The 229,364-nt window shown below is 54.4% G+C and overlaps 3 protein-coding genes across 9 annotated transcripts; 2 read left to right on the top strand and 1 right to left on the bottom strand.

Moving 5' to 3' along the window:
• The first annotated feature begins 23,755 nt into the window (after positions 1–23,755).
• On the top strand, positions 23,756–169,741 carry SCUBE1 (signal peptide, CUB domain and EGF like domain containing 1). 2 transcript variants are annotated; one of them, XM_030915690.1, is made up of 23 exons: positions 23,756–23,970; positions 28,011–28,142; positions 48,208–48,336; positions 79,043–79,177; positions 107,261–107,386; positions 111,770–111,886; positions 114,771–114,860; positions 131,391–131,507; positions 138,512–138,634; positions 141,504–141,620; positions 143,191–143,313; positions 147,848–147,967; positions 148,319–148,423; positions 150,097–150,213; positions 150,804–150,941; positions 153,196–153,399; positions 157,709–157,870; positions 159,680–159,847; positions 161,168–161,329; positions 162,002–162,199; positions 164,316–164,468; positions 164,924–165,003; positions 168,806–169,741. In XM_030915690.1, exons 1-23 carry the CDS (start codon positions 23,883–23,885, stop codon positions 168,956–168,958), a joined length of 3,057 nt encoding a protein of 1,018 aa, XP_030771550.1. In that variant the 5' UTR covers positions 23,756–23,882; the 3' UTR covers positions 168,959–169,741. The 2 variants fall into 2 exon arrangements, with proteins under 2 accessions (XP_030771550.1, XP_030771551.1); XM_030915691.1 differs by lacking the exon at positions 114,771–114,860.
• A 15,996-nt stretch (positions 169,742–185,737) lies between these two features.
• On the top strand, positions 185,738–207,302 carry TTLL12 (tubulin tyrosine ligase like 12). Of its 4 annotated transcripts, XM_030914534.1 has the most exons (16): positions 185,845–185,973; positions 186,708–186,899; positions 189,593–189,762; positions 191,778–191,976; positions 192,718–192,877; positions 192,966–193,099; positions 195,869–195,945; positions 197,609–197,725; positions 197,821–198,015; positions 198,393–198,504; positions 199,950–200,101; positions 200,597–200,678; positions 203,141–203,209; positions 203,799–203,937; positions 204,554–204,620; positions 205,828–206,044. In XM_030914534.1, the coding sequence occupies exons 3-16, from the start codon at positions 189,623–189,625 to the stop codon at positions 205,922–205,924; spliced, it is 1,740 nt and encodes a 579-aa protein (XP_030770394.1). In that variant the 5' UTR covers positions 185,845–185,973; positions 186,708–186,899; positions 189,593–189,622; the 3' UTR covers positions 205,925–206,044. The 4 variants fall into 4 exon arrangements, with proteins under 4 accessions (XP_030770393.1, XP_030770391.1, XP_030770392.1 ...); XM_030914533.1 differs by lacking the exons at positions 186,708–186,899; positions 205,828–206,044 and adding an exon at positions 207,168–207,302 and having other exon boundaries at positions 185,738–185,973; XM_030914531.1 differs by lacking the exon at positions 186,708–186,899 and having other exon boundaries at positions 185,738–185,973.
• Positions 207,303–209,390: 2,088 nt separating this feature from the next.
• TSPO (translocator protein) lies at positions 209,391–221,385 on the bottom strand. Of its 3 annotated transcripts, none has more exons than XM_010370867.2 (4): positions 221,295–221,385; positions 212,910–213,120; positions 211,125–211,263; positions 209,391–209,824 (listed from the first exon to the last, which is right to left on the bottom strand). In XM_010370867.2, exons 2-4 carry the CDS (start codon positions 213,089–213,091, stop codon positions 209,636–209,638), a joined length of 510 nt encoding a protein of 169 aa, XP_010369169.2. In that variant the 5' UTR covers positions 213,092–213,120; positions 221,295–221,385; the 3' UTR covers positions 209,391–209,635. The 3 variants fall into 3 exon arrangements, with proteins under 3 accessions (XP_010369169.2, XP_010369240.2, XP_010369297.2); XM_010370938.2 differs by lacking the exon at positions 221,295–221,385 and adding an exon at positions 220,675–220,981; XM_010370995.2 differs by lacking the exon at positions 221,295–221,385 and adding an exon at positions 216,953–216,998.
• Positions 221,386–229,364: the final 7,979 nt, after the last annotated feature.

The raw sequence follows: 229,364 nt of genomic DNA, 5'->3' as shown, positions 1-229,364 counted from the left end.
TCATACCTGTAATCCCAGAAGTGTGGGAGGCTGAGGCGGATGGATCACCTGAGGTCAGGAGTTCGAGACCAGCCTGACCGACATGGATTCTCTACAAGAAATACAAAATTAGCCAGGCGTGGTGGCACATGCCTGTAATCCCAGCACCTCGGGAGGCTGAGGCAGGAGAATCACTTGAACCTGAGAGGCGGAGGTTGCAGTGAGCCAAGATCATGCCACTGTACTCCAGCCTGGGCAAAAAGAGCAAAACTCCGTCTCAAAAAAAAAAAAAAAAAAATTAGCTTGGATGCCTTCTTCACATCTTTCACAGATGCTGAAAAAAAGGAATTATTTAGCAAGCAAAGCAAACCCTAGGAGGGCTGACCAAAAATATAAGTGAATATTGGCCAGATCCCAGGAGGATATGGGAAGTCTTCGAGCTTTAAAATCATTAAGGAGATTTTTTTTTAAGGGAAGGAGAAGTGATTGACGACTATATAAAAACAAAAAAATAAATCTCCCATACCACAGAAAAAAAAACTAACGGGGGTAGAAGGGAACTAGATTGACAATCAAATGAACGGCAAAGGGTTAATATCAGTAATCTGTGAAAACACTACACTGACTGGTAAGAAAAGCCTTAAACCAACAGGGTTTTTATTTTCTTTATTTTTTGGAACTTGACAAAATGATACCAAATTTCATCTGGAAAAATAAACATGTGAGACCAGCCAGGGAAATTCTGAGGAAAAACAAAAGTAGTGGAGGAGGGCTGGCTTTACCAGATGTTAAAACATCTTAGGAAAGTACAATAACTTTTAAAGTTTAGCCCTGGAAAAGAAGTAGACAGTTCCATCCAGACGTGAGTGCAGAAATGGGTGGAAATATGTAGGATTTCAGCACGTGAATGAGAAGGAATTTCACATCAGAGGGGAGAGGTGCGTTGTTCAAAGTAAGGTACGGAGATAAGTGGGTAGTTGGCCATCTGGAAAAAATAAAACGGAATCCCTACCTCACCCCCTACACCCAGATCAGTTCCAGATGGGTCAAAAATTTAAACCAAAAAATTGAACCATAAAAATTCTAAAAGAAACATAGGTGAACTTACAATCTTTAGAAAAGAAAGATCTTTATAAGCAGGATACAGAACCCAGAAGCCACAATAAAATTCATTTGGGGAAATCGATGGGTCAGAAGTCCCAAGAATATTTTGAAAAAGATGGGGAATAAGCCCTCTCTGATATTAAAATACATGATTAATGGGGAGATGAGAAACTGTGAAGTTGGGACATCATGAAAAGAAACATAAGTTTAAGTCCATTTTCCACATATACTAAAGAATAAATTATTTGTAAAGCAAATCAAATATTAGGCTGGCCAAAACTGTAAAGGAATATTGAACAGGACTCTGAAGGAATGAGAACCTTGCAAGCTTTAAAATGATTTAGGAAATCGTAAAGGAAAAGGGGAACTGATTCAGCTATTTAGAAAAGACCTTCTATATCAAAAAATCAAAGTGCAACAATTTTGACTACATAACATTTTTTCATTTCTAGGTGAACAAAAAAGGAATATACCAAGTCAAGACAGAGCTGAACAGGTACTGACATTTACAGAATTAATTGCTTTAATTTAGAACATGTTCATACAAGTAAATGAAAGAAAGACTTAAAACCTAACAGATAATTGACAAAATCTGCATATCAAAAGGCAACTCCCAGAAAAACAAATTCAAGTGAACAGTAGCCATATGAAAAATGTTCAAGCTCACTCATCACCAAGAAACAATGCAATGACTTTTGGGGATAGGTTAAAAACCTATCAAATTGGCCAAGATTTTTAAGTTTGAAAATACCCCAAATATGTGGAAAAATAACTATTTTCAAACACTGTAGCGGGAGTATAAACTGGTCTTTTCCACTCCTTTTAATGGCTGTATAATACTCCATGTGTGGATGTAGCAACATTTATTCAACCAATTCCTGTTTGTGGACATTAAGGGTTTTTTTCCTTCCACTTTAGAATGAAAAGTGGTACCATGATGAACATCCTTGTACACACATCTTTGCATCCATATGTAAATACATTTGTAGTAGAAATTCTTGACAGTGGAATTTTGCAGTGAATGCTGGTTTGCTATGAAAATTTTGAAAGATGTTTCCAAACTGCCTCCCGTGAGTTTACAGTCGTTTACACTCTGACCAATTGTATGTGAGCTATGTTCCTATACCTTCTCCAACAGCAAAAATTGTAGCATTAATATTGTTTTGTTTTCATTGTTAAGTTTATTTTTTAAAAGGGCAGTGGGGTGGGGTGGGGTGGAGTGGGGTGAGTAGGGGGATTGTCAGGAAATTGCAACTTGTGGTACAAATGTAAGACATTTTCTTTTCTTCACCTTTGCCACTTACCTTCCGCGAGCTCCTCAGCTTATCCCCTTCCCTCCCTGGGCCTCAGTTTCCCCATCTGTGAAACAGGAGAATGAAATAAATTGACATTTTTCAAACTTACTCACCAAATGACAAAGCTGAGTGAGGTGATCTTAGCTCTGTGTGTCTGGGGTGGGTGGGAGGTCACCCCTGCCCACTCTTCCCTCCAACATACCAGAGAAGCAACCACACATTGGGGGCTCCAGCCTGGCCCAGCCCAAGCATTCAGGACTCCGGTCTCATTCCCAAGCTGCAGCTGAGGAAGGTTGGGAAGCCAATTCTGTTGCAAATGTGGTTGCTTTCCTGCCATAAGCGATGATGGACCCCAGGCCTGCCTTTCCTGTTGTCTTAGGTGTGAGCCATTCAAACACCAATCTTGCCCTTGCCCTGAACCATCTGTGGCTCCCCATTGCCCAGGGAATTAAGGCTGACTGGCTTCATTGATTGTGGCCTTGAGGCTCCGGATTCTGGCTCCAGCCTCTCTCTCCATGGTCTGGCCAGACACCCAGTTTCTATCTCCTGCAAACCAAGCCTTGAACACATACCTTATCCAGGGGCTCCCCCTCCTGCAGGCCTTTGTTCACCCACAAGGTCTCCCGCCCATCTCTAATGACTTCCTTTACCACCAATTGTGTGTGCCCTTGTGCATAATCTACAGTGTATAATGAGGTGTAGGAATCAGAGGCCATAGCGTTATAACAGGGAACTCTACAAGCCTTCATCAAAGCTTCCCAGCTTGGTGAATCTTAAAGAATCTAAGAGAAAAAAAAGCAAGCATATTCAAAATAGAGCAAGTATAATTACAATTAAGTTTGGGTAGGTATGCATGGATAAAGAAAAAAACTGGAAAGAAATATAATACACCAAAATGCCCCAGGTTTTGAGTATCTTCCAGATAATACATTGATAGGCGGGGCATTGTACCTCACCCCTATAATCCCAGGACTTTGGGAGACCAAGGCAGGTGGATCACCTGAGGTCAGGAGTTCAAGACCGGCCTGACCCACATGATGAAACCCCATCTCTACTAAAAATACAAAATTAGCCAGGCGTGGTGACGCATGCCTATAATCCCAGCTCCTCAGGAGGCTGAGGCAGGAGAATCGCTTGAACTCGGGAGGCGGAGGTTGCAATGAGCCGAGATTGCGCCACTGCACTCCAGCCTGGGCAATTAGAGAGAAACTCCGACTCAAAAAAACATTGATAATGGTGATGATGATAGCTTACTCATGTTAAACACACCATGCCAAGGAGAACGCCAAACATTGTATATGCTCTCTTTACCTAATTTTATATATTTCAAGCTCTCTGTAATTTACGTGTTTAACTTTTGTCATAAGAAAAATGTGTTGCTTTTTAGCATATTCGAGTTAAATCGTGATGGATGGAGAATTATATTCGTGCAAGGAAAGGTGGGCTCTAAATACAGATGGCTAAGGTCAGACTCCTCCCACCTTCCAGATGAGGTTCCTAAGTTTCTTGACCCCCCTCCTCTGCTGCCCCCTTCCTACATCCCTGCAGTCTTCCTGAAAACTGGGCCCAATAGCTGACTCTCATACACGTTGTCAGAAGAATGAAGCTAGAACCCCAGATCCCAGGAGTCTCCTCCCCTGACCTGTTTTAGGTGACCCAAGCTCCCACAGCCACCCGGCAGCAGGGTAGTGGTCAAGAGCCCAGACTCTAAAAGTCAGACCATCCCTGACCCTGCTGTATGCCCCTGTGTGAACTTGGCCAAGTGGCCCCTTCCTCTGTGCCTCAGTTTCCCCATCTGTAAAATGGCCATCATGGCAGAAGCCACCTCCTTTGTAGACCTGGGTGAGAAGGAAACAGGATGAGTTAAGAAAAGGCCTGGCACATAGTAGGCCCTCAGGACCCAGATGCTGTCATCATCATCATCCTTTGTGGTTAATGCGTTGGAGGAATGCTGAGAGGCAGCAGGCAGACATTCCCCCCAAAATCAGCTCTTATGAAGAAGCCCTCTGGACGCAGGCTCGGAAAACCGGAATGTGAAAAAGATAAATAAAGGCTCTCTGTAGCTGGACACAGTCTGGGCCGACCAGAGGGGGCAGGGGAATTCGGCTGCGGAGAAGGATTTAAGCCCTGGACAATGGGCGCCGTCTGAACTAACCGGAGCTGCCGCTTTGAGTCGTGAGAAGAGCTATTTTCTTGCTTAAAGCCTTAAAGAGCTATTAAGTTGGGCAAATCACTGGTAAAACAGCTGGAAACCTAAGTAGCAATTTAAACAGCCCATTGCCCTTCCATCCCGACGCAGGATGCCGCCGTTCAGACAGACCATCTCCAGGTCCGATTTTGTCAGGCCTAAGAGGACTGAGTGGGGGACCCTTCCCCAAGCTCTGAATGCAGCCAGGAACTTTATTTAGCAAATCCACAGTTTCTACCCCACCCCCTCCTCTTTTTTTTTTTTTTTTTTTTTTAAGTGAGCGGACTGAACTCTAATTTTCCCTCTTTTCTCTCCCCAGTCTCCTTGAATCGGCCCATTCTTTCATTATGTGGAACTAATGAAGGCCTCGCAGAGTCCCTGCTCAGGAATAGGGCCCTTTACATGTTTCATTGATCAACTTCAAAAAGTCTTTTAGTGGGGCTGGAGGTGGGAGAGGGAGGAGGTGGTTGGGATGGAGTGGAGCGGGGGAGGGTCTCCCAGGGCACCGCTGGGGAAGCTGAGCCTGGTGAGTGACAGCCTGGCTGGGGCAGGCGTGCATAATGTCTGTTTCTTTCCTGTGATCCAAAATCCAAATCCACAATCCATTTGTTTGTTTTGTGGGCCGGTGATTCTGCAGGCGCCGGGACAGGCCTGCCTGAAGCCTCCCCATTCACCCACAGTGGAAGGGAAGGAGGGCTGGATTGCTTTAAATTTTTTATTTTATTTTTTCTTAATCTCCCCACAAATAAAACTTTTGGCCAGCTAAACAGTCCCCCCAGGGAAATATGGCCGCCAGCTTTGGGCTGCTCTAACATCCATTCCAGCAACATCCCTCAGGCACAGTGTGAGGGGGGAGGCGCGGCGGCACACAGACCATGGGACCCCCCGCCTGCCATGAATATTAAGTAAGCACCTACTATGTGCCAGGGAGCTCTACAGATTAATTTTAGTTTTATGGTTTTTTTAAAAAATGTGTTTGAATTGCAAAAGCAGTGAATGCCAATTACAAAGCCATTCCATGACACCATGGGGTACACAGTAAAAAGTCAAAGACCCTATTAAGGACTTCTTTTCTTTTCCTTTCTTTTTTTAAGAGTCTTGCTCTGTCGCCCAGGCTGGAGTGAAGTGGCACAGTCTCCGCTCGCTGCAACCTCCACCTCCTGGGTTCAAGAGATTCTCCTGCCTCAGCCTCCTGAGTCGCTGGGATTAGAAGTGCCTGCCACTGCACCCAGCTAAATTTTTTTTTTTTTTTTTTTGAGACGGAGTCTCACCCTGTTGCCCAGGCTGGAGTGCAGTGGCATGATCTTGGCTCACTGCAAGCTCTGCCTTCCGAGTTCACACCATTCTCCTGCCTCAGCCTCTGAAGTAGCTGGGACTACAGGCGCCCGCCACCACGCCCAGCTAATTTTTTGTATTTTTAGTAGAAACAGGGTTTTATTGTGTTGGCCATGGTTGGCCAGGCTGCTCTCGAAGTCCTGATAGATGATCCGCCCACCTCGGCCTCCCAAAATGCTGGGATGACAGGCATGAGCCACCACTCCCAGCCCCTATTAGGGATCTTAATCTCACTCCTAGGAGAAAACCACTATCAACATTCAGATATGTCACTTTCTGAGACTTTCTTTATAAAAATACACACCTACACTCACATCAGACAAGCAGGGTTTTTGAGTTTGTTGTGTTTTTGCAAACACAGGATCACAGACAAATCCTATTTCAAAAGTTGCTTTTGTCACAATGTAGCAGGACCATTTTTTCAAGACACTCTTTAATGGTTGCACATTAATATTCTATTGTGGCCAGGCACGGTGGCCCAGCACTTTGGGAGGCCGAGGCTGGTGGATCACCTGAGGTCAGGAGTTCGAGACCAGCCTGGCCAACAGGGTGAAACCCCGTCTGAACTAAAACTACAAAAATTAGCTGGGCGTGGTGGTGAGTGCCTGTAATCCCAGCGACTGGGGAGGCTGAGGCAGGAGAATCGCTTGAACCCAGGAGGCGGAGGTTGCAGTGAGCTGAGATCACACCGTTGCACTACAGCCTGGGTGACAGAGCAAGACTCCGTCAAAAAAAAAAAAAAATTCTGTTGTGTTTGTGCCATAATTTACTGAGCCTTTCCCCTACTGGAATATATTTAGGTTGTTTTCAAGTTCTTCTTGTTATTAGTGTTCGTGTCCTGAACACCCTTGAACAGATATCTCTGTCCATGCGTAAATATTTCTGTAGATTTCTGGATGGGAAACTGTTGACTCAAAGGTAGCTGCATTTTGTTTCACTTTTATTTTTATAGAATACATACAGTATGGTGCATTATGCACTCATCTTAAGTATTTAGCTCAATACATTTTGCACGTGGATATATCTGGGTAATCCTACCCAGACTGAGACAAAGAACACTTTCCTCACCCCCGGAACGCTCGCTTGGGTGTCCTCCCTGACAGTCCCCCTCCCTGGAGGTAAGGAAAATGGATTTTCCATTTTGATAGATAAGCCCTCCATAAAGGCTGCTCCATCTTAAATCCTGCCCACAGTGTCCAAGAATGCCCAGCTCCCAACAGCCTCTCCAGCACTGGCTGTTACGGATATTTATCTTTTTTGCCAGTTCCGCAGGGAAACGTGTGTCTCATGTTGACCTAGTTGAGCCCTTGAATGAGAATGAAGCTAAACTTTTGTTTCCAGCAATACTCCACCTTTTATTAATTCCTCCTCTGCAAATTGCCAGTTCACATCCTTTGTCCATTTACTTTAGTCCCTTAAGAATTAATTATGTTGGGCCAGGCACAGTGGCTCATGCCTGTTATCCCAGCACTTTGGGAGGCCAAGGTGGGCAGATCACTTGAGGTCAGGAGTTCAAGACCAGCCTGGCCAACATGGAGAAACCCCGTCTCTACTGAAAATACAAAAAATAGCCGGACGTGGTGGTGTGCACCTGTAATCCCAGCTACTCAGGAAGCTGAGGCCAGAGAATCACTTGAAGTCAGGAGGCAGAGGTTGCAGTGAGCCGATATTCCACCACTGCACTCCAGCCTGGGCAGCAGAGTAAGACTCCATCTCAAAAAAATAATAATTAAAAAAAAGAATTATCTTGGATTAAGTTTGGATTAATTATCTTCTTCCCTCATACTTCCAAACTCCTCACCTTGTTAGTTAATGAAGAATTTAAAGATTCTCCTTTGTTGACTTCTGGACACCCATCTTTCTGGCCATTTTTACCCTGGAACACCTGGGACAAGTCGCCAAACATCTCTGAGCCCAGTTTCTGCATCTATAAAGTTGGGAGGACTCACACCTTCATGGCAAGAGCGTTTTGCAAACAAAGTGAGATTGTGAACAGCTGGCTTGTATTAAGAACTTTCTTTCCCAGTCTTTTCTTGGGTTCCAAAATGAGGAGCCCCTGGAACTGGATTCCTGTTGCAAGGAAAGGTTAGGAGTTTAGAGGCTCCAGGTCCACCATGGTGAGGGTCCTCAGGTTTACATCCAAGCAGTTCTTCCCAAACCCTGGCATCTTCTCAACCTTAGATCAACAGGGTCTATACTGCCCCTCAAAGAGTGTTCCAAATAAACTAAACAGCAACTGCATGATTGAAAGAAAGGGGGCGGGGGTGGTCAAACCAACACGGGGCACACAGGGCCAAGTAGACATAGGGTATCTCTGCTGCAGGATCGCCCAGAGCCCTTAGTAAGCCAACAGCCAGGGCTCTCTCCAAAAGGGTGGGGTGTACGTGGAGTAGTTCCGAAGTGGATGCTACCCTGGATTCCCAGAGCAGTGGAAGAAACAGCTTGGGTGTCTGCTCTCAGAAAGCTACCTTCAGAGAAGAGTTGGGTGGAGCTAAACAAACACCTTAACCCTATTTGCAGGATCCCCACCCAGGCCAGAGGAATTTTTTTTTTTTTTTTTTTTTTTTTTGAGACGGAGTCTCGCTCTGTCGCCCAGGCTGGAGTGCAGTGGCCGGATCTCAGCTCACTGCAAGCTCCGCCTCCCGGGTTCACGCCATTCTCCTGCCTCAGCCTCCCGAGTAGCTGGGACTACAGGCGCCCACCACCTCGCCCGGCTAGATTTTTGTAGTTTTTGGTAGAGACGGGGTTTCACCGTGTTAGCCAGGATGGTCTCGATCTCCTGACCTCATGATCCGCCCGTCTCGGCCTCCCAAAGTGCTGGGATTACAGGCTTGAGCCACCGCGCCCGGCCTTTTTTTTTTTTTTTTTTGAGACGGAGTCTCATTCTGTTGGCCAGGCTGGTCTCAAACTCCTGACCTCAAGTGATCCACCCTGTTCGGCCTCCCAAAGTGCTGGGATCACAGGCGTGAGCCTAGAACACAAATCTGCTATGTCAGGCCCTTGCCCCGAGCCCTCCTGTGGCTCCTTGCCAGGATAGAGTAGGAACCCCACCTCACTCCCCATCACGGCTTTGCCTCCAGGCCCAACACACTATTTGCCATTTGCTCGCTTCCCAGGATGTTTCATGTCTATTCCGCTCCTTGGAATGTTCTTAGTCTCCAAGGCACCTGTCGAACTCCTACTCATCCCACAAAATCCCACTTAACCCTCTGGTGAAACTTTCTCTTCTAACATGTGCTCCTCCCCACCATGCCTGTCCTGCTGAGTGGACGCCTCTCTCCTTTATCACAAAACAGCACATGGTATGGACCTCAGATCCAGCCCCTATGTCTCCAAGAGGTGACTATCTACTCATTTCTATCCCCTAGTAGACTCTGAGCTCCTGGAGAACAGAAGCTGTGCCCAGAACAGTGCTTGGCATAATGGGTGCTTGGTTAAATGTTCGTTGAACGACAAAATGAATATTTCTCTAAAAGAATGTCACCCAAAGAAAAGCACAGAGGTTTGATGATCATTACTTTCTTTGCACTGAGTTCTGTGGAATCGATTATCCAGGACCAGAAACCCAAAGAGAAAGTTAAAGCTTGGTCACTGGTTTGTCAAAGAAGGCATTGCCAAAAATGCCGTGTCCATTAGCTGCTGGTTAGGTGGCACCCTTCAACAAGGCCTTCCTGGGTAGGTCATGATGGCAGAGGATAGCATCCCTTCCCCCATTCCCCCTACCCTTGGGGGTGTGACATTCTCCCTGCAAGGCCCAGAGTCAATGCCGCCTTCTCCAGGAAGCCCTCTAGGAGGCACATGGCAAGCTCTCAACAGGTTTCCTTTTTCTTTTCTTTTTTTTTTTTTTTCTTTTTGAGATGGAGTCTCACTCTGTCGCCCATGCTGGAGTGCAGTGGCGCGATCTCAGCTCACTGCAACCTCCGCCTCCTAGGTTCAAGGGATTCTCCTCTGTCAGCCTCCCAAGTAGCTGGAATTACAGTTGTCTACCACCATGCCCAGCTAATTTTTATATCTTTAGTAGAGACAGTTTTACCATGTTGGCCAGGCTGGTCTTGAACTCCCGACCTCAGGTAATCTGCCTGCCTCGGCCTCCCAAAGTATTGAGATTATAGGTGTGCGTCACCGTGCCGGGCCCCTTTTTTCTTTCTTTTTTCCCCAGAATGGGTCCCTTCTGTACCTACAGCTTGGCCTACAATGCCCCTTCTGGCCATGGCACCTCTACAGCCTGCAGTCCAGTGGGCTCATCAGGCAAGGCCCCAAACCACCCTGGCCAAGGTGGGCCCACAGGTGTAGCTCTACCCACTAGACTCCTTCCTAGGAGCCCTCATCTTGACCCAGGGACTCACTCAAGCTGACGTACCCTGGCCCTGGAGAGCAGGGACCCTGGTTCCTGCTGCATGAATACCTTGAGCTGCTTGAGTCTGTCCCTTCTGAGGCCCAAGCTTCATGCTGTGCTTTTTTTTTTTTTTTTTTTTTAATTCTGGGACAGAGTCTTGCTCTGTCACCCAGGCTGGAGTGCAGTGGCACGATCTCAGCTCACTGCAATCTCTGTCTCCCGGGCTCAAGTGATTTTCCTGCCTCAGCCTCCGGACTAGCTGGGATTACAGGTGCCTGCTGTCACACTTGGCTAATTTTTGTGTTTTTAGTAGAGACAGGCTTTCTGCAAGTTGGCCAGGCTGGTCTCGAACTCCTGACCTCAGGTGATCTGCCTGCCTCGGTCTCTCAAACAAGCTGTCCTGTAATCACTGAAGTGTGTACCGCCTTCCAGCAGATTTTGTGTTGCTTCAGTTATCCAGAGTCACAACCAACAACCTCTGAGCCACTGGCTCATTTCACCCAGGCTAGCACTCCCTATGCTCTTCCTTACATGTGTTTCTCTGGACTTACTCTATCCTGTCTATAATTTGTTGAGTACTTGTATTTGTTGAGTGCCAGCTGTATGCCAACCACCATGCCAGGAACTCTACATGTGTTATCTCATCTCTCCTTCATAAGCCCCGGTGATGAGAGTTTTTTACTATCATTTTATATATGAGGAAGCCCAAGCTCAGAGAGGCTAAGTAACTTTCCTGAGGACACACAGCTGGTTAAGTGGATGTGTCCATTCAGGTCCAAAACTAGGGCATGTGGTCAGTTGTGGGAGACTTGCAGTCTAGAAAAGAGGAACCAGGCCGGGCGCAGTGGCTCACGCCTGTAATCCCAGCACTTTGGGAGGCCAAGGGGGGAGGATCATGAGGTCAGGAGATCAAGACCATCCTGGCTAACACAGTGAAACCCTGTCTCTACTAAAAAGACAAAAAATTAGCCGGGTATGGTGGCACACGCCTGTAGTTCCAGCTACTCAGGAGTCTGAGGGAGGGGACTCACCTGAACCCGGGAGGTTGCAGTGAGCTGAGACAGCTCCATTGGACTCTAGCCTGGGTGACAGAGTGAGACTCCGTCTCCAAAAAAAAAAGAAAGGAAAAGAAACAAAGACTGGATGTGGTGGTTCATACCTGTAATCCCAGCATTTTGGAAGGCCGAGGTGGGTGGATCACCTGAGGTCAGGAGTTCAAGACCAGCCTGACCAATATGGAGAAACTCTGTCTCTACTAAAAATACAAAATTAGCCAGGTGTGGTGGCGCATGCCTGTAATCGCAGCTACTCAGGAGGCTGAGATGGGAGAATTGTTTGAACCCGGAAGGCGGAGGTTACAGTGAGCCAAGATCGCACCATTGCACTCCAGCCTGGGCGACAACAAGAGTGAAACCCCGTCTCAAAAAAAAAAAAAAAAAAAAAAAACCGAACCAGGCCCCTCCGGCTGGAATCTTGACTGCTGCTGCAGAACTCATTGCTGGAGCCTCCTTCTCCAGCCTCAAGCTGATCACAGGCAGGGGCCAGGTCTCTTCCCGTGCCTCTAGTGTCTGCCACAGGGCCTAGAGTTTCTGCCTAGTCAATTTATTTCTAAATGAAATGAATTATTTTCCATTTCTGCTGGGTATTATCCAACAACTGAATAGTTCTTTTTCTTTCTCTAATGACTTAGGTGTGACCAGCACAGCCTTGGGTGAGGGGGACTTAACTTTTCTTGGCCTCAGTTTCTCCATCTGCAAAAAAAAGGAAATGAGATCCCCAACCTCACCCTTTGACTGTGAGGATCAAACAAGCTGATGGGTGTGACTGAGTCTGGCAAACTGTGAAGTCCTGCATAAAGCCCCTTGTCACTGTCACCATGACCTGCCCCAGCTACACTATAAGCACCAAGCTAGTTATCAAAGAGTATAGCTGGCCTTGGGGGCAGAAGAGCTCAAGCCTCTTGGTCAAACTCTCCCTGGCTGGCCTTGATTCCCCCGACATTCCTCGGAGATAAGGCTGTCAGGCAAGAGGCCTTAACGGCTCACTGTGTGTGGGATGCTATGTCTGTAGGCAGCCCAGCATTGGCAGCTGTGGGGAGACTTTTATCATGGTGGTATTTGCACCCTCCTCCCCTTGTGCTGGGCACAGACTTAGAATTGAACTAGGCCTGGCCAGGCACAGTGGCTCACGCCTATAATCCCAGCGCTATGGGAGGCTGAGGTGGGCGGATCACGAGGTCAAGAGTTCGAGACAAGCCTGGCCTACATGGTGAAATCCTGTCTCTACTAAAAATACAAAAATTAGCCGGGCATGGTGGTGCGTGCTTGTAGTCCCAACTATTCGGGAGGTTGAGGCAGGAGGATTGCTTGAACCTGGGAGGCGGAGGTTGCAGTGAGCCGAGATCATGCCACTGCACTCCAGCCTGGGCGACAGAGTGAGACTCCATCTCAAATAAACAAACAAAAAAAAGAATTGAACTAGACCTGACCTGGGACCAGAGAAGGGTTCGCATCTTCCATTCAAAACAGCCAACTGGGGCAAGGCCCCAGAGGATGGCAAAGCTGCGGATCACTGGGCTGAGAGCCCTTAAGTTCTTCCTGGATCCTGGGAGACCCACCCTGGGATATCACTGAGCAGCAGCATCGCTTCCAATTTCTATATTGTCACTTCCACTAATTAACCTTAGGGAAATACATTTACGGGGAATCCAGGCAAATGTCTCCTCTGCTGTGCCTGTTCTCAGTACCTTCTCTGTTGGACCACTTGCTGGGGACTAGAAGAAGAAAAGAAGGAAGGGGACTAGTGACCCACTAATTTATTGATGCCCCCAAATTCATGAGGTCCCCTCTTTGTGCCTAGTATCAAGGCTCCTGCCCCCATCTGCAGCCTCGAAGGCCCTACCTGGCTTCACCTCCTTGGAGGACAGTGTTGGTCTTGGGTTTAGAGAGCTGCTTGCAGCCCAGGCGGGTAGCATCCTTGGGCCGGAGCCCCAGGAAGAGTGCCAGGGAATGACTCCAAAGGGCAGAGGAAACTGAGAAGGTGGGGAGGGCTCCATGGATTTGAGAATCGCTTTAGAGGTAAAATTGACAGGACTTGATAATGTCTTTTTTTTTTTTTTTTTTTTTGAGACAGAGTTTCGCTCGTCACCCAGGCTAGAGTGCAGTGGCACAATCTCGGCTCACGGCAGGCTCCACCTCCCGGGTTCCAGTGATTCCTGTGCCTCAGCTTCCTGGGTAGCTGGGATTACAGGTGCCTGCCACCACACCCGGCTAATTTTTGTATTTTTGGTAGATATGGGGTTTTCACCATGTTGACCAGGCTGGTCTTGAACTCCTGACCTCAGGTGACCCACCTGCCTCGGCCTCCCAAACTGCTGGGATTACAGGACTATGCGACCATGCTCAGTTGGTAACATCTTTCTGAGAAGCAGGTTGACAATAGGTCCAAGGAAACTAACACCTGATTCCCTTCCACCCAGTTATTCCACCTCTACAGATTCATTTTAAAGACATAAGAGAGGTGGGCAAAGATTCAAGTACAAGGATGTTCCACTCAGTGTTGCTTATAACAGCGAAAAGTTGGAATCGAACTAGACTGGTTAAGTAAATTATGGTGTAGTATCCCTACAATGGAATACTATTATAGCCTGTTTAAAATGTTTATTTTATTTTGAGACAGAGTGGCACTCTGTTGCTGGGGCTGGAGTGTAGTGGCGTGATCACAGTTCACTGCAGCCTCGACTTCGTGGGTTCATGATCCTCCCACTTCAGTCTCCCAGAAGCTGGGACTACAGGCACATGCCACCATGCTGATTTTTTTTTATTTTGTATTTTTTGTAGAGACAGGGTCTCACCATGTTGCCCAGGCTGATCTTAAACTCCTGGGCTCAAGCAGTCTTCCTGCCTCAGCCTCCTAAAGTACTGGGATTACAGACATGAGCCACTGTGTCTGGGCAAAAACCACATTTTAAAAGATTTTATGCTTACAATTCTGAATGAAGTGAGAGAAAACAGGTTGCAGAAATGCATCTGTTGAATGAAACTCGAAAAGCACGCTGAACAAAAGAAGCCAGGAAGAAAAGGGTGAATCATTATGTATGATTCCATTCACGCATAAAGTTCTGGAACAGGCAAAATCAATCCACACTCGAAGACATCAGATCAGTGGTTGCTTGGGTTGGAGGGACTGGGGCAATTGACTGGGAAGGGCAGGTGGAAGTTTTGGGAGTGCTGAAAGTGTTTTCTATCTTGACCGTGGTGGAAATTACACAGGAGTATGCATTTGTCAGAACCCGCTGAGCGGGGCCACCACCGTGGAAGCTGAGCATGGCAGTTTCTCCGAAACTTAAACATGGAATTACTACATGGCCCAGCAATTCCACTTCTAGTTATACCCAGAACAGTTGGCAGCAGGGATTCAAACCAATATTTGTACAGCAATGTTCATAGCATTATTTGCAATAGTCAACAGGTGGAACACCCCAAATGTCCATCTGTAGATAAATGGATAAGCAAAATGTGGCATAGACATATGATGGAATATGACTCAGCCTTAAAAAGAGATAAAATCCTCCAGGTGGGGTGGCTCACGCCTGTAATCTCAACACTTTGGGAGGCTGAGGCAGGCAGATTACGAGGTCAGGAGATCAAGACCATCCTGGCTAACACAGTGAAACCCCGTCTCTACTAAAAATACAACAACAAAAATTAGCTGGGCGTGGTGGCGGGCACCTGTAGTCCCAGCTACTCGGGAGGCCAAGGCGGGAGAATGGTGTGAACCCGGGAGGCGGCGCTTGCAGTGAGCCGAGATAGCACCACTGCACTCCAGCCTGGGTGACAGAGCAAGACACCATCTCAAAAAATAAAAATAAAAAAATAGAGATAATATCAGCCAGGTGGGGTGGCTCACACCTGTAATTCCAGCACTTTGGGGGGTCAAGACAGTCAGATCACCTGAGGTCAGGAGTTTGAGAGCAGCCTGGCCTATATGGTGAAACCCCATCTCTACTAAAAATGCAAAAATTAGCCAAGCATGGTGGGGTGTGCCTGTAGTCCCAGCTACTAGGGAAGCTGAGGCAGGAGAATCACTTGAACCTGGGAGGTGGAGGTTGCAGCGAGCTGAGATCATGACACTGCACTCCAGCCTGGATGTCAGAGAGAAATTCCATCTCAAAAAAAAAAAAAAAAAAAAAAAACAGATAAAACCCTGATACATGCTACATCATGGATGGGCCTTCAAATCATTATGCTATGTGAAATAAGCCAGATACGAGAGGACCAATATCACATGATTCCACTTACATGAGGTTCCAAATTCATAGAGCCTAAAAGCAGAATAGTGATTACCGGAGCAGAGGGAGGGGGAATGGGAAGTTACTGTTTAATGGGTACAGAGTTTCAGTTTGGGAAGATTAAAATTCTGAAGATGGATGGTAGTAACAGTTGCACAATGCGAACGTACTTAATACCACTGAACTGTACACTTAAAATGGTTAAAATGGTAAATTGTATGTTATATATATTTTACCATGATAATTTTTTTTTCAGAAACACAGTCTCTGTCACCCAGGCTGGAATGCAATGGTGCTATCATAGCTTACTGCAGCCTCAAACTCCAAAGTTCTAGAGATCCTCCCACCTCAGCCTCCTGTGAAACTACAGGCACACGCCACCAGGCCCAGCTAATTTTTAAATTTTTTGTAGAGACGAGAGTCTTGTTATGTTGCCCGACTGGTCTGGAACTCCCAGCCTCAAGCGATTTATCCACCTCACCCACCCAAAGTACTGGCATTATAGGCATGAGCCACCACACCTGGCATAAAAAAAAGAAAAAATTGTTTTAAATCCATCAAACTATGCACTGTGTGTGTGTGTGTGTGTGTGTGTGTGTGTGTGTGTGTGACAGTGTCTTGCTCTGTCACCCAGGCTGGAGTACAGTGGCGTGATCTCAGCTCACTGCAACCTCCCCCTCCCAGGTTCAAGCAATTCTCCTGTCTCAGCCTCCCAAGTAGCTGGGACTACAGGCCTGCACCACCAGGCCTGGCTAATTTTTGTATTTTTAGTAGAGATGGGGTTTCACCGTGTCAGCCAGGCTGTTCACAAACTCCTGACCTCAAGTAATCGGACCTCAAGTAATCGGCCCGCCTCGGCCTCCCAAAGTGCTGGGATTACAGGCATGAGCCACCACACCCAGCCAAGTAGGAGCATTTTTATTGACTATTATAGTTACACCTGTTGGAGTGGCAGAGAGTATGTACTCTGGAGCCATAGTACCTAAGTTTGACTCCTGGTTCTGCTGTGTGACCTCTCTGTGCCACATTCCACACCTGTAAATGGGAATAATATCACCTACCTCATCTAGTACCTGTAGAGTTGTAATATATGTAAAGTGTTTCAGACAAGGGCTGGCATGTGTGTTGTCAATGGTGTCATTTCACGGAGGCACCCCTCACCCCCCCGTGCAATGATTGAGCAGAACTTTTTTGGCTGCAAGAGGCAGAAACCAACATAACTGTCTTAAGAGCAGAAGAGATGACTCAATGAGGGCCTCAAACAAGGTCACATTCCTCCTTTCCCTTCCTTCTCTACTTTCTCTCTCTCCTCTTTCCCTCTCCTACTCTCCTCTCTGCTTCTCTCTGATGGTGGATACATTCCTCCAGGCAAGCTGTCCACACAATGGTAGGACCACAGTGACAGGCAGCTCTGGCCACCCGTCCTTACTGCTTCACGCCCACACAGGAATGAAGACACCCCCCACCACCCAGCTCCACCTGGAGAATCCCAGGAAAGGCATCTCACTGGTGTGGTCCCATTGTGTGTGGCCCTGTCTATATGGCTGGGAGGTAGATTACAATGAATGGCTCAGCCAGTCACCTTTTCACTTCTGAGGGCTTGGGTTGCCATGTGGAAGAGATACTAGGTGGCCAGGATGTCTAACTAACCTGTACACTGGGTATACCGCAACATTTTTACCTAAGCGGGAGGACATCGACTGGCGGACAGGTTCCAGGTTTCAACACTCTCCCAGTGCTCATGGCGGAGGGGCACGCAGGGCACAAATGGGGCTCAGCACAGAGGCTGGTGCCCAAAAATGGGGCCCCTGAGCTGAGCCTGAGTCTGTCTTCCAGGGACAGGGGATGGGGAAGGGCATCGCAAGAAGAGGGAATGCAGTGAGCTGTGGCTCAGAGGTGTGGGGCAGCATAGGGTAGAGATGAAGCGTGGGAGTTTACCAGACTCCCACGTGAGGGGAGTCCCAAGTGAGGATGGAGAGGCCCACAGAGCACCATGTCCAAGGGTTTTGAGTGGATTTTGTCCTACAGGCGGCAAGGACTGGCAAGGTCAGGCAAGCCCTTTGAGAGCTGCCTCTAGCTACTCTGGTGTTATGAGTTAGAGTCTCAGTGGGTGAGAGCTGGTGCCAGTGGGTGAGGGGATGGAGAGGAGAGGTTATGAATGCAGTGCTGACGGGGGGTGGGGAGTGGAGAGAGGAGATGAGAGGCATCCTCCCACCCCAGCTGGGAGTCCTGAGAGAAGCAGGCTTGGGCAGGAGGAGCTGAGGGTCCACTTGGTGGACTTTAGGTGCCGGAGGGGGCTCCAAATGGATGTGTCCGAGGGGCAGCAGATCTGTGAGGCTGGGCCTCAGTTTCCCCAGCTGTCAAATGAAGACCATAGGCTGGGCTGTCTCTAAGATTCATCTGCAGCTTTTCCTGTAAATGTGTCTATGAACTTGCAGCCATGAGGCGATGGCTAGAGGTGTGCCTAGTACACTGCAAGGCTCCACACGGCATGGCTACAAGGGAAAAGCAGCTAGTCCTCCAGCTCCCGCTGGAAGACTCCGGGAAGTCCTTCTTGGTGTTTTCCCATCTCTTGTGTCTCCTTAGCATGTGGGAGAGCAGTTCCAACAGATTTGGGGACTGTTAGAAAGATGAGAGAACATAAAACTCAGTCATCCCTAAAACCAACCCTGTGAGTTATTAACAGTTACAATTTGACCACTGTGTTAGTCTGTTCTTGCATTGTTAGAAAGAACTACCTGAGACTGGGTAATTTATAAAGAAAAGGGGTTTAATTGACTCACAATTCTGCAGGCTGTACAGGAAGCATGGCTGGGAAGACCTCAGGAAACTTATGATCATGGCAAAAGGCGAAGGGGAAGCAGGCTCGTCTCACATGGCAGGAGCAGGAAGAAGAGTGCAAGGGGGAAGGTGCTACACACTTTTAAACAACCAGATCTCATGGTTACTCACTCACTATCACAAGAACAGCAAGGGGGAAATCCGGCCCCATGATCCAATCACCTCCCATCAGGCCTTTCCTCTTCCCACATTGGGGATTACAATTGGACATGAGATTTGGGTGGTGATCTGGTTTGGCTGTGTCCCCACCCAAATCTCATCTTGAATCGTACTCCCATAATTCCCATGTGTTGGGGGAGGGACCCGGTGGGAGATCATTGAATCATGGGGTCAGTTCCACCACACTGTTCTCATGGTAGTGAATAAGTCTCACGAGATCTGATGGTTTTATCAGGGATTTCCGCTTTGGCATCTTCCTCATCCTCTCTTTGCCTGCTGCCATCCATGTAAGACGAGACTTGCTCCTCCTTGCCTTACACCATGATTGTGAGGCTTCCCCAACCACATGGAATTATAAGTCCAATTAAACCTCTTTCTTTTGTAAATCACCCAGTCTCAGGTATGTCTTTATCAGCAGGATGAAAACAGACTAGTACAGGTGGGAACACAAATTCAAACCATATCAACCACTATGTGAAAACCACTTTTCTCAATATCTAAACTAAAAAAGTAAAACTTGAAGCATTACAGCCAGGAGTCCCCTGCCACCCCCACGCCCCTCAACCCTTTGAGTCTCTGAGTGTGTTTCATTAAGGAAGAATGGTTAAGACTGTGCCGCGAGGGGTCACACAGGCCTGGGTTCAAATCCCACCTTTGCCACTTGCTAGCTCTGGGATCCTGGGCAGGCACCCTGAGTCCCCATCTCTGCAGGTGTGAAGTGGAGATGGCTCACAGGCTTAAAAGATGTAATGCCCAGGACATCTCAGCAGAGTGCCTGGTACATATGATGCTCAACACATGTCAGCTATTGTACCCCTCCAGAAAGAGGCAGCAGTGACAGGTCAGAATATGCTGGGTGACGCAACTCAGGCAGGACGTCTCAGAATCTGGAACTTGGGTTCTTGGGAACTAAGACCCTCACTTGACAGGTCAAGCCAAGAAATGGGCCTGTGTGGCCGAAGGTCATTTAGGGATTGCAAAAGTCTACCCTTGAAGGTCTAAAAACGTGTGCAACCACAGGAGGCTATTATGCCATTTCACTTTTAATAATTTAAAAAAAAAAAAAAGGATGGCTGGGCGCAGTAGCTCACGCCTATAATCCCAGCACTTTGGGAGGCTGAAGTGGGCAGATTGCCTGAGCTCAGGAGTTCGAGACCAGCCTGGGCAACTTGGTGAAACCCTATCTCTACTTAAAAAAAAAAAAAAAAAAAAAAAAATGGCCAGGCGTGGTGCGTGGTGTAATCTCAGCTACTCAGGAGGCTGAGGTACAAAAATTACTTGAACCTGGGAGGCAGAGGTTGCAATGAGCTGAGACTGTGCCATTGCACTCCAGCCTGGGCAACAGAGTGAGATTCGGTCTCAAAAAAAAAAAAGAGAAAGGATGGCAAAAGCATCTAAAGGAATGAAGGTGGAGGCTTGACATCTATGTAATGACATTTTATGCTTGCAGATAACTTTATTTTCTGAAAGAACTTCCACAACTGTTATTAAGCAAGAGAATTCTTCATGAGGAAGTTTTTCAAATGTAAAGTGTTCCTAACTGGTTGTATATTACTACCATCTGCTACTATTAGTAACAGTATCAGTACTAGCAGTAGCGATAGTAGTAGTAAGAATAATCATCGCATATCCTAAGGGCTTTATGTACAAAATCTCACTGAATCCTCCCCACGGGTGAGTGAAAAACACTAGCTACCATCACTCTCATTTTACTGATGAGAAAACTGAGGTTTGGAGAGCTTCCACACCATTTCTGCTGTGTTGCATCTTCCCGACTACTCTAAGAGGTAGGTCACCTACACAGAGGAGGAACCAGAACCCACAGAGATGTCAATAGATTTAGCCAAGGTTACAGTATGTGGTCTGGGAGCAGACCTACCTGGTCCAGGGCCTCTGGCTTTCCCAGTGCTGAGGACTGGGGTCAGCCACTGGGGTTGGGTCTGAGAGGGTGTACCTGGAAGGAAGGAAGAGGGGAGCTCACCTCCTCTCCCTCCTCTTCCACTGAGACCTGTGTGAGGCGTCACCAGGGGGAGCCAAAGGGCCCCAGGTCAGCCACTCTGGGCCCCTGAGGACTGCCATCCTGCTGGCTGGACCAGCTTCCCCCCGGGGCACAGAGGTGGAGGTGGGCAGGACGCAGTAGGCATTCGGATTCACTCTCAAGGCCCTGTCAAATAGCCACAGATTTGGCTTAAATTCTCCACTGGCTTATTGCTCCTTTTACCCAGAGCAATAAGAATGATCAGGTAAATGATGTCTGCCTTGTTTCTCTCTTCGTTCATTCATTCATTTAGCAATAATTTCTTATGCCCCACCTAGGAGCTGTGGTCTCAGATAAAGATCAGCTGCAAGCCCTGCCCTCGAGAACCCCCAGTCTAGGAGGAGACAGGTAAAACCCAGAGCGAGCTGGGCTCTGATGAGGTAACTCCAGGGGACTATGGGAGCCCAGAGGAGGCCCCACATCCAGTTGGAGGCAGTGGTCAGGGTGTGGGCAGAAGAGGAGGGGTGGGCCCTGTGAAGAAGGGAAACCAAGGGTGCTCCTGGCAGGGGAAAGGGTGCAGGCTCTGGGGTGTGAAAAACTAGGACAGCTGTGGGGCTCCCTTTGCAGCAGTTTGGTGAGGCTGGGGACTATTAGAAAGATGAGAGAACATAAAGCTGAGTCATCCCTTACATCCCAGAGGGGTATGTGGTGCCTTGTTTGCCACACAGAGAGCTCATAGGTCATTTGGAGGTGACAGGAGCCATAGCGTGCTCCCCGCCAAAGTCACTGTGCAATTCAGCCTTCGGCCTCCACTATTCCAGCTTGGTGTCCAGAGGTTCCAAGTCATCCTGTGCTGGAGGCCTGGCTGTGGGTTCCCACCTGCCAGCCCACCCCAGTCCAAAATAGATTCATCCGTTTCTGCACGCAGCCCTCCAGCACATCACTGTCACGTGCATACAGTGCTCTGCAGTTTTCAAGATGCTTCCAGAACATTCTCTGGCTCACTTATTCAGTCCTCGCCTTCTCTCATGGACCTTGGCAGATTCTCTGTTTGTTCTTCTCATCCATTAGGCAAATCTCCTCTTTATGTTCTGTGCCCAGCCCAGGTTACCTGCCCTAAGAGGCCTCCCTGATGGTGTCCTGCAGCAGAAGTGACCTCCTCTTTCTCTGCCCCACAGGCCACCTCCTTTCCTTCACCTGTGAGGGGCTTAAAAGTGTGTCTTCTCTCCATTTCCTTCCTCCTCTACTCACTGACTCCTCCACATAGATGACAGCCACCTGGAAGGAACCACTTTCTCTCTGTCTGCACACCTTAGAGGGTGTTAATTCACCAGCAAACTTGACCTGAGCAATCACTTGGGGGCAGGCTGGGGACTACAACTTGGTACAAGGGAGAGCTACCTCTGGGTTGAGGAGTCACAGCATAACCTGCCTCCATTCCTGCCTTGATTTGTGGGGACAGAGCCTGGAAGAAGGTTCTCCTGCTACCATCAAGCTTGAGGGGCACCTGACCAGGGCTGGGGGGGGCCGTAATGACCAGGCGCATTAAAAGGCATTGTTTCAAGTAGGTCAGAGCCCCCTGGAAGAAGCTTCCCCACCACCTCACACTGCTTGCCCTGTTGCCCAATGCACAAGATAATCTGTGGTTCTGAGGGAACTGCCCACCCCCTGCAGAAACTCAAAGCTACACAAAATAAAACCTGTCAACAGCATCTCCCAAATTACATCAGCAGCCAGGAGCTGCCATGCAGACCAAAATGTCTGGAGCAATGGGGTGGGGGCTCAGTGGAGACAACGTGCAGTGCTTCCTTCCCGCAGTGCTTCCTTCTTCTTTGGGCCTCTCTGGACCCCCTACACCCCCAATCCCCATGTAGGGGACCCCTTGCCTTGGCCACCAGGCCTGTGCCACAAGCTGATGTGAAGTCAGATGGGGAGTGAGAGCTGGCTGGATGCAGATTTAACCTTCCAGGGCTGAAGAGCTCATCTACAGCAGGTCGGATGAGGGCGTGAAGAAACGTGTGCATGCGTGTGTGCTAGAGGGTGTGAGGGTGTGAGGCTGTATCTGAGTGACTGCACATGAGAGCATGTGTCTGCATGTGTGACGGTGTGTGTGTGTGTGCGTGTGTGTGTGTGTAGGGGGCAGGAAGGGGAGCTGGTGTGGAGGGGCTCAAACTGGTGTAGGCAGAGTGGACAAAAAAAGAGAAAAGAGTTGTCTTTGAGTCGGGCCTGGAGAGCAGAAGAAGAAAGGAGCTCTTATTGGTGGTTGTCAAGGAGATGGGCCTTGGGGTTTGCTGAACTTTTTCTTCCCTTAAAGCGTCCTGCCTGGAGCTGAGAGGGGCCATTTATTTCCAGCTGCCCCACCCTCCCAGGCCGGGTGGGACCAGACCCGAGGCCGACCCTCGCCAGGCGTCAGGTGTAGACCCCAGGCCAGGCCAGAGCAGTTCCCGGGTCTTCGGACCGCGATGCCCGCCCCGCCCCTCCTCCTGGCCCCGCCGCGTCTGTCACTGGGAGAGGCCCCGGCCTCGCATTCCGGTCAGCGAACTTCCCGGGCCGAGGTCAGCCCCGTGCGGGGCCTCGCGCGGCACCGACTGCCAAGGGGCATTGTCCGCCCCGGGCGCCCCGTTCCAGACGCGGGTCCTGCGGCCGCCCCGTGACAAGCACACTGACGAGCCACTGTCCTTTGACGAGTGCTAAAAAGTTCGTTTGTTTTGAACGTCAATTTTCAAGCGATCTTTACGAGGTTTCCCCGCCCGGTTCGCTCGCTGCTGCCTCGCTGGCGCTCAGCCCCCAGTAGGTGCTCAGGAAACGTCCAGCGAACGGCGGCGCAGGCGAGTCTGCTCTGCGTGCTGGCGCGTTTCACCGCACACGGGTGGCGGGCGACCTCGCGGGACCCCCAGCTCGCAGGATCCCCGCCCCCGAGGCTGCCGCCGGGCCTGGGGGGACTGCCCCAGAGGGGCGTCCACGCTCGACGGCAGGGGCCGGGGCGCCGCGGGCAGGGGAGGGCGCAGCCTCCGAGCAGCCCCAGCCTGGCCGAGACCCTGCGCCCGCAGCCTAGCGAGCAGGCGGGCCAGGCCCCCGCCCCCCACCTGCCGCCCGCCGCAAGGGAAGGGCCCCCCTACGACGCCCGCGCCCGCGCCCGCCCTCCCCCGGCGGGCCGGCGGCCGGCGCCCATTGGCCGGCCCTGGGCGACGCCCCGCCCTCCTGACGCCACGGGCCAATGAGCGCGCGCTGTCAGCTCATCAGCCGGGCCGGCTGGGCTGCTCAGGAGCCCGAGCGGTGGCTGAGCTGTGAGCAGTGAGCAGCGCCTGCGGGAGCGGCCGGTCGGTCGGATCCCCGCGCCCCGCACGCCCGCACGCCCAGCGGGGCCTGCATTGAGCATGGGCGCGGCGGCCTTGCGCTGGCACTTGTGCGTGCTGCTGGCCTTGGGCACGCGCGGGCGGCTGGCGGGGGGCAGCGGGCTCCCAGGTAAGCCCCCGACCGAGATGGGGGGCGGCGGGCGTTGGGGGCGCGGGCGGCCGAGGCGCGGTCCCGGAGGGCTTCTTCCCTGCGCGTCCCGAACTCGCCCCGTGCGGCCCCGCGCCTCACTTCTCTTTGCAAAGTAACTTCTGGGGCCGGCCCGGGGCGCACCCTCTCGCAGCCCGGGAGGCCGGGGCTCCTGAGCCCGGCGGGGCCGCAGCAGGGGCGGGTGGGCCGGGGCCTCGGGAGGGGAAGCGCGAGCGCGGGAGCGAGGAAGAAAGGCGGCGGTTCCCGGGGGCCCCGCGTGCGGACTAGGGAGGGGCGGGACCCCGAGCGCAGAGGGGCGCTTCTCCAGGGAGAGGGGACGCGGGGCGGGGCGGGCGAAGGGGGACACGCCAGGAGGTGGAAGGGGAAAGGGTCGGACCGAGAGACCAGGACGGGGCGGGAGGTGCGGGACAGACGGACAGAAGAGCCGGCGCCGAGGGAGCAGACAAAAGGAAGCCCGGAGAAAAGACAGATGCGGAAGGGTAGAGAGGAGGCCCGCACGGCCCGGGGAAGGAGGAGGAGGCCGGTGGACCAGGAGGAATCAAGAGGGACAGTCCCACTGATGATAAGGGAGAGAGAAGAGGAGATGGGGGACAGATGGACACTGGAGAAAAACGGGGTTGGTGGGGCGGTGAGAGGGAGACCGGGAAAGAGAGAGGGATGGAGATGCCTGGAAAGCCGCGGATGAGGGACCGTCTGACAGGACGGGGAGGAGAGACAGAAGGAAGGAAGGCAGAGGAGACGCAGGGACAGACACGGGGAGGAGAGTCCGGACGTCGGTGGAGCAGATCCAGGAACGGGAGGGGGATACCCGGAGGCCACAGGCCCAGGCCCGTGGGTTTCATGGGGACCCCCCCACCCTCCCACCCCTTCCCCTCCTGCTCTCTGGCTGTCTTCAGGGGCTTCCCGAAAAGCTGGAGTCACATTCTCTCCCCGGCGTCATCAGAGGCGCTTCCTCCGGTGCTCTGCTTGGAGGGGGAGGCAGGGGGAGGGTCCTGCACGTCCTTCCCGGCTCCCTGAGATCTGGTTTGGGTGGCAGTAGGGTCTATTCTTGGTGGTCCCGAGTGCCCCGAGTGAGGATGCTGGGCCCATGAGACTCTTCCACAGCAACACCCCTCCTGGAAGCCCAACCCTACTGCCCCATCCCCCTTGTGTCTGTGGGTGTCTCTCCCAAGCTTTGGGGTCCCTCACCTCTGAGTGACTGTTCCTGGCGGTGCCTATCTCCGCCTGTGTCCCTCCTCGTGTCTTTCTGTATCTGACTCTCTCTCCTCCCTGACTCTCTCTGTGGAAGCCCTGTGACTGTGAAATGCCAACAGCCTGTCCCCAGCATAAGCAAACCAGAGTCAAAGGGAGCAGCCTGTGCTGGGAGGGCTGGGTCGCCCTGCAGGGGAGTCTCCAGCCCAGACAGGAGCAGGAGCATGGCAGAGGACCAGTGGGGACAAGTGGCTTCTCACCCTCTCTTCTCAAACTCCCATGTCCTCTGCCCGTACTCCACACCAAGGACACCCAAGTGTTGAAAGGCGTGTTGAGAGATAGCTCCACCCACCCCTCATCTACATCCATACATTTCCATCCCAATGAAGACACCTGTTTAGGTGGGAGATTGGGGGTGAGGGCACAAGGGGCTCCCGCCCCTCATTCCTACACACTGGCCCCTGGGAAGTGGGAAGAGCCATACCTGTGGCCCACTGCCTCCGCTGGTCCTGTCTCGGAAGTGGCCCCAGTCCTCCCAAATAGAAGCCTGGAGATGGGCCCTCTCTGGCCCCTGGGTCCCTGCTTTGGAGGCAGTGCCAGTCCTGCACAGCGTCCCTCCGTTGCCACTTCCCCAGAAGGCCCTCATGGATGTTCCTGCTGGCCCAGCCATCCAGTTGCCGGCTAGGCCCCCTCCAGCCCCTGCCTCCTGGTCCCCTTTCCACTCTTCCCCTGGGCAGCTGTCTAGGACAGGCCACCCACCTGAGCAGATGTAGCACTCCTGAAAAGCAATGCCACCTGCCATGTGTGTGCGCACGTGTGCGCGCGCGTGTGTGTGTGCGCACATGTGCGCGCGCGTGTGTGTGTGCGCACGTGTGCGCGCGCGTGTGTGTGTGCGCACGTGTGAGCGCGCGTGTGTGTGTGCGGGGGGGGGTCGTGCTGTTGTGTTTCTTTTTGATACCTCTCTTCCTTCAGGGGTGGGCAGGAGACTTGGGGGCTAGGGCAAAGAAGAAGGAGCCTTGGAGGGCATGGATCTCATAGCCCCACTGGCAGATTTCAAACCCAGGTATTATGCAGGGGAGAAATTTAGAGTAGACACTCTTGGGGACCCAGCAGTCTAAGGTGAGGCCAGAGGCATGACGAGATGGGGACATTCCGAGCTTAGCCCTGGGGCACTGCCCTCATGGCAGCGGCTGAGAGTTCTTTGTGCTGCTGCACTCCTGGGTCCTTCTGTCTATCTGTCATCTGTCTGAATTTCATGCATTGCTAGCTAGAAGTCACAGCTCATTCTGTGTTGGAGTCCACTCTCTGCCCCAGTGAGCTACTGACCCATAGCAGATGTGACCTCACTGGGCCTCAGTTTCCTCATCTATAACCTGAGGAATTAACCTGGATTATAGCTTCAGCTCTGACGGTGCTGAACTATGCCCGACAAGAGGCAGGTCCCCTCCCTGCCTGAACTGTGTGTTTGTGTGTGTGTGTGTGTGTGTGTGTGTATAAAAGAGACAGAGAGGCTTGGTGTGTATAGATGGACCGGATACACAGAATCTGTTTTGCTTAATTTGCCCTAACAGCTGTTCCAGACTGAAGGTGTATATCTGTTGGGGGCGGTAGGTGGAGAGTGTCGGGAGCCCTGAAAGCCTAGACTGAACTTGCATTTAGAAGTTGGGATATGAAAACCAGGTTCACGTGTGGATTTCCGAGGAGGGAGGACCATGGGGGGAGTCAGAACCATGGATGGGCTCAGGTTAGCCTAGTTGAGGGTGTGGTTCTGCCACCAGACACTTTGGTGTGGGGGCGTGGAAGCCAGATGATGAAACCCATATTTCCACAGGATAGGGGCAGGGTGGGATCCCACGTTCAGGTGACCTGTAGGAGGAGCCTCCTGGCATGGCCTTGGTATCCCCATCTGGAACCCAAAGGAGCTGGATTTAAACTCCTCCAGGGACCCTTCTGACACTAAATTCTAGAATGAGGAGAGTGGGGGAGGGTTGGAGCGATGCCTGTGGGGGGATAGAGTGAGGAGAGTGGGGGAGGGTTGGAGCGATGCCTGTGGGGGGATAGAGTGAGGAGAGTGGGGGAGGGTTGGAGCGATGCCTGTGGGGGGATAGAGTGAGGAGAGTGGGGGAGGGTTGGAGCGATGCCTGTGGGGGGATAGAGTGAGGAGAGTGGGGAGGGTTGGAGCGATGCCTGTGGGGGGATAGAGTGAGAGAGTGGGGGAGGTTGGAGCGATGCCTGTGGGGGGATAGAGTGAGGAGAGTGGGGGAGGGTGGAGCGATGCCTGTGGGGGGATAGAGTGAGGAGAGTGGGGGAGGGTTGGAGCGATGCCTGTGGGGGGATAGAGTGAGGAGAGTGGGGGAGGGTTGGAGCGATGCCTGTGGGGGGATAGAGTGAGGAGAGTGGGGGAGGGTTGGAGCGATGCCTGTGGGGGGATAGAGTGAGGAGAGTGGGGGCAGGTTGGAGCGATGCTTGTTGGGGGAGTAGGACAGATGGAGGAGGAGGAGGTTCTTCCTCACTGTCTCCTTAAGTCTCAGTTTTCTCAACTTTTTAGCGGAACGATAGCTCAATGGGATCATTGCGACAATAAATAAGGCCAAGCGTATTGATAGCATTGTCCCTGCCACAGAGTGGCTGTGCCAAAGATGCTACCAGTTGCCACTTGTCACACCAGATTGTCCTGTGACAGCTGTTATTGCCAATGAACCCACTGACCAATGGACGGGCAGCGGCAAGAGCTTCCCTGCCCCACACCATCAGCCACCTGCCCCGGGGCCACACCTTACCTGTTGTTCCCCCCACACCCCTGCCCACAGGATCAGTCGACGTGGATGAGTGCTCAGAGGGCACGGATGACTGCCACATCGATGCCATCTGTCAGAACACGCCCAAGTCCTACAAATGCCTCTGCAAGCCAGGCTACAAGGGGGAAGGCAGGCAGTGTGAAGGTGAGTCCAGCCCGGCCCTCCCGGCCAGACCCTGAGGCTGCCAGGGCTGCTGCAGGTGGCCGATGCCTGCCCCATTCATCACCAGCTGGGGCTGAGCCTCCAGCACCACCGTCATGGTTGCCGACGGCACAGGCTTCTCTCGGCCTCAGGAGGGAGGCAGCGAACTTTTCAGGAATGCCGGCTGCTTCCCTGGAAGGGTAGAGTTAGAGTCATGGGGTGCCTGATTCTCAACTGGGCTTGAAACTTTTTGTTCTTTTTAAGAAATTGGCTGGGTGCGGTGGCTCAGGTCCATAATCCCAGCACTTTGGGAGGCCGAGGCAGGCAGATTATTTGAGCTCAAGAGTTTGAGACCAGCCTGGCCAACATGGCAAAACCCCGTCTCTACTAAAAATACAACAAATACAAAAAAAGTTAGCCAGGCGTGGTGGCGCATGCCTGTAATCTCAGCTACTCATGAAGCTGAGGCAGGAGAATCACTTTAACCCGAGAGGCGGAGGTTGTAGTAAACTGAGATGGCGCCACTGCACTCCAGCTTGGGCAACAGAGAAAGACTCTGTCTCAAAAAAAAAAGAAAAGAAAAGAAAAGAAAAAGAAATTAAGATGAAGTATTGAATGACGTATTTGTGCATCTGTCCTTGACTGGCTGTATGGGGCTGGAGTGCAAAGACCTGGGCTTACCCCCTGACCTCCAAGGTCCCTAACGTCAAGTTCAAAACCACCCTGTAGGTCTCTGTCTCGAGTTCCAGTGCTTGGACAGACACTGGTGGATTTGTGCCATCTGTCTGTCTATCCAGCCTTTCTGCCCTGCACCTGGGGTGCTGGTTAGACCTCCTGGCATTAGAAACTGCCTCCCCAGCAGGCTGAAAGAGAGAAAAGAGCAGCTCTGGCTACGTTTGGTGCCAGGACTCTCCAAGCCCATTGGAACCTTTGGAGCTTTTGTCCATGAGGGTCTGCATGGCCGTCCTCACCCCGTGGGTCTGGAGCAGGACTGGGCATCTGGGAGCTGGAAATAGCTGTCTCCGAAACAGACACACCCCTGGATGGGGTCACTGATCCCCATCTTCCCTGTCTGCACCCGTCGTATAAATGAGGAAAGCTGAGGCTCAGACAGGAGAAGCATCTTTTGCAGGATTCCCATGTTCACAGTGACGTGACAAGGACTGAAATCCAGGTCTTGTAGCTCCCACTCAATGACTGTGGCAGCTAGTTTCCTTCTCCCTGGACCCTGCCAGCTGAATTTTTCCAAGTTTGGTGTTTGTATTAGGAAAGTGACACGTGAGCACAGGATGGGTCCCGGTTCTTTCTGTGTAAGGCGTTTACAGGGCTAGAATTTTGTGGGCGATGCAGCCACGCCTCCCTGGGATACTGGTGATGTTTATCCTTCGCATTTGTTGAGCATTTATTTAAGGCTGAGTGCTGGGCAGATGACATCGCCCTGGATCATGCCTGGTTGGGTCATATTCCTGGCACGCTCAGGGCCCCAGAACCCAAAGAGGGGAGCTGGCGCCTACCCACAGATCTCTGGAAGGAGGCCAGGCTGGAGGCACACAGAGGAGGCCACGAGTGAGAAGCCTGGTGGGGCGGCTGGCCCGGCTGCTGTCAGGGCCAGAGGTTAGCTCCCTGGTTCGAGTGGTATATGTGAGGCTGTGTGTGACCGCTTTCTGATCCTCTATTCTGCCCCCCAGACCCAGTGTCCTGGCAAGGCAGGGCCATGGTTGACCCTCCATCTCTGCTGGTATAAGCCACTGACCTGGCCTCTTCATCCCTCAGCCCAGCTCCTCCTTAGGCCCTCTCCTGCTGTCCCCTGCCCGGGAGGCCTTACCTGTTTCCCTAAAATTTTTCGGAGTTCAGCTTTAACTCCCCACTCTGCTTGACCCCTGAGTTAGGAGACAGACTCTTGCCCCAAGCCCAGCTCTGTTGCTCACTGGCTCTGTAGGCTTCATGTTCTCACCTGCTAGAAAAGGAAACTGTTTTGTCCTGCTGGGTATGAAGATGAGACAAGAGGAGGCTTGCGAATGTGCTGCAGGAACTGCCAGGGGTCTCCCTATCTCTCTAGTCAAATTCGGGCCTCCACCCTTCACATCCTGAAACATCTCTATCCTGGCATGCACAGACACACACAGACATGCACACACACTGGGTTGCTCTATGTTTGTGAGCCCCAGCTCAGATTTGCTGCCTGCCTGGAGCTCCTTACCTTCTTTCTGCATCCTGTCTAAATCTGAAGGCTAATCATTCTTTAGATTTGCCTCCTCCAGGAAGCCTCTGATACCTCCACTTATACATGCACTTACACATGCACACACATGCATGCTAGACTGCATTAGTTACCTACGCTGCTCCCAGAGGCTTCTGGGCTTCCCTCCAACATCACACTTCTGACTCGGTCATAATTACTTGTCTTGGTCCCCCACAGAACTGTGAGCTCATTTATTGAGGGCCCACCATAAGCTTGCTGTAGGGGTCACCATACCGAAGCTGTCAAACTCAGGCCATGCCCCCAGGAGCTCTCAGTGAGCTCAATTAGAGAGGGCCTTTTACATTTGTAACCATGTTCCCAGCTCATGGGGCAGGGCCTGGCACTAGCACGGGTCTACAGAAAACGTTTAGTCTGAGTTGGCTCTCCTTTGCCCAGACTAGACTTCACATTAGGTGAGCAACCTCTAAGATATCCACAGAGGGGAGTGTGGAGCGTGGGGTCTGTGGAAGGGCTCGTTCTGGCCCTGGTATCATCTTGACCCTGCACAATGAAAGACAGGACAGCAGATTCAAGGCTGGTCTCTTCAAGGGGAGCCTGGGTTGCAGCCCACATTTCATGTGAACATTTGGGCGGTGATTTGCCCTCACTGAGCCTTAGTTTCTCCTTTGGTTGTGAGGGCCAAAAATACTCCCCATCACAGGTCATCCTGAAGATTGAGTGAGGCACAGTATAGTGCACTAGGGGCTGGCATCCAATACACAGTAGGCACTCATTCCACAGTGTGTGCTCCATATACAGATGGCAGGGTCATCACTGTGGTCCTGTCATTATCGTCATCAGCATTATCACCATCATCATTATCATCATCATCATCATCATCATCACCATCACCATCATCACCATCACCATCATCACCACCATCACCAACACCATCACCATCACCATCACCATCACCATCACCATCACCATCATCATCATCATCATCACCATCACCATCACCATCATCACCATCACCACCATCACTATCACCATCATCACCATCACCACCACCATCACCACCATCACCATCATCACCATCATCATTGCATCATCACCATCACCATCATCACCACCATCATCATCATCACCATCACCATCATTACATCATCATCATTATCATCATCACCGTCATCATCATCACCATCATCACCATCACTATCACCACCATCATTATCATCATTATCATCACCATCATCACCATCATCATTATCATCATCATCATCACCATCATCATCATCGTCATCACCATCACCATCATTATCATCACCATCATCATCATTACCATCAACATCATCATCACCATCATCACCATCATCATCATCACCATCACCGTCATCATTATCATCATCATTATCATCACCATCATCATTATCATCATTATCATCATCACCATCACTATCATCACCGTCATCATTATCATCACCATCATCACTGTCATCATTATCATCATCACCATCATCACCATCATATCACCTGTTCTCACTAGCTGTCAAAGTGGTTTCAGGCTCAAATGAGACTATGAATGATGAAGACCTTTGAAAATCACTCAGTTCTGCATACCTGAGGTGATAGTTATGGTGCAGCATAGTCCTTGCTCTCCAGGAGCTTGTGGTCTGGTGGGACTGCATGAGCTGGAAATTCCTGATAACAGATTTAGGGTAGTTTGGGTCATGAATCACTGTCTGTTGAGTTGCCGTGTTAACAGTATGAGAACAATTGTTAGGTACCAAGAGGAGGGCACCATTTGGTTATGGGCTTCCTAAACCCTCAGTCAGTGAGTGTTGGCATGGATTCTGGAGGCCTGTGTGGACCCTGTCCTGCTAGCACTCTGGTTTTCTCATCCCTGGGGACCCATATATAGTCATCAGTTTGAATCAAGGCAGTCTGCCAGAGTGCTCACATATATACCTCACACCCCCAACACATAAACATGGAGAACCATCAGATCCCTGCTGGCTTCCCTGGGAGGACTACAGAGAGACATCCGGGGGCTTTGAAATCTGAAGGGACACCATGTGCAGCAGTGGCCTGAAGGAGCTGGGAAACCATCCAGATGTTCACATCCTTGGTTTACAGATGGAAAAATGGAGGCCTGCGGGGGCAGGGTCTTTCTTGGGTGGGGACTAGAGCCCAGGTTTGGTAGACCTGTTACTCCACACTATGTTTCTGCCAGTGGTTATTCCTATCTGTGGCTCTCTGTTCTGAGAAGAGGACGTGAACAGTCTCTATTAAGGTCAGCATAGGGGTTAAAGCATTGACTTTGTTGCCAGATGGCTTGGGTTCAAATCCTACCCATGTAGCCTGGGCATGTTATTTAACCTCCATTTGTTTATCTATAAAATAGGCATAATGTTAGTACTTATTTCATACAGATAGTGTGAGAATTAAATGAGTTAATGTATTTAAAGCCTTTGAACATAGCCTGGCACATAGGATGCTATATATAACCACTAGCTGCCCTTACTGTGATGACGACAACGACGACGATGATGATGATGATGATGATGATGGTGCTACTGATGATGAGGGTGATGGGGGTGATGATAATGTTGGTGGTGATGATAATGTTGATGGTACTGTTATGGTGCTATAGATGAGGGTGATGTGATGGTGATATTGATGATGGTGCTGATGAAGATGATGATGATGATGCATCTGATCATCATCATCGTCACCATGTCAACGTCAATGATCACAGTGTTGTTCAAGGTATGAAAGAACTGAAACTTTGTCTTTTCCAACAATTCCTGGGACCTAAAATGGTTGGGAAATGAGGTATTCCGGTTCATCGACTGTTCATACAAACCATATGCATATACCTATATCCCCACAGAGGTAGACAGTCAGGTGTCCCATTCACAGATGGCTGCTTATCGAGAATGTACAATAAAAAAATACATAGGAAAGAAGACTTTCCTTTGTTCAACTAAGCCTACTTCGGGGATGGCAAGTATGCCGTCACCTTCTGCCATAGCAGACATTAATAATCAATCACCACACCCTCCAGTCATTTCTGCAGTAGATGAAACTTGCTTTCCCTCCCTGGGCTCCTGCATCTGCAGGTCCTGAGCTGGAGTTGGGTTCTGCTGAGGCTGGGGTTGGAGTCTTGGAGGCAGTGAGCCCCCTGTCCTGCAGATCTCACTGACTGTGCTCTTTGCTGTGATAAGCATAGAGGACAGACTCTCAGGAGAGCCTTCCCCGAGGACGTGGCTGCCAGTCTCCCCAGTTTTTCACCAATATGTTGAGTGTTTGCTTCCAGACACCCCACTACATGCTCCACGTCCATGATCTCATTTAATCCTCTCAAGAACCCTACCAGATAGGGAGTATGCCTTCCATTTTTCAAGCGAGGAAACGGGCATGGAGAGGTAAAGTGACTGGCCAAAGTTCACACAGTTGATAGAGGACAGCTAGAATTTAAGCCCCAAACTGGCAGTTCCCAAGGTCTGTCCTCTTGACCACTGGGTGATACTGCCTACTTTTAACTGGCTCTCTCACAGAGACTGTCAGCTCTGTCTTCACCAATTAATCAGTGCCCGAAACATACTTTCTCTATCATTTTCACAACCCAAGCCTGGGTTGTGGGAAGCCCAATGTGAGGCTGACTGAGCCTCTTACCCACTTCACCAGGTCACCTTGAAACCTGCTGCTTACAAAATCCCCGTTAGCAAATCCAGCCCTGGAGGCCACCTGCCCCCCATTCTGGGAACGGTTTCTTTTCCCACCTTCAAGGGCAACTTGCCTCATGGCCAGTGGGTGTATGTGATGATGCCATGGCCTCCATATGTGCAGACATGTTGCATCTGTGCCCAGGAGTGCCCTGGGGCCCCCTGCGATCAGCCTAATGCTGGCAGAGGGGCTTGCTGTAGCCAGACGAGTGAGTGCCTCAGACAGTGGGGAAAGGCTTTGAGCAGGGCTGGAGATAAAGCACTGTTTTATTGATTGAATCTGAACTACCTTGAGGTAGACTCATGGCTGTGTGGAGTTGGAAGAAACTTCGAAGGGCATTGAGGCAGCACCTGTGAGTGACAGCTGCCGGCCCTCTTTGCAGCCCAGCCCAGGTCCGTACACACCACCGTTGTAGCCCATGCCACTCTGCACTTAGCTTGTCCCATGTCTCCTCCTGGAATGTGAGCTCCTCAAAGACTGGATCTGGGATCTGTCAGCTCCCATCCCTGGAACCTAGAGACTGGGCCTGGCATAGGGTGTGGACGACATTTGCTGGATGAAAGGGTCTCCTCCTCCAGGAAGCCATCTTTGGTCCCCCAGACAGGGGAGTTATCACCTGTGAGCATCCTCACTCAGTGTGCCTGTCACACTAGATTGTGAGGACCCGTGCAACTTCCCTCAGGGCTAAGCCCAGAGCTGGTGTCAGTGGACAGTGAATGACCCTTATCCATGTTGGGAGGAACCAGGAAGGCCTCCCAGAACCTCACAGACTCTGAGGGTTCTACAGATGAAGAAGCAGAGGCTTGGACAGGGAGAGAGCTAGTCTGAGGATAACTGGTGTGGACCGATGGCAGAATTCACCTGGGGAAACTGGTTCCAGAGAGGTCTGTCTCTAGCCAGTCCTCCCAGGTGAGAGGCAGCAGGGCCTGGGTTCCATCCCCCATCAGCCAAGGGGTCCCAGCATCAGGCCAGGCCCCCATCAGCCCATTGGAAAGCAGTAGGGAAGGCTCCTTCACTATGGAGGGATCGAGGGGGCTGCACAGCCTCTCTGCTTCTACACGTACTCGTTCCCTTGCTGCTGCTGGCTGGTCTGAGACAGGACCTGGGAATGGGAGGGGCTGGAAGCTACCATTTGTGATACTGTTGTTATTTTGATTTATTTTAGAGGTGGGGCCTCACTGTGTTGTGAGCTATTATTGTTATTTTTGTTTGTTTGTTTGTTTGTTTGTTTGTTTTGAGACGGAGTCTCGCTCTGTCGCCCAGGCTGGAGTGCAGTGGCCGGATCTCAGCTCACTGCAAGCTCCACCTCCCGGGTTCACGCCATTCTCCTGCCCCAGCCTCCTGAGTAGCTGGGACTACAGGCGCCCGCCACCGCGCCCGGCTAATTTTTTGTATTTTTAGTAGAGACGGGGTTTCACCATGGTCTCGATTTCCTGACCTTGTGATCCGCCCACCTCGGCCTCCCAAAGTGCTGGGATTACAGGCGTGAGCCACCGCACCCGGCCTTTTGTTTGTTTTTGAGATGAAGTCTTGCTTCGTCACCCGGGTTGGAGTTCAGTGGCTCAATCTCAGCTCACTGCAACCTCCGCCTCCCAGTTTCAAGGGGTTCTCATGCCTCAGCCTCCCAAGTACCTGGGATTACAGGTGCACACCACCATGCCCAGCTAATTTTTTGTGTTTTTAGTAGAGATGGGGTTTCACCATGTTGGCCAGGCTGGTCTTGAACTCCCGACCTCAAGTGATCCGCCTGCTTCAGCCTCCCAAAGTACTGGGATTATAGGCATGAGCCACCACACCCGGCCATTGTTTATCCATCCCTCCCTACCCAGCCTCACTGTCGTCTTTTAATTCCTCAAACTTGCCAGCTTGTTCCTACCTCTGGACCTTTGCATACTCCGTTTCCTCTTCCCTGTCCATTTAGCTAAGTGTGTGCATCCACGGCTCACCTGGCCCCGGGGGCATGGGCCTTTCGGAAGCTGCCAGGCCAGTCCCGCACTGGCTTCCTGGTCTGAATTAACCAGGCCTGTTTGTGCTTATTCTGGTGAGGGGGCAGGCTGGGGGTGAGGAAGGGGCATTTCATCCCCTTTAAATACTTCAACTCATTTAACCTTAATTGCCTTGTTTTCATAGACATTTGCTAGGGAAAAGGACCAAATTATAGCTTGAATTGGGTCCTACTAATCTTAATTAAAAGCTCTCGTTTATAATCAGGACCAGGCCCCAAACGAGGAGCAAACCGCCCTCAAATGGCTTGTTTAAATAACTAAGACCCTCTTGATAATCACTGTTTAGTCTGAACCAACAGCACACATCACCCCTTCTATGTGTACTTAATTTTTTAGACCATTTATTCAAGTGGTTTATTCTACTTGCAAGTTCCAACTCGGGCCTTTTCCAAAATGCTATAATTAAAACTCTTGGGGGAAATAACTTTTTGTTTGGGCCACAGTATATCAAATATATTACTATTTTCCTCTTTTTGTGTGAAAAGGAAAAACATGACAACCTTGTGGCCGTCAGAGATCACAAAATTAGCGTGTATGTAATGAATGTAAATAGTCACTTCCTGAATTTTATATCCCTAGGGTCTACTTGTCAATCACTGCAGTTAGATGGATTACAGAGCATGTTATTAAAGTGTTTTAACAAAATTCCTAATAACATACTCACTGATCCATTTAGTTTAACATCAGAAAAAAAAAATCTTAAAACCAATTTGGCCTTCCTAGGAAATAATGTCCATGACCTTATTAAATCATTTTCATCATCATTACTACACACAAATTATTGAGACTCCAGATAAAATTCTGCTTTTTGGGAGGCCAGGAAAGGCAGTAGGAGGTGGGAGGGTGGGGGGAGAGAAGGGGAAATTCTTCTCCTTCAAGTCTTAAAACATGCAATTATGCATGCTAACGTGTGCTCTGCCGAAGATGAAAGTGCTCAAGTCCAGCAGACCAGCAGGCAGGAAGAAATTGGATGTGACTTAAAATTCCAAGGTGCTGTCAGCTAGCAATTAGGCAATGTTGCTTGCCAGCTCTGCTGCAGAGTTTAGGGCTCTTGCAGAGTTCTTGGAGCCAGTGTCCATTTTTAGGAGGAAAAAGTAAAAAACTCATGCTACCGCATTTGAACATTGGAGGCAAGTTCACCTCTGAGCCTCAGTTTGCCCATCTGTAAAATGTGTGTGCACGGGACTGTTTTCAGTTGAGTATCAAGAATGTTTACTGAGCACCTATTCTGTGCCAAGCTAGGTGCTGGGACTGAAACATGTTTCCTGCCTTTGACCTGCCTTGTGGGAGACACAGATTGGAAAAGATGTGATCATAATAGGATGTGGAAAGTGCAGCAATGAAAATACAAACAAAACAGGGTAAAGTAGAGAAAGTGCATATCTCTGCCAAGGAGGGGAAGAAATTCAGGAGGGCTTCTTAGAGGAGGTGTCCTCTGGACTGGGTTAGGAAAGCATAGCAGAAGTAGGTCTCTGATGCTCCTTCCAGCTGTGATGGTCAGTGGAAGCATTTGTAGCAAGGATTTAGAGGCCTGCATTTCGGTCCCTCCTAACTCCGTGAGCCAGCGGTGACTTGACCATTCTGAGCCCTGGTTTCCTCATTGATCACATGGGAGCCACAACACCTGCCTTACAGAAAGTGCACCGGAGTAGAGATTTGAAGAGGGAAGGGGCCTCACTGTCTGTGAGAATGTGTTGAAGGCTGCACCAGTGCCTGCATGTTGGGTTTTTTTTTTTTCTGTTTCTCTAATTCCCCATTTCTTCCAGGATTAGGAGTCTCTGCCCCCACCTCCCACCCTCCATGTCCTCCAGCTCCCCAGGCAGCAGCCCCTCTCTGTCCCCTTCCTCTGGGCCCTCTCACCTCCTCTTAGCCGCTTCTTATTACAGTGGCTGTATTTGTTTTTCCATCCGAGGAATGCTAACCAGCAAAAACCATTATTTCTAAGAAAATAAACCATGGACTTGTGTGCCTTTGAATGCTACTGAAATGGATGACGGCCTTCCCTAAAGGCCTTGAGACAAAGAGGGCTTGGGGCCTTGTGTGAACAGGCAAGGTCAGGGGGTCTTGGAGGGTGCTCCCAGACGGGCTTCCAGATGGGCCAGGGCCGCGGCCTCTGGCTAGAAAGAGTGTAAAACCTCAGCCAGCTGGTTGGATGCCTGGCCTGGGTTAACAGTAGCCACTGGCGTTGATCACTCCCCACTCCCTCCAGGGTCTTCAACGTGCTCCCCTCTCTCCAGGAACCCCCATGTCTTCTGTCTAGACCTCCTGCCTCTCTCATAGAGGGGAGTGGAGCTGGGAGTGTATGTGTCCATGGAGACCGGGTTCCAGCCCTGTGTGGCCTGGGCCAAGTCTGTGGGCCTCTCCGGCCTTTGCATCCTGACATCAGAGTTCAGAGGGGGCAGGAGATCTCAGGCCCCTTGGACCCTCGCCGTGGGCAGCTTCTTCCTCAGGGTGCTCCTCGTTTCCATGGCACCCAATGCTGGCCTCAGTCTGTCCAGCATGAGGGGTGGGCTTCAGTGGGGCTTAGCCAACTGTCCCTTCCCACTGCCAGCCCTGCGGGCAGACGTGGCCCTGGTCGGTCTGTGGGCAGCAGCACATGAGTTTGTGTGCATCTGTGTCCGGGTCACTCCCCTCTCCAGGCTGGCAGCCCCTTGTGGCCAAGGTCCAGGCTAAGGGCAAAAGGCCTGGCCCGGGACAGCATTGGCATGGGAGGGAAGAAGGCAGAGAGGTGGCCTGATCCTTCACAAGGCCCGCGGGCCCCAGATTCCTGGTTCACAGAGATGCCATCTTCTCTGGACAACTGTGTCAAGGTGAGGAAGGTAGAGTCTGGGACCAACCTGCCCAGGTTCAAATGTTGCCTTCACCACCTTCTAGCTGGGTGATCTTGGGAAAGACACTAAAGTTTTCTGAGCCTCCGTTTCTTTTTCTATGAGCCATGGGAAGTGAAGACCTTTCTGCCCGGCTGTAGGGAGGATTAAGCCAGTTACCATCAAGCTGGTACCTGGTGTGGAGTTGCCACTGCTGTTATTTTATTACATTGGAGAGGAAGTCCACCCAGGGATTCGGAGAGAAGGGGAATGAACCCGAATTGCACCAGGCAAGCTCAGGCCCTGCCCACGGCTGGATCCTGAGATGAGAGAAAGAAGGCCAGACCGAGAGCCCTGAGTTCAAGGTGCCGTCAGCCCCTGATCTGCTAAGATTTGTCTTTCAGCTCCCCTCTTTGGGCCTCAGTGACACCTTGATAAAATCCAGGGTGCTCTCGGATCCAGCTTACTAATTCTAAGGGCCGGCCCAGGTTTTCAGGCAACTTCCTGTTTGTGATTATCCTCCTGAGCTCGGAGGTGGCTGGGCCTGTGGAGCGGCCCCACAGAACCTGCAGTGTTTGGGTCTCCAGCCTCTCCTTGGCCTTTCCCTAAGGGGATGGGGGAATGACTGCCTGTAATGGGCAGGAGGGTGGAACAGGAGCCTTGACTGAGGGCTGGCAGAACTAGACTCAAGCCTGGCAGGTTCCCCGCGGTCTCTCCTGGCTTCCATCTCACACGCGCCAACAACTCCGTTTTCTCTTGACCAGGCTGCCTCAGCGTCCGTTAGTCCTGATGCCAGAGCCCAGGAGCAGCCCCCAGCAAGGGCTTCAGGGCGTTTTTGAAGGAGAAGGGAAATAATTAACTGGTCTTCGTCATATTGGTTTGGTGGGAAATCTCCCCTGCTTGGGAGCAACATGGTCCACCGTGACCCCCGGCTGGGCAGGTGGCATTTGAGGTCATTTCAGAGCCAGCCTCCTTGTGGTTGCCCTTCATCCAGGTGGAGATCCCTGGAGATGCGACTAGCCCAGTGGAGAAGAACACCGACAGCATTAGCTTGTTTGACTTCTATTTTTAAACAGCTTTGTCGCAATATAATTCAAATACTGTACAATTCACTCATTAAGAGTATACAATTCAATGCCTTTAGTATATTCACATTGCCAGTCCATTACCACAATCAATGTTAGTATCTTTTTTTATTTATTGTATGTATGTATATATGTGTGTGTGTGTGCGTGTGTATATATATATATATATATTATTTATTTTTTTATTTTTTTTTTTTGAGACGAAGTCTCACCTTGTCGCCCAGGATGGAGTGCAGTGGCACGATCTCAGCTCACTGCAAGCTCCGCCTCCCGGATTCACGCCATTCTCCTGCCTCAGCCTCCTGAGTAGCTGGGACTACAGGCGCCCGCCACCATGCCCAGCTAATTTTTTTGTATTTTTAGTTAGAGACTGGGTTTCACCGTGTTAGCCAGGATGGGCTCGATCTTCTGACCTCGTGATCCACCTGCCTCGGCCTCCCAAAGTGCTGGGATTATAGGCGTGAGCCACCGTGCCCGGCCTTTTTTTTTTTTTTTCTGAGACAGAGTCTTGCTCTGTCGCCCAGGCTAGAGTGCAGTGGCATGATCTTGGCTCACTGCCACCTCCGCCTCCTGGGTTCAAGTGATTCTTCTGCCTCAGCCTCCTGAGTAGCTTGGATTACAGGTGTGCACCACCATGCCTGGCTAATTTTTTGTATTTTTAGTGGAGACAGGGTTTCACAATGTTGGCCAGGCTGGTCTCAAACTCCTGACCTCAGGTGATCCACCCACCTCAGCCTCCCAAAGTGCTGGAATTACAGGCGTGAGCTACCCTGCCCAGTCCAGTGTTAGAATCTTTTCATTACTCCAAAAAGAAACCCCATGCTCCTTGACCATCCTCTACCACTCCCGAAGTCTGCAGCCCTTCCAGTATTAGGAAACCTCTCATCTGCTTTTTGTCTCAGCAGATTTGGTTTTTCTGGAGATTTGATGTAAATAGAATCATCGACTGTATGATCTTGTGACAGAGACATCACTAACTCTGAAGTCAAGCCGCCTGGCTCCCTTCCCGGCTCCCCTTGCATTTGCTGTGTGATCTGAGGCAGGGCAGGCGATGTCTCTGAGCCTTGGTTTGCTGCTGTGAGATAGAGATGGTGGTACCCAGCTCTCAGGGCAGTCCTGTGTGTGGGGCCTGCAGACTGCCTGACGTGTCATGAGAGTCGCTCAGCAAGGCCATCGTCGTGATTATTCATTCATGCAGTGCCCAGAGGATTCCTTTGAACATGCTCGGGCTCTGCTTGGTTCTGAGGCTCAAGCTGCACAGGACGTGGTTCTCATTCTCATGGATTTGCAGCATCAAAGGACACAGACACAAGCAAGCAAGAATAATGCTAGTGCCTGCTTGGGCTGGGGGAGGGGCTAGATCTGCTCGAAGATGAGCAAAAGCTTCAGGGAGGAGGTGATGCTGGGGCTCAGGATGCAAAAGTGAGTAGATGTTGTGGAGGGAAGGACCTCCAGGCAGAGGGAACAGCATGAGTCAAAGTGTGGAGGCCTGAAGCCACATAAGGGACTGGGAGAGGTCACTGAGCAGCTCCAACCCCACGGTTATCCTGAATCACAGAGTGGGAAGAGGGAGGGAACCTTCCCACCCTCTGGCTGAGCCACGGTCATTGTGTGCAGTTAGGAATGAAAAAGTATATAGATTTGTGTTAGTTTTACGTGCCCTTTGACCTTTCCCGTAATTAACTGCTGGGCCCACTTCTGGCATTGTCTCTGCAGAAGGGAAACCTGATCGATGGATGCCAGGGGCCCTCAGAGAGCGGGTCTCATTACTCAGTCATTACAAACCCAGAGCTTAACCCCGAGCCACCGGAGACAGGGGCTTAATCCTTCCTGCTAGGCAGCCCAAGAAACTACCTTCCCTGGAGCATAATTAGCCAACAAACCGGATTAAGATTTATTCATCAATAAGGACTCAACTTCCTAAGCCATACATCTCTCCCCGAATGGTTGCCTGATCTAAGGAGGGCATGGTTTTTCTTAAAGCCCCCAGACAAAGGAGAGGACGTGCTAGCGCCCAGCCAGGAAAGGGGTCTTTGTTAGAGCGTTTGGTCTCTACTGTTCTTGAGGAATGTCTAGAAAAATGCCAGTTTCAGGGGGAAATGAGAAGACGTTTTCAGTAATGATCCCGGAGAGTAGAGAGTGGGCTGCTTTAAAAATCCTTAATTTTGAGAAAGTTTCTAGTCAGTCCTGATTTTGAGGAAAATACCCTAAAATAGTATTAAAATAAAATGAAAAGCCTCTCTGATTCATTGCAATAGGATCTTTTAGAACTTAGACACCACAGAATAAATATATATTTTATGGAGCAGCAAGAATCAATTTTGAATTAAATGATAAAAAAAAAAAAAAAAACACCTCACCCTATATGGGTTCCAAACCCACGTTGTTGGCGTGGAAGCACAGCTATGGGGTGGTGTGTGTGCATGCTGTCTTTCAATACACAAAAAACAGAGCTGGGTGACCTTTCCAAAATTCCATAATGAGCAGTTCTCTGTGCTGCTTTTCTCTGTTCTGTTAGATGCTGGGAGCTGTCTTCTGTTGGGAATTGAGTTTTCATTAAAAAAAAAAAAAAAAAAAAATCCAAGCAGGAGAAGGAACAGCGATGCTTGGAGTGAATTGCTGGGCTTCTCGTCTCCTGTGCTCAGGGCTCTGAAAGCTGGTCAGATCTTTTGTCCTGCCCACTTTCTCCATTCATGTGAACCATCCCTGTCACCACCCCTCCACTGTCACCACCCCTCGTCAACCTCAAGGGTAGGTACAGACCTTGGAAATAAAAATAATAATACCCATGACACCTCTTCCCCACTTTTCTCCTTAATGACTCTTTGGAGCATGAAGCACTTTTTTATTTTTTTATTATAATTTTTTTTGAGATGGAATTTCGCTCTTGTTGCCCAGGCTGGAGTGTAGTGGCGCAATCTCGGCTCACTGCAACCTCCGCCTCCCGGGTTCAAGCGATTTTCCTGCCTCAGCCTCCTGAGTAGCTGGAATTCCAGGCATAAGCCACCACGCCTGGCTAGGAGCATGAAGCACTTTTTAAAAATATTCATCTCACACACCCCAAGGATGTGGCTCCAAACGTGGGAATAAAGTCTGCACTTGAATGCAACCACTGGCTGGGGGCCTGAAGACAAGGTCCTCAGTGATGCTGAGCCTCAGCCTCTTCTGTGTGACGGCAGCTCTTACCCTGGCCTCACACGCAGCTGCCTCATTCCAGTCTCTGCCTTCATCATCCCACAGCCGCCTTCTCTCCATGTGTCTGTGTCTCTTCACATGGTATTCTTCTCCCTGTATGTCTGTGTCCAATTTCCCTCTTCTTAGGACAGCAGCATTGTATTAAGGCCCACTCTAATCTAGTATGACCTCATCGGAACTTGATTACATCTGCAAAGACCCTACTTCCAAGTCAGATCACATTCTCTGGTCCTGGGGTTTGGGACCTCAACATATCTTTTTATGGGGACTCAATTCAATCCACAACAGCCCTTAAAGAATAAACATCCACAGAACTGTGCTCTGTCCCCTCCGTTCCTTTACCATCTCGCCGCGCCACCTGTCTGTTCCTCGTTCTCTGGCTTTCAGTCCTGAAAAAATGGTCTGAGCCGGATGAGCGTCTTGGAGGTCTGTGGTGCCTCTTCCAGGGCGGTGACTCCTGGATATGTTTTTATAATAATAAATTCACCTGCTTTGGCAGATTTTTTTAGCTGGTTTGTTTGTGTGTTTATCTCTTAGGTATTAAAGGAGGAGGCTCACATGATTTTAGAACAAAAATTCAAAGTACAAACATGGAAAATGGGGGAAAGTTTGGTTTAGGAGCCGATGTCCTCCATCCAGGGCACTGGGAGGTAAAGCTGACTGCCACAGCAGGCCTGGGGATTGCAGAAGAACCGGTCATTCTGAGAGATGCTCAATCTAGGAGAACTCATTGGGGACGGATTAAGGAAAGAAATGCAAGCAGCAAATATCTCTGCACTCTCCAGTGCACTGGCAATTATTGTGGCCTACCTTATGGGGAGTCAAAGGCAGGAAATGGGTAGAGCTGTTTTATTGACTATTCAATGATATCTTTATACTGCCTTATGGGTGTGGTGATCAGATAGTTTATCATTTTAATAATGAAAAGGTTAATAACTGCTGTTAATAATTATATGCCAACAACAGGCATAAACTGGAATTGTGCCAGGAAAATTAAAGTGTATGATATTCTCTAATCAGGGGAAGACATCCCCTAACTAGGAGGTCTGAGGTTTGTCAGAGCTTACCACCATTAAAATAGCCACTTGGATTACATTTTATAGATGCAGCAACTCTATAACCGATTGTGTTTCTTTCTTTGTCTTTGTCTTGGCATTTAGGAAGCTCACAGCCCACCGTCTGTCATTGTGCTGCAATTATCAAATGTGTTTTTGTATGTTTTCACCAGCTTTATCTTATTCTTCAACCCTCATTTATTTTTCTTCATCCTAACATCTTATTCTGTTTGAAAAAAAATTGTTGTACATATTTTGTAAGCTGTTTGGATGGATATTTGAAGGAAATCAGTGAGTTAATAGAAGTTTGGATGGATGGATGGGTAGGTAGATGTTTGAATGCGTGTGTGTGTGTGTGCATGAGCATGAGTGTATGTGTGTTTGGATAGAAGGGTATTTGAATCAATGAATATACAGATGAGTACCTAAGCACTTGGATGGATGGATGGATGGATGGATGGATGGATGGATGGATGGATGGATGGATGGATGGATGGATGGATGGATGTTTGGATGGGTCAGTGCTTAGATGAATGGAAGGATAGGTATCTGGTTGAATATTTAGACAGATGGATGCATGCATGCATGTTTGGATGTATGGGTGAACGTTTGGCTGGATAAATGGATGGGTGAATAGGTGATTGGAGAAATGGAAGGGTGGTCAGCACACTGGATATTTAGAAGGATAAAATTTAGCACAAATCGATAAATGGAACAATGGTTGGGTAGATATTTGAATGGATAGGTTGAGGGTGAGTAGATGGATGGATAGTGGAAGGGTAGATGGGTGTTTGGATGAAAGGATGCATGGCTGGCTGGTTGGTTATTTGGGTAGATAGACAGGCATGCACACGTGTGTGTATGTGTGTATAGACAGATGCAGAACAAGTAGAAGGATAGATGGGTAAATGGGTATATGGATGATTGGATAGTACTTTCTCAGTACACAGTATAAATGTGCCAAGGGTGAAATATTGTATCATGTATAAAGCATTTTGTCAATGACTGGCATGTCACAGGCATTTTAACTTATTAGAAAGGATATGGGCTTCATAGACCGAAAGACCTTTGTTCTGATCCTTGCCCTACCACTTACTATGTGACCCTGAGTAATTATCTAACTTCTCTGCACTTTAGTTTGTTCAACCATAAAATGGAGTTAAAACACCTACTCCAGAGTGTTGCTGTGAGAATTAAAAGGGCTGGTGTATATTTCAGGAGTAGATACCTCCTTCTGAGGTACAAGATGAGGGAAAGTTCTTTTACCCAAGCATGGAATAAAAATCCTTTTCCTCAGTCTGATTGATCCAACCTAAGTCACCTACCAACCCTGGGACCAACAGCAATTGCTAGTGGCATGTGCTGTTTGGATGAGACTGATAAGTCTCCACCCCCAGTGTTAGGACCAGGCCAGCTTCCCCCTGAATCATCTGCTTGAAGGAGGAAAGGAGGGAGGGAACAGTTTGGGGACTGCTGAGTCTAATCGGATGTGAGGTGATACTCATGCTGACAGGTAGTGAAAATAAGTGGCTAGTGGACAGACTGTACCTATATTAAGGGTGTAGAGAAACCACGCTTTGGTAGCTGATTTGATGTTAAGGGAGCAGTGGAAGGAAAACAATATTTCCTGGGATGAGGAACCCCAGGTAACTGCAGGTCGATGAGTTAAAGTTGGGCTTTGTTGCCTTTGGAGTACCTTTGGAATACCCAGGGGAAGAGGTGGTTGCATTAGTCTCTCTGGGGCTCTGGAGAAAGGTCAGGGCTGCAAACAGAGACTGGGAAGTCATCAGTATCTCTCAGTTTTTTAAAATCTATGCCGGGCGCGGTGGCTCACGCCCATAATCCCAGCACTTTGGGAGGCCGAGGGGGGTGGATCATGAGATCAGGAGATGGAGACCATCCTGGCTAACACGGTGAAACCCCGTCTCTATTAAAAATACAAAAAATTAGCCGGCTGTGGTGGCACATGCCTGTAGTCCAGCTACTCGGGAGGCTGAGGCAGGCGAATTGCTTGAACCCAGGAGGTGGAGGTTGCAGTGAGCTGAGATCATGCCACTGCACTCCAGCCTGGGTAACAGAGGGAGACACTGATTCAAAAAAAATTAAAAATTAAAAAAAAAAACAATAAATAAATAAAATCTATGTGTCTTTTCAATAAACATAAAATATCACATTCTGCCTTAATTTTATTTGCAATTTATAAGTGGATTAAATATCAGAATTAAAAACAGCTCAGAGCCAGGCACAGTGGCATATGCCTATAATTCCAGCTACTAGGGAGGCTGAGGCAGGAGGATCCCTTGAGCCCAGGAGTTTGAGTCTAGCCTCAGCAGTATAGTGAGGCCCTGTCTCTACAAACAAACAAAACAAAACAATTCAAATGAGCTGCAGAATTGGGAACTGATGCAGGTGCCCCTGTAGGCAGATTAGGAGAGGACTCCTATCTCTTGATCCTTTGGTGACCCAGCCCAGGCTACTTTGTTCTTCCCTCATTGTGGCTGGGTGGACACCAAGAGTGGCTGCACAGCCCAGACGCTGTACTCTGGCACGTTCACTTCTGCTATTTTCACCAAAGTTATCCCCTTTGCTCTGCAGCATCTCTGGCAGGCATCATGGCAATGCTTAGTCACCTCCAGAGTCAGGGAGCTCTCTACCTCCTGCAACAGCTTCTACTTTGCAGACCAGCACTCCTACCTGTGAACGTTCATTGGCCCCATGGCTTCCCCTCACTGTGAGTAGCTCTGCTCTCTGGACTAGTATGGAGAAAGCAAGGAGTTCCGTGTCTCCCTGCAGCAGCTCCTCCAGAGATTGAGGGAAGCCAGGCCTGCCTTCTACAGGCTCTCTTCTTCTACAGGATGGCCCCACCCCACTTTCATAGCTGGAACTCAGCCTCAAAAATCCCTCTTCTACGCCATAGGGGAGGGACCACGGCTTCCTCCTCAGTAGCCTCCTGAGATGCACTTCCGGTTCCGGTTCCCGTTGCCCTGTGGGGGACATTTCCGGCCCTCCTCTCTCCCCAGCATGTCTTGGAGCCTCTGGAGGTCAGGGTGACTGTCGGTTGAGATGAGTGAAGCCAGAGGGATCTCGGGGAGATGCTGAAAACCCTGCAGAAGAGCTGGCACCCCCTGGCTGGCAGATTCTTGCTGTGCCTGGTGCCCTCCCAAGGAGGCCGGGTGTGACCAGGGTTAGGCCCCTTGGGCTCTAATACCATTAGGGTTTGAATACCATTCGTGCCACTTTCTAGGTGTGTGACGTGTGACCATCTGTGAGGTTTTGACCTCACTGTGCCCTGGTTTCTTCAGTGCTCTTGCAAAATGGAATAGTGAGAATGGTGCCTGTATCACTGAGTTAGTGTGGGATTGAAGAGGTAATGACATGGCCTTACAAGCAGGACTTGGGCGTGGAAGCAGCTCAGACAAGGTTAACTAGGCATGTTCCTATCATTCTCCAGGGTCTCTCAAATCTCTCTGGAATGCCAGAATTGATAGCCCTTTGACCCTGATGGGAAATGTTGAAAAAGCCTTAAAAGAGCAAAAAGGGTGACCTTTACCAAGGCTATTGGCCATTGTTTATGAGAGAGGAGCCTTTGTTATAGCAAGGAAGCTGGAGCAGTTGAAATGCAGGCATCAGAGACTGATGTGGAAAGAAACTGTTTGGAGGAGTTAGTGGACTTTTCTTTCTTTCCAGATATTACACTTTTTGCTGATGTGCAGTTAATTTTACTCAGTACCGCCTGCTTCAAGGGAGCTAGTTTTCGGAAATTGTACACTGGCTCGGGGGAGGCAGAACTAGGTGTGAATCTTGCCTGTTCACTGTGGTAGGAACTGGAAGACACCCCACACATGATTAGCATTTTTATAATCCTCAAGTCCCCAGCTCTCAGGGAGGACTGAAGTGAATACTTGTTGAATCATCCCCTAATCACTCATATCCCGGTGGCTTCCATGGTGTTGGGAGAGGGGACCACCAGGCTCTTCTTCTGACACCTCTCGTGCCCTTCGTTTTGCAGACATTGACGAGTGTGAGAATGACTACTACAACGGGGGCTGTGTCCACGAGTGCATCAACATCCCAGGGAACTACAGGTGCACCTGCTTTGATGGCTTCATGCTGGCACACGATGGACACAACTGCTTGGGTGAGTGATACAGCCACAGCCTGCCCTCTGGGCACACCCTGCCTGTTGCTTTGCTCCAGATTACAGAGTCGGGGGCTATGGGAAGGTTCGCCTTCCTTTGGCTTCCTGTATTAGTTTGCCAGGGTTGTTGTAACAAAATATCACAGACTGGATGGCTTAGACAACAGAAGTTTATTTCATCACAGTTCTGGAGGCTGGCAGTCCAAGATCAAGGTGTGAGCAGGGTTGGTTTTTCGGAGTCCCCGCTCCTCTGTCAGGCTTGCAGGTGGCTACCTTCTTTCTCCTTGTGTCTTCACACGGTCTTCCCACTGTGCATGCACATGTCTGGTGTCTCTCCCTGTCCTAATCTCCTCCTCTTCTTTTTTTGAGATGGAGTCTTGCTTTGTCACCCAAGCATGCAGTGGTGCAATCTCAGCTCACTGCAGCCTCCGTCTCCCGGGTTCAAGCAATTCTCCTGCCTCAGCCTCCCAAGTAGCTGAGATTACAGATGTGCCACCACACCCGGCTAATTTTTGTATTTTTAGTAGTGACAGGGTTTCACCATGTTGGCCAGGCTGGTCTCGAACTACTGACCTTGTGATCCGTCTGCCTCGGCCTCCCGAAGTGCTGGGAGCCACCTTGCCCGGCCAGTCACTGCGCCTGGCCCTAATCTTCTCTTCTTATAAGAACACAGTCATATTGGAGTAGGGCCCACCCTACAAACTCCATTTTTAACTTAATTATCTCTCTAAAGGCCCTGTCTGCAAATACAGTCACATTTTAAGGTACTAGGGAGTTGAATTCCTTCAAAAAAGGAATTTTGAAGGGACACAATTTGGCCCATGATCTTTTATATACCTCCATCTTCCCATGGTCCAAATACATTTTTAAGCCAATTGTATAAAATTTATAAGAGGCCGGGCACGGTGGCTCGCACTTGTAATCCCAGCACTCTGGGAGGCCAAGGCGGGTGGATCACCTGAGGTCAGGAGTTCAAGACCAGCCAGACCAACATGGCAAAACCCTCTCTCTACTAAAACTGCAAAAATTAGCTGGGCACATACCTGTAATCCCAGCTACTTGGGAGGCTGAGGTAGGAGGATTGCTTGAACCTGGGAGGCGGAGGTTGCAGTGAGCCAAGATCACACCATTGCACTCCAGCCCTGGGCGACAAGAGTGAAACTCCATCTCAAAAACAAACAAAAATAACAAGAGTAGTCCACATTTGCTGAATCAAGTTGGAAAAATGTAGAAGAGTAGGGAGGAAAAAAATGGCAGGCATCTTAGTTGTGCTGCTGTGTTTCCTATCAGTCTTCCATCTGTATCCAAGTGTGTTTTTACCATAGTGGTGATCAGATAGTCAGCATGCGTTTGCCCCTTGCTTTTCCCTTTAATATCATGCGTACCTCAGGCCTTTTGGTTTTCTTTTGAGAGAGTCTCACTCTGTCACCCAGGCTGGATTGCAGTATGGCTCAGTGCAGCCTTAACCTCTGGAACTCAGGTAATCCTCCCACCTCAGCCTCCAGAATAGCTGGGACCATAGGCACATTCCACTGCTACTGGCTCACTTTTGGGTTTTTTTGTAGAGACAGGGTCTCGCTATATTGCCCAGGCCTCTGGAACTCCTGGGTTCAGGTGATCTGCCCACCTCGACCTCTCAAAGGCGTGACCCACAGCCTTACCTCAGGCATTACTTCAGGTATTTTTATGCAGCCCCTGTTACCACAGTTTTTCTAGTTGCCCCATAGTCTAATAACCTGTATCAGTTTCCTGGGGCTGCCATGACAAAGTAACAAACTAGGACTTAAACAACAGAAACGGATTGTCTTGGTTAGGAGTCCAAACTCAAGGTGTAGGCAGGGTAGTTCCTTCTGAGAGCTGCAAGGGATCATCTGTTCAGGCCTTCCTCATAGCTTCTGGTAACATCAGGGATTCCTTGGCTTGTAGGTGGCATTCTCCCTCTGTCTTCACGTTGTCTCAGCTCTGTATGTGTCTGGCTCTGTGTCCAAATTTTTCTTTTTTATAAGGACACCAGTCATGTTGCATCAGGGCCCACCCTAACAAATCTCATCTTAACCTGGACATCTGCCAAGACCTTATTTCCAACAAAAGTCATATTCACAAGTACTAGGAGTTAGGAATTCAACATCTTTTGAAGGGACGTAATTCAACCTGTAACAGAGGGAGTTCAGAGTCTGTCACAGAAGAACAGTATCTTGTCATGGGAAGCATGTGACTCTTCAAGCAGACATGTCTGTCCCCGAGGCCCTCTTCTGCCACTGGCTGCTGGGTGACCAGGGCACAGCGGCTGGAACCCAGGGGGTATGGGCCTGGAACTGGCAGGAGCATGGCCATAGATACATTATTGATTGTCTGGGTCTCAGGCCCTTGTTGGTAGAAGAGAGGCTGTGAGCAGCAGCTTCCTCACAGGGTTGTCGTGAGCAGTGACTGAGATAATGTCCAGATGGCCGGGAAGCAGGCTCAGCACAGGGGACTCTCAGCAGCTGAGAGCTATTACTATCCACATGGTGTCTGAGCCTCAGTCTTCTCCAGTATCCAACAGGGATAACTGCACAACCCACTTCCCAAGATCGCGTGTGAGGATGAGGTGACAGTGTGAAGTGAAGTGACTAGCCCCTAGTAGGTGCTAAATAGTCAACACAGGCATTACTACTCCAGCTGACTCGGCTGCTTTTCTGTGGCTAGACATTTAGATTGCTGGCTTTTTTGTTTTTTGCCATCAGAATCCAGAGGTGGTTCTGGGCATAAAACTTTTTTTCCCCTGTTTTGCCAGTTGTTTCCTTAGGAATGCTTCACAAAAGTGGAACCACTGCGTCAAAGGATCATTTGGTTTTTTATGGCTTTCTAAAAGGGCTCAGCAAACCTTCTGTTGTGCCAGCTGGTTTGTGGGTGTATGGTAGAGGACACTAGGTGTCCTGAGTGCTCTGGAACTTTCCCTCTTAATGGGGTGTTGGCCTTAGACCTGCCTGCCTGTGTTTGTCCAACCCATGTTGGATGTCAGATAAGTTTGTTGTGGGAACCATCTGTGGGCATGTAATTATACCCCAAATAAATGCCCCAGTGGAGGTCTGAGCAGCAGGTTATTGAAGCCCAGAGGGGCTGTGAAGAGCTATCCCTGGATGCAATGAGTGTGGGGGTGGAGATGCGGCTAACTCCCTGGGGGTCTTCAAAGAGGAGGTAGCATTGAGCGGAACCTCCAAGGTTGGGGAGAAGTTTGCTAGGCCAAGGGCAGAGCCTACATAGAGCTGCAAGCAGCCCCTGAGGCTCAGCTGCTGATGCGTGCAAGGAGCAGCGGGCGTGGAGCTGTGGAGGTGGGCAGAGCTTTGACTAGATTGTGATGACCTGGTACCATGCAACGTTGATCATGCCAGATGCCAGGTGAAGTATCTCATTCAATCCTCCCACAATGTAAGTGCTTGGCTTTCTTAGTTGTTTGCTCCATTTTCAAATGATAGAGTATGTTTCGGGCTCTGATTAGTCAGTGAAGACAGAGCCGACGGTCCCTGTGGGACAGCCAGCTAAAAGCAGGCAGTGTCACCCAGCAGCCAGGAGGAGAGACCTTGGGAACTGCCAGTTTGGGGCTTAAATTCTAGCCCTCGTCTATCAACTGTGTGACCTTTGGACAGTCACTTTACCTCTCTATCCCTCAGTTTCCTCATAGGAAGGCATAGTTCCTATCTGGTAGGGCTCTTGTGAGGATTAAACGAGATCATGGATGTGGAGCATGTAGCGGGGTGTCTGGCACCAAATACTCAACATGTAACCAGCATTCATCTGGTCGTTGGCTTCCAGATGAGATGTGTTGATGTGGACTGGTTTGATGCCTCCAAGATCTCGTGGGGACCAGTACCCACCATGTGCACTCCCAGGGCTGTGCCTGACACATGGGACTCTCCTTCCAGCCACCGTACTCTTACCTGTGCAGAACCACCTGTCTGCAAATACCCTGTTCTTGGCTATAGCAAGTACTCCCAGTGCCCCCCGAGCCTGACGCCAGCAGCCTGTAGACTAACAGTGAGTCTGTGCGGGCCTTTGTTTCAACAACATTGTTTTCACAATGGATTATGGTTACCTAGATTAATTTCAAAGAACTGGGTAAGGCTCCCCCCGTCCCACTACCTCTGAGCACAGACTGGAACCTCACGCAGCTCTAACTTGCACAGACAGCAGCCGAGAAAAGGCTCTCTCTGTTGCTCCTCTGCCTTCAGCTGAGGGCAGACCCTTCCCAACAGAGTTCTTTCTGTTCAGCCTTTCTCTTTCTCAAGACAAAACTCCAGCTCTAGAGGAACCAGACCTTGGTGCCAACAGGCTCCAACCCATCCTGACCATGTGACCTCAAGCTAGTTAACTGACTTCTTGGAGTCCCAGCTCCCTCATCTGTGAAACACCGTAAGAACTAAAGCACCTCATACTCCAGGATCGCGGGGCTTCATCAGTGTTGGCAGAAATCAATCATGCTGTAAGAGTCAGCTGGACCTGGAGTTTGAAGATTTAGGTTCAAATTCTGGTGTCACTGCTCATGAGTTTTGTAGTTCGGGACCTGTTCCTCCAGCCCACCAAGCTTCAGTTCCCCTAACTATGAAATGGGCCAGTAGTACCTGTCTCAGCAGGTCAGTGTCGTGATCAAATCTGAAAGGAGATTGCACAGAGCTTATGTGCAGATGTAAATTCTGTACAGGTACTGGATATTATCATCATTTTCCAGCAGAGGCTTCAAGCTGGCAACCCACAGTCCCCGTCTGGCCCGCAGACATGTTTGGTTTGTCCCCATGGTGGTATCATTTGTTCTTATTAAATTATTTGTCAACACTTAAAAATTAAGGGTTATCACATAAAAATCAATATTTCTAGCATCATTCCAGTTACCCAGCCCCTGAAGTTTGCGGGACTTGAGACAGGAGTCCAGATGGAGGCTCCCATCCCACATGGCTAAAATGTTAAAGTCATTATGAAGCTCCCAAACAAGAATGACTCTGTCTCTTCTACCTTGACAAATATTCCTAACTAATGACCTAGAGGCTAGTCTGGAATTTAGAAGACTGCTTGGATTTTGCACCAGAAAGTGGTAGCATGGGCAATGCCTGCTCCCCTCCCTGCCTTTCCCACCCTTGGCTCCACCCCACACCATGGTGAGCCTCAGCACACCCTAAGGCAAATGTGTAAGCTTTGGCCATTTACCCTGAAAGCAGCCACCTTTTGCCTAAATCTTACTCAGACCTAAGTGTCATCTGATAGGCTTAGGACCATTTGAGGGGAGTTTTAGGGTCCTAAATACCCAGGATGTAATGTAGAGTGGTAGGCATGTGTTCCAGGCGCCCATGACTTCCCTATGGACTGCTTACTCCATGGCAGTCGGCAGGGGCGGGAGATGCTGCTGCAGCCACAGGAGAGGCAGAACAAGGACCCCCAAAGTGTGGGGGCCCAGGGCAACAGCAGTCTTGCTCACATTTCACTGTGGTGCTGGCAGCAGCTAGAGTGAAATACACTGCAACTGTCTGCTTCAGAGGGTGTGTATACTCTCTTGTTTGCCACAGTCTCCATCACTCCCTATTGCTTGCAACCAGCTTTGCTCATTTAACTATCTGCTTGAAATTGTGCTGCCTGGAAATGTTTGGAATTGTTTGTGCTGCCTGACAAAGCTTCCTGCACAAGGTTTTGTCCCCAGTGGGCATCTGGTGGCTGTGAGTGGCCCACTGAGTTGTTGGAAGGTTCTCTGTCTTCACTGCCTTGTGCATTTTTGACTGCCTCTGGGCAGTCACTGAACCTCACCCCACAGCCCATCGCCCACCAGGAATAGTTAAGCCCATTCGCACCTCCTGCTGTTTTGTCTCAAGAAGTCTGGGTCAAGAGTCTTGTCCAGTTGTAACATTCCTCTCTGAACCACCACTGAATTCCTTAGGGATGGGGGCTGGGATAAAAACCTGATCACCTTAGAAATAAACAGGCCAGTTTGAAAAGCGTTCTGAGCTGATTAGGAGAAATGAGGCTGATGGCTTACAAGTTATTTTCTTGCCTAAGTTTTCACAGTGGAACCTTTTCTTTTCTTTCGAGTAAGCGAGGTTATTTTCCTGTGGAGATGGCCTGCCTGTGACTGTGTCCTGGAGGTTGGCCAAGTCTGTCCTCTGAGGAGCAAAGCCCTCACTCTATTTGACATCTTTATTGAGGAATTTCTCAAATATAACAGAAAATGACACCAGAGGGAATTGAAACCATGATGAGATCTTGCTCAACCCCAAATGGCTGCTTTTAGCTGTGTAATTACTTGAAATAGCAGTAGTTCTGTTTGAAAAATATTATTCCAAACTCCATGCAATTGCACAGCAGAGCAATATTTAGGCTAATAGAATAAGATTTTTTTCATCTTAAATTAAAACCAGCAGTGGATAATTTCTTCCCGTCTGCACAAAGCAGGGCTCCTCTTTCTCTTTTTTTTTTTTTTTTTTTTTTTTTTAAGACAGAGTCTCACTCTGTCGCCCAGGCTGGAGTGCAGTGGCCAGATCTCAGCTCACTGCAAGCTCCGCCTCCCGGGTTCACGCCATTCTCCTGCCTCAGCCTCCTGAGTAGCTGGGACTACAGGCGCCCGCCACCTCGCCCGGCTAGTTTTTTGTATTTTTTTAGTAGAGACGGGGTTTCACCGTGTTAGCCAGGATGGTCTCGATCTCCTGAGCTCGTGATCCGCCCGTCTCGGCCTCCCAAAGTGCTGGGATTACAGGCTTGAGCCACCGTGCCCGGCCGGGCTCCTCTTTCTCTAAAGCCATTAGTTCACTTAGCCAGATGTTTTCTTCGACCCCGATCTTTACTATGACTTACTGAAAAATACATTTCTCAAGTTGCTCATGGTTTGAATTTTGGCCCTGCCTCTCGGCACGTTTCTTCCCTGATGAAGAGAAGTCATCTGTATCCAGCTTCAGAAGCACTGATTTATTAGCCAGCTCTCTCCATTTCATTAACATTTATTGAGCACCAACCCTATGCCCAGCCTTGTGCTGGGTAGACCGTCCTACTTGAGTGAGATTCGGGAGCTTTGGTTGAGTCTCCTGTGTGCCTGGATTTGCCTGGGATGCTGTGCTCAGTTCTCTTGTTAGTTCTCACAGCATCCAAAGCCATTCGTGCCTTCTTTTTACAAACGAGGAAACTGAGGCCCGGTGAGGGAAAGGGACCTACCCAAGCTCACACAGACAGTAAGTGGAAGAGCTGGGACTAGAGCCCAGGTCTGGGATTTTGCCAGTTCAAGCCTGTAAGCCTACCCTGCTGCCCACCCCCTGCCCCATAGTGCCCAGAACTGCACCAGCTCCGGGAGGCTGGCCAGGGCCTCCTTGTCATAGGGTGTTGGATATGCACGCCTGTATCTATCCACGAGTTTGGGAGTCACTGAGAGCATCCAGAAATTCCAGCACGTGCCAGGCCAGGCACAGGGAGGGAGTGTGCCGAAGGGCAAATGGGAACCCCTTGCTCTAGAGAGCTCACGCCAAGGGCACCTCCACCCCATAGCTCGTTCAGCCTCCTTGGGCCAAGGGCAGAGCTTGTGGCCTTGTTTAGGCACCTCACATCACCCTCGAGCCACCCTTGGAAACTTGTCTTACCTCATCCGACTGTACAGAGCCATCCACTCCAGCATCCTCCTCTCATGGCCCCTGTTGCTTCCACAGTAGCATGAGGCCCCCCCGGCCAGGGCCCCACCAGCCTCCCCCCGACCCCATTTCTCACCCTTGCTCAGCTGTGCCCGCTGGCCCAGCCTTCCCTGAACCCACAGAGTCCTACACAGATCTGTTGACAGGCTGCTCCTCCCCAGCAGGGATCTGGTGAGGTCCTGCTCATCCTTCAAGCCTCAACCAAACCTCCCTTTGCTCAGAGGTCTGCTGTGACCCACACCACACAGCCACATCTCCATTGCAGTTCTGTGTCACGGTCCTCTCTTCTTCCCCTGAAAGCAGAATTCCTCTTGTTTACCTTTCTGTCTTTCTTAGAACCTAGTGCAGTGTCAGATATATTGTAGGCATGTAGTAAATATTTGTAGAATAAATGAATGAATGGATTTGTCAAAATGCCTTGTAGTCTGAAAACCCTCTCACCCAGCAAACCTCTGATTTTGCAGCAGAAAGTGGTAGCATGGGCAATGCCTGCTCCCTCCCTGCCTTTCCCACCCTTGGCTCCACCCCACACCATGGTGAGCCTCAGCACACCCTAACACAAATGTGCAGGCTTTGGCCATTTACCCCGAAAGCAGCCACCTTTTGCCTAAGTCTTTCTCAGACCTAAGTGTCATCTGATAGGCTTAGGACCATTTGAGGGGAGTTTAGGGTCCTAAATACCCAGGATATAATGTAGAGTGGTAGGCATAGGGCAGAGGTAAAGATGAATTAAATGAGGTATCTCTCGCAGGGCTCTTAGGTCCATGAGGAAGCCAGAAATATTCACAACTCTAATAAAGGGTAGAAAGTGCTATATTCGGGCCAGGCACGGTGACTCGCGTCTGTAATCCCAGCACTTTGAGAGGCCGAGGCGGGTGGATCACTTGAGGTCAGGAGTTCAAGACCAGCCTGGCCAACATGGTGAAACCCAGTTTCTACTAAAAATACAAAAAAAAAGCTGGATGTGATGGCGGACGCCTGTAGTCCCAACCACTTGGGAGGCTGAGGCAGGAGAATTGCTTGAACCCAGGGGGCAGAGGTTGCAATGAGGCAAGATCACGCCACTGCATTCCAGTCTGGGCGACAGAGTGAGACTCTGTCCCCCCCAAAAAAAAAAAGTGCTACATTAGGAATGATTCTTTTTTTTTTTTTTTTTTTTTTTTTGAGACAGAGACTCGCTCTGTCGCCCGGGCCAGAGTGCAGTAGCCGGATCTCAGCTCACTGCAAGCTCCACCTCCCGGGTTTACGCTGCCTCAGCCTCCGGAGTAGCTGGGACTACAGGCGCCCACCTAGTTTTTTTGTATTTTTTTAGTAGAGACTGGGGTTTCACCGTATTAGCCAGGATGGTCTCGATCTCCTGACCTCGTGATCCGCCTGTCTCAGCCTCCCAAAGTGCTGGGATTACAGGCTTGAGCCACCGCACCCGGCCTACATTAGGAATAATTCTAAAGCCTTCCACCTAGTATTCATCCATTTGTTTATTCCAAAAAATTGTTCTGGGCACCTGCTACATGCCAGACATGGTTTTAACTGCTTACTATGGTGGCGAACAAAAGCTACAACATCTCCCTGCTTACAAACTTACATAGAGGAGAAAGACAGTGAACACGTGAACATGTAACTCAGTAACTTCAGCCGGGTCAGAACCACTGAAAAAGTAATAAATAATGTGATACAAAGTGATGGGGGGAGGGTGACAGCATTGGGTAGGGTAGGATTCCAGTTACTATTGCTGCATAAGAAACCACCTCAGTATGTATTGAGGCCAGGCGTGGTGCCTCACAGCTGTGATCCCAACACTTTGGGAGGCCAAGGTAGGAGGATCACTTGAGCCCAGGAGTTTGACACCAGTCTGGGCAACATAGCAAGACCCCATCTCTACAGAAATTTAAAAAATTAGCCAGGCATGGAGGTGTGTGCCAGTGGCCCCAGCTACTAAGGAGGCTGAGGTGGGAGGATTGCATGAGCCCAGGAGGTTGAGGCTGCAGTGAGTTATGTTTGCACCGCTGTATTCCAGCCTGGGCAACAGAGCAAGATCCTGACTCAGTAAAACTAAAAAAAGTTTTTAAAAATATGTATTGAAATATCACTATGTATCCCACAAATATGTACAATTATTACATGTCCATTTTAAAAAGTAAAATTAAATTTTTTAAAAACTACCTCACATTTAGTGGCATAAAATACTATTTTGCTCATGAATTCTGTGGTTCAAGAAGTCAGACAGGATCAGCTTGTCTCTGCTCCATAGTGTCTGGGGCCTCCACTAGGAGACTTGAAGGCTGGGAATGACTTGATAGCCAAGAACTGGAATCATCTGGAAGCGTCTTTGCTCACAGCTGGTGGTGGTGGTTGGCTGTCAGCCAGGACACTATGGGCAGCCTCTTTATGTGGTCGTTCCCCATGGGCTGGTAGGAGCTTCCGCACATCATGGCCGCCAGGTCCGAAGATGACAGAATCCCATGCCTGGCAGTTTTACAGTCTGGCCTGAGAAGTCATCTCCACCAATGAGGGGAGTAACAAGTCTGCCCAGGGCAAGGGGAGGAAGCCTCAGTGAGAGGGAGGAAGTACCACGTGAAGGTCTAGGGAAGGTCCTGTGTCCAAGCAGAAGGGGGACAAGTGTGGTAGGAACTGTTAGGAGTTTGGGGATGGGCCAGGGTGCCTGGAGGATCAGGAGCGAGGGACACGGCCTGGAGGTGAGACAACGAGGCAGACAGGGGCTGGGTCACACAGGGTCATATCGGCTCGAGAAAGGGGTTTGGATGTTATTCTGTTACCTGGGAAGCCGTGGAATATTTTCACCAGGGATTGACATGTTCCAATGGACATTTTCATTTAAAAAGCCCTTCTGGCTGCTGAGTAGAGAGGAAGAGTGGCTTAAGCAGGGAAACCACTGCAGTGGCCTGGGTCAGAGAGGTTGGTGGTTTCGTTCAGGGTGATAGTGGGAGAAGTGGTCGTTGAACTCAGTGTATTTTGAAAACAGCCAATGGGAGCTGCCGGTGGATGAGATGTGAGAGGTACGGGGAAAAGACAGTCAAAACCGACCATTAGGTTTTCCCAGAGTTTCTAGGGGCTCCGCTGCTGTGGCTGAGATGGACAAGGCTAGGGGGAGGACAGATTGGGTGTAGGGGTGGACACGGAGGTACAGGACTCAGGCGTCTGTTTGGCTGAGTTCTGTTTGAAATGACAAGCAGCCATCAAAATGGAGATGGCACACAAGCTTAGAAGTCTGTAGTCAAACCCGGGGGAAAACGTGAGGGTTTCTACATGGCGTCTAGATGGCTTTGGAAGCCAGAAATCTTAATATTCACTCATTTCGTAAAGATTTCACGAGCACCCGCCCTATGCTGTGCCTTGCTGGAGCTCACAATTAGGAGATGGATGGCCTTATTTCAGGCCCTCAGGGAGCATCGGAAATCAACCTGCCTGGATCCATCACTTACTATGTGACCTTGAGCAAGTGACTCTGCTTCTCTGGGCCTCTGTATACTCCTGCATGAGGTGAGGCTGGTAACAGCGCTTATTTGACAGAGATGATGCAGAGGCCAACGAGATGAGCTTTGTGAAACACATCCCACAGTGCCTAGCACAGAGCAAGGTCTCAACACATGTGAATGAGCTAATTAACATGTATTCCCAGTGCGCAAAGCGGGAAGACCGTTTAGGGGAAATGGATGTATCCTGGAGCTGGTGAAGATGCGGGGGGCGAGCCTGGGCCTGGGCCGCGTGGGAAACCCTTTCCTGGACCCTGTTCCTCATTCCTGCCAGATGAGCTGCTGCCCACGGTCTGCTCCCCACCCCGCAAATGCTCTCCCAGCCTCTCGCACTGGTTCTTGCACTTACTGTCTGTTGACTGTGGGGTCATGTGACATCGCGACTTCAATCCGAGCTCTGCTGTGTTCTCATTTTGTGACTTGGGGCACATCATCTCATGTCTCAGAGTCGCACTTTCGGTCTCTGTGAAATGGGACTGGTCCCTGTCTGTTAGGATCAGATGAAGAGACGGATGTGCAAGTGGCACTTGAGGCTGCCAAGTGGAGGGGTAGAAAAGGAGGAGTAGGAGGGGCCCTCAGGAGACTCCCGATGGGGCCCGGGGCCCAGCTGCACCTGGGGGAGTAAGTCACCTGCGAGTGCCCCAGATGCTCAGTGTAGGCGCCGTGCTCACAGCCCTCCCTCTGCTGAACTGGGCTGGTCCCTGGCCTGATGAAAGGGCCTGCGCGATCCCAGCCTTTTAAAGGAGCCCCTCTCATCCTGGAAGACAGCTGGAGACAACGTGTGGCTCCCTGGAACCCCTAACGAAGGCTCGAGTTGCTGCTGTTTATTTGTCTTTATACTTCAACAGCTCAAATACATTTCTTGCTGGGAAAAAAAAAATGCTGATCATCTTAATGTAAAACTAAACAGCTTTGGACAGTCATATACTTACTCCATGAACACCAATATTTTCTAAAGTAAACTCAATAGGTTTCTTCCTGTTCTCTTTCGTTATGCCCACCTACCACCACCCCACCACCTTTTCCCATTCTTGGCCCACTTTCAGGTGTTCTAAACACACTCGGTCGGAGGGATTTGCTGTCAGAGTACAAGACGGATCCAGGCCCGCCTCTCCTCTCCGCCTTCCACAGCTGTTAATCTGATAGAAATTCTTTGGCCTGAGAGAAAGAGACTCCCTGGACAGTGTTGTGCATCTTTATAGACTCGCTTCCTTCTTTTCCCAAATCGCTACAAAAAAGGGGAGACCTTAGAGTGGGGTGCAGGGAAGCAGACTGGTTCAGACCCGCGCGTGTTTCGGGGTGGAGTGGCCTTTGACAGCCTCATGCCCATGGCCTGCTTGAGATTGGGTGGGGGACAGTGGGGTGCTTATTACAGGCGGCCAGGTGGTTCTTCCTCCCAGCCCCCATCTGGCCTGGCGATCGGGGCAGAATCAGTGGCCCACAGAACAGAAGTCAGGCTCATTAGGCCACTGACTTGCTGGGGGACCTTGGGAAATGCCCTGCGTCTTTGTGCCTCAGTTTCCCTGTCATATGTGAAATAAAAAGATGGGATTTGATCAGTGGTTTTCAGATGCTGTGGGGTTTATAGCAGCAGAAATCTTTTTTCCCAAGCAGAATCATGCAGGGGTCTCACACTCTGGCTGAATGGGAGACAAGACTGGCCACAATTAGCGCTCTGCTCCCCCACGGAGCCTGTCTCTACCTCTGCGAAGTTCCCGGAGCCCCTGCAACTCCGTTTGGAACCCCCTGGCTGGGCTGCTGAGTCAGAGCCCTTCTCCCTCCAGCATCCCGTGACCTGGCAGTATGGTCGTATGCTTTGGCCCCAGGGACAGTGGCAGCTCAGCTCTTTCCCGTATCCTCCTTGTCCCGGCAGGATGCAGTCCTTGTCTGTGTAGGTCTCCTTGTTTCTCAGAACTGTCATCTCCAGCATGGTGAACACCTTTCCTCTCCCTAACCGTCCCGCCCTTTCCTTCTCCGGGTGTCTGTGCACCTGCTGTTCTGCCCTGAGCGCCCTTCCCCAGCCTCCTGATGAACGCTTAGTTTGACTGGCCCCCACTTGTTCCTCAGGGCTCAGGTGAGGCATCAACCCCTAGAGAAAACCTCTCCAAGCCTCACAGCCTCCCCCAGGCTTCCCTCTGACACAGCCCTGAGCTCCTGGGCCTGGCACTCCAGCATCTCAGGGCAGATCTCACCTCCTTCCCTGGGAATTCCTCGAGTGCTGAGCTCTGGATTGGCCAAGCTCTTCATCCGAGGCCCGCACAGGCCAGGCCCACAGCAGGCTCATTGGTGTGGTGGAGGATGGTCAGGTGGCAGGGTAGCGGGGCAGAATGTTGGCTTCTGGCCCTCAGGAGGCACACAACTTGACAGCGGCGGGTGCACAGACCTGCCATGGGGGCAGGCAGGTCATTGACACACTTGGAGCTGGGTAGATGCACTGGGAAAGTCTCACTGTCTCCCTCAGCCAGCAATGGCCTGTGACTCCCCAGTCCACTTCTCCATGCCTGGCTCCTTCTGGTCTCTGCTCTAGACACAGGGAGAGCATGGACTTGGGGATCAGACACATTGGCCTCGACTCCCACTCCCTTCCTAGCTCTCTGCTCTCGGTTTTCTTTCCTGGAAAGGGGCATGCTGGTTGTCCCAGGATGGGTCTCTGGAGACACAGTGAGGGGCGTATGTGAAGGAAGATGGCACATGGTGGGCCTCAGGACCCTTCACCTCCTCTCCCCTTCCCACTGTGCTTGTACGTTCAGGTCAGGGATTGCATCCCCGTATGAGGCCACCTTCCCCTTGATAGGAATGTGTGTTCATGATCCTGTCCTCCTTCTGCTGGACTGAAATCTGTTGTCCTTGTGCCTGGTGCCAGCCCCACCTTTGTAGGTCTCAATTTGGTGGCTTGAGGAAGAAGCCCCGCTCTGTCTCAGAGCAGAGAATACCCAGTCCATAAACAGCAAAGAAAACACTCACTGCAGACACTTGCCTTCCTCTGTTCCTGTTTGCAGTCCCTGTGCCAAGGGCTTGGTCAGAACTCTGAAAAATTAAAAAAAAAAAAATAAGTGTCTTGTGAAGACTCCTTAAAAATACCCTGCCAGCAAAACATATGCCCCCAAACCAGACACAGAACCATGGCCCTAACTGGGGGCATTAGCAACAATTGAGAGCATCTCAACCCAGTCCAGTAGTTCGTCTGTCAGTAGTCTCGCTTACCTCGGAGCACCCCGGGCCCTGGGTGGCGTTTGCGGTCACCCTGGACATTTGCCAGGCCTGGCTGCATCAGGGCAGATGCTGCAGTGACCCTCCTCCCACACGCTCGAGCTGTTTATAGTGGCCATTAGCCAGACCTGTGCATCAGGCTGCCCTAGCACCCCTCCCTGTCACCCACCTCATCCCAACCACATACAGCTAGAAATAGACTGCTGGCAGAGACTCCCTGCGCCTGGCTGGCACTCTTTATTTGTGGGAAGTGGGCAGCCATGGCAGCAGCCCAGCTGCTTGGTCTGGGGTCTTTAATAACCTGCCAGGTGCTACTTTAATGACGGGGAGAGGATCCCACAGGCTTGACCTCCCCTGGCTCATCTGCTGGCCGCCAGGAGGTCAGACACCAGTGGAGTCATTTGAGACCTCCCCATGGTGGAGGCCCTTCCGAGTGGGACCCTCCCCAGGGCCTGTGTTGCCATTGTGGGGGTCTGGCTTCCTCGGCCTGGCAGCTGGCCTTGCTGACACTCTAGCCTTTCCTTCTCTCCTTATGCTCCCAGCAAACTAAATATTAAGCCTGTCCCCATGCACCTCATGCCCTCTGGGCCTCTGCACACACCATTCCCCTACCTGGGGAACCTCCTCCCAACTTGTCCCGGGCACCTCAGCTCTTCCTCCTGCGCCTCTTCCCCGGCCTCCCGGGCGAAGGGACCTGCTCCCTGCGTTCTGCTCCCTTGCCCTCCCTGACAACTCTCAGGCCTGCCAGAATCACACCAAGCTGCAAATGTCTGTTTACTTATCCATCGGCCACCCATGCAATAATTATGCAGAAACAGAGAAATCCAGAGAAAAACAAAATCATCCCCCATTTCTCACCCCTCCAGTAGAGCAAGCGATTTCATGTCCTGATGTCCGTGTCCAGTGTCACCTGGGCGTGGACAGAACTGTGTGTGGTGGCAGTCACCCATCAAGGTTTATGTGCCGCTTCTCCTCCGTATTCCAGCAGGACTCTCTTCACTGTTGATGCGGAATCACGTCGCCAAGATGTGGGAATGGAATGAAAGCCTGGGACAGTGGGGGCAGAGGGGGTGATTATCTGGTAGGGACAGCAAGAACGCCCCAATGCTGTTCTGTCAGGACATGCCTCGGGTGCCTATATCTGCAGGTGAGGGGCCTCTGAGATTAGTTAGACTGACTCTTGCCCTCAGGGAGCTCCCAGGCCCTGTGCAGAAATACTCTATGGTGTCCTTTGTGTAATGAATACACTATGGTGTCCTTTGTGTAATGAATACTAGGGGTGTGCAAAGGGATGGTGAGGCAGTGGGTGACTTGCCCTACCCCAAGTGAGTAGAGAGTCCCCTGGTGGGGGTGGAGATGGGGTGAAGGGAGGACATTTAGGAAGGGGGAGCAGCATGTGCAGAGCCTGGAGGTGGGAAGGGCTCGGCCAAGAAGCAGAGTGGATTCAGAGCAGGTGGTGGTGGTAAAAAGGCAATCTCTGTCAAATGAGCCACATATACCATGTGCTCTCTGGGTCTGAGACCCGGAGATTACACACACACGCACACGCACATGACCAACCACACATCCCACCACAAAACGCACCTTTCTCTGCACTGGTCCTCACATGGCTTAGAGAGACGCTCGCTGCCTGGGTTCAGCCTGCCTGTTCCCGCTTCTCACGGCACACTCTTCTTGTCCTGCAGGGCTCTGATCCCACTCTGGTTAATACACACTGGTCTGCCAGTGTCCTTACCACCTCTCTTTCCTGGAATGGCAGCTCCCTGAGGGCAGGCCTTGGCCTGTTCCTCCCCGTTTACCCATGCACAAGTGTGGTGCCTTGCACCCCTGCTAAGTGACTGACTGAACAAATACATGTGACTAATCACAGAAGTTCGCTGGAGATGGATGTGGCCAATAGAAAAGACGGTGGCAGATGAGGCCACCGCAAGTGCAGAGGCTGTACGGCAGGAGAGTCAGTCGGTTGTATGCAGGTTAACAGGGGTCCACAGGGAGTCAAGAGAAGCAAAAGCTCACAGTCGTTGACCCAGGAATCCCACTTCTGGGGAGCTCTCTGAAGGCAATAATCCCTCAAATGAAAAGGGCCATAGCTGCCCAGCTGCGTCCTTCACAGAGGAGTTTATTAGCAACTGCACAGGGGCGTGGAAGAGGAGCCCACTGCGGACTGCACAAAGCAGCAAGTCAGAAGCGGGGGCAGGGCCAAGCCACAGCACAGAAGGCACTTTAGCTCAGCTCACAGTGGCTGTGCATAGATCGACTCATTACATTTAGGAGAAAATCAGCTTGTGCAAAAAGACAGAAACAAAACAGATGCTCCTGACGGTGGTTGTGTCTAAAGTGTAGGGTTGTTGATCAGCTTTTCCACTGTTTCTCAGAATTCCTTGTCGGCTCAGAATCTTAAATAATAAAACAGCTTTATTGGTCAAGTTATAGGGAGGCTTGCTAGGTCTTTGAGAGAAGGAGAACCACAGAGAGAATGTGGCCACAAACTCAGAGACAGGTTGGCCGTGGGGAGGCCTGTGAGTGTGCCAGTGCCTAAGCCAAGCGAGTGCCCCCTTTTCCGTGAAGCTTCCTGGTGCCCACACCCAGCCCTCCGCCACCATCCTCTGTGGCCTGCTGTCTGCCTTTCTCTGGTGCGTCAGCTCTGATGAGACAAAGCTATTCAGTAGTCCTGGTTGTTGCCGCCAGGCCCAGCCGGGGCCTGATAGGGAGGAACTGCTGAGCGCAGGAAGGAACAAGCCCACATGTGGAACAGGCCCAGCTGGGGAGCTGATGCAGGGCATGGATGGGGCAGGAGGCCAAGCGGCCGGGATCAGGGTGTGGCCACAGGCCTGGCAGGTGCCGAGGACCCTCACACTTGAGGAGACCTCATAGGTGAGGACAGGTGTACACATGGAAGGTGCTAGCAAGGAGGAGAAGAGAAGGAGCAGCCGCACAGCCATCTGGCAATTTCACACAGCTTTGGAGGGTGGAAGAAAATGCGGACTTCCATGGGGAAGAATTAGCCCCTGAAGGTTAGAATTCCGACAGAACTGAGGCTGGGAAATGGATGCTGGGAATCAATCAGTTGACTTGGCTAGAGTCTGGCGGGATGAACTAGCCAGAGGACCTGTGTACCTGGGGTGTCGTGGGAGCTCCGGGGCCCCTCCTTGGTTCGGGGGAGTTTTGTTTTGTTTTTCAGCAGGAGTGGGACTTGCCCTGCCGCCCCATCCACCGGCCTGGAGGTAATCACATCCAGCTGGGCCCGGGTAGGCGCGGAGGCTCTTCATTAAGCATCCCGTGGGAGCGTTTCCTCTTTCTTTCCTTACAGCTTCTCGCTTTGGTTCCATGATTTGTTTGTTTGGTTTTCCTCCTTCCCTCTCTCCAGTCCTCCATTCTTATCCCCATCAAAAGAAATTTTTAAAAACTCCAGTGCCTCCTACAGATGTCCAGCCAGGATCACATTCACAGCTGCACTGTCAGAGGCCTGAGGGGATGAAAGCACCCCGTTCCCAGCCTGGCCCCATCACTCACGTGCTGGGGACTGTGGGCAGGCTGCACACTGCTTGGAGCTCCCAGTTACAAAACAGCTACTGCCCTCGGCTGAGGTTAACTGAGATAACTGTAATGAGAGTGCCTGACCCTGAGTGGGGGCCCCAGCCAGCGCCTGCCCTGCCTGTGATCTAGAGGTTCAAGGAGGAGCTGGCCTTGCCATAGGTGGTCTAGCAAAATGAGTGAAACGTAGTTGTGTAGGGGATCCCACTGTGTCTCCAGACCCCTTCCCTCTCCATTCACTTCCTGAAACTCTGCCCAGCTCAAGCAGCTTTTCTTTAGTGGGAGACTTTGGTCCTCGTGTCAGTAAAGGTGCCGACAAAGCAGGAGGAGAGGCTGAACTGCACCCCTCTTCTGAGGCTTCCCAACGTGGGTCCCTTCAAGCACTGAGCACCAAAGCCACAGGCTGGCAATGACTGCGAGGCCACTTGGTTTCCCATCGCGATCTCTGCACAAGCTCCCAACTTTCCGGCAAGGCTAAGGGGGCAGGTGAGCACAGCCCTTCTCTGAGAGCCTTCTCTGGTACCTCCTGATGTCAGTCCCTGACCCACCCACTCACCCAGGACCCACTGCCAGCCAGCGCATGCTCCTGTCACCCATCCAGAGCTGCTTCCTTGAGTGGGTCCTGGGGCTGCGGGGCCTCATGGCAGCCCCTCTGCAGCCACACTTTGCAGCATACGGCAGCAAAGGCTATGCGTCTGATCCCTGGTGGGATGCCTTTAGCCAGGGCCTACGGATGTCCAGGCCAGAAGCACATTCCCCACCCACACTTTTGGAAGTGCTCACTCAGTTATCCAGTTCGCAGACGTATTTCATGTGCCCCACGCACTGTTCAAAACCCTGGGATGCTGGGATGCTCAAGACAGACATGGTCCCTGTTCTCAGGGGCTCTATGTTGTCTAGTGGGAAGACAGAAACAGTCAAAAAGAAGATTCCAGGTGGGTGGGGGCATGCTCTGGAGGAAGCAGGTGAGGGACACGTTGCAGAGTGGCCCATCTGCCACTTTAGCTTGGTGGTCAGAGCATCTCGGGGAAAGTGGCACGTGGTCTGAAGGAGGAGGAGGAGCCAGCCGTGCCAAGGCAAGGGAAGAACATTCCAGGCAGAGGAGCAAATGCCAAGGCTTGGAGATGGGAACAGGACAGCCAGGGTCAAGGGAGAGCAGGACACAGCAGCCTGGCTGGAGGTGGGTGAGCGAGGAGGAGGCCGGGGCGGGGGATGTGGGCAGAGCAATTCCTGTGGGCTTGGTGGCCGGGAAAGGGAGTTCATGTTTATGACACCTTCGGGGGCTTTCAGGCAGGGGGATGGCATGAGGTCCATGAGGGATGGAGGATGGACAGGGGCAGGGTGGAGTCAGGGAGTTTGATAATCCAGGCCAGAGACGAGGGCAGCTGGACCAGCCGTGGCAGCCCTGGAGGGGAGCGAATGTGTTGTACTCGTGGTGAATTTCACAGGCAGAGTTGAAAGGACTGGGCCTGCTAAGGGCTTCAATGTGGGGAGAAAGCGGCACCAAAAATAACAACCAGGTGTTTTGCCTGAAGCGCCTGTGGATTGTGTGACCATTTGCTGAGCTGGGGAAGGCTGAGGGCAGACTGAGCTTTGTCTCATTCTATTCTGCTTTTGTAGGAGGGGGACTTGGGAGTTCAGTATGGGCCGCGTGAGGTCCGTCATGCCTGCGGGGTATCCGTGTGCAGGCACCAGGTCAGCTCTTGATGTCTAAGTTGGAGGGTGGTGGAGCAGGCAGGCCTGGGGGTTTGGGGGCAGCCTTGGCAGATAGGCAGCCAAGGGACAGTGCAAAATCTCCCAGGAACAGAATGTAGATGGGGTGGGGGCGAGGGCAGAGCCCGAAAGGAGCCCGGGCCCCACTGACCTGCCCTGAGCTCCTGAGTACCTAGCACTGCCTGAGGCTACTTGAAAGGAGGTGGTGTCGGCAGAATAGAAAAAAGTATTTGCCAGTCATATAGGTAAGGGCTTAGTATCCAGGATATATAAAGAATTCTTACAACTCAAGACAACGCAGTTGAAAAATAGGCAAAGGATCTGAATAGACATGTCTCCAAAGAAATGGAGACGCCCCGCCCACCTGGAATCTCTCTGATTGTTTCTGTCTTTCCACAGACAGCATAGAGCCCGTGAGAATAGGGACCGTGTCTGTCTTGAGCGTCACTGTATCCCAGGGCCATACAAATGGCCACTAAGCATGTGAAAAGCTGTTCAACATCATTATTCATTAGAAAAATGAAAATCAAAACTATAGTGAGAAACCACGCCACACCCACTAGGATGGCTGTTAAAAAAAAAAAAAAAAAATCCCAGAAAGGAGCAAGTGTTGGTGAGGATATGGGATATGGAGAAATTAGAAACCTCATACTTTGGAAATGTAAAATGTGTTTTTACATTTCCCGTGGAAACAGTCATTTCCTCAAAAAGGCATACATGGAGTTACCAGATGATGTGACGGTACTACCCCCAGGTAGGCACCCAAGAGAACTGAAAGCATATACCCCCACCACAACTTACACACAGTGTTCCAGCAGCGCTGTGCATAACAGCCACAAAGCTGACACAACCCAGATGTCCGTCAGCTCACGAAGAGATAAATAAAATGTGGTCTGTCCGTGCAATAGAATATTATTCAGCCATAAAAGGGAACGCGGTGCTGAGACACGCTACATACAACACGGATGAAGCTTGAAAACATGCTAAGTGGCCGGGCACGGTGGCTCAAGCCTGTAATCCCAGCACTTTGGGAGGCCGAGAGAGGCGGATCACGAGGTCAGGAGATCGAGACCATCCTGGCTAACACGGTGAAACCTCGTCTCTACTAAAAAATACAAAAAACTAGCCAGGCGAGGTGGCGGGCGCCTGTACTCCCAGCTACACGGGAGGCTGAGGCAGGAGAATGGCGTGAACCTGGGAGGTGGAGCTTGCAGTGAGCTGAGATCCGGCCACTGCACTCCAGCCTGGGCGACAGAGCGAGACTCCGTCTCAAAAAAAAAAAAAAAAAAGCCAGACACACAAAGACAAATATTGTGTGACTCTCTTTACATGAAATGTCCAGAATGGGCAAACCCATGGACGGAAAGTAGACATGTGGTTTCCAGGGGCGAAGGGATGGGAATTGGGACTAACCAAAAATGAGCATGGGGCCTCTTTCTGGTGTGATGGAAACATTCTGGAATTAGTAGTGATGGTTGGTTATGCAACACAGTGAATATACTAAAAGTCACTAAGATGTCAGCTTAAAGATCGTATGTTCCATGAATTCTATCTCAACCAGAAACCGGGATTGGAGAAATAGCAGAGGTCTCACGAACATAGCATCGAAAGGCCCGTCCACACCGTCCGAGCAGACCACATGCACGGCTCTGTCCACTTCTGGGCCAACCGTGAGTGCCCCAGTAAGCTGGGGTCCCCAGAGAAGGGCGAGTGTGCCAGAGGCTTATTCAGGAGGGAGCAGTGTCAGGAGCCGAGCGGCTTCACTTGGAGACCAGAAGGCCGAGGCAGGGCTGAGTGCTGCCCTCTGATGTGGTTTGTTGTTGCTTTTGCTTTTAGAAGAGACTTTGCTGTCACCAGAGTATGTTCGTGTGATTCCCGGAGGCATGAGCAGCGGCTTTGTGCTGCACCTGCTCACACTCGGTGGTGGTCTGTGTGTGCCAGGCGCTGCACAGGGTACCTTACCTCCATCACCTCCTTTGGCTCCCAGACACCTCAGGGACTTTTATCCCTGTTTTACAGAGAAGGAAACCAGGCCCAAAATGGTGAAATGGCCTGCTCAAGGTCACAGAGCGAGTGACTCACTGAATCATTTTTTTTTTTTTTTTTTTGGAGATGGAGTCTCGCTCTGTCGCCGGGGCTGGAGTGCAGTGGCGCAATCTCGGCTCACTGCAAGCTCCGCCTCCCGGGTTCACGCCATTCTCCTGCCTCAGCCTCCCAAGTAGCCGGGACTACAGTCGCCTGCCACCACGCCTGGCTAATTTTTTGTATTTTTAGTAGAGACGGGGTTTCACCATGTTAGCCAGGATAGTCTCGATCTACTGACCTTGTGATCCGTCCGCCTCAGCCTCCCGAAGTGCTGGGATTACAGGCGTGAGCCACCACGCCCGGCCGGCTCGCTGAATCTTGTACTCCATCTGGTGTGACTTGTGGAGCAAGAGCCAGGTCCCGTGGGCAGTGGTCCCAGGGTGGCGTCACGCAGACCCCTGTGAGGACTGGCCAGTGGTTTGCACTGGGCGGCAGACTCCTGTCCTTCCCTAGAGATGCACAGCAGGGGGCGGCAGGGCAGCAGTTGGGCTGGAAGGCAGGACTCAAGTTGGGGAGGGCAGAGTCAGCAGACCCCAACGGCCAGCAGGCTTCACCACCTCCGCCTCCCCTGGGCTGGCTTGCTGGGTTTGGACATGAGCAGTGAGCTTACTGGTCTGGAAAGCCAACCTTACCATTCATACGCCTCATCTCCCACCCTGAGCTTGGACTCAGGCCCAGGCCAAGAGGTCGGCTCTGTGTCTTCTGCACACAGCCAACCTGCTGGGGAATCAGGAGCCCCAGGGAAGGCCTCAGCTGATGCCCAGACCAGGAAGCAGACAGGTCCTGGGAGACCCCAGGCATACCTCCTGCCTGCCTGTGCCAGCAGCTCTTGACAGCTCGGAGAGTGTTCTGGATCTGGCAGAACCCAGGCCCCAAAGCTCTAAGACCCGTGTGTATTTTACCCGAAATCTAATCCATCTGGTTCTCATTTATTTACACTTAACTCATCAAATGCAATTTTGCAAGAGCCGCTAGATAGCCAAGAGGCTTTTCTGCCTAAGCCACCCTTCTGAAAGGAGCCAGCGGCTGGGGGCCCTCAGCCCCTTGGGACCAGGTGGGAGCTCTCAGTGCTGGAGGTCGAGTTTGCTTCTTAAGATGGGCTTGGCACCTCTGCCTCTGTTTCCAGACCTTCTGTGGGAGCTGGGACACTGGATCCAGTGGAGGGCCTGACACACAGTAGGCTCTTGACAGCCATGAAAACATGGGTGGGGTCCAAGCAGAACATAGAGTCTCTGTTTCAAATCGGGAAACATTTGCGGGAAACACAAAGCAGCCAGAGCTGGATCCAGAAGTAATTTTTAGTTGTTATAAATAACTGTGAACCTGGACTTTTGGTCCAAAGTAGAACAAACAGCCAGCTATTAATAAAAACAAACATCAGCATCTTGGGCCAAAAAGCACACCTCCCGGGGAAACTGGTCCTGCCTGCAGAGGCCTTTCGGAAGCAGGTCAACCTATGGCCTGCTGATGTCAGCTCTGGAAATTCTTCTTGCTTGAAAACAACCATGTCAATCACAGCACATGGGTTCCCTCTCACACGTGACCCTTCAGTGACTGGAGGTGGCCTGCGCCTGTGAGGACCGAGTGGAGATGGGCAAGAGTCACAGGTGAGGGCCATCTGCCACCACCCCGGCCTCCAGAGCTGTGCTCATGCCAGGTAGTGCGCAGTGAGGTGGTGGGACCTGATCCCAGAGACCCTGTGGGATCAAGGAGCCATGTCCTGTTCCAACCAGACTCATCACAGCAGCCACCGTCCATGGAGAAGGGATTGGGAAGGAGAGGCTGGAGGCTGAGAGACCCAGGAGAAGTGTGCAGCCTACCCCAAAGAGGAAGCTGAGGTCCATGCCAGGGCTGTCTCATGGGAGCCAGGGAGATGGACTGGGCAAAGTGGCATGGAAAAAGTCAGCAGCCTTGGTCAGACCCTTGGGAGAGTGGCAGAAGAAACGGGCTTCAAGGACAACAGGGTAGTCAGGCTGGTGGCTGGGTGGAGTGAGGGTCAGACCCTGACCATTGAGGCCCCTCTTTTGTGCTCCAAATGCTCGGCCTTTCTTGACCCCGTCCTTCCCTTCTCCCACCTCTGCCCTCCCCCAGCTCTGCGGGCTGAAGGAATGAGAGCTCACTGCTCACAGGGAGCAGCCTTCAAGGACCTTCAGGCTCCCTGTCTTCTGTCCCAGACCTCACTGGAGTCAACTTTTTCCGAGGGTGTCTCCCAGCCCCACCTGCTGAAGGCCCCTGTGGCAGGGCCTACCAAGGTTCCACCTTACCTTCCTCCCATCTCCCTTGCCTGCCATTTCACCCTTGTCCTGGAAGAGGGAAGGGCTCCAGCGGTTCTGATGGCACAATCACAGATACAGTTGTACATCAAAGGAGGCTGTGGACCAGTGCCTTCCAGCCTCAACCAGGCCGGTCCAGACAGCCGTGAAAGGCTCCTCCCAGAGCTGGGCATCAAGGGCCCACTCTCCACTCTGCCTCCTCGGTCTCTCACCAGTTGAAAGGATTTCCTGAAAAGAGCCTCCTAGAGTCTGCCCCAGAGCCCAGGGCACCTCCTCTCCGCTTTGTAGCTAAGTCCCTGTGCTGTGCCGAGGAGCTCTGTGCCTTCTGGGAACATTCAGCTGTGGTCATAAATATAGATGAAGGACCATGAGCTGCCAGCAGGATTCAGAGGCAGGACGCTCCCCCTACCCCTCCCGGAGCCGCCCAGGGACTCTGGACCCCAGATTGGAAACAGGCCCACTCAGGGGCTTCACTCCACGCAGGCTCAGCCCTCGCCCAAGGCCTCAGTGGTTTGGGACACTCTGCGTGTCAGGCTGCACAAATGTTTTCTGTAGGAACTGTCCCCCTGCTAGTTGGACTGATGTGGGGACCCGGACAGGGCTGGAGTTTTTGAGCGCTGTGTGGGGTCTTGCCAGGGCAAGGTGCAGGCCACAGAGCAGCCTTGCTCACTCTCCATGCCCACAGCCTGGCTCTGCTGTTCCTCTTAGCCCAGCATCCAGGACCCAGTCAGCCACCTTCCCTGGTTGCTTCCGGAACTCTTCTTCTGTTAGAGGCTGCAAGTCCTTCCCCATCTGGGCCCTGCCCTGCCCCTTCCACAAGCCTTTGCTTTCAGAATACCTCCGCCTCCTCCAGGATCCCTGGGCTCAGGTCACATCTCTCTGCTCTTCTCGAAGCAGCTCGTACTTCACCTCTTTCAGGAAGCCTCCCATCTCTGCGCTCTGGCCCAGAGCTAGGTGTCCCTGGCAGCTCACGGGTAGTGTGGCACAGAGTAGGTGCTTGGTGTTCATGGAGTGAGTGAATGAACAGAGACATTTCAGGTAGATTCAGAAGGCAAGAAAAACTTCAGTCTGGACAAGGAGGGGAGGCAGTTCCAGAAGGAAGGTGGCATGCACACACGGGCAGAGGTGCATGGGTGGGGTGTGTTCAGAGAGCAGCTGCAGGAGATTCCTAGAACATGGCTGAAGAAGTGGGCAGGCTGTGAGAGCCCACTCACAGCTGAAGCCCCCTTCATGCCCAGTGGGAATCAGGACAGCACTCTGCCCTCCGGGACTGGTCCCTTGGCAGTAATGAGCTCCCTGGCACTGGTGTGTGCAAGCACAAACTGTGCCATCCCATTTACCCTCCTGTCACTTGGGCACTCACTCTTGGCCTGACCCACTGCTAGGAGCAAGGATATAAAGGAGACTCAGATCCGTCCTCACCCCAGGGCAGGGACAGGACAGCCAAGCCCTCTCTGGTCTAGGGCAGAGGCAGGAAGTAGTGAAGGAAGGCAGGCCTGGCCTGGAAGCCGGGGTGGAGTGAATTATGCTGGACACCAGAAAGACTACACAGAGGAGGAGGCTGAGCACCAGGTTTTGGAGAGGTGGGTGTGGAGAGTCCAGGGAGGTTTGTAAGCATCAAAACCTGGGTACCTTCGTCTCACTGCTGTCATCGGGCTTGAAGGGTCTTCAAGAGGAGGAGAGGGAAGGCTTTGGACTCATGGGGCTTCCAGTTCTCCTTCTGCCTCTTTTAGAGCTTTGAGAAAATCTCTCCCCCTCTCCAGGCCTCAGTTTTCTCACCTGAGAATCTGGAATAATAAGAATAATGCCCCCGGCGTGGAGCTGTTGTGTGGATTTATTAAGATAGTGCCTGAGCAGGGGCCTCGCTGCGGTAGTGAGGCTGGCAACCCCGCCCAGCCTCAATGGTCACGTCTGTGTGCGGGCTTGGGGGTGGGGTGAGATTCTCACTCGGGGCCAGCCACACAGGACCCATCCGTGCACTGACAGTCAGTTCCTCAGGGCAGAGAAGGAGGAGGGCTGCACACACCACAGGCATTCCAGGAGCACTTCCCAGAGAACATGGTCTGCAATCCCTCAAGCTCTGGGAGCACTTTCCAGGCATGAGGCCTGGACATCGCCCACAGGCCACAGGGCAAGACAGGGGCAGAACTCAGGGAACCTGACTCCTAGGCATAGGTTCCCCTCTTGCCATGAGGGCACCTCTCATAACAGAGTGTGCCAAATGCTGGGGGACCATGGGGCAGGGTGTGCTGGGCTCAAAGCACCCCTTGGAGAGGGCCAAGGGACTGTTTCTCAGAGTGCCCTGCCAGGCCTGGCCGGGGCCTCCAGGTGAGCCCAGTCTGTCCTGGGCTCGTGGGCGGCATCTCACAGACCCAGCTGCTGCGGTTGGATGCTCTTCAGACCTCAGTGTGGGGCCCACTGGGAGTGCTGGAGACAGAGGGGTGCAAGAGCCGTGCGTGGGGCCTCAGGCCCTTCCCTAGAGATGCTGGTCATGGCCTCAGGCCATCCAAGAGATTTGGCAGCCATGATTTCCTCCCCCCCTCGGGGGCCAGGGGTGAGGCCTGTTTGGACCACAGTGGGAAAAGGGTACAGAGGGGCAGCCCCCTCTTCCCGTCTGCTTCATCTCAGGGCTTTATCACTTGGGAGTGGGGACAAGACATGTTTACATGGCCCTGCATTTGTTTCCCATTATTCATCAGCACTGGCGAGTCATTGTTCCCTAGTAGAGTAAACAGCCCTGTCCCAAGGCCCAGCCGCCCTGCCAGGTCACTGAGGGTTTGTAGATGCCTTACGTCAACCGCCCTTGGCTTCAAGCTTTCAGTGAGGTGAGGAGCGACCAGGCCAGACGGCTGCAGATGGGTGGCACCGGGGAGCTTACTTGTGACAGGGATGAGGTAGCATTTTTGCACCGGGAGCTCAGCATTTGAGGGTCTGTATCTGTTTGGTTTGCTTTACAGTTGGACTTTTAGTAGAGCTGGGGAAGCCAAGGTACAGAGCAAGGAATCTGAGAACCATGAGAAGAAAGGTAACGACTGTGACATGAGAGGGGTTGGACTGAGTCCCAGGGACAGCTGCCCACATCCAGGTCTCATGGTTAAGTGTATGCCAGCACAGTTCTCTACAGGGTCTTATTGGTCCAGAGATGGGACTAACCCCAGGAATGCTGGGCCCTTCCCAGTGCTCCTTGCGGCAAACTGCCCCTGGGGCTGACATGCAGGTACCCAAGTTGACAGGGACTCCAGCTCGTGTGAGGAGCGGCCACCTCTTTGCAGCATTAGTCTGAGCACACTCGCTGATGCGGCCAGCTTAGCCTGGGGCCAGAGGCACGTGTTCTGCAGCTAGACCCAAGGGCTGGGTCCCGCCTTCACTCTGGTGTGCTGGGTCACTGTACTCAAGCTACTTCAGCTCCCGGAGCCTCCGTGTCCTCATCTGTAAAATGGGGTCAATAACACGACCTATCACACAGGTAGCTGTGAGGATCGCGTGGGCCTGCGCCTGACACATAATCAACACTCACGGATGTTTGCTGTGTGTCGTTAACAGGATGAGTGGGACACGGGCCCTGGCTTGGTGCTTTTCATGGTCCAGTGTGGGCTGGAGACAGACCCCAGGGGCAGACATGGCTGAGATGTGGAGGGGAGGGAGGCGACCACTCACCACACCTAGAGGCTGCCCCCAGCAATGGTGGCATTGGCCCTGGGCCCCAGGGGATCCTAAGCAAGGCTTTGTTGAATGGAGAAAGGTGCTGAGAATAGTCCCTCTCCCTCCCCCCCAGACTTCCCCAGGCAGACTGTCGGGTCATGTTGCAATCACCTGGCTCCTCTCAGCGAGGGCCACCTCTCCCATTTTAGCTGTAACCGCTGGTGGCTTTTGTTTTGTTTTTTTGTTTTTGAGACGGAGTCTCGCTCTGTCGCCCAGGCTGCAGTGCAGTGGCCGGATCTCAGCTCACTGCAAGCTCCGCCTCCCGGGTTTACGTCATTCTCCTGCCTCAGCCTCCTGAGTAGCTGGGACTACAGGTGCCCGCCACCTTGCCCGGCTAGTTTTTTGTATTTTTTAGTGGAGACGGGGTTTCACCGTGTTAGCCAGGATGGTCTCGATCTCCTGACCTCGTGATCCGCCCGTCTCGGCCTCCCAAAGTGCTGGGATTACAGGCTTGAGCCACTGCTGGTGGCTTTTAAAGTTCAGAGCTCTGCCTGCCTCCTCTGGCTGCCCACACGGCTGACATTTGAGCTTGCCAAAGAATAATGGCCTCACTGTCGGCCTCAAAGGCAGCCGCGTGGTGTCTTAGGTGGTAAAGTGGTCTGTTGTCCATGAGTCTAAATAGGACCCAGCTCAAATCGCTCTGCAGCTGAGTCCTGTCCCAGTTCAGTGCAGGTCACCGACTCTTTACCTTTTCACATCCTTTTGGTTCCAATCGTAAAAGATGTCTATGTTAGAAACAAGAGTATCAAAAGCTCAATGCCAAGTGTGTGTGTGTGTGTGTGTGTGTGTGTGTGTGTGTGTGTGTGAGTGTCGGGGGCCAGGGATTGGCTAGAAGCAGCCAGTAGCTCGCGCTGCCTTTGTGGTTTTATATATTTGCCTATTAAAATGACAATACAGACATGGAACATTAAGGTTTAAGAAGCCCTTCTTTCATTAAACAAACTGACAGAGTAGGGGGTTATGACTCTGGTAATTGAAACATGCTGTTCTGTTCAAGACCAGAACTCCATAAAGACTCTTTTCAGCCAATAGCACCCTTTGTGCCAGCGGCCTCTGGTCAGAAATGAGTGTCGGCCCTGAGGTCTGTCTCTCCCCAAGAGTGAGAAAGACCACCTGGCAGCCTTCTGCAGCCGTCTTGGCAGCCGGAGGTCAGGGCCTTTTCTTAATAAAAACCTCCTCATTCTCAGGGCTTTTGAAATTGGTTGCAGGGCACAGAGCCTTGGGGTATTGCCCTGTGCTCCAGCCTGTTACCGTATTGTGCTGCTGGTGGTAAACCTGAGCAGGGTCAAGAGACAAGGGCTCATGGGGTGTAGTTGGCAAAGCTCCATGTGTTGGGGACAGCTACTGCAGGCTGCTCTGTCTTCCTAGAGAGGAGGGGTCTGGCGACGTCACTGCAAGCTGAGATTTCAGGGTCGGACCACCAGGTTTGAATCTTGCCTCTGCCACTTACCATATGTAGGACTTTAGACAAGTGACTTTGCCTCTCCGCACCTAAGTTTCCTCATCTATAAAATGGACTGATACCTGGATCTGACTTACAGGGTTGCTGTGAGAATTAAAGGAATTGCCGGGCGCGGTGGCTGAAGCCTGTAATCCCAGCACTTTGGGAGGCCGAGACGGGCGGATCACGAGGTCAGGAGATCAAGACCATCCTGGCTAACACGGTGAAACCTCGTCTCTACTAAAAATACAAAAACTAGCCGGGCGAGGTGGCGGGCACCTGTAGTCCCAGCTACTCGAGAGGCTGAGGCAGGAGAATGGCGTAAATCCGGGAGGCGGAGCTTGCAGTGAGCTGAGATCTGGCCACTGCACTCCAGCCCGGGCGACAGAGCGAGACTCCGCCTCAAAAAAAAAAAAAAAAAAAAGAGAATTAAAGGAATTAATACAGGTAAGATGCTTAGAACAGTGCTGGGCACTCAGAGAGCACTGTTGAGTTGAAGTGAGCTAGCATCATAGCCATTGAACTCTTTCCGTGAGTCACTCTCAGGAGTACCACTGTGCGGCATCACCATGGAGTCCCACCGTGTACCACTGCAGCACAGCATGACAGAGGCCCCCATACCACTGCAGCACAGCCCGACGGAGGCCCCCGTACCACTGCAGCACAGCCCGACGGAGGCCCCCGTACCACTGCATCACAGCATGACAGAGGCCCCCGTACCACTGCAGCACAGCCCGACAGAGGCCCCCGTACCACTGCAGCACAGCCCGACGGAGGCCCCCGTACCACTGCAGCACAGCCCGACGGAGGCCCCCGTACCACTGCAGCACAGCCCGACGGAGGCCCCCGTACCACTGCAGCACAGCCCGACGGAGGCCCCCGTACCACTGTAGCACAGCCCGACGGAGGCCCCCGTACCACTGCAGCACAGCCCGACGGAGGCCCCCGTACCACTGCATCACAGCATGACAGAGGCCCCCGTACCACTGCAGCACAGCCCGACAGAGGCCCCCGTACCACTGCAGCACAGCCCGACGGAGGCCCCCGTACCACTGCAGCACAGCCCGACGGAGGCCCCCGTACCACTGCAGCACAGCCCGACGGAGGCCCCCGTACCACTGCAGCACAGCCCGACGGAGGCCCCCGTACCACTGTAGCACAGCCCGACGGAGGCCCCCGTACCACTGCAGCACAGCCCGACGGAGGCCATCGTACCGCTGCAGCACAGCCCGACGGAGGCCACCGTACTGCTGTAGCACAGCCCGATGGAGGCCACTGTACCGCTGTAGCACAGTGTGATGGAGGCCCACTGTAGAGTACCGTCATGGTGCATCACCACGGAGTCCCACTGTACCACTATAGCACAGCACAGGGGAGGCCCACTGTAGAGTACCACTGTAGTACAGGGCTGGTGGAGGCCTACTGGAGAGTGCCACCATGGTGCAGGGCTGTGGAGGCCACTGTACAGTATCACCGTCATACAGCACCAGGGAGGCCCTCTCTGGAGTCTCTCCCTTCAGAGCCATGTGAGGAAATTCACTGCATCCCTGTCCCGCCAGCCCATCGTGCCCTGTTTCCAACTTAGGTGTGATTTCTGTTCCCATTCTCTTCATCTTCTCACAGATGTGGACGAGTGTCAGGACAATAATGGTGGCTGCCAGCAGATCTGCGTCAACACCATGGGCAGCTACGAGTGTCAGTGCCACAGTGGCTTCTTCCTTAGTGACAACCAGCACACCTGCATCCACCGCTCCAATGGTGAGTACGGCCTGTGCTGACCAGGCGTGTGCCCCCGCCAGGATGGGCAGCCGCCAGAGTCCCCTTCTCCACATCTCAATTCTGGGGCCCTCAAGGTCAAGGCAGGGAATTTTGCTGGTAGTCTGAATGACTGTTTTGCACGTCTGGTATTGGTTCTGCATGGGCCTCCTTCCAGCTCCTTCCCTCTGCCTGCTACACTAGGGCTGCGGGTGTTTCTCGTGTTTGTATGTGGGGCCGCAAGTGGCACATGTGACCAGAGGAGCTGTTTTCCTTTCTGGGTTGGGGGCTGTCTGTGGCCGGGAAGAGTGGGACACCATTCTCCATGGGCTCCTTCTCCAAAAGGGGCTTGAGGCTACCCAGGCTGTGTGCCAACTTCTCTGTCTCCATGAGCCTGGCAGCACCAGCGATGCCCTGCAGCATGTTCATTGGGTTTTCCACCAGGAGAGGGTCCTTGTGGTCGGGAGCCTGCTGTTTGGAGGCCAGGCAGGGTAGCAGGCCAGCCTGGGGAGGTGCAGAGGGCCCCAGGAAGACACCCCACCAGCTAGAGCACTAGGTGGCAGACCCGGGCTGAAGTGGAGCCTGGCTGCCAGCCAAGCCCAGCAGGCAAAGGGACTTGGTGTTAGGGCATCAGTGGTCAGATCCTGGAGTTTGGGCTCAGGGCAGCGGGGCTATGAGGTGGTGGCAGAGCTGGCCAGAAAGCCAGGACACATGTGCTTGGAGGAGAGGGGCTTCCAGGCAGAGAACAGCATTTCCTGAGGCACGTCTCTTGCTTAAGATAATGCAAGGTCAGGCATCTTGCGGCAGGGCTGTGTGCCAAAGCAGAGCGTGCTGTGAGGGCAGAGGCAGGAGCCAAGGATCCCAGGGCCTGGCTCTCATGAGCTGTCAAGGGAATAGATGCAAGGAAGAAGGCCAGGACTGCCCCAGCTCGAGCACGCCCCTGTTGCTGACCCTTAACAAGGAGGAGGCACTGGAGGCTGGCGGGCCTCGGGGGCGTTCCTGGGAAGGGCACGCCTCTCTAGGACACAGCACCGGCAGAAGGCTCAGAGAGGGGCTCACGCTGAGAGATGGGGAACCAAAGGGCATGCACTGGGCTGCAGGCCAGCCGGACCCTGTGTAAATCCAGCTCCTCCCCTCCCAAGCTGGAAGCCCTCCCATGGGTCGCTCTACTGACTGCTCTCCAGCTTCCTCGCCCACAAAATGGGGACGTGGTGTTACCCAGCAGGGCGTTCGGAGATGGAGCAGGACCCTGGGATGAGGTTGCAGCCTCCCGTGGGCAGGCAGGAGGCTGTGAGGTGCAACTCTGCCAGCCCAGGCCGGAGTTCCATTAGAAAACAGTTCCTGAGAAAGTGAAAGCAAAAACATTTAAAAAGTACTCAGGATAATAAACTGGAAATACTCAAACAGGCTCCTTAGGATTCTTAGTGTTCATTGCCTCAAAGACAGGACGGGCCTGCTAATCATGGCTCTGTGGTATCCGCGGAAGAACAGAAAGCCCGAGCTCCGTGGCTTCTGGCACTTGCTGCTGTCACATTATCCACACTCCACCCAGGTGGCTCCCGGGCATCAGGAGTTTGTTTTGCGCCTTGTAAGACCTCCCAGTTGTGGGCTGTGGGGCCAAGCTGCCCACGATGGAGGAAAACCCTATCAACCAGGACTCTGGGCCCAACAGGTTGTATAAGAAGCAGATTTAAGGCCAGGCGTAGTGGCTCAAGCCTGTAATCCCAGCACTTTGGGAGGCCGAGACGGGCGGATCACAAGGTTAGGAGATCGAGACCATCCTGGCTAACATGGTGAAACCCCGTCTCTACTAAAAAATACAAAAAACTAGCTGGGCTAGGTGGCGGGCGCCTGTAGTCCCAGCTACTCGGGAGGCTGAGGCAGGAGAAGGGCGTGAACTCGGGAGGTGGAGCTTGCAGTGAGCTGAGATCCAGCCACTGCACTCCAGCCTGGGTGACAGAGCGAGACTCCGTCTCAAAAACAAAGCAAAACAAAACAAAACAAAACAAAACAAAAAAGAAGCAGATTTATAGGGACAGAGTGAGCAAGTGCGGGGAGGGGCCTCTGCTTTCATCCGGGGAGGGGAGTTCACAGAGTGACTGCTCTGAGCAGGCTGTAGAGTCCCAGGCCAGGGTGGCGTGAGCCTCCTTTTCAGCCAGGCTGTGTGTGCTCTGTTCTGGCTTTCTCCCCAGCAGGGCTCCAAGTGGAGCTGAGGCCCCTGGTTGAAAGGAGGGTGTGCAGTGGGCGTGTCACACCTGCAGCCACAGCCTGTTAGTTACAGGTTTGGCCTGTAAGCATCTGCTGCGCTGAGGAGGTTACAAACCTTAGCGTCCCCCACAGGACCGGGGTTGGGGAGGGGATGATGTGGGAGCAGTGACGGCAGGAGCTGCCTGTGCTGAGCCAGGCACGGGCCTGAGCGCTGCCCAGAGACCAGCTCACCCCACCTTTACCACTGCCCGGGGAGGCTGGGTTGTGACGCTGAGGAAGCCAAAGCCCAGAGAAGTTAGGGAAGAGGCAGAGCCAGGATCCGAGCCAGGCACACCAGCGATGGGGCTGGCTTCTCGGGAGGTGATGCGGCACGAGAGGAAAGTCGCAGGTGGTACAGCAGACGGTGCTGGAGCTGATGAGAAAGCCAGATGGGAAGACTGTGGGGAGTGTGCCAGGCTGGGCATGTGCAAAGGCCCTGGGGTGGGAATGGGCACAGGAAAAGCAGAACAAAGGGTAGGATGAAGGAGCAGAGTGCACGAAGCGGGAGGAGCCTGAGGCGGGAAGGTGGGGGCTGGACAACATGGGGCCTGGTGGGCTGTGGCAAGAGTTTGGATTTTGGGCAGAGGTAGCTGTGGGAAAGCTGGTTGAGCAGAGGTAGGAAGTGATGCTCAGGGGAGAGGGGAGGCCATCTGGGGGAACGCCGACACTTCCAGGGGCTGGCATCACATAAATTGTGCAATGGCTGGTGTTGGGTGGGACCCTGGGCACACATGGCTCACTCCACCCAGATGCCCCAGGCGGCCAGATCCTGATTTTTAAGGAAGCCAGGAAGCCAGGTTTAACCAGAATATGGATTTGGGGGCCTCAGTCCCAATCTGCGTTAACCAGCTTGTTGGTCAAGGAAGTGCCTTCTCTTCTTAGGATTTTTGTGTGGCCTCTCCTGATTTTTTAATCTGGGCAATGAAATCAATCTAAAAAACAACAGATAACTTATCAGATTCCTCTCCAGTGACAAGCTGCAGCATTCCAGTGGGTTTCCATGGCTGTGTGGAAATCCTGAAGAGGGCAGAGCAAGTACACAGCACAGTGGCCAGCTGCCCGTGAATGCCCGTGGGGGAGACAGGGACCTGGGGACGGGGCAGGTTGTCTACCTCTCTGAGCCTCAGTCTGTTGTGACAATTTCCCACCATTAGTGTCAACTGCAATAGTGATTGTTATAGCTCAAAATTAGAGCATGTCAGAGGAGCTAAGCCTGAGCTTGTTTTGCACACAAGTGACCTCTGATTCCCATAGCCCCTGGGAGGGCTGATGGAGCCAGAGCCATTTGGCAAATTAGATTCCTCCTATCACCTGACTCTTCCTCATGCCTGTCCAGCTCTCTGGGGCCTACCCCTGAGCAGGGAGAAAAGCACACAGGCTGGTTTTGATTAGATGGAACCAGATGCGTGAGAGGAGTTGGCCCAGGTCAGTCCAGACTCCTGGCTGAGAAACACAGGGCTCAGCTCTTCTGAGTGGCCCCGCTTCCTAGGTGCCAGAGCACACCCCAGCCCATGGAGTGGCTGCGACCCAGGCTAGGCTTGGGAGGATTGGGTTCTCAGCTCCAGCTCTCCACGTGGCCTCTGCACAGTTACTCTTGCCTCTTTGGGCCTTTTCAGTCGTAAAATGGGCCTAGCTTTCCAATTTTCCCCATTCGCAGGAAAATGCTCTGGTCAGTCAAGGGCAGCACCTGTCCTAGGATTAGTGACTGATGCAGGCAGCTTCTTCAGGTCTTTAGAACACAGGCTTGATTTGGGGGGCACACACAGGCTGCTCCTCTGTGCCTACACTGGGCGGGAGGGAGTCAGAGATGTTGGGATCTGGCCAGTTCCCCTCTACTCAGCACTTCCCAGCTCTGGTTCTGGTCCCATGATAGCACCCCCTACCTCCCACTCAGCCCTAGCCCAATAAGCACTGACAACGCCTCCTCTGGCCACAGCCCCAGGGGCCCGCCCGCTGCCCCATCCCACCCTTGTGCCTGGTGTATGCAGAAAGCAGCATCTTCAGGCTCTCTCCCTCTCCCACACTGCTCTTCTTGTCTCTAACTTCTGACGAATTGATGCCACAGGAAGATGTGGCCTCCTGGAGGAACTTTCTCCTTTTCTCTCAGTGTAGAATTCTTTCTTTCAATCTGACCAGAATCGAGCTGGGAGTAGAAAGGGCTCTGGAAGACCTCAGTCCTGCTAGCTACATGAGCACGGGTCACTTGTATTTACCTGCTCATTCATTCATTCATTCATTCATGTGCCGGGTACTCTACTAGCCCCTAGGAGCCAAGGCATGGTCCTCTGGGAAGCTTTCAGCGTGGAAAGGGGATCACATGCTAAGTAGAGGTCCTAAGCGTTCCTGTACAGTCATGTGCTGAGGGGAAACACTCTGAGGATTCTGTGGCTTTGGTTTTCTCATCTGAGCAGCAGAGACATTCGTGATGTGGTCTCCTCCTCCACCTGCTGAAATATTACTGTTCCGAGGGTCTAGCACTGACACTGGGCCACACTGGCTGCCGGCAGCTTTGGGTCTGAGATGCCCCAGCCCTCCGTGCAGGAGACTGTCCTGCAGAGCTCTGCTCTGAAGCCTCATCAGACACCCCTTGTGGGCTGGCCTCAGCCTTGGTGGAAGGCACCAGAGTGAGAGGAAATGTCACATTGTCTCCATCGTTGTAGGCTCACAGCAGAGCTCCAGGCCCAGCGGCCTAGGCTGTATAACCCCAGCTCCTCCACGGACCATCTCGTGACCTTGAGCAAGTCACCTAACTTCTTTGTGCCTCACCTGTAAAATGGAAGCAGTCATAATACCTGCTTCGTAGGGTTAAAAAAGTATTGAAAAGACAGTTTCAATAAACACGGGCTCTTACTCATGTGATTTGTGACAGATGAGGGAACTGAGGCCCTGAGAGGGCAGGGCCTGGCCCAGGGCCCCACAGCAAGCCAGCCGCAAGGCACTACGTGCCAAAACCTGGGGCCCAACAAGATGGCCATCGTCCCTCGTTCATCAGCTGAACACCTGCACCTATTCAGCCTCAGGGCCACCCTCCAGAGTGCCCAGCCACCCATCCTTCCTGCAGAGGTCTGAGTGGTGTCCCCGCTGGGCACAGGTAATCAGGAGTCACAACACAGAGGGAGCACCAGGGCTCTGCTCCTCACCCCGCCCTGTCTACTGACGGCTTCCACACTTAGTCCCCAGTGAGAGCGCGCTGCCCACGGGACAGCCCATTCTGAGCTAAGCCCTCAGGGAAAACTGTTGGGCTCTGCCTCTTCTGTGCCCCAGTGACCACCTCTGTCCCCCGCTCCTTACTGTTGCTGGCAACAAGCTCCAGAAAGTGGTTTTCTGCCTCATGGTGCCTGTGTCCCTGCAGCTTGGGAGCTCCCTGCCGGCAGGGACTATGGTCCCCACGTCTCTGAGTCCCACTGCCAACTTGGGCCTTTGGAAAGGACAGAGGGAGGAAGGAAGAGAGGAAGGTGGGAATGGGCAGAGCCAGGATGGGACTGGGAACAAGGCAGGGTGGTGAACAGTTCAGTGTGGACATTGAGGAGCATCGGAACAGCACTCAGCTCACAGGCCCTCGGGTCGTGCTGTTAGATATTGGTGAGTGTGGACTGGTGGACCTTGTGGTTGGGCTGGGCAGGGGGCCGGTCAGTAGGGGTCCTCTGTCGATGAGGGCCCCCATTTGGGAGAAATGAGGCCACATGCAGAGAGCCTGCCGTGCAGCTGCTCTGCTGGGGTTTTATGCAGTGGAACAGGCCGTGGGGCAGCCTGAGGTTCTCCCCGCAAGGACTGCATGAGTTTACCCAAGTGCGTTTCACCTTCCGGTTAAAGTTTGGAGTTTGTTTAAACACATGTATAAATACGTGTAGGAAACTGCATTGCCCTCCCTCCACAGGCAGTCCTCTTGGGACTCGAGCCCACTGTTCACAAAGCTCAAGACTTGGCATCAAGAGTGATGGTGGTCCCAGCCAGAGTCAGAGGTGGGGGCCAGCAGTAGGAAAGCTTGGCATCCGGAATCAGTCCCTTTGTGTATAATGTGATGATGATGATGATGATGATGATGATGATGATGATAGCAAGAGCCGCATCCAATGCATGCTTGCACGTGCCAGGTCCCGCTACCAGGCATTTTCCATGCATTTCCATTCATTGCATCCTTACAGTACCCCATTTTCCAGATCAAGAAACTGAGGCACTGAGAGGTTAGGGAACTGCAAGATTGCCAGTGGCTTAGGGGGATTGGAGGTCTGCCAATCTGGCTCCAGAGCCTGGGCTCCTGCCTGCCTGATAGCGAAGGCAGCAGCAATGGGGAAGGTTCTGGGACCCCTCTCAGTTGTCGGCCCAGGTATGGTGAGACTCAGGCAGGGCCTGAGGTTCAGCAGAGATGCCTTCACAGCTGGCACCACCTGCAGCTCCAGGCACCAAGTATGCCTCTTTAAGCACCGAGAGTTCAAAAGCCATCTTGTGGTAGAAATTTCCTGCAGTGTGGCACGCACTTCCCTTCTCCATTCACAGGAATAGGCTGAGTCGGCTTGGCCTCTTTTTTCCTACAGTTTAGGGTTCTTGTTATGAACTCAGTTACGCAGACAGAAAACGGTTGCTAATGTTTATCCCCACACTGAATGTCCTCAGACCTCTGGCCCAGAAGTAAACGCTTTTCTTTTGACACTGCTGTTATTAACTGTCAAGGACCACTGTGTTGCTGTGGGTGTTGCTCTGTATTTCCATACACAGACCAGGTAAGAGCCCGTGGGCTCGGGCTTGCTGACAAAGTACGTGAGCTTTAGAGCAGCAGCCAGCCTCTTGGGAACCATTGTCACTCATTTCCCAGTATTTGCTGGATGACCTCTGGTTCAATTGAACCTAGTTATTTTGCTTATAAAACCCATCCATGAAGCATTTGGGGGATCCGTTCATTTTATCTGTAAGCTTGCAAGGGCAAATACCTAACGATAACTAGAGTCAAAACAATAGGATTTTTAGAACTTTTTATTTTGAAATAATTATAGATTCATAAGAAACTGCAAAAATAGTGAAGAGCGGTCTCAGACACCCTTCACCCAATTTCCCCCGGTGGTGACATCTTACATCACTAGAGTTTAATATCCAAACCAGTAGTGGGACGTGGGTACAGTGTGTGAGTGTGGCTCCTCGCCATTTATGACATGTGGATCCACGTCACAACCACCACAGTCAATAATTCGCATTTAGTTATCATTGAATAATATCCAAAGCAGTATACTTGTGAGAATGAAAAGAGATACTACTATTAATTATGCCAGGGCTGTGGGTATCCACTGGGACTCTCCCAGGCAAAGCAAGACATTGGGTCACCCTAATACTGCTTCATTTAATCCCTTGAACCCTCAGGTGGGCACTAATATCCGTTGCAATTCCTCGACCCTGTGAGCTGAGTATTAGCCACTCCCATGTTGCAGATGTGGGTCAGAAGCTCACAGAGGCAAATGGTGTGTCCAGTGGTGGCAGGACTGGAACCCGGGTGGTCTGGGTTCAAATCATGACCCTCTCCCACAGCTCTCTCTCAGTGTTTAAAGGAATCACAACCATCCCATGGCTTCCCCCTTCTTTTTTCAAGTGTGGAAATTGGGTTCTAAGGAGAAGAGGGACCTGCCTGCCCAATATGCTGGTCAGCCTGTGGTCCCTAAATCTATATGTGCCTGGGCAGGGCGTGCTGGATGAGGAGCAGAGCCAGGGGCTTGGCCAGCGGGCTGTTCAAGGCAGAGGAAGCTGAGCTCAGGGCTGGAGCCAGTTGGGTATGGAAAGGGGTTGGAGAAGCCCACAAGAGGCCGGGTGTGGTGGCTCATGCCTACAATCCCAGAACTTTGGGAGGCCGAGGTAGGCAGATCACCTGAGGTCAGGAGTTTGAGACCAGCCTGGCCAAGATGGAGAAACCCCATCTCTACAAAAAATACGAAAATTAGCCAGGCATGTGGCACACTTCTCTAATCCCAGCTACTTGGGAGACTGAGGCAGGAGAATTACTTGAACCCGGGAGGCAGAGGTTGCAGTGAGCTGAGATCGCGCCGTTGCGCCCGAGCCTGGATAACAGAGTAAAACTCCATCTCAAAAAAAAAAAAAAAAAGAAGCCTGCAAGAGCAGGTGGCTTCTGAGGTGGTGGCCAACTGATGGAGAGAAGGTGGGTGGTTAGCAGACAGAGGGGCCAGAGTGACTTAGGCAGGATGCTGTTGGGAGGATTAAGGCGGGGGATTGGGTAGCAGCAGGAGTTTCTGGTAGAAAGAGAGGGCAAGGGGCTGGCAGGGTCATCTGGGCCCAGACCTTGGTAGACAGCAACGGATTGGAGGCAACTGACCTTTAAAAACCACTTCAAGTAGGGCTCTGGAGACAGGGAGCCAGAAACCCTGGGGAGACGCGCAGGCCTGTTCCCTCACTTTCCCGGAATGATGTCTGGAGCAGAGAGAGTCCTCAGATGCCATCCACCATCCTGTGACATCTGACTGCAGGCAATTCCGCGGCTGTCCCAGGCCCACAGCGCCTGGTGGGATGGGTGCCCATGTCCGTCCTGGTGTCTGTTTCTCTACTCCATGGGCCTCAATGGAGGGTGCTTGAGCCTCTGGCCTGTGCCTGACACTTTTCCTGTGTGGTTGCTTTTGATTCAGTTCCAACTTAGCTGAGACCCGGGGCCACTGCCTCTCCCGTCCCCAGCGCCCTTCTCAACTCCCTTCGCCCTGTCAATCGTCCAGCTGCTCCCGCTGCCTGGGTCCCTCCTTCAGGCCAGCCTGTCCTCGCCCCATGGCCAGGGGTCCTCTGACACCGAAGATTCCAGCTTATTCCGGTTGACCAGAGGAGTCGTCGTCCCACCAGCCATGGGAGACAATGGGCCCAGGAGTCTGAAGTCAGGCCCAAAGCTGGCGGAACTCAGAGGGATGGGACCCTGTCTAGCAGGAATTTGGACTATGCCGTGAGAGTGAAGGGTGCCCTGTCGGCCCTGAGGAGAAGGAGAATGAGCCCATTTTAGGAAGATCGCACTTGCCTCAGTTGTACAGGTGAAGCAGGGAGCAGGCCCAGAGAGAGCACTGGAAGCCATCAGGGTCTGGAACCCATATGGGGACAGCAAGGGGAGAGGGCAGGATGGCTGAGGAGGAGGTGACAGGAGGGTGACTGAGGGAGGCGGCAGGAGGGTGGCTGAGGAGGATGTGACGGGAGGGTGGCTGAGGAGGGAGGTGACAGGAGGATGGCCAAGGAGGAAGGTGGTGGGGATGTGTGAAAGGACGGTGACAGAAGGAGGGCTGATAGGGGAGGTTGGCAGGAGCATGGCTGAGAGAGGAGGTGACAGCATAGCAGGGGGAAGATAGCAGGAGGATGTCTACAGGGGGAAGGTGACAGCAGGATGGGTGAGGGGAAGGGACAGGCGGATGGGTGAGGGGAAGGTGACAGCAGGATGGGTGAGGGGAAGGGACAGGCAGATGGGTGAGGGGAAGGGACAGGTGGATGGGTGAGGGGAAGGTGACAGCAGGATGGGTGAGGGGAAGGGACAGCAGGATGGGTGAGGGGAAGGGACAGAAGGATGGGTGAGGAGAAGGGGCAGGAGGATGGGTGAGGGGACAGTGAGAGGCTTGGTGAGCTGACTCTTGGCAGAGCCCTCTGTCTGTCCCGGGTTTACACTTCAGCGAGGCTTGTTACCCCCGTCACATAGGTGTGGAATATTTTAGCTTCGGTGGCTCTGGACAAGGTGGGGCCTTGTTCTCTTCATAGTGCGGAACCCTGAAGGTCTGGGAGACGTGGGGCTCAAGGCAGGGCCCACCGGTCTCTACTTTGAAAGAGGCAAACAGCGCCGAACCCTGCCCAGCGCCTTGCTCAGCGTCAGATTCAAGGGGTCCGGGAAAGCCTTGTGCAGAGGGCCACTGCCCACCTTCTTCCTCCTCACTGGCTGGCTCAGGCCTGGCCCAGCCTGGGGCTGTGATCAATTGCAGGGACTTGACTGGCTTGAGTGAGGAAAAGCTCAGGATTCAAGGCTTCATTGGGGTTAGGAGCTTGGGACACTCGTGGAGTTTCAGATCTCCCTAGGGAATTGGGGACATCAGGACTCTTCTGCCATCTGTACTGCACTTTAGTGACCACGTGCTCGGGCCCCTGCATTCCACCCCCACGGGTAGTACTTGGAAGCCCCATTTTTGTGCCATGACAGGTCCTTTTGGTCCTTTCGGAACTCACAGGCTGTACAAGGGTCCAACCTGAGGCAGGTCCCGACCAGACAGTGCGTGGAGGGCTGTGACAGAAGCCAGACAGGGTCTGTGGGAGCCCAGGAGGGCACGCCCCTGCCCACTCTGTCAGTCAGCAAAAAAGATTGCACCCGGCTGGGCGCGGTGGCTCAAGCCTGTAATCCCAGCACTTTGGGAGGCCGAGACGGGCGGATCACGAGGTCAGGAGATCGAGACAATCCTGGCTAACACGGTGAAACCCCGTCTCTACTAAAAATACAAAAACTAGCCGGGCGAGGTGGCGGGCGCCTGTAGTCCCAGCTACTCGGGAGGCTGAGGCAGGAGAATGGCGTAAACCCGGGAGGCGGAGCTTGCAGTGAGCTGAGATCTGGCCACTGCACTCCAGACTGGGCGACAGAGCGAGACTCCGCCTCAAAAAAAAAAAAAAAAAAAAAAAAAAAGATTGCACCCTACTTCATTCCTGCTTCTATAACAAAAGAGCTGAGACTGGGTAATTTATAAAGATAGAAATTTACTTTTCACAGTTCTGGAGGCTGGGAAGTCCAAGATCAAGACTCTGGCAGATTCACTGTCTAGTGAGGACTGCCGCGATGAGGATTCAGTTTCAGCATCATTTTGGAGGGGACACAATCATTCAGACCATAACACATGCTTACTGTGTGGTGGGCTTAAAAACAAAGGTTTCTTTCCTGCTGGCACTCAGACCCCTAAGTGGCTGGAGGTGAGGCCCTGCACAGCATACTCACCGAGTCAGCCACTGTCAGAAGCACTGCCAGAGACCAAGCCCACCCTGCCTCTGGGGCCTGAGCCCCCTGCTTCAAGTCCATAGCCATCTCAGGACTGGCTGGGGGCTCCTTGAGAGTTACTTGAGAGTTTTAGGGTACAGGTTTCCTGGGGTTGAGCCAGAGCAGAGACCTAGTGAGTCTCCCCAGCAGCATCTGGGGCAGCCTGTATCTGAAACCCTTGCCCTGAGCCCTCTTTCCCACCCCAGACTCTAGTCCTGGGCCCTCCCACCAGCCTCCTCCTGGCTGGTCCTTGAGCCTCCTCTTGACTCTGTCTTCCACTCTGCCTCTCCCACTCTGGCTTCTCTGTGGCCTGCAGGCTGACTGGATACTGTCCTTCCCCTATACCTGTCTCAGCTCACAGGTGTCCTCAGCAGGCCCAGCTCCACCCTCCCGCAGCTCAGGTATCCTCAGCAGGCCCAGCTCCACCCTCCACAGCTCAGGTATCCTCAGCAGGCCCAGCTCCACCCTCCACAGCTCAGGTATCCTCAGCAGGCCCAGCTCCACCCTCCTGCGGCTTTGTTGTGGTTTCCATACTGGGTCGCCTGATGCTCACAGCCACGCTGTGACATGCTTTGGATGAGTACTAATGTCCCCATCGTGGGAGGGAAAACTGAGCTTCCCTGAGCTGCATCGTGGAGCAGGACTTCAGGATCAGGGGCTGGATTCTGAGGCCACAGTCAGTTCTTTTTATCCTGCACCATCCGCTTGCAAACTCAAAAGAAGCAAAAGCCAATGGACAGAGACCCACGGGCCCTCATGAGCCGCCTCAGCCACACACGGATGGGATCCTATCAGTGTGCCTAGCTGTCAGGTTCCTGTTGGCTCCTGGGACAGGACTCCTACGGGATCTGAGCCAGGCCTTGACTTGAGGGACCCTAGCACGGCTCCTGCAGGGCCAGAGACATCCCCTGTCCTGTTCCAGGGTTTTCCATTATCGACTGGGTGCTGGGACAGCATGGCTAGGGACTTCCTGTTTAAGGAGAGGGGAGATGGCGTGGCCATGCCCCCGAATCCCATCCCAGCCTCAGCACCTGCCTTCTTCAGCCACTCCTTGGAGAAGATCAGCCAGGCAAGGGCGCCAGGCAGGACATGTGGGCTTGCAGGTTCTCCTCGCTCCCCTGCCTGCTGCAGACCAGGTGGATGGGAGAATAAACAGCTCCCTTGCTTACTGGAGAGATTTATGGTGCTACTGGAGGAGGCCTTTCCTGGCCCTGTGCGGTCCGGAATGGCCCTCGAGGCGGGGACAATAAATCCAGCCCATTATTTTTTATGAGCCTCCCACTCCATAAACAACTCTTTTGGCTGGTAAGCCAGCTTCACGCCCCTCTCTTGGCCTGGCCTTGAGTCGGCGCCAGGGGCATCCCCAGCCTGACTTCACATCCCTGGTGTAAATTTCCCCTAAGCTGCAGAACTTTCAAGTCTCCCAGAGTTGCGGGTGCAGGGCAGGGAGAGCTGCAACCCAGAGTGCACTAGGCTAACAGGTAGCTTGCCCAGCCCTGGCGCCCTTCTGTGCCACAAGTCCTGGGGCAAACATTCACGTATTTTATGATAGAATTGTTTATGAGAATTATAATGAGATCGTACGTACAAGACATCGCCCTGTGCAGAGCCCGGTCTGGATCACCGGAACTGTGCACAGCTGTCATACGTATCATAGCTGAGCATAGTGCCCAGACTCTGACACCAGTCATCAGATCCTGAGAACAGTCTGTGTCATGGAGCTACCCCATTTTGCAGGTGAGCAAATGGAGGCTGAAAAGCAAAGAGACTTGTCCATAGTGAAGAAGTACCAAAAGCAAGATTTGCACCCAGGTCCAACCGCCTCCTAAGATCAAAGACACTCAATGAACAAATGGATGGGGGGCCAAGGGCAGGGGTGCTGTGCAGCCCAGATGCCCCGTGACACAGGGAGCCCCTGCCTCGCCATGCTGCCCTCTGCCTAGGGCTGCGCTGCCGTCTTTTGCCTGAGTTAATGCGGCAGCTGCCTCACAGGTCTCCCTGCCCGACAAACCTTCTGGCAGCAGCCAGAGCCACTGCTCCACCCGACCCTCTGGCTCTGTCATTCCCCACTCAAGACCTTCCCATGGCTCCTGAGAGGAATGTGGTTCTCTGCAGCCTCTCCTTGCTTGCCACGTCATGAACCAGCCATAGTGAACTTCTCATCCCGGCCTCCGCTCACGCAGCTCCCTCTGTCTGGAACTCTCACTCATCCTGACTGACCGTCGCTCACTGAGAACCTTCTACACCTTTTCCCCGCACACCTCCTGATCTCCCAGGCGGGACCTACTCTCCCCTGCCTCTGTCTCATTCGCGCCCCACCCTCAGCCTCCCTGCCCTGTCTCTTGTGTCTCTGCTCGCAGGCCTTTCTCCCCCAAGTGAGACACAAGGACCCTCTTGGATGCAGGGACCCTCTGCCTCCCAGTGTCCAGCCTGGGGTCCGTAGGGAGCAGGCAGTCAGGAAAAGCTGAGGCGACGTCATGGAGCTGATGTGCGTGAGAACCGAAAGCATGCTGCCCTGGAGAGAAGCTGGCCTGCATGCCTGTTCTACAGTGAAGTAGCAGGAGCCCTGGAAACACCATATGTCCCTGTTGGAGGTCACTTAGCATGTTGGTGGCAGAGCTGGGATTTGTCCCAGGCTCCTAGGCTCCAGACCAGCGCCCACCCCCCACATTGTAGCCCACAGCCTGGCTTCCCACCTGGGGTTTGTGGGCACAGGCCCCGTGCATGGAAAGCCATGCAGATCTGAAGTGTGGGTTCAGAAACCACCAGGCAGATGCCTGATTGGCAGAGTGGGGAAGCAGTCGAGGTCATCCCGGGTCATTAGGGAGGGGTCTGAGCCCTCCCTAGCCTCATTAGAGAAATTGGGTTGTGACTGTGGCCACAAGGCCGATCTCCTGGGGGGATGTCTTACTGGCCACCCCTGGCCGCAGCATTCCCCAGGGCCTTGTCACCCGCCTGAGGCCAGCCAGGTGGGTTTTTGTCCCCCGGCTGGTGGCTGCTTGATTGTGTCACCGGACTCTTTCAGCATGTACATCCCATGGGGCTTCTTCCCTTCCTCCTCAGCCCCGACCCTGGCTCCTCCTTGGCCTCAGCCCTCTCCTAGCTCTCCCCCAAGCTTCTTGAGTCTCCTTGCTGACCAGCAGTGGCCACTTCTCCAGCTCTGACCCCAGTGCCAACTGTCCCCCAGCTACAGCATTCTCACCTGCTCAAAACCAAACGCAGCATCTTCCCATCCTCCCAGACCTGTGCTTCCCAGAGCGTCCCCCATCAGTGGGGCATCAGCACTGGGGTGCTGCCTTGACCCCTCCCCTGTGTGGCTCCCACATCCCAGTGTGACCGGATCCTGTGTCCGAGCTCTACTCACGTCCCAAACCGAGCCAGCTTGCTCACCCCTGCTGCCCTGCCTTCTTTGAAGGCTGTGGTTGCTAATTGGGATCCCTACCTCTGCGTCATCCCCCTTCCCTCCTGCATCCTGCAGCCCGGGCGCTTTCTGCCCCAAGCTCCTCTGTTATCAGGCACTGTTGCCTTCCTGCCTCCCAAGGCCTCCCACAGTCCAGTTCCTCTCTCCTGGTTCCTCCCCGTCTGCCTGCTCTTCTCCCTGTTATGGCACACGTGCCCTTTACTGATTACAACCTTGGTGTGTGTCATCCTCTGCCTTTACTGCCATTTCCCATTCCCCTCCCTTCCTGGAGAACTCTTCGTCATCCATCAAAACCCAGCACACTCACCTCCTCTCTAAAGCTGTCTCTGACTCTTAGGCAGGTGTGTGGGTCTTCCTCTTGACTTGCGCTCATGCGTTTGAAATAGTTCAGCCCTCTACTGCAGGACCAGTCCCTGAGCTCCTGAGAAGGGCAGGGATGTGTTTAAGTCATCCTTGTGTTTCTCACATCTCACCCAGGGCAGGGTGCAGAGGAAACATGCCGCATGGGAGTGCAGAGGGGACAAGACCATCTCGTGAGGGAGTCATGCCCGAAGTGTGTGCATCATCAGTTCACAAAATGCCTTCACCCCTCGTGCAGAGCAATGTGCTCAGCCCGCTGCCCAGCAGAGGGCTGCCCAGCGTGTCGTGGTTTGCTGGGTGCTGCACTGCTGTCCCGCCTTGCTCCCTTCTGCAGCTGGTCAGCTTGCAGTTCTGCCAGCTTCTCTCCATGAGGCCCCATGGAGTTCTGCCAGCTTCTCTCCATGAGGTCCTCTCTCCAGCAGGACAGCCCCAGTTTGTCTGTCAGAAGCGCAGAGACCCCCAGCCTCACTCCCCAGGCCTCTGCATGAGCTGGTTCCTGCTCCAGAACACCTTTCCCTTCTGCTGCCCAGCCTCGACTCCTGTGCCCCCAGGGCACATCACAGAGCGCCTGACTCCTGTGCCCCAGGGCACATCACAGAGCACCCACACATTTGGCTGTTGAGTGCAGCAACAAGTCAGCAGACTATTTTAAAGTTTGAGTCAATGGCGGGAATTGGCTTACGTCCCCAAAGTGGCTGTACCTGCCAATGATCCGAACATACCTACTGTGCCCCGAGCCCATGAGCCCCTTTTGTCCTTGAAGGGCCATGAGAAATACCCACTGCCGCCCCTCATGCACAGCTGAGGGAGGGGAAGCGAGCGCCACTGCTTGTGACAGCCCCGGGCTCTGGCTCTGCAGCCCCCGCTCCTTTCCACAACATGTGGGTGGACAGTGGTGGAGAGTCACTGGCTGGGGCTCAGGGGCGCTGCTCACATCCTTACAGATTCTCCTGTTTGTGTGTCCACAGTGCTCTTACCACCGTCTCCTTCAGGGTTCCCAGGGCTGCTGTGGGAACACTTTTGGGATGCTGCCACCTTGGCCCCCATGCTTGATCACCCTCCATCTCGTCACCTGCTGGAAAGGAAAAACAGAGCTTTTCCCTGTTCATGGCAGGCCATGGCCAGGGCACCTGCCTGAGTTCTCTGGTAGTAGTAGCTATACGGCTAAGGGTGGCACTAGACAGCCTGTCTGTCCGCCATGGCTTCCTTTAGGGTCCCTGTGGAGGCCAGGGCAGGGTTGCCAGATAAAATACAGAGTGCCAATTTAAACTGGGATTTCAGATACACAAGTAATTTTTTTTTTTACAAGTATGACCCATGCAACTTTTGAACATGCTTATACTCAGGACGTATTGGTTGTCCATCTGAAATTCAGATTGAATGGGGCGTCCTGTATTGTTATTTGCTAAACCTGGCAGCCCGAGGGAGGAAAGAAGGACACCTCCAGCCTCCCAGGCCTTGGAGGAGTAGAAGCTCAGGGGGTGAGTGAGTCTCTTGACCAGGCCTTCTCTGGTGCAAGACTCCGGGTCTGTGGGGGCAGAAAAACTTGATTGTGGTGACACCTAGTGACCAGCCTGGGAAATTTCAGGAATCAAGGGAGAGGAAGGGGGAAGAAATGAGGCAGGGCTGGGGCTCCAGATAACAAGCCAGCGTGCAGGGGAGAGGGAGTGGGCCAGCCTTACAGAGCACCCGCCGCAGCTTGAGGGATCTGAGCTGGAGCCCATCACCTCTTTACTGCCCTTGAACACTCTTACAAAAGGAAGTTTTAAGCTGGGCGTGGTGGCTCACACCTGTAATCCCAGCACTTTGGGAGGCCGAGGTGGGAGGATCACTTGAGCCCAACAGTTCGAAACCAGCCTGGGCAAGATGGTGAAACCTCATCTCTACAAAAAATACAGAAATACAGAATGTAGTCACAGCCACTCCAGAGCCTGAGGCAGGAGGATTGCTTGAGCCCTGGAGTTCAAGGCTACAGTGAGCTATGATTTGATTACACCACTTCACTGCAGCCTGGGCGGCAGAGTGAGACCCTGTCTCAAAAAAAAAAAAAAAAAAAAAAAAAAAAAAAAAAAAGAGGGTTTTAGTCTCCCCACTTTATAAATTAGGCCACAACAGGTTCTAAAACCACATGCCTTAGAAAGGACTGGGATTGGGACGCAAATCAGAGCTGTTGAATCAACCTGCCCCGCCTCAGTGTTGCCCGGCCCATAGAGCTTTCTGTGGCTCTGCAAATGTTTCGTGATCCTCCCAACTGTCAGAGACAGAACCACCTCCCATTTCACAGAGGCAGCTTTCTAGGCGTTCCCGGTGCCAGGACTGGTCAAGGCCCTGGGGTGGGAAGGGGGTGCTGAAGGGAGGCTGACATCCATCCTGCTTTCTGAGAGGCATGCCGGGAGCCAATCACAGTCCCAGCTCTGTCTGTCTGTCCATCTGTGTACACAGGGCATGCCTGTTGGTGAACTGCATGGCAGTGACTTGGCCGCAAACTGAGAATGAGCGTGTGGGGTTGGACACCCTTCCCTCCTCGGTCTCAGCCCAGGGCCTGCACACAGGTGATGCTTAGCAAAGGTTTGTCGATTGAGGGAGTGAAGGAATGCGTGAGTGGAAAGATCAAGGGCAGCAGTCCTTGTCACCCACCTCCTGATGTGCCAGAAAGAGCACTGAGCTTGACTGAAAGTGGGAGGCTGCATACGGACTCTGCACTGACAGCTGCGTGACCAGGGCAAGTCACTGCCACGTGACCCAGGACAGTCACTGTCTCGTGGGCTTCAGCCTCCTCATGGAAATGGAGAGGCCTCACCTAGATGCACTCCAAGGCCCCTTCCAGTTCTGGCTTTCCAGAAAACCAATCCATTCTGGTTTTTGCTTGCGTGTAAACACAAAGCAGGACAATTTCTCTTGGAGCTGTGCCCCACGTCCATGCCTGGCGAGCTTATCAACCAACCACCCTGCAGGTGTTTATTGAGCACCCATTCGGACTTCACTGTGGTCTGGCCTCTAGCAGAGCAGATCAGGAGGAGGCACAGACAAGGAGCTAGCTGGTTGGTAGAAAGGCCTGCGCCTGCCTGGAATCCTGCGGCTGGGAACCAAGGAGTCACTCCCTAAATATCTGTGGAATGAAGGGGCACATAAGCACGCGAGCAGATGAACGTGGAAGGTGTTGGGAGCCAGATAATACAAGGTGTGGGCCCTTGCGGCTGGACCAGCTGGGTGGTGAGTGCTGAGCCAAGGCTGTGCACACCCAGGACGACGAGTCCTCTGGGGCCCTGGCAGGGGCCTTTGAACCCTGGAGGAGGGCCCAGGGTTGGTGTCAGCGTAGAAGGGACGGTGCTGCGAGTGTGTGGAGTGGGTGGGAAGGGGACTGGGCAGAGTGGGCCAGCCTCTTTGCTGGGTCACACACCCAGCTGGGACCCAGGACCCCAAGAGGCTCTGGGGGATAAACTCTTTCCCCTACATCCAATATGGCATATTGGCCGAAGCAGAGGGGGCAGTGAGAAGGAGGACGAGAGGAGCAGAATTCCCTTGAGGGGCCATCAAGGCTGCCAAGTGGGTGCCAGGGCAGATGAGGTGTGAGGTGAGCACTTATTGGAGGGGCTAGAACCACTTTGGGCTTTGCCAGTGGAGTGACCACCAGGGCATCAGCTCCCTACTCCCTCACACAAGGTAGAAGAACTGGGGCAGCAAGTCTCTTGATCTCTCTAAGCCTCAGCATCCTCACCTGTCAGGTAAGTGCTGGTTGTACCTGGCACTTGGTCATTGAGATGTTCAATTAGTGAGGTTTGCAAAGAGCCTATTGTGGGGCCTGACACAGGGGAGCTCTGGGTAAGTAGAAGCCCACAGTCTTTGGTCACTCGCATCTCCCAGAGGGGACTAGCCCTAGGGATGCTGCCTGGGGTTGGCTAGGCTCAGGGTTAGCTGGGGGTTCTAGTCTGGGGCAGCCAGCTGTTGGTGCCTGGCAGGCCTAGATTTGCCCCAGAGAATGTAATCTGGGGGATACAGGGTGGGAGGCAAAGCTTGTGTTTCTACTGAAGCCAAGGCCGCACAGTGAGAGGCTCTGTGTGCCATTCCAGGGGCAGATGCTCTTAGCATGTAATTAGGGGATCAAGGGGGAGCCAGACCAGCAGCCAGGTCTGGGACTGCAGACAAGCATACCGCTGTTGTCTGAGAGTTGGCCCCTGTTCTGATACAGTCCAAATCCAGAGTAGCTGAGTCCAGGCCGCTTACCAGTGAGCCTGGGTTCATCAAATGTTCCTGTGCGTTCACTGGGTGTTAGGCATTGCGCAGGGGACGGGGGCAAAGAGGTAGCTCGGGTATGGGCCCTGTCCTTTTGAGAATCCCCCATCTAAAGGGAGGGAGACAATGTGTAACAGCTACAATTAGTGTGGTGGTTGCTATGAGCAAGGAGGGGGCAGGGGAGTCCCAGGCACGGCCCCAATCCAACCTAGGCACTTGTGGAGAGGGTGGAAACAAGGAGGGCTTCCTGGAAGAGGTGACACAGAAATAGCATCTCAAGTAACTAGCCAGAAGTGGCCATTCAGAGGAGGGCGAGAACATGTCCCAAGCAGAGGAAAGCACCTTCTCAAAGGCCTCAGGGTGGGAAGGGAGGGTGGGTTGTGCGGGGCGGCCACCGGGCTGTCCCTCGCCAAGGGCTCGAGGAAGGATGAGCAAGCTGGAGAGGCAGGTGGCGGGGGTCAGGGAGGACCTTCGGTGCCATACTGAGAACTTTCAGCCTAACCCTTTGGGCACTGGGTGCCGGGGCATCGAAGAGTTTTTTGTTTGTTTTGCTTGTTTTGTTTACAGTAGGAAGACAGTCAGATTTATGCACTAGAAAGTTCCCTCTGCCACTGGAGAAGGGCAGGTCTTCAAGTCAGACAGACCTGGGTTTCAGTTTTGCCTCTACCTGCCTCGCATGTCCTAATCAGTGACCATGGGCAAATCGCTTCACTTCTCTGAAGAGCTTCTGTCACACGGGGATAAAGATACTTACCTTGCCGGGCGATGTTGTAAAGGCTTCTCTGTCTCTGCCAGGCCCTGGCTCCGCAGGGTATGTTCCCAGCCCATGGGGGGCTCTCCATGGATCTGAGGAGACTGGCAGGGCAGGATCAGAATCGTCACCCTGGAGAAGCTGTCGTTGGAGATGGCCTTGGCGAGACAGTGTGTTGCGGCTCCAGCTCTGTCCGCTGGGTTCAGCCCCCTCACCTTACCTCAGTCACTAACCTCTGTGCGCTCAGTGTTCTCATCTGTTAAGTGGACATAATAGAGGTTGAGCATCCTTTATCCAAAATGCTTGGGACCAGAAGTGTTTCCAGCGTTGGATTTTTTCACATGTGGGGACATTTGCAGATACATCATGAAGTATCTTGTGGATGGACCCAAGTCTAAAGATGGAGCGCTTTTTGTTTTATATACTCCTTGTACACAGAGCCTGAAGGCAATTTTACATGGCATTTCAATAATTTTGTGCATAAAACAAAGTTTGTGTGAAGTACTTACGTATAGAATTCTCCACCTGTGGCATCATGTCAATGCCCAAAAAGCTTTGGGTTTTGGAGCCTTTCAGATTCTGGATTTTCGGATGAGGGATGCTCAGCCTGTGCACAGCCCCTCCTGGGCTTTTCGGGGAATCAGTGAGGTAAGGAGTCTGGTTTGTGGCAGGCCTGGCGCACAGGCAGCTCCAATGAACGTGGGAGGCTGCACTGTTGCCATCGTCATCTCTCCCACCAGCCCGCACCCTACAGCTGTTCTGCGCCCTTCCCCCTGGGCACCACCTTCCCCCGGTTCCCTTCAGCCCCCCTTCAATGTTGGTGGGAGCTCGTGTTTGTTTTTCCCTGCATGACTTGGACAGCTTGCGGAGTCAGGGTTAGGGAAGGCAGCCGCCGCCTCCCACTGCCACCCCCAAGGCTCCAACCTCTTTCTTGGCTCCATAATTTTCTATTGATGAGGCAAAGGGAGGAAAATCCCTTCCTCCCAAGTTGAGGGGGAAGGGTGGAGCAAGGTGATTGTTCTTTTCTCCCTGCTCTGCCGTTCCCAGCTTGCCGTCCCTTCCCATGTATTTAAGGGACATGGACGCAGAAAATGATGTTATTGATGAAGTCGCCATAGCAACGACCCTCAGGAGGCACACATTCCAGCTTTGTTATCCGGCCGTGGCGGCAAGAAAGGCCCCGCTCCTAAGTACAAACACACTGGGCCGCGCTGCCCTGCTTGAGATGCATCCGTGAACTTTGCATTGCAGAGGATGTGGTGTACGCACTGGCTCAGGGCCAGGCAGACCGTGCCATCGTTTCTCTCCGCGAAAACTCTAGTGGAGTACCCAAGAAGGACCAAAGGCCTTGGGGGAAGATAGGCCCCAGTGGGGAAGGGCTGCCGGGGCCTGTCAGAGTCCAGAGGAGATGGCGACCTGGGGGAGGGCCCATTGGGAGGAAGCTCCGGCCACTTGGAGAAGAAGACACAGCCTGGGGCACATCTTCCCCCACGCTGTCCCAACCTCCGTCTGCTTGTCTTGAAGGTGGGCACGGTTGTGTCCGCTCCTCAGGCTTGTGAGGGTCCAAGTGAATGAGAGTATAGTCAGGGCCCAAGTTCATACATCACGTCTTCCAGAAAACTCAGAAGCAGCTCTTAAATCCAGCCCTCCTCCCAGTCCCCATAACCACTGCCCTTCCACCAGACTTTGTCCCTTTCAGAGTGATAGCAACAGCCTCTCCACTGTCCTGGCCTGCAGTCCTGGCCCTCGAGGGCATCTTTCACACAACCTCCAGAGATCTTTCTGACACACAAGCGTGTCGCTCCCCTACTGACAACTCCCCTGTGGCTTCCTTCTGGCCAGGACAAAGTCCCACAACAGCCTATCTGTGCCCTTAGCCAGCACCTCACTCACCCAGAGACTGGGGCTGCACATTTAGCACACTCTGGGAGGCAGCTGCTACTATTGTCCAGCTCTACATAGGTGGAAACCGAGGTTCAGGGGTGAAGGGGTGAAGGGCTGGCCCAGGGTCATGCAGCAAGTGGCAGCCTGAATGTGGACCTGGCATTGTGGCAGCAGAGCATCTGTCCTCTCCTTGCTCCCTGGCCCATCTTGGGCACCAAGGAGACACTTGGTCTGAGTTTGCAGCATATAATTGGATTTGGATGGTTGGATCAGATTAGATTCGACCTGGCGGGCGCCTGGCCTGACGGGCATCAGGCCTCTGAAGACCAGAATTTCTGGGAATGACTCTGAAATTCTATCTCACTTCCCATCAAGAAGGGGAGACCAGCAGGGCTGTCTGCTGAACTTGCCTCTCCATGGTTCTCCCCATATCTAGGTCAAGGGAGCTGTCCTATGGCTCCCAAGAGCAGACGTGACACAAATCAGGGAGCCACAGGAGGATGGAGTTTTTGAGCTGGGGCCCTTCCGGCCCTCAGGCTCACAGAAGCCTGCTCTGGGCCTGGGGCTTGGGGTTGAGCCTGAGTGGGCTCGGCCCCTGCTCTGGAAGAGCTCACAGGCTGGCATCAGTGGACACAGCCTGCAGCTGCCGCTGGCTGCATGGGCCTGACTGGCTCAGGGGAGCTGGAGGAGGCCTAGGGCAGTCCTTCCCAGGTCACGGCAGAGCAGGTGTTGTCGCAGACCCACAGATTCCTTTCCCATCCGGAATCCAGGCCCATCCCTAGAGCAGAAGGGCTTGGAACCAAGCACCTCGCATGCCTCAGGGTTCACCTTTTCCCCTTCAAATCTCGACTTGGCCCTCATGGCCCCGGCCGCCATCCAGAAATACCACCTGCAGGAGGGGATGAGTTGGCATTCCTTCCGTTAGCTCAGTGCCCTCAGACGGCCCCTCTGGAAGAGGACAAGGAGGGCATGCCACCTGCTCTGTCTCTGAGGTTCGGAGGCACAGAGGATACCACAGGTGCTCCAGTGGGTGGGGCCAGTGCCCTATCCCTGCCCCAGCCTGCCACCCTGGTCCCTGTGTCGCTGTGTTTTGTCTGTCAGGTGAGGAGCTAGAATGGGCCATCCTTAGATCCTGCTAGTTCTGGGGCCTCTTCCTGTCCAGGATGCTGTGTTAAGTGAGGAAAAAGGGACTGTTCCACAGTGACCGTGGGACTTCTCAGAGCCTTTAACATGTGCTGCGAACTTCCCACATCAGGCGTCCAAAGCACTGTGTTTCTAGCACACGCAACTAGGGATGCCGCAAGAGCGTTTTCAAAATTTAGCCTTGCCTCCTAAAATAACAGACAACAGGCTTCATCTGTTCCGAATAGGAGACTTTATTTCTCTCTTCTTCCTTCCTTGCTCCCTCCTCTCTCCATTCTCCCCTCTCTTTCCCCACTCATTCTTCCCTTTCCTTCTTTCACCCACTGTTTGCAGATCCCTAACCCTCTGCCAGGCCTTGTGCTGGGTACTTGTGATACTGAAAAGAATAAAACTCAGGTCTCCCCATCCGGTTACCCACGGTTGGCAGGAAAGAGTGTGACGGAAGCAACTATTCCGATTTCCGACGAGGCAGAATGAAGCAAGGGCAGATAGGAGTGCTGTCGCAGCAGCCTTGCTCTACCCAGACCCTCCCTGTGCCTCCCTTGATATCGTTACCTTGTTTGAGCTTCCCAGCAACCCTCAGGGGCAAAGATTATCACATCCCCGTTTCACAGCTGAGAAAATGGACATCCTGTGCCGCAGGGGAGCTGAGGCTCCGTCCTCACCTCAGGGCCTGCCAGTGATGGCTGTGGAAGGTCAAAAGAGGAGCCAGGGTGTGCGCTTCATGGAGGGGCTGCTCGGAGAGCTTCAGCGGACACAGCATCTGAACTGGCCTTGGATTTCGCTGGGCTCCTAAGTCTGGAAACAGTGGCCAGTAACAGACACTGTGTAGTCGCCCACTCTACACCACGTTCCCAATTCTGTTCTGCCTAGGAGATGTCTGCTCCCTGTCAGCCATCTGGGTGCCACAGGTGTAGCCGAGTGACCCCAAGGCAGGAGAGCTTAGGCTGGGAGCCCAGTGGCCCAGGTTCCAGCCCTGCTATATGTGCTGGAACACTCATTTCCCGCCTCAGGGGCTCTTTTTCTGTCTCTGTAGGATGGATAGACAAGATGGGCTGCAGGCAGGGGTCCAACCCTGACCCTCTGTGGTTCTCCAGCCACGGCGCCTGCCTGCTTGTGGCCTCCAGAAGCCAGTGTTGCCCCCACGTGGAGGTGAAAGCGATGCAGCTGACAGTCGCTGATGAGCACCTGGGAAGCCACAGTCAGCCCCCAGGCCAGGCAGCAGCAGCCATCCTTGCAGTGGTTGTAGGGTCATTTTGAAATGTGATAGTAGGCCGGGCGCGGTGGCTCAAGCCTGTAATCCCAGCACTTTGGGAGGCCGAGACGGGCGGATCACAAGGTCAGGAGATCGAGACCATCCTGGCTAACATGGTGAAACCCCGTCTCTACTAAAAATACAAAAAAAAAACTAGCCGGGCGACCTGGCGGGCGCCTGTAGTCCCAGCTACTTGGGAGGCTGAGGCAGGAGAATGGCGTGAACCCGGGAGGCGGAGCTTGCAGTGAGCTGAGATCCAGCCACTGCACTCCAGCCTGGGTGGCAGAGCGAGACTCCGTCTCAAAAAAAAAAAAAAAAAAAAATGTGATAGTGATGCTCCCCCGACCACCCTTCTCGGGGAGGAGGTGCCCCAGAAGCACTCAAGCTGAGCAGACTCCAGCCTGACTGCAGCCTCACCATGCAGCAGGTGAGCCTGGCTCACGCGGGCCTGACTGCTGCATCTCAGGGCACCCCGTTCTGGAAAGTATAGTTTTTAATACAAATATATGGGTTGTGCTAACATGTAATACTTTTTTTCTTTTCTTTTCTTTTTTTTTTTTTTTTTTTTGAGACAGTCTCACTCTGCTGCCCAGGCTGCAGTGCAATGGCGCGATCTCAGCTCACTGCAGCCTCCGCCACCTGAGTTCAAGCAATTCTGCCTCAGCCTTCTGAGTAGCTGGGATTACAGGCGTGCACCACTATACCTGGCTAATTTTTGTATTTTTGGTAGAGATGGGGTTTTACCATGTTAGCCAGGCTAGTCTCAAATTCCTGACCTCAGGTGATCCCCCTGCCTCACCCTCCCAAAGTGCTGGGATTACAGGCATGAGCCACCGCACCCAGCCCACATGAAATATGTTTGTTGTCTTGTTTTTAAATAAGCTAATGAGTAAATGTAAATTTCTCTCTGTGATATCTAGCCAGTCTTGATAGCTGTAACACATAAACATGTCCATCAAAGCGATTTGACCTCCTTCATAATTGTCAGGAATGTAAAGAGGTCCTGAAGCCAGTCCCACTAACAGTCACTGGCCTGTCCCTTGCCCTCCGTTGCAGAGCCAGTGGGGGCTCCCACGCTGGGGGTGCTGGGTGAGAGGCAGCGTGCAGGGGGCCTTTCTTGGGGTGTTGAGTGAGGATGGCTAATCACAGGACCTCAGCTCTACCTCAGGCTCTTTAGGTGGGAGATGAAGGGCTCCACCCTCTTCCCCAAGTTGTTGAGAGGTAAAGTAGCAACCTTTGAGACCAGCTGACTACAGATAGGACCTGGGGCTCACCCTTCCCAGCTCTTCGATTCTGTTGCTTAGCGTCTTATTGACTGTGGGTTACCGCTGTCCATAGTCACGCTAGATTACATCCCCAAAGTGTCCTTCACCAAGAAAACAACAACATCTTGGCTCGGTGTTAAAGTCTCTAGAGACTCAAGAAGAAAGATCACTTAATGGCAAGTCCACAATGAGGGAGAAAACTGAATGACCTCTAGAGTTTAATATTCCATTACCCGGGGCTCCGGCATGGATCAGCTCCCCAGTGACAAATATACGGTTGGTGATGATTAGCAAGGCTTCTTGTAAATTGTGATTCTTTGGCTGGGAAGGGAAATTCAATCTCCCTTTCTTCATCATCTATAATCCTGAGCCAAACAAGGGCCCGTGGGCTCTTCCCAGCTCAGGAAGAAAGGACAGATCTGCTCACAGCATTGATCGCCTGTGCCGGCCATAGGACAGCCCCAGGATGTCACATGGGTGGTGGCATGGGGAGACACGGGGAGTAGAAGGCAGGAGCCAGGAGGCTTTGCGGAACTGGTGGAGTTTGAGGGAGGCCTAGGATTTAGTTTATGGAAGATAGGAGAGGGTGTCTGGCCCAGGAGGAAGGAGCAGCAAGGGGAGATGGGGCACCCTCGAGGGCGGCTCAGCAGGCATTGTGGGATGGCAAACCGTGGAGTGTGTGCAGCTGGGAAGAAGCTGGAACAGCAAGGAGCCATGGAAGATAAATGAACAGGGAGTGAGGGGGGCGACCCTGGACTCAGCCCACCGCTGACAACAGCCATCAGTGATGGTCAGGGAGACAGCTTGCTGGCCACCACACACTGGCCAAACCCTGGCCAGGGCAGGAGGCTCCCAGAAGACCTGATGAGGGAATGAACATGTCTCAGGTAGTCTGAGGTTTCTCTACCAAGAGTCGCCTCTCAGGAGGGGGTCGCCTGGTCCAGCCAGGCCCCAGGGAGGAGCCACGCTGTCTCCAGACCTGCAGGAGAGACACCGGCCTCAGGAGCCAGTGCCCCCACAGACAGACCTCATCTCTTACTGCCTGGCATTTCCTGTCTGTAACTGGATTTAATTTGCACAGCTCCTCCATGAGACAGAGGTGATTGTGCCCATTCTAAGATTAGGCTCAGAAAAGGGAAGCAGTTGTCTCCAAGGCCGCAGCCAGGAAGGAAGCCAGATTCACACCTACATCTGCCTGACTTTACAATGACCTTTCTAAGAAAGAGACGTGCTATGGCTGGCTGGTCTCAGCTTGCGAGAGCTAACTGTGCACATTTGTTCCCAGCTCTACCCTCGGCGACATCTCCCTGGTACTTTGAAATGAGCCATCGCTGGCGTATTTATCCCACATACATTGTTAAATACTGCAAATCAGCCTCCACCCCCGCTGGCTGTTAAGCGTTGACCGCACGCCACTATCTGTGCGACTCAGGCGCTGATGTTCTTTTGGAATTGAGCCGACGGAAAGGGTGTTTCCGTGTGAACTTGCAGCTTCTCTGCAGGGCAGCAGCATGACAGCGCTTTCCGTTGTTCACTCGTTGCTTAGTTAGACTCTGCGTCATTCCAACAATTGGATTGATTAGTGAGAAACTCAAGGTGAGGAAATATGAGTCACAAAATCAGGTGAAACCAGGAGTCACGGTGCTGTGCAAAATGCAGGCTTCCTCATTTCCGTTTGTTTGTTTGACTTTTAACTTCAGACGTTTTTATCTTTATTACAACTAGCAGGGTGTTTGTGTTTTTAAATCTATTCTGTGTTGCTGCATACCCGTATTTAAAGTGGACGGGGTCAGGATTGAGCCAGTCCTCCTCTGGAACAAGAGGCCGGTGTGTCCCGGGGGAAGGAGGTCGCCCTGTGCGTGTTCGCCGTCCGGAGCCTTCACTGCCGCTCCCCGAGCTGGCTTCGCTCCTGCCTGAGTTTCCTGCGGGTGGAGGTGGAAGGCAGGTCACAGAGCCGGTGGGGTGGCAGACAGAGGCTCTTCCCTTTCATCTGCCTTGGCCTCTTGATGGACTTGTGACCTACAACCTCTCACTTGACCCCTGACCTCATAAATTCTGGAAACGCCTCACAAATCACCAGGAAGATAAACATCAGCTGAGGTCAACGGAAGGGGGTATGAGCCACTCCGGGCAGACAGAGAGGGGAGATCCAGTCTGCTGGGTGGGTGGGGGTACCCTAGAACCATGGGTGGCTCAGGAGAGGGGAGCAAATCACTCTGACACAAAAGTAGTTCCTCAGACCACGCGCTGCAATCTGACCTAGAGTAAGAGCTTGGTCTCTGTGGGTCACCAGGTACCATTTACAGTGCAACCCACAGAGCAAAGTCTGAATCTAGACCCAGGCACCATGCTCTTGCTTTCTCCCTGAGGGATATCCATGTAGATGGCTGCTGCACACACGCATATGTGTGTGTACACACATGCGTGTGTGTGCATGATACATGTAATGATAGCCCGTTTGATTGTTACATATCATTGGCTATCCCCTTTCAGTCTGAAATTTTCTCTATCCCTCTCTGCCTGGTCCCCAACCCGTCTCTTGTCTGTCTCTCTTCCCAGAGGGTATGAACTGCATGAACAAAGACCATGGCTGTGCCCACATCTGCCGGGAGACGCCCAAAGGTGGGGTGGCCTGCGACTGCAGGCCCGGCTTTGACCTTGCCCAAAACCAGAAGGACTGCACACGTAGGTAGATGGAGACAAATGGGTCAAACGTCCCATGCGTCTCCTACCATTGCTTTCTGGAGGGTCTGTCCAGTCTGCTGGGCTTTGGCCAGGGAGGGTCCCCAGCCCCATGGGGTGGAGAGAAGGGCAGGGCCTAAGGAAGGGTCCTGACAGGGCATAAGGGATAAGGGTTGTGAACCCCAGCCTTGGGGTTTTCCGCACCAAGCATGACACCACCAGTGTAGCCCCAGGAGCTGGGCTGGATCTTATGGCAGCCCCTGAGCCTAAGCTCTGCAACAGGAATGGTGGGGCCTGGCACAGAGGTCTACAGGACCAGGTTTCTCGATGGGCCTGGGAAGCCCCTGGTAATGAGTAGTACAAAGAAGGAAAAGAGTATGGTTCTGAAGTGGCACCATTCTGGGCTGTGCTGACCTTTTTTCCGGGACCGAAGATCAGAACTCTGCACACCTATAGTCCCAACTTCTTGGGAGGCAGAAGCGAGGATCACTCTAGCCCGACTTTGAGTCCAGCTTGGACAACATAACAAGACCGCATGTCTGAAATAAAATATAAAGATCAGAACTCACAATCTGACCCCTGCAAGGCTGCCTGCCGATGGTGATGCTCTGGGAGATCTGGGCTGAATGAGGCCTCTGGCCAAAGATACCATTTCGGGATCTGCTTGGTGGTCTGCCTACAGGGCCCACGTGTAGTCCAGCCTCTTAATGGGGTCACCCCGTCCCCCAGTAGGAGTAGGAGCCAGGAAACCAAGCAGAACAGTGGCTGAACTCAGAAGCTTGGGAGCCAGTGCATCCTCCCCACAGCTGCGTGGGGAGATGGCGGGATGGGCCTCTCCTCGTGGAAGATGAGGGCACCAGGGATAGCCAAAGTGATGTCATATTTGCCCTTTTTTACAAAGAGCCAAAGGAGACTGCTGGAAGCACTTTCCATCTCTGGCCAGAGACAAGTGCCTCATTTCAAGCCCACTTTCTAATGCAGAAAAATGTTAGGGAGAAGTGTCCAGTTCCAACTCCCAACAGAGAAGGTGGTCCTCACCCTAACTGTGGAAATGAGAGACCGAGGCTGCCCTGCTGTCATAAAGAAAATGACCGTTCTTCCACCCATCATTCTGTGGAGAGTCCATCGTCCACAGTCACTGATCCTCTCAGTTGTCATCAGCTGTCCTGTGGGTGCCTTGCCACACCCTTCCCAACTCATGGTCTCCTAGAACAGTCACCAAGACCCTGGGGACCCACGTACACCAGATGTGATTCATCCATTCTCCAAAGTGGAGGTGCTTCCTTCTGCCCCAGATGTGGTCCGAGAGGCAGACCACCTTTCTCTGTGTTCCTGGCTCTTTGCTGTGGGATGGCCAAGATAAGCCTGTATACTGTCACCCAGGGCAGGACCAAAAGTGGCAGTCTCCATTGGAAGTGCCAGCCTCCAGCCCCGGGGCTCCAGCCAGGCCCCCTCTCCACACCAGATGGATTCCTTTAGCTGCAGAGAAGTCTTCCGCCCCCGGCCACCTCAGAACAGAAGATGCTGACTCCAGCTTTCCCAGTCCCCCCTGTTGTGTGATCTGAGTTTCCTCATGAGAAAGACCAAGGTCACAAATGCATGGAGTCAGCAGGGCTGGTGGACAGCCCTGGCCAGAAGGACAGTGCATTCCCTTAGGCAGAAGACAGGCCGAGGGCCTGCTCTGACCAGGCCCTGAGCCAGTGCCAGGGAGAGGCTGCAGGCGGCCTGGCTGGGGCCAGCTTGCTCCCTGACCCCATAGTACAAGCACTACAAGGAGGAGGAGTTTGCTCAGAGAGCATCTTCTGAGCGCCAGCCTGATGTGAGAGGTCAGGGACTAGGCAGGGCCCTGTGAGCAGCTAGGACACCCCCCACAATCCTCACCCCAGCTGCCCCCGCCAGGGAAGGGCTCAACCCTTGCCTGGAATATGTGCTGGCTTGAGAAACAGCAGTCCCACCCTCTCCGTGGGTGGCTGAATATCACCAAGGTATGGAGAGCCTGATGTGATTTCCGGGACCTGAGGCCTCCGGTGAAGGGCCTGCACAGGCGGCTGCCCAGCCAGCCCAGCTTTGGCTGCTTCTGTGAGGTTCATGAGGCAAGGCTGGGATAAAGTTAGCTCTGAGGCATTCGCTCTAGTCCTTGAAGTCATTTGCCTTCCAGGAAATTCCAAATCTCAAGCTGGGTTGGGGGCTGAGGCCTGGCTTAACCAACCAGCCTCTGTGGCTCAAGAGGACTACAGGGCTCTGAACCAAGCTATCATCCATCCAGAGCCCAGGACCCACTCCAGGGCTGGGGCCAGAGGAGGTTTTCTCCATCCTTCTGTCCGTCTCACCAGAGCTTGAGCTCAGACATCTCTGTGTATAAGCCATAGACTCTCCAGTACTCGAAGGCTTGACCCTTGGGGGTCTGTGAGACGCACAAATGACTGTGTGGAGGGAACAAGGGCCCCAGAGCCTGCATTGCATCCCCCTCAAGTTACCTCAGACAGGCCTCCATCCTCATTAGAGTCACTTTTGGGACACAGCCTATCTCCAGGAGCCTGGAGCTCAAAAAGAACGGCCTTCTCCCCAGCTGCAACCCTGCCCACTCTGAAACAGGAATCTCCTGGGTCCTAGAAAGGCACACAACATCCAGCCCAAAGTGGGCTCCACCTGGATCTCTCCCCATCGCCTGAGATCTGCGCGGAGCTGCAGCCTCCCGGAATCGCTGGCTTCCCTGGGTTCCTTCCTGGCCATTGAGACAAGCCGTTGAGAGATGAAAGTTGAGCCGTCATCCAGGGTGTCAGCTCCACCCCGGAGAAGAGTCACTCCTGAGGAGAAGGGGCTGGAGGGCTTTGTGCTTGAAGCCCAGTTGTGTTTCTGGAAGCATTTTTCAGGTCCCTGAAATTTCCCCCTAGAAGTCAGCTCCCTCTTCTGGATGGTCCTCAGTTCCCTCCTCTGGATGGTCCTTGGCCACCTATGGAAGAGGGAGCAGCCACTTAGAGCCTCTGGTTACAGCATCTGAGGCACTGAGCAGACACCTGTCCCCATATCAAGCCATTTTCTTGACATCCTCCTCACCCGCTGTGGAGATGGCACATGTCCAAGGTTGAGGCGCCCCGTCACTCAGGACAGGTGGGCAGGAAGGCTCTGCGTCAGTCTCTGTGAAGGAGATGAGCTGAGAAGTCAGTTCTGAAATGTTTGAGATCCTTCTCTGGGAGTTGCCACCAACTGACCTCCCTCTGGTACCAGCTGTGCTCAGGGGTCAACCTAATAGAACAGAATTCGTTCAAACTCTCAGGATTTGGGATTTTTGCCCCCTCTAACCATACTTGGTCTGAGATTTATTTTTGTATATTTGATCATTAGGGTTTTGCATAATAAATTAGAGTGTAGCTTGAATTCTGGACAGATGGTTAAAGTATCCAAGAACACGCCCCATACTGAGGTCGTCGTGCACATTTGCGTTCAGGTGATGGGTGTGCAGCTGTCTCACCAGCATCGCAAGGCAGGGGCCCTACACCCCCTGGGGAGCACCTGGGTCACCTTGCTCCCCTCTAGAGATCTCTCTCACCCTGGAAACGGACCATGTGTTTAAATAAACTTGAATTTGTAGTTTTATCTACTTCAGACTCCTTTTTGTTCTGCCCCCTTTTCAGCCAACCCAGATTGCTGATGTTGTGAAACATGTTGAGATTCTGGGCTGAAAGGCACCAGATCCTCCAGGCCACAGGCATTGAAAACAGTGGAACGTGGTTATTATTTAGGTGATTTTCAAAACCGTACCTCAGATGACATTAATTTGCATGAGTCTGTCTGTTCGGACATTGCCGAGCTCCCGGAGGATTAGGGCTTTGAAAGGATAGAGTTTGAGATGGCCCCTGGGACTCTAAGAGGGGACGTCTGTGGAGACATCCACACGCCCCAAGACAGACAGAGGAAGGAAAGCTCTGCCAGAACTAAGGAAATGAGCATCACCTGGAACCACGGGCCGCCTTGTCCCTCCCACGATAGCTTGACAAGTACATCCTGGCATTGACAAACATTTGCCCCATTGAGATAGGCGGCTGTAAAGGGTCCTGCAGCCTGGGAAGGATGAAACTGTCTTCATCTACCGCCATCTGAGCGCATCAGCTCTGTGCCTGCTCTGATCAAAGCCTAGATGACCCCAAGTCCATTCTGTCCCACCCCAGTTCAGCTATAGGGAGTGAGTGACTCCAGGCCTGGTCCCTGGAGGGGCTGAAGTGCAGGGAAACGCACACCCGTTGCCCGGCGAGCCTCATGACCCTACCCACTGATGCTCTTAGGCCTCAGTTTCCCCAAACCCTGAAGGAAGCAGCCAACACCGACAAACTAATCGTTTTTGTTGTTCTGTTTATACACACATGTGTACACGTTGGGCCTAACTAGTAACCTGTAACTATGGAAACGGAGGCTGCCAGCACAGCTGTGAGGACACAGACACAGGCCCCATGTGCGGTTGCCACCAGAAGTACGCCCTCCACTCAGACGGTCGCACGTGCATCGGTAAGTAGGCACCTCTGCCGCACACCACCCTGGCACCCCCCGCCCCCACCCCCCATGCGTGCACCAGCAGGGCCAGCACCCTGCCACATCCGGGTTCCCTGGAGGAAAGCTTCAGAGAAGCAAGGAAAGGCAAGCCCATGGCAGTGGTGGGGATGGCCGGCACCCCTGGGGAAGCTTTCTGGGGAGGCTTCTCTGGGTCCGCAGCCCCCAGGACTAGGCTCTTCTGCTTTGTGTTCCCTGGCGACACCTGACGTGGGCTCCCTAGCAGCGGGGGTTCTGCACATCCTCGTCCTGGAAGTGAGGGGTGGCCCCAGGCAGGGGGTGTGTGGGGAGAAGGGAGGTATACACACCTAAGACCTTCTGTTCCAGAAGCCCAGGTGTTTCCTCCCCGATATGGAAAACAGCCAGATTCAGGTAACTGCACACAGCCACGTTAGTCGTGGGAGCTGCCCACAGCCGTCTGGAAAACCGAGAGGTTTCCTCAGAACTCTGCTTTGAGTGGTCATTGACTAACCTCCAGGGGAGATGGACAGTGTGGGCCCTGCGTGGGTGTGGTGTTTTCACTGCTGGTCTCTCCGAGCTGCCGGGCCCCTGCTGGCCTTTCTCCCCAACCTGAAGTCCGCTCTTCCCGCCGCTGCCCCAGCCCACCTCTCACCTGTCACACGGAGTCTTGATCTGAGTCTCCGTCACCTCCTTCCTCCTGGTCCCTATTTCCAAGAGGAAGCTTGAATATTTGTGATTATCCGAGACGGGCAGATCACGAGGTCAGGAGATCGAGACCATCCTGGCTAACCTGGTGAAACCCCGTCTCTACTAAAAAATACAAAAAACTAGCCGGGCGAGGTGGCGGGCGCCTGTAGTCCCAGCTACTCGGGAGGCTGAGGCAGGAGAATGGCGTAAACCTGGGAGGCGGAGCTTGCAATGAGCTAAGATCCGGCCACTGCACTCCAGCCTGGGCTACAGAGCGAAACTCCGTCTCAAAATAAATACATAAATAAATAAATAACAGCAAATTTTTTAACTGAGAAAGGGAGGAGTTTCAGAGTTGGTGCCAGAGTTCAACCCTCCCTGTGCTGGCAAACGTTAGAAACCCAACACAAGTCAGTTATTTTTTTAGGCCCCATTTCTTATTGTCAATCTGGAAGATAGTTCTTGAGGGAGACTCAGGGGACAGGAAAGGATTGGTCGGCAGACAGAAGCCCATGAGGCCAGGGTGTGCCCCAACCCCCGCTCTGTCCCCCAGGACGCTGCTCCCTTGGGTCTCAGGGAGCAGGGCCCGGGCGGGTGCCAGGCTGTCACCTCTGTAGTCCGGGGCTGTCATCACGGGTTCTGCTGCCTGCGGTGGCCCTCCCTTCCTCTGTGTGGTCTCTTCTTTCAGACAACCGTTTTATATTTCATTTTTATCTCATTTATCTTGCTTTTCTGGTGATGGTCCCTGATTGCCTGTCTTGTCTGATAACTGACGTTCATTAATTATTTTCAGAGCCAAAAGCCAAACCAAACCAACCAACCAATTGAAAAAGAATTAAAAGCCAAACCCGGTCTCAAACCAGTGTCTCTATTGCAGCCTGATCCCATCTAGAACCTCTTCTCCTCCGGCCTCTCTCCCTCCACTGTCCGGCCCGGGACTCTCCCAGGCCACCCAGCCTCCCTCCTGTCTCGTCTGCTCGAGGTCTCCCGCAGGGTTTGCCGCCTCTGCTGGAGCCGACTCTGCGGCCACAGGGGCAGTGCAAAGAGCTGCCGGGCCAGACACACCCAGCCTTTGTCTAACACATCTTGTCTCGTCCACCGAATCATCCTTTCTTCCTTTTTTATTTTTCGATGTCTACTGCATGTGAAGGCCCCTGCTTGGATCTCCTTTTTAAAGTAACTTCCCCAGCCCCACCTTCCCTCCCCTCTCGTTAGAAATCACCTTCCTTACCCAGCCCCTGCTGCTGCTACTTCCACTCCTGGCCAGGAAGAGATGCCTTCACCTGCCTTCGCCCACTGTTCATCCGTGTCCCCCTTGGGAACGAATGTCTCCACACATTTCCCTCTGAGCAAAGAAAATCAACCCAGCTAACCTCACCTGCCCCTCCACAGGAAGCCTCTTGGCATAGCCAGGATGCTCCCTGGCCCGCTCAGGGCCACTTGTCCCCTGCATGCTCCTAAAATAAGGGATCCCTCTTTGCATCCCCTTGTTGAGCACTTGAATGTTTAGCCCTAGTCCTCTATAGACAAGCAGGCAACCAGCGCTGCCCAAATCGATCCCGTGGTTTTTCTGTCTATTCTATTGGATCCATTGTGTGTGTGTGTGTGTATGTCTCTCTCTCTGCTGTTTTGTTCTTAATTTTGCATGAGTGTTGACACCCCTTCACATCCCTGTGACAGAGCCTCTGCTGTCTCAGTGCATCCATCACCGGACCTTGTGGCCCTGTCCCCTTGTCATGTGCCTTGTCCTGTGCCTGCCTCTCCAGCCTGAGCCACGGGGGTCTGTAATCACTTGTGTCTCCGTAAAGCACCATAAAGCACCCTGGTGGTGCTTTCTGCTTCTGTGGCTCTCTGCACACAAGTCCTGTCTGCCCTGACCTCAGCCTCCTCCTCTGTCTGCTTGCCCATGGGCCCTGAGTCCCGGCCCCCTCTGTGTCCCAGGTCACTTTGTGGTCATTCCTCCTTTCCTGCACGTCCCCCTGCCCCCGCCCCTGCCCTCGCTGCCTCTCTGCTTTGCCCTGAACACCCCCACCTTGGAGGTTCCTGGGATTAGCCCCTTGGCGAGGATGCCGAGCTGGCCGGCGTGTTGTGTTGGCTTTGCGTGCACCACGCCGAGAGGCTGACTGTCTTGGGCCGCGGGAAGTGGGCTGTCATTAACCACTGGCTCCGTGTTTGTCCCTTACTTGTGTTTTAGAGAAGGATGAGGCTGCAATTGAGCGCTCTCAGTTCAATGCCACGTCAGTAGCTGATGTGGACAAGCGGGTGAAACGGCGGCTACTCATGGGTAACACTTTTCTTCCACTTCCTTTGTCGTACTTGCACGTGTGTGTGTGTACACGTGTGTGTGTACGTGTGTGTGCACGTGTGTGCGTGCGTGTGTTTGCATATGTGTGCATGTGTTTGCGCGTGTGTATGTGCGCCTGTGTGCATGTGTGTGCAAGTGTGTGTCTCGGGTGTGCACTGGCATGTGGACATGGGCGTGTGTGTACTGTGTGTGGGTGTGACATGTGCATGTGGGCGCATATGTCTGTGTTGTGGGGTGTGCCCACGTGTGTGCAGTCCCACGTGTCGTGTGAGTGCGGGGGGCTCCACTCCAGGTGTGAACTCACTTTTTCCTTTTTAAAGTTTTTACCCTCCATCAAACACGTTTGTTCTTTGTTTGTGTGTTTGTAGCAAAGAACCCAGGGCTAGTATCCACTGGCCTGTGCGTGTAAGGAGACCTGTGCCGTAAAGCTCCCCCACTTGCGTAAACACCCACATTCACAGTTAGGATTCAGCAGCACTGAGACTCAGCCGCAAAAGAGGGCATTTGAGTAGACGGGTCTGGGCAGAAGAGTCCTTACCCATCTCCTCTCCTGGGAGGGAAGCTACCAGTCAGGACCTCCAGGACCTCTCACGGAAAAAGCCACCTGCTACTCAGGGTGTTCTGGGAAGCCTGCTGGCAGGGCTGATCAGGGACCGATGTGAGGAGAAAGAGAAGGAAGAGGAAAATCACTGCTCTTGGACAGAGCTCAGTGTGTGCGCAGTGGAAAGCAGACTTCCTCATCTACTCGTTCTTCTCTGTCAGTCAGTTTCGCTGTTCTGCTGGCCTTTGGGCTTCGCCAGCTGCCCAGGACCTCCTGAGCATAGCTGTGGTCGCCTAGGGTTGTCACGACCTTCTTAATGGCTCTCAGATAGCTCACACCAGTGTTTGCAGCGATGAGGTCAGGGAGTGCAGTCTCCATTTCTCTGAAGAAGAGACTAAGGTTCGCTGGGGTGCCCTGGCTTGCCCAAGGTCACACACCACCCTGCAGGGCTGAGCTCTACCCAGAAGTCCTAACAGTGTGGGCTGTCTCAAGCATCAGGGTTGCAGGGCCATGGGAAGGTCAGAGCCTGAAGGTCCCAGAGAGGTGGCTTTGTTTCATGGCCCTCTTGTGGACCTCGGGGGGACCCAGGCATCTAGAGAGGAAGCAGGAGGGAGGTCTGGGGGCCACGGGGGATATGGCCTTGTGTGCTGCCGAGAAGGCTTCAGGCCTGCTCACTCCTTAGGGGCTTCGAGGCGCTCATGGGTCTGGCTGATGGTGCTCTATGAACCCTAAGTCCATGCTGGACAGGACAGGTGTGGCCCTCTTTCTCAGATGGAAAGAGTAAGGACCAGAGAGGTCAGAGCATTCACCTCTGGTCACACAGGCAGACAGGGCAAGCTCAGGCTGGAAGCTAGTTCTCTGCAAATTCTCTGGACAGGTCTGTCTTGTTGACTCGGACAGTCCAGGTTGGCCTCGGAAGAGCCGGAGATGGCAGATTGTGTTGGCTTTGAGCCTCCAGTCTCAGCCACAGCCAACAGGTATGACCACTGCCCTCCAGGCAGGCATGAGTCAGTGCTATGGACTTTCTGGAAGGGTGGCTGGGGGCAGGTGGAGGGAGCCCCAGAGATGTCAGTGTTCTGAGGCCACTCTCAGCTCTCAGGGGGCCCAGGGCCCTCGGTCTCACTTACTAGGAGAAGTACCTTCTGAGGCCAGAGCTCCACAGCCAGGCAGGACCAGGAGCTGGGGCCCCTCAGGTGCCCCACAACCTTCCCAGCAAGAGGATGGGTGGTGGAAGAGGACCGCGCTGGGTTGGCATCCTGTAAATGGGTAGTGCAGGGTGGGGAGGAGGGCCTCTGTGCTTGCGTTCAATAATGAGAGTCAGTGGATAAAGGCCCAGAACCAGACCCTGGAGCGGGGTCAGGAGCTGAGGAGGGAGGCCCTGAGAATGCAGGTAGCCTCAGCCTGGGTTTGGGAGACTGACTGACTGAAGGAACAGATCAAGGAGATCTCTGTGCCAGGCATCTGGGGGGGGACCCTCCCCTGCACCCCCACCTCTGTGATGATCAGAATCCTCCCATACCACCCCTTAGAACTTGTCCTGCCCCAGACAGAAGAGACTTCTCCAGTCTCCTCCAACACAAAGCAAAGGGAGAGCCAATAGCCAAGGCCTCACCCCTGAACTAGGAACCAGACTCGGGCTTCTGAGGAGGGTCAGTCTGGGGGCCTCAAGTCTAGAGCACAAGTGAGCCTCTCTCACAAGCTCATCACTCTTAGCACCATCTCCTCTAAGAACAGCCTGTGGGGTAAAGACACAGGATCCTGTTGGACTTCAGGCCCTAACCTTAGTAGCTCCTGATGAGGTGTGGCTGCCCCCACATTGTAGTAATAGAGGCAAGGTATGGAAGGTAAGGGAGGTGACCATTCCCGTCCTGCCCCATGCTGTATTAATAGAGGCAAGGTATGGAGAGTAAGGGAGGTGACCGTTCCCGTCCTGCCCCATGCTGTATTAATAGAGGCAAGGTATGGAGAGTAAGGGAGGTGACCGTTCCCGTCCTGCCCCATGCTGGTCGGGTGCACCGGGGCATCACATTCAGAGCCAGTCGCTACGTGGGGAGAGCAGCCCAGATGGTGAGGGGCCCAGAACTGGGTCATCCTCATCTGTTCACGCTGCCAGGATTGCTGGCCTGTGGGAGAGATCACAGGCAGTTCGTCCCAGTAGATCCTGGGCCTGTGGGCAGCCTGAGCCCCTTTTGGGGTTCTGGGAGGGGGGAAGGGTAGGACAGGCACAGGCAGAAGGGCCAGTGACAGATGAGAAAAGTGAGACACCAAGGAGTTTCACAGCAAAGGCAGACCCTGGACCACTCTGGCTCCAGAGTCTGTGCCTCTGACTGCAGCACTGGCCAGCTCCCCACGAGAGCGGCTCAGATGCTCAGACCCCTGTCCCCTGGCGGAACCTTCAAGCCAAAGTGGCCATCTCTTAGAAACCACGGAGGGGAGGACACTGTGGCTCAGAGGGGCTAAGGGCTCCAGCCATGCAGCTGAGCAGGACCGAGCCGGGATTCTGGCTCCAGTGAGGGAGGGGGGTGCCCTCAGCAGGAGGCACAGTTGTAAGTCTAGAGTGTGGCCAGAGAGAGAGAATACCTCCAGCACAGCGGCCTGGGCCACTGGATTCTCAGCTGCGCCCGGCAGTTGTTTTTTGTCATAATCACCCCAGTCCCTGAGCCCAGGTGAAGAACAGAGTAACTATGTTTACTTTAAAGAGGCCCCAAAATGTGTGACCAATTGTAGACTCCCATTTCAATCAGTTAAAATTGTTGGATTTGCAGGTTAAAGTGATAAATTTCAATTATCTAGGAGACTTACATGAAACATCTGGGTACCCAGCAAAGGTGCATCATGGGAGCTTACCTCAGGCCCCCGGGACGCTGCTTGTGGCAAGGTTGTTGGGGTGCAGCACGCCATGCTGGTCAGCTCCAGGTCCTCAGTCAAGCCCGTCTCCCTGGAGCACGCTTAGGATAGGTGCAGTATTCCGCTCCTCTTGTCGCTGCTAACAGATTCCTGCAATCTCAGTTGCTTAAGACAATGCAGGTTTATTATCTTCTGTAGGTCAGACATTTGACCTGGGTCTCACTGGGCTGAATTCAAGATGTCAGCAGGGCTGTTTCCTTCTGGAGGCCCCAGGGGCGAATCCCCTTCCTTGCCTTTCCAGCTTCTAGAGTTGCCCACGTTCCTTGTCCCGCGGCCCCTCCTCCACCTTCAGAGCCAGCAGCCTGACCCACCCCAGTCCTCACCGCTGTTTCTGACCCACCTCTGCCGCCTCCCTTGGTTACTCTCAAGGACCCCTGTGATCACGTTGGGCCCCTCCAGATAATCCAGGATAACTTCCCGTCTCGTGGTCCTTCTGCCAGAGTCCCTGCTGCCAGGTAGGGTCACAGTTTCTGGGGATTAGGATGTGGGCATTTTAAGGGGGCATTATTGTGCCTAAAACAGATGGTTCTGCTTGGGCTGAAGGAACCTCCGTTAGGGCAGAACCCACACCTGCCCTCTTCCTTGGCTGAGCCCCAGGACCACGAGCCTCCTCTGAAACCGGTCCTGAGGGTGTGGGATGCACCCCACCCCGCTCATGGAAGCTCCACTGGCTGCCCCGGCTGTGGGCACCCACTGTTCCTCAGGCAGCCTTGGGGGTTTATCTTCAGCCTATTCCCTCTGCCCCAGCTCTCCTGCCTCACCAGTACTGTTCAACCCCTCTGTCATTTGCAAGGGACTTTCCAGGCAGCTCTCCAGTGAGTCTCCCCACAGCCCTGGGAGGCAGCTGTCCCCACTTCACAGATGAAGACCCCGAGGCCCTGAGAAGGGAGGCCACATAGCCAGTGAGCAAAGCCTGGGCCAAGGTCCCAGCCCTGTGGACTCCCAAGTCCAGGGCCCCAGATTAGGAGCAGAACAGGCCTGAGGGAGACGGCGCTGCAGGCCCAGCAGCATTTCTGGCTGTGATGTTCCTCCTGTGGGCACGACATCAGCAGAACTCACAGCCAGCCCATTCCAGGGGTCCCACCACAACCAGGAGAGCGGCAGGGCCTGAGCTGCAGGCCAGGGACCCCAATCTGAGTTGACACTCAACCCGATCTCTCTCTGGGCCTTGCACTCTGCCCCATGTTGACCTGAACCCCACAGCCACCCTGAGAGCAGTGCGAGTGTTTTAGAGATGAGGACATAGGGGCACAGAAAGGCAGCTAGAAATTTCTCCCCCTGCACCCCGCGGCTGCTCCTCCCTGGCTCCCTGAACTGCTCCACCTTGTCCGATATAGGCCCAACCTTTTCTGCCTCCTCTCTGGATCTGGCCAGGAGTGGGTGCTTGGAGATGCTTATGGAGGTCAGAGCAAAGAGGAACACTGCCCAAGAAGCAGTGCCTGGCCTGAGGGGACCTTGGGTTCCAGCAGGGCCAGGGGCCCCTGAGCCTTCCCTGTCCCTCTGTCCCGTTAGAGCCATCTTCATCAGTGTTCCGTAGGCCAGTGCCAGACAGAGCCTGGGAGCAGTCGCAGCATCCGTGGCTCCCTTGATCAGCAGACACTCCCTGGGCATCTCCCAGGAGACAGGCCCAGACCTGCAGGAGCCCCCAGGCATCCCGAGGAGAGGGAAGAGGTTTGGTCTTGGAGCGAGGCCTGGGTACCAGTTCTGTCCACTCCCTGAAAGCTGTGCTTGCTCAGGCGAGTTTTTTAACTTCCCTCAGCCTGTTTCCTCAGCTGTAAAATGGCGATCGTGATGGTGTGTACTTCCTGTAGATTTGAGGATAAAAGGAGCAACTATGTAGCAGGTGCTTAGAGCGGCACCAGGCAAGTAGGAAGCACTCACTGTGTGTCACCTGTGTGACACAGTTGGGGCATGGAGGGCAAAGCACCAGAAAGGGAAGCCCCAGGGACGGATCTGCAGGTGAGCAGGCAGGGCCGGGTGGAGTCCCAGGCTTCCCCTGGCTTTTCTCCACCCTTCTGTCCCTAGACCTGTCTCCCCAGCCATCCCGACATCCCTGTCCTGCCCACCCCCAGCCAAGCCCTCTGGGCCGCATGGCTGCACTCAGCGCCCACTGTCCTGCTAGCAGGGGGAGAAGGGAGGAGCTTTCCCACTGGAGCTCACGGGGCTACAGCCGCATCCCTCTGAGCCCGGGTTTCCCGTCCCCCAAATGGCCAAGACCTGCTTCACTCTGCGAGGCTCAAAGGAGCTGGAAGTGAGAGAAAGGTTGGAAGGGCCCGGTACACAGGCCAGAGCTGGTAAAGGGCTATTTATCCTGAGAAAAGCAGGCAGAGAGGCTGGAGAACTGGGAGGCCAGGGAAGACCGAGGATAGTGGAGGCCACTGTGGAAATGGTGGCTGACCCCGGGGGCACACACTATGTCCCACACTCCCCAGCCTCATTTAACTGTACAGCCACCCCGAGCGGCCTGGCCAATGTCACTTCTCATCCGGACATATGCATTCCTGCTTCTCCCCACTAGCTCCTCTGCACCCCGTCTGCACCTCCTCTTCTGCAGCTCCCATCTCCAGGGTCCTGGGTGTCCCTGATTTCACCAGTCTATGTCCCAGCCCCACCCCCCGCACATTCACCCACTCCTGGAAGCCACCTCTGTTCCTCTGGCCCTGCATGCTCAGCCTTTCCTGGACTCCCTGCCTGCATGGGTCACACCGTCATCTCTCTACCCAGGTGCCATCTTGGGTGGTTCTACCTGGCAAAGGCTGCCTTTTGCTTGTCTAAACCTCACTGGACCTTCCTCCTCTCCCCTGTCCCACCACTCACCCTTCCTCCACCAGCACCCCCTGACTGGGGGCAGAAGCTAGGTCTTTGCCAGCTTGGTGCCCCCCTCAAGGCACAGCACAGGGCCTCGCCCAGAGCAGGAGCGTGGGTGAGGCTAGTTGGCTCAGTACATGAATGATGGCTTCCTGGAGGAGGTGCCGGGGGATGAATGGGGCCTCAGTGCCCAGGCAGGCAGGTATCCAGCTCAGAGAGAAGGCGGGCCCCGGAGCCTGGACATGCTTGGAAGTGGGAAGGGGCTCAGGCAGGTCTGAGTGCTGGTGAGGGAGGTGATGACACGGGGCAGCTCCCCAGGACCAGTGCTCAGCAGGTGACCTGGCTGAAGGAAAGTGGGGGCAAGCCCCTCTCAAGTCGTGGCCTCTCTGCCCACTGAGCTGCAGGGACTGGGCTCCTGTTACAGAAGGATCAGGTGGTCAAGCTACCTCAGTCACTGGACTGGCTCCAAGTGTGGCTGGTGTCTGGTCAGCTGGGGGCCCCAGCCAGGTTGAGTCCCGAGCCCTGCCCTCAGTTGAGTCCCTCACTGTCTCGCACTCACAGCTGGGGCTGGTAGTGGGAGATAGGTGATGGCGACTCAGCTGTGCTGAGGGCTGGAGTGTAGGTGGAGTCGCAGTGCCAAGCAGGGCTTAGTAGAGAAAAGATGAGGGCTCAGGGCATTGCCTGGCCCAGATGGGAGGCTGAGGCTTAGAGGGGATGAGGCCCACCCAAGGCCACCTTGTGCGTTGGGTCCTGGCACTCTTGGGTGGCCCTACACTTTGCCCCCCAGCTTCCCTCCCACTGTACTCCATCCCAGTGGAGGTGGGGCACACTTGACCCCCATCTGCTCCTTTTGGCCTTCAACTCTCACCTAATGTTTAAATACCCAAGAGCACATCTCACTGCCTGCCCTGGTTCCTCTCTCCTGGATTCTGGCCCAGCCTCCCTGTCTCCCAGCCCCACCGGCTGTGAGGCCACAGCCAGAGCCCTCTTTGCTTTGGCCCAAATCTGAACGGGCTGCAGCCCTGCCTTAATCCTCCCTAGGTTTCTTGGCTGCTGGTCTAAGTGGGTTCCAATGCCCCAAAGCCCTTTGAGATGCAACCTCAGTGCCCTCTGTGACCTCCTGCCATTTTTGCTAATCCAGTCCTGACCCTGCTGGCCCCCTGGCCCTGCAGGCCGACATGGTAATACCGATGTCCACTGGAGCTTAAATGGAAGGCGCCCGAGAACAGGGCACCCTCTTCACCTGCATTCTCAGGAGGAGCCCATGTGTAAAAACAGGCCCACCCGACCAGGCCCCTCTGCCACCCTGCCCGCCGGCTCCCTTTCACCCCACCTGCCTGGGGGGCGACGGCCTGCTCCTCCTGCTGGCCCTCCTCATCCAAGCTGCCCTTGCCTCTCTCTAGCTGGATCCAGCTAAGGGCGGGCCAGGCACTGGCTGCAGGCCACGGTTAGCCCTGACTTGACTGAGGAGTAGCAGGCAGCTCCCAGCAGCCCGCAGCTTCCTGAGGCCAGATTTCCTGGTCTGACCCAAGGAAGGTGGGTGGTTTCAGGTTGCTCACCAGGCTGTGTCATTGCTTTAAGGACCGTGCATTTGTTCTAAGAGCAGAGAAATCCGTGGTTGGAGCTTCACTCCAGTCAAGCACACGGTGACTCCTTTCTGGTTATCCTGAACCAGATTCTAGAGTCAGACCCAGGTTCAGTCCTGGCTTCGCCAGTGACCAACTCCGCCAGCACCCCAGGGCCAGCTCACATCTGAGCTTCAGTTTCTCATTTACAAAGATGGCTTCTAGTCTCTGGAGAAGTTTAGCCAAGGCACTAGACAGGCTGCTCCTGGCCCTGTGTGTGGCCCGTAGCAGGCGCTCAGCCACTTTCCATCCTTTCCTTCTTCGCCATCACTGGCCATGAGCATGTCACTAGGGCACTCTGCAATGCCAGGGAGGAACAAAACCTTGACGGCAAGTCCCAGACAGTGAGACAAGAAGCCCAGAGCCAGCCTGGCGGGGTCAGTTCATAGTGGTGGACTGACAGGAGCCCTGGAGACCCGGCAGGATTGACAGCGCCTGGTGCCTATAACCCGGACCCCTCCAGGAGGCCCGCACAGCTCCCAGGCTGAAGCTCTGGAGAGGGAGAGGGAGAGAGCATGGACACAGGCTCCAGATGCCAGATACCCCCTGCCCCACCCCGATCCCCACTAAGTCACGGTGGGGGAGGGTGGGGGTAGGGAGTGACCACTGCTGGAGGCCCACCTGGAAGCAGAGGTTTGTACTCAGACACTGCGCACTGCCTCCTTCTGCCCCAGGTTGTTGTTTAATCTGTCCTCAGCCACGCCTCCAGGGCAGCTCGCAGAAACCTGGAGCAAGGCTTCCCTCTGTTGAGCAGCATCCAGGCTGGGCTCTTTGTATACCCAGACATGTTCCATGTTCCCAGCAATCTGCAAGGTTTAGTGTTACAGATAAGGAAACCAAAGCTCAGGTGAAAGCAGCTCATTCGGTTCCCTCTACCCCACACCCCTCCCGCTCCAGGGGCAGGCAGGTGATAGCTCTGCCTCCCCAGGCTTTGCGCAGGGCCCGGCATGAGCATGCTCAGTGAGTGTCAGCTGCTGTTGATCAGGTCCCCAAGCCTCCCTGGGCACACACAGCTGGAGGGGCCGCCTGGTGCACAGGAAGAGCACTGGCCCAGCTGCTTCCCAGCTGCATGCCCTCACCAGCTCCTTCCCCTTGCCGCATCTCAGTCCCCCAAACCTCCTGGGGCATGGCTGTGATGCCTCCTGTGGATGGGCCCCAGGGAGCCCACCCACAGGGGAGCCACCTTGTCTGCCCTAAGCACCCTTCACTGAGGAGCCAGGGTAGAGGCAGGAAGTGAAGGAGGCGGGGCAGGAGGAGACTGGCCGCTGGAGGCCCTGTTCCTGCCACCTGCTTTAATACGAAACGTCCCTGTCCTCCAAGGGGCATTCGGGACTCCTCAAACCAAGTAAGGAGACCTCTCCTGAGGTCGGCTTGTCTTGCTCCTGGGTGGGCATCTTCTATGCACCTGGTGCCACCAGCCCTCAGGCCTCCCTGCAGCCCTCCCTGCAGGGCACTGTCCCTCCATCCCGGTGGCTTCTGCTTTCTGAGCAGGTGCAGGAACCCCCACCCACCCACTAGTCACGAGAGAACGTGGCTTGCCACACTCCTAGCGCATCCTGGAATTGGGGCCCCGCCTGCTGCCTTGGAAGACAGTGCCACTGACAATAATTTGCCTCGCAAATTATTCCCCAAGCAGTGCAGTTCTCAGGTAGACGGTGGCCCTGAGGATGGCGCAGGCCTGTGGGACTTTTATTTCAGGAGGGCCGGGCTAAGGTTAGCAGAGGGCCAAAATGGGCCTCAGAGTCACGGGGCTGTGTGCTAAAAAGGCAGAGTCCAGGAGACCCCAGACTGTTCCAGAGACCTGGGTGGCCCTTGGGGATCACGGGCGTTGGGGCCCCGCAGCCTTAGACGAGAGCGGTGCTGGCTCTGGAGGAGTCTGCCAGGGCCTCCTGTCCCACGTTCTCCTTGAGAGCCCGCTTCCTTGTCAGGGCTGCAGCCCTGGCCTCCGCAATCACCCTGCGTCCAGCCACACTGAGCCCCACCCCACCCACGCCACCACCTGCATGCACTGTCACCAGCGTGTCCCCAGGCAGCCCTGGGGCAGACCCAGCCAGCACCCCCTCAGCAGACAGCTCAGGATTGACCATGTGCCCAGTGGAGGTAGAGACAGACGGGGAGGCGTGGTCAGGACCAGGCGTGGCCCTCTGCCGACGGGGTCAAGTCCCCTCCACCACTCCCTGCTGACTGTCAGAGGCGCAAGGGAGGCCACATTCGTGGTGCCCAGCACAGCGCTGGCCATAAGCCTACTGCACAATGCTAGTGACGGGCCACAGGGCCTCCCTGGAGTTCAGAGGACCCCTCGGGAGATAGGCCAGCCAGGGAGATCAGGGCCACTGCATCAGGGGCTTGCCAGGGAGCATGGCATGGCTTTTATCCCAAAGCAATGGGAGCCATGGAGGGTTTCAGCAGCCAGCTGTGGGGAGAGGGTCAGAGGTCAGAGGTCCCCAGATCTGCCGGAAGGGCTGGAACGCCTCTTCACCGCAGCTTCGGTTGATTCTAGGGACGGAAGGGCAGGTGGGCCAGCTCTGATTGAGGGATCAGCAGGTTCTGGTGAGGACCCTGGGCTGCTCCCACCATCAGGGTAGGCCACTGAGGAGAAGGGAGGAAGAAGGGATGGCAGAGCCATTGTGGGACGCTGGACCCATGCCAGACCCACCGGATCAGAGCCTCTGCCCTGGTGAAAAGCACCTCAGCAATGTTCAGGCAGGACACAGGGAAGCCCGGGGCCTAGGGAGGGGAGGGTCCTTTGCCCACAGTCCCCCCGTGTGCTGGCACTGAGCCTGGCACCCACGCCGCCCCTCCCATCGTGTACCACAGAGCGCCTTCATGCCCTGCGCAGCGCAGCACCGCACTGCCTCCTCCGCCAGGGGCACATTCGCGCTTCAGTCCTGCCCACCTCGCCTCCCAGCTCACTCTCCCTTCCAGGCCCAACAGAGGGCAGGGTCCCAGTCCCCTAGCTTGGTTCTGTTCCTCATGGGGCCTCCAGAGTCCCTGCTCATTAATCTAGTCGTTGAGCACAACTCATTAGGCACCTCCTCCGTGCTGGTCGCCTTGGCACTGCCCTGCCTGGAGAGCGTGTGGTCAGTGGGAGAGGCCTCCACACACACAAGCAGCGCTGCCCTATGGGGCAGAAGCCCAGGGCCAGGCCCGGGACAGCTTTTGAGGAGGCAGGTGAGGCCTGCTGTGTCCTGAGGAATTGGTTATTCAAGGCCAAGGAGGGGCGCCCTATAGAACCCTGAGGATACGTGCTGGGGTGTGGCGGGGCATGGGCTGGGAGGTGGGCAGTGTGAGAAGAAGGCACAGACCTGGGAGAGAAAGGCGAGGTCTGGGCCTTATTTTGTGGCCCCCGCCCCTCCATAAGCTGTTGACACCGGGAGCATGTCACATTCAACTCTGTAGCTCCCCTCTCCCGGCCACCTAGCGTCGTGAAATTGACCCGCCTGTGAAGACCAGGGGCTGTGTCCAAGGTGCATCCTAGCAGAGCAGAGAAGTTCAGACAATAATCATTGAATGAATTAGCAACTGCCTGTGGGTGCTGAGTCTCCATAGGCGGAGCTTCCAAGAATGGCACCAAAAGTGACAGTGTGGACCCAGTCGCAGAGCGGCTTCCAGAGCACTGTCGCATCCACGGTTCTGCCCGGGCCTTGCAAAAACTGTGTGGTAAATATGGTCATCTCCATGTTACACATCCAGAAGCTGACTCTGAGAAGCCAAGGGACTTGCCCAGGGTCACACAGCCGGCATGTGGAACCCTGTCATTCTGCCTCTATAGTGCCTGTTCCTTCTGTCCACCACACGGTGACTGAGACTGTCCTTTAAGGACCTTATCCCAGACCTGGGGCAGCGTAAGCAGGCAGTGCCAACCCAAAGGCCAGCAGTGGCTGCAGCTGTTCCCAGGCATCCTTCTGTCCTCGCCCCTGCTTCCCTCTGTCAGAGCACTGGCAGGCTGCATGCAGGGTCCCGTAGAGCACCTGGCCTCCCCTGCAGGGCCTGGCCCAAAGCAGGAGCTCCCCAGAGAGAGACCAAAGGTCAGACCTTTTAACTTGTCTGAGATTTTCCCCCCACACTTTTGAGCCCCAGCCAGCCCTGCACCTGGCCTTCCTCCTCCTTCGCCACCCTCGTCCTACAGGGTGAGCGCTCCCCCAACCAGCTAAAGGAGGAAGCCAGGGCACCAGGGGGTGCAGACCTCACGGTGAGGATCCCATCAGAGTCCTGGTTCTCTGGCCTTGTCCGGCTTAATCACCAGCCTGGAGTGTTGCAGCCCAGGTTTCAAATACTGGCTCCTCCCAATAGCTGTGTGACCTGAACACGGCCAGCTTCTAGGGTGTGTGGCGTGTGCGGTGGCCCAGGACCCCGCCCTTAGAAGGGCCCACATTGGTTTTGTGTTCTGTCTCTGTCTTGAAATTCTTAGGAATTTTTGAGCAAGACCATTCCATTTTTATTTGGCGCTGTGTTCCGCAAATGATGTAGCTATCCCTGCCTGGACAGGCAATGTAGCTTCTCCATGCCTCTGGTGCCTGTCCGCTTTGGCGTTTCCGTGTCCCCCGTGGGGCTGTTGTGAGGCCTGCTGAGGTTCGTGGATGACAGGTGCCTTGTCCACTACGAAGGGCTGTATTGGTCCATGATCTCTCCAGGTAGAGAGAGAAAGCTTTTAGAAAGAGCTCTGTACTCTCGTCTAGAGGCTGGGGACAGAGAGACAGGAGGGCTCCCAGGATCCACAAGGAAATTCTGTCTTCAGCTCCCTGGGACGAAGCTCTTGGAGGCCGCACTGCGTCGTCCTCCTCTTCCCAGTCCCAGGCACCTGAGCCGCCCTCCACAAGTGTGTTTCAGGGTGGGGGAGATTCCTCATGGGGCCATAATGTCAGCCCTGAGAAGGGGCAGAGGCCAGGATGGAACCCAGGGGCAGAGGCCCATGGGTGAGGAGGAGGAAGGCCCAGAGCCCACCCCCAGCCTCCCCACCAGGCAGAGATGCCACTGCCGCAGCCACCGGGCCCGTCTGCCGCATGTATTTGGAGGGACCCCGTGGTAAAGGTGGCCTGGCCTGCTTTCGTACTGTGTCTGAGACAGCCGTGGCCTGATACCAGGTCGGGGTGGCCTCTGGTCCTGGGCAGCAGGATAATAGGTGAGGTTGTTTTTGAGGCTCTCAGAGATGGGGGCTGGGGCGATGCCCAGGCTGGTTGTCATGGAAGGCAGAGGCCTCCTCAGCAGCAGCACCAGAGCCTCTGCTTGGAAACTCCCAGGGACACAGTGCTCGGCCCCACCAGGCCCACCTGTCCTGTCATTGTAGACTTCAGTCCCCAGCCCCCACTTCAGCCCAAAGGACCTAGGTCAGTTTCATTGTTGCTCCCTCTACCCATCTTGCATTTATAGTGAACATCTAAAAACCTCACAACAATATGGCTGAGGTGGACACCGCAGACATGGCCATCCCTGTGCTATAGAGGAGGGATGGAGGCCCAGGCAAGAGGCCGCAGCCTGCCCCAGGCCCCAAAGCGGGAAGAGGTGAGGGCGGGCCCAAGGCCAGACTGCTTCCTCCACTGGACCCTCCCTGCCTGCACAGGGCCTGACAGAGAACGTCCTGGGGACCGCTGGCTCCCAGCGCGCTTACGTGAGCCTGACGTGGGCACGTTTCTCTGGCTGCCCAGGATGAGGCAGTGGTCTGGAGGAGGGACCATGGGAGGCAGTGACAGTCACAGGAGGACAACGGTGGCCTGGCCACAGTAAGAGCAGGGGCTAGAGCTGGGAAGTGCTGGGGAAGCAGCAGACCCAGGCCCTGGGTTCCAGGGGGATGGGAGGGGGCTTTGGCTTGGGGCAGGTAGGGGTAGCATTCCTGCAGACAGGGAGCACTGGGGGAGGAGCTGCAGACAGGGAGCACTGGGGGAGGAGCTGCCAGAGGAGGATGATGAAGAGTCTAGTGGCATGTGCTTGGTGGTAGGGCCCTGGCGCTGCCAGGTGGGTCACTGCCCACAAGGAGCCAAGGGTGCTAGACTCAGATGGAGCAGGTCCCCTCCAGCTCTGCCACTGAGGCTGCACAGCCTTGGGCTGAGTTCCTGATGCTCTGTACCAGGTCCTCTTCAGAGAAGTGGAGGGCACAGGAGCCACCAGGCTGGGAGCCTGAGAGTGGGAGGCGGAGCAGGGCCCGGCCCGTGGTGACCACATGGGAGACAGAGCAGGGCCCGGCCCATGGTGACCATGTGGCCCCTGCTGTGGATCGGGGTGGTCAGCACCCAAGAACAGGCCCTAAGGGACTAAGAGCCCCTTGTTTACATACCAGCCATAGACTGAGGCAACTCAGGAACTCAAGCTGCCTGGTCCAGAGAGCGGGTGACCTTTCAGGTTGAGCTTCCAAGTCCCATTAGGGGCTTTAGGCAAGAGAAGAGCCTCCAGGATTCTTGGAGTGTGTTTGGCCAGGTCCATTTCTCAGGGTCACTGCCCCCAGCGCCTGCACCACACCTCACCTCCCCCTCTGCAGAGACTCAGTGCCCTCAGCCTGTCTCCCCCTACCCTCTGCACCCTGCCATGTTCCCCCATCTCTCCAAGGCCTGAGCCTTAATTACCTCCACCTGGAAAACAGGCCCGTTTTCTCCCTGCCTCTCCAGAGAGGGGTTCTCCTACAGAAAAGGCTGAGAAGGCAGGAGGGGAGCCCATTGGCTTCTGGATTTGGGGGTGGGAGGCAGGAGGCGAGCCCATTGGTTCCTGGATTCGGGGGTGGGAGGCAGGAGGGGAGCCCATTGGTTCCTGGATTCGGGGGTGGGAGGCAACAGGGGAGACCATTGGCTCCTGGATTCTGGGGTGGGAGGCAGGAGTTCCCTCTCTGGTTGTCAGCCCAGGGAGGAAACTAACAAGTCAGGCGCATGTAAGCGGGTTGATTTGACCCTCACCTCCACCCTGGAAGAGAAGGCTCATCCTTATTTCCAGGTGTGAGTGCGGAGGTGCAGCCCCAAGGGGTGGCTACCTAAGTGGCTCTGTGAGTGACAACCAGGATTCATTTGCTGGCCTGCCCACCTCCACTGTCCCAGTAGATGGCCCAGAGGGCATAAGCCGGCCAAGTGCCAGTCATACCACCTGCATGAGCCTAAGGGAGGGTGACGCCTTCCCTCACGTGTCCAGGGCATCAGGGAGGCTCCTTGCAGAGGTGGGCTCTGAGTCAGGCCTTGAAGGATGAACAGGAGGGAGGCGTCCAAGCCCTGGGACCAGCACACTGCCATGGCAGGAGGTGGGAGGGCAAAAGACTGGTTCATAGAAACCACCCATGCCCAGCTGAGGTCCAGGATTTGAGGAGACACACAGAGGACGAGCCAGGAATAGTGTCAGGGTCAAGGCCACCCGCCTTCCACTGGCAGCTGCAGCTCATCCTATGGTGGTGACGGCCCAGCCATGAGCATGAGAAGGACGCCCACCACTGCAGCCCTGCAGAATCTCACATGCACACTCACACACACACACACACACACACACACACACACACACACAGGGGACTGTGCGGTTTCCCTCTCCTGCTGCACACCCCTACAAGGTGAAGTTCAAACGAAAGGCCCCATGCATTTCATTTAATTAGCACCAAGGAGTCCTGACAGCTGACAGTAGATATTCATTTATTCCCCCCAGCCTGCAGAAATGCAGACAACACAGCACAGGAACAGAGTAAACCCATACGGGAGACCCTTCAGGGAGAAGGCACACCAGGTCCAGGAGTCCAGGTGACGCCGAGGTGAAGGCAGGCAGGGGAATCCAGGTTATGAGCAATGGGCGTCCATTGCCTGTCCGCCTCCCAGCAGCAAGGAGAAGAGGGAAGCCCATGCAGCCACAGTTTCCACAAGATAAAAGCCTGCCAGATGCTCGGGAAGAAACCCAGGTGGCAGAGACCCGAGGGCCGGGCGAGGGCCGGGCGAGCCCCCGGCACCCTGGTGTGCCAGCTCTGTGAGCCCCTCCTCCAGGCCTGGGGGGATCACTCACAGCATGACAGCCTCAGTGACCTCGGTTATGTCTGAGCCACTCTAGCCCCTTTGAATTTTGCAAAAAAAAAAAAAAAAAAAGCGCTAGACAAGCTTCAAGTGGACACAAACCAGATGCCTTTGGAATATCACTCAGTGAGAACAGATGTTGGGCTGAAAGCCTCATCGAGGTGATGGATGATGTGTAGGTCCTCAGAACCTCCCCCTCGGGTCCCTGGCCGGGACCACAAGTCACTCCGTTCTGAGATCCATTTGGGGGCCCCAGTCACCTCTAAGTAACCTCCAGCCTGGAATTGGAGTCTGAGTCCAGGCAGGTGAAAATTTTAGGAATCCAGCCCTGGGCGGTTAAATATAGGCGGGCCAGTCTGGCCCCAGATAACAGTTTTGACCCTGTTGGCAGCAGCCTCTACCTAAGCACAGCCCTCTGCAGTTTACAGACTCATCCCTCATCACATGCAACCCGTCAGGAATGGTGTCATTCCCCCATCTCACAGATGGGGAGCTTGAGGCTCAGAAAGGCAGCACAGCTTCCCTAGAGCCCCACAGCCAGAGAGTATATCAGAGCCAGAGCTTGAACCCAGGTCTCCTGTCTCAGAAGATCTCTACACAGAAGGGGAAAGTCAGTGGCTTCGGCCCGAGGAGACTGAGGTCTCTTGTCTCTTTCCCTCCCCAGAGACGTGTGCAGTCAATAACGGAGGCTGCGACCGGACGTGCAAGGACACAGCCACTGGCGTGCGATGCAGCTGCCCCGTTGGATTCACGCTGCAGCCGGACGGGAAGACATGCAAAGGTCAGCATGTGGAGCGGTGTGGGCGCCCCTGCCTGTACAGGCCTGGCCGAGAGCCTCTGTGTGCTTGCACAGCCGGGCCTAAGGCTGGGCCGGATGGGGGCCTCATGTGGCTGTGGGAAACGACACGTGGCAATCATTTGCGTTGCTGTCGGAGAGGCCAGGAAGAGGGAGGGCTGGCCAGCAGCAGAGTCCCTAGCAGGGTGCGAGAAAACACAGGTTCTACGGCACATCAGCAGGCTCCTGGGCCAAAACGGCACTGATGTCCGAGAATTTGGCTGCACACTGGGTTAAACAGTTAAGCCAGCGTCTCTACCGTGGGACTCCCTAAGCCCTCAGTGATATCGTGGCTTCCCAAGGCGGATGGAATGTGGCGCGTTTCCAAACCCCTTGACCTTTGGTAGCAGTGAGTCTTGCAGAGCTGGTGGGGACAGTCTGGTGCAGGGCCATCTGGGACACGCAGGTCTACTCATGCCAGGAAAAATAAGGACAGTGTGTCACTACCAGAAGGGGCGAGGCTGGGGGGATCCCATCTGAAAAGATAAGGACTCAGGACTTCTGCTTGCCATCGGAAAATGAGGAGTCAGGAAGATCTGAGAGTGACTGTGGTTGAAGGAAGGAGGGACAGGGCTGGGCTGCCGGTGGCTTGCAGTGAGGGAAGGCAGAAGTGTATCCTCCCACTCGTCCCCTGAGTCACCCCACAAAGACTTACCCAGGACCTCCTGGGTTGAGGGGACCCTCGGGAAACAGGAAGGATGGGGAGCTGGGAGAGGAGAGCTGGCTGGGCTCTCAAGACAGGCGTTGGGGAAGGCATAGACCAGCCCTGCAGATGAGGAGATCCAGCTACCCCCAAAGGATGGACAGAGCCCCCAAGAAGCTGTGGACCTTGGGGCAGGGTGTTAGGCCTGAGTGCTGGAGCTCTGTGCTGAAGGGTGAGGGGCAGCGCTCAGTGCCCCCAGCTTCGCTCCAGACCGCCCTCCAGTTACCCCCACCCCAGCTCTGGGCAGAACCCCCACACTTGGCCAGGAAGGGAGAGCCTAGAGAGCAGGACATGGAGGGCAGAGGAACTGGAACTTCCAAAGTCCAGTCGGGGAAAATATTGAAAGTGGAGGTTAGGGTGACTTAAAATAGCTTGAGGTGGACTTTTTTTAAGCCTGTAAAAATAAATGTATTTTTGTACAGTGTATGACTTCTTCCTTGCCAACTCGCTGGGAAGAACCGAGTGATTATTGACAGAAATAACAGTGCTTCCGCCTGTTTATTTGAAAATAAAGCCCTTCTGTGGCCACCACTCAGCCTGTTAATAGCCTCAGTGCGTTCCTGGCAGGCAAGTGGGCAGGTGGGTGGCGTCTGAGTCCTCACCACATGACTCGGTGCCAGGAGTGACTGGCCGAGGAAGCCCAAGGTGTGCGCAGATCTGGGCATCTCCACAGCCCAGCGATGGCACAGCCTGCCAGTATTTGCCTTTGGAGGGCCAGAGTGGCAAGCAGAGCTTAATTCCTCGGGCAAGGCTGGGGCTGCTGGAAGGGGGTCTGGAGGCCAGGAGCCACCCTGTCTGGGCCAGATAGAGGCCTGGTACAGTGCAGGCATGTGGCCCAAGAGGGGGCTACTGGGATTGGGGCTCCCACTGCTGCCCCCTAACCATCCCTCGGTACCCCAAGGGACACTCATTTCCTTCCGCTCTGGTTCTGGCTCTGAGGGTAGCGTGGCGCTCAGGAGTGCTGTCCACAGCCCCAAGGCGACCCTCCAACCCCCGCACCACCACGTTTCCTTTCCTCTTCAAACAGTTGGGGCTCTTTCACCAGGCTGCCCCACTCGGCCCTTTGGCCAAACCTCCTCCACGGACACCCAGCCCCAGGCCTGTAGCTGCACTCAGAGCCCTTAGGGCCCTGGCTCCCACTGGCTGAGGTCAGAGATCACCTCACTTGCTCACGGAACAGGTGCGTTTTCTGGACTCCTACTGTATGCAGGTTCCAGTGAGGAAGGATGAATAAAAGAGATGCTTCCTGCCTGTAGGGATCCTCTACTGAGTGCAGAAGACAGGTTTTCATTTTTTAAATCACTGAGATATTTGAGTATTACAGACTGCTTGGTGTGGGATAGAGAAGTTCAGTATGGTAGGAGGTGGGGGAGGCCGGGGAGGGCTGAGGGCAAGAGGCATTTATCAGGCAATGGTGGGGGCAGGGAAAGCATTTTCAGCACTGTGACTATTGCCAGAGGCCTGTAGGTTCAAGGACCTGGGACTGGGAAGGATGCAAAGGAGGCGGGACCAGATGGCACAAGGCCCAGGGCTACCCTACAAGCTTGGCCAGGTCCCAGTCAGCACTGGGCAGGAGAGGCTTACGCCCAGGTTTTCATTTTGAACTGACCCTGGCCACAGTGGGGTCACAGTAGGGTCTGGAAGAGCAGCCAGACACAGCTGCTGTCACTCAGGCTCAAGATAGCAGTGCCAAGGCAGGACTGGCAGCAGACATAGAGAAGGCAGAGACCATACATGTCCATAGATGCCCACATTTCAGCACCGAGGGACTGGCTAGAACTGCCCACAGGACTACCTCAGGGAGCCTGGGAAATCAGACGGTGGCCTCCAGCCCCAGGATTGGTGTCATTGGTGTGTCCCCAGCCCTGGCTGGAGAGGCACAGGCAGGAGGATTCCCAGCAAATGGACGACCCTGGTCCCAGGGTTTGGCTCCTCGGTCAGGTGCACACCGTGATCTTGGCAGGGTCCTGGGAGGATCTCAGAGGAGGGAGTTCAAAGGCTCCATGTTTTCTGAAAGCCAAGATGTCAATGTCAAACGAGAGGAGTGGCTGGAGAACAGAGGTCACAGCGGGCTTGGACAGCCCAGGGCTGCAAACCCTGGGCGGGCGGGGGTCACGTGGGCAGGTGGAGGCAGGGGCGGGAAAGTTGGGAGGTTTTGTCTAAATGGGGATGAGTGGGGCCTGGAAGATGTGCCTAAGCCCTCGTCTCAAGGGCTCCCTGCTGGGTGCCTTGCCCATTTGGTGTTGGGAGGTGGTTATCTTGCTAATCGGTCCCTCCAAGAGGAAGGGGGTCCTGGGCCTCAAGAATAAGGATGCAGGACTGCAGCTTGCCATTGGCAAGTGAAGAGTTAGGAGGATGGGAAAGTGACTATAGCTGAAGGAAACAGGGAAGGGCTGAGCTGCCGGTGGCTGGCAGTGAGAGAAGGCAGACGTGTATCTTCCCTTCCTCAGCGGAAGCCTGCATTTTCCCCAGGGACACCAGCCCCTCTTCCGAGCATCTCCAGAACAATCTGGGAGAACCCCCCACCTACTGCCTGTTTCCTCTCCTCCCTCCACAGTGCTCTGGGACAGGCAGGCCACAGCTAGGGCTGTTACCCGAGTGGGAACAATGGTGCCCTCGAGTGCCCGCCACCTGGCCAGCCCCGCCCAGCAGCTGGCCCTCCCTGCTGGGCACTCCAGGATGATGCCAGCCCATGACCCCATGCCCTCCCTCTGCTCCCACCCAAAAGCCCTCCCTTACGTGGTCCCCCATGTGAGATGGGCAGGAGGGAGCCAGAACCAGTGTCCTGTGCGTCCCTATAGCTCACCCCATCGCCCTGCCCCCATGCACACGCACTCGAGCTCCAACTCTAGGTGATGCACCCAAATAGTCCACTCAATGACCCGAGACCCCACCCTTCCCTCAGCCCTCAGGCCCGATCCATTGTCTGGAATCACCGTGACCCATTCATTCATTCAGTGAGTGTTCCTGGACACTCACGCTGGGCCCTGGGGTGCGAGATAGCAACAGACACCCCCAAGTCTGTGTCCCAAGGCCCTCTCATGCCCCCAAAGGCAGGTCCCATGAAGAGGAAGTTACTGGCTCTGGAAAGAACACGGGAAAGGCTTTCTGGAAGGGCCGTTTTTCCCAGGATTGGGGTCAGCAGGTGAGAGTGGGGGCTGCGGCTGTACTAGGTGCGGTCGCTGGAGTCCAGGCTGCCAGGGCAGGAGCCAAGCAGGCTGGAGAGAGGAGGCAAGGCAGCCTGGCCGGGCTGGAAGGGAAGCACTGGGAGCCTCTGCAGAGGGAGGGCCCACATCCTAGCAGACCGGGAGCCTCAGAATGCTGGCCAGCAGGCAGGGACTCAGCCAGATTTGTGTGTGGAAGGTGGTGCTGGCTGCCTGGTGGAGGGCAGTAGGGTGGGAACCCAGGGAGGAGTGGAAGGGAAGAGAGGGGCAGAAGCTGCACCCCAGGGGCCATGAGCCCAGCAGCCCCTTCACTATACCCTGAGGTAGTGTGAGGAGGGGGCTTGCCTCCATCCTGACCCTCAGGCAGCCAGCTACACCAGCCTGGGCCTCAGGCAAACATGCCTCCCTCTGCCTGTCTGGTTGCTATGACAGCCCCTTAGCAGACAGGCCCAGATGGGGCAGGGGATGGGGCTGGGGGTTCTGGAGGGCCTGAGGCTCCACTGAAGAGGCAGGAGTGGTGAGAATGGTCATGTGCTGCCCCTGTCTGCTTAGCAGCCTTAGCTCATTTCAGTTTGCTAAGGATGCTGGGAGAGGGGATGCGAGGAGAGGCACCATTTAGCAGCCCAGTTTGCAGATGGGACTCTAAGGCTCAGAGAGGAGCCTTTCCCTGCCTAACATCACACAGCCAACTGAGGCAGAGCCAAGATGGGCCTCTGTTCTTCTACCTGGGCCTTGTATCTAGAAATTCCCCATCCGCCTCGAATCCCGGGGTTGGAGGGGAAGGAATGATCGAGATTCCTAAACCTCTGCCCTGGAGCAGCACCGCCGGGCTTCATATCTCTTTCTGTGGTGGCTACAGGGCCAGCGTGATGTGCTGCAGGAGGCCCGTCTTTGGGTTTGGACGGTGCTGGCTGAGACACGGCTCCTGCGTGCAGTGCTGTGGCCTCCTCTGTGAAATGGGAGCCCTGCTGTCTGGGTTGTTTTGAAGGTCACGTGAGATGATACCAGGAAGTACATGCTATGTCCCTCCCCGAGGCTCCCGGAGAGCCACGTGGGCATCTCGACCCCGCACGCCTCTAATATTCCTGACCCGAGATTTGGCCTCTAATATCCTGGTTTTGTCATCGTTGGGGGACATTCCCTGGGAACACGGCTTTAGGACTTTGGGCAGGTCTCAAGTCCAGCCTGTTTGGTTTGAGGAAAGAAAAGTGAGAACGACACAGGCCAGCCTGAGGCCGGAATAGCAGTGCCAGGAACAAGTTGCCTCTGCGGGGCTCAGTGCCATCTGTAAAGTGGGGGCAGGCTTACCTTCCGCACAAGGCGGTGCCAGTGACACTGGACGGGCCCTCAGGCACCTGACCCAGCAACTACGCCCAGGATGGGCTCTGCAGGTGCTGGAATCTGCGTCTGGCAGGTCTGCTGAGATGTGGCCGGTGACCAACAGGCGCTGCTCTTCCCATTGTCCTCTCTGGAAGGGCCTCGTCCACTGCCTCCTGTTTGCTTCTCCAAGTCAGGGTGAGGCCACCGTCCCGAAAGCCAGCACTGATTATTATTATTATTATTATTTTTTGAGATGGAGTTTCACTCTTGTTGCCCAGGTTGGAGTGCAATGGCACGATCTCGGCTCACTGCAACCTCTGCCTCCTGGGTTCAAGCGATTCTCCTGCCTCAGCTTCCAGGTAGCTGGGACTACAGGCATGTGCCACCACACACGGCTAATTTTGTATTTTTAGTAGAGACAGGGTTTCTGCATGTTGGCCAGGCTGCTCTCGAACTCCCGACCTCAGGCGATCCGCCTGCCTCGGCCTCCTAGAGTGCTGGGATTACAGGCATGAGCCACCGTGCCTGGCCAGCACTGATTATTTTTTTAAGCCACCCTGTAGTGTAGAAGTAAAACCTCTTATTTTTGTTACTCATTGCTGGAGAGAGTCTGGAGGGGTGGCCAGCATGGGGAACTGGAGAGAGTCTGGAGGGGTGGCCAGCATGGGGAACTGGAGGTCAGGACCCAAGAGGAATTTGGGAGTAGCTAAGACTGTGTCTCTTGGAGAAGAGGCCCCTTGGGGACAGGGACCTCTGATGAAACAGAATGCCAGGCTGGCCCAGGGCCTAAGGACAAAGCCCAGATGGGCCCGGCAAGGGAGCAGGAGCATGGGGGCTCACAGGAGTCAGGGCTGTGCTCAGGGTGAGGAAGACATCTGTGAGGCATCGGCCAGCAGGCCATGCTGGGAGGGAGAAAGCTCCCTGTCCCTGGAGGTATGCAAGCAGAGACTGACTGGCAGAGTTGCTCAGGATGTCGTCATTTATTACACGGGATTGGGCCAGGCAACCTTCGGAGCATGCTACACCTCATTCACTGCTAAGCGAAGAAGCAGCTCAAACAGGCGAGGAGTCAGGCTGGGAAAGTGGGGAGCGTCAGGCCCACTGCATAGCCCAGCTCCCCACTTACCTTCTGAAGGCTCTTGAACCAGGTGCTTTCCCTCTCTAAGCCTCAGTGTACTCCTCCAACAGAGGCAAAAATGCCTACTTTTTGAAAAAAGTTTCTTGAGCGCTGACCAAGCACCGGCACTGTGGAAATGTTTTCTAGTCCTCGTGACGTCCTTCAAAGTGGGTGCACTTCCTGTCTTCACTCTGCAGACAGGAGGCCAAGGCTCAGGAGTCCAGGAGCTTGCTGAGGTCACCAGAAGTGGTGCTTGCCTGCTCCAGCCTCCCTGCTGGCCAGGCGGCCTCCCAGAACCTGCAGATGAGAGGACATGGGAGAGTCGCCGTCCCTGCTTTCTTGCCGGGCACAGCAGCCATCATTTCCTCTCTACTCGATGTCACACATCCCAGGCTTGCCAAGTCTCAGGGGAAGTGGTGAAGCTTGGGGAACTGGCCCTTTGCAGTACAACCCAGCCCCTGCCCTGACCCCTGTGAGACAGGGTCTCCACCCCTCTGCCCAGATGGGGAGCCAGCAGCCAGCCTGGGAAGTGTGTACCAGGCAAGTCAGAGCAGTATCATCCCCGCCCCTAGTCTGTCGTCCCTCCGCTGGTCACGCAAGCTGATTCTCCTGGCTCTCACTCCTCCATCCCCCTTGGCTCCCACAGACATCAACGAGTGCCTGGTCAACAACGGAGGCTGCGACCACTTCTGCCGCAACACCGTGGGCAGCTTCGAGTGCGGCTGCCGGAAGGGCTACAAGCTGCTCACCGATGAGCGCACCTGCCAGGGTGAGCTTCTGCCATACCCCAGGTGGCCCTCGGGCCCAGCGAGGTCGTGCCTCTTCCCCTCCTGGGCTGACATGGGCTCCTAGGAGGGGAGGGGAGTGCGAATGGGGCTGGGCCCGAGGGAAGGGAGTCCTTTATGACTCTAGGGGACATCCAGTCCAATCTGTTCCTTTTATTGATGGGAAACTGAGGCCCGGGAGGGCTTCAGCACATGTCCCAGGTGGCAGAGGGAGCCGGTGGCCGAGCTCATCAGCTCACCCAGCGCCTCCCTCCCCATATGGCCCACGGGCCTCCCAGCATCGAACTCCTCTGGCTTCGGAGGTGGGATGCTGCCATCTGTTGGAAAGCATTGCACATTGCAGGCAGGCATTCTCAAACAATCCTCACCTGCTGGGAACAAGGATAATGAGAAGGAGGAGTCTGGACAGAAGCCAAGAATCCCGGCCCAGGAGGAGTCTAGTGGGATCCAGGATGCAGCGAGAGCCCAGAGGCTGGCAGTGCAGAGCGGGGTCAGGGAAGGCTACAGGGGAGGGTCCGTTGGTGAAATGCTTGAGGGGTGAGTAGGGATTTTCCAGGAGGAGCCAGGGAGGTAAACCCACACAGGAGATGGCACTGCCGGCCTGAGGAGGTTTAGGGGACCACAAGGAACTTGGTGGGGCCGGATGAGGCCATGAGGAAGGAGACAGGTGCCCTGCAGACCCCACACTGGGAGAAAGTGCAGGGGGTGGGGCACCCCATGTGGCAGGGCAGGGGCTCTCTTTCCCTGACGATTATCCAGCTGTGGTCTGGTTATTTTGTGCCTGTGGGGTACCAGCAGTTGCGGGCAGCATGTGGCCTTGTCTGGGTACTGGGCTGTGCTTCTGCCTGTCAGTGCAGCTCAGGGGCTGGCACAGGGCAGGGTGAGGCCCTGAGAAGTGAGGGCTGTGCTCCCGCAAAGTCCCTGAGGAATGTAAAAGCAGGAGGCTGGCTGGAGTGGCGCCAGGGCTGGCCGTCCTCAGAATCACATGTGCCCCGGGCCAGCCACTCCCTTCGCCAGGCTCAGCCTCTTCGTCCCTGGACGGACATCCTGGCCCTGTCCTCCTCAGGGCCTGAGGTCTGGTCAGGAGCACAGCGTCTGTCCAGGCCCTATCAGGGTTCCTCTGACTTCGACTTTGTTTCTCTATTGGCCTTGCCAAGTTCTGCAGTGGGCTGAAGAGAGCCCTTGACCTTGCATCCCAGTTGCCCCCTGAAAGAGGCAGGCGGCTGTCGAGGAGGAGGTGAGATCGCTTGTGAGGCCCTGTCCTCACCCGCCCCACCCTCACCTGTATCTTTTTCCACGCCCTTCCAGGCTCATCTCTCTGAGGCCTTGGGGCTCTGGGCTCCACAGGTCTAGCAGGGAAGGGTCCATGCTCCTTTGCTTGGCACTCAGGGGACCCCAGACACCCCCGCAGTCCCCCTCGGGCTCCACACAAGTGGACCTGCCAGGGTGGCTCCTAGGAGGCTCCTAGGAGGGGAGGGGAGTTCAGATGGGGCTAGGCCCAAGGGAACAGGTGCATCTCCTGGGCACCGCATGCTCCTACCTCCTAGCAGCTGCCTGAATCACCCTTCCTCCACACTCATTCCCTCATTCCAGCCTGGTCCTATCCTTCAGATTTTATCCCGGGTGCCACAAGCACCAGGAGGTCCCAGATCCTCCCTGGGAGAGAGCACACTCGCCTTTGAGCACCCATGCACAATTTCTTCCTTGTGTTAGTGTTTTTATAAATATGCATATATTACAAATATTTGTGAAATTATATGAGCTAATGTTTTCAAAGAATGAACTCTTTTTTTTTTTTTTTTTTTTTGAGACAGAGTCTCGCTCTTTCGCCCGGGCTAGAGTGCAGTGGCCGGATTTCAGCTCACTGCAAGCTCCGCTTCCCAGGTTTATGCCATTCTCCTGCCTCAGCCTCCGGAGTAGCTGGGACTACAGGCGCCCGCCACCTCGCCCGGCTAGTTTTTTTGTATTTTTAGTAGAGACGGGATTTCACCATGTTAGCCAGGATGGTCTCGATCTCCTGACCTCATGATCCGCCCATCTCGGCCTCCCAAAGTGCTGGGATTATAGGCTTGAGCCACCGCGCCCGGCCAAGAATGAACTCTTAACTGTTATGCCCAAGGAGGGGCAGGTTGGTGACTGTTTTGCCTTCAGGGGTCCACATCAACTGTCCTATAACAGCCATTTTCTTCAGAATTTATGGCCAGGACAGACTTGTCTCCAATGAACGTGGTGGCTCATTTTTTCCTTTCCAGGAACAAACACCCCATGACCTTCCCTCTTTCCCTTTTTACCTTGGCTGCCAGGAAGCTCATCATCACCTTTCGTATTCTATCAGAGCTGCCTTTTTAATCTTTATGGGTGGTATATTTCCTCTTCTCTTTTTATTTGTATGGTTTTCCTTATTTTCTCAAGAAACATCATGGGGTGATGGAGAAAGATGCTTTGGTCAGCATCCAAGAGGCCTAGGTTTATGTCCCAAGTCAGCTGCCTCCGCAGGGCCCTGGGGCCAGCCGCAGTCTGTTTCCTGCAGACGTGGGTTCAATGCCTCTCTACCACTCCTAATCAAAGTTGACTGTGAGATTGTAAAATGGCAGAGATTCATAATAATCCCCTCCATTCACAATGTTTCTGCCCTGCTCATCTCCAGAAAAGATGTGAGGTGGCTCCCAACCCAGAAACAGAAGGCTAATGGAAACAATGGAAAGTCGAGCAGCAAGAAGGAGTCTCCCATTTGCGCCTCGGCCCAGGGACTGTGTCCACAGATGTGCCTTGAGTGACTGAGAGTGACAGGCCGTGTCTACCTACCACTCCCTCAAACTCCTCCCCCAACTTTGTCTCCCTGTGGCCATGCAGACATCGACGAGTGCTCCTTCGAGCGGACCTGTGACCACATCTGCATCAACTCCCCGGGCAGCTTCCAGTGCCTGTGTCACCGCGGCTACATCCTCTATGGGACAACTCACTGCGGAGGTCTGCAGCCTGCCCGCCAGGGCCACCTTCCCCCCGAGGCACGCGCCTGGCCACACGGCCATCTACACTGCACCCCGCATCCCAACCCTGCCCTCAACCCTGGGGGGCCCGAGGCCTCAGCAAGGACAGGGACTGCTGGGCAGAGGGGCTCAGCCAAGGGCAAGTGGGGCAGGGCTGGGGAGACAAGGCGTAGCAGGAAATGGTTAGAGGTGGGTAGCAGGTCTCTGTCAGTGCCAGGGCTTGGCCAGATGGGCATGGGGCTGGAAACCACATTTACTAGAGAACCCAGGCCAGGAGTGGAGGCAGCCAAGACATGGACATTCCAGACAGCTCGTTCCAGGGAGGCTCACAGCAGAGAGGGGCAGGGTAGAGGCGCAGTTCGGGATCCTCAAGGGGAAGTGTTTGGCTGGGGGGTAGGGGAGGCACTCCAGAGGCTTCCGTGTGAGAAAGCAGTGGACAGAAGGACCAAGAAGCAGCCACAGGGCTGGGCCCCACAGGAGGAGGGAGCTCAGAGGAAGATGCAGATAGGGGGCGCTACCCCACCATGCAGGCTTCGTGAGCCCACAGGGGAGTTGGGGGTGTATTCCCAGTCAGAGGAGAAGCCTGTGGAAGGTTTAAGCAGGGGTGCAATATGGTCAAGTTCATGGAACTGGATGCCCCAGTGGCCACATGGAAAGGAGAGCGGAATCCAGGGTACCACTGGGAAGACAGCTGCAGGCATGGGAGCACGCGCTGCTGGAGCTAGAGCAGGGTGGGCAGGGACGGAACAAAGAGGAAGGTTCTAGATGTATTTAGGAGCCAGAGCCAGGCTGCTGGGACTTGGTGTTATATGGGCGTGGTGGGTGAAGATTGGGAAGCCAAGGATGGTCCCCCTGTCTCTTCCTTTTCTGTGACCTGGGAGTAGCCACACTCACGATGCCAGGCCACTTGAAGATCAGAGAGGGTCAGGCAACAATGTGATCAGGACACAGCTGGTGCTTGGGCTTCTGGAGGTGGGCTACAGATTCTTCTGGAAAGACTCTCGAAAACCTGGGCACCCCTTCCCTGGGCCTGCCGAGTGCAGGCAGCTCAAGAACTAGCAGAATATGGAGCCCAGCCCCTTCCCCCAGCTCCAGCAGATGCTTTTGGTCAGAGGAGGTGAGCTCTTTCACCCTGGTGTCTGTTGTACCGCAGGGGACCTGGGGCTAGAATAGGGCTTGTCCAGAGTCCCACGGTAAAATCAGTTTCACAGTCCCTGGAGCAGTGCATATTCCCTGCGCCACAAAACCTGGTTGGGTTGGAACTTTAATCGCGTGCCACCTCCTCTGCCCCCCAGCCTGGGGTGCAGCTGCCTGAGTTCAGAAAACAACTGAGATTCCTAGGGAAAGCGACGTTGGGGTCTGTGAGGAGCCTTATAAACCCCCGCATGTGTGTGTGCGTGTGGCGTGTGCACTGCTCCTCTGCATTCCGTGACGCTGTCTGACTCTGTGGGGTCAGGAGATTCTCGGCCCTCTTGCCCCGGGTAGTCCCCTCCCCTGCCAGCCGCCAGCCGCCAGCCTCCCCTCTGCCCTAACGCCCGCTGTGCTTCCAGATGTGGATGAGTGCAGCATGAACAACGGGAGCTGTGACCAGGGCTGCGTCAACACGAAGGGCAGCTACGAGTGTGTCTGTCCCCCAGGGAGGCGGCTCCACTGGAACCGGAAGGACTGCATGGGTAGGTGGCCACCCTGTGCTGGCTCCTCCCCTGTACCCGGGCTTAGATGGGAGGGGCAGTGGCTTTTCTGAGGTAGGGCTGAGCAGCGCAGCCCCTCCCTTTCCTCTAGGCCTTGCATTCCCGGGCAGAGGTTACTCTGCTGCTGGGGTATGGCTGATGGGAATGAGGACTTGCAGAGAAGGAGGGGGTCCCAGGCAGAGCATGCCGGTGTCAGCCAGAGGCACAGCAACAGGGACCTGCGGTGGGGAGGAGGGCACAGAGGAGATCTGGGGGTCCGTGTGCAGCCCCAGCCGTGGGACACAGGGGCCCTGCTGATGTCTCCGCAGGGCTAGAAGCTTAGAGGGAGTGGGTGGGTGTGGAGGCCTCTCCTCTGGCAGCTTCCCCTTGTCCTGCTGAGGAAGCTGAGGGGGAGGAAGAGGGTCACTCGGGGTGCAGCAGCCTCAGTGGGGCACAGTTGCAGGGGATGTGGCAGTGCCACCCGGAAAGCCCATGGTCCCTGCACCCTCTGCGGACGTGCTCGCAGCACTGGGTGCCCCTAGGCTGAGTTCTGGAGGGGCCCCTGCGTTCCCTGTACACAGGCCCTGTCTGGGTGCTGGGGCTGTGGGCCTGCCTTCCTGGAACCTCACACCAGGTCCTTGCCCGGCCACGCTCTTAACATCCCCAGGGCAGCCTAAGTGAGCCTTTTAAATTTAAGTTACAACATCCCTCTGGGCTCTGAACTGCCCACCACCCCACCTCCCCGCCACCGCAACACACCCTCTACCCCTTCCACCACCACCACCCAACCCCGTAACTCCTTTGACTCTGAATCAAAGCCACAGTGCTTGGAATGGCCTGAAGGCCAGCTGATGGGATTGCCCGCTGCTGTCTCCCTCGCTTGCTTCAGGCCAGCCTCACTGACTTCACAGGGCCTCCACCAGCCCTCGGCCCAAGGCTATGCACTTCTCTTGGCCTGAGGGGCTGTCTCCCAGCACTCCTCACCCCTCCCTTGCTGTGACGGTCTGTGGGTGAGGCCTGCCCCGTCACCCACCCAGAGCCGCAGCCTCGGCCAGTTCCGCACCCATCTGGGCCCCCTTTGCTTCAAGCTTTCTTTCGTTCCCATCACACTCCCAGCCACCAGAAGTGATGTGCACTTTACAGGTTCGTGTTGGTTTATGTCTGTCTGTCTGTCCGTCTCTCTGTCCTCACTAGAATGGAAGCTTTACACAGTTAAACAGGTCTTCTTGACCTGTCCCATTCACTGCTGGAGCCCCAGCTCCTGGAACAGACCCTGACAATCATAGACACGAGTCAGTATTTGTCGGATGAATGAACGCGCTGGCGAATACAGACCATCATTTAATATCTGAAATCAGAAGGCTGAGTTTCTCATGTACTTACGGAAGGAACTGCTGTGCAGTTCAGGCAAAGTCTCACTGAACAAAGTCAAGTGCTGCTCTTCTGTTGAGTTTCGGGAAAGAGCTTGTTTGGGGTTGTGCTGGTTGGTGGCAGACGCAGCATTAGGGGATATCCATCTTAGGAGCATAGGAAGGATATGGTACCTTCAGACTCTTTGCAGGAAAGCGTTGTTCATTGAGGATGTTACGGGGTCATTGCTCCGTGGTGAGCAGGTTTACGCAAACCTGCCTCCAAGGGCCGAGGAAACTGAGTGGCGGAAGAAAGAGGCTGACACATTTAGTTTCTCAGAAGGAAATGTTTGGCCGGGCGCAGTCACTCACGCCTGTAATCCCAGCACTTCGAGAGGCTGAGGTGGGCACATTACCAGATCACCTAATTTTTGTCTTTTTAGTAGAGAGGAGGTTTCACCATGTTGGTCAGGCTGGTCTCGAACTCCTGACCTTGTGATCCACCCGCCTCAGCTTCCCAAAGTGCTGGGATTGCAGGTGTGAACCACCGCACTCGGCCGCTTCTACTGCTCTTTACCGTCTGCTGCTTTTGAACTTTTTCTTCCATCCAAGATCCTAACAGTTAGGTGAACTCATTGTGATACAGATCTGATCACCCAGGACAATAGCTATCCAGCGATATCCTGAATTCTTAAGCAAATGTTCGTCTGTCTCCTGGAGTTTAGGAAAATTTCCTTCAGCATTCGGCATAGCTCTAGCCTGGCTTTACATCTAGCATTAGAGATCTGATTTCTGGCTCAGCAACTTTAATGGAATATTGTGCAATAGGATTTTTCCTTTCCTGGGATAAACCCTGAGGGAGGAGGTACTTGTGTAGGAGGTGAGGGGCAGGAGCAGAGAGGGTAGGATGCGATGAGTGGCTGGTGAAGATGGAGCTGGGCGGAGAGAGCGGCAAGTGGATTTCAGAAGGTTTGGGCGGGAGGAAACTGAGGCCAAGATATACCAGTGGCAGAAGGTATTAAATGATGGCATTTTGTCTCCTAACATTTTAGAGCTCCTCTTAAATATATTAATGTATTAGTTTTGATGTGTCAGAAGTTCCCACAATGACCAATGTTATTCTAAGTTGGTGGTGGTTGTCGCTGTTTGGGTTTTGTGGTGAGTAGGGGGCAGTATGCCATTTACCAAGAGAAACACAAGTTAGGATAATAGTCTAAATTCATAAGGCTGCAGGAGTTCAGCCAGGGAAGTTGCAGCCTTGGCATAACCAGCCCATGATCATCACTTTCATCAGTCAAAAGTGTGCGTTTAGAATGACGTTCCCGGTTCCCCCTAACATACACAGGCTGGAAAGGGCCGTGCAGTCAGTGATCTGACAGCTGTGACCCCAGAATATGGAGAAAACAAAGGCGCCTCCTTTCATGTGTTGGCAGAACAAGAGTGCCCTTAGGAAGATTTTAGAAGAGACCCAAGGAAAACTCTGCCTAGTCGCCTACGGGAATTGGCCCCTAGTATCATAGACCTCTGTCTGTTGATCCTGGGAGCCAGCTTGGATTGAGTTGGAAGTATACAGGGTCTGTGTTGCCATCTGCTCCCCAAGGAGCACCCTGTTGTCTATCCAGCAGATACAAGACAAGTCAGAGCACAACAAAACTCATGAGATAAACCTTTATCTAATAGTCAAGCAAAAGCAAAGTGCCCAGCAGCAGAACACACAGGTAAATGTGCGTCTCTGAACACAAGGTATTGCTCTGCAGCCAGAGGCCCACTTGCTAACAAAGCAGTCAGCGCAAGAGAGCAGCAAAGCAAGTGAGAGCTCAGAGTGTTGCCGCACTGTGCCCTCCCAGAAAGCAATCAGCAGGACAGACAAAATGTGGGCCCCAGGGGCTTGACCAAGGACACCTGTGGCCCACGACTCCCAAAGGACACTGGGAAGCAGGGGTTTCTAAAACAATCTTGGAGGAACCTCCAGAATTACCCAAGGATGAGATCAGCCACCGCTCAGTATCTGAAACCAGAAAGCTGAGCTGTCACTTAAGAAAGGGGGAACTGGCCAGGCGCGGTGGCTCGAGCCTGTAATCCCAGTACTTTGGGAGGCCAAGACGGGCGGATCACGAGATCAGGAGATCGAGACCATCCTGGCTAACACGGTGAAACCCCGTCTCTACTAAAAAAATACAAAAAAACTAGCCGGGCGAGGTGGCGGGTGCCTGTAGTCCCAGCTACTCGGGAGGCTGAGGCAGGAGAATGGTGTGAACCCGGGAGGCGGAGCTTGCAGTGAGCTGAGATCCAGCCACTGCACTCCAGCCCGGGAGACAGAGCGAGACTCCGTCTCAAAAAAAAAAAAAAGAAAAAAGAAAGAAAGGGGGAACTGTGTTGGTCAGGCAGGCTCAGGGAGCAAGGCAAACTGTCGGTCTTCCCTGGGGATTTGGAGCAAGCTTATTCCAGGCAGGTTGGGATCAGGGTGATGGGAGTCTAAAAGCATGCCCTGTGTGGGTTACAGAAGGGAGGTGACTTGCCTGAGCCTGGAAGCCTGGTTACCCTGGAGCGACCCCACACTGATGACTGAGCAGAGTGTGAGGCTGTCACTCATGAGCTGGCTTTCAGAGGTGCGCCACGTAAGCCGGCTGTTACCGACCCAGTAGCTGTCTGTAAAATCAGTTCTGGTATTTACCATGGCTGTAGAACCGTCAGTCTTTTCCTCGGAGTCCAGGGGAATTTTTCATCCTCTAAAGATAAGTCAGCATGTGAGAGGTTCTGGAGGCTGTTTCGGACATCTCCAGACACCTGATGGCTGTATCAGGGGCTGCCCCAAAGAGGTGCTTCTGAACAGTCCCTCCCATGGCCCCTCCCAGGAAGCCCATGTTCATTTACCGCCGGGGGAACAGACGCCTGCCCTGGAGAACTCCGCCCTGCCCTCAGGGAGTTCCTGGTCTGGGGATGGGGACAGGAACCTTCTCACCACCAGGACTGGAGCCTGAGCGGGAGGAGGGACTGAGCCAGCTGTCTGGGCCCAGCATCCCCACACGACCAAGGGACCTGTGATCTCCAGGCACCTTCCCACCAAGCCAGCCCAGCCATGGAAGAGGGCAGTGGGGGGAGTCCCCATTAGGCCATGCCCAGGACCCTCCCGGCTCCAGGAAGCCTCCGCCCTGGCCTCTCTCAGCCCTCTCTATCTCCCTTCACAGAGACAGGCAAGTGTATTTCTCGCGCCAAGACCTCCCCCCGGGCCCAGCTGTCCTGCAGCAAGGTGGGCGGTGTGGAGAGCTGCTTTCTTTCCTGCCCGGCCCACACGCTCTTTGTGCCAGGTAACCCGGCTGTCCCTGAGATGGGGTGCTGTGGCAGGGGCTTCTTCTTCCCTGGGGTCCCACCATTGCTCCCAGCTGTCCTCCAGGAAAGAGCTCAAACTAGGAATGAGAGTCTCTGATAACTGAGTGACCCTAAGGCAGCTGTCTGGTTTTCTGTGGGCCTCACTGTCCTCAGTAAACCCAGTGGGCTCCTTCCTCCTGGCCACTTACCTGTGGTTGTGTAGCAGAAACTGGCGGAAGAATCTGTCCTGATCTTCGTCTCACTCCACAATCCCTCGGAGGCCCCAAGAATCTGAGGGCCGTGGGAGGGAGGCGCACCCAGGCCCACCTCACCCACTGGCTTCTCTGCAGACTCGGAAAATAGCTACGTCCTGAGCTGCGGAGTTCCAGGGCCGCAGGGCAAGGCGCTGCAGAAACGCAACGGCACCAGCTCTGGCCTCGGGCCCAGCTGCTCAGGTAACCCCTTGGCCTGTCCATGCTGCATGCCACTGGGTGACCTTGACTTTGCATCCAGCATCATGCTGGCAGGGGAGGAAGGGGCACCGCCCAGGGAAGACCTTCCTGCTCTCGGCCCTGCCCCGTGTGGCCTGGGGCACTGGTGATGAGCCAGGCCCAGGACCTAGAAGCCAGCGTGCTGCAGGCCGAGTTCCAGCCCAGGGTCAGGGGACCAGGGGAGGGCCCTTCCGGCTCTGAGGTCACAGCCAGAGTGGTTCAGGGACCCTAGCGTGCTGTGAGTGCACAGATCTCAGACTGTCTGGGTGGAGTAAGCCACATCTGCTGTGGCTATTAGATTCTCCCGAGTCAGAGCTGGCCTGGCCGTGCAGAGCGTGCCAAGAAGCGCCGAAGTGCAGCACGGTCCCAGCCATTCAGGAGCAACCCGCCGGGCTTGGTCAGCATGGCACAGCCAGCCTTAGCGCCTGCCAGCTAAGGAGCTGGGGGTTGTGTCTTCAGCAACTTTTCTTACTCAGGATGCTGAATTTGATAGATAGGTGCATTTCTGTATGGTTCTTTATTTTTATTATTATTTTTATTTTTTATTTATTTATTTATTTTTATTTTATTTTTTTTGAGATGGAGTCTCGCTCTGTCGCCCAGGCTGGAGTGCAGTGGCCGGATCTCAGCTCACTGCAAGCTCCGCCTCCCGGGTTTATGCCATTCTCCTGCCTCAGCCTCCCAAGTAGCTGGGACTACAAGCGCCCGCCACCTCGCCCAGCTAGTTTTTTGTATTTTTTTAGTAGAGACGGGGTTTCACCGTGTTAGCCAGGATGGTCTCGATCTCCTGACCTCGTGATCCACCCGTCTCAGCCTCCCAAAGTGCTGGGATTACAGGCTTGAGCCACCGCGCCCAGCCTATTATTTTTTTTAACGGAGTCTCACTCTGTCACCCAGGCTGGAGTGCAGTGATGTGATCTCAGCTCACTGCAACCTCTGCCTCCCAGGTTCAAGCAATTCTCCTGCCTCAGCCTCCCGAATAACTGGGATTACAGGTGCCCATCACCACACCTGGCTAATTTTTGTATTTTTAGTAGAGACAGGGTTTCACCATGTTGGTCAGGCTAGTCTCAAACCCCTGACCTCAAGTGATCTGCCTGCCTCGGCCTCCCAGAGTGCTAGGATTACAGGCGTGAGCCACTGCACCTGGCCCATTTGTGTATATTGAATGCATATGTGATTTTATTCTAAGCACCTGTGGTGGTAGGATTCTTTAGTCCAAGGGCTATGATTTGCTCTTGCAAGGAACCAGCAGTCCTGGGAATCTACAGTATCTCAAAGCACCTTCCCTTCCTTGCTGTCCTCTCTCTTCTGTTCTACGCTCTTTCCTAAAACACAGTCATGGCTTGGTGATGGGGAGGAGGTAGGAAGATCCCTTTCCTCCTTCAAAGAAGACCTCTGGTGGGTGGCCCCTGGGCTTGCGCTTGACCCCACCATCCGTGTGTTCACCTGTTTTAGGCCTTGCAGGGAGAGAAAGGGGGCAGGAGAGGGTCCCCCACGCCAGGAGAGCTAGCAGGGCACAGGGACTCAGACCAAGCCCCAGCCCCAGATGGATTTGTCCGTGGCAGCCCCTGTCCCCCACCACCTCCTTGCCTGCAGGAGAGGCCACCACCTGGGGGAATTTTGGCTTTCCCCAGATGCCCCTGCCACCCCCATCAAACAGAAGGCCCGCTTCAAGATCCGAGATGCCAAGTGCCATCTCCGGCCCCACAGCCAGGCGCGAGCAAAGGAGACCGCCAGGCAGCCGCTGCTGGGTGAGTGGGCCACCCTGCTGCCAACCCACACCGAGGGGGCTGTGGGAGAGTCCTCATGCCTGGGAGCTGGGGCCCCAGGGTCCAGCGAGTCTGGTTTCCGAGGGTGGAGGCCTCTCTCACCTGGCAGCTGTTTATTGAATGAGAGTTTCCAAGGACCTTCCAGGCTGGGGGAACAGCAGAGGCAAACTTGGTACGAGGGGCCCCAGAGGAAGGCACCAGCTCTGTCCCCGTGAAGATTCCTCCTCAAACCTAACAGAGCTTTCAGCACGCAGCAGGCTCTGCCCAGAGCCCAGTCTGCACTGGCCAAACCCTCAGCAGGCCCAGAGCTGGGGTCGCAGCCTCATTCATGAGTATATAGGAGGTGCCTCCACCTGCAGCAGTGTGATGGACCGGGCGTGAGACCTGGCTCAGCCACCAGCCCCTCCTGAGACCCGAAGCCAGCCCTGGCCTTCTCTAGCCTGAGTTTTTGCATCTGCACCACGGACTGCTAGGCACGGGGGTCCTTGCCGATGGTACTCTGTGCAGGGCTTGGTAGGACCTTGCTGCCTGCCCCATGCCGCCTTTGCCACAGTGGTCCATTCCTTGTCCAGACCACTGCCATGTGACTTTCGTGACCCTCAAGTGTGACTCCTCCAAGAAGAAGCGCCGTGGCCGCAAGTCCCCATCCAAGGAGGTGTCCCACATCACAGCAGAGTTTGAGATCGAGACAAAGATGGAAGAGGCCTCAGGTAGGTGAGGGGTTCTTTTGGGGGCTTCTGCAGGCCTGAAGGAGGACAACAGGCTGGGGGCGCTGCCAGGGGCCTGCCAGGCGTGAAGCTGGGCTCCCACCAGAGCACAGCTGTGGCTGGAGACAGAGGCAGGCCTACAAGCAAAGGGAGCTGGCAGGGGTCAATGCCTGCAGCCAGGATAGAAGAGGCAGCCCAGGGCAATGAGACAAGGTGACCGCAAAAGTCACGTGACCCTTATCTGCCCCTCCACACTCCTGCTGGGGCCCGGGAGGACAAATAGATATAGCCCCCCTAGAATGGTTGAGCCAAGGACTGTCTTTCCTGGTTCCAGAAGGGGGTTCTAATGCTGGCTCAGGTGTCACAGCAGCACTTTGCTCTTGGCTATACATGAGTGTCAACTTGTGAGTCATTGATGTTGAAGAGCTGGGATCTGTCAGCAGATAAGTGTGGTGTGGGCCTGGCTGTGGGCTTGGACACTGTGAAAAGAAAAGTCTCCACCCAGGTAACACTCTCAGCCAGAGAGGGAGACGCATGTGCAAACCACCCATTACCAGGTGAGACTCTCGGTGGGGGGACGGGGCGGGGGCACAAGAACAAACAATGCATACAGCTGAGGTCTCTCCCCACGGGAGGGCTTAGGAAATGTCTTAGTCTGGCTGGGCACGGTGGTTCACACCTGTAATCCCAGCACTCTGGGAGGCCAAGGTGGGTGGATCACTTGAGGTCAGGAGTTCAAGACCAGCCTGGCCAACATGGTGAAACCTTGTCTCTACTAAAAATACAAAAATTAGCCAGGTGTGGTGGTGGGCACCTGTAATCTCAGCTACTCAGGGGACTGAGACAGGAGAATCGCTTGAACCCGGGAAGCAGAGGTTGCAGTGAGCTGAGATCGAACCACTTCACTCCAGGCTGGCCTGGGTAACAGAGTGAGACTCCATCTCAAAAAAAAAAAAAAAAAGGGAAATGTCTTAGTCTATTTGCGTTGCTAAAAGGAACACCTGAGGCTGGATAATTTATCAGGAAAAGAGTTTATTGGCTCTGGGCTTTGCAGGCTAAAGAGTTTATTGGCTCTGGGCTCTGCCGGCTGGCTGAGAACATGGTAGCAGTGTCTGGCTGGTGAGGCCTTGGGCTGCTTCTGATCAAGGAGGAAGGTGAAGAGCAGCCGGCATCCCATGGCAAGAGGAAAGGAGCAAGAGAGAAGGGAGGGGGTGCCTACATCTTTTCAACAGTCACATCCCGTGGGGACTAGTAGAGGCAGCAAGAACTCACTACCACAGGACAGCACCAGGCCATTCATGAGGGACCTAGCCCGTGACCCTGACACTGCCCACCAGGCCCCACACCCAGCATTAGGGATCAGATTTCAACATGAGATTTGGAAGAGACAAATATCCAAACCACATCAGGAAGCCTTCCCAGAAGAGGCACCATTTGAATGAGAGCTTGGAATCAAGCTCACTGGGTGGAAGAGGTGGCAAGGAATGGCATTCAGGCAGAGGGAATAGAATGAGATCACTTGGACATGGGAAGGGGAACATCACACACCAGGGCCTATTGTGGGGAGGGGGAGGGGGGAGGGATTGCATTGGGAGTTATACCTGATGTAAATGATGAGTTGATGGGTGCTGACGAGTTGATGGGTGCAGCACACCAACATGGCACATGTATACATATGTAGCAAACTGCACGTTGTGCACATGTACCCTAGAACTTAAAGTATAAAAAAAAAAAAAAAAAAGAATAGGCAAAGACACAGAGGTCAGAGAGAGAAGCAGGTGTCCAGGAAGCAGTGAGTAGGGCCAGGTGGTTCGACATTGGAATCCACAAGGAGTGTCAGAGTGGAGGGGATGAGGCTGGCAAGGCCAGACGGGGCTGGACCTTAAATGGCCTTGGATTCAAGGCCAGAGAGCTGGACACTATCCTGGGGACAGTGGCAGTCCTCGAGGTCTTTGAGTGACAGAAAGGAGTTCTTGCCCCATGAGTCGCACCCTGGGGGGTGATGTGTTGCAGTGGCAGCTGCCTGGATTGCACTCAGGTCTGCCGCGTGGCCTTGGACAGGCGCTGCCTCCCAGCTCCGCAGCCTCCTCATCTGTCACATGGGCACGACAGTGGCCCCTTGCCCCAGGACTGTTGTGAGAATGTGCTGAGGTGGTCCGAGCCTAGTGCAGGGCCTGGCGCGGGGGAGCCCTCAGCTAAAAAGGCAGCGGCTAGCAGGGTTGCCAGCGATTCATGTTCTGTCTCCCTGCCCCTGCAGACACTTGCGAAGCAGACTGCTTGCGGAAGCGAGCGGAACAGAGCCTGCAGGCTGCCATCAAGACCCTGCGCAAGTCCATTGGCCGGCAGCAGTTCTATGTCCAGGTCTCAGGCGCTGAGTACGAGGTAGCCCAGAGGCCAGCCAAGGTCCTGGAGGGGCAGGGGGCATGTGGCGCCGGCCAGGTGCTACAGGACAGCAAATGCGGTGAGTCCTTACCCATGGCCACTCAAGTGCTCACCCTGTCCTTCCTTGCACATGAGCCGGGGTAAACAGTGATGGGCATGCAGGGGAGACAGACACCTGGGGAGGGGACAGAGAGATGCAGAGGCCTGCTGGGGAGAAGCACTGCAGCCCTCATGGACATTGCTGTCATTGGAAGAGCACTCGTCTGTGCTGGGCCTCGGGCACGTGATCACAGTCCTGAGGAGGGACAAGGAGTGAACAGGATAGCAAGGCCACGGTCGAGGGGCGCAAGGGGGCACAGGAACCAGAACAGGCCCTCTCCAGTCTGGGATGTGGTTCCAGGAAGCTTCCTGGAGGAGGAGAAGTCACGTGAGCTGAGACCTCAGGGCTCCAGGAGTTGGGGAGGCTGAGTCAGGGTTGGGGGACAGAACAGCGATGTCGTGAGGCCTAGGGCCACCCAGGAGGGCAGCGTCGTGCTGCAGGGAAGCAGGTGAGGCTGGTCCCCAGCGGGCTGGTGTGGGCTGGAGGGGAGAGCCTGGAGGCAGAACAGACAAAACCAGCACACCAGACAGTCCTAGTTCTAGTGGAGCTCGCATGCCTGTGGGGAAGATAGACGGTGAGCCAGTGAACACGCCCACAAGTATAGTGAGGCCAGAGGTGATGGAGCCTGGCAGGCCACAGACACCACTCTGAGTTCGACGGGGAGCTATATGAATGCTTAGAGCAAGGACGCAGCTGGTGCGCACTGTTACAGGAAGGCTGAGTAGAGGGGGCGGAGCAAGGACGGGGAGGAGCATGAGACGGAGGGGGCTCCTAGGGAGAGACAGACTTCAAGGACGACTCCAAGGGTTTGGCCAATTGGGCAGAGGTGGTATTGCTCCCTGATCCGGGCCAAATCCCCAAGGACTTGGACAAAGAGTGGGCTGGGGGGAGGGAAATTGAGGAAGAGTGGGCTGGGGGGAAGGGGCGCACAGGCTGGACGTGTTTAGTTTGAGATGCTCACAGGTCATCCACATGCAGATGCTGGATGGCCGGTTGGAGCCACAAGTCCGAAGGCTCAAACAGTAGGGTTGGCCAGGGGTATAAACTGGGAAGCCGGTGGAGAAGAGGTGACTCCTGGTGGGGGGGGTCGGGGGAAAGCTGTTGGAGAAAAGGTGACACCTGGTGGGGTGGGTGGGGGAAGCTGTTGGTAAAGAGGTGACACCTGGCGGGGGTGGAGGATGCTGTTGAAGAAGAGGTGACACCTGGCAGGGGTGGGGAAAGCTGTTGTTAAAGAGGTGACACCTGGTGGTGGGGGGAAAGCTGTTGGTAAAGTAACACCTGGCGGGGGTGGGGGAAGCTGTTGGTAAAGAGGTGACACCTGGCGGGGGTGGGAGACGCTATTGGAGAGGAGGTGACACCTGGCAGGGGCGGGGAAGCTGCTGGAGAAGTGGGGAAGCTTTTGGAGAAAAGGTGACACCTGACGGGAGAAGGGCCAGATTGGGGAAGCTGGGACTCTGGCTCAGACAGTGGAGGGAGACAGCCGTACTGACAAGGGGGGACAAAGAGGACTTGGTGATGTCATTCTTCTACTTTCTTTGTTTGTTTGTTTTTGTTTTTGAGATGGAGTCTCACTTTGTAGCCAAGCTGGAGTGCAATGGTGTAATCTCAGCTCATTGCAACCTCTGCCTCCCAGGTTCAAGCTATTCTCCTGCCTCAGCCTCCCAAGTAGCTGGGACTACAGGCACATGCCACCATGTCTGGCTAATTTTTGTATTTTTAGTAGAGATGGGGTTTCACTGTGTTGGCCAGGCTGATCTCAAACTCCTGACCTCATGATCTGCCCACCTCGGTCTCCCAAAGTGCTGGGATTATGGGCGTGAGCCACCATGCCCAGCCTCTTCTACTTTCAATAACTTATTTTGGGCCCGGCATGGTGGCTCACGCCTGTAATTCCAGCACTTTGGGAGACCAAGACAGGTGGATCACCTGAGGTCAGGAGTTTGAGACCAGCATGCCCAACATGGTGAAATCCCATCTCTACTAAAGATACAAAAATTAGCTGGGCATGGTGGCGGGTACCTGCAATCCTAGCTACCAGGGAGGCTGAGGCAGGAGAATCGCTTGAACCCAGGAGGCGGAGGTTGCAGTGAGCTGAGATCATGCCACTGCACTCCAGTCTGGGTGACAGAGCGAGACTCCATCTCAAAATAAAAATAAATAATTTCAAAATAAGTTATTTATTTCAAACTTTCAGAAACATTGTCAAACAGACCAAAAAACTTCCATTCATCCAAATTTCCCACCTGTGCACATTTGACCGCATCTGCCCCCTCTGTCTCCCACACGTGTGTGCATGTGTGTAAGTGTGCATGCGTGTGTGAGTGTGTAGTCTTTACCATCCAACCCACATGCCCACTCCATTCAGCTTCAGCAATCCTTCCAACAACGTCCCTTTTGTCTTTCTGGTCCCAGCTCCCATCCAGAAAGACATGTCACCCTCCACTGTGTCTTCAGGCTCCTTCGTCTGGAGCCGCTTCTCTCCTTTCCCTGCCTCTCCTGTCCTTGTCCCGACCTCATCTCCTCTGGGCTGACGCTCAGAGCTCCCTCTGGTTTTTCCTGGGGACCTGACTCAGGGCCCAGGGTCCGGCAGGAACCTCAGCTTCGAGGCCTGATCCTGGGTGCCCCATCAGCAGGCACAGGATACCCGCAGCCCACCACAGGATACCCCCAGCCCACCACACAGGATACCCCCAGCCCACCACACAGGATACCCCCCAGCCCACCACACAGGATACCCCCAGCCCACCACACAGGATACCCCCAGCCCACCACAGGATACCCCCCAGCCCACCACACAGGATACCCGCAGCCCACCACACAGGATATCCCCAGCCCACCACACAGGATACCCCCAGCCCACCACACAGGATATCCCCAGCCCACCACAGGATACCCCCAGCCCACCACACAGGATACCCCCAGCCCACCACACAGGATACCCCCAGCCCACCACAGGATACCCCCAGCCCACCACACAGGATACCCCCAGCCCACCACACAGGATACCCCCAGCCCACCAGTGGCTTCACTTTCACTCGCCATTTTCCCTCTGTGATGAGTGTTTACTGGGGACATTCTGAGTTTAGACCAATATTCTCCTCTTCATCAAACTTCTGCACAGCTCCCACCACGTCAGCCACCTCTACCATTCGTTCCACATGCACTAGTCATGTTCTCCTGCAGGAAAGCAGGTGGCCGTGGCCGTTTACCTCTGAGCCTGTATCCCTGTAGACTCAGATCCCCTTACTCATTGCGTTGTGATCCATTCCTGATGTTACTTAGTTTGGCGCTCACTCTGTCCCCAGGGTAGCCAGGGGTGCCTCACCAGGCTGGCTCTTGGGTCTTTCTGACCTGCCACACACACGCTGCAAGCCTCCCCTTAGTTCAGATCCAGTCGACACTCTCCATCCCCTGGCATCAGCCAAATCCCCAAGGACCCCTGGTTCCTTTGAGAGGAGGATGATGAGTAGAAACCACAATCTGGGATATTCATTGCTCCTGGAGCACCACTGCCTCTAGGCCCTCTCATCGGACAGAACTGGAAAGCATAGGTGTGTATACAGGTGCGCACATAGGCATGGGAATCTATGGGTGGGGGGTTCTAAAACCATGAGTTCATGCCAGTGCCTCCCGCTCCACACCTCAGAGTCCTTTCTAACCCTCACTCCCGTTTCCGCATTTGTAAGCATCTTCTCCAGCGCTGAGAAACTCAGCTCCCTTTCTCCTTAATTTACTGATTTACTCAGTTTCCTTTCTATCAGTTAACATATTTGTTCAGTGTAGCCAACCATACTGCACTGTCTTCAGCCCATCATCTCCTCACTGCGCCCCTCCCACCTCCCCCGCCAGGCCCTCCGCACTGCCCCTAACTCCTCCGCTCAGGAAGGACAGGGGAGCTTTGGGGTGAAATGACTGTAACATGTCCAAGTGGCGACATCCAGGAGGCAGTTTGCTAAAGCTGGAGGGCAGGGTGTGGAGCAGAGAGAGGACAGAGGTATGGGGGAAGTGGGGACCACAGGCTTTTATAAGCAGGTGGAGATGGAGGGGTCCACAGAGGACTCTGAGGTGCAGCAGCCAGAGGGGCCAGGCTTCATGGCCCTCACAGATGGCTGCCCCTTGGGTCCTGCCCCAGGCTCTTCTGGGATAGGTCTGGGGCCCCTCTGTGTCCTTGGGGCCCCAGGGAACAAAGGACTGTGTGTATCAGGAGAGCCTGGGCTTGAGCACACAGGAGACAGCCCCTGGCCTCCCCACCTCTGCCTCCAGCAGCCTCTCCACTTTGCCTCTGCAGTTGCCTGTGGGCCTGGCACCCACTTCGGCGGTGAGCTCAGCCAGTGTGTGCCATGTATGCCAGGGACATACCAGGACACAGAAGGCCAGCTCAGTTGCACACCGTGCCCCAGCAGTGACGGGGTTGGTCTGGCTGGTGCCCGCAACGTGTCGGAATGTGGAGGCAAGTGTGGGCCTACCCTAGAAGGAGAGGTGGGGGTGGGGGTGGGCAGGGCTCCTCCTGTCGAAGGCCCAGGTGCCTGGTGTGGCCGGAGAGCGCGGTATTTTCTAAAGTTCTTTGTCCTCTCCAAAGCCCTTCGCAATGTCTGTGCAGTCACCACTTACAAAGTGCACGGCAGATCCCACAGCGTCCGCCGTCTCGGAGCGCACTACAGTCCTGAGCACCGCACCGCACTGCAGTGTGTTTCAGGACTGCATCGTGCACTTTGGAAAGGCCTTCACAGTGTGCAAACACTTTAGCATCTACAGATCCACTTACGGTTTCTAAGGGAGGTACATAAGTGCCTTAGGATGAACCAGACAGCTTACCTTTTACGGAACATTCCATTGCGACTGGAACACTTTGCAGAGTGTGTCTTATGCTCGAGCAAGAACTTTGCTCTACACAGAGAACTTGATGACAGTGCCCACAGATGGTTTAGAAAGCCCTTTTTTTTTTTTTTTTTTTCGAGACGGAGTCTCGCTCTGTCGCCCAGGCTGGAGTGCAGTGGCCGGATCTCAGCTCACTGCAAGCTCCGCCTCCCGGGTTTACGCCATTCTCCTGCCTCAGCCTCCCGAGTAGCTGGGACTACAGGCGCCGCCACCTTGCCCGGCTAGTTTTTTGTATTTTTTAGTAGAGACGGGGTTTCACCGTGTTAGCCAGGATGGTCTCGATCTCCTGACCTCGTGATCCGCCCGTCTCGGCCTCCCAAAGTGCTGGGATTACAGGCTTGAGCCACCGCGCCCGGCCGAGAAAGCCCTTTTTCAATTTACCAAATACAATTCGGTTTGCAAAGAGCTTTTGCGTTTACCTCCCTCTCCCGACTTCATTCCATCTGTGAAGCCAGCTCAGGCTCCCCATGAGCCTTTCTTCCCAGGCCACTGTGAGTTTCACCCAAGAGAATCCGCGGGAAGGTTCTCAGCACCCTGAGAAGCACAGTGCCTGTGAGGGTGGGGGAGTGGGGTCCCAGGATACGGGAGACCTCCAGCTTTCTCCCGGTCACAGAAGGGCTCAGTAGCCCAGCCCTGAGTCCGTGCAGGCTGCCAGCTGTTCTGTGGCCCACTGCCCGCTCCAGGAGTGTGGTCACCCCTGGGGGAGTGGCCACTGGAAGGAGATTCCATGTTTGGGTAGAAGCTGAGAATCCCAGGGTCTGGGCTGAGAGGACGCTAAACCTGCCCCTCACTCAGTGCCAGAATATGCTCTGCATCCTGAGTCTGCTGGAATGCTAGAACATTCTTTATGTGGAACTGAAATTGGCTTTGCTGTGGTCCCCTCCCTTTGTCCCAGGGGTGCCCTTGAGTACCTCAGAAACCCTCCCCAGACCCACCTCCCTCTGCTCTGGCCTGGCCCTGCTAGTAGACCAGGCAGCATCACCCTGAAGCTGAGCAGGTGCCCCTTCTGTGAAGACCCCGGTGCTGCCTGCCCCCCAGGGAGAGCCCCTCTGAAACACGTGACCTCCCGCTCCAACCGTGGGTCCCCTTCCCAGCTCAGCAGCAAGATCTTGCTCTTCAACCCCCAGGCCTTCTTGCTGGTGGGAGAAGGAAAGCCAGCTTGACCAAGGCCGCACATGAACCGCTGGCAACATCCGGACCAGGGCCCAGCCTCCTGCATTCAGGCTCCTGCGTTCTCCCCACCCCATCCCCACCCCAGGCCTCGGGTGCCTGGTACCTTTTCCAAGGCCAGGCAAGGGCCAAGAGCAGGGCCTGAGACCACCCACAGCCTCGGCCCTGCGGCGCCCTCCTGCCCACCTGAGCCGTGACCTCTGACTTCTAGGCCAGTGTTCTCCAGGCTTCTTCTCGGCTGATGGCTTCAAGCCCTGCCAGGCCTGCCTCGTGGGCACGTACCAGCCTGAGCCCGGGCGCACCAGCTGCTTCCCCTGCGGAGGGGGTTTGCTCACCAAACACGAAGGCACCACCTCCTTCCAGGACTGCGAGGCTAAAGGTGAGCATGTCCCCGCACCACGCCCGCCCACCCCAAGAGGCAGGGCTGCGCTGCTCAGGGAGGCTTCCCCGAGCCCCTCTCATCTCCACATGGCAAACCTCCCAGCTCAGAAGAGGAGCCTGGAGCTGTCAGGTGTGGGCGACCCACTGTGCCCTGCATTAGGACAGGGACATCTTACAGCTGAGAGCTTTCTGAGCTCCAGGGGGAGCAGCAGCTCCTCAGAGCACTGGGGAGGGCTCTGGGGACAGGAGGGCTTGAGCAGCATCTAGAAGGGAGGTTGGGAGGGTGAGGAGGGGGCAGGAGTGTGGGAGCAGAAGTGGGATCAAGGTATTACCTCAACTGCTGTCTGTTCAGGGCACCTGGTCCCACCCAGGTCTGCATCCCGTCTTCCCTCACTCACCAACTCCCCCAAGTCCTCCCCATTCTCAGCTGCTGACCCTGCTTCCCCACCGCGCTCCCTCTCAGCGTCTGTCCATCTGTCCAGGCAGCCTGGCCCTCAGCCCCCTGGAGCCAGCCACATCACCAGAAACTCCCCTGCACATACAAACTGCTCTGAATTTGCCCATTTAAAAAAAGAATTGAAGCCAGGTGAGGTGGCTCACGCCTATAATCCCAGCACTTTGGGAGGCCAAAGCAGGTGGATCACCTGAGGTCAGAAGTTTGAGGCCAGCCTGACCAACATGGCAAAACCCCATCTCTACTAAAAAAAAATGCCAAAAAATGAGCCGAGCGTGGTGATGTGCACCTATAATCCCAGCTACTCGGGAGACTGGGAGGGGAGGATCGATGGAACCCCGGAGGCGGAGCTTACAGTGAGCCAAGATAGCGCTACTGCACTCCAGCCTGGGTGACAGAGCGAGGCTCCATCTCAAAAAAAAAAAAAAAAAAAAAAAAGAATTGCCCACCTCTAGCCCCCCACCCCGCCACCCCTCAGACTCTGGCCACCTGTCTCTCCTGCCCCAGCAACCTTGCAGAAAGAGGGTTTGGCCTCGCTGGCTCCACTTCCCCTCCTCCCTGTCTCCCCTGAAGGCCTCTGGTCACATCATCGCCCCCACTCTCCCTGAAAATTGCTCCCATCAAGGTGGCCTGTGTGGTCCCTGTTTTGCTGGAGCAAACATCACCTCAACCTGCCATGTGACCCCCATGCCAAGGGCTCTTCCCGGCCGTGGCAGAGCGAGGGTGGTGGGAGGTCATGGTGCGGTGGGCAAGAGCCTTGAACTCTGTGCCAAGACAGACCTCGAGGGCATGGGAGGTCCTGGGGACAGCTCCCTTTCCCTGCACCCCTCCACACCCACCACACTGCCTTGTGTCCCCCGGTAGTGCACTGCTCCCCCGGCCACCACTACAACACCACCACCCACCGCTGCATCCGCTGCCCCATCGGCACCTACCAGCCTGAGTTTGGCCAGAACCACTGCATCACCTGTCCAGGCAACACCAGCACAGACTTCGATGGCTCTACCAACGTCACACACTGCAAAAGTGGGTGCTGCTGCTCCGTGGCGGGAAGCTGGGAACGCGGGAGGGGCTGGGCAGGTTGTGGAGTCAGGAGGAGACCTGATCTCACACAAGGACACTGGACTTCTCCCCTTCCGTCACATCTGCTCTTGGGTGCCCTGCAGCCGTCTGGAGGCCTACGGCACCAAAGGGGCAGCCCTGGCTTGGCCCACTCTACAGAGCCCACAATGGTGCCCATCGTTCATCAGTTCCCACTGCTCACCCGACACAGCCTGAGCCTCTGCCCTGGGCCAGGTCCTGCTCTAGTTTCTGGGTCTGCTGGGGGAGCTGACAGACTACAGGGGCACTGACGGGGCTGCTAGACAGCACAGGGCTCCAGGCCCTCTCAGTGCCCCTGACAAGGCCCAGCCACAGAGAAATAGGGTGGGCCTGCAGGCATGGCAGCCCAGTAAGAAGCAGCCCCCAGGTTGGGCCCCAGGTAACCACAGGTGTGAACAGGGGACCTGCCTTCCTGCTCTGGGGGTAGCCCAGGCAGGGTCCCCAAGGAGGATGGGCTCAGGGTCTGAGGGCTGGTGTGGGAGGGGACAAGAGCACCTTCCAGCTCTGTGCTAGGCCTCCCGGGTGGTTAGAGGCCTGACCAGCCAGGGCCCCCACCCAGCAGAGCCTGATGAGGCCCTTGGGCCACTGTGCCCACAGACCAGCATTGCGGCGGCGAGCTTGGCGACTACACCGGGTACATCGAGTCCCCCAACTACCCTGGCGACTACCCAGCCAATGCTGAATGTGTCTGGCTCATCGCACCTCCCCCAAAGCGCAGGATCCTCATCGTGGTCCCGGAGATCTTCCTGCCCATCGAGGATGAGTGCGGCGATGTTCTAGTCATGAGGAAGAGTGGTACGTGGCAGGTGGAGGGGACCAGAGGCAGCCTCAGCCCCGTTTGCACCCCCGTGTCGCTGCGGTTCCACCAGGCAGGATCGCTGCCTTCACAGGGCAGAGAGGAGGGCCCTGGAGCTCAGGGGACCAGCCCCTCAGAGTCCACCTGGGAGGCAGGGTTGAAACCCACTTGGGTCTAAGAGCTGGCTTTACAGAGTTCTATGGAAAGATCCGGGCCAGGCGCGGTGGCTCAAGCCTGTAATCCCAGCACTTTGGGAGGCCGAGACGGGCGGATCACGAGGTCAGGAGATCGAGACCATCCTGGCTAATACGGTGAAACCCCGTCTCTACTAAAAAATACAAAAAACTAGCCGGGCGACGAGGCGGGCGCCTGTAGTCCCAGCTACTCGGGAGGCTGAGACAGGAGAATGGCGTGAACCCGGGAGGCGGAGCTTGCAGTGAGCTGAGATCCGGCCACTGCATTCCAGCCTGGGCGGCAGAGCAAGACTCCGTCTCAAAAAAAAAAAAAAAAAAAAAAAAAAAAAAAAGGAAAGATCCGGAGAGCTCAGGGTATCCCGAGAGTGGATGCTGGGACAGGGTCAGGCCTGGTCTCAACTCCGGCCACAAGCCCGGCCCTCATCCCAGTGGCAAGACCAGCCGCAGGGCCTCTTCCCACCGCTTTCTGCCACACAGCTCAGGGCAAGACCTCAGGCTCCAGCTCCACAGGTCTCCTCCTGCCTGCTGAGGTTTGGGGGACTACATAGCGGTCCCATGCACCACACAAGATACCAGCTCAGAGCCCTCCCTGCCCCTCTGGGAGCCCTGGACTCCCGGCTCATCCTCCCCCGTCAGGGCTCCTCTTGAGACTTCAGGGAGTGAAGGATGGAATGGCATGAGAGAGGACTGGACTCAGCAGCGGGTGTGGCCGCATGTGTGCCCAGCTGGCCACAGCAGCAGGAATGCCTGGGAGGCCCCTGAGCCCCCCCAACACCAGCCAAACCCCTGCAGCGTCCCTGGCCAGGGGACCTCGCTGCTGTCAGGCTTTGGGCACCCACGGGAGCGAGCTCCAAGTCTGAGTGTTAGGGAAGGAAGAGCAGGAACCCAGACACCCACACACACTGGCCAGAAAAGCTCTCTGGGTACACGGCGACCACAGAGACCGGCCAGAGGAGGGGCTGGGGAGGGGCCTGAGGGCTGAGCTGCGTTATCCTGGGCAGGAGTTACTCAGCATAGCTAATGAGTAGACAAATGTCAGCAAGGCTGACGCAGCTGACCAGCCAAAAGCCACAGTGTGCAGATGGGCAAGGGACCGGCCCGGGACCACCTTCCCCGCCCATTCCCCTCACCCGCTCCCCTGCCCCCAGCACCAGTCCTTCTGTCTCCCACCACAAGGCTGAGCTCAAGTGAAGCCCAGCCTCTCCCCCATGAGGGGCTCCTCAGGAAGGCTCCCAGGGAGCTGTGAGGCCTTGCCGAGGAGCCGTTAAGTGGGGAGAGGCAGGGCTGGGGCGCTCCCACTGTCACCGCGTCTGAGAAAAGGATAGTTTACAGAGTTTGGGAAGGTTCACCTGCCAGTCACAGGCTGTGCCCACACTGCCGCACTCGGCTCCTGATTTCCTCCTCGGGAGATCAGCGCTCAGTGGGCCTTGCTGGTGCATTTGCTCTTGGGGAGAAGGGACTTCCCAAGTCTGTGCCTCTGGTCCCAGCAGTCAGTGCCGGTTCATCTCCCATGCCCTCCCCCAGCTTCCACTCCTGCCCTGGCCTTGCACCAAGTGCAGGCCTGAGCCCTGTCATGGAGGAGCAGTTAGCTGGAGGGAGACAGAGACCCACCAATGGAGGGGCTGTGATAAGGGGTTCACCAGAGCAGAGCAGGATCTTGGGAGGGGAGGGAGGGCGCAGTCAGGGAGGCTTCCTGGAAGAGGGGACACAGAGATGGGTCTAAGAAGGACACGTAGGAACCAGGGTTGAGGGTAGGGAAGGGCCTCGGAGGCAGAGGGAACAAGCACAAAGACGAAGCCGTTGTTTGGGGTACCAGGCGTTCGGTCCAGGTGCTGGGTGGCGGACTGGATGGGAGGCAAGTGGCCTAGGGCAGGAGGAGCTGCCTACCTGGGGCAACTCAGCAATGGTGCTTCACCTGCAGCCTCGCCCACATCCATCACCACCTATGAGACCTGCCAGACCTACGAGAGGCCCATTGCCTTCACCTCCCGCTCCCGGAAGCTCTGGATCCAGTTCAAATCCAATGAAGGCAATAGCGGCAAAGGCTTCCAAGTGCCCTATGTCACCTATGATGGTAAGACACCCAACTGTCTTCATGGCCCACTGTGCGCAGCTCAGGCAGGGCCCTGGAGACAGAGATGAGTCACACGTCCCCACCCTCAGGGAGCTGCGACCTGGCAGGGACAGACCCGGAAGCAGAACGAACCCTGTCAGAGGCCAGAGTCAGGCCGAGGGTGGTACCAGGTGGTACAGGCAAGGCAGCAGTGAGTGGCATCTGCAGGCTTCAGCCGAGATGCTGCCCAAGCAGGGTTTTGAGGGCTAAATAGGGGGTTCTTAGCGAAACCCCGAGGAGGACAATCCAGGTGGAGGGAGCCCCAGGTTCAAAGCCACAGAGGCAGAGCTGCGGCCAGCCATAGCCCGGAGCCCGTGGCTGGAGCAGGGGAGGGAGGGCACAGGCTGGAGGTGAAGGGGGAGCATGTGGGTCTCAAGCCCCTCGCCTTCCTCTCCCCTTGCTGACCCACGGCCCAGAGGACTACCAGCAACTCATAGAGGACATCGTGCGCGATGGGCGCCTGTACGCCTCGGAGAACCACCAGGAAATTTTGAAAGTGAGTGAGTTTATTGGAAGGGAATCCACGTAACCCTGGGATGGGGCCTGTGATGAGCCAGGACCGCCCCTGCCCCAGCCCTGGCCCCTGGAGGAACAAGGGAGGAGGGGTGGTGGTGGAGAGAAGCAGGAGGTGTGGGGGTCCCAGAGCCCTAATGGTGGGGACTGGGTCCTACATGTCTGTCCCTCCAGACCAGGAGGCCTGAGGGAAGCTGTTTGGTGGGGACGTGGGGACCAGGACCTGGTGATGTGGCCTCGGGCACGTTCCTCAGCGGCTCTCAGCCTCACGCTCCTCATCTGTAGAATGAGGGTATTCTGGGGGGCGTCTCAGAATCAGTGGAATCTACCCAGTGCCCCTGTCACTTGGAGACCCCCTGCCACTGGGACTGGGTTCCCTCCTCTTCCTGCTTCCGGCCTGGAGAGGCAGGGCCACCTGGTGTGTCACATGGTGGGTACTGGTCGGAGGCCCGGGGACCCAGGACTCACCCAGCTCAGCCCTGGGCAGCGGCACCATCAGCCCGGAGCCCAGGGGTGTGGAGGACGAAGGCAGAGCTGAAGCGCTCCCGCTGTTGCCTCGTCTGAGGAAAGGATGCTTTGCAGAGTTCGGGAAGATTCACTTGAGTCTCCCCATAGTCTGCCAGTCGCGTGCTGCCGCCCTCGGCTCCTGATTTCCTCCTCAAGCTGTTTGGGCAGAAACCAGGGACGCGTCCTGGGTTCTCTCCCCGCATCCCTGTCCCCCCAGCTCTGCCCTGGAAGCATTGCTCCCAAACTGAAAGTGTCCTGACGCTGCTTTGGGGACATAAACCCCAGCCAGGGGGCCGCCCTCCTCCACAGCAGCTCCCAGCTCCTCACACTCACCAGGGCCCCTCGGCCCATCCTTCCTTCCCCGACCTCTTTCCCCAGCAAACGTCCCCCCAGCCTTCCGCCCTCAGCTGGGACATCCTGTCGTCCTCTGGGCAGCCTGCCCGGACCCCCTGACCTGGGTACACCCTCCGCAGCCCTTGGGCCGCACGCACCCCTCCTTCCTGGCAGCCACCAGCACTCACTTTAGCTTTGTTCTGTGAATATTTAGTCCCGGCCCCCCTTGCGGGGGAGGAGCTGCCGGGGTTCATGGTCAACGCTGCCTCCAGCGCCAGCATCGCCCCAGCACAGAGGAGGGCAGGAGTGTCTGTCTCCAGGGTGTGGGTTCAGGGCACGCATGTGTGTGGGGAGTGTGCTGTGTGGTGTGTTCGGGGAGGCATGTGTGGTGAGTTTGGAGGTGTTCAGTGTGTGTGGTGACTGGTGTGTGTGTAGGGGTGTGTGGTGGGTTTGAGTGTGGGGTGTGTGAGTGGGTGTGCAGTGTGTATGTAGGTGTGTGTGTGCTGGGTGTGTGGGGGTGTGTGTTGAGTGGGTGTGGTGGGGAGGGTGTAGTGAGTGGGGCTGTGGTGGGTGTGGTGTGTATGGGGGTGTGTGTGGTGAGTGGGTGTATGGTGTGTATACAGGGGTGTGTGGTGAGGGGGTGTGTGGTGTGTATGGGGGTGTGTGTGGTGAATGGAGGTGAGGGTGTGTTTGGTGAGTGGGAGTGTATGGTGTGTGGTGTGTGTGTGGTGAATAGAGGTGTGTGTGGGGGTGGTGAGGGGGGTGTGGTGGGTGTAGTGTGTGTAGGGGTGTGTGGTGAGGGGGTGTATGGTGTGTATATAGGGGTGTGTGTGGTGAGGGGGGTGGTGGGTGGGTGGTGTGTATGGGAGTGTGTGTGGTGAATGGAGGTGGGGCTGTGTTTGGTGAGTGGGAGTGTGTGGTGTGTGTGTGGTGAATAGAGGTGTGTGGGGGTGGTGAGGGGGGGTGTGGTGGGTATGGTGTGTGTAGGGGTGTATGGTGAGGGGGTGTATGGTGTGTATATAGGGGTGTGTGTGGTGAATGGAGGTGAGGGTGTGTTTGGTGAGTGGGAGTGTGTGGTGTATGTGTGTGATGAATAGAGGTGTGTGTGGGAGTGGTGAGGGGGGTGTGGTGGGTGTGGTATGTGTAGGGGTGTGTGGTGAGGGGGTGTGTGGTGTGTATATAGGGGTGTGTGTGGTGAATGGAGGTGGGGGTGTGTTTGGTGAGTGGGAGCGTGTGGCGTGTGGTGTGTGTGTGGTGAATAGAGGTGTGGGGGGTGTGGTGTGTGTAGGGGTGAGTGTGTGGGGAGTGGGTGTATGGTGTGTATATAGGGGTGTGTGTGGTGAGGGGGTGTGGTGGGTGTGTGGTCTGTGTAGGGGTGTGTGGGGAGTGGGTGTATGGTGTGTATATAGGGGTGTGTGTGGTAAGGGGGTGTGGTGGGTGTGTGGTCTGTGTAGGGTGAGTGTGTGGGGAGTGGGTGTATGGTGTGTATATAGGGGTGTGTGTAGTAAGGGGGTGTGGTGGGTGTGTACACAGAGATGAGTGTGTGCCAGGACAGGTCCACCCCAGACACAGCAGATGCAGCCAGAGTCAATAGGACGAGGAGCCCTCACGCCCCAACAGGTGGTGGTCACCATTTGCTGAGCACCTTCCCTGGGCCAGGCTCTGGGGACTCTGTCAGGAACCAGACCTACGCCAGGTCTCACCTCTGCTCCATAGTTTCTGCCCAGGGTGGCAGCCAGTGCCCCACTAGAAAGACGACAGCCTGGGGCTCAGAGAGGGCAGGGACTGCATGTGCCCTCCAGAGACTGCTCCGGAGGACAGCCCCCGTTTGCTGCCTAGATCCCCACAGCAAATCTGTACTGAGCACTGCTGAGGACGGGCTCTCTGCTCACGCCAGTGCAGACCATTTTCCTCACAGCCCCAGGAAGAGGCATCATGAGCTGTCTGTGCAGGGAAGAATGAAATTCAGAGCAGCAAAGCTATGTCCCTGAGGTCCAGGGGGCCAGCTAGCAGGCCTGAAGTGATGATTTGGGATCTGCCGGCTGCAAAGCCTGTGCTCTTGGCTGAGTGTTCTCTATTTGCAAATGTTGGTTGTGTTGTGTTGTTTTGCAGCGGAGCCCTTTGTTAATAAAATCTTTTTTGTTGTTTGTTTTGAGACAGTCTAGCTCTGTCATCCAGCATGGAGTGCAGTGGCGCACTCTCGGCTCACTTCAACCTCTGCCTCCTGGTTTTAAGCAGTTCTCATGCCTCAGCCTCCCGAGTAGCTGGGATTACAGGCATGCATCACCACGCCCAGCTAATTTTGTATTTTTAGTAGAGATGGGGTTTCGCCATGTTGATCAGGCTGGTCTCGTACTCCTGACCTCAGATGATCTGCCTGCCTCAGCCTCCCAAAGTGCTAGGATTACAGGTGTGAGCTACCACACCTGGCCTTTAGTAAAATCTTATTGGAATCCCAAGAGTTAATGCCAAGGATCTATTTAAAAACCAGATACGGGCCAGGCGCGGTGGCTCACGCCTGTGATCCCAGCACTTTGGGAGGCCGAGGTGGGTGCATCACCTGAAGTCAGGAGTCTGAGACCAACCTGGCCAACATGGTGAAACCGTGTCTCTACTGAAAAGACAAAAATTAGCCAGGTGTGGTGGCACGTGCCCGTAATCCCAGCTACTCGGGCAGCTGAGGCAGAAGAATCACTTGAGCTCGGGAAGCAGAGGTACAGTAACCCAAGATGGCGCCACTGCACCCCAGCCTGGGTGACAGAGCAAGACTCTGTCTCAAAATAAATAAATAAATAAAAACCAGTTATACTATTAAAACCAAAAGGTCTGTGGGGTCCTGAAACCCACCAGCCAGCCCAACTCTCTCCCCTCCCCCAGCCTGGCACCACCCCACAGACCCTACAGGCCCCAAGCCTCCCCCACCTCCCACCCACCCTATCTTACAGGACAAGAAGCTGATCAAGGCCCTCTTCGACGTGCTGGCCCATCCCCAGAACTACTTCAAGTACACAGCCCAGGAGTCCAAGGAGATGTTCCCACGGTCCTTCATCAAACTGCTGCGCTCCAAAGTATCTCGGTTCCTGCGGCCCTACAAATAACTGGGGGCAGTGGCCCTGCCTGGGGGTGGCCTGGTCCACGGAGGGCGCACCTGCCCTCCACAGTGGGAGCTGCATGGGCCTCCTCGTCGCCTTGGGAACCCCACGGCACTGCCCTTCAGGGAAGCCGACCAGCCCATGGAGACCGAGCCCAGGCACCCTTCGGACCCGCTGCCTCTGTGGGAGCACCCTGCTTCAGGAAGCCTCCCTCCCTCCCTCCACCTCCCTTCCCCAGGACACCAAGAGCGCCCTCTCCTGAGCCCTGGCGGACCGACTGCAGGTAGCAGGATTGCAGGACCCTCCGCCTGGCCTGGCGTTTCAGGAGAGAGAGGGAAGTGGGGCCTATGTTCTGGGAGGCGTGGTCACTCGAGACAGGAGGCCAGGGGAGAGAGGAGGGGACAAAGGTGCTGTCTCGGGGAGGTCGATGAGCCTGTGCTACCATCCGCAGGCCCCACACTCTGCCAACTCCTCCAGCCACAGGCAAGGCCACAGCTCCGGGCTGTTACACTCTAAGGGTTCTGTGATGGGATGGAACAGAGCTGCTGGGGAGGAGACTGGAGGTTTCTGCGTTCCTTCAACAGAACATTTAATGAAGTACTCTATATATATATATATATAAAAATATAAATATAAATATATATATATACACTTCTATTTGTGGGTACTTTAGGAAAATGCCCTTTGGTCACTGTAAATATGAATCGTGACCCCATCCCTTCCCGCATGAGCCCAGTGAGTCCCAGCAGCTATCAGCCTCCCTGAACGATTAAACAGCTCCTCCCAGCATTTGCCCTTGTTTCTGTGAGGCCGGCAGCCCTTGGGGCTGGGGAGAGCACAGCTTGCCTTGGACTTGCTTCCGAACATGAATTCTTCGAGAACTAGCTCAGATGCTCTGCTGGAGTGTTGATCTCAGCCCAGTCCCCTTGCCAGCAACATCACTGCCCTTGGACAAGACCCAGTGGAAGATACTTCCCCTTGGACCTGTTCCTAGGAGGTGGAGGGGCCCCGCAATAAACTGCAGAAGGGGCCTTGGCTCTGACCCTGTGGCAGTGACCTTGGGGTCCGTACTATGCCCAGGTGTCAGCAGGAAACAAGGCCTTGCTCACAGGAGCACAGGCTGACTCAGAGCGGCCAGTGAGGAAAGGGGAGAGAGAGGAGCTGGCTATCAGAGGCCTGGCTCCCAGCGCAGCCTCCTCTTGCTACACCATGCCGCCCCCACTTAGAGGGAAACCTCTTTCCTTTCCTGTAAAGAAAGGAAAGCTCCACATGGCTGGGGAGGCCTCAGGAAACTTACAATCGTGGCGGAGCGTGAAGGGGAAGCAAGCACCTTCTTCACAAGGTGGCAGGAGAGAGAAGCAAGCAGGGAAATGCCGAGGGAAAGAGAGTCTGGGCGATGACCGAGTGCATGTGTCCCACCCAGCCGGGAGGCCAGCGCTGTGAATGCCGCCAGCAGAACTCCGCGCCGAGGTCCAGGAGGCCTTGCCTGCTCTTCATCTGCCTGTGCGCTGCGGGACTTGCGTGGGAAATGGTCTGTATGTTTCAGGTTAACAAATACTGAAAATCCCAAGGGACCTGGGAGAATCTTAAAATGAACTCCATTCTTCAGCTTGAAGTTGCCTCTAGGGTTCCTCCTGGTCACCCCTGGGCCCAGCCTGGCTGGCGAGACATGAACACGGTTTAAGAGGCTGTGGCACACTGAGGACTGCACAGATGGAGGTAGGCAAGTGAGGTCCCTGGAGGTTCAGGGCTTGGTGATGAGGTAGGCCGGTCATCACATATTCTACAGCCCAAAAGAGGGCTTGGAGCTCAGGAATTACGCTGTCACGTGTGCCCACAGCAGCGGGGTCCCCGGCCTGGCTCCTGCTGCCATCAGCTGCCTTCTCTGCTGAAGTCCAACTCAAGTTGGAGAGAGAGTGGAGCCTCTGCATTTGGTGGGTAGGTCAGTGTCAACTAACAAGCCCTGCCCCTCCTCCGGCCACAGTCCACGCAGGCCAGCCCTGGTTTCCGGAAAGAGGCCTCCCTCCCTCCCTTTGTGGAGCCATCAGTCATCCCCAAGATGAGAGACAAGCGTCCTCCTGAGTGGCCTGCAGCAACAGCTCCTGAGGGAGGTGCCGGGAGGGGTGTTGCCTCTTCATGAGTGTTCTCCAGAGAAACGGAACCCAGAGGATACAGACATAGACGTGTGAGGGGCTGCATTATGGGAATTAGCTCACGGATTCTGGAAGCCAAGAAGTCCCACGACCTGCTGTCTGCGAGTGGGAGACCAGAAGAAGTGACACTGTCACTCAGTCTGAGTCCAAAGCCTGAGAAGCCGGGGGCCACCCTGTGAGTCCCAGCATCCAAAGCCCCAAGAATGAGGAAGACGGATGTCCCAGTTCCAAAAGGGAGGGTTCTCCCTTCTTCCCTCTTCTGTTCTACTGAGGCCCTCAACAGATTGGATGGAGTGGATGTCTTCACTCAGTCTGCCGGTTCCCATCCTAACCTTTTCTGGAAACACCCTCACATGTTTTCCCAGCTAGTTGGGTATCCCTCCACCCAACCAAGACGACCATGCAATCAACCATCACACTTAAGGGTTTGTGGTTTTTTTTTTTTTTTGAGATGGAGTCTCGCTCTATCGCCCAGGCTGGAGTGCAGTGGCTGGATCTCAGCTCACTGCAAGCTCTGCCTCCCGGGTTCACACCATTCTCCTGCCTTAGCCTCCCGAGTAGCTGGGACTACAGGCGCCCACCACCACGCCCAGCTAATTTGTTTGTATTTTTAGTAGATACGGGGTTTCACCATGTTAGCCAGGATGGTCTCAATCTCCTGACCTCGTGATCCGCCCTCCTTGGCCTCCCAAAGTGTTGGGATTACAGGTGTGAGCACCGCGCCTGGTCAGGGTTTTTTTTCTTTTTTCTTTTTTTTTTTTTTTAATCCTTTCCAAAAACAGAAAGAATTCTTAACCTCTCTGAGCTCTTTCTGCAGTTCCTTTGGGTGGTTTTGAAAGTTGCCACCCACATACCCACAGATCCACTGCCCGCCTCCCCTCCCCTCATGGTCCAGGACTCACCACCGTGGTCAGACCATGCCCAGCGTGCCCAGGGCAAAGTTGGATGGGCAGGTGCAGACGCAACCCAGCCTTCATCTTGCTTTCCCTCGCAAGCCCTTCTATAGCTCCCAGCCCACGGGAGGGGCTGTGAGGAGCGCAAGGTCGCCGGCAGCCCCCCTGGGCCTCCCACACCATCTGGGTGACTTGAAGTCCAGGGTTGGGCTCTGTCTTCAGTCTCCACATCAGTCTCACACTGGGGAACTTGGGGGTCCCCCTGTTAAGCTAGAGCTGACCCTGGGCCTCAGGGCAGGATGGTCCCAAGGAGAACTCCGTGGACAGCAAAGCGCATTTCTTCCAGGGTGTGTTGTTGAAGCCAATGGCAGCTTGACTGATGTGAGGTGGCTATTCCACCTGGTTCAAGATGGAGGTGTAGAGAAAAGAGAAGTGGGGAACAAGGACTGGGCCAGGTAGGATGGATCCACGTAACAAGGCCCAAGAAAAGATGGAAGCTGAGGGCGGAGAGTGCAGGAGGCCCCCATGCTGTCTGAGGGGGAGGCCAGCATAGCCCCTCCTCGACTGTCATCTGAGCAGCTGATGAGGTCCCCAGCGCCACACACTGCTCCAGGGAGAGGAGCCAAGAAGCAAGCAGGCTGCTGGGAGTCCCCGCCCTGCTATCTGGCTGGGACGGAGGCAGATGCCCGGTCTCCAGGCTCCCCTGAGCTTGGGTCAGCTCCTAGTGGAGCACTGCACCCCAGGGAACCGAAGGACCTGTGTGAAGACAGGCATGGAAAACCAGACTGTCTCCCGTACAGCTTCCCAGGAGTTGGGGGGGACCCAGGTGTGGGGGGACGTTTCTGCCTCACATTCCTGGCATTCCCCCCAAGTTTGTTTCTACTTTCCAGAAACAAACCACGGGAAGGGAAGGAACCTGCGGCAGGGTTTCGAAGCGAGCCAGGCCCTCCGTGAGTGAGGGCTCGTGTAGCCGCTGAGGGCAGCCTGCAGCCAGGCAGCTTCATCTGCTGCCCAGAATTAGGCTGTGCCTTTTCCCATTCCTTCCCCGTGCCAGAGCCTCTCCCCATCCTTCCCCGCGCTAGAGCCTCGCAGCCACAGCCACGCCAGCCTCCCTTCTCCCGCTCTGGGCTCTGCACCGGCCTCTCAAGCAGCAGAATCAGCCTACGCTCCCCAGCCTCAGTGCTTCTGCCCCACACAAGTCGCGCTGGCCAGGCAGTGACCAGTTTCCCAAACGCTGGCTCCCAAGGGGACAGTGTGGCCCACTCCTGCCCTGCCTCCATGGTGGCCCAGGCTGCAGGGCCCATGGTGGAGGCCTCGGGCAGCTTTCTCTCCGGCTACCCATTGGCTTGGGACACACAGATAAAATAGAGCTGAAACATGGGCCGAAACATCCCAGACAAGGATGGCACAAGAGGCCACATTTGAAAGCCCTGGGAGAGAAGTCATTTCCCCCGCTTCCAGTGAGCATGGTTTTCTGTCTGAATGGCCTCCCCTTTCATGCATGCTCATTCTCAAGAGACGCAGCGTCCGCAGGCAGCCTCTCGGTGAAGCCTCTCCCCTGGGCTTGTCCACGGCAGGAGGCTCCTGGCCTAAGCCAGACCGATGCTTAATTTACATTTTTGGAGTTGAATATTATTCCGGCACCTCCACCACCCCCAGCAGAAAAAAATAAGATACTGAAATAAGTTGAGTCACTTAGCAAACATTTACTGAGCACCTCCTGTGTGCCAGGCTCCTAGAAAGACAGGGGGTTGGTGCCCTGCACAGACAACAAACTGCCCCAGACAGCAGACAGACAGACAGACAAAGTGCCCCGGACAGCAGACAGACAGACAAACTGCCCCAGACAGCAGACAAACAGACACACTGCCACAGACAGCAGACAAGCTGCCCCAGACAGCAGACAGACAGACACACACACTCCCCTGGACAGCAGACAGACAGACACACTGCCGCAGACAGCAGACAAGCTGCCCCGGACAGCCTGCTCACCTTGCCTGCCACAGTGCATGCCCCGCAGGGAGAAGCCTTCCTTCTCACGCAGGGGGTCCAGCCATTTTCACCTCCCCTGGTCCATGCTCAGGAAGTCTGGTTGCCCTGGCAAACTGCAGCTGACATTGAGGTCCCTTTTCACCAAAGATGCACAAGTTGTCTGTGCTGAGCCGATATCATTCAGGCTAAGCGCAGAGGATGCAATGAGGGGTGAGGGAGGATGTGGAGAGACAGCAGAGAGCTCCTCCTATTCTCCTGCGGCTGCCTCTGCACCCACAGATCCCTGGCCCTTCCAGGAGTAAGTCCTGGGCAGGCAGAGCTGGGGTTGGCCTGATCCCACCTGCTTTGCTCTCGGAAAGGACATCAGGTGTGGGCAAAACATCCTTGGAGTCCAGACAACACAGGCATGGCCTGCGTGCCCTCCCAGCACCTGCTGCGATGGCCTCAAGGCCTCTCCAGTCCCCTGCTGCACCATGCCACTCAGAGCCCCTGGGTGAGCCCCCTGGAACTGTCTGCACCCCCCAAGTCCCAACAGGAAGAAGGGAAGGGCAGGGAAGCTGACGCTCACTCAGTGCCCACTGGGTGCCAGGCTCAACCCTCTAATATCCACACATCCCATCCTCCCAGCCCCGTGTGGATGGTGGGGTTAAGACCATTCTTTAGATGTGGAAATGAAGGCTCCAGGAGACCACAGGACATGCCCAAGGCAAAGAGCTGGTAGTCCCTGGATTTGGGAATCAAACTCAAGCCCATCTAATCCCAGGGTAGGAAATGTCTCTCAAATGTTGATCAATTGGAAGCTTACAGACTGGAAACTGGGCCAGGTCAGCCCTTGCGGTGGAGTTCAGAGACAGAGAGAAGGTTGCAGGGACGGGAGAGAACAGGAGGATCCGGGGCCGGGGTGACTTCAGTGACATTCCCTCCCTCCTTTACAAGCACGAAAAACTCGTTTGGAGAAAGGACAGCTTCTGCCTTCCCTACCAGGCAGACAGGGCATTCACTGTGCCAATGTGAGCAGACACAGCCAGAGGCTCAAGTGACCTTTGCCGAGTGTCCCCACTGCCTTGGGGAGACCCCGGCACAGCCCTGCAGAGATGCAAGTAAGAGTGCCCAGTGCCCTCAGCAGATGGGTGGCAGAAAGCAGGAGGAGGAAGGAGCTGACCAATGCCAGGTGTCTTGTTCCGCTGAGATCAGAACCTCCAACATGCCGAGCAGACCCAGGCCATGTTGCTTGGGGAACAGGACACCAGGGCGCTGTGCTCAAGGCCCGCAGGCTTCACTTCTGGCTCCTGTGAGGGCGCTGTATGGTCCAGGCGCTTGGCAACGACTCTGCCTACAAACACCGACATAACCACATCTTCCTTTTAGTTGCCACCAATATTCAGTTTTGTTTTATCCATCATGTCCCCCATATGCATGTAATGAAACATTTGTGAAAATCACTTTAATAATAAACAGGAAATGAACCTAAATATTGCTCTTTTCTCTTATTCAGCAGAAGTCATGAGTCGGGGGGGAAATGCTAACTGGAATCCAGAAAAGAAAAAATAATGGAAGAAATTTCATGACGCTATTGAGGACTGAAAGTAAGGAGCTACAGTAACCTCTGGAAAACAAAGCAGCGAGCTGGAGATCTAAGTGCAGAGGCAGGGGGCGCCCACATTTAGGGAACAGACATGCTCCTAACTGGCAGAAGGCAAAATGTCCATATTGCAAATCCCATTTCCCCACATAACTCATGATGAAACGAGAGTTGTTCTTTTCTTTTTTTTTTTTTTTTTTTCCCAGACAGAGTCTCGCTCTGTCGCCTAGGCTAGAGTGCAGTGGCGTGATCTCGGCTCACTGCAAGCTCCGCCTCCCGGGCTTACACCATTCTCCTGCCTCAGCCTCCCGAGTAGCTGGGACTACAGGCACCCGCCACCTCGCCCGGCTAATTTTTTGTATTTTTTGTAGAGATGGGGTTTCTCCGTGTTAGCCAGGATGGTCTCGATCTCCTGACCTCATGATCCACCCACCTCGGTCTCCCAAAGTGCTGGGATTACAGGCGTGAGCCACCGCGCCCAGCCGAGAGTTGTTCTTTGACACTGGGACTTTAATCTGGAAGTCATGGTCACAGTGAGCCTCAAGGAATCTACGACTCGTCGAAATTAGGCATGCAATGCTGTGTGTGTGTGTGTGTGTCTGTGCGCGCACATGCACAGGTACACATTTCTATTTCTCTGGGAATATGGCCCACAGCGTTCCTCAGGTTCTAAAAGAAATCTAGGGCCAGGTGCAGTGGCTCACACCTATAATCCCAGCACTTTGGGAGGCCAAGGCAGGAGGATTGCATGTGTCCAGGAGTTCGAGACCAGCTTGGGCAACGTGGCGAGACCATCTCTACAAAAAATGAAAAATAAAAAATAAAAACTGAGCAAAAGACATATACATGCATTTCACAGAAGAAGAAACAGGATGGCCAATTACCATTTGAAAACGTGCTCAATCTCGTTAATAATAACGGAAATACAGGCTGCTCTGCCTGTGAGTAGTCATGCTTTTGTTTCTTTACTTCTCTGATAAACGTGCTTTCACACACACACACAAACGGAAGGATAAATTAAGACAACAAAAATATACCATGGTAGCACTGGGTTGGCAAAGAAAAATAAACAAGTGTAATCAAATCAGAATCAGAGAGGATATAGATAACTTACTACATACAAATGGGGAATCTCTTTTTTACATATATGTTCCAGGAAATATACAAAAATATTCATAGCCATGTTTATTAGAGCAAAAAGCTTAAGATAATCTAAGTCCCTTAGTGAAAGACTGCATCGTAGTCACATAATTAAATATTATGTAGCTACGACAATTAACATCCTGCAACAAAAGGGATATATCTTAAAAACATCACGTGCAGGAACAAGACCAGGATGTGTGCCCGCACCACTCTGCTGGAGGTCTAGCCAGGACAATTAGGCAGGAAAAAAATATAAATGGCATCCAGACGGGAACGGAAACAAAATTACCCGTTTCACATGTCCTGATCTTGTATATGGAAAATACTTAAGGAATCCATAAATAATTACTAGAGCTAATGAAATTCACAAGGTTACAGGACATAAGATCAATATATAAAAATCAGTTGTAGGCTGGGCACAGTGGCTCACCCCTGTAATCCCAGCACTTTGGGAGGACAAGGAGGGTGGAGAGCCTGAGCTCAGGAGTTCGAGACCAACCAGGGCAACATGGCGAAGGCTTGTCTCTACCAAAAATACAAAAAATTAGCCAGGCATGGTGGCACTCACCTGTGGTCCTAGCTACTGGGGAGGCTAAGGTGAGAGGATTGCTTGAGCCTACGAGGCAGAGGTTGCTGTGAGCTGACATTCAGCCACTGCACTCCAGCCTGGGTGACAGAGTAAGACCCCGTCTCACAAAAAGAGAAAATAAAGAAGATCTGTATTCATGGGTTGGAAGACAGTATTGTTAAGATGACTGTACTCCCCAAATTGGTCTACAGATTCAATGCAATAATGATCAACATCCTGGCTGGCTTCATGCACAAACTGACATGTGAATCCTAAAATTCATATGGAAATGCAAGAGACCCATAGTAGCCAAACAGTCTTGAAAAAGAACAAAGTTGGAGGATTCACACTTCTCATTTTTAAAACTTACTACAAGCTTACATTAATCAAGATTGTGTGGTACTAGCAGAAGCATAGACCTATAGATCAATGGAATAGAATTCAGAGTCCAGAAATGAACCCTTAAATTTATCATCCATCAGTTAGTTTTCAACAAGAGTGCCAAGATCATTTAATGGGGGAAAAAATAGTCTTTTCAACAAATGGTACTAGGACAACTAGATATCTACATGCAAAAGAAGGAAGTTGGACCCCTACCTCGTACACAAAAAATCAACTCAAAGTGATCAAGGACTGAAATGTAACAGCTAAAACTATAAAACTCTTAGAAACTAAGACAGATAAATAAGTCTTTGGAATCTTGAATTAGGCAGTGGCTTCCTTTTTTTTTAACTTCAATCTTTTATTTCCATGGTGTTTGAATACATGAGTAAGTTCTTTAGTGGTGATTTCTGAAACCTTGGTGCACCCATCACCCAAGCAGTATACACTGTACCCAGGCAATGGCTTCTTTTTTTTTTTATTTTTTATTTTTTGAGACGGAGTTTCGCTCTTGACACCCAGGTTGGAGTGCAATGGTGCAATCTCAGCTCGTCGCAACCTCTGCTTCCCAGGTTCAAGCGATTCTCCTGCCTCAGCCTCCCGAGTAGCTGGGATTACAGGCACATGCCACAACACCCAGCTATTTTTTTTGTGCGTGTGTATTTTTAGTAGAGATGGGGTTTCACCATGTTGGTCAGGCGAGTCTCGAACTCCTGACCTCAGATGATCCGGCCGCCTCGGCCTCGCAAAGTGCTGGGATTGCAGGCGTGAGTCACCGCGCCCAGCGGCAATGGCTTCTTAAATGTAACACACAAATAATAAGCCACCAAAGAAAAAATATATAAATTGGACGTAACAAAAATTGAAAATTTGTACTTCAAAGGACTCTGTGAAGAACGTGAAAAGATAACATAATAGGGAAAAAACCTTTACAAATCATATATCTGATAAGACTCCAGTATCCAGGATATGTAAAGAACTCTTACAACTCAACAAGAAGACAAATAACCTAACTTAAAAAATGAACAGGCCAGGAGCAGTGGTTGTAATCCCAGCATTTTGGGAAGCCAAGGAAGGCGAATCACCTGAGGTCAGGAGTTTGAGACCAGCCTGACCAACATGAGGAAATCGCATCTCCACTAAAAATACAAAAAAAAATTAACCAGGCGTGGTGGCATGCACCTGTAACCCCAGCTACTTGGGAGGCTGAGGCAGGAGAATTGCTTGAACCCAGAAGGAGGAGGTTGCAGTGAGCCAAGATCGCACCATTACACTCCAACCTGGGCAACAAGAGGGAAACTCCCTCTCAAAAAAAACAACCAAAAAAAAAAACAAAAGAGCAAAGAAGGTCAGGCACAGAGGCTCATGCCTGTAGTCCCAGCACTTTGGGAGGCCAAGATAAGAGGATCACTTGAGGCCAGGAGTTCAAGACCAGCCTGGGCAATAAAGCAAGACCCTGTCTCTGTATCAACAACAAAAACAATAGACAAAGAGGCCGGGCACAGTGGCTCACATCTGTAATCCAGCACTCTGGGAAGCCAAGGCCAGTATATCGCTTGAGGTCAGGAATTCAAGACCAGCCTGGCCAAAATGGTGAAACCCCATCTCTACTAAAAATACAAAATTTAGCTGTGGGCACTTGTAATCCCAGCTACTAGGGAGGCTGAGGCAAGAGAATCACTTGAACCCAGGAGGCAGAGGTTGCAGTGAGCCAAGATCACGCCACTGCAGTCCAGCCTGGGCGACAGAGAAAGACCTGTCTCAAAAAAAAAAAAAAAAAAGGACAAAGAATATGAATAAACATTTCTCCTAAAAAGATATGCAATTGGCCAATAAGCACAAGAAAAGATGATCGACATCATTAGTCATTAGGGAAATACAAATGAAAACCATAAGATACCACTTCACAACCACTAGGAGAACTATAATCAAAAGTCAAGAGACTAACAAGTGCTGGCAAGAAACTAGAACCCTCGGCTAGGCACAACAGCTCGTGCTTATCCTAGTATTTTGGGAGGAGACGGTAGGAGGATCAGTTGAGGTCAATAATTTGAGACCAGCCTGGGCAACATAGCGAGACCTCATCTCTATTAAAAATAAAACTTAAAAAATTAGCCATGGCCCAGGCACACTGGTTCACACCTGTAATCCCAGCACTTTGGGAGGTCGACACCGGTGGATCACTTGAGGCCAGGAGTTCAAGACCAGCCTTCACAACATGACAAAACCCCATCTCTACGAAAAATACAAAAATTAGCCAGACATGGTGGCACATGCCTATAATCCCAGATACTTGGAAGGCTGAGGCAGGAGAATTGCTTGAACCCAGGTGACAGAGGTTGCAGTGAGCCAAGATTGCACCACTGCACTCCAGCCTGGGCAACAGAGCAAGACACCATCTCAAAATAAATAAATTAAATTAATAAATAAATAAATTTTATGTATATATATACTTACCAGTTTATAAAAAACAGTTGGATCCAAATTATTTTTCTGACAAAATGGGAAAAGATTAAACTTTAAGAATTTTTAAAATACGCCAACTTATAAAGATTGTGAGCCAAATTTGGGGTAACACAGCCTAAGTCAGTTACCAATACACTGGGTTGGACCAAGAATAGTTAACTGTGAAAACATGACTGCATTATGTGAGGAGGCCTAAAAGACAGAAGTGACTCCAACCAGTCTGCACAGTATTCTCTTGGACTCAATTTTTTGTCCTTGACGAAAAGAGTGTTGCCCTTTCTTTTAGTATAGAGAGGAAGTCTTTCCATGAGAACTTCATCTTTTGCCTTTAAGAAACAGCATGAAGTTCATAATGATTTTCTTTTTGTATCTCCTGGTTGTCAAGTGTTTTTACTTAAATAGTCAGTATTCTGTCTTTCTCTCTCTTCTTTTTTCCAGTGGTGGGGGTGGGGGGGATTGGTGGCGGTAATGGGAGGAGACAGGTAATTTTATGTTGATTAAATACACATTCAGTGCCCCTTTAGAAGATAACATTTCCCCTGAGAAGAATGAGAAGATTAACCAAGTGAGCATGGGGAGAAAGGGCTTTCTGGCAGAAGACAGAGCAAATCCTTTCCAGAAGCCGAAGATAACCAGAGAGACAGGGACCCACGGTATGAGGGGAAGAGTGTAATGAAAAGAGGCTGGAAAGGTTGGCAGTGTCCCTCACACACAGCCTTGGAGCTCACATGAAGAGCTGAACCACAAAGGGTTCTGAGTAGGGATCTGATACAACTGGGTTTACATTTGGGGAGGAGCATGTAAAAGAGGCCTGCCCTGTCAGAGCCTCACATTCTCCTGGTCAAAGGGGCTGGGTCAGGAATGTTCACAAGATCTGACCAGTACCTGAGATAACTGAGACTCAGGCTGTCTTCCCCAGCAGGACGGGATACCTAGGAGAATGTGGACTGGGCAGGAGCCGCTGCAGCTATCTTATTACCACAAGAGGATGGTCTATTGGAGAATGAAGCTGAAAGAAAACTATGACAGTGAAGGAGATCTGGCCTGACCAAATCCATCTTGCCTTTAACATCCAAGCTGCCTGTATTAGTTCATTTTCACACTGCTGATAAAGACTGGGCAATTTACAAAAGAAAGGGGTTGAATGGACTTAAGAGTCCCACGTGGCTGGGGAGCCCTCACAATCATGGCAGAAGACAAGGAGGAGCAAGTCACGTCTTATATGGATGGCAGCAGGCAAAGAGAAAGAGCTTGTGCAGGGAAACTCCCATTTTTATTTTTTTTTTATTTTATTGTTTTTAGATGGAGTCTTGCTCTATTGCCCAGGCTGGAGTGCAGTGGCATGATCTCAGCTCACTGCAGCCTCCACCTCCCAGGTTCAAGCAATTCTCCTGCCTCAGCCTCCCGAGTAGCTGGGATTACTGGTGCCCACCACCACGCCCGGCTAATTTTTATGTTTTTCAGTAGAGACGGGGTTTCACCATGTTGGCCAGGCTGGTCTCAAACTCCTGACCTCAGGTGATCCCCACCTTCGCCTCCCAAAGTGCTGGGATTACAGGTATGAACCACTGCACCCAGCCTAAAAATAAAAATTATAAGACTGACAAAACAGACTCCTTGTTGTAATAAGATACCGAATTTCAACCTGACTCTGGCATTGCATCACATGCTCTCTGAGGGCTGCCACCTAAGAAACTTCATCTACATAACAACGGCCTTGGCTTCCACAATCCATTTATCTTAAGCATTCTTTTCTACTGACTTCTTAAATCTTTAGACAAAGCTTAACTCTGTCTGTCAGCCAACTGCCAATCAGGAAATCTCTGAATCCACCTGTGACCTGAAGCCACTCCCCAAGATATTCCACCTTTTTAGATGGAAGCAATGTACACCTTCCAGGTATTGACCTATGTCTTTGCTTGTTAACAGCTGTCTCCCTAAAATGTATAAAAAACCAAACTATAACCCGACCACCTCAGGCACACTTTCTCAGGACCTCTTAAACTGTACTCTGGGCCATGGTCACTCGTATTGGCCCAGAATAAACATCTTTAAATATTTTACAGAATTAGTATTTTCATCAAGTGTCAAAGACAACAGGTTTCAGTCTGTATGGTTGCTGATAATAAAATAATTCTAAGTATGACATATACTATCTACGTAGTCATGACTATAAGGCATGAGAAATAATATAGTCAGGCTGTGTGCAGTAGCTCATGCCTGTAATCCTAGCACTTTGGGAGGCCGAGGCAGGTGGATTGCTTGAGGTCAGGAGTTTGAGACCAGCCTGGCCAACATGGTGAAACCCCGTCTCTACTAAAAATACAAAAATTAGCCGGTTGTGATGGTGCGCACCTGTAGTCCCAGTTACTTGGGAGGCTGAGGCATAAGAATCGCTTTAGCCCAGCAGGCAGAGGTTGCAGTGAGCTGAGATTGCACCGTTGCACTCCAACCTGGTCAACGTGCGAAACTAAAATAAATAAATAATATAGCAAAATAGCATCACAATGCTGGGCGTGCAGCATACCGGCTCACACCTGTAATTCCCGTACTTTGGGAGACCAAGACAGGAGGATCATTTGAAATAAGGAGTTTCAGACCAGCCTGGGCAACAAAGCAAGACCTCAGCTCTACAAAAGGAATTTTTAATTAGCCAGGTGTAGTGGTACACACCTAGTGTACCTCCCAGTTACTTGGGAGGGTGAGGCAGGAGGATCTCTTGAACCCAGGAGTTCAAGACTGCAGTGAGCTATGATAGAACCACTGCACTCTAGCCTGGGTGACAGAGGAAAACCCTGATTCAGAAAAAAAAAAAAAGAAAAGAAAAAAATATATATATGGGATTTTGCAATGATCAGGTCTATGAAGAAGATATTTCTTACCAAATTGCAATAAAATATTGTTATTTGCTAAATAGTCACAGTGAGATCCTGCTGCCCCTGCCTACCTACAACCTGAGTGGTGCCTGTTCTGTGTCCTGCAAGATACATGTAGCCTTAGGGAAATTATAGGTCAGGTATATATGAAATGTGTGGGAAATTGAGGCAATTGTTCCACTCTACATTGGATAGAGAAGGCTGAACACTTTTGTGGCCATGGTGGTTTTGTCCCCTTTTATGCGGTATAAGTCTAGTTTATACATTAATATTTAATATTTTATTCCTACTGCGCAATATAACTTTTTCAGGAGCAATAAACTAAAACAAAAACATTCCAGAAACTCATATTTAATTATAAATTAAGTTCTGAATTTCAATTTCTCAAAGTTGATTATGAAGGTGAAACTTCCACAAAATGTCAACCTTTACCTTCCATCAGGGAGGTCAAAGATAAATCACCAGATTCAAACAAGATGACACCATTCTGATTCAGAAGCATCACATCTATCAAAAGTGAGTAATTATTTTAAGACTGTGCCTGAAAACAACAAGTGGATCTGCAGAAGTGGATTTACATATCATCCTGTAAATCATGACTCTTCACTTAGATCAAATTTTTCCTCAGAAAAGTACTTCTGTGTGATAGTATTAATAACACGTTTTTCTGACTGGGCGAGGTGGCTCACGTCTGTAATCACAGCACTTTGGGAGGCTGAGGTGGACAGATCACTTGAAGCCAGGAGTTTGAGACCAGCTTGGACAACATGGTGCAACTCTGTCCCTACTAAAAATCCAAGAATTAGCTGGGTGTGGTGGTGCATGCCTGTAATCCCAGCTACTTGGGAGTCTGAGGCGCGAGGATTGCTTGAACCCAGGAGAGAGAGGTTGCATGAGCTGAGATCACACCACTGTACTCCAGCCTGGGCCACAGAGCAAGACGAGACTCTGTCTCAGAAAAGAAAAAGGCCATTGCAGTGCCTCACATCTGTAATCCCAGCACTTTAGGAGGCCAAGGAGGGTAGATCACCTGAGGTCAGGAGTTCAACGCCAGCCTGGACAACATGGTGAAACCCCGTCTCTACTAAAAATACAAAAATTAGCTGGGTATGGTGGTGCACACCTGTAGTCCCAGCTACTCAGGAGGCTGTGGCAGGAGAATTGCTTGAACCTGCGAGGTGGAGTTCCAGCATGGGTGACAGTGTGAGACTCCATTTCAAAAAAAATAAAATAAAATAAAAATAGGCCAGGTGCAATGGCACATGCCTGTCATCCCAGCACTTTGGGAAGCCAAGGTGTGTGGATCACCTAAGGTCAGGAGTTTGAGACCAGCCTGACATGGTGAAACTCCATCTCTACTAAATACAAAAAATTAGCCAGGCATGGTGGCACACACCTGTAGCCCCAGCTACTTGGGAGGCTGAGGCAGGAGAATCACTTGAACCCAGGAGGCGGAGGTTGCAGTGAGCCGAGACTGCACCATTGCACTCCATCCCACCTGGGCAACAAGAGCAAAACTCCGTCTCTAAATAAATAAATAAATAAATGCTTTTCTCTGCAGCCCTTGCCAACTTGAGTTCGGAAATTTGAGCCTTTGCAGACCCACCTGCTTCCTACAATGGAATTGAACAAGTCCTCTGAACTGGTGCATTTCGTTCAAACTCAGTTCAAACATGTTATCAAAATAGCATCTGAAACTCAAAAAAATTCTCAGCCTTTGTTTTTTTAGCAAATTACGATTCTTACAACATTACAAACAGGAAGACATTAAAATATATCCCTATGGAGCAATAAAACTCAATGAAAGTTCAAAAGAGAATGTCTTTTGAAAGTCTGTAACTGAACTGTTTTTTTCTTTTAAAGAGGGAGTCTCACTATGTTGCGGAGGCTGGACTTGAATTCTTGGGCTCAAGCAATCCTCCCACCTCAGCCTCCCGAGTAACTGGGACTACAGACGCGGCCACCACCCCCAGTTCAACATCCCGACATGTAGGAGTAAACTCTTCTGACGGGTACACTTGGTCTTAATTGGATCAACTGACATTCCGAATCCAAATATAATTGAGAAGGGCCACGATTTTGCAGCATCCAAATCTGGTGAAGCACTCACAAGAATCGAGAGTTCCTTACTCCCCTGGGGCGGGGGCCCGCGAGCCCTGTGTGCCTGGTGCGGGAACAGCAGCGCCGCGTCACCCGGTTCCCCCTTCCGGGCAGTAGGTGGAGCCTCTTCCTGTCCTGACAGCGCCAGATATAGCCACCCCGCCCTCCCGGCATTCCCCTGGGTCGCCGCAGGCTGAGCGTGAAAAGCTCCGTCCCCATTGGGTGCGCGTGCGCACACGGCGGCAGCCAAACCGCAGGCGCGCGCCCCCTCCCCGCAAGCTCGCGCGCTCACGCACGCGCCTCGCTGACGCGCAGGGCCTGCCCGGGGGCCGCGGTGAACCCGGTTGGAGGCGGGCTGGGGGCGGGACGAGGGCGGGGCGGGGGGGGGCCGGGAGGAGGGCGGGGCGGGGCCGGGGGCGGTGGGGAGGAGGGCGGGGCCGGGGGCGGTGGGGAGGAGGGCGGGGCCGGGGGCGGTGGGGAGGAGGGCGGGGCCGGGGGCGGTGGGGAGGAGGGCGGGGCCGGGGGGGGTCGGGAGGAGGGCGGGGCCGGGGGGTCGGGAGGAGGGCGGGGCCGGGGGGGGTCGGGAGGAGGGCGGGGCCGGGGGGGGCGGTGCTGGCGGCCGGGGCGCCGAAGCGGGAGGGCAGGGCAGGGCCGGTGGGCGGCGCTGGAGTCTGCGCGGGTGCAGGCGCCATGGAGGCCGAGCGGGGTCCAGAGCGCCCGCCTGCGGAGCGTAGCAGCCCGGGCCAGACGCCGGAGGAGGGCGCGGAGGCCTTGGCCGAGTTCGCGGCGCTGCACGGCCCGGCGCTGCGCGCTTCGGGGGTCCCCGAACGTTACTGGGGCCGCCTCCTGCACAAGCTGGAGCACGAGGTGCGGGGAAGGGCGGCGGGCACGTGCGGCTGCCGGGGTGGGAACGCGGCGGGAGCCCGCGGCGCGGGGCAGGAAAGGGCGCTCCCGGGCGGCGGGAGCCGCGCTGAGCCACCCCGACCGCGTTCTGGGCAGTTCTGGAGCGGCGTGGAGTTGGGGGCCGAGGAGTGACAGCAGGAGACCAGGGTACCTGCGGCCCTGATCTGCCTGGGCCCGAGGCCGGCCGAGGGCTGCGGTGGAAACTTTAGGTCCCCCACACACCCGAGCCTTACAAAGCCCTGCGAGGAGTGAAACTCATCTCTCCCACTTCGCAGATGAGAACACTGCGGCTCCGAGGGTCCCTTCAGAGGGATTCTTTCAGCCGCTGCCTCACAGGGACAACGGGAACCCCGTGAATTTGTGTAGCTGTAACTGTTGGGTTCAACGAATTCAGTGTTTTTTCATTTGATTTGAGCCTCGGGTTCCCCTCATCTTGCAGATTAAAGAAAACAGGCTGTGAGAGGTGGAGGAGAAATGTAAAGAAAAATGGAAAAGGTTGAGAAGCCTCGAGGTTCTCTCCCGTTTTGTGAGGACGGCCCATCCTGCTCACCTGCCTCCTCCACTCCAAAGCGTTTCCCACTGTCCTGGCTGGGGATGAGCCCTGGATTTGGATTGCGTGCCCAGGGGCTGAAGCCACAGCGCTTTCCCGGGCTGGCTGGGGGGTCTTTTCTTTAGCTGAGACCTGGCGTCTCCTCCAGGTGCCACCTCCCCGACTGAGATGAGCCAAGTGGCGCAGGTGATGAAGTGGAACCCCAGAGCCAAGAACAGGGACCCGGGCCGGGAGCTAGGAGTCCATGAGCCTGGCTGCTGGCCAGACCCTACGGTTTCTGAGCCAGTTTTTCTCTGTGTAATCCTGGTTGGACTAAGAACCTTCCTGCGGGAAACGTACAGTGAGTGGCACTTTCTTATGCTATAGTGTCACAGAGTTTCCTCTGCCCCTCACTTCTGCCATATGCTTTCCGAGGCCCACTCTGGTCCCAGGCCTGTGGTGGGTGGAAGGGACCCTGGTTTGTTCGTGAGGACAAAAGGTTTCCCATGTGCTGCGTGAAAGGAGCACAGTGGGAATGACCAGCTCCTGCCCAGCCAGCTTCCATGGCAGCACGCCCTCCCTCAGGCAGTCACTCGCCCATCTGAGTCCTGTTCTCCATCCGGGAAGGGGATGGTGAGACACTACCTGGCTCCCACAGTATTGGAGGGATGGGAGGTGGCATGAGAAATATGCCCGGCACACAGGGTGGTCGCCGCTGCATCTCATCCCCTGCCCAGGCTGCCCTGCCTGCTGTTCCCCTACTAAGGGGCAGCAAGTGTTTTTCCGTGACCCTCCCCAGCCATTAAGGGCAGAGCTGAGTCACTGCTTTACCAGACACAAACCTGCAGCTCTTCCGAGGGAAGCCTGCTACTGCTGCTGGCCCAGGTGTGGGGAAGGCCGCCAGAAGCAGCAGCACCACCTGCCAGTGCTGTGACCCCTGGCCATCAGCCCTCCTGCCTCACCTTAGGCTGGCTGCCCTGGAAAGGATGGGGAAGACATTTTTTTTTCTTTTTTTTTTTTTTGAGACGGAGTCTGCTCTGCCACCCAGGCTGGAGTGCAGTGGAGTGATCTCGGCTCACTGCAAGCTCCGCCTCCCAGGTTCAAAAGATTCTCCTGCCTCAGCCTTACCTAAGTAGCTGGGATTACAAGCGTGCACCACCCCACCTAGCTAGTTTTTGTATTTTTAATAGAGATGGGGTTTCACCATGTTGGTCAGGCTGGTCTCGAACTCCTGACCTCATGATCTGCCCTCCTCGGCCTCCTAAAGTGTTGGGATTACAGGTGTGAGCCACTGCGCCCGGCCAAAGAGGTGTTTTTAAAATATCTACTCTTCTGTCTGCACAAGCTTCCCAGTTGCAAAACCACCCCCCTTATCTCTTGGGGAACTCTTCCAGTCCTGCCATGAAGGGGTTGTGGTTACCCCCATTTCACAGCTGGGTTGAAGCCAAGGCAGGCTTGAGGCAGACTCTCTCCCTCAGCCTCAGACTGTCCCCTGGGGATTTGGGGTACTGGGGCGGAAGCCTGAGGTCTGGATTCCAGCCCTCTGAGCCTCCCCCCAGTCCTAAACTGGAGAAGGCAGTAGCCTCCCCGGACCCACCTTGAGGACTAAAGGAGAACTGGACGCCCCTTGTCTCAGGTGCCTTGTCTCTCACGTGACCCCTGGTTTGCTCCACCCTGGGCTATCTGCCTCCAGGCCTTTGCTCTTATTCTTCCCTCTGCCTGGAGTTCCTTTCCATCCTCACCCTGTAGCCTCATGTTTAAATCTTCCCTCTGGTTATGGTTCCTCATCCGTAAAGTCTTCCCAGGCCCTCCAGGCCCCAGGGCAATTTACCTGATACTCTCAGGTGGCCTAGAACTTACTCAGCCATGAGCTCCCTGAGCGAGACCATGAGTGATTCATCCTCATGCCACCAAAGGGCAAGTCCTGCCCGGTGCACAAAAGCTGCCTGCACCTGAGTAGTTAACTAGTTTCCAACTGCCGTTTTTAATCGAGTAGTGGGAAATAGGTTATCAGGAGGAACTGGCCTTTGTTGAGCCTCCTGTGTGTGCCAGGACTTGATGCACGCTGTTTGATTTCATTCCATCAGTGTCCTGAAAGGTGGATGACACCCACTCTCACAGGTGAAGAAACAGTCTCAGACGCGTAACAATGGCACCCCGTGCTTATAGAGCATTTGCTGTGGCCGGGCCCCACTCTGAGCTCTGGGTATGAATCATCTGATCCTGCCAGTAGTCCTCAGAGGGAGGTTCTGTTATTCCCATTGTGTGGATGAGGAAACACCCACGGGATCGTTAAGTAACTTGTTCAAGGTCACTTCTCTAGGAAGTGGTGAAACCAAGATTTGAACCCACACAGCCTGGCTGCAGAATCTGCCCGGAAGCCCCCTTTGCCGGCTTGTGGCAGACACTGCGTGAGTGTGGCTGGCCAGGGACCCCTCTGCTCCATGCACACCGGAAGAGGTCACTTGCCTGCTTGACTAGCCATGTGAGGCAGGTCCAAGGCCCTTATCTTCCCGTCCCACCTTGACCTGGGACCTCGCTTCTGGTTGGCCTGGAGTGGGTGGGGCTGGGCTGGAGGAGGCTTCTCTGTGAGTTGACTCAGCTGTCCTAGTGTTGAAGGGTTCTTCTGTGAGGGGCACGTTGGGGTGTGCCCCCAGCCACCAAGATCCTGACTCTTCCATTGACTTCTCTGCCTTTGGGGCCTCTCTTTCCCTGTAATGTGAAGAGGGTGGACTGCAGATACCTCCAGCCAGTCCTTGAGGTCCCATCTCCATGCACAGCATCCGGTGGGACAAGGGGCTCTGGATGACAGCTCAGGCGATGGTGGGGTACGTTAGATCCCCATTCTGACCCTGAAATCTCCAGGAGCTTCAATCTGCCCACCCATAAGACTGTGTGTAGTTGCATTAAACAGGTTCCACTCCTCTGAAGGAGACAAGTTTGTCCTTGAGGCCTGGGTATGGCACCTTGGGTGGCTTTCTGGAGCCAGTGGTGAAGGCATTAGGGGTAGGGTCTCCTGCCCATGCCCCTGCTGACCTGAGCTCTGGCCCCCAGGTTTTCGACGCTGGGGAGGTGTTTGGGATCATGCAAGTGGAGGAAGTGGAAGAGGAGGAGGACGAGGCAGCCCGGGAGGTGCGGAAAAAGCAGCCCAACCCGGGGAGCGAGCTGTGCTACAAGGTCATCGTGACCAGGGAGAGCGGGCTCCAGGCAGCCAACCCCAACAGGTAGGAGCCTGGCCAGAGACACCACTATGACCTTCACCTGGTGAAAGGTGGGAGATGCAGTAATGCAGATTCTCCTGGACATCTTCCTCAGGACAGCTTTGTGGCAAGCACATGTGGCCAGTGGTGTGTCCATCCGGGCTTCAGAGTAGTGTCCATGGCAACACAGCATTCCTATGGTGACCGGATGGACTGTGGCCTGACAGCCTCTCCCAGCAGTCTCATTGTCACAGTGGTCCTGCTGCAGGGGATTAGTTCGTTTTGCCCGAGGTCACCCTCCAGGTTAAGGGTGCAGGTCAGCCTTACTCCTCCGCGGTCACAGCCCCTTTCTGGTCCTGCTGAATTGGAATCTGGGCTGGGCCCTGGAACACCTGAGGACCTGAGACCCAGAGCAGGCCTGGCCTTGCCAAGGGCCATGGAGTAGTTAGGGCAGAGCTGAGACTGTACCCCAGGCTTCCTGCCCCTAGGGATCAAGAGTGGCTATCCCTAGGACAGGCCTGCAGGCCCCTCCGCCACAGGTTTTGTGGACCCTCGGAGAAACTTGCCGGGCGCCTGTGTCCATGCACAGCTCTTTGGGCAGGCATCTGTTCTCTTCTGCAGAGCTTCTCCCGCCGCCTCCTCCAGCTGGGAGTGGGCAGTAGCAAGTCACCCCAGAAATATGGAGAGCCCAGCACCCCCGCCCATGTGTGCTCGAGCTCACCCTCCCCTTCAGGTTCAGTGAAGTCAGTTCTGTGCCGCTCAGGCCCAGGAACAGGTGAATTCAACGCATTCACCTGTTGCATTGAACAACACGTTGTCTGCAAGCCCTTGGAGCTCCCAGCTCACATTCTGTCTCGGGCCTATGACCACAGAACCCGCTGCCAGCCATGCTGTGGGTGGTGGGAGGCTGGGAATCCAGAATCTCAGATTTGGAGCCTGAGTGTTCATTTCAGCCTCACCTGCTTCTGGGCCTTTCTGCTTCCAGGCCTTCATCCCCCCGAGTCTCCCCTGATTGCCAGGCCCCAACAGGCTCTCCATTCTCATCCCCATACCTCTCTTTGTACAGCACCTCTTCTTGCACATGCCAAGGGTCACCCCGAAGGCCTGGCTCTGCCCTGCATCCTGTGGTCACCCACTCTAGCACAAGTGCCAAGAGTAAACCCACTTATTTTAGGACGGGCCAACAAAACTCATGTAAGCACAAGAAGATAAATACTCCTGAACTTGCCCCCCAGCCTAAGAACTGGAACATTGGTTGTCCCTTTCATTTTAAAAAGGGAACAGAGATGGAGGCAAGCTGGGGGCTGCTTTGCCCATTAGGCACCTGTTTGGTGCCTCCTAATCCGGCAGGGCTCTGGGAGGATTATGGTCAGCCCTGTGTCCTACAGGGTAGGGACAGCTCGTCCTGTGCCACAGCCCCGACATGCTTCTGTAGGAGCTCAGCTGCAGGGATCCTGTGTGCGGGGACTGGAAGCCTCTCCCACAAAAAAGCCTTGGGGCTTCCAGAAGACCTGGCTGCGTGGGCGAGGCCTGTGTGGTAGCCCCCGTGCTGTCTGCCTACGCTGGCCTCCGGCGTGTAGGGCCTTTGCTTTTGTTGAGCAGCTGTGGTGTGCCCGGCCTGCAGGCAGCAAGATGGGAAGCATGGGCCAGCCCTGCAGTGGCCCGAGGTCCAGGTTCATGCTAGTGACTGCTGGTGTGTTTATTGCAAGTGCTTGGTGGACAGTAGGGTATACCATATGTATGGTCTCATCTGCTGCTTGTGACAGCCTGGGGACAGGCGGTAGAGACCCCTGCTGCCCTGTTTGAGAAGCTTGAAGAGGAGGAGGCGCTTGCTCAGGATCACACAGGGAGTGAACAGCAGCGCCAGCACCTGACCCAGGCCCACTGGAGTCCAAACTGGGCATAACTACGGCACCCAGTAGACCAAATCTCAGGAAGCTTGAGTCCTGGTCCCAACACAGCCCTGGGCCTCTTCCTCCCCTCACTTCCCTTTGCCCCATGCCTGCCTGGCAGCCTCACAGTGTGGCCTGTGCCCACAGCATCTTCCTCATCGACCACGCCTGGACTTGCCGTGTGGAGCATGCACGCCAGCAGCTGCAGCAGGTACCCGGGCTGCTGCACCGCATGGCCAACCTGATGGGCATTGAGTTCCACGGTGAGCTGCCCAGTGCGGAGGCTGTGGCCCTGGTACTGGAGGAGATGTGGAAGTTCAACCAGACCTACCAGCTGGCCCATGGGGTGAGTGGGTAGCTGGGCCCCGGGAACGGAGAGGACAGGCATGGGCACAGACCTCTGCTGCCCTGTGCCATCAGGCTGGGTGAGGGGCTGTCCAGAGCAAATAGCTCACTTTCTCCTGTGGCTTCCTAAGGAGCGTGCTATCCTGGGGACTTGGGCCCAGCTGACCCCTGAGCTAACAGGACGCAGCCCTCTCAGACTCCTAAACTCAGAGGGCTCAGATGACTCAGCTGCCTCTTTCCTGGCCCCTCTGATTCTGTCACTCTCTTAAAAGCCCTCAACCATTCCTCACCCACCCCGTTGGCCTCTCCGCGGACTCACCCCATGCTCCAGCCCCTCACCACTCCTAGTTTAGGAAAAGACAGCTGCTTGTTTCTCATGATTTTAGCTTAGATATCACCTCCAGGGAGCCTTCCTTGAGCTCAAAGACTACTTCCCCCACCCCCCAATTACCCACAAACCCAGATACAACCTTACGGGTGCTGGGCTGTGTGCCTTGTTACCAAACGCCCTTTTACCACGAGTTGTCACACTGCGTTACCCAGGCCTGTGTCCTGGTCTGCAAAGGCAGGGCTGTTGTTCCGGAGCCCCTAGCTTAGCTAAAGGGCCTGGGGTATATGTGAGGGGGCCTCCAAGATCAGAGAGGTGGCTGTGGGCTGATGGGTGCTCGATGTCTGGGTTCCGGAAGGGAGTTCCAGGAGGTGGACGGGTGAGCGAGGAGTGCCATATGTGCTCTGTCTGCAGACAGCCGAGGAGAAGATGCCGGTGTGGTATATCATGGACGAATTCGGTTCGCGGATCCAGCACGCGGACGTGCCCAGTTTTGCCACGGCACCCTTCTTCTACATGCCCCAGCAGGTGGCCTACACGCTGCTGTGGCCCCTGAGGGACCTGGACACTGGCGGTAAGTCCAGCACCTGCCCATCCTGGAAGAGGGGCCTCAGCCCAGTGTCCTGTCACCCTCTCTGATGGGCACACGTGTCTTGGCACAGAGGAGGTGACCCGAGACTTTGCCTACGGAGAGACAGACCCCCTGATCCGGAAGTGCATGCTGCTGCCCTGGGCCCCCACCGACATGCTGGACCTCAGCTCCTGCACGCCTGAGCCACCCGCCGAGCACTACCAGGTGCGGCCCTCCTCCACCCCCGGGCCTGTCTGCTTGGTAGCTTCCAGAATGTTCTCTATACAGACACCAAATATTATCGAACCCCAGCCGGGTGCCAGGCCCTGAGCCAGTTACCGTGGGAGGCATAGCGAGTTTTAGGAGCCTCTGAGAGACGTGGGGCTCAGAGAGTGAACACAAGCTGCCTGCGGCTGTGCGACTGGGGCTTCAGATCCCAGGGTGCCTGGTGCTCCCTCAGGAAGGAGGGGGCTGTGCAGTTGCTCTTGGCCGTGAACCCCACTCAGCCCCATCCTCATCTCACTGAGGCACAGAAGCACCCTGTGTTCAGATATCGCGTGCCTCCCTCACTCAGCAGGCCTGCAGGTTACCATCATGGTCACTGTTACTGATAACAAAAGTGCTTTCAGGCTCGGTCAGGGCCCCAAGGGACCCAGCTGGGCCACTCGGAAGTGCCTGACTGGAGGTAAGAGCTCATCCAGGCCCCATCCTAGGAGGCTGGCGGGTTAGGGAGCCAGAGTTGGCGAGGCCCCAGTGCCAGGGGAGGAAAAGGAGCCTATGGGAACATATCCACCTCCAGGAGCAGTCAGGGCTGGGTAGGGGGTTCCTACCCTGACCCGTCTCTCCTCCTTCCTTTCCCTGTCATCTGTTGCTGCTTCCGTAGGCTGGAACCAGCCTACAGGGGAGCCTGTGCTTAGTACTTTGTGGCCATGTGCCACTCAGTTCCTTACAGTTTTACAGTTCTGTTTTTATCTTCATTTTACTGAGGATGAGGACATTGAGACACAGAGAGGTTAAGTCACTTGCCAAGGGTCACACAGCGGGTGGAAGAGCTGGAGTCCAGAACCAAGGGGACCTGGCGGCCTGTGGGCTGAGGCTGCAGGCTTGCCCCACGGTGACTGAAGTCGTCCATTTTGCACACCAGGCGCTCACTAAGTGCCTTGGAGGGTTGTGGGAAGGGTTAGATGAGTGGGCGCGTGGAGTGGTGGTGTGTTTGTGTGGGCACTCCTGACTGCAGGGGTGGGCTGTAGGGGGGCCTCCTTTCACTTTCGGTCTAAGTCAGTGATGATTGAACTAACCATGCCAAAAACAAGGGGGTCAGTCTTACTGGTTCAAAGGGTGCTTACAAGCCTCCCAGAGCCCCTGCACCAGGAAGGTGCTTAGTACACATTTGCCTGAAAAAGTGAATGCGTTTGTGGATGCAACTGGAGGGACAAACACTTCCTGGTCTTGGGCTTGTTTGTTAATGGAACATGAACTAAAGTTCGTGTTTTCCTTGGGAAGCTCTGCACTGACCAGGAAGAGGAGATACGAAGCCAGGTGTCCTTTTTTTTCCCATTTGACCCTTCACAATCAGGTCTGTGCTCTGGGCCCAGGATTGCCTGTGTCGATTAGCTATGGCTGGGTAACAAGTAACTCCAAAACTTAGCACCTTAAAACAGCAAACATTTATTCTCACACGATTTCTGTGGGCCAGGAGTTCAGGAGTGGCTCAGGAGGGTGCCTCTGGCCTCAGGTCTCCCTCAAGGTACACAGGCTGCCCGTCGGGCTGCGGACCCGCTTCTGTACGGCATATGTGCATGCCTGCTGTGTTGGTGCTGGCTGTTGGCAGGAGGCCTGGGCTCCCTGCCTTGTGGGCCTCTCTGGAGGAGTGCTCAGGTGTCCCCAGGATGTGGCACCTGGTTTCTCCCAGAGCAAGTGATCCGAGGGAGAGAGCAAAGAGGAAGCCTCAGGCTTCATGGCCTTATCACAAAAGCAACCCTGTCCCTTCCACCCTTTTCCTGCTTATTAGAAGCAACTCAGAGATGGATGCGGCTCTGCCTTTGGAAGAGAGTGTCAAAGAGTTTATAGGCATGTTTTAATCTTTTTTTTTTTTTTTTTTTTAAAGATGGGGTCTTGCTTTTGTCCAGGCTAGAGTACAGTGGCATCATCCTAGCTAACTGCCACCTCTAATTCCTGGGTTCAGGCAATCCTCCTGCCTCAGCCTCCCAAGTAGCTGGAATTCCAGGCAACGGCCACCAAGCCCCGCGAATTATTTAATTTTTCTGTAGAGACGGGGTCTCAGTGTGTTGCCCGGGCTGTTCCTACACGCCTGGGCTCAGGCAGTCTTCCATCTCAGCTTCCCAAAGTACAGGCATTACTGGCTTGAGCCACCATGTGCAGCACATGGGCATGTTTTAAATCATCACACTGCTGAAGCTCCGGACAGCCCTCGGGGCTCCTAGGACTAAGCAGCTCTTCCCAGGAGGAGTTTAGCACCTTCTTTCCCCGTGTGATTTCGAGGTAGCGTTGAGAAGATGTGCAGCAATGTTTACCTGGTTCTTTTGGGGCCTGGAGCCCCAGAATCCTGGGGTGAGGGGGTGGTTAGAGGCTTTGGGGTGTTGGGAGGGAGGAGCAGCCATACACCCCGTGAAGCCATAGAACCTGACGCCAGGCAGCAGGTGTCCCCTCCCTCTCTTCCTTTTCTTTTTTTTTTTTTTTTGAGATGGAGTCTCACACTCTTTCCCAGGCTGGAGTGTAGTGGCATGATCTTGGCTCACTGCAAGCTCTGCCTCCTGGGTTCAAGCGATTCTCCTGCCTCAGCCTCCTGATTTTTATATTCTTAGTAGAGTCGGGGTTTTGCCATGTTGGCCAGGCTGGTCTTGAACTCTTGACATCATGCGATCCACCTGCCTTGGCCTCTCAAAGTGCTGGGATTATGGGAAAGAGCCACCACGCCCGGCCTTCCCCTCCCTTCCTTGACCTCATCTCTACCTCCGGTGTGTTTCCTTCTAGGCCATTCTGGAGGAAAACAAGGAGAAGCTGCCACTTGACGTCAATCCCGTAGTGCACCCCCACGACCACATCTTCAAGTGCGTAGCCCCACTCCTTGGCCTGAGACGTGTCCCCAATCGCCGTCTCCCACGCTTCGTGGTTCCCACAGCCCCAGAACAGTGCTTGGCGCATAGCGCACAGCAAGTCAGCTGTGTCCTGGGCGCTGCAGTGACAAGGGCAGGGAGTGGAGTTCTTGGGATCCCAGAGAAAATGCTGCGGAAAGTGCAAGAGTGAGCAGGGCTTTCCGGAGATTTTTTTTTTTTTTTTTTTGAAACAGAGTCTCCCTCTGTCACCAAGGCTGGAGTGCAGTGGCACAATCTCAGCTCACGGCAACCTCCGCCTCCCAGGTTTCACACCTCACCCATGAGGCCAGGAGCAGTGGCTCACACCTGTGATCCCAGCACTTTGGGAGGCCCAGCCAGGCAGATCACCTGAGGTCGGGAGTTCAACACCAGCCTGGCCAGCATGGTGAAACCCCATCTCTACAAAAAATACAAAAAAAAAAAAAAAGTATGGCACGGTGGCGGGCGCCTGTAATCACAGCTACTCTCGGGAGGCTGAGGAGGAAGAATCGTTTGAAGCCTCTTCCTGCAGTGAGCTGAGATCAGGCCACGGCACTCCAGCCTGGGCTACAGAGCAAGACTCCTTCTTAAAAAAAAAATAAAATAAAAACATCCTTGAAAGTTAAAAATAGGAATAGGCCATGGAAATGCTGGCAGTGGGTAAAGGGTCCCCTGGGCAGAAGCGTTGGCCACACCGGTCCCCATCCCACCCCATCCCCTGGGCACCAGGGGGTCCGTTACCAACCCTGCATGCCATGGGGCTGCTCCGCTTACCCGGATACCATGCTCATCCAGTCCTGGAACCCGACACCAGCCAGGCCTGTGCGTGCCAGCCCTCCCCAAAGCAGGGAGCCTTTGCTGGCTGGGAACATGCTGGGCACCTACAACAGCCACCCAGGCTGCCAGGAGGGGCCCCTGCCGAGAGGCTGCAGGTGTGGCTGGTGAGTTAAGGAAGGCCAGGCCGGCAGGTCCAGGCTGGACACCTTGTGGAAACAGGCACAGGTGAGGACCCAGAGATGCAGAGCAGGTTCCGCCTTAGCCTTCACAGGAGCCCCTCCCTGAGGCTCCCAGATACTCCCCTTGGCTGCCTAAATTTGGTCCAGCCAGGAACAGGCAGCCTGCTCCACTCTGGCCCCTCCACCGGGCCTGAGGGCTTTCCTCCCTGCTGGCTTCTGCCCCAGCCGGGCAGCCCAGGGGCTCTTGCTGAGACATGAGTCTGGTGGTGACGTGGCCGGGGCCTAAGGTCCCTCCACCTCCTCATGGAGGCCCTTGGTGTGCCCGTGTGAGACTGGAGGCCCTGGGTTCCTCCTTTTTCCATGTGAGAGGAAAGAACTAGCACATAATAAACACCCAAATTATGCCATTTAATTTTAACGACAAATGTGAGGTGGACGGTGTGGTCCAGTCCTGAAGATGAGGAACCAGGAGTCACAAGGGTACGGGTTGCCCCCCTCCCTTGGCAGATCGGAGGAAGCAGGTTCTGAACCTGGACTGTCCAACATCGTGACTCGAACCCAGGACTCACCTCTGCCACATTAACTTCAAAACAGGGAGGGGAGTCCCTGAGCTAGGGCTGGTGCTGGAGTCCCACTTGGACACTTCGGAGCCGGGGTCACCCTAGCTCGGGCTCTCCCCACAGGGTCTACACGGACGTGCAGCAGGTGGCCAGCAGCCTCACCCACCCGCGCTTCACCCTCACCCAGAGCGAGGCAGACGCCGACATCCTGTTCAACTTCTCACACTTCAAGGACTACAGGTGAGGGCACCTCTGGCCACAGGAGTCCTCCCAGTCAGGGCCTCTAGGCACTGCCGGCCTCCCCTTGAGCTGGCGCACCTGCCTCCGCCCTGCAGGAAACTCAGCCAGGAGAGGCCGGGCGTGCTGCTGAACCAGTTCCCCTGCGAGAACCTGCTGACTGTCAAGGACTGCCTGGCCTCCATAGCGCGCCGGGCCGGCGGCCCCGAGGGCCCAGCCTGGCTGCCCCGAACCTTCAACCTGCGCACCGAGCTGCCCCAGTTTGTCAGCTACTTCCAGCAGCGGGAGAGGTGGTAAGTCTCAGACACAGCATTGGCACGCTCCATGGCCCTTTCCCCCAGCGCAGCCTCTGTGTCCACCTTTGTGCTCTGTGAGCACCCACTGTGGAAACCGTGGTGCGGGAGCCGAGCTCTGGGCCCCAAATGTCACAGCTGGCCTCATGGACTGCAGGACCTCTCCAGGCTTTTGCTGGGGCTGTCCTCTCCACCACAGCGCAGCTCCCTGGGAACCCCTCCTCGTTCCCCAAGCCCCTGCCTCTGACAGCTCCTCTCTGTGCCCACTCAGCTCCCAAGGAGAAGTGGGCCACCCACTTCTGCCGCTGTGTCCTGGGGTGGCACCATCTGGGAACACAGGCCCCAGGTGCCACCCAGACAGCCCTTCTGCTCCCCAGGGGCGAGGACAACCACTGGATCTGCAAACCCTGGAACCTGGCTCGCAGCTTGGACACCCACGTCACCAAGAGCCTGCACAGCATCATCCGGCACCGAGAGAGCACCCCAAAGGTGGGCCCTGCAGCCCAAGAGCCCCGGGGCAGAGGGGACCAAGTGTCATGGTCCTCATGGACAGGTCCAGGCTGGGCAAGGTGGCTTACACCTATAATCTCAGCACTCTGGGAAGCGGAGGAGGAACACTTGAGCCCAGGGGATTGTGGCTGCAGTGAGCTGTGATCGTGCCACTGCACTCCACCCTGGGCGACAGAGCAAGACCCTGTCTTTAAAAAAAGAATTGTCCTGGGTGTGTCTCCCCTCCAAGTCCCTACCACATAGTGTGCCAGGTATGGCTGCCCAGCAGGATGAGGTGACTGAGCCTGGACAAGGAGCCTCTCAGAGCCGTGGTAAAGATTCGTGGTGAGGGGACATCCAGAGGCAGTATTGCAGGGCACAGAATCTGCCTGGGCTGTATACCTTGTCAGGGGCTGGCAGGAAATGCATCACAAGGATGATTGTAATGGAGACTTCAGGCTGTGGGGTGGGGGTGGATGGAATTATGGGTGAGAATTTATATTCCATTTCAATTAAAAATGGATATAAAGACTTTGCTGCAGAGCACGGTGGCTCACGCCTGTAATCCCAGCACTTTGGGAGGCCAAGGTGGGCAGATCACCTGAGGTCAGGAGTTCGAAACCAGCCAGGCCAACATGGAGAAACCCCTTTCTACTAAAAATACAGAAATTAGCTGGGGGTGGTGGCGGGCACCTGTAATCCCAGCTACTTGGGAGGCTGAGGCAGGAGAATCACTTGAAGCTGGGAGGCAGAGGTTGCAGTGAGCTGAGATTGTGCCATTGCACTCCAGCCTGGGTGACAGAATGAAACTGTCTCAAAAAAAAAGGGCCGGGCATGGGCACAGTGGCTCACACCTGTAATCCCAGCACTTGGGGAGGCCGAGGCGGACAGATCACAAGGTCAGGAGATCGAGACCATCCTGGCCCACACAGTGAAACCCTGTCTTTACTAAAAATACAAAAACTTAATTGGGCATGGTGGCGGGCACCTGTAGTCCCAGCTACTCGGGAGGCTGAGGCGGGAGAATGGCCTGAACCCGGGAGGCGGGGCTTGCAGTGAGCCCAGATCACGCCACTGCACTCCAGCCTGGGCGACAGAGCGAGACTGTCTCAAAATAAAAAAAGACTTTGCGGCAACCTTGGCAGGTTTGAAAAGGCAGAAGGAGGAGTAAAGTGCAGCCCTGTCTCTGCCCCCTGCGTGGTTTTGTGTGCTCGGGAGCCCCACAGTGCTCTGTCCTGGCCCAGCAGAGGGGAGACGAGGGCCACCAGTGAGCTCGCGCCTGTGTCCTGGCCCAGCAGAGGGGAGACGAGGGCCATCAGTGAGCTCGCGCCTGTGTCCTGGCCCAGCAGAGGGGAGACGAGGGCCACCAGTGAGCTCGCGCCTGTGTCCTGGCCCAGCAGAAGGGAGACGAGGGCCACCAGTGAGCTTGAGCCTGTGTCCTCCAGGTTGTGTCCAAGTACATTGAAAGTCCTGTATTGTTCCTTCGAGAAGACGTGGGAAAGGTGAAGTTTGACGTCCGCTACATCGTGCTGCTGCGGTCGGTGAAGCCCCTGCGATTGTTCGTGTATGATGTGTTCTGGCTGCGGTTCTCCAACCGGTAAGTGGAGGGCTGGCTGGGTCCAGGGTCAGGGAGCTGGGGGACCGGGTGGAGGTAGCGGGTGGGCGATGGGCCCTTTTTGGAATCAGAAAGTGTAGTTGGAAGGTGCCCTCCATCACTCACCCCGCAAGCGGCCCTTGGAGCTTGCCTCCCTTCGTGGTAGTTGGCGGTGACCTGCCCTGCCCACATCAGAGTTTTGGCATTGCCCACAGTAATGGATGTGAACATTCTTTGTAAAATGGGCACCAACGTGAGAACCAGGTGCTGTTTTTATGCACCTGCAGAGACTTCACAGCTAGTATCTCACTCACCTCCACCCCAGCTCAGTGAGGCCGTGGGGCTCTCCCACCCACACAAACAAGGGAACAGGCTCCTGCCTGGGCAGCAGGTGGTCCTGCCCCAAGCGCTGAGCCCCTAGCTGGGAAGGTTGAGTGGGTGGCACCTCCCTCGCAGGGACAAGGCTGGCTCAAGAACCCACACGCGCTTGTCTTCCAGGGCCTTCGCACTCAATGACCTAGATGACTACGAGAAGCACTTCACAGTCATGAACTACGACCCGGACTTGGTGCTGAAGCAGGTAGGGCCTGAGGGAGGTGCAGAGCAGGTTCACACGGAGGCCAGGGCACACCCAGACCCCACCCCGCCCACACTGCCTCCTGGGAGGACTGGCACACGGGCCGGTCCCAGGAGCCACCTCCTGAGTTCCTGCTATGGAAGGTGATTGTTAGCATTGCCATGATGTTAGATTGCCATGATGAGCCGGGCTGGGTTCTGTGTTGTCTCAGATAGGCCTCCGGGTACTTGCTGTGTTTGAGATGATGCGGACACAAGGGGATGTGTCCAGCAGCAGGTTGAGACAGTGTGTTCCCAGCCAGGGCTTAATCCTCACCGCCACTTCAACCGGAAAAGCACACACCGGAAAAGCCCTGCGCCAGGGCAGGCAGGGCCGGGAGGCACAGAGATGCATATGCTGAGAGGCCCCACCTGGTCCAGCTGCCTGCTGGCCCGTGACCCTGCCTGGGTCTAGGACCTCCTTTCCTCCCTGGTGCACAGTGCTGAGCAGTGCCCTGTGCAGTGGGCACTCAGTGAATGGCAGCTCCACCATCTGAGCACCTGGAGCTCAGGGGCATCTGGACAAAGGCCCTTCTAAGGTGGGGGCGAGAAACCAGAGCTGGCCAGCCAGTGCATGGGGACAGGTAGGCACAGCCTCCACAGAAGCAAGAGGCCAGCTCTGGGTACAGGAAGGAAGAAAGGAAGTCCTGGAAGGCCTCTGTGACCTGACTGGTTAATGAGTGTTTCAGATGCACAAAACACCTACCCCACCCTGCCTATCACCAGCCTTGCAGGCGCCCCGGGTTCCCCATGCAGCCAGCCCCAGCGCTCCCCGGCTCCTGAATTGTGCGCCTGTCATTCCCAGGCATGTCTTGATTCTTTTCAGCACGAGTATGTCCCTGACCATTCAAGCTGCTGTTTTGCTTACTTAGGTTTTTTGTTTTGTTTTGTTGAGAGACAATGTCTCACTCTGTCACCCAGGCTGGAGTGCAGAGGCGTGATCTCGGCTCACTGCAATCTCAAGTCTCCTGGGCTCAAGCCATCCTCCTGCCTCAGCCCCCTAAAGTAGCTGGGACTACAGGCATGCACCTCCACGCCCAGCTAATTTTTTTGTATTTTTAGTAGAGACGGGGTTTCGCCATGTTGCCCAGGCTTGTCTCAAACTCCTGGACTCAAGCAATCTACCTGCCTGGGCTCCACAAAGTGCTGGGATTACAGGCATGAGCCACCACGCCCTGCCTCCTACTTAGGTTTTTATGTAAATACCATCTTATGGAACGGATCCTTCTGCAGCTTGCTTTGTTGGCTGAGTGGTGTGTTTTGAGGCTAAGGGTTGTTGCTAAGTGTGGCTGCAGGTGGTTATCCGAGGTCTTCGCTAACAATAAACCGTGGCACGTGAACACGCGTGGAGGCACCTGTCCATGCCCAAGTCTGAGGAGTCCTCTAGGAGGACTTGGAGAAAGGGCCCTGCCATGCCCTGGTGACTGTACCAGCACATACTCCTCACAGGGACCCAGAGGTCCTGTTGCTTCTGTCCCTCTTATCCTTGCCTGTGTTGAAGCCTACTCCCTAGGACCCAGAGCCCCCAGCAGGCCCCAGGACGTTGTAGGAAGTCGCCCTCAGGTGCCGAGCCCCTCCCTTCTGTACTGCGGGGGTCATCCCAAGAGCCCTCTCCTGGAGCCCTGTGCCTGGGGACGTGCGTCCAGCACGGCGTGGATGGCGGGCTTCCATAGGGGCCTTTCCTGGCTTGTCCTTTACTGGGAGAAACCTGAGCCAACTGCCACCTTCATCGGGTGTGTTTTGGGTAAAGTCTTGAGGCCAAAAAGATTTTGTGTCCCTCAAGCACTCTGAGGTGGTGCTGAGCCAGGGCACAGGCGGGCCCCGCAGGGGTTTCTGAGCTCCGCCTCCTTCGCACTGTGCTGAGCTGAGTGTGAGGGTGGGTGCCGGCGCAGGCCATGCAGTTTCTGGAGCTCTCGATGTTCAGTGTCTCGCGTGAGCCTCACAGCCGCCTGGCAAAGTCAGTTTACTGGGCAGGGCACATTTTTCCACTTCACGGAGGAGGAAACAAGCTCAGAGAAGTTAATCCGTTTGTCCAGAGTCACGCAGTAAGACTCAGAGCCCAGACTCCATCTCCTACCTCCTGTTTGGACCCTGAGGGGCTGGGGCTGGCTGCCTGCTCCTGGAACCCCCACCCAATGTCAGAAGCTCCTGGTCCAGGCAGTGGCAGGCTGCCTGCTCCCCGGCCCGGCAGGACCTGTGCGGAGCGCGATGATGGGCCCTGTGTGGAGCGCAATGATGGGTCCTGTGTGCGGGCGCGATGGGCCCTACGTGATTTGGACTCTGTGGAGCGTGATTTGGACTCTGCGGAGCATGATTTGGTCACTGTGCGGAGTGTGATTTGGACACTGTGCGGAGTGTGATTTGGACTCTGTGCGGAGCATGATGATGGGCCTGTGCGGAGCGTGATGGGCCCTGTGTTTGTTGCAGGTGCACTGTGAAGAGTTCATCCCTGAGTTTGAGAAGCAATACCCAGAATTTCCCTGGACGGGTGTCCAGGTAAGTCATGTCCCGCACACCATTGCAGGCCAGTGGGGCGGGTCCCGGGCTGGGGGCCTGCAGGAGCTGCTCTCCTCCCTCTCGGCTGGTGTGGGCTGGGAGGGACCTTTGTCCTCTGCAATTGGTCCTTCTCCCCAGAGGCTAGCGAGACAGCGTGGGCTCCCCTCCCTTCCACCCTGGGCGTTTGTGGGTGCTCTTGAGAGGGAGGGAGCTGGAGGGGCTTGTGGGGCACCCCTGGGATGGCCAGAGGGTGGCAGCACTGCCTGACCCCGGAATCCCAGTCATCTGGAGACGTAGGCCGGGCCCCCATGTCCGGCAGCAGCATTCTGGGTGCTGTGTGGAGCTCCTTGGGGCAGTGGGGAGCAACAGGGGGGCCGAGGCAGGAGATGGGCAGATTCCCAGAAGGTGGGCGCCAGGAGTAAGAGGGCAGGTGCTGGGTGGAGGTGGCCGTGGTGAGGTCTAGAGACATGAAGATGTGGGAAGGGGTGACTTGGACTGTGTGGGGCCCGGAGCTTGGACAGGGGCAGCAAACCCCCTATTGAGAGGCTGTTCTGAGCAGGCCTCGTAACTCAGCCTCCTGGGTCCCCAGGCTGAGATCTTCCGGGCCTTCACGGAGCTGTTCCAGGTGGCCTGTGCCAAGCCGCCGCCCCTGGGCCTCTGCGACTACCCCTCATCCCGGGCCATGTATGCCGTCGACCTCATGCTGAAGTGGGACAACGGCCCACATGGTAAGAGGGGCGCCCCATCTCCTGATCCAAACCAGCAGGCGCCCCCTCTGCCAGCCAGCCACATGCCTGGAGAAGGCAGGGGGCTGCCCCAGGCTGTCCTCTGGCTTGAATCAGCCAGGAATCTGGGTTGGGGAAAGCCCTGGCTCAGCCCACAGGGAAGGGAAGTACCTGCGGTGCAGAAACTGTAGGGGACGAGCTGCGGGTTGGGCCTCTGTGTCGGGGAAGAGCCCACAGGACAGGAGACCCGTGTGAAAGGCACCCTGACCCCAACCCACACCACCCTGGCCGGCCTCCCCTGTGCCAGAGCCACACACTCTCCACCGCTGCTGCATGTCCACTTTGTTTTGACTAAACTGAACGTCCAAGCTTAAAGGGCCAGGCTGTCATCCCTAGAGCTAGAGGCAGCCCTGGCCTCTCCTGGAGAAGGAGATGTCAGGCCAGGCCTCCCCAGCAAAGTCAAGAGACCCAAGTTCTAGGTCCGGGGTTGCCCTGCTCATCCCCTGGGAATCAGGGCCCAGGTTCACGGCCTCCCTAGCCTTTCCTGGGTCCCCAGGCCCTTGCCCCTGCAGAGTGAAGCCAACGAGCCTTCACACTCTGCTGCGCTCTTTGCCGTCAGGAAAGCGGGTGATGCAGCCGCAGATCCTGGAGGTGAACTTCAACCCCGACTGTGAGCGAGCCTGCAGGTACCACCCCACCTTCTTCAACGACGTCTTCAGCACCTTGTTTCTGGACCAGCCCAGCGGCTGCCACGTTACCTGCCTTGTCTAGGCACTTGCTGTCCCCAAAACCTGTGCTTGGGGCAGGATTCCAGCCTCGGTTCTCTGAGCTGCTTCTGCAAAGGCCCCCATGCCCCTCCCCACACCAGCTCTGGGCATAGCCTCAGCCCCAGGCCTCTGTCCTCCCAAGCCGTCCTCCCGGCCTCATACTCCGGGAGCAGTGTCCTCCTCCCACCTGTGGGTCAGAGCAGGACAGTGATGGTGTCCCCGGGGCTGAGCACCGCCCCAGGCCCTGCCCTCACCCCTCACCACCATCCATGCACTGATGAGTCTCCAGGTTAGCCAAGGGCTTCATCCCTGGCATGGAGAATTTGTTCCTGGCTGCTGTGTTTCCAGGGGGTGCTGGGAGAAGGGTTCCGTGGAGTGAGACAAGGTGTCCTCGGGAGCAGGGTTCTACTGGGCAGGTTTCTCTTCCGGGGTCTCTGCTCTTACGCATTAGGATGACCTCGGGATGGGTGTGGGGCCCCACACTGCACCCACAGGGCTCTATGCGATGGGAGCCCAGGAGCAGCCTGAGGCCACCACCCGGCAAGCCTGCCTTATCACCCATTCCAGCTCACCCAGGACCTTCACCAGCAAACCTCCTGCTGAGGTCCTGGCAGGAGGCCACCGTTAACTTCTCCGTTTGCTGAGGGTCACAGACCCCGACAGGGAAGTCAGTATCTGTCTTCCCAGTGGTTGCCCTGCTCGCTAGGCACTCCGCGGAGTCCCGCCCTCATTTGAGGTGGGCCAGGATCCTTCGGCAAGGGGCGCTTGGGGCTGGGACTGGTGGACGGCGGAGCACTGACAGAAAAGGGTTCCAAGGAGAACTTCAGGTTAAAGTCAGATGCCACCTACCAGGGTCTACAGTCAAAATGTGGACTTTTTCTTATTTTTTAATGTATGGGAGAAAAATGTAAAATTCTAGTTCTTTTCTAATTGTGTTTCTGAAATTAGGAGTCAGCTGCCAGTCTTTTTGTGTGGCTGCAGTGTGCCTGGGCCCAGCTCACGGGCAGTGGGTGGCCTAACTTCCCAGGCAGGCGGGAGCTACTTCCAGAGCCTTCCAGTGCGTGGGAGGGCAGGGCTAGGTGTGGCGGTGTCTCCTCTTTGAAATTAAGAACTATCTTTCTTGTAGCAAAGCTGCACCCGGTGATGCTGCCTCCTCTCTCCGTGTTGTCTGGGCCCCTGTTTACAAGCACACCTTGCCCTTTCTGAGAGGAGCCATGCTCTAGCCCCTGGAGAGCCTGTTGCAGGGGCAGGGCGGGCCCATCGCCTTTGGCAGCTCCTGGAGAGCTGTTGACATGCAGTCCCCCTTTATTGGTTCATGCTGCAATAAAGGCCATCTTCTCTTACTTCTGCCCTCCTTTCTCTTTGGACCCCGGAGCCACAGGCTCAGCCTGGCCTGTCACCCCGGCTGTCGCTGAAAAACCCCAAATACCAAGAAGTCACCCAGAAAAAGTGGGAGAAGAAATAAGATGGCCTTTAGATCGCAGGCCTCCACCCCAAAGTCTGATTTCTCTGTGCTGGATCTGTTTCCAGGCTGGCCAGGAGCCTCAGCCCTTGCGTGGCCCCGCAGCCCTAGTGGCCCTAGAGATAGCGGCCTCCCCACACTTGCCTCCTTGTCCTGGAGTGGGGACAGTGAGAATCCCTGCCCACTGGGGCATCTGCAGAGCCCCTCAGGCCCCTGCTGGGCAGGTGCATGGACACTGTCAGTGGGTGGCAGCAGCACCACATGGTGACCAAGGAGGTTAAGACTCAAAAGGCAGGCCAGGCATGGTGACTCACGCCTGTAATCCCAGCACTTCGAGAGGCTGAGGCAGGCGGATCACGAAGTCAAGAGATTGAGACCATCCTGGACAACATGGTAAAACCCCGTCTCTACTAAAAATACAAAAAAAAAAAAAATTGCTGGGCATGGTGGTGCATGCCTGTAGTCCCAGCTACTCGGGAGGCTGAGGCAGGAGAAACGCTTGAACCCGGGAGGTGGAGGTTGCAGTGAGCCACTGCACTCCAGCCTGACGACAAAGTGAGACTCCGTCTCAAAAAAAAAAAAAAAAAAAAAGACACAGAATGCAGAGTGGCCCCGAGGCAGGCTGCCTGGACTGCGCTGCTTCTCTCCTGAGCCTCCCTTCGAGGGGAGGCCTCAGGACTGATGCCCACATGAACTCTGTCCAGCTCAGCGGCCAGTGCTCTCACTGGTTCCCAGCTCACTTAAAACCTGGTGCCCAGGGAGCAGCTGGGACAGCCCCCAGAATCAAGACCACATGGTCCAGGCTTTCCGTGCTTGTAGATAGCTGTTCTGTGTCCCCACATCTCCTTGCACCTCTGCTCACTGCAAATGGACACCCCTAAGGAAGGGTGGACATGGAGACCCAGGGACTCCATGAGCTGGAAGACCAGCTGGCTCCAGGTGCTGAGGCAGTTGGCAGGAGATGTTTATCCCACTAAATACTTCTTCCTGGTACTCATTTGCAGCCTCGTCAATCTGTGTTAAGAAGCCATCCAAAGCCAGAATTGACCAGGCACAGTGGTTCACGCCTGTCATCCCAGCACTGTGGGAGGCCGAGACAAGCGGATCACTTGAGGTCAGGAGTTTGAGACCAGGCTGCCCAATGTATTGAAATCCCATCCTACTAAAAATACAAAAATTGGCCAGGCATGGTGGTACACACCTGTAATCCCGGCTACTCTGGAAGCTGAGAATCACTTGAACCTGGGAGGCAGAGGTTGCAGTGAGCCAAGATCACGCCACTGCACTCCAGCCTGGGCGACAGCATGACTCTGTCTCAAAAAATAAGAAACCCACTCAGCATCAAAGCCTTAAGTCCCTAGTGGATGACAGCAGCTTAGAAAAGGGGGTAATGTTGTCTATTACGAGCAGGGGAAACGTCGCCAGGCTGTTAAAAAGAAGCCGGCAGATGAAATGCTAAATGCATTCTCTTCTCGCCCGTTTTTCCAGGGCGTTTTTGTGGTAGTGCGTGTTTTGTGGCCAGCAGGAACCATGTGGGATATTTGCTACAGATGAACAACCCCATGAGTTGGGCGGAGATGGCAGAAGTCTGGGTTGCACTTTCTCCAATCCCTAAGTGTCTGGCATGCACTCAGGTGTCCCTTGACACTTCCAAGGATACCCTTGTGCCCTGCAGGGATGGTACCTGCTCACTGGCATGCTGGAGCAGGAGACAGCCTGGCCTGTAAGTTTCTTGCTAGCAAGGACCTCTCTGCCATCCGCTGCTTGGATTAATGTCTGCACAGAGCTCTGGAGGAATTCAACTCTGAGCGTCTTGGAGAACTTCAGAATTAATAAAAAGGATACGCAGAGGCTCCCCAGCTGGCTCCTCTGCACCGGTGAGCATCAGGAAAGCCATGTGGGCTGAGAGCTCAGCTGAGTGCCTGTGGCCACGAAGCTGTTGGGTCCTGCAGAGTGTGATCTGTCGGGCATCAAACTCTGCCAGAGTCAAGGGAGCGTGAGGCTGAGGGTCAGGATGGAGCGGCTCAGCCCCTGGGCGGGAGCCATCCCTTCTGTCAGAAGAATGCAGTCGACTGCCTTTGCTCATCTTTTCCCTGAGCTGTTCATTCTTTCGTGTGTGTGTGTGGATGTGGGTGTGGGTGTAGCTGTGGGTGTGGTGTGCGTGCGCCAGAGTGGATGGTATAGACAGAGTCTCCGTATGTTGCCCAGGCTGGTCTCAAACACCTTGCCTCAAGCAGTCCTCCCACCTCAGCCTCCCAAAGTGCTGGGATTACTGGTGTGAGCCACTGTGTCCAAGCTTTTGTGAACATCACGTTGCGTTTGAGGTTCGGGTTGGGAGAGGGCACAGGAGTGGGGGAAGAAAGGAGAGGAAGCAGCAGCCACGGGCTGCTGAGTGATGGCAAGCTCTCTATGAACATTTTGCCAGTTTGGATGAACTTAGCCGCCAAAAACAAAATGCCCAGCAGGTCAGGCCTGGCCGCGGGGAGGGAGCCGTGGGCTGTGTTGCTGAGTGCTGCATGGATGTGGTGACCAATAGCAGGATGGAGGAGCACTGCGTGTGGTTCTTGGCTGCGTGTGGTTCTTGGCTCGTTTACTCCAGACAGCTGCCTGGAGAGGTCATGGGTCGCCCAGTTGGAAGTCGGGGTGAGGGAGTGAGTGGCTGTGACACCTCCAATCCTGGCCGCTCTGGGCCAGCAAGGAGGCCCTGTCTGCTGAAGTCGGGACCTAACCTTTCCTGCCTCGGACACCCTCTTGAGCCAACTGGGTGTTTGTGGGGCTATCCCTGGTGCAGTGAAGCTGCCATAAGCCTGGGCCCCTGGGGGACGGGGCAGTCAGCACCCCCAGCTCTGTCCTGGGTAAAACCAGCTGAGGGCCACGCATTGGGCAGGACTAGGCATTCGACACTGGTTGTGGGCCCAGCCATTCAAGGGCCCGGGCTGAGCATCCCGGAAGCCATGGGAAGTGGACAGGACCCCCTCCCTCTGCCGAAGCCCATGGCCCCAGCTGGGTCTGCACCAGTGTGGGCTCCAGGGTGGCACCCAGGGTTGCTCTGTTCATCTCCTGCAGGGCTTCGGGAGTGTCCCAGGAAGCGTGGGGCAGCTCCAGGCGGATCCAGCCCTGTGTGGAGAAGGCAGCCCAGGCAGATCCCGCAGAGACGAGCTCCAGTGCAGCCCCAGCTCCCCCTCTTCCCTGTGGCCGGGGGTCCCACCCAAGCAAAAAGGCCATGGTAAAGGAAGTCAAAAACTTTATTCAGCTTATAAAATTCCATGTTCCGAGAACATGCTCTGAGCATGCAGAAAGCGCAGGACACTGCTCCTGGGTGGGGGCTCAGGTGGGGCCACCTCTGAAGCTCTGCTGACCCCCTGGGCCAAGGCCCTGACAGACTAGCAGGCCCAGTGGTTGTGAAAGCGTGACAGCCACCATCACTGATGGCACCTACTGGTGCAGCTGCAGTCCCTGGTGGGCCGGGCACTCACTCTGGCAGCCGCCGGCCCCCACGCCAGCCACGGTTGTCCCGCCATACACAGTAGTTGAGTGTGGTTGCGAAGGCCAGCCAGGCCAGGTAGGGGTAGAGCAGGCGGGCGGCCAGCGGGCTCACCTGGTACCAGGCCACAGTAGTGGCTGCTGCCGCCCCACTGACCAACAGGAGATCCACCAGGGCCTGCAGAGATTGGGGGAGGAAGGACAGGGAGGCCTGAGGCACCACGTCCACCCAAGTGCGTGTCCCACTGCCCAACTCCTGCTGGATTTGGGAGTCAGGAGCCTCACTCACCCCCACTCCACCCTTGAGTGACCTGGCCAAGCCCCTCCCCCATCTCAGCCTCAGTTTCCTCATCTGTAAAATGGGAACAGTCCTCCTGCGTGACCCATGCCATGTGTGGGGTGCACGTGACATGCCTGAAGTGAACTCGGTTTGTTCAAGGGTGCGGTGGTGGCTTAGAGAGGTCTTGCAGGTCCCTTCCCCTCTCTGAGCTCAGAGCCTCCACTGAGGGCAGCGCTGACCTTCCAGCATTACTACAAGGCCCAAACAAAAACCTGCTATTTTTCAGGTACAGTGGCTCACGCCTGTAATCTCAACACTTCGGGAGGCCGAGACGGGTGGATCGCCTAAAGTCAGGAGTTCAAGACTAACCTAACCAATATGGTAAAACCCTGTCTTAAGGCCAGGCACAGTGGCTCATGCCTGTAATCCCAGCACTTTGGGAGGCTGAGGCGGGCGGATCATGAGGTCAGGAGATCGAGACGACCCTGGTTAACACAGAGAAACGCCATCTCTACTAAAAATACAAAAAATTAGCCGGGCGTGGTGGCGTGTGCCTGTAGTCCCAGCTACTCGGGAGGCTGAGGCAAGAGAATGGCGTGAACCCAGGAGGCGGAGCTTGCAGTGAGCCGAGATGGTGCCACTGTACTCCAGGCTGGCCAACAGAGCAAGACACTGTCTAAAAAAAAATAATAATAATAATAATCCCTGTCTCTATTAAAAATAAAAAAATTAGCCAGGCATGGTGGCATGTGCCTGTAGTCCCAACTACTCAGGAGGCTGAAGCAGGAGAATTGCTTGAACCTGGGAGGCAGAGGTTGCACTGAGCTGAGATCTCACCACTGCACTCCAGCCTGGGTGAGAGAGTGAGATTCTGTCTCAAAAAAAAAAAAAAAAGAAGCAGCTGTCATGTAGAGGGGCCAGTGACCCTGCCCACACAGTACCAGGCTTCATGTGGGTTTTCCTTTACAGTGGCCCCCAAACCCACCCTGCAACCCCTTCTGCCTTAATAGCTTCCCTCACTGAAGGAGAGTCAGTAGAGGGGAGGCTCCAGGGCGTGGGCTGCTTAGAGCTAGAGAGACATGGCCTTTGGCCTCCCCTGGCCCCGCCTACAGACACTGGCCCAGTGTCATATGTAATGCCCCAGGGCCTCCAAGGGTTGGATCCAGGGATCAGGGACACATGCCGTAGCCACACTTACCCAGCCCATTTGTCGGGCACCAAAGAAGATGGGGGGCCACGCCCAGTTCAGGGCCAGCTGCCCGGTGTAGAGGCCCAGGGGAACCAGAGCCTCCTCCGTGAAGCCTCCCAGCTCTTTCCAGACGAGGTAGGAACCGTACCTGAAACAGAGGCCGCGGTTCAGAGCACCATCAGGAACAAGGCCAGGAGGCTTGCCCACCTCCGAGTGACACAGTGATGGCTCATGCGTGACCTAACACTGACGGCTGTGTGATCTCAGGGAAGTTGCCTGACCTCTCTGGGCCTTCATTTTTCATAGGGTTGCTGTAGGGATTCTAATTAGCACACTGGCAGTGCTTCATGCGATACCCAGCATATAGGACACTCAATAAATACCTGCCATTATTGTCAGTGTCACTGCTATGAAGGGGAAGCACATGGTGTGAATAGGTAGAGAGGAGGCTCTTAACCTAGCCAGAGCACTGCATAGAGGATAGGACATTTGGGCTGGGCCTTAAAGGATGAATAGGAGTTTTTCAGGGGAGGAAACAGGACATGCAAAGGCTGTGAGGCAGATGTGAGACCCCGAGTCAGTCTGTGACTGCAGGCTGAGGTCCAGGGGGAGGCCTGGTCATGGGAGCTATTAACACAGGGCAACAGTAGCACCACCAGTAACAGTAGCCGATGCCCTCCAGCACTCACAGGAGCCAGGCCCTACCACCTCCCAAGCATTCACTCATTTGAGCCTCCTGATAATGCTGTAAGGCAGGCAGTATCAGCAGCCCCTTTACAGTGAGGAGACTGAGGCACAGGCGGCGAAGTGACTGAGATCTCTTGACAGGCCATCAGTGGATAAAGTCCGGTCGGCTGGGGCCAGAGCCCTGGCTCTCACCTACTAAGGAGGGGTTTGCCTTATCCAGAGCCACAGGGAACCCCAAAAAGTTCCCCCAAAGAGAGGCTGGGACCAGTTGGTATAGGAAGGCCAAGCAGGGTGGGGACACTGGAGCCAGGAAAGAGTGGGAGCCTGGCTGGGCAGGGCCTGGGCCGGAAGGGGTGAGGCCCAGGTGACACCCAGGTTCCAGGGCCTTATTCCCATCAAGCTGGGTGCCTGGCCTGGCCTCTGCTATCTGCCCCCTGGAGTGCCTGGCACCTGCGTCCCCACCCTGCATTGGGCTGATACGGAACCAGTATGCAGGGAACATTCCAGAAGGCAGTCAGTTCCCCACCTCCTGGGTGCAGTCCCCTCTACAGCCACCAAGAGGCACCCTGTCCCTCCCAGCATGTCCTTTCCAGATGGAATTCCCCTGGTCTTGTCCCAAGGGACTCAGGCCAGACTGAGCCTGAAGGGGGCTGTGCGGGGTCCAACACTTGCAAGCCCTGTGTCCTTGGGAGGCCCCTTATCATGGGGGGGCATTGAGTATGAATGAGATGAGCCTGGCATTGGGCAGGAGTTCAACAGAGGAGCTGCTCTTGGGGCTGTCGCTGCCATTGTTAATCTTAGAAAGCATCCATGCCGCTGCCCAAGGCCAACCTTCACACACTAAGCCGGCCTCCGCCTGGAGCTGTGAACATGGCAGGGATGCCAGGGTGGGGTGAGCATCTGACCCATCCCCCCAGGGGCCCAGGAGGAGAAAGTTCAGTTGTGCAATCAACAGGCCCACAGCTTCCCCACCCTGGCTTGCCAAATGGGGCTGGGGAAACCATGCCGTGGCCCGTGGCCCGCCTGGAGGAGACCCTCTGTCCTGGGCCAGGCCTCTCCTTGCAAAGGGCCAGGCTCATCCCCAGGCCAGCGCACGCGCCCACCTACCCCATGGCTGAGTAGAGCGTGCCCCAGACAGGGCCCAGCACCCAGTGAGGCGGGTGCCACGAGGGCTTCTGCAGGCCGGCGTACCAGCGGAGACCCTCGCCGTGGACAAAGCGGGAGCCCACGAAGCACCCCAGGCTGGGCGCCAGTGTGAAGCCCATGGCGGGCACCCAGGGTAGGGCCATGGCTGCTGCAGCTGCTGTTCAGGGGAGCTCTGAAAGAAAAGACAAGCCTGGGTGAGGGCATTCCTGAGGCCACGGGGTTAGGCCTGTGTCTCCTCCAGCATCCCCGAAAGGCCTGTCACCCACAGGTCAACCAGTTGGCTTATCAGGAGGCGCAGAGATGTGCAGGGCAGGAGTGGCTGAGTGAACACATTTCCAGCCCTGCTCCTGCCCCAGCTGCCTGGCCTCACCTTTGTCCACCCTCACCTCGACCTTGGGTCTCCTGGCACTGACCCCTCCTCCCTGCTGCCTCTTCCGAGGCCAGTTTGGGTCCCCTCCACCAAGAAGCCTTCCCAGCCTGCCTCCCTGGGCCAAGTCCCAGCTCTGGGGGCTCTGCCAGGCCAGTGCTTTACAGTCCAGCACTTCACATTCACCTTTCACTCACTCACTCACTCATTTGGTGACTGGTATCAGAGTTTGGGTCAGATCCCTTTCCTCACTGCCTCACTGTGACCTCAGGCAAATCACATCAACTCAGGGCCTCAGTTTCCCCCTCAATAGAATGGGATATCAATGCTTACCTACCTTGAACACAGCTCAGTGCACAGCAGCAAGGAGCGTCTCTACACAGCTGTTTCAGCACCCCACACGGGCCCCACTAAAACCACCGCCCCTTCCCCATGCACCGGAGATGGACAGCAGCCTGCCTGGGGCCACAGTGCACTCTGGGCCAGGCTCTGCCCCGGTGGCAATATGGCTCCCACCCTGGCCTCATCAAAAAATGAAGGGTTAATGTCCCACTCACTCTGATTCTAGGTGGAGAATCAGGGGTCCTCTGCTCTTGTCTGAGACAAGAAGCCACACAACCGGATTTAGTTCCGCCAACTTGCAGCAAGGCCTGCTGGGGCGAGGGCTGGGACCCAGGGAGGCACGGGGTTGGGGAGGCCCTGAGTGGGCACAGACTGGGGCTGAGGGAGCCTGGACCTCAGAAAGGGACGCTCTGACCGGGGACCAGGGAGGAGATGCCACGGGAAGAACAGTGAGCACTTTCTCCCCAGGGGAACGCGAGAGACAAGCAGTCCGGGGGACATGGAGACAGCCAAGTGGGGGCAGAGGGGGGTCAGCAGAGACTGTGCTGAATGTAGGCTTCGGCAGGGGCAAAGGGCAAAGGGCAAGGGCAAAGCCGGCCCCAGGGAGAAGGGGCAGCTGCTGGCCTGGGATCCATGGAGCTGGGTGAGCACAGAAGCCACCTCAGTGCCCAGCAGCCAGGGACTATTAAAGACTGGCCCCTCACAAACCAAGCTTTTGAAGGCTTTTTAGTGATGAAAAAGTTGTTCTCACTGTAACACGAAGAAAGCAGAATATACATAGACTACAGAATGACGCCAATTTTGGCAAAGAATGGATAATATAGATATGCTTTTTTTTTTTTTTTTTTAATACAGTCTCACTCTGTTGCCCAGCCTGGAATACAATGACACGATCTCAGCTCACTGTAACCCCCGCCTCCCAGGTTCAGGGGATTCCCCCGCCTCAGCCTCCCACCTCCCAAGTAGCTGGGATTATAGGCACATGCCACCATGCCAGGCTAATTTTTGTATTTTTAGTAGAGACAGGGTTTCACCATGTTGGCCAGGCTGGTCTCGAACTCCTGACCTCAGATGATCTGCCTGCTTTGGCCTCCCAAAGTGCTGGGATTACAGGCGTGAGCCACTGCACCCAGCCTAGATATGCATTTTTTTTTTTCTTAATTGTAACCAATGCATGAAGATATTAGCCACAGTCATAATCATAAAGCCAGCATTTCCAGGGAAATGGCTGTATGCCAGGCCTGGCAAGCTTTACCCCAACACTGGCCATGAACCCTCACCCTGCAAGGGAGCGATGCCACCTTATGGCTGTCTGCCAACAGAGACCTGAGGCACAGGGCAGTGGAGACGTCTGTGCAAGGCCCCTCCACAGGCCAGCCACTCAGGATTCCAGAGTCCACCCTTGGCAGCAGGATTTATGATGCTAAGTTCACTATGTTACTTGTTTGCCAAAATATGTATAATGAACATTACTGTATTTTACATTTCAGAGACAGAGTGTCGCTGCTGTCCAGGCTGGAGAGTAGCAGCACCATCGCAGCTCACTGCAGCCTTGACCTCCCAGGCTCAGGGGATCCTCCCACCTCAGCCTGGAGGTAGCTGGAACTATAGGCATGCACCACCATGCCCAGCTAATTTTTTGTATTTTTTTTGTAGAGACAAGTTCTCTCCATGTTGCCCAGGCTAGTCTCAAACTCCTGGGCTCAGGTGATCCTTTCACTTTGTTCTCTGAAAGTGCTGGGATTATAGGCATGAGCCACCATGCCTGGCCAGGGCCCTTTTTTTTTTTTTTTTTTGAGAGTCTCGCTCTGTCACCCAGGCTGGAGTGCAGTGGCGAGATCTCTGCTCACTGCAACCTCCGCCTCTCGGGTTCAAGCGATTCTCCTGCTTCAGCCTTCCAAGTAGCTAGGATTATAGGCAACCACCACCACGCCCGGCTAGTTTTTATATTTTTTAGTAGAGACAGGGTTTCATTATGTTGGCCTGGCTGGTCTCAAACTCCTGACCTGAGTTGATCTGCCTGCCTCAGCCTCCCAAAGTGCTAGGATTACAGGCGTGAGCCACCACACCCGGCCTGTTTTAAAGGAACAATCAGAGTGTCAGGCATCCAGCAGATTCCCATGCTGCCACTTACTATGATTCTCTCCCCTCCCTGGACCTCAGTTTTCTCACCTGTTGAATGGGGACAGTTACCCCATCCCCCAAGGCTTGCTGCACAGATGAGCAGTAAGGATGGACATTCTTGGGGGCTGGGCATGTGACCTAGGTCCCGGCAAGAAATATTCCTGTGTTCTCCCTCCCCTTCCCTTCTACCCCACCCCCTCCCTCCTGCCCCGCCCCCTCCCTCCTGCCCCGCCCCCTCCCTCCTGCTCCACCCTCCAGCTTCCAGGGTACACTGCTAATGGGGTGGTAGTGGGGGTCTGATGTCACTACACATATGAAAGGCCACCTTCCCCGGGGCGGGAGGTACTGCTGAGCACTGGCCCTGCACCACCGCCAAGTGGATATGGAGCTCTGGACCACAGCCCTGGGACCACCTCCCAGCTCAGCCTCCCACTACATCCTCTCAGGTAAGCCCAGGCCAGCTCAGCCTGCTGCTCATCTGGGCAACTGAGACATAACCGCCGCTCTGCTGGAGCCTGCGTGAGTCCACAGCTGAGTGACGTTGTGGGGGAACCATAAGGAGCCTCGTTCAGCCTCCGCTGGAAACAAGCCGGACCAGGGTGCCTGTACGTGCGTTTTCCCAGGACACCCCCAGGTGAGGCCCACCTGCCCCACACTGATGGCCCACTCTCAGTCTCACAGGTGTCCCTGTCCAGGCGAGCAAGGTTAATACCACCAGCATAAGACACATGCACATCCAGAACCCCTTGATACCACACGGAAGCTGATGCACTGTCAGTGATGTTCATGCAACAAATGGAAACCCCCAGTGCACCATTCAGCAGCATTTGTATATTGCCATTGTTGTGCAACCACCCTCTGTATCAAGTTCCAAAGCATTTTCAACCCCGAAAAGAAACCCTGTATCCATCAGCAGTGGCTCCCCTCCCTCCCCCGACCCCTGGCAGCCAGCAATCTGACTTCTCTCTGGGGACTTGCCCGTCCTGGACATTTGGTCTCAATGCAGTGTGTGGCCCTGGTGTCTGGCTTCCTTCACTGAGCGTCATGTTCTAGAGGTCCTCACCTTGTAGCATGTGGCAGAACTTCTCCCCACGATTCTGTCACCTGGCCCCAGCACCCAGCCAGGGCCAGGTGCACACTCGGAGCCCAGTAAATCACAAATGGAACTCACCCAGTGTTCCTGCTGACACGACCTTAGAGACCACCATCCAGGTCCCCTATTGTACAGAACGAATTAAAGTCACAGAGGCATGGTGGCTTTCCCAAGGCCACAGCAAGAGAGCAGGGTCTGGAGCCGGTTCTGAGTCCCGTGCTCACACTCCCACCCCAGGCTGCCCCCTTCTCAGGCCTGGCTGTGGTTATGACCCACAAGGCCAAGGGGCTCAGAGGGTCTGCCCCACCAGAAAACAGGGTGGTCAGATGCCCCACATGGAGAAAGCCTGGTGGCGGGCGGGGAGTTTCCTAGGCCTCTGGGGAACTGCCTGGCTCCTGAATCGCCCAACCAGGGAACAGGTGGGCAGGGGCGGTACCTATCATGATGAGTCATGCTGGGCCGGGCTAGGCAGGGTCCAGAAATCTGCTCTGGGACGGGCCCAGGGAAGGCTGGGGTGGGCCAGGGGGCACACATGGCAGGGATGGGACTCGGGGTTCAGGCAGAGGGGTGAAGCCACCTATGCCCCTTTGTCTCCAGGTGAATAGGGATCCGGACCTCGGCTCTGCCTCCACCCAAGGCTCGTCTCTGGGCCCGGCTTCCCGCCACATCAGGTGGGTAAACCCGCCGTGTCTGCTTCTCAGGGGCCTGGGGTCGCTCAAGGGAGGAAGGGGTGGAACAACAACGTTTCCCTGAAAACTCTAGAGAAGAGAGGGGTTGTGGGTATCGGTGTGGGGCCACTAGCCCCATTTCCTCCAGGGGAAGACAGGGCCTCAAGGCTTGGACCTGAGATGAGACCCTATCAGCCACGAGAGCCCCTGGACACGCCACAGGTGAAAATGCCCTGCACGGAGCAGTGCCCCCAAAACAGGGGCAAGATCGGGGCAGGGTAGAGGGCGCAGGACGTGGAGGCAGGAGAAGGCTCCAGGCCTTGCTCAGCTCTGGCTGTGCACGGGCCTCTGGTAGGCAGGGGCCTGCATGGTGGAGTCCGTGCTCATCCCGAAGGTCACCGCCTTGTTTAGTCCCCACAGTGGCCACAGGGGACTAGCTGCTTCTCCCTGAGCCACACGGCCCACTTGGCCTCCATAGTGGACTCATGCCTTGTCCCATTTTCCAGATGAGGAAACTGAGACATGAGAAATCACAGAACTTATTAGGTCTGAGTGACTCCAAAACTCATCCCACCCCTCCCTCTGAGCCGAGTGTCTGCCGGCCTGCTCTGGGCTGCATGGCCACTTGCCAGCATCTGTGTCACCACCCGTCTCAGCCTCCTTCCTCATCTGTAACAGGGCTCATAAAGCCTGCAGTGCCAGGATTGGACCCACAGGCCCCAGGCCACTCCACCCCACCTGTGAACTGCGCCAGAAGGTTCTCTCAAGGCCAGTAGCATTGCTCTCTCCACCTGTCACAGCAACATCCCAGCCCCCACAGAGCATCAGGCCCTGCAGGATCTGAGCCCTCCCCCACCAAGGATGGGATTCAGGGTCTCCAGGTCTTGTGAGACTTCACTCCTGGTCCAGAGACCCCAGACCCAGAGCTGCCCCAAGGTATCTCATCTCCTGGGCCTCTGTGTCCCCATCTGTGAGGTGGTGGTTGAGCCAGCGGATTTCAGGGTGTCTTTCTGTTCTCGGAGACCTCCCTATAGGTGACCCAGAAGGCCAGGCACGGTGGCTCACACCTGTAATCCCAGTACTTTGGGAGGCTGAAGCAGGCAGATCACCTCAGGTCAGGAGTTCGAGACCAGCCTGGCTAACATGGTGAAACCCTGTCTCTACTAAAAATACAAAAATTAGCCAGGCGTGGTGGCAGGTGCCTGTAGTCCCAGCTATTCAGAAGGCTAAGGCAGGAGAATCACTTGAACCCAAGAGGTGGAGGTTGCAGTGAACCGAGATAACGCCACTGCACTCCAACCTGGGCAACAGAGTGAGACTCCGTCTCAAAAAAAAAGAAAAAAGAAAAAAACCGAACAAACAAAAAGCAAAACTTAACTAACTAAAAAAAGAAGGAGATCCAGGAACAGAATAAGGAATGTGTCCCTTCTCTGATCCCCACCACCACCCCCCGCTGCACCCAGCTCCCCTGAGCCTTGTCTCTCCAATGAAGCCACCATTGTCCCAGACACTTGTTTTCAGGCTTTTTAAAAATGACTCATGGCTAATCGTCCTGACTTTGTGTGCGTTTTTCATTACGAAAGTAACCAGTGGAACAGCCCACAGGTCTGGAAAAATCTACAGCCAACCTGGCCATCGAGTGGCCTGGCAAAGGGTAGGGTGAGGGTGGGGTGTCCAAGGGGAATTGGTTCTGTTAAGAAAGACTCCTTCCCTTTCCTTCAAGGTTCGGGGGTTAAACTTTTTTTTAGTGAAAAATAAACAGCCTGGCCGACATGGTGAAACCCCGTCTCTACTAAAAATACAAATATTAGCCAGGCTGAGGCAGGAGAATCACTTCAACTCAGGAGGCAGAGGTTGCAGTGAGCCCAGCTCGAGCCACTGCACTCCAGCCTGGGCAATGGAGCGAGAGACACCGACTCAAAAAATATATATAAATAAAAATAAAGAAGAAATTAAGAATGACTTCCCTAGTGGTCCAGTGGTTAAAAATAAAATAAAAAAGACTACTGTTTTAAACAAAGAGAGCATATCCAGGCATTGTTTGCACAATCAAAAGTAAAGAAAACACAAATAAGCCAGAAATGGTGGCTCACGCCTGTAATCCCAGCACTTTGGGAGGCTGAGGTGGGAGGATCGCTTGAGCCCGGGAGTTCTGCCGGAGACTGCAGTGAGCTATGATTGCATCACTGCACTCCAGCCTGGGTACCAGAGTAAGACCCTGTCTCAAACAAACAAACAAAAAAAAAAGGAAAAAAAGAGAAAGAAAGAAAAAAACAAAACAAAACAGAGATTCAAAACTGAAATACTGAAAAAGCTAAAGTGAAAAGTAGGCTCCCTCCCTGTGAGTCCAAGCCCTTCACGCCACGTGGAGAACCCGCTGTGAATACTTTCTGGTAGATCCAGCGAGACATGGCGCCTCACGCCAGGCACAAGTCTGTACAGACAACAGGACACAGCACGTGTGTGTGCACACACACACAGACACACTCCCAGGAAACAAGTGGCCCTCGGGGCACAGTGGAGGAGGCAGGCTGGGATCAGACTGCACGAGTCCAGGCCCTGGCTCCACCACACCAGCTGCATGACTCTGGACAAAGGCTTCTTTGGTAAGCCTCAGTTTCCCCCAGTTTCCAGCACTCCCCTGGGAGCCCAGGATTCCCGCGGAGCCTCCCTGTGGGGCTGCCAGCAGCCAGGTGGAGACTCAGGGGCCCCCTTCCCCTGCTGGGCTGAGGCTGGCTCTCCTGCCCTTGCTACACAGCCCCTTTCACCGCCAGTGGAAACCTGCCTGACGCTGCCCTGTCTCGGGCGCCACCGACTCCACAGAGACGCCGGGCCTCGCCCACGTTCTGGCAGCAGGCCTTCATGGGCAGGGCTTGCTGTGTGCCAGGCGAGCTGGGCAACTGCTTCCTGTACACCACCTCCCTTAATATCCTCGCCCTGACTGAGTCCATTCTGGGACAGCCTCAAGTCCTGTCTCTCCTGTAATCCAGCCCAGGGCACACTGCTGGTATCCTGTAGCGCCGGCCCCTGGCAGGCTGGCCAGAGGGGCTCCAGGCCCACGCCAGGCCATGGCCTCTGGAAGCTGCCCTGGCCAGCAGTGTGTTCACAGCAGGGAGCCCCCGCTTCTCCTACCTGGGCTCCGTCGTGTTTGCAAGGGGCAGGGGAAGCAGACAGGTCCCAGAGGCTGCTCGGCTCAGAGTAAGTCCCGTCTAGGCTGCAGTGCACCTGAGCCCCGCACTGGGAATCGAGGGCCAGGGGGCCTCTAACCGGCTTTGGGCAAAAAAAAACTTTTCCGATCTGGGCTGTTCTCCTCCACTATGAAACGGGGTGTCTCGGGGGATCAAGATCCTGCCGGAGGTCTCCCAGACATTCTGAGACCCTGAAGGGAGCGCCGCCTGGGATTGCCCATCCGCGGAATGGGCGGGAGAGGGAGCGTCGGCCTCTCCTGGGACCGCGCTTCCTGCAGGAGAAGCAGGGGCGGGGCGTGGAGGAGTTGCCGAAGTTTCCCCTCCCGAACCCCCAGTCGGAGGCGGCCCGCGCAGGAACCCCGGCCGCGGAGGCCCAGACCCGGCTGCCCGCCGCCTCCGCCCCTGACCCGATAGCCGAGCCCCAAGGGCTGCCCCGGGCCACCCCCTCGGGTGTCCAGTCCTCGGCTCCGGCCTCAGTTTCCCTCTGTCCCGCGGCGCTGTCAGAGTCGCAGCCGTGCGGGCCCCCACTTCCCGCTGCCCCCTCCGCGCCCCGTCCTCACTCACCAGCGGCGAGGGCACGCTCCGGGAAGGGCACTGCCTGGCAGGAGTTAGCCAGACCGCTGTGCCCGCATCCGCCCCGCCCCTCCCAGCCGCCAGGCTCCGCCCCTCTCAGCCGCCCGGCCCCGCCCCGCCCCGCTCCGCCCCGCCCCGCCCCGCCTGGCAGCCCGGGCCCTGGACCCACTGGCATCCCCGCGGGACCGGGAGCTCACTCAAAGCCACCTCTCCCGCGGGACGCGCTTCTGCCTCCCCCCGGCCGCGAGCGAGCCTCTCGGCTCCTTCTCCTCCCCGCAGTGACCGGTGATGGCCGCCCGGTCAGACCCAGCACCTAAAACGTTGCCGTGTGTCCGCCGGCGTGTCGCTTGTGGTTTCTTCTAGTCTCACTTTTCCCATCTATAAAATGCGGCAACAAGACCGATCTCCGAGTGGGGGATTACCTCTCCTGAGGGCAGGGCCCTGAGCGTCCTCCCGCTCAGCAGCCTTGGCCCCATTTCCGGAGCACCCCAGTTCCTTGAGCTGTTGACGCAGGGCACGGAGGCTGTGCGCTGCACTCTTAGTCCTGGCCCGACCACTTTCTAACTGGTTCTCTGGGTCTCCATCTCCTCATCTGTAAAATGGGCACAAACTCGTGGGACTGATGAAGCCACAAGGCGGTGATGCAGGCAGGACACCCCTCAGATGCTCGGCGCTCAGTGAGGGGAGACTCCCATCATCACAGTCCAGAGGTGGCCTCCAGCTGCCCAGGTCCACTCCCATGTAGGGCGTGTCCAGCTCCAGGCCCTTGGCACTGTGGCTGTCTTGCTGCAGCCCAAGGCTGTCCCAGCCAACTCAGACTGGCAACACCCCTCAGCCTGCACCGGCCACATTGGGCCAAACTGATCCTGCAGGGGCCAAGGAGAACAGTGGCTACTTCTACCCAGACACAGAGGCCAGGAGCCTCCTTCCAGCCAGGCTGCAGTATGGCTTTCCTAGGACCTGGCATTGTTGCCTTTGTGGACCTCTTCCTCTATTAAAAGACAAACATATATAATCTATTTTTGACTGTGTTGGCCTAAAGACAAGGATAACCCAGGCTTGGTTCCATTCATCATTCATCTTTTTCTTCTGGGTTGGTTTCTTTTCTTTTCTTTTTTCTTTTCTTTTCTTTTCTTTCTTTCTTTTTTTTTTTTTTTTTTTTTTTTTGAGACGGAGTTTCGCTCTTGTCTCCCAAGCTAGAGTGCAATGGCACAATCCCAGCTCACTGCGACTTTCGCCTCCTGGGTTCAAGTGATTCTCTCCTCCCTCAGCCTCCCAGTAGCTGGGATTACAGGCGCCTGCCACCATGCGCAGCTAATTTTTGTATTTTTAGTAGAGATGGGGTTTCACCATGTTGGCCAGGCTGGTCTTGAACTCCTGACTTGAGGTGATCCACCCGCCTTGGCCTCCTAAAGTGCTGGGATTACAGGTGTGAGCCACCGCTCCTGGCCACTTTTACTTTTTAAAAATTCTTTCTGGCCAGGCACGGTGGCTCATGCCTGTAATTCCAGCACTTTGGGAGGCCGAGGTGGGTGGGTCACTAGGTCAGGAGTTCAAGACCAGCCTGACCAACATGGTGAAACCCTGTCTCTACTAAAAATACAAAAATTAGCTGGGTGTGGTGGCAGGTGCCTGTAATCCTGGCTACTCAGGAGGCTGAGGCAGGAGAATCGCTTGAACTGGGAGGCGGAGGTTGCAGTGAGCCGAGATCACACCTTTGCTCTCCAGCTTGGGCAACACAGTGAGACTCTTTATCAAAAAACAAAATAAAATAAAACAAAAATAAGACACATGTGGCTGGGTGCAGTGGCTCACGCCTGTATTCCTAGCACTTTGGGAGGCCAAGGCAGGCAGATCACGTCAGGTCAGGAGTTGGAGACCAACCTGGCCAACATGGTGAAACCCCATCTCTACTAAAAATAGAAAAATTAGCTGGGTGCGGTGGTGTGCACCTGTAATCCCAGCCACTCAGGAGGCTGAGGCAGGAGGATTGCTTTAACCCGGGAGGCGGAGGTTGCAGTGAGTCGAGATCACACCTCTGCACTCCAGCCTGGGTGATAAAGCAAAACTCAATTAAACACACACACACACACACACACACACACACACGTGTATACATTACAATAATAATACCAGGTGTGCCCATTCCCCAGGTTATGACCAGAACATTACCAGCGTCCTAGGAGCGCCCTGGTGACCTCCCCAGTGATTCCTCCCCACCCAAGAGGTCACCTTTACTTTGACTTGGGTGGAACACGCCTGTGCTTTCCTTTAGGGTTTTATGAATCCCACCCAGGTGTGTTTCCCTGAGTACTATGTGTGCAGAGAGGCAGCACACCCCCGGCTGGGGCAGAACAGGCGCCATGGCCAGGCCAGAAGACTCCCGGAAAGATAAACTCAGCTGAGTGCCTGGGGTACAGGCTGGGCCCAGCCTCTGTGGGCACTGACAAGAGCCTCCTCTGGGGCAGGCAGAGGGCATGGCTGTGGGTGGGGCTCCCCTGTTTGGACGCTGAGCAGAGCTGTGGCATGGACATTCAGCAGGAAATGGTCAGGGGCATGAGCTGTTCTGTCTCTTGCTTCTGAGCTCACAGTGCCCTGAAGAGCAGGGTGCTCAGACCTCAGAAGCAGGGTGAGACCTGTCAGGTGGGCCATGTGTCCTCAGCAGACCCAGGCAGCAGGGCAAGAACAGGGCTTTCTCAGCCTGTGATTGGGACCAGCCAGGTGCAGGCAAGAGTCTGGGCCAGGGCCAGGCACAGTGGCTCACGCCTGTAATCCCAGCACTTTGGGAGGCTAAGGTGGGCAGATCATGAGGTCAGGAGATTGAGACCATCCTGGCTAACACGGTGAAACCCCATCTCTACTAAAAATATAAAAAAATAGCAGGGCGTGGTGGTGGGCACCTGTAGTCCCAGCTGCTCGGGAGGCTGAGGCAGGAGAATGGCTTGAATCCGGCAGGCAGAAGTTGCAGTGAGCTGAGATCACACCACTGCACTCCAGCCTGGGTGACAGAGTGAGACTCTGTCTCAAAAAAAAAAAAAAGGCCGGGCGCGGTGGCTCAAGCCTGTAATCCCAGCACTTTGGGAGGCCGAGACGGGTGGATCACAAGGTCAGGAGATCGAGACCATCCTGGTCTACACGGTGAAACCCTGTATCTACTAAAAAATACAAAAAACTAGCCGGGCGAGATGGCGGACGCCTGTAGTCCCAGCTACTTGGGAGGCTGAGGCAGGAGAATGGCATAAACCCAGGAGGCGGAGCTTGCAGTGAGCCGAGATCGCGCCACTGCACTCCAGCCTGGGGAACAGAGCGAGACTCCGTCTCAAAAAAAAAAAAAAAAAAAAAAAGAATCTAGGCCAGGCTCGTGGGGCATTCTGTACCTAAATGAGCAGCATGGCAGCAGGGATGTGTTGGTAATGCCAGCTCTCAACACGTCTCAAGTCATGCTGCTCCCCACTGGACAGGCTGCACAGGCCGGGTACACACACCATTCCTGGGTCTTTCTTCACCACCCCTGGGGATGCCCCCGCCCCCTCCTGCATGGGTCTTTATTTCCTGGATTTCACATCTTCCTCCTTCTTGGTCCCCCCTTGCTTGTGTTGAGCCTGTCCTCCAGGAGTTCTTGAGAAAGACTGCCCGGAAGGTAACATTGCTGAATTCTTGCATCCTACCCCATAGATGACTGACGCTTGGCTGAGCTGGAGCTCGTTGTCCTTCAGAATAATGAAGAGACGCTGTCGGCCAGCTGCAGTTGAGCAGGCTAAAGCCATTCTGTTTCGGGAGCCTTTGGTTCTTTTTTGTTTTGTTTTGTTTTGTTTTTGTAGACACAGGGTCGCACTATGTTGCTCAGACAGGTTTCCAACTCCTGGGCTCAAGCAATCCTCCTGCTCTGGCCACGCTGTGGATCCTTTATATGTAACCGATTTTGTTCTTCCTGGAAAGTTTTTAAGATTTTGGGCCCCAGAGTTCTGCAATTTCACACTGATATTCCTCTATGTGGGCCTAATTTTTTTTTTTTTTGAGACAAGAGTCTCACTCTGTAATCCAAGCTGGAGTGCAGTGGTACGATTTCAGCTCACTGCAACCTCTGCCTCCTGGGCTGAAGCAATTCTTCTGCCTCAGCCTCCCGAGTAGCTGGGATTACAGGTGAGCTCCAACACACCCAGCTAATTATGGAGCCTCATTTCCTCCACTGTGCCCGCACTCAACAGGCGCTTTCCTGCTGGAAGCTCATTCTTTACTTTTCAGAAGTTGGATTATTTCTTTGATTTCCTTCCCTCTATTTTCTCACTTCTCTTTCTTTTCAAATGTGTGTTATGTAGCAATCACTTCTCTTTCTGGAACTCCTATTACTCAGAATGTAGGGCCTCTAGGGCTGTTTTTCTAGGGTTGTTTTTCTAACTTCTTCTTCTCTCTTTTTTTTTGAGAGAGAGTCTCACTCTGTTGCCCAGGCTGGAGTGCAGTGGCGTAATCTCAGCTCACTGCAGCCTCTGCCTCCCCAGTTCAAGGGATTCTCCTGCCTCAGCCTTCTGAGCAGCTGGGATTACAGGCATGTGCCGTGACACTTTGCTAATTTTTGTATTTTTAGTAGAGACAGGGTTTCACCACATTGGTCAGGCTGGTCTCGAACTCCTGACCTCAGGTGATCCACCCGCCTCGGCCTCCCAAAGTGCTGGGATTACGGGACATGAGCCACTGTGCCCGGACGTCTTTTTTTTTTTTTTACTATCACCTTTAATTTTACATTGGGGGTTACATATGCAGGTTTCTTACATGGGTATGCTGTGTGACGCTGAGGTTTGGGGTACAATTGATTCTGTCATCCAGATAGTGACCATGGCAGTAGTAGGCAGTTTTTCAATCCTTGCCTCACTCCTGCCCACCTCTAGGAGTTCCCAGTGTCCATTGTTCTCATCTTTATGTCCAGGTATATCAATGTTTCACTCCCATTTATACGTGAGGACATGCGGTATTTGATTTTCTGTTTCTGCATTAATTTGCTTAGGGTAATGACCTCTAGCTGTATCCATGTAACTTCCTTTTCTTGCTGACTTTTTTTGTTTTGTTTTGTTTTTGAGACGGAGTCTCGCTCTGTCGCCCCAGGCTGGAGTACAGTGGCCGGATCTCAGCTCACTGCAAGCTCCGCCTCCCGGGTTTACGCCATTCTCCTGCCTCAGCCTCCCCAGTAGCTAGGACTACAGGCGCCCGCTACCTCGCCAGGCTAGTTTTTTGTATTTTTTAGTAGAGGCGGGGGTTTCACCGTGTTAGCCAGGATGGTCTCGATCTCCTGACCTCGTGATCTGCCCGTCTCAGTGCTGGGATTACAGGCTTGAGCCACCGCGCCCGGCCGACTTTTTTTTTTTTTTTTTTTTTTGCGATGGAATCTCGCTCTGTCTCCCAGGCTGGAGTGCAGTGGTGCGATCTTGGCTCACTGCAACCTCCACTTCCTGGGTTCAAGCAATTCTCCTGCCTCAGCTTCCTGAGTAGCTAGAATTACAGGCGCACGCCACCACGACTGGCTAATTCTTTATATGTTAGTAGAGACGGGGTTTCACTGTGTTGCCCAGGCTGGTCTTGAACTCCTGAGCTCAGGCAATCTGCCCACCTCGGCCTCCCAAACTGCTGAGATTACAGGTGTGATCCATCACGCCCGGCCTTTTCTTCTTCTTTTTTTTTTTTAAACAGAATCTCACTCAGTCACCCAGGCTGAAGTGCAGTGGTGTGATCTCAGCTCACTGCAACCCGCACCTCACAGGTTCAAGCAGTTCTCATGTTTAATCCTCCCAAGTAGCTGGGATTACAGGTATGTGCCACCACATTCGGCTAATTTTTGTATTTTTAGTACAGATGGGGTTTTGCCATGTTTGGCCACGCTGGTCTTGAACTCCTGAACTCAGGTGATTTGCCTGCCTTGGCCTCCCAAAGTGCTTGGATTACAGGCACTGCATCTGGCTTCTTTTTTTTTTTTTTTTCAGACAGGGTTTCCCTCTGTCACCTAGGCTGGAGTGCAGTAGTTCAGTCATAGTTCACTGCAGCCTCACACTCCTGGGGTCAAGCAGTTCTCCCGACTCAGCCTCCTATGTAGCTGGAACTATAAGCATGAGCCACAGTACCCAGCTATTTTTTTTTTTCCTTTTGTAGAAACAGGGTCTTTCAAGTATCTGCTTTTGGTGAAGAAAAAAGGAAACAGTCTGACCATTTTGCCCAGGCTGCTCTTGAACTCCTGGCCTCAAGTAATCCTCCTGCCTTGGCCTCCCAAATCACTGGGATTACAGGCCTGAGCCACTGTGTCTGACCAATATTCTTTTTTCTTTCCTTCCTTCCTTCCCTCCCTCCCTCCCTCCTTCCCTTCTTCCCTCCTTCCTTCCTTCCTTCCCTCCCTCCCTCCTTCCTTCCTTTTTTGTTTTTTTGAGACAGAGTTTCGTACTTGTGGCCCAGGCTGGAGTGCAACGGTACGATCTCGACTCACTGCAACCTCCGCCTCCCAGGTTCAAGCAATTCTCCTGCCTCAGCCTCCTGAATAGCTGGGATTACAGGCATGAGCCACTGCACCTGGCCCAGAGACCATTTGTCCCTCTCCCGTGAAACCCCAGATGGGTCCCAAAGTAGGGGAGGGACATCACCCAGTGGCTGGGGAGCTGGAGGGGACCTAAAGATCTGTTTCTCAAAGGCACCTCCAAATAATCATCTTTGTTTTAGCCTTCTTTCACCCTTAGCTCTAGAAGCAGCAGCAGCTGCTGCCCATTCTTAAGTTTTTGAGGATTCTATTGTATGCATAAGGACTGGCTCGCAGCCTTCCCCACTCCTGGGAGGGATTTAGCTGTCTGAGATCAGCTCAGTCAGGTAATACCAGCCGATCTGCTTTCCAGCTTCCAGAGATTCTGCTGCTGGTGGGTCCCCTTTCCTGTTCTTCCTGTCCTTGTGTATTTATATCTTTAAATATCTCTTTGTTGTGGATTTATGGCCTTCCAGAGGCAGTGCTCTCTCTATGCATCTTAACCTGAAAGTCTCCTCCATATATATATATATATATATATATATATATATATATATATATATATATTTTTTTTTTTTTTTTTTTTTTTTTTTTTTTGAGATGGAGTTTCTTTCTTGTTGCCCAGGCTGGAGTGCAATGGTGCAGCGCAGTCTCGGCTCACTGCAACCTCTACCGCCCAGGTTTAGGCGATTCTCCTGCCTCAGCCTCCCAAGTAGCTGGGACTATAAGCGCCTGCCACCACGCCCAGCTAATTTTTGTATTTTTAGTAGAGACGGGTTTCTCCATGTTGGCCAGGCTAGTCTTGAACTCCTGACCTCAAGTGATCCATCTGCCTTGGCCTCCCAAAGTGCTGGGATTACAGGCGTGAACCACTGCACCTGGCCGAGCCTGTGTCTCTTGAGTTGCTTTTAGGTTAACATTAGATAACCCCAATTTCCAACCCCTATTCTGTCACTAACCCCCTGTCACTCAATCTCTGAGCAACTATCCATCACAGCGCTGCTGTGAGGAATTAAAGAAGCTAATATCTGAAACACACTCAGGGCTTTGTTCAATAGCATAAAGATCTATTGGATGCTTATATGTGCCAGGCACTGTGTGGTTTGTAAGAAAACATAAAAGAGAGCTGTTATCTTGCATAGTTGGGAGCTGACAACGGATGGTCGGCCATGCCATCTCCTGTGGTTGGGAGAATCATATGCAAGAAATGTGGTTGCTGGCCGGGCGCGGTGGCTCACGCCTGTAATCCCAGCACTTTGGGAGGCCGAGGCGGGTGGATCACCTGAGGTCACAGGAGTCCGAGACCAGCCTGGCCAACATGGTGACACCCTGTCCCTACTAAAAATACAAAAATTAGCCGTGCGTGGTGGTGGGCGCCTGTAATCCCAGCTACTGGGGAGGCTGAAGCAGGAGAATCGCTTGAACCTGGGAGGCGGCGGTTGCAGTGAGCAAAGAACGCGCCACTGCACTCCAGTCTGGGTGACAGAGCGAGACTCCGTCTCAAAACAACACAACAACAAAAAAACTACCAGTGCGGAAGAGTTTCAAGTGCTCTTCATGTGCCAGGT

This window comes from Rhinopithecus roxellana, chromosome 13 (assembly GCF_007565055.1).
Source record: "Rhinopithecus roxellana isolate Shanxi Qingling chromosome 13, ASM756505v1, whole genome shotgun sequence".
In the NCBI taxonomy this organism is placed as follows: Eukaryota; Metazoa; Chordata; class Mammalia; order Primates; family Cercopithecidae; genus Rhinopithecus; species Rhinopithecus roxellana.
The sequence above is the reverse complement of the archived record's forward strand: the minus strand, read 5'-3'. Positions and strand labels throughout refer to the sequence as shown.

Bases quoted from the DNA above. Each gene is read 5' to 3' on its own strand.
- TTLL12 (XM_030914531.1), top strand. From the start codon at position 185,797: ATGGAGGCCGAGCGGGGTCCAGAGCGCCCGCCTGCGGAGCGTAGCAGC. The intron at 185,974-189,592 runs GTGCGGGGAAGG...TCTGGCCCCCAG, and splicing joins TGCACAAGCTGGAGCACGAG to GTTTTCGACGCTGGGGAGGT. The intron at 195,946-197,608 runs GTGCGTAGCCCC...CTCTCCCCACAG, and splicing joins CCCCACGACCACATCTTCAA to GGTCTACACGGACGTGCAGC.
- TSPO (XM_010370867.2), bottom strand. From the start codon at position 213,091: ATGGCCCTACCCTGGGTGCCCGCCATGGGCTTCACACTGGCGCCCAGC. The intron at 211,264-212,909 runs GTAGGTGGGCGC...CCTCTGTTTCAG, and splicing joins ACGCTCTACTCAGCCATGGG to GTACGGTTCCTACCTCGTCT. The intron at 209,825-211,124 runs GTAAGTGTGGCT...CAATCTCTGCAG, and splicing joins GTGCCCGACAAATGGGCTGG to GCCCTGGTGGATCTCCTGTT.
- SCUBE1 (XM_030915690.1), top strand. From the start codon at position 23,883: ATGGGCGCGGCGGCCTTGCGCTGGCACTTGTGCGTGCTGCTGGCCTTG. The intron at 162,200-164,315 runs GTACGTGGCAGG...CTTCACCTGCAG, and splicing joins TCTAGTCATGAGGAAGAGTG to CCTCGCCCACATCCATCACC. The intron at 165,004-168,805 runs GTGAGTGAGTTT...CCTATCTTACAG, and splicing joins ACCACCAGGAAATTTTGAAA to GACAAGAAGCTGATCAAGGC.